The sequence below is a fragment of the Tachyglossus aculeatus genome, chromosome 10 (genome assembly GCF_015852505.1).
Source record: "Tachyglossus aculeatus isolate mTacAcu1 chromosome 10, mTacAcu1.pri, whole genome shotgun sequence".
In the NCBI taxonomy this organism is placed as follows: Eukaryota; Metazoa; Chordata; class Mammalia; order Monotremata; family Tachyglossidae; genus Tachyglossus; species Tachyglossus aculeatus.
In genome coordinates this window covers 47,227,661-47,516,018 of record NC_052075.1, presented here as the reverse complement: position 1 = coordinate 47,516,018, position 288,358 = coordinate 47,227,661, and the positions used below count along the sequence as shown (strand labels likewise).

The window sequence follows — 288,358 nt, the reverse complement described above, 5'->3', positions numbered from 1 at the left end:
CTGTATATATGTTTGCACAGATTTATTACTCTATTTTACTTGTACATATTTACTATGTTATTTTGTTAAGGACGTGTATATAGCTGTAATTCCATTTAATCCGATGATTTTTGACACCTGTCTACATGTTTTGTTTTGTCGTCCGTCTCCCCCTTCTAGACTGTGAGCCCGTTGTCGGGTAGGGACCGTCTCTATGTGTTGCCAACTTGGACTTCCCAAGCACTTAGTACAGTGCTCTGCACACAGTAAGCATTCAATAAATACGATGGAATGAATGAATAAATGAAAGTGGGACAGGCCTGCCTTTGGCCTGATTAGCCTATATCTACCCCAGCGCTTACAGAAGTGCTTAATGCACAGTAAGCACTTAACAAATACCATTAAAACAAAGTGCTTAATGCACAGTAAGCACTTAACAAATACCATTAAAACAAAAAATCATCTTCTAGACATAGATACGAAAGACAGGAAGACTTTACCTCGATGCCAATTGCTTGCCTCTGGCTCGGAACCCGTACGGTCTGCAATATCTTGGAAAATAAAGACAGACATATTACGAAATCGTTTTAGTTTGTCAAGAAGAGCTTTGCAGCACGACATTTAGGCATTGCTAAACTCCTGTTGTATCTAGTAGATTTTATAGTAGCATCCACTAACGCTGTCCTAAAGTTCTCCGTTCCCTAAGCCTTCGGTCTTGTCTGACCCAAGAATGTGCACAAACCCAATGTAATTATAATTCAGGGGCACCGTTAAGCCAATTCCATTCATTAAAAAGCTAAAGAGGATTCTGAAATTGTTTCAGTGCTCTCCTTTGGACAAAAATAAGATCGAAACTTCAAAGCAAAATCATTTTTCTAATTAGCACTAAGAGCCAAAGGCATGACCACTCGTGCTTGCGGAAATCAAACAGAATGAAGTCTCCTACCTAATTAGGAATAAGTCTTCCACTTGATGTTAAGAGCAGGTAAAAAGTACAAAAACCTGCATTTTGTTCACCATCAACAAACATTCCTGATGTTTCCTTATTATACTGGGATGGGAAGAGCTGATTATCTTATAGCTGCCCTGGTGCTTAGTAGTAAGCACTTAACAAATACCACAATTATCATGACTACATTTCATCTGCCTCAAATCAGGGATTGCAAAACCTCCCTCGGATGAACTGAAAAATGCGTGTAGCTTGCCGTGTCTGAAAAAACTTCTCTGCAGAATTTCCTGGGTTCGTTTTTTTTTTTCTAGCTCGCTTTCCTGAAGGTGTTTCAGTGCTCTAATTTTGATTTCACGACTATATGGCATCTGGATTCTGGCCTAAACTGGAAGCTCCTTGGAGGCAGGGAATGCGTCCGTTACAGTGAGAAGCACTACAGTTATAGTTGAGAAGCAGCGTGGCTCAATGGAAAGAGCCCGGGCTTTGGAGTCAGAGGTCATGGGTTCAAATCCCAGCTCCGCCAACTGTCAGCTGTGTGACTTTGGGCAAGTCACTTCACTTCTCTGTGCCTCAGTCACCTCATCTGTAAAATGGGGATTAAGACTGTGAGCCCCCCGTGGGACAACCTGATCACCTTGTAACCTCCCCAGCGCTTAGAACCTGTATATATGTATATATGTTTGTACATACTTATTACTCTATTTATTTATCTTACTTGTACATATCTATTCTATTTATTTTATTTTGTTAGTATGTTTGGTTTTGTCCTCTGTCTCCCCCTTCTAGACTGTGAGCCCACTGTTGGGTAGGGACTGTCTCTATGTGTTGCCAACTTGTACTTCCCAAGCGCTTAGTACAGTGCTCTGCACACAGTAAGCGCTCAATAAATACGATTGACTGATTGATTAGAACAGTGCTTTGCACATAGTAAGTGCTTAACAAATGCCATTATTATTATAGTGTGTGTTATACTCTCCCAAGCGCTTAGTACAGCATTCAGTGCACAGTAAGCACTCAATAAATACCACTGTTAGATTGACACACAGGTCATATTTGCAATAAACTGAGAAAATGATAGCAAACAGTTCATCGCCCAAAGATCTTATAGTTTACAAGGAAAAAAATACCACCTTCCCACTTTATAAAAAGAAAAAAAAAATGGTTGAACTGTTCTAAGGTTCTCCAGGAGTGAATTTTCCAGGAAAGTGGAAAAGAACATCCAGATCTTCTACTAGGTAATGCAGTGTGCCCTTTTCTCCCTATTTAGACAAGTGATCTTCTCCAAGTGAAGGACTGTCAAATGGTTCATTTTTACATACCTTGGGGCCTAGCACGTTGCCCGGGGAAACTCAGAGTTGCTGAATGATGTTTCTGCCTAATAACCACACCTAGAATCAAGGTATGCACGGCTCACTACACTCTAGGAGCGTCCAGTAAAGTGAAGTATAGGTAACCGATATCATGACAAATACAGAAACAGTGAGACTGGTTTGATGCTTTACCACGTTGAAAAAGAAAAGCAAATCTGCGAAACCACCAAGAAATGCCCCGCAGGAGCCCTCTTTCAAATGCACTTTTAACAGACAACAATTCAAAATTCTCTACCTGGGTGTATTCCAAGGACTGCCAGAGGGAAGCGGCTATTTCAGGAGATTTTCCAAAGGCGGTAAGCGTCTTCAACAGCTCGGCTTTCAAAACGGGAGGGATGCTACACTGCAGGAGGCCCAGAATTACAACCACCGGCGTCCACTGAGGGTGCTCGCAGAGAGCCAAACGAGCATTTTCACTCTGCGGGATTTAACGAGGACAGAGAAACCACAGCTTTTCACTTCTGAGACTTGGCTTTGCTGCTTTGCGGCTTGTATTTCACATGGAAATGGGTGAAGTTTAAGAAAAACGCGCCCGGTGGGACATGAAAATGCAAACCCAATGGGCACCCTGAGCCCATCCTCTTTCGGAGGAAAACGAAGTACGGTCCCCGCCAGTTGCTGAGGATTCCTCAGTTATATTGGGCTCTGAACTCAGGCTGAAAGAACGGAGGGCAAGCAAAAGGCACAGAGTGATTTGTGATTTCTACAGTCCTTTTTGAGCTACGTTACCTTAATTTCTAGATTTAGGAAACCGAAGCCCAGAAGTGACTTGTTCAGACCAGCCCCCGTTTCAAAACTACGATTAGCCCCGGCATTCATTCATTCATTCATTCAATCGTATTTACTGAGCGCTTACTGTGTGCAGAGCACTAAGCGCTTGGAGAGTACAATTCAGCAACAAATAGAGATGGTCCTTACCCAACAATGGGCTCACAGTCTAGAAGGGGGAGACGGACAACAAAACCAAACCTGTAGACAGGTGTCAAGTCGTCAGAATAAACAGAAGTAAAGCTAGATGCGCATCATTAACAAAATAAATAGAATAGTAAATATGTACAAGTAAAATAGAGTAATGAATCTGGACAAACACATATACAGTTGCTGTGGGGAGGGGAAGGAGGTAGGGCGAGGGGGATGGGAAGGAGGAGAGGAAAAAGGGGGCTCAGTCCGGGAAAAGGGGGCTCAGTCTGGGAAAAGGGGGCTTGGCCAACCCACTTAGCCAACCAAAGGACCACATTCTTTCTGGACAGAGGAACGTAGAATAAATGCCAACAGGTGTCTCGCTAAACTGCTACCTTTATACACTCATTCACCTGGAAATTATTTCAAGTCTGTCTCCCCCACTAGAGCCTGGGAGCAGCAATCGCATTTCAGAGATTTCAGAGATTCAGTCATATTTATTGAGCGCTTACTGTGTGCAGAGCACTGGACTAAGCGCTTGGGAAGTCCAAGTTGGCAACATATAGAGACGGTCCCTACCCAACAGCGGGCTCACAGGCTAGAAGGGGGAGACAGAAAACAAAACAAAACATATTAACAAAATAAAATAGAATAGATATGTACAAATAAAATAGAGTAATAAATCCAAACAAACATATATACATATATACAGGTGCTGTGGGGAGGGGAAGGAGGTAAGGCGGGGGGGGATGGGGAGGGGGAGGAGGGGGGAGAGGAAGGAGGGGGCTCAGTGTGGGAAGGCCTCCTGGAGGAGGTGAGCTCTCAGTAGGGCTTTGAAGGGAGGAAGAGAGCTAGCATCTACCTACTCCACTGTATTATCCTCTCCCGAGCACTTAGCACAGTGCTCTGCACACGGTAAGCACTCAATAATCGCGACTGACACTTTCTGTTTTTACTCGTTACATCTTAATCTAGTTTACGGCCTGATTTCACTGGTTCCTGAGTCTGGGCACATTTGCACGCCGACTTTAATCCCTGCTCTAGACCGTAAGCTCCTTGTGGGCAGGGAATGTGCCTACCGACTCTGCTGCGTGGCACTCTCCCAAGTGCTTAGTACAGTGCTCTGCACACAGTAAGCGCTCAGTAAATACGATTGAATGAATGAATGAATATACGTTGCCAATTTATACTTCCCAAGCGCTTAGTACAGTGCTCTGCACACAGTAAGTGCTCAATAAATACGATTGAATGAATGAATGAATATACGTTGCCAATTTATACTTCCCAAGCGCTTAGTACAGTGCTCTGCACACAGTAAGCGCTCAATAAATACGATTGAATGAATGAAAACACATTGCCAATTTACACTTCCCAAGCGCTTAGTACAGTGCTCTGCACACAGTAAGCGCTCAATAAATACGACTGAGTGAATGAATGAATATATGTTGCCAACTTGTACTTCCCAAGCACTTAGTACAGTGCTCTGCACACAGTAACCGCTCAATAAATACGACTGAATGAATGAATGAATGAACAAATGCCATCTTCATCATCATCATCCTCACACCAGACTGGGGAGGGGAACGGTGGAGCCTGCCAAATACAGAAGATAAAGACCCTCCCGCTCAAAGTCTCCTCCGGAAGGCCTACCCAGGTGATGATGGAGGTGGTGAGCTGCAAAAAGGCAATCAATCCATCCTGCTCCTTCTGAGTGATGCCTCGGAGGGGTAAGTGACGGTACTGGACGCTATCTGCGCTGGGTAGGTCCTTCCGTAAGTGTTCGTGATATAACATCAGAGAGTGGAAGAAGTGCTCCCAGGAGACAGGGCTGCCACTGGCTCCTTGGATGTTTTCCGCTAGAAAATATACAAACAGAACACGCTGCTCAGGGACTCGCGTTTTACCCCCTTCACTCACCCAAAAGTAGAGGGGATGGAGATTTTTGTTCCAAGAACAATGCCCTCCTTGCATTTGGAAAGAAATGCTTTCCTTGGGTTTTGCCTGCATAATAATAATAATAATAACAATAATGATATTTGTTAAGTGCTTACTATGTGTTCTTTTAGACTGTGAGCCCACTGTTGGGTAGGGACTGTCTCTATATGTTGCCAACTTGTACTTCCCAAGCGCTTAGTACAGTGCTCTGCACACAGTAAGCACTCAATAAATACAACTGATTGATTGATTGATTGATTCTAAGCACTGGGATAGATATAAGGTTGTCAGGTTGTCCCCAGGTGGGGCCAACAGTCTTAATCCCCATTTTACACATGAGGTAACTGAGGTACAGAGAAGTTACGTGACCTGCCCAAAGTCACACAGCTGACAAGCGGTGGAGCCAGGATTAGAACTCACGACCTCAGACTCCCAAGCCTGTGCTCTTTCCATTTAGCCACGCTGCTTCTCTGCATCGGTGTTAACCTCACCGTACATCCTAAGTTGACATTCAGTGCGGTGTTTCTGTCAAAATGTTACAAACACCTAGTGAGTTTATGTGCTGGTCTTTTTCACGAGGTTTCCCTCTGACTCCTTATAAAGGCTGTAGCAATGGGAGGAAAAGTAAGGTCAAGTGAGAAAGGAATTCTGAAGGAGTAACGAGGATAAGGTTGGAAACAGAGTGAAAAGACGGTGTCTTTCAAAATGTCGCCACACTAGAGAAAGAAACCCAGAAACCGCATGGCCTAATGGAAAGAGAACGGGCCTGAGAATCGAGGATTGGTTCTAATTCATTCATTCAATCGTATTTATTGAGCGCTTACTGTGTGCAGAGCACTGTACTAAGCGCTTCTAATCCCAGCTCTGCCACGGACCTGCTGTGTAACATTAGACAAATCCCTTAACCTTTCTGTGGCCCGGTCTCCTCATCTGTAAAATGGAGACTGAATACCCATCTTCCTTCCCCCGGACACTGTGAGGTCCGTGTGGGACAAGGACTGTGTCCAGTCAGCTTGGTACCTACCCAAGCTTTCAGTACAGCGCTTGGCACATTGTAAGTTCTTAACAAATACCACAGTGATACCCCAAACCCGAAGGAAGGCAGGGGGAAAACGCATAGTGCGAGGCAGAGAACAGATCAAAATAAACTGCTGAGTGAGATGAAGGAAAAGGGGCGATGAGGAAAGAGTTGGCCTGCTGACGGTAACCGTTCTCTCAGTTAATGTCGCTGGCTCTGATCTGCTGCCCCTGTACGTTTCCCTCCACGCACTCTGTCCTTCGAACGGGCAGAGGGGCTCCTGGGGTTTGGATCTCTACTTGCCGGCAGCCGCCATCCCCGTGGTCTGTGCTATTCCCTGCTTCCCGACCCCTCGGGGATTCCAGGAACCCATAACGTGCAGCAGGGCCCAATAATAATAATAATAATGATGGCATTTATTAAGCGCTTACTATGTGCAAAGCACTGTTCTAAGCGCTGGGGAGGTTACAAGGAGACTGGGTTGTCCCGCGGGGGCTCACAGATTTAACCCCCATTTTACAGTTGAGGTAACTGAGGCACAGAGAAGTGAAGTGACTTGCCCAAAGTCACACAGCTGACAAGTGGCGGAGCCGGGATTTGAACCCATGACCTCTGACTCCAAAGCCCGTGCTCTTTCCACTGAGCCACGCTGCTTCTCATGACATCTGGTACGGGAGACACCTGGCCCAAGACATCTGGTAGGGGAAAGAGCGGGCGGTCATCGCTAACATCTGACAGATTCACAGCGGCCGCCCTAAAAGCTGCTACAAGGCCAACCGGCAAACCGGTTTCCGGCTTTTACTTAATACTTTGGACGTTTAAGTGCCGGGTCAACCGAAAAAAATCAGAAGACACGGGCAGTCATCGCGAACATCTGACAGATTCACAGCGGCCGCCCTAAAAGCTGCTACAAGGCCAGTCGGCAAAACGGTTTCCGGCTTTTACTTAATACTTTGGACGTTCAAGTGCCGGGTCAACGGAAAAAAATCAGAAGGCACCGCCGTCGGACGGCAGAAGTCACACCCCACCAACTCCCTTGACCTCGGCCTCTCTCTCGTCACCCAAGATTTCACAGAAATATCTTTCCGGGCTACCTCTCGGACTAAAACTCTGCCCAGAACACCGACCGGGGATTTCTGGGATTAAACGCAGGCGGGGGCAGGTGGAAGATCAGTTCCGTCTTGAAGCCGTCTCTTACCGTGACTGCTGCCGTTAACCTTGAGCAGGCTGAAACAGTAGTGGGCACACTGCGGCCCGCTCGCCAGCCCCTGCAGCATCTTCAGGTACGGGATGTAAATGGTGGGGGGAAGGAGGTCCCCCATTTGCCTGACGAACTTTGACAGGACAACCTGAAAAGGAGGAGAGGGGACGGGTCACAGCCGATGGAACGCAACTTCGGGGTCACGTGCGCTAGCCAACGGGGTTCCGCGGCTGCGTCTTAGCCGCGAGCAGCAAAATGTTGTGATAGTCAACGTGCCACCCACCCCCGGCACTAAAAATATCCATTGCCTGGTCGACTGGGGGATACCAAGACTGTGCGCTCGTTGTGGGCGGGGAATGTGTCTGTTGCGGTAGTGTACTCTCCCAAGCACTTATTACAGTGCTCTGCACACAGTGAGTGCTCCATAAATACGACTGAACGAATGAAGCCAACTGGCTTGGAAAATCCAACCTCCGCTTCGTACAGGAGGTGCCTTTCTTCCGGATTCTTTCCCTACCCGGAGGCAGCACTGCCCACCGGAGAGGGCACAGGACAGGGATTCGGGATGATGATGATGATGATGATGATGGCATTTGTTAAGCGCTTACTCTGTGCAGTGCACTGTTCTAAGCGCTGGGGAGGTTGCAAGGTGGTCAGGTTGTCCCACGGGGGGCTCACAGTCTTCATCCCCATTTTACAGATGATCGAACTGAGGCCCAGAGAAGTGAAGTGACTCGCCCAAAGTCACACAGCTGACAATTGGCAGTCGGGATTCGAACCCATGACCTCTGACTCCAAAGCCCGTGCTCTTTCCACTCAGCCACGCTGCTTCTCTTTCTCGTTCTTGCCTGGACGCTTTATATTCTCAGACCACTACTCTCCCCATTTTTAACACTCTTTTAAAATCACATCTCCTCTACGAGGCCTTTTTCAACTAAGCCCTCGTTTTTCTTACCCACTCTGCCCTCTGTGTCTCCTTTGCATGTACATCGCCCTTGATATTTATTTATTTATTTTATTTGTACATGTTTATTCTATTTATTTTATTTTGTTAATATGATTTGTTTTGTTCTCTGTCTCGGGAGTTCACGTCCCAGCTCTGCCACTGGCCTGCTGTGTGAACTGGGGCAAGTTACAGCGCTCAGCTTCCTCATTTGGAAAATGGGGGCAAGGGAGAATGTTATTACCCCTTTGTGGAATAGGGACTGTGTCCCATGTGGCAACCTTGCGCTTATCCCAGTGTTCAACACTAAGTTCTTAATGGATGCCATGGCACCATTTTCAGCACCTTAAGGATACCAAACATAGGTGCAAATGTGACCGACTCACCAAAAGCTGCCAGAGGCAATGATACATGTGGGATCTGAACTCAAGATTTCTGAATCCCCGCCCTGTGACATACAAAACCATCCTCACAGGGGGAGGGGAGGGACGCAAAAGTGGAGTAAAAGCCATATACAGATCTGTATTTTTCTTACAGGTTTCCCGCTACCCAAATCAGTTTTTCGAAATAAACGATGGTAAATAGGTCCTGCTACAAAACAGAGAGGATGGAAAGGTAACCTTCTCAACTCCAGCGATTAGAACAGTGCTTGACACAATGGTAAGCTGTTAAACAACTGTGAGCCCGTTGTTGGGTAGGGACCGTCTCTATATGATGCCAACTTGTACTTCCCAAGCGCTTAGTACAGTGCTCTGCACACAGTAAGCGCTCAATAAATATGACTGAATGAATGAACAACAATAATAAGAGGGCAATATAAAGAAAGCTGCCATATTTCCTACGGCTGGTGTAAAAAGAGGAACGTTCATTCACCAAACAAAAACACTGTTGCAATGATCCTTTCGCTGCAGCCTCTCATAGGAGCGACTGGAACAATTCAACCAAACAAGACCACCGACACGATGCTATTTAGCACTAGCCGCACAGTGAATTACAGAAATTACACACAGGATACAAACTGGATTCCGCACTGGCCAATTTGGAACCCGACTCACCTGGCGCTGAGGAGGTCGTTGATGAGCTACCCCGAGATAAGACCCCATGATTGTGGAAGCCTGGAGAGGCTCTGTCGGACACCAGTATTCTAAAGCAAGCTCCAAATTAAAGGGATTCCTTTTGTACAGCTCAGCCACCTGCAAGAGAGAGGTTTGGGACAAACTTTCGAATCATTTCCGAACAAACCATTCAGCAACGCAGGGCCCCTCTTTTCCAACAAATTGTCAGGGGATGCAAAGACAGTTCCGGGTATTTAATGAAGATTATCGGTAATGAGGACATCCACACAAGGGAACCTGTCTCCTACTTCCACAACCAATAATAATAATAATAATAATAATGGCATTTGTTAAGCGCTTACTATGTGCAGAGCACTGTTCTAACCAACCCTATCCCGACATAAAGTCACCAATGGTGTTCATCGATCGCTTACTACGTGCAGGCCACTGTGCGTGGGAGAATACAACCGAGTTGGCAGGCACGTTCCCTGCCCACAATGAACGTACAGTCTACAGGGGGAGACAGACATTAATATAGATAGTTTATAATCTATAATCTAAAGAAAATATAAAAATTACAAACCACCGGCTCCCCCGTTTTCTGAGCCTACGTCTGGGAAAGCAGGCCTCTCATCCCCAACACAGACCCTCCTTTTCCCCATCTTCTTTCCTCCCTCCTCCCTCTTAACAGGCCCTGAAATCTCTTCAATCCTCAAGGTATTTCTGACACTGCACTGAGGAGTAGGCCCTTACACGAGGCTGAAGGCGGAACCAAATAAGTAGCTCTCGCACGCAAGCACATTGGGCAAGTCACTTAACTTCTCTGTGCCTCAGTTACCTCATCTGTAAAATGGGGATTAAGACTGTGAGCCCACCGTGGGACAGCCTGATCACCCTGTAACCTCCCCAGAGCTTCGAACGGTGCTTTGCACATAGTAAGCGCTTAATAAATGCCATCATTATTATTATTATCTACTTAATTCCTTGATTGTGTTATCTCAGGCATCTCGGCAAACAATATGTCCTCAACGAATAGAGATGATCATGATGAAGATGATGACACAGAAGAGTTCACCAGGAGGAAAAGAAAACCCAAACCCCTTGACACGTGAAAACACGAACTAGTCTGGCTCACCAGTAGCATGAGATGCTCAAGATCCCTCCGCAGGGTGACAGGAGGCTCGTTACCCATCTGCAGGCTCATGTGAATCATCCGGGCATCTTCATCTGCTCGGTTTCGCAGCTGTTTCACCTTTAAAAATTCAGCCAAGGTGGAAGGGGTTGCGAAATTACCAACATGGAGCACTTCCAAAGGAGGCATTTTTCTTCTTTCAATCTGTGCCTTCTATTCATTGTGTATTTTCAGGTTAAAATGATCTCTCCCTACCAAGTACCCGCCCCCGCCTACTGAGGTCAGACCGTTTTCCCAGAGGGATCAAGGCAAGTGGAAAACGCAGGGAAAGGTCTGGACTTCTGGCCAGTATTTCATTTGTCTGCACTCATGGTTTGGTCCCAAGATCGGCCCGACAGCTGTTGTCCACCACAGGCTTGACCATATGTGCCAAAGAATAGTCAGAGCTAATTCAAAATGAACCATTAACCACCTGCAGAATGGACTCAAAAGGTACAAATTAATAATAATGATGATGGTATTTGTTAGGCGCTTACTACGTGCCAGGCACTGTACTAATATACACTGTAATTAATATATTAATTGTATACTGTATACTGCATTGTATACAGTATAATTGTATACTGTAATATAATGTACTTATATCCACTGGGGTGGATATAAGCAAATTGGGTTGGGTGCTAATGTTTTCATTCATTCATTCATTCATTCAATCGTATTGAACGCTTACTGTGTGCAGAGCACTGTACTAAGCGCGTGGGAAGTACAAATCGGCAACATACAGAGACGGTCCCTACCCAACAACGGGCTCACAGTCTAGAAGGGGGAGACACACAACAAAACAAAACAAGTAGACAGGTGTCAATACCATCAGAATAAATACAATTATAGCTCTGGTCTTGAGAGGAGAAACCCAGGTTTGAATAAGGCATCGAAACATAGAGTTACGATTTTTAAAAAAACACCTTCTCTCGCACAATTTTTGTTTTAACGAAAGAGATTTTTTTTTTTTGCAGATGACAATTGTGCTGCGAGCAAGCATCCTTCAACTAAGCCCTTTATGTCTCAAATTTCTGATAGCCGGATTTCTGAATACATTCCCTTCAAAATACATTCTTTTGAAAAGCTTTTCCTCACTACCAAAGGGCCAACTGTATTCATGCCACTTCGAGGCACCATCCTACCCACCAAAAGTCCATATTTCATAGTCTTGTCAAAAAGTGCACACAAACCTAAGGCTCCAGACCCCAGGCTACATCAAAGGGGTCGTTTTGTTTCCAAAACAGCAGAGACATTCATGCCGGATTAACGTATCAACTGGATCCATCACTTCCTAACCCATGCACCTAATGAATCTAATTTACCTTCATTGGCATAAGGGCGAGGAAGTTGGTGATGAGGTTATGGATTTTCCGGATGTAGAACTCCTCCTGGTAGAAGTTTTCTGATCCCACTACGGACTCCGTGAGGAAAAGGAAGACGTTGTCGGCAATTGCCAGCTCTGCCATCGCTTCGTCTGCTTCTGTGAATTCTGCAAGAGCTTAAGAAAATTGGGGGGGGCAGAGGGGGATAGAGAGGAGAGAGGAAGGGGAAAGGAAGGGGAAAAAGAATTAACTCAGCTCGCACGTAAAACGTCTGCAATGCTCAAAATTGCTAATGAGAGAGGGCAATTGGATAACATCTTTAACTTGTTCTGGCAAAAATGGAACTATTCAGGCTTACAGAAAAGAGAGAGAGAGACTGTCCTTCGCTTGTGAACCCTGCCCCTCCTTTCCCTCGCCTTTGGTTATCCTTTCTCTCTCCACACAACAAAGCCCATGTGAGGAGCAGCTTAGCCTAGTGGAAAGGGCATAGGCCTGAGAATCAAAGGACCTGGGTTCTAATTCCAGTTCTACCATTTGCCTGCTGGGTGACCATGGGCAAGTCACTTCACTTCTCTGTGCCTCCGTTTCCTCATCCGGAAAATGGGGATTCAGTGCCTGTTCTCTCTCCTACTTACATTGTGATCCCCAGATAGGCATGAACTGTGTCCATCTGATTATCCTGTACCTGAAGACTGTGAGCCCCCCGTGGGACCACCTGATCACCTTGTATCCTCCCCAGTGCTTAGAACAGTGCTTTGCACATAGTAAGCATTTAATAAATGCCATTATTATTATTACCTACCCTAGCACTTTGAACAGTGCTTGACATGTAGTAAGAGCTTAATACAATAAGTTACAGATCAGCCCACATAATCACTAATAATAATAATAATGGTATTTATTAAGCGCTTACTATGTGCAAAGCACTGTTCTAAGCGCTGGGGAGGTTACAAGGTTGTCCCACGGGGGGCTCACAGTCTTAATCCCCATTTTACAGATGAGGTAACTGAGGCCCAGAGAAGTGAAGTGACTTGCCCAAAGTCACACAGCTGACAGGTGGCGGAGCCGGGATTTGAACCCATGAACTCTGACTCCAAAGCCCAGGCTCTTTCCACTGAGCCACGCCGCTTCTCAATCAATACAATCAATCCAGAATTGAAATATCCTCAGGCAGTCTTGGCTGAGTTGTTAACATGGCTTGCATTAAGTTTAGATCCATGAGATTAAATTTTCAATTATCTCCCCACGTACGTAGCCCAAGATATTGTCTGCCTCACTTGAAAAGGCAAATACAAAAGTGCTACATCCGAGGTTGGCGAAAAAGGACACTTTGCTCTCCAGCGGGGAGGACCATTCATTCATTCATTCAATCGTATTTATTGAGCGCTTACTGTGCGCACAGCACTGTACTAAGCGCTTGGGAAGTACATGTGGGCAACATATAGAGACGGTCCCTACCCGCAATCATTATATACAGGACTTCCTTCATTTCAACGGTCATCAGCAAGGGGCAAGGTGTTGCTTTCTGAGGAGATCGCGTGGCCGCTTTACCAGATGCAGGGAAGCAGCCTGGCCTAGTGAATACAGCACGCGCCCGGGAGTCAGAAAGACTCGGATTCCAACTCAACCTCTGCCACTTGCCTGCTGTGTGACTTTGGGCAAGTCACTTCACTTCTCTGGACCTAAGTTTCCTCATCTGTAAAATGGGGATGAAGACTGTGAGCCCCACGCAGGACGGGGACTGTGCCCAATCTCATCAGTTTGTACTTATACCAGCACTTTCTACGGTGACTGGCACATAGCAAACGCTTAACAAGTACCATTACAAAAAAAATTGGAGATAAGTTCTTTGAGGAGAAAGACGACGACTCTAGCAAACACAACTGGGCAGCTCACTCGACCACTTCGAAAAGGAGCCTTCATGTCTGCAGCAGACAAAATGAACGTTCTACAATTACTTTCTGGTGGTAATTGTGGTAGTTGTTGAGCGCTCACTATATGCCAGGCTACTAAGCACTGGAGCAGAGACAAGCAAATCAAGCTGGACACAGTCCCTGTCCCTCATGGGGCTCCCAGTCTTAATCCCCATTTTACAGATGAGGTAACGTGGGGCCCAGAGGAGTGAAGTGACTTGTCCAAGGTCACACGGCAGACAGGCGGCAGAGCAGGGATTAGAACCCAGGTAAGATTTGATTTTGGGGTACCCCCAGCAGACACATTCCAAGTTCCGGCCCAGATTTAATTGAGAATCTCTCAACTCTCTTGCTCCTTGTACTTCCCAAGCGCTTGGTACAGTGGTCTACACACAGTAAGCATCATCATCATCATCATCGATCGTATTTATTGAGCGCTTACTGTGTGCAGACCACTGTACTAAGCGCTTGGGAAGTACAAGTTGGCAACATATAGAGACAGTCCCTACCCAACAGTGAGCTCACAGTCTAAAAGGGGGAGACAGAGAACAAAACCAAACATACTAACAAAATAAAATAAATAGAATAGATATGTACAAGTAAAATAAATAGAGTAACAAATATGTACAAACATATATACATATATACAGGTGCAGTGGGGAAGGGAAGGAGGTAAGATGGGGGGGATGGAGAGGGGGACGAGGGGGAGAGGAAGGAAGGGGCTCAGTCTGGGAAGGCCTCCTGGAGTAGGTGAGCTCTCAGTAGGGCCTCGAAGGGAGCGCTCAATAAATACGACTGAACGGCTGCGCCATTCCTGAAAATCTCTGAGACGCGAGGAACCGCGTCCTCCCGCAAATTTACCGGTCACTTCGGAGAGCTGGGAGATCCCTCGCAGTGCCAGGGCCCAGGCAAGTCTAACAGTGGCCTGCAAACCAGGGAGCTTCCAAAGCTGCGAGTCTTGAAGGCGAGCGTGGATTGACCCAATGTACTGTCTCTCTGTTAACAGGGGGAGCTGATGAATTAGATCTGGGAGGGGGAAAAAAAAAAAGTGGATCAAAAACAAATGCTCAAATACAGACTCATTTCTCAGATACAATACAGGGGGGAGTCAAACAGGTTAGTTAGCTTGGCTCTCTTGGGTCAGATACTTTACAAAAAGTGAATGTTAAGTATTTATATTCCATACTATATATACTATATATATATATACTATATACTATGTATATGTTTGTACATATTTATTACTCTATTTATTTATTTTACTTGTACATATCTATTCTATTTATTTTATTTTGTTAGTATGTTTGGTTTTGTTCTCTGTCTCCCCCTTTTAGACTGTGAGCCCACTGCTGGGTAGGGACTGGCTCTATATGTTACCAACTTGTACTTCCCAAGCGCTTAGTACAGTGCTCTGCACACAGTAAGCGCTCAATAAATACGACTGATGATGATGATGATACTGCAGATATTTTTACTGCACAAGTATGAATGACATGGCAATGACTACTGAGCATTTGGTTTCCTTTTAAGGTTTTTATTCACCTTTTCAGAGATTGTGCAAATAAATATTGCATAAACACAACTCTTATCAACTGTTCATTTTTCCCTCCTATTCACGTCAATTTCTTCAATTTTTCCTCCATGGCACTTACGTATACATCTGTTATTTATATTAATATCTCTCTCCCCCTCTAGCCTGTAAGCTTGTGTCAGCGCTTAGAACAGTGCTTTGCACACAGTAAGCGCTTAATAAATGCCATTATTATTATTGTGTGGGCAGGGAATGTGTCTACCAACTCTGTTGTACTGTACTCTCCCAAGCCCTTAGGACAGTGCTCTGCCCGTACGTGCTCAACAAATGCAACTGACTGACAGATTCTGGACATTTAACGTATTAAATGAAATGGCTTTTGAAATTAAAGTCATCTGTCTCCCCCTTTTAGACTGTGAGCCCACTGTTGGGTAGGGACTGTCTCTATATGTTGCAAACTTGTACTTCCCAAGCGCTTAGTACAGTGCTCTGCACACAGTAAGCGCTCAATAAATACGATTGATGATGATGATCTTAAACTTAACAGTCTCTCACTGGGTCCAAGCCAAAGAGAACGGACAGGACAGACCAGACCTAAACAAACAAGTTACGTTTCTGACTAAATGGCTCTGAAACTCAAAATCAATTATATTCCAGCCCAAAATAGCTGTTCATTACCAGTGACACAAATCAGAATTAATTTAGTGGCTTGAATTTGGAAAATGACTTACAATCATGATTATTTTTCCTCCCAGCAATGTTATGAAGTTGGTTGCGGGGATATTCTGAGAGGTTAAGGGATTTATCCGAAGTCCCATGGAGGTAAGTGCTAAACCTGAACCCAGAATCTCAGGAATATGAACTATTTCCAGTTTGGTGAGACTTGTTGAGCCACGCTGGACTGCTAAAATTAAACAAAGGTACTTGTGGCTCAAGAGGGGCAGGGCAATGAATGAAAAAGACTTCAGCGAAATAACTTTACAGTTGCCAGGGAATCCTTCTTTTTTGGAAGTCACCAGGGCTCAAGGTTCTAATTAGGAAAGCCAGCAAGATAAACTGGGAGATGGATTTGCAGATGCAACATAGATCCAGGTAGGGAATTCTCCACCTGCTGCTAAATCGTTCCAGTCTTCATCCCTAAGTATTCTCCAACTGCTAGGGAATAAAATGGAGCGCTCCAAAGCTCTCATTTGGGAAAGAAAAGCCAACAATGGGAAGCTATTTCCACATTATGAATTGTACACATTCAAATCAGCGCTTAGAACAGTGTTAATAATAATAATAATGATGGCATTTATTAAGCGCTTACTATGTGCAAAGCACTGTTCTAAGCGCTGGGGAGGCTACAAGGTGACCAGGCTGTCCCACGGGGGGGGCTCACAGTCTTAATCCCCATTTTCCAGATGAGGGAACTGAGGCACAAAAAATAATAATAATAATAATGATGGCATTTGTTAAGCGCTTACTACGTGCAAAGCACCGTTCTAAGCGCTGGGGGGGATACGATGGGATCAAGTTGTTCCAAGTGGGGCTCACAGAAGTGACTTGCCCAAAGTCACACAGCTGGCGGAGCCGGGATTTGAACCCATGACCTCTGACTCCAAAGCCCGGGCTCCTTCCACTGAGCCACGCTGCTTCTCTACTACCATAATTATTAACCTAGTAAATACACGTCACATTTTATCTGCATGTGCAATGGACTGAAGTTTAAATGAAAACAAAAACCACGCGAACATCTATTTCTTCTAGCATCTTTTACTCCTCCAAAGTGTTAACCACTTCATTTTCAATCCATCTTTCATAAAATGCATTTCTAACGGAGAGGCGGTGTCAGTACCTTCTCGATCCTCGGTACCCTGCTCGATAAAACTGATATCAAAGCAGTAGAGGAGAGCCATGACGAGAGCCAGATTCACGCTGTCCAGTGAGCCGTCCGCTTCAACTGTAACTCTTTCCAAATGGCCAATAAGTAGCAGGGTGTCATCTTTGCTCAAGGGGGACTGGCAGGCCCACGCAAATAGGCTTTCCGCCAGAGACTGCCGGCATTCCTTGATGAGATCCGAAACCTAGGAAACGAACGCGCCATTATCACCGTGAACACGGGACCCCGGGATTTTTCCTTTCGTTATTCCAAAATGTCTCAATTTCACTTTGATCCCAAGAGCTGCTTTTACATTTTCATGAAAGCAACCTGAAGCTATTGACTGAACGCTTACTGTGCGCAGGACGCCGTTCTGAGCGCTTGGAAAAATAAATACAACAGCGTGGGTAGGCCCGTTCCCTGTCCACAGTGAGCTTACGGTCTAGACGGTAAACTTTGGATTATCTGGGCTCGGGAAGCACACATTGGTATGGAAGAATTGTCCCCCAATCTCCTCCCGACTTACCATGAAATAGGGGCTTCCCAACTCCCAGCCTTTATTTTTTTTTTAATTAAACTTGAGAGCTTCTTCTTCCCACCCCCACCTATATTCTGGGGTACGCTAAACGGCTCTGTGTTCATCATCATCAATCGTATTTATTGAGCGCTTACTATGTGCAGAGCACTGTACTAAGTGCTTGGGAAGTACAAATTGGCAACATACAGAGACAGTCCCTACCCAACAGTGGGCTCACAGTCTAAAAGGGGGAGACAGAGAACAAAACCAAACATACTAACTAAATAAAATAAATAGAATAGATATGTACAAGTGTGTATGTGTGTTTGAGGGCTGGGGGGGGTGCGCCCAGGCTACTCGCAGTTTCTGTTTTCTGTACTTTATTGCGGATAACGGTAAATCCCAACTCATAGTCCCCGTGCCTCAGCTTCCCCCAAAACAAAAGGACACGGCAGTAACGGAGGAGAATCGATGTGGCTGGACGAGGCTGGGATATACTTAAGTCGACTGTATATATGTATATATATATATATACATATATATATATATATACCTGTATATATGGTTGTACATATTTATTACTCTATTTATTTATTTATTTATTTTACTTGTACATTTCTATCCTATTTATTTTATTTTGTTGGTATGTTTGGTTCTGTTCTCTGTCTCCCCCTTTTAGACTGTGAGCACACTGTTGGGTAGGGACTGTCTCTATGTGTTGCCAATTTGTACTTCCCAAGCGCTTAGTACAGTGCTCTGCACATAGTAAGCGCTCAATAAATACGATTGATTGATTGATTGATTGACTGTAGGCAAATCCCCGTAGTTTGTAAACTCCTTGGCTGCAGACTGCAAGCAAGGATCGCATGCGTCTCCCAACTCCCGTGTATTGTGATTTTCCTCTGCGCACAGTAAACACTCTCAGTGAAAAAGGGCATGGGCTTTGGAGTCAGAGGTCATAGGTTCAAATCCTGGCTCTGCCACTTATCATCATCATCATCATCATCATCAATCGTATTTATTGAGCACTTACTGTGTGCAGAGCACTGTACTAAGCGCTTGGGAAGTACAAGTTGGCAACATGAAGAGACGGTCCCTACCCAACAGTGGGCTCACAGTCTGAAAGACCGTGAAAAGTCTTATCAGCTTTGGGCAAGTCATTTAACTTCTCTATGCCTCAGTTACCTCATCTGCAAAATGGGGATGAAGGCTGTAAGCCCCACGTGGGACAACCTGATCACCTTGAACAGTGCTTTGCCTATAGTAAGTGCTTAATAAATGCCATTATTATTATTATTCTTCTCTGTGCCACAGTTCCCTCATCTGTAAAATGGGGATTAAGACCGTGAGCCCCTCGTGGGACAATATGATCACCTTGTAACCTCCCCAGCAATTAGAACAGTGCTTTGCACATAGTAAGCGCCTAATAAATGCCATCATTATTATTATTAAATACCACTGACTGATTAAACGTTCAACAGTCTATCGTCCCCTGTAAGCCGCAAGCTCCTTGTTGAGTGTCTACCGACTTCGCTGCATTGTACTTTCCCAAGTGCTTAGCCCAGTGCTCTGCATGCAGTTAGCCCTCAATACTACTGACTAATGGGCCAAGGCTTTTCCTATCATTAAAACGTACAATTTAAATAATAATGGTATTTGCTAAGCGCTTACTATGTGCCAAGCATTGTCCTAAGTGCTGGGGTAGACACGAGGTCATCAGGTTGCCCCACATGGGCTCACAGACTTAATCCCCATTTTACAGATGACGTAACTGAGGCATAGAGAAGTGGACTTGCCCCAAGTCACACAGCCGATAAATGGCACAGCTGGGATTAATAATAATAATAATGATGGTATTTGTTAAGCACTTACTACATGCCAAGCAATCAATCAATCGTAATTATTGAGCGCTTACTGTGTGCAGAGCACTGTACTAAGCGCTTGGGAAGTACAAGTTGGCAACATATAGAGACGGTCCACTGTTCTAAGCGCTGGGGTAGATACAAGGTCATCAGGTTGACCCACGTGGGGCTCACAGTCTTAATCCCCGTTTTACAGATGAGGGAACTGAGGCACAGAGAAGTTAAGTGGCTTGCCCAAGGTCACGCAACAGTCAAGTGGCGGAGCCGGGATTAGAACCCACGTCCTCTTGAGTCCCAAGCCCGGGTTCTTTCCACTAAGCCAAAAGGCCTTTACGTGTCTGCATTTCAGACTAGCTTTAAAAAGAAAAAAAAAAAAGAAAAGAAAAAGCTTCTGAAATAACGTTAGGACTCTTGCCTCTTTGCGATGCTTCTCACTGCCCAAACCTCGGTCCCGCTGTAGTTTCTCGAACTCGTTGTTCACATCAATTTGTGACACGAGAGTCAGGATCTTATGAGTCAATCCCTGCTCCATCAGCTCATCCGTGAAGCGGGTTGTCATGGACACCAGCTCAGGGCTGTAATGACAAAGAAACCAAATGAAGTTTCATAAGGGGAAATAATGCCGCTACCTCCGCTTTCATCACGGGGAAAGGCGCGCTAAAATTGTTAAATTGTTATTAGTTTATTCTGTCCTGGGGAGGTGGAAGCAACCCTACTCCCCAGAGAAACGGACTCCTTTTCTTCTTCAGTAAATCTAAACTAAAACCGGTGAATTTGGTCTGTTTCTCATCGGCCCGTGAATTTCCAATAAGCCAGATGATAAACTAGCACCACAACGACAGAATCATCAACAACGAAAGGGAGTTGATAACACACAAAAAAACACATTAAACACGGAGAACAAGACAATGGAACTCCGTGCCTTCTTCTGAAAAAGGTCCCCCCTTCATTTCAAAAATCACTGCCCACTCAGTCACTGGGCCTCACGTACAAGCTGGAAATTCAACGGCTCCATTACCAGAACACTTCACCTTGAAAACCGCGGCTTTTAAAACCCACTAGAATGATCAATTGATTGTAAATCAATTGTAAATTGATTGTAAATCAATTGATTGTAAATCTAAATGATTTTTTAGACCGTGAGCCCACTGTTGGGTAGGGACTGTCTCTATGTGTTGCCAATTTGTACTTCCCAAGCGCTTAGTACAGTGCTCTGCACACAGTAAGCGCTCAATAAATACGATTGATGATGATGATTGACGATGATGATCAGGACCCTCGTCACCCAGATCTAAACCGAGGCCGCACGGTGAAGCCACGCCTGAGGAAAATGCGTCGGGTTTGCCGCTTTGTCAAAGAACCGCTGCTTGGGTCAATCTTATTACTTCAGAATAGGGATTAATACAGTACAAACTGAAAGCAAAAAGCAACTAGCTATGGCACCCTGGTTCCTCCGAGGATGGTGTTTCTTGAGCCGATTTATCGATGGTATTTATCTTTGCACCTACTATGTGGAGAACACTGTCCTAATCAATCAATCAATCGTATTTATTGAGCACTTACTGTGTGCAGAGCACTGTACTAAGTGCTTGGGAAGTCCAAGTTGGCAACATATAGAGACAGTCCCTATCATCATCATCATCAATTGTATTTATTGAGCGCTTACTGTGTGCAGAGCACTGGACTAAGTGCTTGGGAAGTCCAAGTTGGCAACATATAGAGACAGTCCCTATCATCATCATCATCAATTGTATTTATTGAGCGCTTACTGTGTGCAGAGCACTGTACTAAGCGCTTGGGAAGTCCAAGTTGGCAACATATAGAGACAGTCCCTACCCAACAGTGGGATCACAGTCTAAAAGGGGGAGACAGAGAACAAAACCAAACATACTAACAAAATAAAATAAATAGAATAGATATGTACAAGTAAAATAAATAGAGTAATAAATATGTACAAGCATATGTACATATATACAGGAAGCGCTTTGGGGAGTACGATACAAGGGGAGAAGCAGCGTGGCTCAGTGGAAAGAGCCCGGGCTTGGGAGTCACAGGGTGTGGGTTCTAATCCCGGCTCTGCCACTTGTCAGCTGGGTGACTTTGGGCAAATCACTTCACTTCTCTGTGACTCAGTTCCCTCACCTGTAAAATGAGGATGAAGACTGTGAGCCCCACGTGGGACAACTTTGATTACCTCATATCCCCGCCAATGCTTAGAACAGTGCTTGACACATAGTAAGCGCTTAACAAATACCAATATTATTATTATTATTATTGTTGTCATAAGCAGACTGATTGGAGAGAGATAAGAAACCCTTCTCTTCAAGAGGTCAAACTACCAAAAATCTTGTTCCTCCCCAGTATTTCAGAAGACTGTAAGTTCACTGTGGGCAGGGAATGTGACTACTGCTGTATTGTTCTCTCCCAAGCACACAGTAAGCACTCAATTCAATAATAATTATTCACTCATTCATTCAATCGCATTTATTGAGCGCTTACTGTGTGCAGAGCACTGTACTAAGCGCTTGGGAAGTACAAGTTGGCAACATATAGAGACAGTCAATCAATCAATCGTATTTATTGAGCGTTTACTGTGTGCAGAGCACTGTACTAAGCGCTTGGGAAGTACAAGTTGGCAACATATAGAGACGGGCCCTACCCAACAGATGGCATTTGTTAAGCACTTATGATATGCAAAGCACTGTTCTAAGCGCCGGGAAGGTTACAAGGTGATCACGGGGGGCTCCCAGTCTTCATCCCCATTTTACAGGTGAGGTCACTGAGGCCCAGAGAAGTGAAGCGACTTGCCCAAAGTCACACAGCTGACCAGTGGCTGAATGGATCAAAGCAAGAAAGTGGTTCAGGGACTCTTAAGACTTAGCGGGGGCACGGAGCGATAAACTGACCTGAGTTCCAGTGTCCACGTCTTGCCCCGCCGAGACTGAATCAGGGCTTTCAGGGAATTGGCAAGGCACCGCTTCCCATCCCAGTACAGAAGGACGGCTACCAAGCCCCTGGTTAGCCCAGGGAAGTGAGGCTGCTGGTGTTCCCCTGGGGGAGGAAGCAGACACAGAATGAGCAACAAAACGCCCACTTTCCAAATACCCTCCGCTCCGCCGCAGCGGCCGCTTCCACGGCGCCGGCGCTCGTGGGGAACCACCGAGCTCCTCCACCGGGACGGATGCCGTGTCACGCGGCGGCCAGAGACGTGGTCGGATGCATAAGGATAATAATAATGATGGCATTTATAATAATAATCATCATCATGGCATTCATTAGGCGCTTACTACGTGCAAAGCCCTGTTCTAAGCACTGGGGAGGTTACAAGGTAATCAGGTTGTCCCACGGGAGGCTCACAGTTTCAATCCCCATTTTGCAGATGAGGGAAGTGAGGCACAGAGAAGTGAAGTGACTTGCCCAAAGTCACACAGCGGACTAGTGGCAGAGCTGGGATTTGAACCCATGACCTCTGACTCCAAAGCCCGGGCTCTTTCCACTGAGCCACGCTCAGCGCTTCCTATGTGCAAAGCACTGCTCTACGCGCTGGGGAGGTTACGAGGTGATCAGGTTGTCCCACGGGGGCTCACAGTCTTCATCCCCACTTTTACAGATGAGGGAACTGAGGCACAGAGAAGTTACGTGGCCTGCCCAAAGTCACACAGCTGACAGCTGGCGGAGCCGGGATTTGAACCCATGACCTCTGACTCCGAAACCCATGATCTTTCCACTGAGCCACGCTGCTTCTAGACTCTTAGCCCGTTGTTGGGTAGGGACCGTCTCTATAGGTTGCCAACTTGTACTTCCCAAGCGCTTAGGACAGTGCTCTGCACACAGTAAGAGCTCAATAAATACGACTGAATGTAGGCAGCACCCAATGTGGGGAAGGGTATTGTTGTGTATTATTATACTGGACTCTCCCAACGGCTTAGTACAGTGCTCTATGCACAGTAAGCACTCAATAAAAACTATTATTTCTACCAGGTGTGTGGCTTGGGCCCCCCCAAAAGCCGAACTCCTCTAGACTATGAGCTCATTGTGGGCAGGAATGTGTCTGTTTCTTGTCATACTGTACTGTCCCAAGAGCTTAGTACAGTGCTTTGTGCACAGTAAGCGCTCAGTAAATACGACCAACTGACTGAATAAATGAACGTTCTGCCAGATCCACACATGAACCTGGGTCAAAATGAGAAACCGGGACGGCAGGGGATAGGGAGGAGAGCGAAGGGTCGTCTTTAATTAATTAATCAATTAATGATAGTTTTTGTTAAGCGCTTACTATGTGCCAAGCACTGGGATAGATACAGGGTTATCAGATTGTCCCACTTGGGGCTCACGGTCTTAATCCCCATTTTACAGATGAGGTAATCGAGGCCCCGAGAAGCTAAGTGACTTGCCCAAAGTCACACGGCTGACAAGTGGCGGAGTCAGGATTAGAACCCACAACCTCTTACTCCCAAGCCCGCACTCTTTCCAGGGACCTGTTGGCTCGAGGGCACAGGGCTGCAACTTCTGGGGCACCAAGCCCGGCATTTTCTTTTCCAATTATACTTGCTTTTTTTGTTGTCTTTACGATGATAATCATTAAGGGCAGATTGTGCGTCAGGAACTGTTCCAAGCTATTCATTCGTTCATTCAATCGTATTTATTGAGCGCTTACTGTGTGCAGAGCACTGTACTAAGCGCTTGGGAAGTACAAGTCAGCAACATATAGACGGTCCCTACCCAACGACGGGCTCACAGTCTAGAAGGGGGAGACGGACAACAAACCCGTCTCCCATTCTAGACTGTCAGCTAGTCGTGGGAGGGGAACGTGTCCTCCAACTCCTCTGCTGTACTGTAGTCTCCCAAACGCTTACAACAGTGCTCTGCACATAGTAAGCACTCAGTACGACCGACTGATTCAGACTTTGCCTCCAAAATATTTTAGACTGCTTCTAAAATCTCAACCCTGCCCCTTAAACCCACCCTTCTTGGCCTGCTGCCCTCCAGGGTCTCCCAATCTACCTGAGGATCAAAGACCGGCTGCTGAAGGAGGTCTGTGTCCGCCCTGACTAACTTATATCTACCGCAGCGTTTAGTACAGTGCCTGGCACATAGTAAGTGCCTGGCTGGACGCAGTTCACGTCGCCCATGGGAATCACGGTCTCGATCCCCATTTTACAGATGATGTATCTGGGGCTCAGAAGGGTGAAGTGACTTCCCCGAAGTCACACAGCAGACACGTGGAGGAGTCGAGGATTAGAACCCAGGTCCTTCTGACTCATTCATTCATTCATATATTTATTACTCTGTTTATTTATTTATTTATTTTACTTGTACATATCTATTCTATTTATTTTATTTTGTTAGTATGTTTGGTTTTGTTCTCTGTTTTCTGTTCTTTTTTCTCTGTTTGCTCTCTTTGTTCTCTGTCTCCCGCTTTTAGACTGTGAGCCCACTGTTGGGTAGGGACTGTCTCTATATGTTGCCAATTTGTACATAGCACATGTACATGTGCTAATCATTTATTACTCTATTTATTTATTTATTTTACTTGTACATATCTATTCTATTTATTTTATTTTGTTAGTATGTTTGGTTTTGTTCTCTGTCTCCCCCTTTTAGACTGTGAGCCCACTGTCGGGTAGGGACTGTCTCTATATGTTGCCAATTTGTACTTCCCAAGCGCTTAGTACAGTGCTCTGCACACAGTAAGCGCTCAATAAATACGATTGATGATGATGATTCACGCAATCGTATTTATTCAGCGCTTACTGCATGCAGAGCACTGTACTGAGCGCTTGGGAAGTACAAGTTGGCAACATATTGAGCCAACAATGGGCTCACAGTCTAGAAGGAGGAGACAGACAACCAAACACATTAACAAAATAAAATAGAATAGTAAACATGTACAAGACTCCCAGGCTGTGCGTGATCCCCTGAGCCACGCTGCCTCTCGAGAACGCTTCGAAAAACTGACACGCTGAAATTGCGACCGAGTCCTTTCACTGGGTCAGATTCCGGCGACGTGCGTCGATGGGTCAAAGAAGTCGGACTGCCTTGGGCTCAGTGCCAACTTACCGGCCAAGAGCAGTTCGACCGCCGCCAGCTCCCCGATATCGAAGAGGTCGCTGAGGATAAAAGCCTCCCTGATGAGCTGCTCTGGAAGAAGGCGCGTTCCTTGCTGTCCCTGGATGGCGACTCCCTCCGTGCTGGCTTTCTGAATCTTCTCATGCTGCTGAACGTTTTTGGGCTGCAAAAGGAAATTGAAAATAAAACCGGAGCGAACGCTTCTAAGATGGCACGACAAATGCAGCCACCTATATACTTCTGACGCTGCTCTTAAAGTCTCAATGGTTATGAATGGTAAAAAACGGCAACTCTATAACTTGGCTTTCAGAACGTTCTTACGCTACTACACGGTTTTAGCTGCAAAAGGAAATTGCAAATAAAAACAGAGGGAACACACAAAATGACACGACAAGCGTGGTCACCTATGTACTTTTGACACTGCTCTTAAAACCTCAAGGTTAATGGGGAACAGCAGAGAAGTTCTAAAAACTGATGAAGCATTTCTCCGACGTTTCTAGCTCCGGTCTAGAAGGAGCTTATGAAGAAATGAAGAACTGACTGCTGATTAAGTAATCAGGCCTCCATCAACAAAATTAGTCAAATTTAGAGAAGCAGCAGGGCTCAGTGGAAAAGAGCCCGGGCTTTGGAGTCAGAGGTCACGGGTTCAAACCCCGGCTCCGCCAATTGTCAGCTGGGTGACTTTGGGAAAGTCACTTCACTTCTCTGGGCCTCAGTTCCCTCATCTGTAAAATGGGGATTAAGACTCTAAACCCCCCGAGGGACAACCTGATCACCTTGTAACCCCTCCAGTGCTTTGCACATAGTAAATGCTAAATAAATGCCATTATTATTATTATTAAATTGGCATCCCTCTGAAGACTTCTTTTGTAAACGATGAAAACCTGGAGCGTCACGGGAGACTCAACAACATAGGCCTCGGCATCAACTTTAAGGGAGTGATGGGGCGATCGTTCTCTTGGGGCTGGCTTTTGGGGGGCACTGCCAGCCAGCCGCAGCATGCCCCCTCTGCCTCACCCTCTTTTAGACTGTGAGCCCACTGTTGGGCAGGGACTGTCTCTATATGCTGCCAATTTGTACTTCCCAAGCGCTTAGTACAGTGCTCTGCACACAGTAAGCGCTCAATAAATACGATTGATGATGATGACCGCTCGGAGCCACAGGGGCGGGGGTGGAGATCGATTCGAGAGAGTCACCGCCTTGGCACACCTTGTGCCCTCTAGACTGTAAGCTCACTGTGGGCAGGGAATGTGTCATATTGTGTCCTTTTAGACTGCGAGCCCACTGTTGGGTAGGGACCGTCTCTATATGTTGCCAACTTGGACTTCCCAAGTGCTTAGTACAGTGCTCTGCACACAGTAAGCGCTCAATAAATACGATTGATGATATTGTTGTATTGTCCTCTCCCAAGTGCTCAGTACAGTGCTGTGCGTACGGTAAGTGCTCAATAAACACAATTGACCGACTGACGGAGAGGACGGGGACGTTTCTCAGGACCTCGCCGGGTTCCAGGGGCAGGCTTCCCCGGGGAAGGACTCATCGGACCCTTCTCCCCCCTGCCCAGGGGCAGGGGGTTAGACTGTGAGCCCACTGTTGGGTCGGGACCGTCTCTCTATGTTGCCAACTTGTACTTCCCAAGCGCTTAGTACAGTGCTCCGCACACAGTAAGCGCTCAATAAATACGACTGACTGAAAGGGGCAGCAAGTTCAACAGGGACAAGAGCGACATGGCATTCATTCATTCATTCAATCGCATTTATTGAGCGCTTACTGTGTGCAGAGCACTGTACTAAGCGCTTGGGAAGTGTAAGTTTGCCGGCACCGTGGAACGCCCACGTCCAAAGATCAGCACAGGCGTGCCTCCGTCCCGACGGGTCCCTCCTCTTTCCCGGAACATCTTCTGCATCCTGGGCGGATTCCAAAGCAGCAGGGAGGAACGGAAAGTAACCGGGAGTAGCTTTCCCTCCTCCTTCCTCTCTCCCCTTATTATTCACGGCACTTATTACGGGCTTACTATGTGCTAAACCCTGGCGTAGGTAGAGGATAATCAGAATGGACCCATGCCCTCGCATTTGAATCAATCAATCGATCGTATTTATTGAGCCCTTATTGTGTGCAGAGCACTGTACTACGCGCTTGGGAAGTACAAGTCGGCAACACATAGAGAGGCAGGGACAACTGATATCTTACCCCCATTTTACAGATGTGGCTCGAGTCCCAACAGACCTAAGGGAAAACCGGGATTCGGTTCCAGGTCTCCTGATTTCTGGCTCCACAATCTTCCCACCAGGCCACACGGCCTCCCTTCCCTCCCCTCTTCTTCGCTTTCCTTCAAGCAGCGTGGCTCAGTGGAAAGAGCCCGGGCTTTGGAATCAGAGGTCGTGGGTTCAAATCCTGGCTGCGCCACTTGTCAGCTGTGTGAACTTAAGTCACTTAACTTCTCTGGGCCTCAGTTCCCTCATCTGGAAAATGGGGATGAAGACTGTGAGCCCCACGTGGGACAACCTGATTATCCTGTGTCTACCCCAGCACTTAGAACAGTGCTTGGCACATAGTAAGTGCTTAACAAATACCAACATTATCATTATTATTATTATTATTATTATTATTATTATTATTATTATTATTATTCCCTCCTCTTGCCCAGACTCTACTATTTGTGTGGCTCAGTGGGAAGAGCCCGGGCTTTGGAGTCGGAGGTCATGGGTTCGAATCCCAGCTTCGCCACATGTCTGCTGTGTGACCTTGGGCAAGTCACTTCACTTCTCGGAGCCTCAGTTACCTCATCTGTAAGATGGGGATGTAGACTGTGAGCCCCCCCGTGGGACAACCTGATCATCCTGTATCCCCCCCAGAGCTTCGAACAGCGCTTTGCACATGGTAAGCTCTTAACAAATGCCATCATTTTAGAGAAACAGCGTAGCTCAGTGGAAAGAGCCTGGGCTTTTGGAGTCAGAGGTCATGGGTTCGTATTCCGGCTCTGCCAATTGTCAGCTGGGTGACTTTGGGCAAGTCACTTAACTTCTCTGTGCCTCAGTTACCTCATCTGTCAAACGGGGATTAAGACTGTAAGCCCCCCGTGGGACAACCTGATCACCTTGTAACCTCCCCAGCGCTTAGAACAGTGCTCCGCACCTAGTAAGCGCTTAAGAAATGCCATTATATATATATACTGCCCCATCCATTCTACCCCCACCCTCAAAATCATGCTACGCTCTGCCCGCGCGGAGCCAGCCATCAGTTCTCTCCAAATGAAAACAGAAATTCGACAAAGTAAAGGGCTGGCTTACCGGATTTCTGAACAACGAGATAAAGTCGGGCTTGTGTTTCTTCAAAATCAAATCAACAAGGTGGATGGCTTCAGGCTGCCGCTTCCAAATGGCGTTTCCCACCGACTGCCAGATGTCTTTGTATGGCCCCCACAGGCTAGCAGCTGAAGGAGAAATCAAATCAAGTTTGAAATTTCCACTTATCGGAACAGGGCTCCTTCTCGGTATTCGGTACTACTAAACAGCTGGATGTACTGGGGACGGAGGGTCTCATTGCCGATTAAAAGCAAATTATTTAGGCCAATGAGTGTTGATATGGAAATATACCAGTCGCTTTATTTTTCCTCTGACACCACCACTCTACAATTTCCCACACCCTACAGATACAAGCCCCATCTAGCGCAGCCATTGGATAGTCAATAAATACCATCACAACCACCGATCCCGAATCCCAAGGTTTGCTTGCGGCTGGAACAAGCCGAAAACTCCAGGCTACGTCAGCTCTCCTAAAATGGGAAGCAGCACGGCGCAGTGGAGAGAGCAGGGGCCTGGGAATCGGGTCAGGGGTTCTAATCCCGGCTCGTCCGCTGCGTGGCCTTGGGCAAGTCACTTTACTTACTTCTATTTTAGTTACTCTCTCTGTAAAATGGGGTTTGAGACTGGGAGCCCCACGTGGGACAACTCGATCTGCTCAGATCCACTCCAGCCTGGCACGCGGTAAGCGCTTAACAAATACCACAATTATTATTATTACTACTAATAAGATCAGCAGAGGAAAAGCAGGCCATGTGAAGGGAGAGGCATCCTCAACAACCTTCGATCCGTTCACCCTTCTCTCCCCTCGCCATGGGGCTGACGGCCACTGTCCACGTGGCCCAACCTCGGCAAAGTGGAAAAGCTCACAAAATGGGTGATGAGGTGTTGCAGAGGGTGAAGAAAGCACAGCAGATTTCATCTACGTACAAGATTTGGCCAGAAGGTACACAAAAAATGCTTTGTCAATAGCTAAGAATCACTTTTTGTCTTCTAAACCATATATTTAACATCTTGAGATGATAATCACCTGGTAACCAAGTAAACTGGAGAGGATTAGCATTTGGATGGATTTCAGAGGGTACGACCCTAACATAAGACTTTACTATCAGTGTGAGTTTAGCTGTGACTCCATTTTTTAAACACATTTCTTCACACAACCCCAATTTATCCCTCTTACACATTTTATAGACTACGGGACCCAACCAGACCTAACTTCACAAGCCTCTATAACCCCAACTTTAACTTTAATTTTCACCATATCCTAAGACACCTTCAAAGCCACTCTGTTCCTTGTCCTGGCTCACGCATGCTTCTATTCAATCAATCAATCAATCAATCGTATTTATCATCATCATCAATCGTATTTATTGAGCGCTTACTATGTGCAGAGCACGGTACTAAGCGCTTGGGAAGTCCAAGTTGGCAACATATAGAGATAGTCCCTACCCAACAGTGGGCTCACAGTCTAAAAGGGGGAGACTATTGTCTATTGTGGTGGGCTCGGGTCAGGGTGGCATTCATTCATTCATTCACTATTTATTGAGCGCTTACTATGTGCAGAGCACTGTACTAAGCGCTTGGGAAGTCCAAGTTGGCAACATATAGAGACAGTCCCTACCCAACAGTGGGCTCACAGTCTAAAAGGGGGAGACTATTGTCTACTGTGGTGGGCTCGGGTCAGGGTGGCATTCATTCATTCATTCACTATTTATTGAGCGCTTACTATGTACAAAGCACTGTACTAAGCGCTTGGGAGGGGACAATATAACAACACATTCCTGTGAGCTCTGGACTGTGAGCTCGTTGTGGGCAGGGAATGGGATGTTATACTGACCTCTCCCAAGCGCTTAGTACAGCGCTCTGCACACAGTAAGCGCTCGATACGAATAACATTCCTGCCCACGGCGAGCTCACAGTCTATAGGGGGAGACAGATATTAGTGTAAATAAATAGATAGATAATAAATAAATTACAGATATATACAGATGGGCTATGGGGACGGGAGTTTTTTTTAGACGTGGTTTTTAGACCGTGAGCCCACTGTTGGGTAGGGACTGTCTCTGTATGTTGCCAATTTGTACTTCCCAAGTGCTTAGTACAGTGCTCTGCACATAGTAAGCGCTCAATAAATACAATTGATTGATTGGTTGACGGGAGGAGAAATGAAAGAGGGGGAGAAGAGGAGTTTGTTTTGTTTTGTTGTCTCTCTCCCTCCTAGACTGCGAGCCCGTCGTTGGGTAGGGACTGTCTCTTGCCCAATTGTACTTTCCAAGCGCTCAGTACAGTGCTCTCCACACAGTAAGCGCTCCCTAAGGAGAAGCAGCGTGGCTCAGTGGAAAGAACCCAGGCTTGGGAGCCAGAGGTCATGGGTTCGAATCCGCACTCCGCCGCTTGTCAGCTGGGTGACTTTGGGCAAGTGTGCAGAGCACTGTACTAAGCGCTTGGGAAGTACAAGTTGGCAACACACAGAGACAGTCCCTACCCAACAGTGGGCTCACAGTCTAGAAGGGGGAGCCGGAGAACAAAACCAAACATACTAACAAAATAAAATAAATAGAATAGATATGTACAAGTAAAATAAACAAATGAATAAATAGAGCAATAAATATGTACAAACATATATACATATATACAGGTATTACCAGCGCTTAGAACAGGGCTTGGCACATAGTAAGCACCTACCAAATACTATCATTATTACTATAAGTATTACCAGTTCTTATTACAGTGCTTGGCACATAGTAAGCGCCTAACAAATACCATCATTATTATAATTATTACCAGCCTTTAGAACAGTGCTTGGCACATGGTAAGCGCCTAACAAATATCATTATTAGTATTACCAGCGCTTAGAACAGGGCTTGGCACATAGTAAGCGCCTACCAAATACCATCACTATTACTATAATTATTACCAGCCCTTAGAACAGTGCTTGGCACATGGTAAGCACTCAACAAATATCATTATTAGTATTACCAGTGCTTAGAACAGGGCTTGGCACATAGTAAGCGCCTACCAAATACCATTATTACTATAATTATTAGCAGCTCCTAGAACAGTGCTTGGCACATAGTAAGCGCCTACCAAGTACCATCATTATTATCATTATTACCAGCCCTTAGAACAGTGCTTGGCACATGGTAAGCGCTTAACAAATATCATTATTAGTATTACCAGCGCTTAGAATAGGGCTTGGCACATAGTAAGCGCCGAACATTATTACTATAATTATTACCAGCCCTTAGTATTACCAGCGCTTAGAACAGGGCTTGGCACATAGTAAGCGCTGAACATTATTACTATAATTATTACCAGCCCTTAGTATTACCAGCGCTTAGAACAGGGCTTGGCACATAGTAAGCGCCGAACATTATTACTATAATTATTACCAGCCCTTAGTATTACCAGCGCTCAGAACAGTACTTGGCACATAGTAAGCGCCTACCAAATACCATCATTATTACTATAATTATTACCAGCCCTTAGAACAGTGCTTGGCACATGGCAAGCGCCTAACAAATATCATTACTATCATTATCATCAATCGTATTTATTGAGCGCTTACTATGTGCAGAGCACTGTACTAAGCGCTTGGGAAGTACAAACTGGCAACATATAGAGACAGTCCCTACCCAACAGTGGGCTCACCGTCTAAAAGTATAAAATACATTATTAGTATTACCAGCGCTTAGAACAGGGCTTGGCACATAGTAAGCGCCTACCACATACCATCATTATTACTATAATTATTACCAGCCCTTAGAACAGTGCTTGGCACATGGCAAGCGCCTAACAAATATCATTATTAGTATTACCAGCGCTTAGAACAGGGCTTGGCACATAGTAAGCGCCTACCAAATACCATCATTATTACTATAAGTATTACCAGCCCTTAGAACAGTGCTTGGCACATAGTAAGCGCCTAACAAATACCATCATTATTATAATTACTACCAGCCCTTAGAACAGGGCTTGGCACATAGTAAGCGCCTACCAAATACCATCATTATTACTATAATTATTACCAGCCCTTAGAACAGTGCTTGGCACATGGTAAGCGCTTAACAAATATCATTATTAGTATTACCAGCGCTTAGAACAGGGCTTGGCACATAGTAAGCGCCTACCAAATACCATCATTATTACTATAAGTATTACCAGCTCTTAGAACAGTGCTTGGCACATAGTAAGCGCCTAACAAATACCATCATTATTAGTATTACCAGCCCTTAGAACAGGGCTTGGCACATAGTAAGCGCCTAACAAATACCAAAATTATTACTATAATTATTACCAGCCCTTAGAACAGTGCTTGGCACATGGCAAGTGCCTAACAAATATCATTATTAGTATTACCAGCGCTTAGAACAGGGCTTGGCACATAGTAAGCGCCTACCAAATACCATCATTATTACTATAATTATTACCAGCCCTTACAACAGTGCTTGGCACATGGCAAGCGCTTAACAAATATCATTATTAGTATTACCAGCGCTTAGAACAGGGCTTGGCACATAGTAAGCGCCTGACAAATACCATTATTATTACTATAAGTATTACCAGCCCTTAGAACAGTGCTTGGCACATGGCAAGCGCCTAACAAATATCATTATTAGTATTACCAGCGCTTAGAACAGGGCTTGGCATATAGTAAGCGCCTACCAAATACCATCATTATTACTATAATTATTACCAGCCCTTAGAACAGTGCTTGGCACATGGTAAGCGCTTAACAAATATCATTATTAGTATTACCAGCGCTTAGAACAGGGCTTGGCACATAGTAAGCACCTGACAAACACCATTATTATTACTATAATTATTACCAGCCCTTACAACAGTGCTTGGCACATGGCAAGCGCCTAACAAATATCATTATTAGTATTACCAGCGCTTAGAACAGGGCTTGGCACATAGTAAGCACCTGACAAACACCATTATTATTACTATAATTATTACCAGCCCTTACAACAGTGCTTGGCACATGGCAAGCGCCTAACAAATATCATTATTAGTATTACCAGCGCTTAGAACAGGGCTTGGCACATAGTAAGCGCTTAACCAAGGCCATCACTATTACTATAAGTATTACCAGCCCTTAGAACAGTGCTTGGCACATGGCAAGCGCCTAGCAAATATCATTATTAGTATTACCAGCGCTTAGAACAGGGCTTGGCACATAGTAAGCGCTTAACCAAGGCCATCACTATTATGATTAAATTGAACGAATGAAGGAAAGGGCAGGCTTCTTGGAGGCCAAACTCACCCGAATTTACCGCCAACGGCGTGGCCATGTTGGAGGCCCCAGTAACGGCCCCCACACCGGAAGTGCGGCCTAGTCCCCCTGCCAGGCGCCTCCCCACAGGGGCCAACGCCGCCGGACCCCCCTCCTCGCCCCCAAATTCGCCCACAGAAGCCCCCCAAATTCGCCCTGCTTCTTTTCCCACACTTCCTCCTCCTTTTGGCGAAGTCGGGGCGATTATAATCGGGCGCCAAAGCGGCGAAAAAGCGGGCCAGGGCCTCCGACCGGAAGAGACGCCGCCCGCTGCCTGCTGGGAAATGTAGTCCGTGCCGCCCGTGGGGGCCTCGGCCCTGAGCCCGGCCCACTGGAAATAATCAATTAGTCAATCAATCAATCAGTCGTATTTATTGAGCGCTTACTGTGTGCAGAGCACTGGACTGAGCGCTTGGGAAGTCCAAGTTGGCAACATCTAGAGACGGTCCTAACCCCACAGGGGGCTCACAGTCTAAAAGGGGGAGACAGAGAACAAAACCAAACATTTTAACAAAATAAAATAAGTAGAATAGATATGCACAAGTAAAATAAATAAATTAATGGAGTAATAAATATGTGCAAACATATATACATATATGTTAAGCGCTTACTATTCATTCAGTCGTATTTATTGAGCACTTACAGGGTGCAGGGCACTCTACTAAGCACCTGGAAAGTACGGCATTTGTTAAGTGCTTACTATTCATTCAGTCATATTTATTGAGCATTTACAGTGTGCAGAGCACTCTACTAAGCGCTTGGAAAGTACGGCATTTGTTAAGCCCCTACTATTCATTCAGTCATATTTTTTGAGCATTTACAGTGTGCAGAGCACTCTACTAAGCACTTGGAAAGAACGGCATTTGTTAAGCGCTTACTATTCATTCAGTCGTATTTATTGAGCATTTACAGTGTGCAGAGCACTCTACTAAGCGCTTGGAAAGTACGGCATTTTTTAAGCCCCTACTATTCATTCAGTTGTATTTATTAAGCATTTACAGTGTGCAAGGCACTCTACTAAGCACCTGGAAAGTACGGTATTTGTTAAGCGCTTACTAGTCATTCAGTCATATTTATTGAGCACTTACAGTGTGCAGGGCACTCTTCTAAGTGCCTGGAAAGTACGGCATTTGTTAAGCATTTACTATTCATTCAGTCGTATTTATTGAGCACTTACAGGGTGCAGGGCACTCAACTAAGCTCATGGAAAGTACAGCATTTGTTAAGCGCTTACTATTCATTCTTCAGTTATATTTATTGAGCACTTATAGTGTGCAGGGCACTCTACTAAGCGCTTGGAAAGAACAGCATTTGTTAAGCCCCTACTATTCATTCAGTTATATTTATTGAGCACTTACACTGTGCAGGGCACTCTACTAAGCACCTGGAAAGTACGGCATTTGTTAAGCACCTACTATTCATTCAGTCGTATTTATTGAGCACTTACAGGGTGCAGGGCACTCTACTAAGCGCTTGGAAAGTACGGCATTTGTTAAGCACCTACTATTCATTCAGTCGTATTTATTGAGCACTTACAGTGTGCAGGGCACTCTACTAAGCGCCTGGAAAGTACGGCATTTGTTAAGCACCTACTATTCATTCAGTCGTATTTATTGAGCACTTACAGGGTGCAGGGCACTCTACTAAGTGCTTGGAAAGTATGGCATTTGTTAAGCACTTACTATTCATACAGTGTGCAGGGCACTCTACTAAGCACTTGGAGAGTACGGCATTTGTAAAGCACTTACTATTCATTCAGTCGTATTTATTGAGCACTTACAGTGTGCAGGGCACTCTACTAATCGCCTGGAAAGTACGGCATTTGTTAAGCGCTTACTATTCATTCAGTCGTATTTATTGAACACTTACAGTGTGCAGGGCACTCTACCAAGCACCTGGAAAGTATGGCATTTGTTAAGCGCTTACTATTCATTCAGTCGTATTTATTGAGCACTCACAGTGTGCAGGGCACTCTACTAAGCACTTGGAAAGTATGGCATTTGTTAAGCGCCTACTATTCATTCAGTCAGTCGTATTTATTGAGCACTTACAGTGTGCAGAGCACTCTACTAAGTGCTTGGAAAGCACAATTCAGCAGTAGAGACAATCCCAGCCCACACAGGGTTTACAGTCTAGAAGGGGGAAAACAGACATAATAATGATGGCATCGTAGAGAAGCAGCGTGGCTCAGTGGAAAGAGCGAGGGCTTTGGAGTCAGAGGTCATGGGTTCAAATCCCGACTCTGCCCATTGTCAGCTGTGTGACTTTGGGCAAGTCACTTAGCTTCTCTGGGCCTCAGTTACCTCATCTGTAAAATGGAGATTAAGACTGGGAGACCCCCTATGGGACAACCTCATTGAATGAATAGTAAGCGCTTAACAAATGCCATCATTATCTTATTATTATTATTATTATTATTATTATTTCCAGTGGGCCTGTAAAATGGGGATTAAGACCATCAGCTCCGTGTGGGACATGGGCTGTGTCCAACCTAATGATAAACTTTTCTCTATCCCAGTTCTTAGAACAGTGGTTGACGCACTGTACCATTATTTTGATATATTTGCCCACGGTCACAGAGCAGACATGGGATTAGAACCCAGATCATCATCAATCGCATTTATTGAGCACTTACTGTGTGCAGAGCACTGTACTAAGATCCTTCTGAGTCCCAAGCCTCGAAGCCACTGCTTCTCCATTCTGTTCTTCTTCGATCAGGGTGGAACGGGAGCCGAAAATGAGTCAGCCACATGGTGCTATTCTTTCAAAAGCCAAGAAAAGCACGGAGCTGCCTTCATAGGAACACAACATGCAAGAGCAAAGGAAGCAATACAACGCGGCCATTATACTCCCCGTTGGTCACACCCATCTTGGAGAACTGAGTCCAGTTTTCCCCCTGCTTATTCTCCAACCGAAGAGCTCTGGGACACAATCCGGGCTCCAGGACTCTCTATCTCTGCCCAACAGTAAGCGCTTAACGAATACCACCATTATTATTATTATTATTATTAAATGCCCCCTGAACCACCCATCTGTCGGCGAGAGCCAAGGATTTCCATTGCCTTGCACGTACATGGGGTTCAAAGAGGATAGAACGGAGCTTTTCCTTCCCTAAAGCCGAGCCGGGGCCAAAAAATTCCCGAACAAGGTACGAGTGTGTTCTGATTGGAAAAGAAAAAAATCAGGGTTATTGCTTTACGAAAGGATGCGGAGAAAAGGTTCAGAGAAGAGTGTCAAAACATATTCAACGGTGATAAAGTCTGTGAGGAAATGTTAGACTCTAGACCGTAAGCCCGTTGTGGGCAGGGAATGTGAAAAAAGAATAAACACCCCTCCTCCCTAAATGATTTAGGCCCTCATCTGGAAAATGGGGATGAGGACTGTGAGCCCCACGCGGGACAACCTGATCACCCTGTAACCTCCCCAGCGCTTAGAACAGTGCTTTGCACATCGTAAGCGCTTAACAAATACCGCCATTATTATTATTATTATTAAATGCCCCCTGAACCACCCATCTGTCGGCGAGAGCCAAGGATTTCCAGTTCCTTGCACATACGTGGGGTTCAGAGAGGATAGAACGGAGCTTTTCCTTCCCTAAAGCCGAGTCGGGGACAAAAAATTCCCGAACAAGGTACGAGGGCGTTCTGATTGGAAAAGGAAAAAAAAATCGGGGTTATTGCTTTACGAAAGGATGCGGAGAAAAGGTTCAGAGAAGGGAGACAAAACATATTCAACGGTGATAAAGTCTGTGAGGAAGTGTTAGACTCTAGACCCTAAGCCCATTGTGGGCAGGGAATGTGAAAAAATAATAAACAACTCTCCTCCCTAAATGATTTAGGACCTCGGTCAATCAATCTATGGTATTTATTGAGTGCTTTAGAGAAGCAGCGTGGCTCAGCAGAAAAAGCACGAGTTTTGGAGTCCCACTGTAGGGTGGGGACCGTCTCTATATGTTGCCAACTTGGACTTCCCAAGCGCTTAGTACAGTGCTCTGCACACAGTAAGCGCTCAATAAATATGATTGACTGATTGATTGGTATTTTAGACTGTAAGCCCACTGTTGGGTAGGGACTGTCTCTATATGTTGCCAACTTGGACTTCCCAAGCGCTTAGTACAGTGCTCTGCACACAGTAAGCGCTCAATAAATACGATTGATTGATTGATTGGTATTTGCTACCCACATCATTATTATTGTTAAGATTAAGGACTCCGCACGAATACTCATAACATCGCTTCCTCAAGGGTTTCCCAACCTTACCTATACCTGTGTTCATTCATTCAATCGTATTTGTTGAGCGCTTACTGTCTGCAGAGCACTGTACTAAGCGCTTAATCTTGTCCACTTAGTAATAATAATGATATATATGTTTGTACATATTTATTGCTCTATTTTATTTGTACATATTTATTCTACTTATTTTATTTTGTTAATATGTTTTGTTTTGTTGTCTGTCTCCCCCTTCTAGACTGTGAGCTCGCTGTTGGGTAGGGACCATCTCTATATGTTGCCAACTTGGACTTCCCAAGCGCTTAGTACAGTGCTCTGCACACAGTAAGCGCTCAATAAATACGATTGATTGACTGATTGATTGATTGGTATTTAAGACTGTGAGCCCGCTGTTGGGTAGGGACTGTCTCTATATGTTGCTACCTTATACTTCCCAAGCGCTTAGTACAGTGCTCTGCACACAGTAAGCACTCAATAAATGCGATTGATTGATTGATTGGTATTTGCTACCCACATCATTATTATTGTTAAGATTAAGGACTCCGCATGAATACTCATAACATCGCTTTCTCAAGGGTTTCCCAACCTTACCTATACCTGTATTCATTCATTCAATCGTATTTATTGAGCACTTACTGTGTGCAGAGCACTGTACTAAGCGCTTAAATCTTGTCCACTTAATAATAATAATGATATACATGTTTGTACATGTTTATTACTCTATTTTATTTGTACATATTTATTCTATTTATTTTATTTTGTTAATATGTTTTGCTTTGTTGTCTCTCTCCCCGTTCTAGACTGTGAGCTCGCTGTTGGGTAGGGACCATCTCTATATGTTGCCAACTTGGACTTCCCAAGCGCTTAGTACAGTGCTCTGCACACAGTAAGTGCTCAATAAATACGATTGATTGATTGATTGATTGATTGGTATTTGCTACCCACATCATTATTATTGTTAAGATTATGGACTCCGCATGAATACTCATAGCATCGCTTCCTCAAGGGCTTCCCAACCTTACCTATACCTGTATTCATTCATTCAATCGTATTTATTGAGCACTTACTGTGTGCAGAGCACTGTACTAAGCACTTAATCTTGTCCACTTAATAATAATAATGATATATATGTTTGTACGTATTTATTGCTCTATTTTATTTGTACATATTTATTGTACTTATTTTATTTTGTTAATATGTTTTGTTTTGTTGTCCGTCTCCCCCTTCTAGACTGTGAGCTCGCTGTTGGGTAGGGACCGTCTCTATATGTTGCCAACTTGGACTTCCCAAGCGCTTAGTACAGTGCTCTGCACACAGGAAGCGCTCAATAAATACAATTGAATGAATGAATGAATGAATGAATGGTCATGGGTTCAAATCCCGGCTCCACCACTTGTCAGCTGTGTGACTTTGGGCAAGTCTAGTCTTCTAGACTGTGAGCCCGCTGTTGGGTAGGGACCGTCTCTATATGTTGCCAACTTGGACTTCCCAAGCGCTTAGTCCAGTGCTCTGCACACAGTAAGCGCTCAATAAATATGATTGATTGATGGATTGATCTCCTCCAAGAGGCCTGCCCCAATTAAACCTTCTTTTCCCCAGTTTCCTCTCCCTTCTGCGTCTTCTATGCACATCTCTGCGTCACCATCGCCCCACCTTTAGTACCTATGTACGTATCTCTAAATCATTAATTTGTATTAATGTCTTTCCCCCCCGTAGACTGTAAGTTTATTGTGGGCAGGGATCGTTTCTACCAACTCTGTCGGGTTGTTCTCTCCCCAGCTCTTAGTGCAGTGCTCTGCACCAAGTGATTGCTCAATGGATACCTTTGATCGATACCCTGACTTGAAGATTTCCAACGAGAGAGGATTAAAGCACCCCGAAAGCACTCGGGCCGGAGCAGGAAGCGTTTTCAATTTCTCATCTCAAAGGGAAACTGGAAGAGACCATCATAGAGAAAGGAGAGAGAAAATGTGTCCGTGACGTTTGGAAGCACGAAAATAAACCCGGAGAAGACGCTATTAATACCGGCGCTAGATCGCCTCTCGGGAGACGATCGTACCTATCCATCCCCGACTTCGCCCCTACCATGGAAGAGCCTTTCTGAAAGGCTCTGCTATGTCCTGGTAAATGACTGCTTCGATTCGGCTCGAATTCTCATCTCGTGTTACCATAGCGATCAGAGGGACCATCAAGAGACTCATTCATATCGGCAGCTGAGAGGAAGGCCGTGGTGTCACCCAAATGACACATATTCATCCTGTCATACTCAAGAGAGTAGAACACTGCTAGGGAAAGAGGAACGAGAAAGATTCGACGGAGGGAGGAAAAGGAAAAGGTGGAGGAAGAGGGACACGCAAATTCGTGAAGCGTTCCGTATTTTCTATTTATTTATTTGTTTTACTTGTACATATCTATTCTATTTATTTTATTTCGTTAATACGTTTGGTTTGGTTCTCTGTCTCCCCCTTCTAGACTGTGAGCCCACTGTTGGGTAGGGACCGTCTTTGTATGTTGCCAACTTCATCCATCCAGTTGTATTTATTGAGCGCTTACTGTGTGCAAAGCACTGTCCTAAGCGCTTGGGAAGTCCAAGTCGGCAACATACAGAGACGGTCCCTACCCGACAAGGGGCTCACAGTCTAGAAGGGGGAGACGGACGACAAAACAAAACACGGAGACATGAGTGCTCTGTACACAGTAAGCGCTCAATAAATACGATTGATTGATTGATTGATTGATTGAGGGGAAGGCTGTGGAGCCTATGAGGAAAGGTGACCATTTCCTCAGAGAAAACTAAACCCAAAACTTAGGACGGGAAGCCAAGATGGGATAAGAAGAGAGGAAGAGACCCAGAGATTGAGGAAAAGGCTTCCATTCATTCATTCATTCATTCATTCATTCATTCAGTCGTATTTGTTGAGTGCTTCCTATGTGCAGAGCATTGTACTAAGCGCTTGGGAAGTACAAGTCGGCAACATGTAGAGACGGGCCCTACCCAACAACAGGTTCACGGTCTAGAAGGGGGAGACAGACAACAAAACAAAACATGTGGACAGGTGTCAAGTCAGCAGAATAAATAGAAGTAAAGCTAGATCAATCAATCAATCAATCAATCAATCAATCATATTTATTAAGCGCTTACTCTGTGCAGAGCACTGTACTAAGCGCTTGAGAAGCACAAGTTGGCAACACATAGAGACAGTCCCTACCCAACAGTGGGCTCACAGTCTAGACAGTGCTTAATGAATAAGTGCTTAAGACTGTGAGCTCCCCGTGGGACAACCTGATCACCTTGTAATCTCCCCAGTGCTTAGAACAGTGCTTTGCACATAGTAAGCGCTTAATAAATGCCATCATTATTATTATTATTACTTAACTTCTCTGGCCCTCAGCTACCTCATCTGTAAAATGGGGATTAGGATGGTGAGCCCCACGTGGGACAACCTGATCACCTTGTAATCTCCCCAGCGCTTAGAGCAGTGCTTGGCACATAGTAAGCGCTTAATAAATGCCATCATTATTATTATTATTACTTAACTTCTCTGGGCTTCAGTGACCTCATCTGTAAAATGGGGATTAGGACTGTGAGCCCCACGTGGGACAACCTGATTACCTTGTATCTATCCCAGTGCTTAGAACAGTGCTTAGCACATAGTAAGCGCTTAACAAATACCTTTATTGTCATCATTATGATTGTTGTTGTTGTTATTGTAAAGTAACAACGATGAACTGTCTACCCCCTATCCCATTTACCCTTTGAATCTGTGGTTACTATTTTCCCTTAGCACAAGGTTCTTCCAGGACATAATCCTGGCTTTTGAGGAGAAATTCCCCATGCCTGGAATACCTATGATCTCCCGTTAGAGAAGCAGCATGGCTCAGTGGAAAGAGCCCGGGCTTTGGAGTCAGAGTTCATGGGTTCGAATCCCAGCTCCGCCAACGTGTCGGCTGTGTGACCTTGGGCAAGTCACTTAACTTCTCGGAGCCTCAGTTCCTTCATCTGTAAAATGGGGATGATGACTGTGAGCCCCACGCGGTACAACCTGATCACCTTGTATCCCCCCAGTGCTTAGAACAGTGATTTGCACATAGTAAGTGCTTAACAAATACCATTATTATTATTATTATTATTAGCAATGGGATTGTTCGGCTCTAGAGGGAGATGGACATATTTAATAGTAATGGTGGCATTTTTTAAGAGCTTGCTGTGTGCCAAGCAACGCACTTAGGGCTGGGTAGATGCAAGATAACTAGGTCAGATGCGGTTCCTCACTCATATGATGATGATGATGATGATGGCATTTATTAAGCGCTTACTACGTGCAAAGCACCGTTCTAAGCGCTGGCACCGTATGTGGTTCACAGGCTAACAGAAGGGAGAATAGACACCGAATCTCCATTTTACCGGTGAGGGAAAGGAGGCCCAGGGACGTGAAGTGACTTCCCCCAAGCCACGCTGGGATAATAATAAAAATAATAATAGTAATAATGGTATTTGTTAAGCACTTGATATGTGCCAAGAGCTGTTCTAAGCGCTGGGGTAGATACAAGGTAATCAGGTTGTCCCACGTGGGGCTCACAGTCTTAATCCCCATTTTACAGATGAAGTCACTGAGGCCTAGGAAAGTGAAGTGACTTGCCCAAAGTCACCCAGCTGACAAAGTGGTGGAGCCGGGATTGGAACCCAGGCCCTCCGACTCTCAATTCTATGCTCTTTCCTCTAGTCTAGTCTAGAAGCAGCGTGGCTCAGTGGAAGGAGTATGGGCTTGGGAGTCTGAGGTCATGGGTTTGAATCCCGGCCCCGCCACTTGTCTACTGTGTGACTTTGGGCAAGTCACTTCACTTTTCTGTGTCTCCGTTACTTATCTGGAAATCAATCAATCAACCATATTTATTGAGCGCTTACTGTGTGCAGAGCACTGTACTAAGCGCTTGGGAAGTACAAGTTGGCAACATATAGAGACAGTCCCTACCCAACAGTGGGCTCACGGTCTAGAAGGGGGAGTATCAATCAAGGGGGAGTATGGAAAGTATCAATCTTTCATTATCATTGCACCAGAAAGGTGATGGTTACCGTTTAAACCAGTTGTTGGGTAGGGACCGTCTCTATATGTTGCCAACTTGTACTTCTCAAGCGCTTAGTACAGTGCTCTGCACACAGTAAGCGCTCAATAAATACGATTGATGATGATGATGATTGCACCAGAAAGGTGATGGTTACCATTTAAACCCGTTGTTGGGTAGGGACCGTCTCTATATGTTGCCAATTTGTACTTCTCAAGCACTTAGTACAGTGCTCTGCACACAGTAAGCGCTCAATAAAGACGATTGAATGAATGAATGAATGAATGAAAGTGCGGAGTAAGACTGTGAGCCCCACGCGGGACAACCTAATCACCTTGTATCTCCCCCCCAGCGCTTAGAACAGTGCTTTGCACATAGTAAGCGCTTAACAGATGCCATCATTATTATTATTATTGTTAGTCTATGCTGCTTCACATATTTAGCCCTCAATTACGAAGATGGGAAAGAAGGGCAAAGGTCGATTGATTCTAACCACTTAGAAAAGACAGTAATTGACTCAAAATCCTCTGGTCTGAAGTATTTTATTAGTAATGAATCCTATTAATGAAACTAGACCACAATACCAGTTCCTGGGGCAATGTCTACTCAGCTCCACTGCACAACCCCGTTCACTTGAAAATACTCTTTTCAAAAAGCATAGGGATCTTTCACCTGGCTTATTAAAAATATAACCACAAATGAATTTTGCTGCAGAGAATTGCACAGTTGCATTTTCTGAATTTTGAGTATTTAAATTCCCAATCATATCATGGGATTAATATAAACTTCTTAAAATATTGAAACAAGGAAAATTTTTTTTGCATTTGATCAGAGCACCTTATTGCATAGTACGTTATTTCCTAAGGGCCGTTTTTTTCATTAGCTTTGCGTAGCGTTGAGGGCTATGCCACTCACATCAGACCTCCCACGGACATTTTTGACGTTGATGGTAGAATAATCAAATTCTATTTTTTGTGGTATTTATCAAGCGCTTGCTATGTGCCAGGCACTGTACTAAGCACTGAGGTCGATGCAAGATAATCAGGTTGGACAAAGTCCCTGTCCCACACGGGGCTCAAAGTCTTAATCCCCATTTTACAGATGGGGTAACTGAGGCACAGAGAAGTTAAGTGACTTGTCCAAGGTCACACTGCAGACAAGCGGCGGAGCAGGTATTAGAACCCATGACCTCTGACTTCCAAGGCCGTGCTTTTTCCTCTAGAACACGCTGCTTCTCATGGCGGGCACATCTGAGGCCCAAATAAAATGGGAGGATCAAGAGAGGCAAATGTCCAACCCAAAACGCTTGGGAGAATATTCTGTGCCACTGGAAAATGGTAGATTTCTACGACACGACGAGTAAAAAATGTGCTTCTATCCTTGTACAATCCTCCAACTCATTGCTATTAGCCTCAGAAAACAAAGAAAATTAGCTTCCTTGTTCTCCGCAATCCCTTGAGGAGACTTTGTTGAGCGGTCGGTAACCAAGCTGGGTCGGGGAAAAGAATGAATTGTGCCCGGGCCGGGAAGCCGTAACCAGGAACAGATGGAAACCCTCCAGTCATCACCATCATCATCAATCGTATTTATTGAGCGCTTACTATGTGCAGAGCACTGTACTAAGCGCTTGGGAAGTACAAATTGGCAACATGTAGAGACAGTCCCTACCCAACAGTGGGCTCACAGTCTAAAAGGGGGAGACAGAGAACAAAACCAAACATACTAACAAAATAAAATAAATAGGATAGATATGTACAAGTAAAATAAATAAATAAATAAATAGAGTAATAAATATGTACAAACATATATACATATATACAGTCCCCAAGTCTTTGAGGTTCTGTGAACTCAGAGGCCTGAGCTTTGTCGCTAAGCTACTTGCAGACATTTGACCTGAGCGATTGACCCACTGTTGGGTAGGGACCGTCTCTATATGTTGCCAACTTGTACTTCCCAAGCGCTTAGTACAGTGCTCTGCACACAGTAAGCGCTCAATAAATACGATTGATGATGATGATGATGACAGGGATCAGAAGGCCTTGCCTTTCCTTTAGCCCGGTCACATCGGATCACAAATGACAGGTATCCCCCATCACAGTGAAATCCAGCTTGGCACTAATTGGCACCATCTGAAAACAGTTCCAGCCAAGGGCTGTTCTTTCAAACTCTGGTATGCCCCCTTTTTCGCTAATTCATTAATTCAATCATATTTATTGAGTGCTTACTATGTGCAGAGCACTGTACTAAGCACTTGGGAAGTACAAGTTGGCAACATCTAGACTTTTAGACTGTGAGCCCACTCTTTTAGACTGTGAGCCCACTGTTGGGTAGGGACTGTATCTATATGTTGCAAACTTGTACTTTCCAAGCGCTTAGTACAGTGCTCTGCACACAGTAAGTGCTCAATAAATATGATTGATGATGATGATGATGATGATCTAGAGACGGTCCCTACCCAACAGCGTGCTCACAGTCTAGAAGGGGGAGACAGAGAACAAAACAAAACATATTAATAAAATAAAATAAATAGAATAAATATGTACAAATAAAGTAAATTCATTCATTAATTCAATCGTATTTATTGAGCGCTTACTATATGCAGAGCACTGTACTAAGCACTAGGGAAGTACAAGTTGGCAACATCTAGAGCCGGTCCCTACCCAACAGTGGGCTCACAGTCTAGAAGGGGGAGACAGAGACCAAAACAAAACATATTAACTAAATAAAATAAATAGAATAAACATGTACAAATAAAGTAAATTCATTCATTCATTCAATCGTATTTATTGAGCACTTACTATGTGCAGAGCACTGTACTAAGCGCTTGGGAAGTCCAAGTTGGCAACATCTAGAGATGGTCCCTACCCAACAGCGGGCTCACAGTCTAGAAGGGGGAGACAGACGACAAAACAAAACATATTAACAAAATAAAATAAATAGAATAAACATGTACAAATAAAGTAAATTCATTCATTAATTCAATCGTATTTATTGAGCACTTACTATGTGCAGAGCACTGTACTAAGCGCTTGGGAAGTCCAAGTTGGCAACATCTAGAGCCGGTCCCTACCCAACAGTGGGCTCACAGTCTAGAAGGGGGAGACCGAGAACAAAACAAAACATATTAACAGAATAAAATAAATAGAATAAACACGTTCATTAGTCGAGCGCAGGTGCCCATTGTGGCAAGGCAGGGCCGGATTTTGAACTGCCTCGCAAATATGCAAAAACCCCCTCAAATCCTCTCCTTCTTTCCCCACATATTTTACCATCCTGTAATATCTTAGCAGCCCTATGCATACAAAGCTATATCATAGCAAAAACAATCACTACGATAGGTCTAATAATTGTGGTATTGTGGAATTTGTTAAGCGCTTACCGCGAGGCTCAGTGGAAAGAGCCCGGGCTTTGGAGTCAGAGGTCATGGGTTCAAATCCCGGCTCCGCCAACTGTCAGCTGGGTGACTTTGGGCAAGTCACTTCACTTCTCTGGGCCTCAGTTCCCTCATCTGTAAAATGGGGATTAAAACTGTGAGCCCCCCGTGGGACAACCTGATCACCTTGTAGACTCCCCAGAGCTTAGAACAGTGCTTTGCACATAGTAAATGCTTAACAAATACATAACCAGCTAGCTCTCTTCCTCCCTTCAAGGCCCTGCTGAGAGCTCACCTCCTCCAGGAGGCCTTCCCAGACTGAGCCCCTTCCTTCCTCTCCCCCTCGTCCCCCTCTCCATCCCCCCATCTTACTCCTTCCCTTCCTCACAGCATCTGTATATATGTATATATGTTTGTACATATTTATTACTCTATTTATTTATTTATTTATTTTACTTGTACCTATCTATTCTATTTATTTTATTTTGTTAGTATGTTTGGTTTTGTTCTCTGTCTCCCCCTTTTAGACTGTGAGCCCACTGTTGGGTAGGGACTGTCTCTATATGTTGCCAATTTGTACTTCCCAAGTGCTTAGTACAGTGCTCTGCACATAGTAAGCGCTCAATAAATACGATTGATGATGATAACCAACAAATACTGTGATGGGGGATACCTGTCATTTGTGATCTGATGTGATCAGGCTAAAGGAAAGGCAAGGCCTTCCTATTATCAATCAATCAATCAATCAATCAATTGTATTTATTGAGCGCTTACTGCAGAGAAGCAGCGTGGCTCAGTGGAAAGAGCTTGGGCTTTAGAGTCAGAGGTCATGGGTTCGTATCCCGGCTCCACCAACCGTCAGCTGTGTGACTTTGGGCAAGTCACTTCACTTCTCTGTGCCCCAGTTCCCTCATCTGTACAATGGGGATGAAGACTGGGAGCCCCCTGTGGGACAACTGGATTGCCTTGTAACCTCCCCAGCGCTTAGAACAGTGCTTTGCACATAGTAAGCGCTTAATAAATGCCATTATTATTATTATTATTACTGTGTGCAAAAGAAGGCTTAATTGGGGAAGACTTCTTGGAGGAGGTGACCTCAATACTGCTCTGAAGGTGGGGAGAGTGGTGGTCTGGTGTTTATGGAGGGAAAGGGAGTTCCAGGCGAGTGGGAGGCTGTGAGAAAGGGGTCGGATTCCGAAAAAAACCCACTTAATCAAATAAAGAAATCGATAGATCCTTCGATTATTGCACCTAGGCCACTACTCAAGGTGACAGCATTGATCTGAGGGAGTGCATTAATGAGGACGCTAATAACCGGGCTGTGAAAATTCAGCTTGGCCAAACCTAGAAAAATGGAAAGAGAAAGGGAGGAGTGACTATTATGCAGTTTTCAGTTTTACAAACATCAGTGTGATTTCCCTGATCCGGGTGGTTTGCATGTCAATTTAATGATTAAAACAAAAATGGAAACTTTCTGTGCAGGCAAGGAATTTAATTTCCCTTTTCCTCAGTTGCCTCACTGGTAAAATGAGAATTCAGTACACGCTCTTTCTCCTTCTTAGACTGCAAGCCTCACGCTGGATAGGGATTGGGTCTGACTGGATTATCATAATAATAAATAATAATAACGATGGCATTTGTAAGCGCTTGGTATGTGCGAGGCACTGTTCTATGCGCTGGGGGGATACGATTCATTCATTCATTCATTCAATCAATCGTATTTATTGAGCGCTTTTACTGTGTGCAGAGCACTTACTAAGCGCTTTGGAAGTACAAGTTGGCAACATACAGAGACGGTTCCTACCCAACAATGGGCTCACAGTCTAGAAGGGGGAGACAGAGAAGAAAACCAAACATATTAACAAAATAAAATAAATAGAATAGATATGTACAAGTAAAATAAATAAATAGATAGAGTAATAAATATTCATTCATTCGTTCATTCATTCAATCATATTTATTGAGCGCTTACTGTGTGCAGAGCACTGTACTAAGCGCTTGGCAAGTACACGTTGGCAACATATAGAGACGGTCCCTACCCAACAGCAGGCTCACAGTCTAGAAGGGGGAGACAGACAACAAAACATTCGGACAGGTGTCAAGTCATTCCCTGCCCCACGTGGGGCTCACAATCTTAATCCCCATTTTACAGATGAGGCAACTGAGGCCCATATTACTACAGGAAAGACAAGGCATTATTATTGTTATGTGGCAGGCACTGTACTAATTGTTGGGGTAGAGACAAGATAATCGGGTCCCACGCGATTGATTGAGTTGAAGATTTCAGGCAACTCTGCCTTGCTGAAGGCCTTAGGAACTCCTGATAGTTTCCAGGGATTTGAAATATAATAATAATAATGGCATTTATTAAGCGCTTACTATGTGCAAAGCACTGTTCTAAGTGCTGGCACTGTTCTAAGCGCTGGCACTGTTCTAATATGACCGAGTCCCTGGCCTTCCAAGACTTGCAAGGGAAATACAGAAGTGAAGGAAGGAAAAATCCATGGAGCAGTGGAAGAAGCTAAGAATAGAGGGTGTATATTTTTATGTCATTTATTCAGCGTTTGTCTGCAGCATGTCCCTGGGCAAGTCACTTTACTTCTCTGTGCCTCAGTTACCTCATCTGTAAAATGGAGATTAAGATAGTGAGCCCCATGTGGGACAGGGACTCTGTCCAACCTGATTTGCTTATATCCACCCCAGCATCTATTACAGTGCCTGGCACATAGTAAATGCTTAACAAACACCGCAATTATTACTGTCACTATTATTCAGACTTTTTAGACTGTGAGCGCACTGTTGGGTAGGGACTGTCTCTATATGTTGCCAGCTTGTACTTCCCAAGCGCTTAGTATAGTGCTCTGCACACAGTAAGCGCTCAATAAATATGATTGATTGATTCAGAAAACAAGGGCCTTACAGGGGAGTGATTGAGGAGATTGTTCTCCTCCAAGTTCTTTGGACAGTACTTGGCCCAATCAATCCATGGTATTTATTGAGCGCTTACTGTGTGCAGTGCACTGTGCTGAGTGCTTGGGGGAGTACAAAACAATAATAATAATAACAGCATTTATTAAGCGCTTACTATGTGCAAAGCACCGGTCTAAGCATTGGGGAGGTTACAAGGTGATCAGGTTGTCCCACGGGGGGGCTCAATCTTCATCCCCACTTTACAGATGAGGTAACTGAGGCGCAGAGAAGTTAAGTGACTTGTCCAAAGTCACACAGCTGACAATTGGCGGAGCCAGGATTTGAACCCATGACCTCTGACTCCAAAGCCCGGGCTCTTTTCACTGAACCACGTTGTGGATATGATCTCTGCCCACTAGCAGGGGCGAATGAATGAAGGAAAGATGCGAGGAAGATGAATGATGATGATGATGATGATGATGGCATTTATTAAGTGCTTACTATGTGCAAAGCACTGTTCTAAGCATTGGCGAGGTTGCAAGGTGATCAGGTTGTCCCACGTGGGGGCTCAACCTTCAACCCCATTTTACAGATGAGGTAACTGAGGCGCAGAGAACTTAAGTGACTTGTCCAAAGTCATACAGCTGACAATTGGCAGAGCCAGGATTTGAACCCATGACCTCTGACTCCAAAGCCCGGGCTCTTTTCACTGAACCACGCTGTGGATATGATCTCTGCCCACTAGCAGGGGAGAATGAATGAAGGAAAGATACGAGGAAGATGAATGATGATGATGATGATGATGATGATGATGATGATGGCATTTATTAAGTGCTTACTATGTGCAAAGTACTGTTCTAAGCACTGGGGAGGTTACAAGGTGATCAGGTTGTCCCACGGGGGGCTCAATCTTCATCCCCATTTTACAGATGAGGTAACTGAGGCGCAGAGAAGTTAAGTGACTTGTCCAAAGTCACACAGCTGACAATTGGCGGAGCCGGGATTTGAACCCATGACCTCTGACGCCAAAGCCCGGGCTCTTTCCACTGAGCCATGCTGTGGATATGATCTCTGCCCACTAGCAGGGGAGAATGAATGAAGGAAAGATATGAGGAAGATGAATGATGATGATGGCATTTATTAAGTGCTTACTATGTGCAAAGCACTGTTCTAAGCACTGGGGAGGTTACCAGGTGATCAGGTTGTCCCACGGGGGGGCTCAATCTTCATCCCCATTTTACAGATGAGGTAACTGAGGCGCAGAGAAGTTAAGTGACTCGTCCAAAGTCACACAGCTGACAATTGGCGGAGCCGGGATTTGAACCCATGACCTCTGACTCCAAAGCCCGGGCTCTTTCCACTGAGCCGCACTGTGGATATGATCTCTGCCCACTAGCAGTGGAGAATGAATGAAGGAAAGATACGAGGAAGATGAATGAGGCTATCCTATGCAACACTGAAGTATGGACTGAAAATACAAAGAATCATGTGAATTTTGAGGATGAAGAAACCCTGGAGGGATAAGATAATTTATTACAGTGAACTAAAGTGAGAAAACAGCCCAAGAGGATAATTGAAACAGTTTAAAGTATTGGAATTACAAGCTCTTGGGAGAGTCGATAAGCACACGGTAAGTGCTCAATAAATCGAACTGATTGATTGATTTAGGAAGCTCACGTCGCTGTATTCTTTTCCGAATCCAGTTTGGCCACCCAAGGTCTGGATAAATAAGCTCTCGATAAATGTAATTGATGGATTGAGAGGATTCATGCTGACGGATTCTTTTCTGAGCCCAGTTTGGCTGCCCGAGTTCTGGGTAAATGCTCAGTAAATGCCATTGATTGATAGAGAAGCAGCGTGGCTCAGTGGAAAGAGCCTGGGCTTTGGAGTCAAGAGGTCGTGGGTTCAAATCCCGGCTCCGCCACTTGTCAGCTGGGTGACTTTGGGCAAGTCACTTCACTTCTCTGGGCCTCAGTTCCCTCATCTGTAAAATGGGGATGAAGACTGTGAGCCCCACGTGGGACAACCTGATTACCTTGTATCTACCCCAGTGCTTAGAACAGTGCTTTGCACATAGTAAGCGCTTAACAAATACCATCATCATCAATCGTATTTATTGAGCGCTTACTGTGTGCAGAGCACTGTACTAAGCGCTTGGGAAGTACAAGTTGGCAACATATAGAGACAGTCCCTACCCAATAGTGGGCTCACAGTCTAACATTATTATTATTATTATTATTATTATTAAGTGGCATGGCGGAGGGGAATTAGTTCCACGTGTCTTCACTGTACCCCTCCTGGAGACGGCAACATGCCAGTCACCTCCCGGTGCCAGTTTAAGGGGGTAATATGGGGACTCTAGACTGTGAGCCCACTGTTGGGTAGGGACTGTCTCTATATGTTGCCAACTTGTACTTCCCAAGCGCTTAGTACAGTGCTCTGCACACAGTAAGCGCTCAATAAATACGATTGATTGACTGTCTCTATATGTTGCCAACTTGTACTTCCCAAGCGCTGACTCTGCACACAGTAAGTGCTCAATAAATATGATTGATTGATTGATTGATTGACTGTCTCTATATGTTGCCAGCTTGTACTTCCCAAGCACTTAGTACAGTGCTCTGCACACAGTAAGCGCTCAAGAAATACGATTGATTGATTGATTGACTGTATATGTTGACAACTTGTACTTCCCAAGTGCTTAGTCCAGTGCTCTGTACACAGTAAGCGCTCAATAAATACGATTGATTGATTGATCGATCGACTGTCTCTACATGTTGTCAACTGTACTTCCCAAGCACTTAGTACAGTGCTCTGCACACAGTAAGCGCTCAATAAATACGATTGATTGACTGTCTCTATATGTTGCCAACTTGTACTTCCCAAGCGCCGACTCTGCACACAGTAAGTGCTCAATAAATACGATCGATTGACTGATTGATTGACTGTCTCTATATGTTGCCAACTTGTACTTCCCAAGCACTTAGTACAGTGCTCTGCAGACAGTAAGTGCTCAACAAATACGATTGATTGATTGATTGACTGTCTCTATATGTTGCCAACTTGTACTTCCCAAGCGCTTAGTCCAGTGCTCTGCACACAGTAAGCGCTCAAGAAATACGATTGATTGATTGATTGACTGTCTCTATATGTTGCCGACTTGTACTTCCCAAGCGCTTAGTACAGTGCTCTGCACACAGTAAGCTCTCAATAGATACGATTGATTGACTGTCTCTATATGTTGCCAACTTGTACTTCCCAAGCGCCGACTCTACACACAGTAACTGCTCAATAAATACAATTGATTGATTGATTGATTGACTCTCTATATGTCGCCAACTTGTACTTCCCAAGCACTTAGTACAGTGCTCTGCACACAGTAAGCACTCAATAAATACGATTGATTGATTGATTGACTGTCTCTATATGTTGCCAACTTGTACTTCCCAAGCGCTTAGTCCAGTGCTCTGCACACAGTAAGCGCTCAATAAATACGATTGATTGATTGATTGACTGTCTCTATATGTTGCCAACTTGTACTTCCCAAGCACTTAGTACAGTGCTGTGCACACAGTAAGCGCTCAATAAATACGATTGAATGAATGAATGAATGAATGAATGAATGAGAAGAACTGCAGACGGGGCAATGAAGGCGCTGAGCTGGCAAGGTCCAGGAAGAGGAGATGGGCGGACGATCACTACCACCATTCTGGCCGGCAACAAATGATGCTGGCCTCACGAGGGAGGACATAGTACTCTGCACATAGTAAGCGCTCAGTAAATACGATTGATGATGACAGAGCCAATTCCCAAATGCCACGAGCCCCAGATGCAGCTTCTAAGCAACTCTCGCTGACTGCTCAAGCGCTTAGTCCAGTGCTCTGCACACAGTAAGCGCTCAATAAATGCGACTGATTGATTGATTGATTTCTCAGAGCTCCCGCCTCCCCTAAGGAGTGGAGTCCGCTGCGTGCATTACCCTCAAAAGGACCTAAGTCCAGAGCAGTCCTGGGAGGGAGATTGGACAGGACGGCTTGCTTGGGAAGGCGATCCTCTGAGGGATTCGGAGTCCCACGCGACTCCGGTGTTTTGGCCGGCATCAACATCGCCGCCCAAAATGGAAGGTCGCCATCCCTCCGTAAGCTGGCCCCATGTCACCATCCCTTGGCCCCGCGAAAGCGTTCAATCTGTCCGTCACCAGCTGCTATCATCGTGGCATTCCTGACGTTCTTGCCGGGATCGACTTCCTCTTGCCAAGTCGGAGCAGCTTCCTATTTGGTTCCAATCCACAGACGTTTGCCGGCCTCCTCCGATGAGCTGGACAGAAGCAGCCGGAAGCCCAGTGGACCTGTTTTATTTTGTCGTCCGTCTCCCCCTTCTAGACGGTGAGCCCGTTGTCAGGCAGGGGTCGTCTCTAGATGTTGCCGACTTGGACTTCCCAAGCGGTTAGTACAGTGTTCTGCACACAGTAAGCGCTCACTAAATACAATTGAATGAATGAATGAATGAATGAAAGAGCCCGTACCTAGGAGTCATAGGACCTGAGTTCTAATCCTGACTCTGCCACCTGTCTACCTGTCTGCTGGGTGAATTTGGGCTAGCCGTTTACCTTCTCTGGACCTCAAGTAACTCTGCTGTTCAATAAATACGATTGAATGAATGAATGCTGCAAATTGGGGATTAAGACTGTGAACCCTATGTGGGACAGAGACTGCGTTCAACCCAATTAGCTTGTTTCTAATAATAATAATAATAATGACATTTATTAAGCGCTTACCATGTGCAAAGCGCTGTTCTAATTGCCGGGGAGGCTACAAGGTGATCAGGTTGTCCCACGGGGGGCTCACAGTCTTCATCCCCATTTGACAGATGAGGTCACTGAGGCCCAGAGAAGTGAAGTGATTTGTCCAAAGTCACACAGCTGACAATTGGCGGAGCCGGAATTTGAACCCATGGCCTCTGACTCCAAAGCCCGGGCTCTTTCCACTTAGCTACGCTGCTTCTCTAACCTAGCGTACTCATTGTGGGCCGGGAATGTGTCTGTTTATTAATAATAATAATAATAATAATAATAATGGCATTTATTAAGCGCTTACTATGTGCAAAGCACTGTTCTAAGTGCTGGGGGGATACAAGGTGATCAGGTTGCCCCACGGGGGGGCTCACAGTCAATCCCCATTTTACAGATGAGGTAACTGAGGCACAGAGAAGTTAAGTGACTAGCCCAAGGTCACACAGCCGGCAATTGGCGGAGCCAGGATTTGAACCCATGACCACTGACTCCAAAGCCCGGGCTCTTTCCATTGAGCCATGCTGCTTCAATGTTTATTGTTACATTGTACTCTCCCAAGCACTTACTTCAGTGCTCTGCACACAGTAAGTGCTCAATAAATATTACTGATTGGCTTCCTGACTGTGTACAGTGCCTGGCTCATATTAAGTGGATAACAAAGACTATTATTATTATTGTTATTATTATTATTATTATTATTATTGTTATTATTATTATTATTTGGAGACATTTGGCGTGGGCCCAGCCTGGCACATTTCAATTGAGGCTCCTCTGAGTTTTATTTAGTCTCTGCAAAATCTCCTGGAGGGATATTCTCAAATTCTGAGGCCCTTTCAAAGACAAATGAGCTGGACTCTCAGATCATTCACGGGATTTCCTCAGAGGGTTTTGGAAGACCAAAAAAAGAAAAAAATCAAGAAGAACCTTCATCTTTGGACGTGTGGCATGCTTTGCACACGTCAGGGAATTTCTGAGGGGCGTATTTAGGATCGGTTCCGCTGGAATATTTTCTTTTGCCTGTAGTGTTCCCAATCGATTTTGTTCCTTTGGACAGAAGCCATTTGCGGGAAAACAGGATCTCTGTTTCTTTAAGACCACTGACAACCCCTGGAAAATGGAAAATGGAAAAAAAAAAAGTATTTGGAGGTGTTGGTGTGTGAATATATTGGGGACTAATGGTTGTTCTTAGCACTCATCACATTGCCACAGGATCATCAGATCGTGTCTATTAAGCATCAGAATAGGGCCGGCACTATGTGGGATGCTGTGCAATGCAAATTAAAATAGATATAGGCCCCACTCCCTAGGTTCTTGCGATTTAAAACGGACCGCAGCTATGTATAAAAAATGATCCATAAATTCACACCAAACTGCACTCACCGCGGGACAACACTAAGGCATGATGATAAATGAATATTTACTTTATGGACTGCACCCTTAATACACTAATCCATCTAAGGCACTGAAAGATGAGAAAGTTTTATACATACCGGGGAATAAGCTTCTAAGGGAGGTGGAAGGAGCTCTTCCCTGGAGACTGGAGAGCCGGCTGGGAAGCGGGGATTGAAGAAAAAACTCTATGACCTTGGGAAGTCTTTGGTCTCTAGACCCAAAACTGGACTGTGGGCTTCCTGTGGGCAGGGACGACGTCTGTATTTTCTGGAGATGTAGATTTGGGTACCGTCTGCGTAGAGGTGGGGGTGGACGCCGTGGGAGCGAATGAGTTCTCCAAGGGAGTGGAGATGGAGAATAGAAGGGGATCCAAGTGAGGCTTGAGTGGCCCTCACAGTTAGGGGGTGGGAGGCAGAGAAGGAGCCCGCGAAAGAGGCTGAGGATGAGCGGCCAGAGAGATAAGAGGGGAACCAGGAGACCACAGTGTCAGAGAAGCCGAGGTTGGATAATGTTTCCAGGAGAAAGGGGTGGTCGACTGGGAAAGGCAGCTGAACGGTTGAGGAAGAGGTGGAGATGGAGTAGAGGCCATTGGATTTGGCAGGAAAGAGATCACTGGTGAACTCTGAGAGGGTGGGTAGTTTCTGTGACACAAAGGAGATGGAAACCAGAGAAGCAGCGTGGCTCAGTGGAAAGAGCCAGGGCTTTGGAGTCAGAGGTCATGGGTTCAAATCCCGGCTCCACCACTTGTCAGCTGTGTGACTTTGGGCAAGTCCCTGAGCCCCTTCCTTCCTCTCCACCCCCCCATCTTACCTCCTTCCCTTCCCCACAGCACCTGCATATATGTTTGTACATATTTGTTACTCTATTTATTTTACCTGTACATATCTATTCTATTCATTTTATTTTGTTAGTATGTTTGGTTTTGTTCTCTGTCTCCCCCTTTTAGACTGTGAGCCCACTGTTGGGTAGGGACTGTCTCTATATGTTGCCAACTTGTACTTCCCAAGCGCTTAGTACAGTGCTCTGCACACAGTAAGCGCTCAATAAATACGATTGATGATGATGATGATGATGAGGTCACTTCACTTCTCTGTGCCTCAGTGACCTCATCTGTAAAGAGGGGATTAAGAATGTGAGCTCCCCCCCCCCCACCCCGTGGGACAACCTGATCACCTTGTAACCTCTCCAGCGCTTACAACAGTGCTTTGCACAGAGTAAGCACTTAATAAATTCTGTCATTATTATTAGATTGGAGAATGTCCAGGAGAGAATTGGAAGAGAGGAATTCCCAAGCGCTTAGTACAGTGCTCTGCACACAGTAAGCGCTTAATAAATACGGTTGATTGATGGATTGAGACTGGATGTAGACAGCTCGCTCAAGGAATTTGGAGAGGAATGGTAGGAGGGAGACCGGGTGACAACTGGAGGGAGTGAGGGGTCAAGGAAGGGTTTTTTTAGGATGGGGAGACCTTGAAAGCAGTGGGGAAGAAGCAAATGGAGAGCAAACTTTTGAAGATGGCTGTTAAGGAGGAAAGAAGGAAGCGGGCAAGTTTTTTGACTAGGTGCAAACACAGTAAGTGCTTAACAAGTACCTTAATTAATTACTTGAATAAACATAAATAGGGGAAGGAGATTAAATAATAAAAGAACAATAAAACCAAACGTCTTGCTGACCATCTAATGAAACGGTTCAGTCAAATGGGCTTAGTTAGAGGTGTTGAATATCAGTTACCCGACCCTAACTCAGAGATGATCTCCCCCTAGATTTGGCCGAGTGCAGGAATAAAAGCGTTGAGAACACACCCTTTGGGCTCCGCGTAGGTGAAAAGGCTTTATATCGTTTGAAAGAGATACCAGGAGAACCAGAATTCCTGCGTTCGTCATTGGCAGAACGCAGGCGAGAGGGGTTCTCCAGGATAGGATTTGACGGTCGGAATAATTCGGGACGTGTGACCAAGGTCGCTTGAAGCATTGGGTAGAAGGAGCATCTTTCTCGATGCCATGGTTCTTGGTGCAGCCGGAGTGATGGATACGTACGTGGGCATCTATTGGAGCGGGAAAAAAGGTGGACATTTTGGCCTAAAGAGCCACTGGGCTTCCTTTTCGCCTCAGCGTCAATGTGCAACTGGACCCGACATTAAAGAAAGCTCAAGCTTTTAGTCGGACCCGTAAATCCTGGTTCAGTGTGACAGCACTGTATTGTTTTGCAGTTGAGGTCCCACCGGACTTCTGGAAGAGCGTTGGGAATTCTTCAGTTCTAGAGCGTAAAAATGGGATAGATTTCACTGATTTAGACTGTGAGCCCACTGTTGGGTAGGGACTGTCTATATATGTTGCCAACTTGTACTTCCCAAGCCCTTAGTCCAGTGCTCTGCACACAGTAAGCGCTCAATAAATACGATTGATTGATTGATTTAGGCACGGCTCCGCTTCAAGGCAGACAGAAGACCTCGATCAGTCAATCATATTTATTGAGCGCTTACTGTGTGCAGAGCACTGGACTAAGCGCTTGGGAAGTACAAGTTGGCAACATATAGAGACAAATAGATGATTGCTAGACCCTGACTTCGTGGTGGGACAGGGAATGTGTCTGTTGGTTGTTGTACTGCACTATCCCAAGCGCTTAGTATATTGCTTTGCACTCAGTAAGTGCTTAATAAAGATGATTGTATGAATGAATGAATGAATCTCTAGACTGCGAGCCCGCTGTTGGGTAGGGACCGTCTCTATATGTTGCCAACTTGTACTTCCCAAGCGCTTAGTACAATGCTCTGCACACAGTAAGCGCTCAATAAATGCGATTGAATGAATGAATCTGGTGACCTAAGATTACCATTTTAAAAAAGGCTCAAAATGATGCTGAAGGTATTATCAGGAGATAATAATAATAATGGTATTTGTTCATTCATTCATTCATTCAATCATATTTTCTGAGCGCTTACTGTGTGCAGAGCACTGTACTAAGCGCTTGGGAAGTACAAATTGGCAACATATAGAGGTGGTCCCTACCCAACAGCGGGCTCATTTATTCATTCATTCATTCAATCGTATTTATTGAGCGCTTACTGTGTGCGGAGCACTGTACTAAGCGCTTGGGAAGTCCAAGTTGGCAACATCTAGAGATGGTCCCTACCCAACAGTGGGCTCACAGTCTAGAAGGGGGAGATGGACAACAAAACAAAACATATTAACAAAATAAAATAAATAGAATAGTAAATATGTACAAGTAAAATAGAGTAATGCATCTGTACAAACATATATACAGGTGCTGTGGGGAGGGGAAGAAGGTAAGCGCTTACTATGTGTCAAGCATTGTTTTAAGCACTGGGGTAATAATAATAATAATGGTATTTGTTAAGCACTTACTATGTGCAAAGCACTGTTCTAAGCACTGGGGGGATACAAGGTGATCAGGTTGTGCCACGTGGGGCTCACAATCTTAATCCCCATTTTACAGATGAGGTAACTGAGGCACAGAGACATTAAGTGACTTGCCCAAAGTCACACAGCTGACAATTGTCGGAACAGGGATTTGAACCCATGACCTCAGACTCCAAAGCCCGGGCTCTTTCCGCTGAGCCACGAGGTACAAGCTAATCAGTTTAGACACAGGCCCTGTCCCACGTAGTGTTCACAGTCTTAATCTCCATTTTCCGTGAAAAGCAGTGTGGCTCTGGGGAAAGTGCCCAGGCTTAAGAGTCAGAGGTCATGGGTTCAAATCCCAGCTCCGACAATTGTCAGCTGTATGACTTTGGGCAAGTCACTTATCTGGGCCTCAGTTACCTCATCTGTAAAATGGGGATTAAAGCTGTGAGCCCCACAAGGGACAACTTGATCACCTTGTAACCTCCCCAGCGCTTAGAACGGTGCTTTGCACATAATAAGGGCTTAATAAATGTCATCATTATTTTACAGATGAGAGAAATGAGGCCCTGAAAAGTGAAATGACTGGCCCAAGGTCACATAGCAGACAAGTGGTGGAGTCAGCTCCTTCTGACTCCAAGGCTCAGGCTCTACCCACTAGGCGATGTTGCTTCCCCTAAACTGAGCAGCTTTGCAGAGAGAGAAAAAAAAGTACAAACTGTGATTTGTATTTTTCAAGGCCGACTAGTGCAAAAGTCAGAATGAAATGAAACTGGCCTTGGACTAAATGTAAGCTAATATATTTATAAATAAATAATTATGAACCCAGGTAATGAATGGGGAAGGGAAAGCTTCAAAGTCCAAGACCAAAAGACATAACGGCATTGGATAAAAGGAAGAATGTCTTCCCTGGTTTTACTACTGACTCCCTGGGCAGCCTTCAACTCATTATTTAATCTTCCTCCTGCTGCATAAAGAGGATACTTCCCTGGTTAAAAACAAAAAACTAAAACCCAAGAAAATCAGTCAAAACCGAAACACCAGATTCACCTCCCTGATAGGCTATCTGAAGGTACTTGCTCATCATCACCATCATCATCAATCGTATTTATTGAGCGCTTACTATGTGCAGAGCACTGTACTAAGCGCTTGGGAAGTACAAATTGGCAACATATAGAGACAGTCCCTACCCAACAGTGGGCTCACAGTCTAAAAGGGGGAGACAGAGAACAAAACCAAACATACTAACAAAATAAAATAAATAGAATAGATACGGACAAGTAAAATAAATAAATAAATAAATAAATAAATAGAGTAATAAATATGTACAAACATATATCCATATATACAGGTGCTGTGGGGAAGGGAAGGAGGTAAGATGGGGGGGGATGGAGAGGGGGACGAGGGAGAGAGGAAGGAAGGGGCTCAGTCTGGGAAGGCCTCCTGGAGGAGGTGAGCTCTCAGCAGGGCCTTGAAGGGAGGAAGAGAGCTAGCTTGCCTCATCTTCTCAGATAGATTCAAAAAAAGGCCCTAGGTCTAGGATTGTCTCTGATTAAATCTTAGGGACAACCACGCTCTTTTTTTGGCAAGGTTGGCATATAGCCCAGTATTATTATTAAGCATTCACATTAAAGATGAAAACTGATTACACATGCCACCTAAATTACTCTCCGTTAAAGTAATTAATCTCAGTTAATCTCACTTTTTAATCCCATTTTTTACTAATGGTTCAATAAAAATAAACGTGTAGATTTGATGTATTATATCACCCTTGGTTTTTTTTTTTTTAAATTAACTCATGTTTACAGACTTTTTTGGACCAAGTTCCTTTTTGCATTCTGGCAATTAATTTAGAATAGAATGATGGCATTTGTGAAGCGCTTACTATGTGCAAAGCACCGTTCTAAGCGCTGGGGGGGATACAAGGGGATCAGGTGGTCCCATGTGGGGGGGGCACAATCTTAATCCCCATTTTACAGATGAGGAAACTGAGGCACAGAAAAGTGAAGTGACTTGCCCAAAGTCACACATCTGACAAGTGGCGGAGCCGGGATTAGAATATCCAAATTGGGAGTATGCGAAGGAACGAAAACTGTAATACATTTACTGACTCGTTTTTTTCTTTTCCAAAACCCATCCCTCCTCCTGTTACTACGGTCTCTCCTTTTGAATTCTACTTTTCCCTGCCTGATCAATAAACTGGGAGTACGACGAGGAACCAAAATCAGGATGTCTTTACGGACTCTTGTTACTGTTTTCCTCTCCAAATCCCATCCCTCCTCCTGCTTGTCCGTCTCTCCTTTTGAATTCTACTTTTCCCTGCCTGATCAATAAACTGGGAGTACGACAAGGAACAAAAATTAGGATGTCTTTACGGACCATTTGTTACTGTTTTCCTCTCCAAATCCCATCCCTCCTCCTGCTTGTCCGTCTCTCCTTTTAAATTCTACTTTTCCCTGCCCGGTCAATTTTAATTCCTTCCTCCCATCTCATCTGGTCAATTATATATATATATCCTGTATATATGTATATATGTTTGTACATATTTATTACTCTTTTTATTTATTTATTTTACTTGTCCATATCTATTCTATTTATTTTATTTTGTTAGTATGTTTGGTTTTGTTCTCTGTCTCCCCCTTTTAGACTGTGAGCCCACTGTTGGGTAGGGACTGTCTCTATATGTTGCCAACTTGGACTTCCCAAGCACTTAGTACAGTGCTCTGCACACAGCAAGCGCTCAATAAATACGATTGATGATGATGATGATGATAATTGCATTATTGCTGGGGCAAACTGGCAAGTCGTGGCTGACGAGGAAGAGCTTACATTTTCTCAGGAGGAGGAGCTCCTTGGAGTTTTAATGCTCTTAATTTTGCGTTCCTTCCAAGATTTAGCCATCATGATTAGTCACATGTGAGCTAGGTGCTGTATAGCAGAAGATAATACTAGATGTTTGGAGTTTTAATGTTCTTAATTTTACGTTCCTTCCAAGATTTAGCCATCACGATTAGTAACACGTGAGCTAGGTGCTGTATAGCAGAAGATAATACTAGACGTTCAAGGCTACCGTCCCTTGCTTTCTAAAGACTTCGGATCACACACCTGTCTTGGGTCTCTAGGCCAGGGAATCTGGCCCCCATCTCTGCTGCATTATTACGCTGTACTCTCCCTTGGGCTTCGTCCAGCACTCTGCTCACCATACGCACTCATTTTTACGATTGATTGATTGATTGATTGATTGATTAGAGAGGGTAAGAGAATAAACCTCAATAACCAGGATAAATCTACAGTTTGCCCCTGCACTTGGATTCGCACCTCTTACCCTTCCTCAGCCCCACGGCACTCTCGTCCATATCTGCGATTTATTTATATTCATGTCAGTCTCCCGCTTTAGACTGTAAGCTCGTTGCAGGCAGGGAACATATCCACCGACTCTGTTCTGTCGTACTCTCCCAATCGCTTAGTACAGTTTATAGAGCTCACCTCCTCCAGGAGGCCTTCCCAGACTGAGCCCCTTCCTTCCTCTCCCCCTCGTCCCCCTCTCCATCCCCCCCATCTTACCTCCTTCCCTTCCCCACAGCACCTGTATATATGGATATATGTTTGTACATATTTATTACTCTATTTATTTATTTATTCTACTTATACATATCTATTCTATTTATTTTATTTTGTTAGTATGTTTGGTTTTGTTCTCTGTCTCCCCCTTTTAGACTGTGAGCCCACTGTTGGGTAGGGACTGTCTCTATATGTTGCCATTTTGTACTTCCCAAGCGCTTAGTACAGTGCTCTGCACATAGTAAGCGCCCAATAAATACGACTGATGATGATGATGATGATGCACGGTACAGCACACAGTAAGTGCTCAATAAATGTGGCTGATTGATCGAGGGGGGAACGAGAGGAAGAGCTTCAGTCTTATGGGGCTTTGAAGCTACATTTAGAGACTGTTTGATTTTTTAAATAATAACAATAATAATGATGATGATGGTATTTGTTAAGTGCTTCCTATGTGCAAAATACTGTTCTAAGCAAGGGGAAGCAGTGTGGTTCAATCAATCAATCAATCAATAGTATTTATTGAGCGCTTACTGTGTGCAGAGCACTCTACTAAGCGCTTGGAAAGCACAATTCAGCAGTAGAGACAATCCCAGCCCACACAGGGTTTACAGTCTAGAAGGGGGAAGACAGACATAATAATGATGGCACCATAGAGAAGCAGCGTGGCTCAGTGGAAAGAGCCCGGGCTTTGGAGTCAGAGGTCATGGGTTCAAATCCCGGCTCTGCCAACTGTCAGCTGTGTGACTTTGGGTAATTCACTTCACTTCTCCGTGCCTCAGTGACCTCATCTGTAAAATGGGGATGAAGACTGTGAGCCCCACCTGGGACAACCTGATCACCTTGTATCACCTTCCAGCGCTTAGAACAGTGCTTTGCACATAGTAAGTGCTTAATAAATGCCATTATTATTATTATTATTGTTATTACAGTGCACTGTACAGCACACAGTAAGTGCTCAGTAAATATGGTTGATTGATCGAGGGGGGAACGAGAAGAAGAGCCTCAGTCTTATGGTGTTTTGAAGCTACATTTAGAGACTTTTTTATTTTTGAAATAATAATAATAATGATGATGATGATGATGGTATTTGTTAAGTGCTTCCTATGTGCAAAACACTGTTCTAAGCGCTGGGGGGATACCAGGGATCAAGTTGTCCCACCTGGGGCTCACCGTCTTAATCCCCATTTTACAGATGAGGTAACTGAGGCCCAGAGAAGTAAAGTGGCTTGCCCAAGGTCACACAGCTGACAAGTGGCGGAGTAGGGATTTGAACCCGTGACCTCTGACCCCCTAGCCCGTGCTCTTTCCACAGAGCCACGCTGCTTCTCTAAATCAGTGGGGAAAGAGCTGAAAGGAGGAGATCCCCGCCGCCTTACCTCCTTCCCCTCCCCACCGCACCTGTATATATGTATATATGTTTGTACAGATTTATTACTCCATTCATTTTACTTGTACATATTTATTCTATTTATTTTATTTGGTTTATATGTTTTGTTTTGTTGTCTGTCTCCCCCTTCTAGACTGTGAGCCCGCTGTTGGGTAGGGACCGTCTCTATATGTTGCCAACTCGTCCTTCCCAAGCGCTTAGTCCAATGCTCTGCATCATCATCATCATCATCATCATCAATCGTATTTATTGCTTACTATGTGCAGAGCACTGTACTAAGCGCTTGGGAAATACAAATTGGCAATACATAGAGACAGTCCCTGCCCAACAGTGGGCTCACAGTCTAAAAGGGGAAGACAGAGAACAACACCAAGCATACCAACAAAACAAAATGAATAGAATAGATATGTACAAGTAAAATAAATAAATAAATAAATAGAGTAAGCACACAGTAAGCGCTCAATAAATACCATTGAGTGAATGAATGAATGAATATCACCCTCCCTTGTGTTGCCAGAGTTCATAAAGATCTGGGAGAGGAACGCAAAGACTGTGTGGAACAAGACGGAGGTTTGGGAATGAAACTGATGTTCTTCATGCGATGTCATCACCCTACTCAGCGGGTGATTCATTCATTCAATCGTATTTATTGAGCGCTTCCTGTGTGCAGAGCACTGTACTAAGCACTTGGGAAGTCCAAGTTGGCAATGTATAGAGACGGTCCCTACCTAACAGCGGGCTGACAGTCTAGAAGGGGGAGACGGACAACAAAACAAAACATATTAACAAAATAAAATAAATAGAATAGTAAATATGGAACAAGTAAAATAAATAGAGTAACGGAACAAGACGGAGGCTTGGGAATGAAACTGACATTCTTCATGCGATGTCATCCTCACATCATCATCAATCGTATTTATTGAGTGCTTACTATGTGCAGAGCACTGTACTAAGCACTTGGGAAGTACAAATTGGCAACATATAGAGACAGTCCCTACCCAACATTGGGCTCACAGTCTAAAAGGGGGAGACAGTGAACAAAACCAAACATACTAACAAAATAAAATAGAATAGATATGTACAAGTAAAATAAATAGAGTAATAAATATGTACAAATATATATACATATATACAGGTGCTGTGGGGAAGGGAAGGAGGTAAGATGGGGGAGATGGAGAGGGGGATGAGGGGGAGAGGAAGGAAGGGGCTCAGTCTGGGAAGGCCTCCTGGAGGAGGTGAGCTCTCAGCAGGGCCTTGAAGGGAGGAAGAGAGCTAGCTTGGCCCTACTCAGCGGGTGATGCTAAGTGACATCATGTGGGTCACCTTGTGTGGTATTTGTGAAGACCATCAATGGCCCCCCTAACAATAATAATGATGGCGATATTTGTCGAGCACTTATTAAACGCTAAGGATTGTACTACAATATATGCAGGCAATATGGAGTCTCTGTCCTATATGGGGCTCAAAGTCTATAAGGGAGGGAGATGGTCCCTACCCAACAACGAACTCACAGTCTAGAAGACTACCTTTGAGAGCAGCATTGTATCAACCTCAGCGCTTAGAACAGTGCTCGGCGCATAGTAAGGGTTTAACAAATACCACCATTACAGAAGCAGCGTGATTTACTGGAAAGAGCCTGGGTTTAGGAACTCCGGCACTTGTCTGCTGTGTGACCTTGGTCAAGCGGCTTAACTTCTCTGGGCCTGAGTTTCCTCATCTGTAAAATGGGGAGTGAGACTGTGAGCCTCGTTTCATTCATTCATTCAGTCGTATGTATTGAGCGCTTACTGGGTGCAGAGCAATCAATCAATCAATCGTATTTATTGAGTGCTTACCGTGTGCAGAGCAATCAATCAATCAATCAATCGTATTTATTGAGTGCTTACCGTGTGCAGAGCACTGTACTAAGCGCTTGGGAAGTACAAGTTGGCAACATATAGAGACAGTCCCTACCCAACAGTGGGCTACTGTACTAAGCGCTTGGAAAGTACAAAACGGCAATAAAAAGAGACAATCCCTGCCCTCAGCGGGCTCCCAGTCTAGAAAGGGGGATGCCTCCCGCGGAACAGGCCAAGTACTTTGTATCTAGCTCAGCGTTTAGAACAGTGCTTGGCTCATAGTAAGCGCTTAGAGAAGCAGCGTGGCTCAGCGGAAAGAGCCCGGGTTTAGGAGTCAGAGGATGTGACTCTAATCCCAACTCCGGCACTTGTCTGCTGTGTGACCTTGGTCAAGCGGCTTAACTTCTCTGGGCCTCAGTGTTCTCATCTGTAAAATGGGGAGTAAGACTGTGAGCCTCGTTTCATTCATTCATTCAATCAATCATATGTATTGAGCGCTTACTGTACGCAGAGCACTGAACTAAGTGCTTGGAAAGTACAAAACGGCAATAAAAAGAGACAATCCCTGCCCCCAGCGGGCTCCCAGTGTAGAAAGGGGGATGCCTCCCACGGAACAGGCCGAGTACCTTGTATCTAGCTCAGCGTTTAGAACAGTGCTTGGCTCATAGTAAGCGCTTAGAGAAGCAGCGTGGCTCAGTGGAAAGAGCCCGGGTTTAGGAGTCAGAGGACGTGACTCTAATCCCAACTCCGGCACTTGTCTGCCGTGCGACCTTGGTCAAGCGGCTTAACTTCTCTGGGCCTGAGTTTTCTCATCTGTAAAATGGGAATTAAGACTGTGAGCCTCGTTTCATTCATTCATTCAATCATATGTATTGAGCACTTACTGTACGCAGAGCACTGAACTAAGCGCTTGGAAAGTACAAAACGGCAATAAAAAGAGACAATCCCTGTCCCCAGCGGGTTCCCAGTCTAGAAAGGGGGATGCCTCCCGCGGGACAGGCCGAGTACCTTGTATCTAGCTCAGCGTTTAGAACAGTGCTTGGCTCATAGTAAGCGCTTAGAGAAGCAGCGTGGCTCAGTGGAAAGAGCCCGGGTTTAGGAGTCAGAGGACGTGACTCTAATCCCAACTCCGGCACTTGTCTGCCGTGCGACCTTGGTCAAGCGGCTTAACTTCTCTGGGCCTCAGTGTTCTCATCTGTAAAATGGGGAGTAAGACTGTGAGCCTCGTTTCATTCATTCATTCAATCAATCATATGTATTGAGCGCTTACTGTACGCAGAGCACTGAACTAAGTGCTTGGAAAGTACAAAACGGCAATAAAAAGAGACAATCCCTGCCCCCAGCGGGTTCCCAGTCTAGAAAGGGGGATGCCTCCCACGGAACAGGCCGAGTACCTTGTATCTAGCTCAGCGTTTAGAACAGTGCTTGGCTCATAGTAAGCGCTTAGAGAAGCAGCGTGGCTCAGCGGAAAGAGCCCGGGTTTAGGAGTCAGAGGATGTGACTCTAATCCCAACTCCGGCACTTGTCTGCTGTGTGACCTTGGTCAAGCGGCTTAACTTCTCTGGGCCTCAGTGTTCTCATCTGTAAAATGGGGAGTAAGACTGTGAGCCTCGTTTCATTCATTCATTCAATCAATCATATGTATTGAGCGCTTACTGTACGCAGAGCACTGAACTAAGTGCTTGGAAAGTACAAAACGGCAATAAAAAGAGACAATCCCTGCCCCCAGCGGGCTCCCAGTCTAGAAAGGGGGATGCCTCCCGCGGGACAGGCCGAGTACCTTGTATCTAGCTCAGCGTTTAGAACAGTGCTTGGCTCATAGTAAGCGCTTAGAGAAGCAGCGTGACTCAGTGGAAAGAGCCCGGGCTTGGGAGCCAGAGGTCATGGGTTCTAATGATGACGACGATGATGGCATTTATTAAGCACTTACTAAGTGCAAAGCAGCATTCTAAGTGCTGGGGAGGTTACAAGGTGATCAGGTTGTCCCTCGGGGGGCTCACTGTCTTAATCCCCATTTTACAGAGGAACAGAGAAGTGAAGTGACTTGCCCAAAGCCACACAGCTGACAAGTGGTGGAGCTGGGGTTTGAACCCATGACCTCTGACTCCAAAGCCCGGGCTCCTTCCACTGAGCCACGCTGCTTTTTTAATCCCAGCTCCACCACAGGTCTGCTGTGTGACCAAGTCACTTAACTTCTCTGGGCCTCAGTGGCCTCATCTGTAAAATGGGGATGAAGACTGTGAGCCCCACGTGGGACAACCTGATCACCTCATATCCCCCCAGCGCTTAGAACAGTGCTTGGCACATAGTAAGCGCTTAACAAATGCCGTCATTATTATTATTCAATCTCGGCATTATTTTTAATAAATAGAATAGACTGACGGCCACCATCATTCATTCATTCAATCGTATTTATTGAGCGCTTACTGTGTGCAGAGCGCTGTACTAAGCACCTGGGAAGTACAAGTACAGTCACGAAGACTGTGAGCCCCACTTGGGACAACCTGATCACCTTGTATCCCCCCCAGCGCTTAGAACGGTGGTTGGCACATTATAGTAAGTGCTTAACAGATGCCGTTATTATTATTATTATTGATAAATATTGCCATTATTTTTAATAAATAGAATAGTCCAACTGAAGGCCGCCGTCACGAAGACTGTGAGCCCCACTTGGGACACCCTGATCACCTCATACCTCCCCCAGCGCTTAGAACGGTGCTGGGCACATAGTAAGCGCTTAACAAATGCCATTATTATTATTATTGTTATTATTAATAATAATAAATATTGCCATTGTTTTAAATAAATAGGATAGACTGATGGCTGCCATCATGAAAACTGTGAGCTCCACTTGGGACAACCTGGTCACCTCATATCCCCCCCAGTGCTTAGAACGGTGCTGAGCACATAGTAAGCACTTAACGAATGCCATCATTATTATTATTATTATTGCTATTATTAATAACAATAAATATTGCCATTGTTTTTAATAAATAGGATAGACTGATGGCTGCCATCATGAAGACTGTGAGCTCCACTTGGGACAACCTGGTCACCTCATATCCCCCCCAGTGCTTAGAACGGTGCTGGGCACATAGTAAGCGCTTAACAAATGCCGTCATTATTATTATTATTATTATTATTATTGTTGTTGTTATTATTATTATTATTATTATTATTATTAATAATAATAATAAATCTCGCCATTGTTTTTAATAAATAGGATAGACTGACGGCTGCCATCACGAAGACTGTGAGCTCCACTTGGGACAACCTGATCACCTCATATACCCCCAGTGCTTAGGATGGTGCTGGGCACATAGTAAGCGCTTAACGAATGCCGTCATTATGATTATTATTATTAATAAATCTCGCCATTATTTTTAATAAATAGGATAGACCGACTGAAGGCCGCCGTCACGAAGACTGTGAGCTCCACTTGGGACAACCTGATCACCTCACATCTCCCCCAGCGCTTAGAACGGTGTTGGGCACATAGTAAGCGCTTAACAAATGCCGTCATTATGATTATCATCATTAATAAATCTCACCATTATTTCTAATAAATAGGATAGACCGACTGAAGGCCGCCGTCACGAAGACTGTGAGCTCCACTTGGGACAACCTGATCACCTCATATCTCCCCCAGTGCTTAGAACGGTGCTGGGCACATAGTAAGCGCTTAACAAATGCCGTCATTATGATTATCATTATTAATAAATCTCACCATTGCTTTTAATAAATAGGATAGACTGACGGCTGCCATCACGAAGACTGTGAGCCCCACTTGGGACAACCTGATCACCTCATAGCTCCCCCAGCGCTTAGAACAGTGCTGGGCACATAGTAAGCACTTAACAGATGCTGTCCTTATTATTATTATTAATAAATCTCGCCATTATTTTTAATAAATAGGATAGACCGACTGAAGGCCGCCGTCACGAAGACTGTGAGCTCCACTTGGGACAACCTGATCACCTCACATCTCCCCCAGCGCTTAGAACGGTACTGGGCACATAGTAAGCGCTTAACAAATGCCGTCATCATTATTATTATTATTATTATTAGTAAATCTCGCCATTATTTTTATTAAACAGGATAGACTGACGGCTGCCATCACGAAGACTGTGAGCTCCACATGGGACAACCTGATCACCTCATATACCCCCAGTGCTTAGAACGGTGCTGGGCACATAGTAAGTGCTTAACAAATGCCGTCATCATCATTATTATTATTATTATTAGTAAATCTCGCCATTATTTTTATTAAACAGGATAGACTGACGGCTGCCATCACGAAGACTGTGAGCCCCACTTGGGACACCCTGATCACCTCGTATTCCCCTCCCCCCACCCCCCCCAGCGCTTAGAAAAGTGCTGGGAACATAGTAAGCGCTTAACAGACGCCGTCATGATCATTATTAATAATAAATCTCGTCATTATTTTTAATAAATCGGCCGGACCGACCGAAGGCCGCCGTCCCCTCAGGGAGGCGGGGGCGCGAGGGAGCGGGACTTCATTTCCCGGCAAGCCCCGCGCGGCGAGCGGCACTACGAGTCCCGGCGTGCAGCGCGCGCGCGTGTGTGCGCGGCACTACAACTCCCGGCGTGCCGCGCGCCCGGCCTCGGCGCCCCCTCCCTCCCTCGCCCTCCCTCCTCTGCCCAGGCCCGGGCGGTGTGCGCCTGCGCGGTAGCGAGTGAGCGAGCGAGCGAGCGTCCGTGTGGCTGTGTGGGCCCGCTGTAAGATGGTGGCCCGTCTGGCTGAGGCAGCCCCGGACAGCCGAGCGGCCCCCGCTCAGCCCTGAGAGGTCGGAGCCGCACGCACGGACGGACGGACGGACGGACGGACGGACGGACGGACGCCCCCCGCCCCGCCCCGCCCCGGGACCGCCGCCCCTTCCCCGGACGGATTCGGACCCCGCCGCCCCGGACCCCGGATCCCGGACCCCGGACCCCGGACTCCTCCTCCTCCGCCGCCGCCGCCGCCGCCCGCGGGGTTGGGAGCGGGGAAAAGGCCCGGCGCCCAAGGCGGGTGAGTGACCGGGGGCCGGGGGCCGCGCCGCCCGCCCGCCCGGCCTCCCGCCCGCCCGGCCTCCCGCCTACGAGAGCGCCGAGGCTCGGCTGGGCCGGTGCAGGCCGCGCCCTCCCCTCTCCCCTCTCCCCTCTCTCCTCTCTCCCCTCTCTCTCCCGTCGTCCGCCCGGCCGTCCTCTGCCCTGTCCGCCCTCTTTCCCTCCCTCCCTCCCTCCCTCCCACCCTCCGCCCACGGCAGCCCTTCCCTTCCCTTCCCTTCCCTTCCCTTCCCTTCCCTTTCTCCCAACTGGCGCCGCTGGCGCTGGCCGGAGGCCCCCCAATTCCTACTCCTCCAACCCCCATTCTCAGCCCCCTCCTTCCTTCCGCTCCCATCCTCCCTCCACTCCCCTTCCCATTCCCCTTCCCCCTCCATTCCCTTTCCTCCCTTCATTCCCTTTCCTCCCTCCATTCGCTTTCCTCCCTTCATTCCCATTACCTTCCCTCCATTCCCCTTCCTCCCCTCCATTCTCCTTCCTCCTCTCCTCCATTCCCCTTCTTCTCTTCTATCCCTATTACCTCCCCTCCACCCCTGTTACCTCCCCTCCATCCCTATTACCTCTCCTCCACCCCCATCCCCTCCCCTCCACCCCCATCCCCTCCCCTCCATCCCCATCCCCTCCCCTCCATCCCCATCCCCTCCATCCCCACTACCTCCCCTGCATCCCCATCCACTCCATCCCCACTACCTCCCCTCCATCCCCTCCATCCCCACTACCTCCCCTCCATCCCCATCTCCTCTCCTCCATCCCCACTACCTCCCCTTCATCCCTACTGCCTCCCTTCCATCCCCACTACCTCCCCTCCATCTCCTCCATCCCCACTACCCCCACTACCTCCCCTCCATCCCCTCCATCCCCACTACCTCTCCTCCATCCCCACTACCTCCCCTCCATCCCCACTATCTCCCCTCCATCCCTACTACCTCTCTTCCCTCCATCCCCACTACCTTTCCTCCATCCTCACTACCTCCCTTCCATCCCCATTACTGCCCCTCCATTCTCCTCCCTTCCCTCCATCCCCATTTCTCTCAGTCTCAGTAGATCCCAATTCCCATTACTCCTCTCCATTCCCAATTCCCACCACTCTCCATTCCCCTTTCCCCTTCAGCCCCCCCCCCCCCCAAGTCCCCAAGTTCTTGGCCCTTCAGCCCGTTCTCCCATCTTTTGGACAGTGCCACCCTTACCCACGCAGTTCCCTTTGGCCTGGCACCCCTGCCCTTCCCGTCTGTTTTCCCTACCTTACTGTAGATGCTGCCCATTTGTTTTCTTACCCTATCTGAATTCTTTTTGTCTCCAGTGCCAAGAAATGTCCCGGAATGTGAGGAAAGGGGTCAGGCAGGGCTAGTCGGGGACACGAGTGATCGTGTGGTCAACGTTTGCGCATTCGGTCCAGCGTAGATGACGGAGACCCCTTCCTTCAGGCTGATCGGTGCTTTTGGACTCTGTCAGAGGACCATTTTCTTCTAGTAGCTTGGTGCATCGCTCTCTCCAAGTCTGGTTTGATTTGACCCTTGAATAGTCATTTTAGGACTGGGAGGAAAATTCCCCTTCCAGCCGAGCTCACAATGGGTTAGGATTTGTGCAGTTTGAAAATTAGCATCAGGCCTCTCCTCTTTAGCTGCTGTAACGCAGGCGCCGGTTATCTGAATTAAGCACTTTCAGTAATCTGTCAGGCTTCTTGTGCGGCCATAATATTAGACACGTTTCGGCGTAGGAACGGTGAGCAGCAGGACGACGGAGCTCGTCGCGTGTTGGGTGGTTTCACCGGGTTCTGCCAGGGTAGCCGAATGAAAGACAAAACTAGGTATCCGAAGTGGGGTGGCTCATGTATTGGCTTTTGGAAAAACCTAAGGTATGAGCGCCGGAGAGGTTTAAAGGCTTTGAATTTTCAAATTCTCTGCCCCGATCTCAGAAGGCCCTGGGAGGTAGAGAATTGATTTTATTTAGCATACATATGTGGCCTGATAAGATTGAATACAAAGGAGGCGTCTTATTTTTAGGAAGGGAGTCAGCAAACAGTGAGTCTTTGATTCGCAACAAGTAGTTCACCAACAAGCAGGTTTTTTTCATCCATCTCTAGTCCATTTCTTTTACACTCCTGTATGTGGGGAGTGGTCCGAGTTTAATTTTAAAACCCAGAGGCCCGAGCGACCCGGTATTTGGCGTTAATGCCCGTCTGGACCCGATCCCCAGTATTCTCTAGCCGGAGAAAGAGTTGGCAAACTCTTCCAGTCTCTCTTTCCTCCTTTCCTCCTTGGTCTTCCACTCCAGCCCCCTGTTTGGAAACTGAGACTCTTCAGATCCCGCCCCTGACAAGAACAACTCAAGCCCCGGAAAATCCAACGTGAGTTGCCCTGGAACTAGAGCCAGTTGAATTTCTTGGTAGGATCATTTCAGTTTAATCTTGTTCGCAGCCTGAGAGTCCAGTATGTCTCCCACCTCGGATTTCCTCACGACCCCGTCGGTGGCCGAGCTTCCCGGTTCACGGACAGAGCGAGCGCTCGCGCGCGTGTCGAAACGCTTGGCAGTCCAGTTCGGCCGAACCGCCAGCCAAGTTCGTTCTCGGGGAGAACTGTTTTTGTACGGCAGAGGGGCACGGTGACTTGAAAGCCCCCTTTCTTGGTCAATGACGAGATTGTGCCTTCGGTTTCCCATTAGATATATCCTTTAAGAATTCGTGGAGGTTGGTTCCTTCGCCCCCTTTCTCGTGTCAGCCAATAAAGCGGTTGGCAGATTCAGCCTTCAGAATTCTAATTTAGAGCTGTTGCGATTCTTGCTTCGGTACGGCAAAGAACTCCGGGATCTGCACTTGTGTAGGGAAGGGGGATATTGGGTTTACGTTTTCACTGAGCCCAAGTTTTCAGGTTTCAGTATTCCAGCGCTAGTACGGTTTCATTTGTCCGTGCTCCGCGCGCAATGAGCCCTTATTCAATAGCCCAGTACGACTACAGGCAGCCCAACTTTTGGCTTGCATTGGCATTCTTTGAGGACTCGGGGTGGGGGCCTGCAGTTTACGTAGCCCTTTCCTAGAAATGAGTAATTGGATTATTTCGAAAGGAAGCTGTGGTAAACACCAATAGTTTTAACTTGCGGGACCGCGAAACTTCGTCTCGGGGCCTGCGGATGACAGAACCCGTCAGTTCGGTAGGACGACGGGAATGGTCTACAGATGCCGTTAGGCCTTTCCGTTTTAGAGGAAGCTGCGTGGTTTAGTGGATGGAGCAGCACGAGCCTGGGAATCAGATACCAGCTCCGCCACGTGTCTGCCGGGTCACCTAGGGCAGGTCGCCTCGCTTCTCTGGGCCTCAGTTACCTCATCTGTAAAATGGAGATTAAGAGCGTGAGCCCCGTGTGGAACAGGGACCGTGTCCAATCCGATTAACTTACATCAACTCCAGCGCTTAGAACAATCCTTGGCTCATAGCGCTGAGCAAGTATCATAATTATTGTTATTAATTACTGTTATAGAAGGATGCGGACTGACGCAGTGAAAGGAGGTCTCTGGTCGTAGCGAGGTGCAGATTTCTGGGTCAGGGGAGTGCTGTGACTTTTGAGCATTTGCCGTTCACCCTCCCTCAACCCCAAGGCACTTATGTGCATCGCTGAACTGTATATTAATGTCTGTTTCCCCCTCTAGACTGTAAGCTCCCGGTGAGCAGGGAACGTGTCTGCCAACTCTGTCGTACTCTCCCAAACGCTTAGAACAGTGCTCTGCACCCAGTAAGCATTCAGATACCCTTGATTGACGATCTTGGATCTACCCCAATGCTTAATACAGTGCTTGGCACATAGTAAGTACTTAATAATTGCAGCAATTATTATTTTTATTATTATGCTCTCCTTGGGAAAGGGTAACAGGAGATAATGGCAATAATTTCGCATGTCTCCAGTCAACCAAAGCTGGTTTCAGCCCAGGTAATTTTGGTCGGGAGACTTCTTTTTCGTAGTTTAAAGTGACGTGTCAGCCTTTAAAGGAGAGATGGCCAAGAATCCATTTTTACATCGATGCAGTTACCGCACTGGCTTGAAGCTACTTAAAACCATTATCGTCATTTTTAAAGACCATTCAGATGAAGTAGGGAGCCGACACAAGCCAAGAACTTGACTTGAGACTCTGTCCACGACTCAGCTTAATGGCAGTAGGTACACTGACCTTTTCTCGATTGTTTTTATGAGTGACGTTGCAGCTTTCAACGTAGTGATTTCTAAAGAGCGGCAGGGAATTGGGTTACAGGGATATCTTCGCCGGTTCTGGAAGCAGCATACCTAGAATGCGCTAGATAATTGTCTCCAAATATTTCGTCACTCAGATGGTGTTGGCAAGTGCTTACCAAACACGAAAGTTGTGTACTGGAGAAAGCTGTGCAAGCTGACGGATTTTGGAATCATAAAGTTTGTGACCTTAGATATACTAGGAAAACTAGGCTCATCGCTGGCAGTAACATTCTCTTTGGGGGTTCGACGCTTGCGATTTTTCTCCATTTATGTGAGGAAGTACTTGGTGGGGTCTTCCAGTTCTCTTTTAATCTCTGCAACTTTGTTACTGCCTAAAAACGTTCAAAAATGCTAACCAGAAACCCTTCCAGTTTTAGTCTGAAAAATCTGGAAAGTGAACTTCCTAAAAGAACTTGAACTTTATTCAGAAGCGTGGTCTTGTATCTTAAAGCGGCTTCTTAGGTAGCCGTTTTCGGTAAGAAAGTTGAAATGAGAAGTAGCAACTTTTGTTTTTCGCATGAAGTAATGTATTTAGGCAACCTTATCACGTATTACTCTTTTGCAGTGTGATGTTATGTCATCCAGATGGTAATTCGAAAAGGAAAATAAAATTGAAACAGTGATTTGACCCTTTAAGAAAAGCAGTCACTTCTCGCCGCGACTGGTCTTTGGTCACGAGAGAAGCTGTCTGCTGCCAAGGAGGAGAGAGAGAGGTGTGGCTTCCTCATTTGGAAGCCCAGCTTTCCGGAGAAAGGTAATACTAATAATAATTGTGGTATTAGGTGTTTAATATGTGCCAAGCTCTGGGTTAGATACAGGGCAATCAGGCCCCACATGGGTCTCTCAATGCAAAGTAGGTGGGAGAACAGACATTCAGTCCCCGTTTTACAAATGAGGGTCCTGAGGCAGCGAGAAGTGAAGTGACCGGCCCAAGGTCACACAGCAGAAAAGTGGCGGAGGCGGAATTAGAACCCAGATCCCCCTACTCCCAGGCCCCTGCTCTTCCCGCTAGGCCACTCTGCGTAGTCCACCAAATGAGCATGACCGGCCTTCGAGTCGTGTCTTCTCGTTGTAGCCGACTTGCTATGTGTCGAGCACCGTTCTAAGCGCTGGGATAGACACAAGTTAATCAGGTTGGACGCAGTCCCTGTCCCACATGGAGCTTCCGGACTTCATCCCCAGTTGACAGATGAGGTCACTGAGGCACAGAGAAGTGAAGCGACTTGCCCCAGGTCGCACAGCAGGGGAGCGGAGGAGCCGGGATTAGAACCCAGGTCCGCCTGACTCCCGGCCCTGCGGTCGAGTCCGTGCTGCTCCCCTGCCCGGGCGTCACCTCTTGAACCAGGGTTTTTGGTGGTAACTCAGTTGGCGATAACATCGTATGCGTGTATATTTATAACTGATATTTAGGGACGTATTATTGGCGGGTTCTATAACTGTAGACACCACTGCTTTCCACGACATACTGTTTTCTCAAGCCAAAATTTGCAGGGGTAACCCAGATCTAAAGTTCATCACCTTAGAATCATTAGTTAACCCTCTCCTCGTGGTAGGGGAAAAAAATATATCAGGTAGATAAGCGGGGAGGCGGAGAAGAGAAGAGCATTGGTCTTTCTCGGGGAAGGGAGGGCTGTTTTGGGAAAACCGCGACGGAATATTTTCTCAGCCCCATTTGGCACTAGAGAATAATAATAATGACAGTGGTATTTGTTAAGCGCTCACTCTGTGCTAGGCACTGTACTAAACGCCAGAGTAGATACAAGGTAATCGCTGACGATTTTGACACCTGTCTACATGTTTTGTTTCGATCTGTCTCCCCCCTTCTAGGCTGTGAGCCTGTTGTTGGGTAGGGACCGTCTCTATATGTTGCCAGCTTGTACTTCCCAAGCGCTTAGTACAGTGCTCTGCACACAGTAAGCGCTCAATAAATACGATTGAATGAATGATTGGACACAGTCCCTGTCCCACGTAGGGCTCACGGTCTCAACCCCCATTTTACGGGTCAGGTAACTGAGGTGCAGAGAAGTAAAGCGAACCTGCAGGTCCACTATTTCCATTAGAAGTGTTTGTCACGGTTGAGTATTTATCGATTGCCCAGAAGATCTTTAGCATTGCAGTAGGTTAGGACTGCCCAGTCTATGTACCTGTTCTGGAATAATCATGTTCTCTGACCTCAAGGAGCCTCCGGTCGGAGGGAGGGGGCACAACAAACAGGAGAGAGAAGAGAAATGTAAAAGCAATGAAAATAAGAATTTGTGTAGTTCACGAATGTGTTAGCTTTGTAGGGAAAGTGGAGTAGGGAGTTGGAGAAGAGTTCCCGCAAGGAGGCTGGACTTGAACTAAGAGAGGAATGGCATAGAGTGCGGCAAACAGGTAGCACTATGACGGCCTGGGAGTAGTCTACTACACTTACTGTGTGCCGAGCGCTGTACTAAGCCCTGGGAAAGAATATGCACTGGGGTCCCTTTCTCCGAGGGCTGCTCACACTCCAAATGGTACAGGGAAGTTTTTCTGCAATTAAAGGAATAGCCTAGGTATAGGTTTGGAAGGAGCGAAAATCAAATCAGTCGTATTAATTGAGCGCTTACTGTGGGCAGAGCACTGTACTAAGCACCGGGGACAGTACAACATAACAGACTCGGTAGACACATTCCTCACCGAGGAATGTGGAAGAACGCTTAGTTGGAATGGAGAACCCAGAGTGGGATAGAAAATAAGACGGAAGCTACGGCTAATCGGCGGAGAGCTTTGCAGACTTCTTTTTTTTTTTTTTAAATGGTCTTTGTTAAGCACTTACTATGTGCCAGGCACTGTACTAAATGCTGCGGTAGATATAAGTTAGTCAGGGCAGACACAGACCTCCTTCAGCAGCCGGTCTTTGATCCTCAGGTAGATTGGGAGACCCTGGAGGGCGGCAGGCCAAGAAGGGTGGGTTTAAGGGGCAGGGTTGAGGTTTTAGAAGCAGTCTAAAATATTTTGGAGGCAAAGCCTGAATCAATCGGTCGTACTGAGTGCTTACTATGTGCAGAGCACTGTTGTAAGCGTTTGGGAGACTACAGTACAGCAGAGGAGTTGGAGGACATGTTCCCCTCCCACGACTAGCTGACAGTCTAGAATGGGAGACAGATTTGTTGTCCATCTCCCCCTTCTAGACTGTGAGCCCGTTGTTGGGTAGGGACCGTCTCTGTATGTTGCCGACTTGTACTTCCCAAGCGCTTAGTACAGTGCTGTGTACACAGTAAGCGCTCAATAAATACGATTGAATGAATGACTGAAATGAATTACAGATATTTGTCTGCTTTGTGACCTTGCGTAAGTCACTTTACTTCTCTGTGCCTCAGTGACCTTATCTGTAAAAGGGGGATCTAGACTGTGAACCCCATGTGGGACAGGGACCTTGTCCAACCTGATTCACTCGTATCCATCCCAGTGCTTAGTACAGTACCCGACACATAGAAAACACTTAACAAATGCCGCAATTATTATTATTAGTGCTGTGGGGATGAGGGAGGGGTGAATGAAGGGCGCAAATCTAATGCAAAGGTGACGCAGAAGGGAGTGGGAGAAGAGGAAATGAGGTCTTAGTTGCAGGAAGATCTCAAGAGTAGGAGAGCAACAAGAACCCCCTGGGGGGTGAGGAGACGGAAGTCTGGACAGGGAAGACAGACAGTTGGGGTGAAGATGTTAAGGTCCCGTGGACTTGGGATTGTCGAACTGCAGCTTTCCTGTATTCCCTCTGACCAGTTCTCCCTCTTCTTCCTTTCCTTACTCCCCAGCAACTGACAAATTGTAGCTCAGAGTGATTTCCCCGGGGGTTTCGTCCCCGGGCCCTGTCGACGATTCCAAAGTAAATGAATGTAGATTCATTATATTTTTCTGCTGGTGTGGATCACTTCCATTTTGAAGTTTTTCCTCTCTCAATCAATTCATCATGCTAATTGTTAGATAATGCGATGCCCCAGAGGGCCCAAACCCCCTATATTCCTTTATTAGAGCAAACCTTTCTTCCTGAAAACATTTTTCTCTCAACCACATCTTTATTAAAAACACAAATACCATTTTTACTGGCGGGTGTACGACCGGCGAATTTGGACCTTGTTTCCATCCTGGAGAAAGCGGAGAACCTTCCGAGAGTTCAGGGGCTGAGTGAGCAGGGAGAAGTTTTTTGGACCATAAGTTCGTCATTGGTATCGCATTGACTTCGGGAGGAGGGTTTGCAAGATGGCAGGTCCTTGAGAAGGAACATGGCCCGGCTCCTCAGTCGACGGTTCCGGCGAAATTCTCGTGGCGATAACTTGAGGATTTCATCCATCGTGTGTCGGCGGAAGCTTGGAAACAAAAGGGAAAGCAGCTTTATAATAACTCACGGAGCAGATTCCATTTGCAAGGAGGAAATTTATGGCTCACTTGTTTCCTAAATGTGTATTAGCTCAGAAGGAATTAACACTGGGAGACCTGTTATATTTGAACTGCTTATAGCCAGCCACATATTGTGTGGTAGTATTTAAAATTTATCTGACCGGAGGAGAGAGAATGAGAACAAGGGTTTCTGGAGAGGAGGGCTAATTCTTGCCACCTCTCTGTTTAAGGGCAGAATTTATTGGCTCACTAAGGGCAAAGAGAGGTATTGAGTAGAGGTCGGGAGAAGGAAGCAGTCAGGGACACAGTGAATATTTTGTTTTCCAAAGGTGTGTTTTTATACCTTGGTGAGCACAGGCCACACTGACTTCGCTGCTTCTTTTTTTTGGGAAGCTCTTCTTTGCTGTAATTCTCTTCTGTCGGATTTTGGTTTGTTTCTTTCTTAAGCCCTACATTCTACCAGATTTCTGCGTTTAAGTTTTAATCGGCTGGCCTATCCGCTTTATTACATGAAGGAATTTCAGTCATAAGGGCAAGGATGATCTTGTAGGAGAAAATAATCATGACCCGTAGGTCCTGGCTGTGCGATGTATGGGTGGCTCTCTTCCGGGTCTTTTATTAAGGAAAAATCATAATGTGATAAAGACCACATTGTTGTCTTGGAGGCGATTTTTTTTTTTCCTCCAACCTGTTTAGCAGGCTGGTTTTTTTTTTATGGTGGGGGAGGGCAGAAGACCTAAAAAAAAAAAAACCCAAGAAAAAGCAGTTGTTATGGTGATATTAGCACTAAATAACAAAATCACTGTAAGTGGGGACCTCAGATACAGCCAGTCAAGCAGCACTGAAGTGGTTTGCCACAACACAGCTCAACTGGGCCAGATGAGGGGAAAATGGCTGTTGGCAAGGTATCCAAGCACTTGCGGTACAATTACTACTACTAATAATGGTGGTATTTAAAGCGCTTACTTTGTACAAGGCGCTGGGGTGGATGCAAGCAAATCAGGTAGTCCCAGGTAGGGCTCAGGGTCTTATTCTCTGTTTTACAGATGAGGGACCTGAGGAACAGAGAAGTAAAGCGACTTGCCCAAGGTCACACAGCAGACAAGTGGCAGAGCTAGGATTAGACTGGGCCCATGTTCTATCCAATAGGCCACGCTTCTTCTCCTACAGTTAATTCATGTGGGGCAACTTCAGGCAAGGTATGGGGAAGGAGCTCTGTAAATATACCCTGAGTAGTCAGACGTATTTATTGAGTGCCTACTGTGTGTAGAGCACTCTACTAAGCGCTTGGGAGAGTACAGTACAGAACAGTACAGCAATAAACAGAAACATTCCCTGCCCAAAATGAGCTTGCAGTCTAGAGTGGCTGTGGGGGAAACAGCCTTGGAACATGTTTTACATGTATATAAGCTCCCTGTGGGTGGGGAATTGTTGATTGTCATATCAAACGTTCACAAGTGCTTAGTACAGTGCTCTCTGCCCACAGAAAGCGCTCAATAAATATGACTGAATGAATGATTGATTGAATAATTAGAAAATCAACCCGGCGCACAGCAGTCAGCAATGAAGTGACTCTTCGAAGCAAAGACTTTGCCTTCAAAGGTGAGGAGGAAAAGTGGCGAAAAGCACCAGGAGATGCAAATAAATGCCCGCAGCTGCAGGTCAAAGCCATGCCCTCATGTGTGGTGTGGAGTGGACTTAGTCATGCACCGGTCTTTTCGTCAGACCCATGGAGTCACCCCTGTTGGCGCTGTCCGTTGAATACTGAGGATGAGGAGCATGTTCTTTTTATGTTGCACCTGTCATACCTCTTGCTTAGACTTTTCCTCACCACCCTTTTACACCCGTCGTAATAAAGGAGAGCGTGGAGCTCAGTACCAACACTCAGTGGGTGCTCAGTAGACATTCCTTGGGTGACACACAGATAAAGGCTAGTGGTCTTTAGGGAAGTGTTTTCCCTCCTACTCTTAGCAGAATGCCACCTCCGTAAAGCTAAGACCGGAGGTCCGTGTTGATAGTATTTGTCGAGTCCCTGCAGCTCGTGGAACACTCTACTAGGTGTTCAGGGACCCAAAACACACGATCTCTGCCCTCGAGCTGGACTTCTAATAAGCGAGACGATAGACGTAAATTGATGAATATACCACAGCTCAAACGGAGGAAATACAATACAGTACAGATACACACGAATAAGCAAATGGATAAGTACTTGGATGCTAAAGTGGTTTGTGGAGTGGCAGGTTTAATTGTTAGCTATAAATCTGTTGTTTTTTTTAATGTGTGGCTCCATAATCAGCTAGACATACATGCCACCTAAAATGGTCACCAAGGATTTTTATTGCTTATCGGAAAGAGTTCCTTTTCCCTGGAGGGTGTAATTGTTTTAAAAGCGCCTCCAACACATCTAGCCTTTGGGTGAACCTGAGATACCTTTGAAGAGTAATCCCAGAGTCATGAGTGTTTCAGCTATTCCAAATCCCTCCACCCCCTTTTCTGAGCAGGAGAATCGGAAAATATCGCGGTTCCTTGGTGCCATTGATAGGTTCAGGGAAAAATGGTCGAACCATGCTGTCATTTGGTAGTTTCTTTCATCTTTTGAAGCAGAGTGAGGCTGTTGAATAGTACTAGAAGCTTGAAGTCACCTCCTTTCCCTTCAGTAGCTTCACGAGGTCAGACTGACCACAACCTTTTTTTTCCTTGGGGGTATTGGCACGTGGGCATCACATCTTTCCTAGAATCCTGAGACTCTGCCACCTCCTCCTCAGATGAGACATGCCACCTTGCACTTAAACACCATCAACTTCTAGTTGTGTGACAGTGGAGGACGGGGATTTTAAAAACCAAAAAAAACAAAAAGAGGCCTAGTTTTTAAACTAATCACAGAGAATCCCCAAGTGCTTTTTTTTTTTTTTAAATTTCAAGCCCTTCAACCTTCCAAATCTGATTGAAACTAGACTGTAAGGTCATTGTAGGCTGGGAAGGTATGTACCAACTCTGTGAAGGTCGTATAATAATAATAATAATAATAATAATAATGATGATGGTATTTGTTAAGCGCTTACATGTGCAAAGCACTGTTCTAAGTGCTGGAGGGCTGCAAGGTGATCAGATTGTTCCACGTGGGGCTCACAGTCTTAATCCCCATTTTACAGATGAGGGAACTGAGGCCCAGAGAAGTGAAGTGACTTGCCCAAAGTCACACAGCTGACAATTGGCAGAGCTGAGATTTGAACCCATGACCTCTGACTCCAAAGCCCAGGCTCTTTCCACTGAGCCATGCTGCTTCTCTGTATCGACTTCTCTGTATCAGTGTAAACCCCTGAATTCAGGTAAACTCACACGCGTCAGTAATAATCATAATAGTGATGATACTTCAGTCATCTATTGAGCACTTACTCTTTGCAAGCACCGTACTAAATGCTTGGAAGAGAACAGTGTAACAATAAACAGACGCATTCCCTGCCCACGACGAGCTTGTTAAGGGCTTAGTATGTGCCAAGCACTGTTCTCAACGCTGGGGTATATGGAAATTAATCAGGTTGGACGTGGTCCCTGTACCACACGGAGCTGTGAGTCTAAGTAGGAGGGAGCATGGTGGGACACACGAACCGTTAACTTTACGGGATGCGCCCACCTGTACAGTAGCCACGGAACCACCATTCACTTCAGAACGACCTCAAGTCAGATCAGCGCTTAGAACAATGCTTTGCACATAGTAAGCGCTTAATAAATGCCTTTATTATTATTATTATAATGCGCAGGACCTGAGACAGCTAGTGAAACGCATCTCGAAAGCTCCGGAGGAAGCCTCACAGGGGATTTGCCCAGTATATCATAACACGTTGTTTTTCGGGAAAGACTGTGTTCCATGAACCACTCTGGCTTACTCATTGAGCCAAACCTCTTTGGGTGAATCTGAAGAGTTAGTACTGTAAGAACAGGTGACCTTCGTGTCTGGGGCTGACCTTAAGTAGCAAGGAAGGGACCGTCTTCCAGCACTTAGTGCCTGGAACATAGTAAGTACTTAACAAATACCATAATTAGTATTATTTTTGACCACACGCCCGTAGAAATGAAGGCTCACCAACTCCTTAAGGGGAGAGGATCGTCTCCCCCTCGTCCCCCTCTCCATCCCCCCCATCTTACCTCCTTCCCTTCCCCACAGCACCTGTATATATGTTTGTACATATTTATTACTCTATTTATTTTACTTGTACATATCTATCCTATTTATTTTATTTTGTTAGTATGTTTGGTTTTGTTCTCTGTCTCCCCCTTTTAGACTGTGAGCCCACTGTTGGGTAGGGACTGTCTCTATATGTTGCCAATTTGTACTTCCCAAGCGCTTAGTACAGTGCTCTGCACATAGTAAGCGCTCAATAAATACGATTGATTGATTGATTGATTGAATGAAGTTTAAGTTCGGAAAGGCACCGGGTATAATGTGTCTGTCAGTTGTATTTATTGAGTGCTTACTGTGTGCAGAGCTCTGTACTAAGCGCTTGGGAGAGGCCAGTAGAGCGATGTAGCACACATTCCCTGCCCACCATAAGCTTACAATCTGGAAGGGTAGGCGGACGTTATTCTAAATAAATAAATTACAGTTATGTACATAAGTGCTGTAGGGCTGAGACGGGGAGGAATAAAAGGAGCAAGTCAGGATGACGCAGAGGGGAGTTAAAAGAGGGCTTAGTCGGGGAAGGCCTCTTGGAGGAGATGGGCCTTCAGTAAGGCTTTGAAGGCTTCTCATTTTCAGGCTTCAGGTCTCAGGCTTCTTATTTTCTACTTTGGCCTTTGTCATAGGCCACACTCTCCCCAGATGGCTCGGAAGCAGTCTCAATCCAGAGAATTGCTAGTCGAGGCAAACTGGAGTCTTGATGGGACATAGAACACCGGGGAAGCCTCCTGACAAGGGCAGGCCCGCCTGGCTTCCTGACTCTACTCTTCCCCCTCTGCCCCGGGCCCGTTGCCCGAAGAGGTACCTGGCTGGTTAGCTTTCTGGGAGATGCCTAGGGGTGTGACGCAGTCAGTGACTCAGTAGCATTTCAATCGATCGATCGGTGTACCTGGGAGAGAACGGCAGCCCTAGTAACGATCATCCCGCCCCTCACTGAGTTCGTCATTCAGGGATTCACGGAGCTGAAGGTGTTATAAATGATGTCAGCCCAATCATTTTGGAGGATTCTCTCCTGCCTGGGCGCGCCTTGTCTAAGTGGCAGGGACACTAATCAAGCGTATTTATGGAATGCATACTGTGTGCAGAGCTAGGGAGAGTGCAGTACAACAGAATTAGCAGGCACGTTCTCTGCCCATAATGAGTTTATGGTCTAGAGGAGCTAGAAGAAAGGTGGTGCCTGAGACTTCCCATGGTGTCTCTTCACCTACTTCATCTACTGAGAAGCAGTGTGGCTCAGTGAAAAGAGGCCAGGCTTTGGAGTCAGAGGTCACGGGTTCAAATCCCAGCTCTGCCAATTGTCAGCTGTGTGACTTTAGGCAAGTCACTTCACTTCTCTGGGCCTCAGTTACCTCATCTGGAAAATGAGGATTAAGACTGTGAGCCCCCTGTGGGACAACCTGATCGCCTTGTAACCTCCCCAGCACTTAGAACAGTGCTTTGCACATAGTAAGCACTTAATAAAAATGCCGTCATTATTATCTACTTCACCACCTGGCCAAAGGGACCCAGGTTTCTTGAAGATTCAGGTTTCTCGGGGCCAGAAAACCGAGGATCTTCTGAACCTCAGGTACCAGAAGTCTTTGTTTATGAACAGTATCTTCGTTCCCAGGTAGATTAGTTACGTACTGTCAAAGTGATGCTAATATGAATCGTGCCACTGTGTAACTTCTGCAAAATGTAAGCACCAGTTTTAGTAGGAGTACAAGCCTGGAAGACGAGGGACCTAATCCCAGCTCTGACCCTTGCTTGCTGTGTGACCTTGGGCAAGGCACTTAACTTCTCTGGGCCTCAGTTTCCTCATCTATAAAATGGGGATTCAGTACCTGGTCTCCTCCCCCCTTAGACTGTGAGCCCAATGAGTGATAGGGGCCGACCTTGTCCAACCTGATGAGCTCGTACCTACCCTAGTGCATAGAACAGTGCTTGGCATATAGTAAGTGCTTAAATGCCACTATTCTGTCTTCGAGAGCCCTCATCTCAACTGTTTTCACTTTCTAAATAAGCACCAGCAACTCAGCAAGTTTGTCAGTGTTTTCTGTTTATCCCGGGCTACTTCTGCTATATTAATTTGTTCTTAGCCTTTGCCTTGAAGGAAGATTTGGACAAGACTTGATAAAATGCTCCTTGGGCACACTTCCAAGGGAACTCTTAGTCATGTGGAGTCAAAGAAAGCACCGCTCAAGCACCTAGTGTGTTTTTTTGGTGGAGAGGAGCAACCCGATGCCTTTGACGGTGTCCTTTGCAGCCTGAGAAGAGCACTTGGCTGCAGAATGGAGAGGTGCCAATTCAGGAAGAAGCGGGATGCCACCCGTCATTTTCCAATAACCACTCTTACCCTCTTTGGAAGCCTAATAAGTGGGCTTTAGGTCGACTTGCTTTTTGGACGGTTTGATATCCCTTTTCTTTTTGGAATTTAAGCACTTACTACACACTGTTGTATGAGTTAATTAGGTTGGACGCAGTCCCTGTCCCGGTCCCGGTCCCGCATGGGGCTCACAGCTCACAGTAGGAGGGAGAACAGGTATCGATTCCCTTCCTTGGTTTACAGCGGAGAAAACGGAGGCCCAGAGAAGTGAAGCGACTTGCCCAAGGTCACACAGCAACAAATTGGCAGAGCCGGGGTTAGAACCCATGTCCTTCAGCGCCCAGGCTCTGTCCACTAGGCCAAGCTGCTTTTCTCGTTGGATTTCAAGTTCCAGGAGGGCAGGGACCGTGCTGGGGTTTCTTGGTTAATCCTTTCAGGGCCGGGGAGGGGGCCTCTCACGGTGATCACGCTTGTAGACGTAGGGCATTTTTCAAAGAAACTTTTCCCGCGAGGACTCTGCAGCGTAAGGGAGCAGTAGAGGGGATACTAAAGGAAGCACCAGGCCCGCTGCCGAGTGAAGAGAGTGGTAAGGGGAGTGGGAATACTTCAGGGAGAGGGAATACTTCAGGGAGAGAGGAAAGGATTGTTCCCTCTCAGCTCCCAGAAAAAAAGGAAAAAAAAAAAAGAAAAACGGCCCAAATAAAGGCATTGATTGGGCAAAGGGGAGCCCTCCAGAGACCACAAATGTAATAATAATAATAATTTTGGTATTTATTAAGCGCTTACTCTGTGCCAAGAAGCAAGTGCTGGGATGCAACCCTTCCACTTCTCTAGACCCTAAGCTCATTGTGGGCAGGGGATGTGTCAGTTTATTGTTGTATTGTACTCTCCCCAGGGCTTAGTACGGTGCTCTGCACACAGTAAGCGCTCTATAAATGCGAGTGACTGACTGACTAGGGCAGATTGTCTCTCTTGATGAGTCAGTTTTGGGGGTGGGGGAGGAGAGACCCTTCCCACTTGTGTGATCTGCAGGGGAGGGGGAGGGCCTTGTCCCAGGGTTCCTCTTGAGCTGGTGGGCCCAGTAGGGGATGGAAGGGGATGGAGTTATTTGCTCCCCACCTCACAATAATAATGGCATTTATTAAGCGCTTACTATGTGCAAAGCCCTGTTCTAAGTGCTGGGGAGGTTACAAGTTGCTCAGGTTATCCCACCGGGGGGGTTCACAGTCTTCATCCCCATTTTCCAGATGAGGTAACTGAGGCCCCGAGAAGTTAAGTAACTTGCCCAAAGTCACACAGCTGACAATTGGCGGAGCTGGGATTTGAACCCATGACCTCTGACTCCAAAGCCCGGGCTCTTTCCCCTGAGCCATGCTGCTTCTCAATAACTGGAACTTGCTCTTCACACTTGCTTGTCAGGCCGGGTATCTAGGGGAGGGAAGAAGCGTAGTTGGCTGTGATTTGGGAGAGAAGCTGAAGCGGTGTGGAGATAAATTTTACTTTTATTATTGAGGCAGGAGGGTGTAAACTCGGGTCACTCCATGGTCATCATCAGCGGCATTCATCAAGCGCTTGTCGTGCGCAGGGCCACATATTACAGTGCCACAGAGTGTAAGCTCGTTATGGGCAGGGAATATGTTACATTGCCATGTTGTCCCCTCCCAAGCGCTTAGTACGGTTCCCTGCACATAGTAAGGGCGCGATAAATGCTTTCGATTGAGTTGGTAGACGTGTTCCCTGCGCACAGTGAGCTTACAGTCTGGAGAAGGGAGAATGTGTGACCATAACCCTGTAAAGGTTCCTGTCCCCTTTGGCCCTTTTGTCCAGAGGGTTTGCAGTCAGTCAATCAGTCAGTGACATTTATTGAGCACCTGCTCTCGCCAGAGCACCGTACTAAGCGCGTGGATTCCTGGAGAAGGCACGTAGAGACCTTTCTGGATGGGGTGGGTCCCGGGGGGAATCATTGCTTCTCAAACAGCAGAGTAAAGTGAGGCTGTTGAAAGGAGAAAGAGTTTCAGCTAGGGGTGGAGCTTCGGTACCTTGCAAGAAATAATAATAATTATGGTATTTGTTAAGCTCTTACTATGTGCCAGACACTGTATTAAGCGTTTGGGTGGGCATAAGCAAATTAGGTCAGACACGATCCCAGTGGGGCTTAGAGTCTTAATCCCCATTTTATAGATGAGGTAACTGCGGCACGGAGAGGGAAGTGACTTGCCCAAGGTCACACAGCAGACCAGTGTGTGCTGTATTAGAAACCATGACCTGTCTCCCAGGCCAGTGCTCTATCCATTCATTCATTCAATCATATTTATTGAGCACTTACTCTGTGCAGAGCACTGTACTAAGCGCTTGGGAAGTCCAAGTTGGCAACATATAGAGACGGTCCCTACCCAACAGCAGGCTCACAGTCTAGAAGGGGGACCATCATCATCACCCAGGGGCAGGAATGAGGAGTTTCTCGCAAAGGAAGAACAGTATCCCTCTGCCAGGTGTGGATTATAACCCTCCACTGCAGTGATAGACGATAACAATAAAGAGAACTCCAATTATAATCACAATAATCAGGGCAAATGACACCCCTGACGTGTTCAGAATGACTGCGTCACCTTGGAAGCAGCAGCAGGGCCAATTCCGTGCTGGTGGTGCCCATGGCTGGCGCTGAAAGGTGGGCTGTGAGCCAGACTGCCCGCCACATCGCCCCTGCAATTCGATGACGGGAGAGGAGGACGGGGTCCCGTCGCGTACGACTCTGAACGCAACCTTCCAACGCTCCCGCTGGCCAGGTGACCCGTGGTGGGGTGGCAGGAGACGGTCCAACCCTGCATTGACGATGGCATCCGCCTCCAGCTGGGTGATGGCACCTCGAAGGAGAGAGATTTTCTCGTTCAGGTGCTTGTCCTCCTTGTGCTTGGGCTCTTCCGCCTTGGCCTGCACCCCTTTTGCAGTCTCTTTCCAGGTGGGGATTTTCTTCAGTCCGATCAAATCCCGGCAGAAATAGTGCTCCTCCCGCTGTTTGTCACTCAGGCCTTTCAGGAAAGATTTGGCCCCCTTCCAGTCGGTGGAGGTGGTCAGGTCCACTTTGGCCGCCATGGCCACAGGCCGCCCCCGGGGAGGGGGCCCCAAAGGGGGCACCGCGGGGGTCAGCGGCGGGGTCAGCGGTGGGGTCAGCCTCGGGAGCAGCCGGGCCCAGGGAGCGGACCCTCGGCTCAGCAGGGACGTCGGGGGCGGGGGTCTCTCTGTCTGTCTGGGTCTCTGTCTATCTGTGTGTCTCTCCGGGCCAGGGGGCTGTGACGGATCCAGACCACAATGACCCCCGAAAACCGCCCCTAAAGCACACACACAGAACGACCCCCCCACCCCCACCCCCGGGAATGGTGGAATTGGGAGTTAGGGGCCCCGCACTAGCTGGAATGACCCCAGCCCCTCCCCTTGGCCCGCCCCTTTCTCCTCCTCCACCTGTCCCTCCTCCTCCTTCCCCTGTCCCTCCTCCTATCCCTCCTCCTCCTCCTGTCCCTCCTCCTTCTGTCCTCCTCCTCCTTCCCCTGTCCCTCCTCCTCCTCTTCCTGCTCCTCTCCTCCTCCTATCCCTCCTCCTCTTTCCCCTGTCCCTCCTCCTGCTCTTCCTGCTCCTCTCTTCCTCCTATCCCTCCTCCTCCTTCTCCTGTCCCTCCTCCTATCCCTCCTCCTGTCCCTCCTCCTCCTCTTCCTGCTCCTCTCCTCCTCCTATCCCTCCTCCTCTTTCCCCTGTCCCTCCTCCTATCCCTCCTCCTGTCCCTCCTCCTTCTGTCCCTCCTCCAGTCCCTCCTCCTCCTCCTCTTCCTGCTCCTCTCCTCCTCCTATCCCTCCTCCTCCTTCCCTGTCCCTCCTCCTATCTCTCCTCCTCCTTCTCCTCCTCCTGTCCCTCCTCCTCCTTACTATGTGCAGAGTACTGGACTAAGTGCTTGGGAAGTACAAGTTGGCAACATATAGGGACGGTCCCTACCCAGCGGCAGGCTCACAGTGTAGAAGAGGGTCACACAACATTCATTCATTCAGTCGTATTTATTGAGCGCTTACTGTATGCAGAGCACTGTACTAAGCGCTTGGGAAGTACAAGTTGGCAACATATAGAGACGGTCCCTACCCAGCAGCGGGCTCATGGTCTAGAAGGGGTATCCACTACACCTTGCCGAAAGTCTTGCTGTTCCTTCCTCTCTGTCCCCAGCAGTTCTAGGGGCTCGAGCACTGTTAAACTAGAGGAACACAGAGGAGACCGTCTCCATCAAATCATCCATGCCTTTTGGATCTTAGAAGTCTACCTATCTATGTAATTGGCCTTCATATATCTGTGTGTGTGTGTGTCTCTGTAAAAATCCAATACAGGACTCTGGACCCCGGCCAGCTTGTGGACACACTAAGGCCGTCGCTTCTGCTTTTTGGCGTTAATAATAATGAATGATGATGGCATTTGTTAAGCACTTACTATGTGCAAAGCACTGTTCCAAGCACTGGGGAGGATGTGAGCCCGCTGTTGGGTAGGGACCGTCTCTGTATGTTACCAACTTGTACTTCCCAAGTGCTTACTTTGTACAGTGCTCTGCACACAGTAAGTGCTCAATAAATATGATTGAATGAATGAATACAAGGTAATCAGGTTGTCCCACGTGGCGTTCAGTGTTTGCAGCGATTTAAGCCGTCGAAGTCTTTGCCTCCCTGTCTCTCGCTCCATTCGAAAGCCTTGCGCCTTTCTTGATTGCAGTTCACTCATTCATTCGACCGTATTGATTGAGCACGTACTAGGTGCAAAGCACTGTACTGAGCACCTGGGAGAGTACACCGTAACAACATCAGCATTCCCTGCTCACAACGAGCTTACAGCCTAGAGGGGGAGGCACGTTAATGTAAATATATCAATAAATCAATGACAGATATGTATATTAGTGCTGAGGGGCTGCGGGGAGCGGGGAGGAATCAGGAGAGCGGGTCAGGGCAACGCAGAAGGGACGGGAAAGGAGGAAAGGAGAGCGTAATCGAGGAAGACCTTGCAGGAGTGTGTCGTCGACTCCCAGTTTACTTGTGGGTTGCGGTGTTTTGGCTGAGACTGTGTTTTACCATCTCCTTATCTCCTGTGATACCCCCTCCTTTGGATAAGTACTTGTATCAAATCCCCTTAATGGCCTTTGGCTAATCGGATCACGCCGTCAAGATGCAGGTGGCATTTGTGAATTCTTTCAATCCCGTTAGGTTTGTTTTGCTCGGTTAGCGGGTCTCCATAAATACCGCTGTTGGAGGAAAGATGAGAAGAGGAGGAGAGAAACAGGCCCAGTTGGTCACTCGTATTTATGGAGCGCTTACTGCGTGCAGAGCACTGTACTAAGCGCTTGGGAGAGAAGCAGAGTGGCTCAGTGGAAAGAGCCCGGGCTGTGGAGTCCGAGGTCAGGGGTTCAAATTCCGGCTCTGCCACTTGCCAGCTGTGTGACTTTGGGCAAGTCACTTCACTTCTCTGGACCTCAGTTCCCTCATCTGTAAAATGGGGATGAAGACTGTGAGCCCCCCGTGGGACAACCTGAGCATCTTGTAACCTCCCCAAGCGCTTAGAACAGTGCTTTGCACACAGTAAGCATTTGATAAATGCTATCATTATTATTACAGGGTGACCACATTTTACATTGTTAGAAGAGGTCTTTTGAGAGGGGGACATATGCTGGGAAATGGAGGTTGTTTTACAGGTGCGCAGTTATCTCCGGGACTTAGAGACGCATGGCCTAATAATAATAATGATGACATTTGTTAAGCGCTTACTATGTGCAAAGCACTGTTCCAAGCGCTGGGGAAGGGAAACAAGGTAATGAGATTGTCCCATGTGGGGCTCACAGTCTTCATCCCCATTTTCCAGATGAGGTAACTGAGGCTCAGAGAAGTTAAGTGACTTGCCCAAGGTCACACAGCAGACTTGTGGCGGAGCACAAGTCCGCCTAGTGGATATCCGCCTAGTGGATAGAGCACGGGCCTGGGATTCAGAAGGTCATGGGTTCTAATCCTGGCTCTGCCACTTGTCTGCTGCCTGACCTTGGGCAAGTCACTTCACTTCTCTCGGCCTCAGTTTCCTCATCTGTAAAAGGAACAGGGACTTTCTGGGACAGGGACTTAGTCCAGCCTGGTGATCTTGTATCTACCCTGGCACTTAGTACAACGCCTGGCACATAGTAAGTACCTAACAAATACCATAAGTATTTTTATTCCAGGACTGTCACTGTTGGTTGTCTGGACGGCCAGCTCCCGCTTCGGTGCGGTTCGGCCCCTTCCTGGACGGAACGGTCCAGGGCCGGGCCTGGGCAGAGTTGGGGTTGGAGAAGGATGGGGGTTTTCCAAGTCTGGAAGCGGGTGGAGACAGGCACATTTTCCTGACAGGTTTGCACATCTGGCTGCTCTGGAGAAACATAACAGCCAGGTAATGTTAGCAACTGGGAAAGTTCTCGTCAAAGAAGCAGTCAATCCCTGGTATTTATGGAGCGCCTACTCTCTGCAGAGCACTATACTAAGCGGTTGGGAAAGGACAATACAGCAGAGTTGGTAGAAATGTTCCCTACCCACTGTGAGCTTGAAGGCAGCAGATTATTTCAAAGAAACATCGAGAGGGGACGTGAGGAAAAAAGAACAAAGCGGGAGCTCACTTTTTTTTAGTAGTATCTGTTAAACTCCTAGTATGTGCTAGGCACTGTAGTAAGCACTGGGTAGACACAGGGTGATCACATTGGACACAGTCCCTGTCCCACATGGGGCTCACAGTCTTTGTCCCCATTTTACAGGTGGGATAACTGAGGCACATAGAAGTGAAGCGATTTGCCCGAAGTCACACAGCAGAGGCAGGATTAGAACCCGGGTCCTTCTGATTCCCAGGCCCGTGCTCTATCCACTAGACCACACTGCTTCTCCTGAGCATATCACCCTTTTTCTCCTTTGAGCAGCCAGATGGGGTTTGGAAGCGGGGGCTTAGGAGGGAAGAGGAAGAAAGGCGAAAGACACAAGTTTCTAACCGTATCTAATCCCGAAGCTCCGGAAGTCCAGATTTCGATACTGTAACTTTTCCATTGACCCAGGATACTCAGTTCCGCCTTCGAGAGGGTTTCACTGTGCTTTTTTTTTTTTTTTTCTTGGCCAGAATGTGGCTAGGAAATTCAGGGACCTTCTTCTAACAAAGCCAGCCTGTTTGGTCTCGGCGTGCTTATGGGCAAGCCTGCATAATGCCTGCCCACAGCATCCGAGCCGGGGAGTACTTCAGTGCCAGCGCTCACAAGAACGCCACTTTCACCTTGTAGAATTGGGTAGTCTTTGTCGAAGGAAAATTCACATTTTCACTGAATGTAGTGCACTGCACATTAAGAGCCTTTAATTTGGACCCCGAGGGGGACTTTGTTTTCATGGAGAGCCTTCGATAGCTCAGCTGGTAGAGCGGAGGACTGTAGTAGACGTACTTAGACATCCTTAGATCGCTGGTTCGATTCCAGCTCGAAGGACTTTTTGTTAGAGAAGCAGGTTGTTTCAGTGGAAAGATCACGGGCTTTGGAGTCAGAGGTCATGGGTTCGAATTCCTGGCTCCGCCACATGTCTGCTCTGTGACCTTGGGCAAGTCACTTCTCTGAGCGTCAGTCACCTCATCTGTAAAATGGGGATTAAGACTGGGAGCCCCACGTGGGACAACCTGATCACCTTGTATCCCCCCCAGCAGTGCTTTGCACAAAGTAAGCACTTAACAAATGCCATTATTATTATTATTATTATTATTATTATTATTATTATTATTATTTGGATCAGTACTTGATCTCTGCTTTCCTTGAGCAGTCAGAAAAGAGGCCAAAAGGCAAAACCAGAGTGGAATCTAACTTGAGGGGAACGAGACTCCAGTTAAACTCCAAGGGTCAGGAGCCGAAGTGGGGAGATACTTTAAGGTCTCTGGTGTCGCTGTGTGTTTGTTGTGTCTAATTGTTATTAATTGTGTTTAATCTGCCTTTATTGTTATATTGTACTCTCCCAAGAGCTTAGTGCAATGCTTTGCATACAGTAAGCGCTCAATAAATGTGAATGAATGAATGAAAGGGAGGCATCTGGCAACTAACTCTTATTTATTGAAGCAAACATTTGGTATTGCACTACATTTTTTCAAATCTTTCCCCCGTAGTCAAGTTAAAGATGTTCATTCCCTGGCCATAGAAGCCTAAACTCGGTCCCACATATAAGTACCCGTCGGTACACCTAAGGAACTTTAACAGTGCTGCATTAAAAAAAAAATAATAGTAATTCTTCCAAAACTCGTTGTTCACAAATTCAGACCGGAGTCCCTTTAGAATGTGCTGGTGATGATTCAGATTGTGGTCGATTAGGTGTTTTGGTAAACTAAGAAAGAAAGTAGTGACTATCATCATCATCATCAGTCGTATTTATTGAGCGCTTACTATCATAGTGACTATCAATTGTTGGGCTGACTCTAAGAAGACAGTAGCATATATTTATTGAACCCTTCCAAATCAGTACTTCTCGCCACAAGTAGCATTTAGTTTATAGCATAAGTTTTCTATCACCTCTACTGCGTCCAACCCAACTTGATATGCTAGCAGGTTAAAGAATAAACATGATTGAAAGGGAGGAACGAAAAGATCCTGAATTACTTTGTACTGACAATTTATTTCCTTCTGTAGTTCTTCATAGTGCAGGAGTGCAGTTGTATTTTCAGGGACTGTAAGCTCATGGTGGGCAGGGAATGTGTTTTATTGCTAGATTCTCTTAGCCCAAATGCCTAGTACAGTGCTGTGCGCATAGTCAGTGCTCAATAAATACTGTTGAATGAATGAAAGGGAAGCATTTAGCATCTAAATCTTATTTGTTTGAAGTAAATATTTGGTATTGCAGTACATTTTTTCAAATCTTTTCTCATAGTTACATTAAATATGATAAAGTACCCATATTCTGTGGTTGAATTTGGGGGAACCCTCTTTTCAGTGTAATTCGTTTGATAAAAATCAAAGATGCTGACAAGGCAAATGAGTGGTGGATTTTCTGTTTGAGCAATTGGTGGGTTTTCTTTGAACCCACAAAAAGTCACCTTATTTGGCTCACCTGTTGCTCTACATTTTACAAATAGTAAACACAAGAAAGCCAGTTTTTCCAAAATATTGTAAAGTTCTTTTTTGGGGTGGTTTTAATTGATTTCTCCCCAACTCTGGGCAAGAAGAGAGGTGCTCTGTTAAGGAGCTGGGTTCCAAGCTAGATAGGATTTTATCCATAATGTAGAAATGTCTTACAGTGTACGTTTAAGCTAAGAATAGCCGTAGAGCAGACTTTGGGGGGAACGAATAGTGTATTCTGGGTATTTAGTGCTCAAATAGATAACCTTTTGCAGTCTGCTTTTCCTGACATTTTAAAGTGAATTTTAGGGGTAGTTGTGGGAATTCTTCATTCGCGTTTTAACCCTAGAACACATTTTTGATATTTTGGTGGTTTTGATCAGCAATTGACTGGTCTGTGTTTGAAAAACCATTGCTTCTGACTTGGAGAGCTCTGAATCTTGTTCTGCAAGATATAAGTATCTATTAACTCAGTTGTACTCTCCGGAGCATTTAGTACCATGCCTTGCATATTTGATTTGATTTTACACTTGATTATTCTTGCTATTTTCTCATTTAAGTCCTCTAGACTGAAAGCTCGTGGTCGGCAGGGGATGTGACTACCAACTCTGATATATCGTGCTCTCCCAAGCACTTACAGTGCTCTGCACACAATAAGTGCTCAATAAATAAGACTGAATGAATGAATGCTCTGCACACATGAGATGCTCAATAAGTACAGTACCTTCCACTGTATTTGGAAAGGGATTTGATGAAATGTACTTGCTTTGTGAACTTATGGTGGAGGGTGGGATGGAGAAAAAGAGGGGGGCAAAAATATGCAGGAAGCAAAAAAACAAGCGGGGGGATGGGGAGGAGAGAAGAAAGGAAGGGCAGGTGTTTTGGAGCGACAACTAGCAATGTGATTGATGTTTCTGTTCAGTATAGTTTGCTGCGGAAGAAGTGCTATTAGTATTTGAGTTGAGCACTTTTTAGGTGCAGTAATGTTGTCCTAAGCACCAGACATATTCCCTGTCCATACGGGGCTTTTTCACAGTAGCATTTAAGTACTTACTAGGTGCCAAGCGTTGCACTAAGTGCTGGGGTAGATACAAGACGAGGTTGGACACAATCCCCATCCCACTTGGGGCTCACAGTCTTAATCCCCATTTTACAGATGAGTTAACGGAGGCACAGAGAAGCAAAGTGACTTGGCCAAGGGCGCACAGCAGCAGACAAGCGGGCGAGCTGGGATTAGAACCCAGGTCCTTCTGACTCCCAAGTCTGTGCTCTGTCCACTAGGTCAGGCTGTTTCTCTTTGACTTAGAGTGGAAGAGCGTATGTGGTTGTTCAGTAGTGCAACCTATGCTTAGATGTATCTGTTGCTAGTCTTTTGGTGAGCACCCCCTGAAATGATAGGGCCTGGGGGGAGGAAGAGCCCCCAAAGTGTGGTCATAGCTGGTCTGAAGGTCCTAAAATGTTTGACCTCCACTTGGGGAGGGGCCTTTAATCCTCAGGGGCAGGCTGCAGAACTTCTCCCTACTCAGAGAAAGTGGTCATTGCCTAGATTGAGCCCTGATGAGCCCGTTTCGGTCAGTCAGTGTATTTATTGAGCGCTTACTGTGTGCAGAACACTATACTAAGCGCTTGGGAGGGTACAATATAACAATATATAACAGCCCCCTTTCCTGCCCACAAGAGTGAAACTCTAAAAGCAGACTGTTGATGCAGTTTCAGCCCACTGACTTTGTCCAGGCAGAAGTCTGAGCAGGCCAGAAGCTAAACCGACGGGGACTGTTGTCTGCCCTTCCGGCACCAGGGCTTCATTCATGCATTCAGTCGTATTTATTGAGCGCTTACTCTGTGCAGAGCACTGTACTAAGCACTTGGGAGGTATAAGTTGGCAACATATAAAGACGGTCCCTACCCAACAGCGGGCTCCTGTTTGCGCTCGCCCCAGGGGAGCTGCAGAAAATCTGGCTATCATTTGCATTGATACTTTTGTCCCAGTTTTGACCGTCATTTTGGCCGGGCCTAGAGTTTTAACTTCTCTGTGGCCTTTGTCGAGCAGGCCTAAGAAAGCATTTGTTACTCACCAATAGTCACGTCAACGATGCCATTGATTATTTGGCAGGGTGGGAGTAAGTTAAAGGAAAAAAACATGGTTTTTTTTTTGTAATTATTGCATCAGCAACAGACTGGAATGCCCCTTTTTACTGTCGCTTTTTCCCTCACCCCCCAGTCCCTAGGCTCAGCTGTTGTTTCCGGACATGACTCTTCGTTGGTTAGGAAGCCAAGTGGGTGGCCGCAGGGGAGGATTGGAGAGAACAACTTTTTCAGATTCTCAGCAATCCATCGACCCAAAAGCGATTGTTATTATTATTATTATAACCCATCCTTTTATTCCTGACCCGGTGAAAACTAGAACAAAGCAGGATTATATCGTTGGCAATTCCCTCCCCGCCACCCACCCCAGCGACTTTTAAAAAAATCCATATTTGTGATCTGTACTTAGACCTCGGCCAATCATTTCATTGGATGCTAGGGGCTAATTAAAACTCAATCACCTAAGAGTTCTCATCCCCATCTAATGCCACTCATTTTACTGGTTTAAAAATCCCGTAAATCCTACCATGGTTTAGGTTTTTGGTTTTTTGCCTGGCTTTCATTTTGGGGGTGAGTGGGCAGAATGTTCTCTTTCCTCGTTTGCCTCCTTCCTAATAATTATGGTACTTGTAAAACGCTTACTATGTGCCTGTCTGTTCTAAGCACCGGGATAGATACAAGTTAATCAGATTGGGCATAGTCCCTGTCCCACTTTGGGTTTACACTCTTAATCCCCATTGTTGTTGTTTTTTTTTTTAACAAATGAGGTATCTTAGACCTAGAGAAGTGAAGTGACTTCCTCAAGGTCACACAGAATATAAGTGACAGAGCCAGGATTATACCTATGACCTTCTGCTCCCAGGCCCGTGCTCTATCCACTATGCTATGATGCTTCTCTAGACTATAAGCTTGTTGTGGGCAGGGAAAGTGTCTGTTGTTCTCTCCCAAGCACTTAGTACAGTGCCCTGCACACAGTAAGTGCTCAATCAATATGATTGACTTGTATCTCCCCCAGTGCTTGGAACAGTGCTTGGCACATAGCAAGCGCTTAACAAAGACCATCAGCATTATTATTATCATCATTATTATCACCTGTATATATGTTTGTACATATTTGTTACTCTATTTATTTATTTATTTATTTTACTTGTACATATCTATTCTATTTATTTTATTTTGTTAGTATGTTTGGTTTTGTTCTCTGTCTCCCCCCTTTTAGACCGTGAGCCCACTGTTGGGTAGGGACTGTCTCTATATGTTGCCAATTTGTACTTCCCAAGCGCTTAGTACAGTGCTCTGCACATAGTAAGCACTCAATAAATACGATTGATGATGATGATGATTGAATGAGTGGAGGGATGGAGAGCTGCAGACCGAAAACGGCCCCTTCCAGTGGAGCAGGGAGCAAGAATTCGGGGGCGCAGGCGTGAGTGGTGGAGAGGGAATGAGCGTAGGGGTGGGCTCTGGGACAGGGCAGTCGCCACCGTCACCCCGAAGATTTCCAGAGAGGGAAAAAGAGCCGCAAGTGGCTGGTGAGACCCCGGAATAGGCTCCCGTGTCGTCCACTCTGAGCCCCTCACTTACAAACACTCCTCCTACCTCCACCTTCCCGTTGGCTGCTCCTTACGGGAGGCCCGCTAATAACCTCATTTCACTGTTGCTTTTCATTATCGGAGTGAGTTATTGCCCCCATGCCCCCTTTTCACATTAGGAAGCCTTACGCTGAACTAGCCTGCAGCCAAAACTTGTTTTTGATTAACACTTCTTCGTGAGTATTTGGAGAAGGAGTGTGGCTTCTAGGCTCCCTACCTGACGCTGATGGCGCTTGCTTTGGTGTCTCATGTGAGACTTCAGAAGAGGCCTCAGGTGGGAGAGGGTTTATTTTTTTTTAATAGAGTTCCATAACAGTAATTTTCATTCATAGTACTACCTTTCATTTAATAGTCTGAAACCTCTCTGACGATCAGTCCCAGGGCCCTTGATGGGAAGTTACGGTATTAGAGTATCCTTATTGAACAGAAAAGTCTGATTTCTCATCCGGTGCTTAGAGAATACTACCTCCTTTCTATGTTACATTGATTTTGCCCAGAATCTGCAGCCCTGCGCTTATGGGTCCCCCCGTTTTTTTTTTTTCATTCGATTCGAGAGACATGACTGGAAAAAATACCACATACAGATGTTCTCCATTAACCTCCGTCGCCCCACTTCCAGCTATTATTAGTCGGCCATGTTATGGGAAGAGGTTGGGAATTTCAACTACTTATAATATTTTAATTTTTTTTATGGATTTATTGTCTTATTCTGAGTGCAGCTGCCGAGTTGATTTCGACGCATTTACATATCTAATGCTCCAATTACTTTGATTAACATAGGCCACTTCACTGTTTAAAAAAAAACCCCAGCAAGTATAGGACTTCGAATATTCTGGAATCATCAAGTTCTGCAAATCATTCCTCACCAAACCAGCATTTAAAAAATTGCTTATTTGTCTTATGGGCGCTCCGTACTCAAAAATGTGAAGCCGCCGGGAATAGCAATGAGAAGCTTTTGTAAGTTCCTTTAAATGTAGACTTTGATTTTAGTCCCAGATTGTTTTTGTTGAAGGTGCTTAACTCCGGTGAGAGATCTCTCCCTTATGCGGCGCGTCTCCGTTCTTCGACACACAGCGCCATTTAGAGTAAGGGAGTAAAGTTCATTCCCATCCAACGTTGGCATCCCTGATGGGTCTTTTTAGTCGGTGCCAGCAACGTTGAACTGCCAGGTAGAAAAAGAGAAACCCTCTTTGAAGCCTGAGTCTCCGCACGGACCACTCTAAGCCCTTGAACCTACTACTGCTAGTGAGCGTTAAGGCATTCCTCACATCGCCCTTTCCCTCCAGGGCGGCCGGCTTCAGGCTGCGGAAAAGCAGCGTGGCCTAGTGGGTAGAGTCACTGTGTGACTTTGGACAAGTCACTTGACTTCTCTGGGCCTCAGTTCCCTCAGCTGTAAAATGGGGATGAAGACCGTGAGCCCCCCGGGGGACAACCTGATCACCTCGTAACCTCCCCAGTGCTTAGAACAGTGCTTAGTAAGCGCTTAACAAATGCCATCATTATTATTGTTATTATAGAGCACAGGCCTGGGAGTCCGAGGGACATGGGTTCTAATTCTGACTCTGCCCCTTGTCTGCTGTGATGGTCAAGTCACTTCAATTCTCTGGGCCTCAGTTTCCTCTTCTGTAAAATGGGGAGTAAACAATCAGGTTGGACTGCTAATTCTGTTGTATTGTAATAATAATAATGATGATGGCATTTATTAAGCACTTACTATGTGCAAAGCACTGTTCTAAGCGCTGGGGAGGTTACAGGGTGATCAGGTTGTCCCACGGGGGGTTCACAGTCTTAATCCCCATTTGTTAAGCGCTTACTGTGTGCCAAGCGCTGGGGTGGATGCAAGCAAATCGAGTTGGACACAGTCCCCGTCCCAGGTGGGGCTCACAGTCTCAGTCCCCGTTTTACAGGAGCCAACTGGGGCACGGGGAAGGGAAGTGACTTGTCCAGGGTCACGCAGCAGACAAGTGGCGGAGCCAGGATTAGAATCCAGGTACTTCTGAATTCCAGGCCTGTGCTCTGTTATGCCATGCTGCTTCTCCCAAGCGCTTAGTACAGTTTTCTACACAGAGTAAGCACTCAATACTGTTATTTGAGGACTGTGTGCAGAGCACTGTACTAAGTGCTTGGGAGAGTACAGTACAGCGGAGTTGGCAGACCCGTCCCCTCCCCTCAAGGAGTTGACAGTCTAGAGGTAAGCAACCAGGTGGTTCTTGAAGCAGGATCAAAGTGTTGCAAGTAGCAGATGGCAGAAGAGCCTAAACTGGGAGTTAAATGTGCTAAAGGAGAAGCAGCGTGGCTCATTGGAAAGAGTCCGGGCTTTGGAGTCAGAGGTCATGGGTTCAAATTCCGGCTCTGCCAATTGTCAGCTGTGTGACTTGGGCAAGTCACTTAACTTCTCTGTGCCTCAGTTACCTCATCTGTAAAATGGGGATTAAGACTGTGAGCCCCACATGGGACAACCTGATCACCTTGTAACCTCCCCAGCGCTTACAACAGTGCTTTGCACATAGTAAGCACTTAATAAATGCCATTATTATTAAAGGCATCTGGACACAGCTAAGCATCCAGTCAGACAAGGTATGCAAACCTTTTGGTGAGGGCAGTTCTATTTTCTTATGCTTATATATACACACGGGCTAACTTTTTTAATTGTTTAAATTCACATCCTTCACTCTTGGTACGTATTTACCTTGAGATTTGATCACGCGATAATAATAATGGCATTTCTTAAGCGCTTCATGTGCTAACAGTTGTAATTGTGTTTTATCACTTTTAAATGGCGATACTTATGCTGTGAGCCTCCTGCTGATCTCAGGAGTGCCTTAAGGTGCCTTAGATTGTTCCCTATAGGGACACAATGCTTTGTTTAGCACTCTTTCACTGAATGCTCTGGATCCTATTTATTTATTTATTTTACCTGTTTATTTATTTATTTTACCTATTTATTTATTTATTTTGTCTATTTATTTTACCTATTTATTTTATTTGTACATACTTATTCTATTTTATTTTGTTAATATGTTTTGTTTTGTTCTCTGTCTCCCCCTTCTAGACTGTGAGCCCACTGTTGGGTAGGGACTGTCTCTATATGTTGCCAACTTGTACTTCCCAAGCGCTTAGTACAGTGCTCTGCACACACTAAGCGCTCAGTAAATGCGATTGAATGAATGAATGAATGAATCCCCGTCCTGCCATTTTCACCATCGTCTTTTCCTTGGGTGTTCCGACTCGATGAAGGAAGGGCATCGTTGGCACTGTCTTTCCTCTGTCACTCACATCCCCACTAGGCCCCCGGCTTGCCGTGAGCGAGTAGGCAGATCGGGGAAGTCGTTCCCAGGGTGGGCAAAAGGTTTCTCGGTCGAAGCGACGGCGAGAGTAAGGCCACCACCGTCGGACGGTCACTCGGAAATTGCTAGTGACTTGGCCGCTCTGCCCGCAGTTGTTTCCCAATTCTTGGAACGCCGAGGGTCCTTCGGTCCGGGTGTTCTCGCTCAACGCGAACTCCAGGGCTCTGCACCGACTAAATCCCCTCAATAATCCCGCTTCAGTCAGACACGCTCATCTATTCATTGGGGATTGAAAGTTTGAGCCCTACGTGGGACAGGGACGGAGTCCAACCCGATTTGCTTGCATCTACCCCAGCGCTTAGTACAGTGCCTGGCACATAGTAAGCACTTAAGTGCCACAATTATTATTTTTATTATCTTTTATGGCATAGCCCCAGTGGGTGGAACTGGCCTTAGAGCCCAAGTGTCCCGGTTGCCAGAGCTGTGCTCTTTTTATTGAGTTAACAGAAGTTGCACCCACAGACCTTAATAATAAAAATAGTAAAAATAATAATAATTGTGGTATTTGTTAAACACTATATGCCGAACAGTGTACCAGGCACTGGGAGATATAAGATAATCAGGTCCCACGTGGGGCTAACGGTCTAAGTAGGACCGTTCTAGGGGTTGACTCCCCATTTTGCAGATGAGAGGACTGAGGCACAGTGAAGTGACTTGCCCAAGGTCATGCAGCGACAGAGCGGGGATTAGAACTCAGGTCCTCAGACTCCCAGGCTGTGCTCTTGCCATTCGGTCACACTGAAGAGCAAAGAACGAAAGGTTTCTAAAAGCCCCATGACCTTCATCAGTCCCACAATTTCATGCCTGCACATTTGTGGTACAAAGTACGGTAAAGCCATAACACTCCTCTTCATTCTCCCAGTGTTAGGTTTTTTAGGACACCGGCATTCTCAAAAATACCGTCACTGTGCTTGGACTCTGTGAGAAGGACCGTCCTGCAGTCAGCAAATTTGTAGTAAAAATAATAATAATAATAGTAATGGCATTTGTTAAGCACTTACTCTGTGCAAAGCAGTGTCCTAAGAGCTGAGGTGGTTACAAGGTGATCAGATCGTCCCACCTGGGACTCACAGACTTAATCCCCATTTTATTCATTCATTCAGTCGTATTTATTGAGCGCTTACTGTGTGCAGAGCACTGTACTGAGCGCTTGGGAAGTCCAAGTTGACAACATATAGAGACGGTCCCTACCCAACAGCAGGCTCACAGTCTAGAAATTTTACAGATGAGGTAACTGAGGCCCAGAGAAGTGAAGTGACTTGCCCAAAGTCACACAGCTGGCAGGTGGCGGAGCCGGGATTTGAACCCATGACCTCTGACTCCAAAGCCCAGGCTCTTTCCACTAAGCCACGCTGCTTCTCTATTACTTGTAGGTAGTTCAGACTGCGGACAAATCTCTACTTGAGTTGGAGAAAGTATGGGCCACAAACCACGAGTTTCATGCCGCTCAGCTAGCCTAGTGGTTAGAGCATGGGCCCGGGAGTGAGAAGGTCATGGGTTCTAATCCCACAAACGTCACTTGTCTGCTCTGTGACCTTGGGCAGGTCACTTAGTTCTCTTTGCCTCAGTTTACTCATCTAGAAAATGAGGACGAAGACCGCGAGCCCTGTATGGGACAGGGACCGTGTCCAACCCGATTATCTCGTATCTACCCCGGTACTTAGAAGTGCGCCTGGCACATAGTAAGCGCTCAACGGATACCGTAGTTATTAGTATTACTAGTTTTGCATTTCTCCACGCTGCCGCAATTTAGGAGCACTTTCGGCAGCGATGAGGGACGATTGGGAACAGAATGTGAATAGGGCCAGCGTTCTCTCTTCCCAGAAAGCCATCAAACTCCTGGGCAGAGATGAGAAATGTAGCAAGACCTGTTAGCTCTTCCAAAACGACTCTGGTAAATATTGCTTCCCGGGGCGGTTTTGGGCCGTTGGTTGCCACTGTTCTCGATTTGCCCTTTCTAACTTGCAGTGCCTTAAAGTAGTCTGAGTAGAGGGCAGAGGTCTCTATCAATCAGCCGGTCATACTTACTGAACCCTTACTGCATGCAGAGCACTGTACTAAGCGCATGGAAGAGGAGGATATAACAGAGCTGCCCACAAAGAGCTCACAGTCCAGAGGTGGGGACAGTCATTAATATGAACACTTTTTGAACCCTTACTGCATGCAGAGCGCTGTACTAAGTGCATGGGAGAGGAGGATATAATAGAGCTGCCCACAAAGAGCTCACAGTCCAGAAGTGGGGACAGTCATTAATATGAACTCTTTTTGAACCCTTACTGCATGCAGAGCACTGTACTAAGCGCATGGGAGAGGAGGATATAACAGAGCTGCCCACAAAGAGCTCACCATCCAGAGGTGGGGACAGTCATTAATATGAATACTTATTGAACCCTTACTGCGTGCAGAGCACTGTACTAAGCGCATGGGAGAGGAGGATATAACAGAGCTGCCCACAAAGAGCTCACAGTCCAGAAGTGGGGACAGTCATTAATATGAATACTTATTGAACCCTTACTGCTTGGAGTGCGCTGTACTAAGCGCATGGGAGAGGAGGATATAACAGAGCTGCCCACAAAGAGCTCACAGTCCAGAAGTGGGGACAGTCATTAATAAGACTACTTACTGAATCCTTACTGCGTGCAGAGCCCTGTACTAAGCGCATGGGAGAGGAGGATATAACAGAGCTGCCCACAAAGAGCTCACAGTCCAGAGGTGGGGACAGTCATTAATATGAATACTTATTGAACCCTTACTGCGTGCAGAGCACTGTACTAAGCGCATGGGGGAGGGGAGGATATAACAGAGCTGCCCACAAAGAGCCCACAGTCCAGAGGTGGGGACAGTCATTAATATGAATACTTATTGAACCCTTACTGTGTGCAGAGCACTGTACTAAGCACATGGGAGAGGAGGATATAACAGAGCTGCCCACAAAGAGCTCACAGTCCAGAGGTGGGCGCAGTCATTAATATGAATACTTATTGAACCCTTACTGCGTGCAGAGCACTGTACTAAGCGCATGGGAGAGGATATAACAGAGCTGCCCACAAAGAGCTCACAGTCCAGAGGTGGGGACAGTCATTAATATGAATACTTATTGAACCCTTACTGCGTGCAGAGCACTGTACTAAGCACATGGCGGGGGAGGATATAACAGAGCTGCCCACAAAGAGCTCACAGTCCAGAGGTGGGGGCAGTCATTAATATGAATGCTTATTGAACCCTTACTGTGTGCACAGCACTGTACTAAGCGCATGGGAGAGGAGGATATAACAGAGCTGCCCACAAAGAGCTCACAGTCCAGAGGTGGGGGCAGTCATTAATATGAATAAGAAATTGCAGGCATATATGTAATTTTTTTGAGACTGAGGGAGGGGTGAATGAAGGGAGCAGATCAGGGCAACACAGTAATAATAATAATGGCATTTGTTAAGTGCTTACTATGTGCAAAGCACTGTTCTAAGCACTGGGGAGGTTACAGGGTGATCAGGTTGTCCCATGGGGGGCTCACAGTCTTAATCCCCATTATACAGATGAGGGAACTGAGGCCCAGAGAAGTTAAGTGACTTGCCCAGTAGGGAGTGGGGAAAGAAGAAATGAGGGCTTAGTCAGGGAAGGCATCTTGGAGGTGACGTACCCTCAATAAGGCTTCTATTTCTACCCATCGGGCAGTCGCCTCACAGTGAAATGTCACCCTAGTTTTGTTCCTAGTTGTTAACCTTTTGAGGCTCTTCAGAGATTTGAGAAGTGGGCTAGGGAGACTCGTTGGAATTCAGGAGGAAAGGTTTGCACAGTAGCTTTGCATTCAAGCATGGGGCAGTGTGTAAAAAGAAGGGGAAAAAAAACTTTTGCCCAACAAAAATGCAAACTTCATCTCACTATCTGGAGAAGGGACATTAAGAGTGAAACTTCCCTTTTAGTCTCATGCTCTCGAATGACATTGTGGTTCGGGTAATCAATAATGGCCCTCCAAGGTCTTTTAGGCTCTGAATCGTACCTATGGCTCGGTTTCGTCGAGCGCGTGGCTTTTTGGATGTGTGTTGGGCAGGGAATGTGTGGTGGGTGTGTGATGGCCATTAATAGGATTTACAAGCACAGTCTTAAAGGTACTTATTAAACGCTCATTGGACGCCATGCACTGTACTGAGTGCTTGGGAAAGAACGGTAGAAGCAATGTTTCTTGTCCACAAGAAGCGTGTATTCTAATAGCAATACCAAAAGCTCCAACTATTAGTGAACCACATGGAAATTCAGCATCTTGATATTTCCCGAGGAGATTAAAAAGAAGTCATTTATACTGCTCTTTCTACTGCTGGACCGTCCTAAGAATGTGTGTTTTGGTATTTACTGAAGTGATGGGAGAACAGTTTTCCAGTTGCAGAGCTTTCGTGTAAACAAATTGTCCATTTCGTGAGGAATGCTATGAAAGCTCCGTTTTCTAATTTCAGTTGCTGGCTAATTCATTTTGGAATCGATCTGATTTGAAGTCCCCAAATATTTATGGTCAGTAACCAGAGGGAGCAACTTGTGATTTGGAAATGTGCTTCTCGTGTGCAGAATGAAAAAGGTGGAGCCAAAAGCAGTGAAAACTTACGGTACTCGTGGAATTTTCAGGTCATAAGATGATCTAGGCCCGTGAACCTCTAACGTGGTACAAGTCTGGCTCTTTGAAGGGATGCCCGAGTTATTTATTGATAATAATAATAATAATAATAATAATGGCATTTATTAAGCTCTTTCTATGTGCAAAGCACTGTTCTGAGCGCTGGGGAGGTTACAAGGTGCTCAGGTTGTACCAGAGAAGTTCAGTGATTTGCCCAGAGTCACACAGCTGACAATTGGCAGAGCTAGGATTTGAACCCATGACCTCTGAATCCAAAGCCCATGCTCTTTCCACTGAGCCACATTGCTTCTTTTTAGCCAGTCAGTTTGGGAAACGGGGGACCGTTGGAGCCTTGGCGTCATCCAAAACCAGTACCCCAATCCTGTGGGTCACCCTCAGGGAATCTTTGAGGCCTTTTCAATCAATCGTATTTATTGAGCGCTTACTATGTGCAGAGCACTGTACTTTTGGCACGCTGATGCACCCCCACAAGAATACAGGCACCATGGGGTCATTTAAATTAGATTTCTGAACCAGTTTGGGCAGCCCTGAGGTCTTTTACATGATTGGACTGTTGACCGTGGGTGTCCCCTGTGCCTCAGTTTCTTCAACTGTAAAATGGAGATTCAATACCCGTTCTCCCTCCTTCTCAGTCTTATGGGAGTCAGCGACTGTTTCCGACTTAACTCGTATATACCTCAGCATGTAGAAAAGTGCCTGACGCATAGTAAGTTCTTAATGAATACCATCGTTATTAAAAGACTCCATTTATCACTTCTGGGTGATGTTTGGATGTAGTGAGTGTGTTTTGCTGTAGCAAACGTTTTTTTTTCTGAATTTCACGACCTCTTGCTTTTCAGGGTTTAACCTGAAATATAAACTGGGCTTTCAGCAGGGAATTTGGAAATGTACTTTATAGCCAGTTTTGTTTAACTTTTTTTTAGCTATTTGATCTCTCATTCGTTGTTGCGTTTTCTGCTGTTTATCTCCAAAATGCTATTAAGGCATTCTTCTGAGATGAGAAAGCATCAACGATGTCATGAGAGAGTCCTGCCAAGGAAGTGGCATTTTTTTTTAAATGGTGTTCGTTCAGTGCATCCTATGTGCCAAGCGCTATGCTAAGCGCTGGGGTAGGTTCGCGGTAATGAGGTTGGACACAATACCGGTCCCACGGGTGTCTGACCGTCTTAATCCCCATTTTACAGATGAGGTAACCGAGGCACTGAGAAGTGAATCAGTTTGTCCGAGGTCACACGGCAGACAAGTGGCGGGGCCAGGATTAGAACCCAGGTCCTTTGGACTTTCAGGCCCGGGCTCTTTCCACTAGGCCATCCCGCTTCATGGCAAAATAGTCGCCGTTCCCCTTGGGGGAATCGAAGCCCGGAGTCCGTTTTGGAGCCAGCGAAGTGATACGTTTTTGAGGCAGTGGGTGCGTTACTTGGGCAAAAAAGTCGTTTTCAACAAAGTTTAAATTGTTGTTCTTTAGCCAAGTAGCCGGAACCACCAAGTTAATTTTTACAGTTAGTTTACACCCTTTGAATGCTATGAGCGGGTAAGGCTTCAAGAACATTTTTTAATAACCTAAAACTGATATGTACTAATAGCAGATATTAAAAGATGCGCCCTTTAAAGAGCGATTCTTGACATTTGCATTCAGAGCTTTTCTCTACCGCCAAAGTGGTCTGGAAATGTAACCAAGGATGTTGTTAATGATCCATCATCATCATCATCATCATCATCAATCGTATTTATTGAGCGCTTACTATGTGCAGAGCACTGTACTAAGCGCTTGGGAAGTACAAATTGGCAACATATAGAGACAGTCCCTACCCAACAGTGGGCTCACAGTCTAAAAGGGGGAGACAGAGAACAAAACCAAACATACTAACAAAATAAAATAAACAGAATAAGTAGATCCAAAGGAACTAGGTAAGAGAGGAGCATCTCCAAGTACCTGTTCCAGGGTTAGACGCGCCCAACAAGTTACCTTTGGAAGCCAGAACTTTGGCTAGGGGGGCAGCTTGATTCAGACCTTTGGTTTTTTATTTTTTTTTTTATTAATGGAATTTGTTAATGATGGTATTTTTTTTCATGGTATTGGTTATGCGTTTACTATGTGATCTCAGGCCACAAGGACCATGCTCTTTCCACTAGGCCAGCGTGGCTCAGTGGAAAGAGCACGGGCTTTGGAGTCAGAGGTCATGGGTTCAGATCCCGGCTTCACCAATTGTCAGCTGTGTGACTTTGGGCAAGTCGCTTCACTTTTCTGTGCCTCAGTTACCTCATCTGTAAAATGGGGATTAAGACTGTGAGTCCCCCTTGGGACAACCTGATCACCTTGTAACCTCCCCAGCTCTTACAACAGTGCTTTGCACATAGTAAGCGCTTAATAAATGCCATTATTATTATTATTATTAGGCCATGCTGCTGGTTTTTTTTCTTTATGGTATTTGTTAAGCACTTACCACATAAGCACTGTTCTAAGGGCTGGGGTAGATCCAAGCTAATCAGGATGGACACAATCCCTGTCTCACATGGGGATCACGGTCTTAACCCCCTTCTTACAGTTGAGGTAACTGAGGCACGGAGAAGTGAAGGGACTTCCCCGGGGGTCACACAACAATCAGTGGTATTTATTGAACGCTTAGAGAAGCAGCGTGGCTCAGTGGAAAGAACCCGGGCTGGGGAGCCAGAGGTCGTGGGTTCTAATCCTGCTCTGCCACTTATCAGCTGTGTGACCTTGAGCAAGTCACTTCACTTCTCTGGGCCTCAGTTCCCTCATCTGTAAAATGGGGATGAAGACTGTGAGCCCCACGTGGGACAACCTGATTACCTTGTATCTACCCCAGCGCTTAGAACAGTGCTTGGCACATAGTAAGTGCTTAACAAATACCAACATTATTATTATTATTATTACTGTACATGGGTCACTGTACTAAGCACCAGGAGAGTGCAATGCAAAATAGTTAGCAGGCACATTACCTGCCCATAACAAGCAGAGCGGGGATTAGAACCCAAGTCCTTCTGATAAATACAATTGAATGCCAATTTGTACTTCCCAAGCGCTTAGTACAGTGCTCTGCACATAGTAAGCGCTCAATAAATGCGATTGATGATAATGATGAATGACTCCCCAGCCCAATCAGTATCCACTGGACCATGCTGCTTCTCATGCTTATACGGAAATCACAGTTTTCCCATTTTCTTCACACTTTACCGTGTATTCCCTGAGGTGCCCGGTTCCGTCTTTATTGGAAAGGGAAAATCCTCGACTTAGAGACAGACTGCATTCTTCCGCTTTCCAAAAAGTGGGGGTGCTGCTTCAGCAGAGCATATGCCGAGCCATCGCACCGGGCCGAACCTGCCAACTGCCGACAATCTGCAGCTTTATGAACCTGCAAACACCGCAGATTTATCCTACACTGTTCAATATGCCCCTCTTTGCCAATTGGTGAGCGGCTCTCTCTGACACAGCCCGGCTGGTGGTGACTCTGTTCCGATTTTTATCCGCTAATCCTCGCCAGGCAATTTGGCTAAATGCAGAACGCTGTGGAGGAAGAATGAGAGCAACCAGCAAAGCCTGCCTCTGGCCGCTCCCCCGTCCCGGGAAATATTTTTCCTTAACGTCCCAATCCCCCCAGATGTCCCTTTCCTGGCTGGTAGTGGAATTCTCGTCCAAGCCAGACATTGGCAGTGAAGCCGCAGGGTTTAGACATACATCAGGTCAGAGATACTGGGACGTAGAGTCACAGAGTAAGAGTAAGCTCGTTGTGGGCAAGGAATGTGCCCATTTATCATTGTATTATTATTATTATAGTATTATTGTTGTATTGTACTCTCCCAAGTGCTTAGTACAGTGCTCTGCACACAGTAAACTCTGGATAAATACGATTGAATGAAAAACACATTCCCCTCCATGATCCAGCGGTTCTTGGTTTTATTTATTTTTTTTGAAATGACAAGTGCCCTGTTTATATTTTCAAGTTCCTACTCTCTAAGCTTCTTTTTATAAGGCATATCCCTTCCAGAGGTCAAAAGGAACTGATTTGTCCTTTGAAGACATGCCATTCCTGTCTTCTCTGATGAAGTTCTCTAATGAAATGTCCTGATATTTTCAATCCTCCAGTGCCCTGCAAGTGACTTTAGGGAGAAACTGGGGTTCCTCCAGACTGGTTGGCTTTTGCTCAATCATGAAAGTGAGGATAGCGATATAGTCAATTATCCACCTGGCCGAGGGTTTTTGGTGAAGATCAGATCGTGAATACGTAAAATACATGATTTTTCTTCGTGAGGTGGGCGTTTTATTCAGCAGAGTAGCCCGGCTTGGTGGGCTAACCATGGGCTTGGGCATCTTCTTGCCCCAGCTCCGGCATTTACTTGCTGTGTGACTTGGGGACAGGCCCTCAGTTTCTTCATCCGTAAAATGGAGATTAAATACTGCTCTCCCTCCTCTGAGACGGTGGGCCGCACGTGGGACACAGACTTTGCCTGACCTGATTATCTTGTATTCGTTCATTCAATCGTATTTATTGAGTACTTACTGTGTGCAGAGCACTGTATCTACTGCAGCTCTTAGCTTGGCACATAGTAAGTGCTTACAAATAATTAGTTATTGTGGCACATTTGTTCGGTGATTACTATGTCTCAGGCACTATTCTAAGCAATGAGGTTGATGCAAAATGTTATCACTATTATTTTGCAGTCAGATCTTTCTAGCCGGACCGAGGAGGACAGTGGCTGTGTATGTTTTCTATCATCACAAATACAGAATTGTTTTTATTGTAGGGTCTGCACTTAGAAGTGTTCCTCTTAGACTGCGAACCCTGTGAGGGGCAGGTGCTTGGCAATCCATCATTGGTCTTTATTGAATGCTCACTGTGTGCAGAGCGCTGTGCGAAGGGCTTGGGGGAGTATAATACAACAGAGTTGGTAGACGGGGATCCCTGCCCACAATGAGTCTACAGATTAGAGTATTGTTATCAGGTGTCCAAAATAATCTTGTATTTACCCCTGGAGATTTAGAACAGTGTTTGACAAAGTAAGCACTTAGCAAATGCCCCCCAAAACAAAGGCGTCTCTTTTGAAACATGTCATTCTTCTGCAGTTTTCCGTACACATTTTAGAGAGGGCGCTTCCTACTTGGGGAATCCTGAGGAGCTTTACAGAGATGGGTCCGTAATTACATGAGCAGCAACATATTTCAAGAAAAAAGAAACAGCTGGGATGGGTGGTTGTGGCTGAGCACATAAAAAGGCCTCGTTTGCTTGTTTGAGAAGAGGAGCCCTCTGGACGATTTTCTTTTTCTTTGGGAAAATTTTCTTTGATCTGCCATTATCACCTGGCCGGCTGTTGCCTGCCGGTGTAACATCTTGACAGTTGGAGTTGAAACCAGTAGGAGTTTGTGGAGGAGGAACACTCTATATTGAAATTGAAACTAATTTGCAAGCAGTGCCTTCTCCTCAGCTGTGGTAACTGGACTGTAATCTCCTGGTGGGCAGGGAATATGTCTGTTGTTATATTGTACTCTCCCATGTGCTTAGTACAGTGCCCTGCATACAGTAAGGACTCGGTAAGGACTAGAGAAGCAGCGTGGCTCAATGGAAAGAGCCTGGGCTTTGGAGTCAGAGATCATGGGTTCAAATCCTGGCTCCACCAACTGTCAGCTGTGTGACTTTGGGTAAGTCACTTAACTTCTCGGGGCCTCAGTTCCTTCATCTGCAAAATGGGGATTAAGACTGTGAGCCCCCGGCAGGACAACCTGATCACCTTGTATCCCCCCAGCGCGTAGAACAGTGCTTTGCACATAGTAAGCGCTTAACAAATACCATTATTATTAAATACGATTGATTGATTGGAAAGAAGCATCATTTCCCTATGACCCTGAGAACTGCTTCGTCTTGCCAAGTACAGGGTGGAGTTAGAAGTACACAATTCAGTGCATCATCGTAATAATAATAATAATGGCATTTATTAAGCGCTTACTATGTGCAAAGCACTGTTCTAAGCTCTGGGAAGGTTACAACGTGATTAGGTTGTCCCAAGGGGGCTCACAGCCTTAATCCCCGTTTTACAGATGAGGTAACTGAGGCCCAGAGGAGTGAAGTGACTTGCCCAAAGTCACACAGCTGACAAGTGGCGGAGCGGGGATTTGAACCCATGACCTCTGACTCCAAAGCCTCTGCTCTTTCCATTGAGCCATGAAGAGTACAGGCTGGGAGTCAGAGGATTTGGGTTTTTGTCCCAGCTCTGCCAAATGCTTGCTGTGTGACCTTGGGCAAGTCACTTGTCCATGCCTCAGTTCTCGTACGTAGAATGTGAGCCCCAGGCGGGACAGGGACTGTGTGTCCAACCTAATCAACTTGTATCTGCTGCAGTGCTTCGAAAGGTGTTTGACCCATAGCAAGTGCGAGCCCATTGCTGGGTAGGGATTGTCTCTATCTGTTGCCAAATTGTACTTTCCAAGCGCTTAGTTCAGTGCTCTGCACAAAACAAGTGCTCAATAAACACCATCGAATGAATGAATAAACTACCATAAAAAGAAAAAAAATCATCTTCAGGTGTCACTTTGAGCTCACACGATTGCCAGCCGCAGCTTGGGTGTGCCGGCGGCCTTGGGCGATCCCATCCCACCAGCCCGCCCAAACTGAGGGAAATGGCCTCAAAGCCCCCAATGAGGTGGAGTTGGTCGGGTGGAAAAATCTTGAAATTCCCTTTAGTCAAGGGAGAAGTGAGTGATGACAGAATCCCCAGGCTGTATTGAGGAGGGCCGACACTGTACTGATCGTCTTCACCCTCGGACCCCGCAAGTGTACAGTTGGAGCTTAATGTGAGACTTGCCCCTGGTAGGAAGCAGTATTTTCCAGCGGGAAAGGTATTTTTCGAAACACGTTCGTCTCTTTTTATTTTTTTGTAATGGTATTTAAGAGTTTACTAAGTGCCGGATGCTGTACTAAGTGCTGGGGGAGATGCCTGGTTGGGCACAGCCCATGTTCCACATGGTTGCTCACGGCCTTAATCCCCACTTTACAGATGAGGGAACTGAGGTGCAGAGAAGTGAAGTGATTTGCCCAAAGTCACACAGCAGACAAGTGGCGGAGCCGGGATGAGAGCCTGGGCTCTATCCACTAGGCCACACTGCTTCCTCATGCTGCTTTGTAGGGGATGCCTCCCATGATAAGAGAAGCAGCGTGGCTCGGTGGAAAAGAGCGCGGGCTTTGGAGTCACAAGTCATGGGTTCAAATCCCGGCTCCGCCAATTGTCAGCTGTGTGACTTTGGGGAAGTCACTTCACTTCTCTGGGCCTCATCTGTAAAATGGGGATTAAGACTGTGAGCCCCCCGTGGGACAACCTGATCACCTTGTAACCCCCCAGCGCTTAGAACAGTGCTTTGCACATAGTAAGTGCTTAATAAATGCCATCATTCTTCTTCTTCTTCTTATTATTATTATTATAATACCGCCACTCGTGAATCCCCATTTTCAAGGCATATGTTACGGTGGCAATATGTGGGTGTGCCTGGATTGAGGAGACTTGGGTTTGCTCGAAGACAGAGGAGGAGCCAGGGTAGAGTGTGAGGTTGAAAATAGTGGTTGTGGAGAGGAGGAAACCACGTCTTTTGAGGCTTTCTTCTACCTCCATAACATTGCCAGTTCAGATCTAGGCCTGGAGCTGCTCCAGCTGATTCATTGTAGCATGGGGCTTTCTGTTACGGAGGGAGGTGAGAAAACCATTTTGTTGGTCGGTACCAAGGCGCTTGGCAGGGCCGGCGTTAGAGGCAAAGTGGCAAGCAGTGGGGGTGCGATGGGTGGCCTCCGTGGCCACCTCCTAGAAGCAGCTTGCCCGAGTGGAAACAGGAACGGCTGAGGAGTCAGATCGTGTGAGTTTTAAGACCAGCTCCATCATTTACTTGCTGGGTGACCCTGGGTACGTCGCTTCACTTCATCTGCAAAATGAGGATTCTCCCTCATACCCCACGTGGGGCCTGATCATCTCGTATCTACCCCAGCGCTTAGTACAATGCTTGGCACATAGTTACCAAATGCAATCATGTTTAATTATTATTCTTGGGGCCAGCTCTGTGCCAGGTCCTTTTGAGGCCAAGTGGATGTCAGTAGGTCAGGCACCTCTAATGCGTAGGTTTCCGGTAATCAACCAGCATCCCTGTTGTATTAATAGATGTATCAGTAGATGCATTAATAATTGCTTGTTTTGGACTTGAGATTTTTTAAAAAAAAAATCAATGCGGTATCTCATTTGGTGATCTTTTGAATTATACGGACACTTTATTAAGAGTAATAATAGTAATTGTGGTATTTGTGCCAAGCACTCTACTAAGCACTGGGATAAGGACAAGGCAGTCAGATTGCAAATCCCTTTTACATCTTTGTTTTGAAAAGTTAAACACTTTGAAAATGATATCTCTGTCTTTTCTTGGATGTTTCGGATTTCTGCTCTTTTGAAGTGGGTCTAAAACGTAAGGCAGGCGAGGGACGTGACCTTTATGTGTTATGGAGCTGAGCCATAAGTCTTCTACTTGCCATATACACTTTTCTTTTTTTCCAGCCTCACTTTCCCCAGCCTTCAATCCTCCCCACCTCATGTCTCAGAAGAAGTTCATTGTTCCTCTTGCTTACTCTGCAGCCATCCTCTCCTGTCCCTGAAGGTTGTGTGGTTACACGCAGACCTGTCTAACTTCAACCACTCAACTTCTCTGTCACCTTCAATTCCTAGAAAACAGGAGAATAATACTGACCTACTTCAACCATCCTCTCCTATCCCTGAAGGTTGTGTGGTTACACACAGACCTGTCTAACCTCAACCACTCAACTTCTCTGTCACCTTCAATTCCTAGAAAACAGGAGAATAATACTGACCTACTTCACTGGAACATAGAGGAGTGACTAATGATTTTCCAAGTGGTATGGAAAAGAGAACACTGAATGAACAACTGATGAAAAAGTCTCAGAAGGCAGGGTTTAATAGTCGAGGCTTTTTGAAAAGTTCATTTGAAGTAGTTCAAACGGACACAACTTATCTTCGAACTAAAAATGATAAAAGTAGTTCTCCCCTCCCCCCCGGAATTAATCCCTCTAGGGCAAGGGAAAATATCAGGGAAGTAGCATTAATCCCTCTAGGGCAAGGGAAAATATCATGGAAGCAGCACGATGACTCAGTGCTCACGGAAGAGGAGAGCGTAGCCAGCAAGGATGAGGATTTTGTTGTCGTTCATGTGACGAAGACACATTTTCATTCCACTTTCTCAGTGTTTTGGTGTCCTCCAATAGAAAAACTGAGATGTCACACTAAAACAAGAACACAGTTACAGGAAAGGAGAGGAAAATGGAAGATCCACCATTTACTGCTAAATAGAGTAAATACCAGGTGGGCTCAAAGCAGAGACACTGTCTACTCTGGCCACTAAATTGATGTAGGGTAAAAATCTAGCGCTCAGCTCTTAACAAATTCCATCATTATTATTATTATTATTACATTTCTGTAGAACTGGGTGGCAGTATTCATAAGGCATCCGTAAGACCTACTTCGAGTTGCAAAAACGCTCGGTGTTCGGATCGTTAGGAACACTAGATTTTTAGATCCAATCTGAGATTTTTATTGCCAGTATAAATCATAAGTAATTCAAAATGAGCTTTATTTATCTTCCCTTTGCTCACCCTATATATAATATGGTATTTGAAAAGCAGCCCCATTTATAAAGTCCCCATTTAACGCAGTTACTGGTGTCGAGAATCTTTTTGAAATCACTTTGTAGCACATGCACTTTTGGAGGAAAAGGCTAGAAGAAAGTGCATTTTTTTACCCCCAGTTTTTCCTTTGGTATTTCTGGCATTGCCTTTGAAAGTTTGTTGAACGCTCCCTAGTTCCGTGCCTGGCTCTGAAAGATTTTAAGAAAATCGGGTCCTGTTTTTGTAGTGCCCCAAATTCCTGAGGTCATAGCACCCCCCCCCCCCCAAATTGAGTGACCCTTCCTCAGCGCATACTGTGTGCAGAGCGCTGTTCTCTGTAAACAGACACACACAGTCCCTGACCACAATTAGCTTGCAGTCTCTTTTTACCTATCCTGTAAACACTTTTCTATCTACATGTCAGTCGTATGGGGTTCTCCCCCCGGCCCCCGACCGATATCAGTATATCTTTGATTATTGCATGCTGAATTAAATGGCAGTTTTCAATTTCCACGGGATGGGAGAAACATGAATAGTCCTAAGCACGTGTGGAAACTAGTAAATGATGGGGGTAGAGACATGGGGCAAGATAAATGACTTTGGGGAGGACATTCCCTGGGAGATGTTCACCACAAGAAAGGCTTTAATGCCTTTATCTGTTTCAATTTATTATCAATTCTTAGGACATAGCTAAATATGGAGATTTTTATTGCCAATATAAATCATAAGTAATTCAAAATGAGCTTTATTTATCTTCCCTTTGCTCACCCTGTATATAATATGGTATTTGAAAAGCAGCCCCATTTATAAAGTCGCCATTTAACGCAGTTATTCGTGTCGAGAATCTTTTTGAAATCACTTTGTAGCGCATGCACTTTTGGAGGAAAAGGCTAGAAGAAAGTGCGTTTTTACCCCCAGTTTTTCCTTTGGTATTTCTGGCATCGCCTTTGAAAGTTTGTTGAACGCTTCCCAGTTCCGTGCCTGGCTCTGAAAGATTTTGAGAAAATCGGGTCCTGTCCCCAAATTCCTGAAGTCATAGCCTCCCCCTCCCCCCAAACAGAGTGACCCTTCCTCATTTTCTAGCGAGATTTTTGTCCTGTGAATTCAGTGCACGATTCTGAACAATTTGAGTCTCAGAATGTAGGATGGAAAGTGTCATCGAGATTACTAGGGATAATGTTTTGGAGGATGGGGCTAGCTGGAAACTGAGTGGTGGACCACAGCAGGCCTTGGGTAATAGGGTCAGGGTCTCCGGGGTGTTTGTAATTCTCAACTATTCTTTGTTAAAATGACTGGAAAAATTCAAGCTGTTCAACTTCACCCGCTCAAGTTGGAAATGGCAATGTTTTTCGGTAGCTCTAGCTGAGGCCTACTAAGTAGTGTATGTGGAAACATTCTTCAGCTTTAAACTCATTTACTCCCCCCAGCATTCTCCCCTGCAGTCTGTAACTCAGCCCAGGAATCAGTTAATACTAAAAAGTAATTCTTATAAATTAATCTTCACCCCTGAAATCAACTCCAAATTTTCTCTCTTCTACATGTAAAGAGCCTCTGTGTAGGATTCCAATTAAATGATAACATTCTTTGGTTAACACCTGTAGGAAGGTTCCGAAAAAGCCATCTCGGAGACGGGCAACCTTAGTTTGTGCAGCCTCGGATTTCAGTTCAAGTTAAATATATACCCCGTGGGGTTCCCGGCCTCGTAAGAGAGGCCGCATCTCAAATCATACATCTCCTGGCTCCCAACCCAACCCACAAAGACCTTGGAAATCCACAACTTCTCAGACCGATACAGACGAGGCTTTTTTCGGGCTGGAGGCCAAGGGTGAGCGGAACAGTGCCGGAGATGGGGGTCTACGGGGAGATGGGGGTCTACGGTACGTGTCCTTCAGTATATAACTTTACAGTAGGCGATGGGGCAAACACAAATAAAACAGGTGCCATTAGCTCGTTTTACCGTGACGAGGAGACCGAAAGCTTCTCTAGACCATAAGCTTCTTGTGGGCAGGGAGCATGTCTACCAACTCTGTTGTACTGTACTTACCCAAGTGCTTCGTAGAGTGCTCTGCGTGCACTTAGAACTCCCTAAATACCACTGGCTGGTGAGTAAGGAAGCAACTGGTGTTGGGAGAGGAGAGAAAGGGGAAGGGTGGTGGGTCACGGGTGACTGGAGGACTGGGAGGTGGGTTAGAGTTTTGAAAGATGGGAGGGATTTGGTTTGGCAGAGAACGGGGTGAAGGGCCTTCCAGATCTGTGCGGGGGGCCGGGGGGAGTATACACGGAGATTAGCCTGCTTGGAACTGAAAGCACAGGATGGGGAGCAGAGGGAGATGAAAGCACACCAGAAAGAAGCGAAGAAAAGTGGGCAGAGGACCATACGATCTGTCCTTAACCTCTTACGAGGCCGGGAACCCCACCGGTTATAAACTTAACTTGAACTTAAATCCAGCTGAGGCTTCCTGCAGACAGTATCCCGGAAGCAGCTTGGCTTTGTGGAAAGAGCACGGGCTTGAGAATCAGAGGACGTGGGTTCTAATCCAGGCTCCACCACTTGTCTGCTGTGTGACCTGGGGCAAGTCACTTCTCTGTGCTTCAGTTACAAAAAAATGGGGATTAAAAGTGTGAGCCCCTCGTTGCACAACCTGATTACCCTGTATCTACCCCAGCACTTAGAACGGTGCTTGGCACATAGTAAGCACTTAACAAATACCGTAATTATTATTATTATCATCTTCCCCGACCAAGCCCTCTTTTCCCCTCTTCCCCCTCCTTTCTGCATCACCTCTGCGCTTGGATCCGTTCCCTTTAAACACTTGATATTCATCCCTCCCTCAGCCCCACAGTGCTTTATGCACATATGTATACTTTATTTTAATGTCCGTCTCCCCCCTGTAGACTGTAAGCTTATTGTGGGCAGGGAATGTGTCTACCCACTCTGTTATATTGTACTCTCTTAAGTGCTTAGCGCAGGGCTCTGCACACAGAAAGCACTTAATAAATACCATTGATTGATCGATTGCCCATCGAAGGGGAGGAGTTAGCCCAGGACCATCTCAATGGAAAGAGCACAGGCTTGGGAGTCAGAGGTCTTGGGTTCAAATCCCAGCTCCACCAGTTGTCAGCTGTATGACTTCGGGCAAGTCACTTAACTTCTCTGTGCCGCAGTTACCTCACCTGTAAAATGGGGATGAAGACTGTGAGCCCCGCTTAGGTCAATCCTCTCCAACGCTTAGAACAGTGCTTTGCACATAGTAAGCGATTAACAAATGCCATTATGATTCTTCTTCTTCTTCTTCTTCTTCTTTTTCTTCTTCTTCTTCTTCTTCTTATCTCCTCATTGTGAAGTCTCTGTGATGCTCTCATCCAAAAAATGAGCTCTGTCCAAAGAGGGCATCTAATAAATGGTAAATAGATGTTTTTGGCAGTTTCTTGCCCACTCTGGGATTCAGGGCAGGGTAAGCATCGTCAGTGCAGCAAAGACAAATAAATGTTTGGCAAAGTTAGATTTACTTAACGTTAAGTTGCCTCTGTGACGATGTACGTAATTATGCGACCTTATTCTGGCCCTCCGCAAGTTAATTTTTGGCCACTCTTCATTTTTCTTTGAGAAAATAGTTGGCAGAGGTCTAAATGGACTACAGTGGTGAAGAGGACCTTGTTACCCAAATGTCATCTATTGACCGTCCTCAGGTGCGCGGTTCTGTATAAGGCAGTTCATAGAATTCAGAGGCAGACTGGTCCAATCGACCGTAAGCATTTTGCATTGTAGCGCGGCAGAATGGGGATTTTAGGTTGAAATTCTGTCAAGCAGCCAGGGGCGAGGATCGCTCACCCATGTGTCAAGGCAAGTGTTTAAATCATCTCTACTAATTGGGAGTAATCACTCATATTTATGGAGCGCTTACTGTGTGCAGAGCACTGTACTAGGGGTTGGGAGAGTACAGTGCAGTAGAATCGGTGGACACATTCCCTGCCCATATTTCCCATTTCTCTGTCATGTGGTATGGTCATAATCACAAGGGCCAGGGGAGGTCAACTGAGGATGCTGAGGGGGTGGAGATGTGTTTAAGTAAATGTAAGTAAGTGGAGTTCATTGTGCTTTCTCCTGAAGCACTCCAGCACTGAAGTGCTGGAGAAGCAGCGTGGCTCAGTGGAAAGAGCCCGGGCTTTGGAGTCAGAGGTCAGGGGTTCAAATCCCAGCTCCGCCACTCGTCAGCTGTGTGACTTTGGGCAAGTCACTTCACTTCTCTGGACCTCAGTTACCTCATCTGGAAAATGGGGATTAAGACTGTGAGCCCCCTGTGGGACAACCTGATCACCTTGTAGCCTCTCCAGCACTTAAAACAGTGCTTTGCACGTAGTAAGCGCTTAATAAATGCCATTAATGTTATTGTTGTTATTTTGAGGAATAGAGCTGTATCGAAACACTCGTTTTCTCCCCTCTCCCATACTCCCAATTCCTGTCGCTCAATCCCTCAGGGGTGCGAGGTTGTTCACACCCGGGAGAGCGGTCCCTGGAATCCGGGGAAGCTGACCTATCCGTAGAAACTCTCCAAGCAGTCAGTCAGTCGTATTTACTGAGGGCTTAACTGTGTGCAGACATTCCTGTGACGGAACATGTGGGTTGGCAAGAGGTAGCAAACCGCATCATCTTCCTCTCCTGTGCCGTGGTTATGAGCTGAGATAAGGATAAAATTGATTGATCCGCGTCGGGTAGGGAAACGTGATTTGGAGCGGTGACTTTGCCCCTCAGGTATCGTCTGCAGGGAAAAGGGTGTCTCCTGATATAGAGGCCTTGCATCAGTGGTGATGTTCTAAATCGCGATTCCCCCAGGTCTTCTGAGGCATGGGCAGTGAAGTAAATCTTGAATAATAATAATAATAATAATAATAATAATAGTAATAATAATAATCGTGGCATTTGTTACTATCTGCCAAGCACTCTGCTAAGTGCTGGGGTAGATAGACGATCACCACACAGGACTCGCAGTCTAAGTAGGAGGGAGAGCAGGTATTGAATCCCTATTTTGCAGATTAGGGAATCGAGGCACAGAGAAGTTAAGTGATCTGTCCAAAATCACACAGCAGATGTGGTGTTAGAACCCACAGCAGCTCCCAGCCAGCTCCCAGCCCTATAATAATAATAATGATAATGGCATTTATTAAGCGCTTACTATGTGCAAAGCACTGTTCTAAGTACTGGGGTAGATACAAGGTAATCAAGTTGTCCTATGTGGGGCTCACAGACTTAATCCCCATTTTCCAGATGAGGGAACTGAGGCCCAGAGAAGTGACGTGACTTGCCCAAAGTCACGCAGCTGACAAGTGGCGGAGCTGGGATTCGAACCCATGACCTCTGACTCCAAAGCCCGGGCTCTTTCCACTGAGCCACGCTGCACTATGATCTTTCCACTAGGCCACACTGCTTCTTTCCTGCTGCTTCACACTGCTACAGTCAGATCTCCTAAATTGTTTCTTTTTTTTTTTTTTTAAATGGTATTTGTTAAGGATTTTCCAGGCACTGTACTAAGTGCTGGGGTAGTTACAAGACAAGATACAGTCCTTGTTCCACATGGGACTCTTTTTTATTTCTTTTAAATGGCATTTAAGTGCTTACTATGTGCCAGGTGCTGTTCAAAGTGCTGGGGTAGATAGAAGCTAATCAGGAAGGACACAGTTCCTGTCCCACATGGGGCTCTCAGTTTTAATAGCTATTTTACAGGTGAGGTGATTGAAGCACAGAGAAGCAAAGTGACTTGCCTCCGATCACCCAGCAGACAAGTGGCGGAGGCAGCATTAGAACCCAGGTCCTTTGACTCCCAGGCTCGTGCTTTAGAGAAGCAGCGTGGCTCAGTGGAAAGAGCCTGGGCTTTGGAGTCAGAGATCATGAGTTCAAATCCCTGCTCCGCCAGTTGTCAGCTGTGTGACTTTGGGCAAGTCACTTAACTTCTCTGTGCCTCAGTTACCTCATCAGTAAAATGGGGATGAAGACTGTGAGCCCCATGTGGGACAACCTGATCACCTTGTAACCTCCCCAGCACTTAGAACAGTCTTTTGCACATAGTAAGCACTTAATAAATATCTCCTTTCTCTTTCTTTCTTTCTTTCTTTCTTTCTTTCTTTCTTTCTTTCTTTCTTTCTTTCTTTCTTTCTTTCTTTCTTTCTTTCTTCCTTCCTTCCTTCCTTCCTTCCTTCCTTCCTTCCTTCCTTCCTTCCTTCCTTCCTTCCTTCCGTCCTTCCTTCCTTTCTTCTTTCTTTCTTTCTTTCTTTTTCTTTCTTTTTCTTTCTTTTTCTTTCTTTCTTTCTTTCTTTCTTTCTTTCTTTCTTTCTTTCTTTCTTTCTTTCTTTCTTTCTTTCTCTCTTTCTTTCTCTCTCTCTTCCTTCCTTCCTTCCTTCCTTCCTTCCTTCCTTCCCTCCCTCCCTCCCTCCCTGTTTATTGTTATATTGTACTCTCCCAAGTGCTTAGTACAGTGCTCTGCACACAGTAAGCACTCAATAAATACAGTTGACTGACACAAGATTCATTCGATCTCATCTATCAATGAGACAGACATCAAACCAAGTAAACAGGCATCAATATAAATAAATAGAATTATAGGTATGTACATAAGTGCTGTGGGGCGTGTTGGGGTGGGGGGAGAAGAGCAAAGGAAGTGAGTCAAGTTGACGCGGAAGGGAGGGGGAACTGAGGAAAAGGAGGGTTTTTCTTCTCGAGGGGGTCTGCCGGAACGCAACCACTGAGCTCGAGGAGAACCGAATCCGACTGCCTCTTGAATCCATGAATGGGCCAGAAAAAAAAGCGTCCTCAGAGCCTCAGTAAAACAACTCCCTAATGCAGTGAGGTGGACCAAGGACTTTCTAGAGGTTTTTTTCCAGGGAAGTGGAAATCCACAAACTACCTCTCCCCCCGCAGCTCCCCGGCCAACCAACCGCCCCTCACCTGATACTTAACAGAAACCCATATCAAAACCGTACAAGCCTCAGTGAGTCAGCAGATGGGCCCTCCCGGACCTGCTTCTAGATCCACCGTGGCGAGGGTGGGGAAAGAGGGAGGACCCCAGCTCCAGAGCAAGGGGGAATTCCCACACACCACTATTCCAGAATTCCCTTACGGAACCGCACTTTGAACCCTGTGGACTTTCATGTGCCATTCAAGACAGAACTAAGATGCAGAACGCACCCCTTACATTTGAAAGTAATGACGGTTATGTCTTCCCCATAGCACACCATTAAGAAGATGCAGCGTATTTATGGAATCTTTTAGCCACTCTGCTTTGACTGTGCCGACTCAGTGAAGCATGTAAAAGATGCTTACAGTGGGGAGCAAGAAATTGGCTAATGCGATCCTAAAAATAGACTTCCAGAGAGAAATTGGAGGGAAGTGTGTTTCATCGGCAGGGTTTCGGGATTCTCAAACCCAGGCTCTTTCTGGGGTGTATTGGATTTAGTTGTGAAAGCCTATTTTCTTAGCTGCTATAACCGGTCGGTTAATTATCAGATGAAATGGGACTGGAGGGTCTCCATTGACTTATTCTAAAGGCAGGGGTGCTCATACTGCTTTTCCCCAGAATTCTGTTAAAATGACTTGATGGAAAGTACTTATTCCTCTGTAGAAAGGAGTGGCTCTTAGATGAGAACTCTAATGTATCCATTTAGTGAAATAGCATTGTGAATTTTAATGGTAAGATGAAAGGGAAGGACTATATTGGGTCCGTATGATCCAATCAGTGATACTTAGTCAACGCTTACAGCATGCAGGGCCTTGTACCAAGCGCTTGGGAGAGTACAACACAACAGAGTTAGTAGATGTGGTCTAGACTGTGAGCCCATTGTTGGGTAGGGACCGTCTCTATATGTTACCAACTTGTACTTCCCCAGCACTTAGTACGGTGCTTTGCACACAGTAAGCGCTCAATAAATACGATTGAATGAATGAATGTGTTCCCGGTCCAAAAGGAGCTCAACTCTAAAACAAGTTGTTGTTATCGGTAATAATAACAGTGATAATAATTGTGGTATTTGTTAAGCACTTACTATCTTCCAAGCACTGTTCTAAGTGCTGCGGTAGACGGAAAATAATCAGGTCCCAAAATGGGGCTCACATTCAAGCAGTAAGAAAACCACCCCCACTGATATTTGGGAGACGTACATTTTTGAGGCTCACATCTGTCCCTCATCCATGTCCTTATTCCAAGAAATACCATTTATTTTATGAGTTACTACAGAGAAGCAGCGTGGCTCAGTGTAAAGAGCCCGGACTTTGGAGTCAGAGATCACGAGTTCAAATCCCGGCTCCTCCAATTGTCAGCTGCGTGACTTTGGGCAAGTCACTTCACATCTCTGTTCCTCCCTTACCTCATCTGTATAATGGGGATTAAGACTGTGAGCCCCACGTGGGACAACGTGATCCCCTTGTATCCCCCCAGTGCTTAGAACAGTGCTTTGCACATAGTAAGCGCTTAACAAATACCATTATTGCTATTATTATTTTTATTATAAGTAACCTAGCATTCTCTGCGGGTGTAACCAATTGTGATGAAGATTAAGGTGATTCCTTTTGGCTGCTGCTTCCTTTGAAGCCAAACAGTTCCTTTACAGTGGCCAAGCTAAAACAGCTTGGATGATTGCATCTTTCTACCACAGAAATGAATCCACCCCCAATGGATGCGTAGTAGTTGGGACCCTTTCTGGATGAAAAGAACAGCAATATATAGGCAAGTCGCTCCCTGAGCTGCTGGAAGACCTTGTCTTACTAGTAGGATGAGAGCTCTGGTACCGAACGATATTGTTCGAGAAGATGGTGGTTTCCAGTAGTAGCCTGTACCATACCAGTTTGGATCAACACTTTTCGATTTCAAGCACAAGTAAATCAAACCGACATGGGGCAAAGCAGGTGATTCCGTATTTCTTTCTAGAGTGCTCGGTATAAAGCAGGTGCAGTTATTCTTGGTTTTATTTGTTCACTGCAGGAGCACTTCAGTCGTACACATTGAGTCCCCAGAGATGCAGATGGCAAAACATTTTTATTCCACAAATCCCCATACGTTTTTTACTGGAGGGGTGTTAGGTGACACCTCAATAGCCATTCTTTTTTCTCCAGACTCTTTTAGAAGCTTCTGTTCTACCCAAACCTTTAGCTGTAGAATCGGTCGCCTTTGCTGTTGTAGTGTCGTAACAGGGATGAAACTTTTTTTTTAAATGGTCTTTAAGCGCTTTCTATATGCTAGACATTACTAAGCATGCAGAAGCAGAGAAGCAGTGTGGCTCAGTGGCAGGAGCACGGGCTTTGGAGTCAGAGGTCATGGGTCAAATCCCAGCTCTGCCAGTTGTCAGCTGTGTGATTTTGGGCAAGTCACTTAACTTCTCTGTGCCTGTAAAATGGGTATTAAGACTGTGAGCCCCCTGTGGGACAATCTGATCACCTTAGCTTAGAACAGCGCTTTGCACATCGTAAGCGCTCAAAAAATGCCATCATTATTACTATTATTACTAAATGCTGGGGGAGAGCCAAGCTGATCAGGTTGGACACAGTCCACATACTTTATAGGGCTCATTCTTATTCTCCATTTTGTCGATGAAGTAATCAAAGCCCAGAGAAGTGAAGTGACTAGCTCAGGGTCACCCAGCGGACGGGTGGCTGAGTCGGAATTAGAACTCAGATCCTCTGACTCGCAGTCCTGTTCTCTATCCACTAGGACGTGCTGCCGTAGGCTTTCTGAAAAAGCTGTGTACGTCTAGACTGTTAGCTAGTTTAAAAGGTATCCATTAACCGCTTAGTGTGTGCCAGGCACTGTACTAAATGCTGGGGGAGAGCCAAACAAATCGGTTGGGCATAGTCCGTGTCCCATATGGGGCTCCCAGTCTCAGTCCCCATTGTGCAGGTGAGGCAACCGAAGCCCGGAGAAGTGAAATGACATGACCAAGGTCCCACAGCAGACAAGCGGCGAAGCCGGGTCCTTCTGACTCTCAGTCTGTGCTGTTATCCACCAGGCCACGCTGCTTCCCTGCCCCGGAGATCTTTAAAATCCAGCCTCTTCCTATTAGGGGACTAGATGGTCTCTGGAGGATCTTTGCAAGTTTGTGTCTTGTGTCTATGAGCGAGGTCAGTAGGAAACCTCTAGATGGTCTCTGGACGATCTTAGCAAGTTTGTGTCTTGTGTCTATGAGCGGGGTCAGTAGGAAACCTCTCTGATCTGCAGCGGCGAAATCTCTTCTCAACAGCTGCTTTTTTTGGGTCCTTCGCTTGGTAGCACGCCTCTTGGTCCACTGACTTTTATTGTAGAATTCTTCTCAAATGTTACTTTGTGGACTCATCTAAATTCCTGCACAAGTACGGCCTGTCTCGTGTTTCATAGCAACCTACCCATTTTTTTTTCCCCCCTCGTCCTTGAGGCGGTGACAGTAGATTCCTTGTAGGGGCTGCCATGCGAGCAAGGGGCAGGGCGGCAATACCTGGAGGTGATGACCTGTTTTCTGCAAAGAAGTTGGAATGGTGTTTACTTTCAATAAAATTTCTTTCCTATCAAAGCAAAAATTCAGTGTTCAGCTTGAATCAAGCAAGGTTTTCTCAAGCGTAATGCCGTCACTGACTGTTTTCAGATGGTGTGTTTTTCCTGGTTTTTCGGTTCATTTTCTTTTTGGGAGCTCCCTGTTTTGACTGAGGGAGTACGAGAGGGCAGAAGGGAGCAATTACTGTGGATTGGCCTTTTGGAACTAGAGTCAGCCTCCAGATGATGAATATTTTTTCCATCAAGATGCTGACCTGGCATTAAAATTTATCCCACAGAATAATAATAGTAATAATGGTACTTGTTAGCGTTCCACGGAAATAGGTATGGGTCTCCAGAGTTGCCAGAAATGTCAGCACTGATTTGCTTGGCGCCCACCCCAGAAGTGGATAGGGTGGGATCATATCCCCCTACCCCCAAACACTCACACCCCCATCCCAATGGATTGAAAAAGCTTTATTCTCTAATTCCAAGGAATACTTTTTTCATTTGCATAAGTTTTCCCCTGTGAGCATTACAGTACAATGAGTCCTATGTGGGACAGGGACTGTGTCCAACCTAATTATCTTGTGTCTCTCCCAGCATTTTGCACAGGGCCTGGCATGTCAAAAGCGCTTGGCAAATACCATAAAAAAGTGTTCATTAATTGCATTTATCGAGCACCAGCAGTATGTAGAGTATTGCACTGAGCTTTTGGGAGAGCATAATAGTAGTAGGTGGGATCCCTCCCCTCAAGGAATTTAGGGTCTAGTGGGGGAAACGAACTCTATTACTCAATTAATAGTATTTATTGAGCACTTCAGTGTGCGGGGCACTGTACTAAGTGCTTAGGAAAGTACCATACAGGATGTGATCCCTGTCCACAAGAAGTTCACAGCCTCAAGGGGAAGATTGACATTAAAATAAATTACAGAGCGTATATTAGGATATTTACGTGAGTGCTTTGGGGCTGGGGTGAACATCAATGTGGGTACTCGGTGGAAAGAGCACGGGCTTTGGAGTCAGAGGTCACGGGTTCAAATCCTGGCTCCGCCAGTTGTCAGCTGTGTGACTTTAGGCAAGTCACTTAACTTCTCTGTGCCTCAGTTTCCTCATCTGTAAAATGGGGGTTAAAACTGTGAGCCCCCCGTGGGACAATCTGATCAAATTGTAACATCCCCAGCGCTTAGAACAGTGCTTTGCACATAGTAAGTGCTTAATAAATGCCATCATTATTATTATTATTACTCAACCAGTCCCATAAATCAATCAATCACATTTATTGAGCGCTTACTGTGTGCAGAGCACTGTACTAAGCGCTTGGGAAGTACAAGTTGGCAAGATATAGAGACAGTCCCTACCCAACAGTGGGCTCACAGTCTAGAAGCCAGTGGTCAGGAGTTTCTGCTTGATATCATGCTGGGGGGGGGCGGGGGTGGGAAGGGACCCCCCTCGGAAGCTTTTGTGAAGGGGGGAGACGTGCTGCTTGATGTTTAGAAAAACGAGGCTGGGCAGAGGTGGAAGCCGGAAAGACAGCGAGGGGGATGGCGGAGTGGTCGAGTCAGGATATTTCGCAAGCCCGGACCAGCCGGGTGACAATTTGTTAGCACAGGAAGTTGTGCGGGGAGAAAATGCCAATTGGTTGAAGAAAGGCTTGGATGGATACATGGATGAGTCATCGCGGACAGATTATTAGAGGGAAAATTCCTCACCAGGGTGATGGAGTCGAGGAGCACAGCCGTCACTGTTTCTCCAAGCGTCTTGTAATGTCATTGTCAGAGACACAGTATTGAGTAAATAATAATAATAATGATGGCATTTATTAAGCGCTTACTATATGCAAAGCACTGTTCTAAGCGCTGGGAGGTTGTCCCACCGGAGGCTCACATTCTTATAACGCGCCTGACTACGGATCAGAAGATTCCAGGTTCGACTCCTGGCTGGCTCGACTCGGGAGACATTGATTTCTTATAGGGAAGCAGCGTGGCTTAGTGGGAAAGAGCACGGGCTTTGGAGTCAGAGGTCATGGGTTCAAATCCCGGCTCCGCCACTTGTCAGCTGTGTGACTTTGGGCAAGTCACTTAACTTCTCTGTGCCTCAGTTTCCTCATGTGTAAAATGGGGATGAAGACTGTGAGCCCCTCGTGGGACAACCTCATCAACTTGTATCCCCCCAGCGCTTAGAACAGTGCTTTGCACATAGTAAGCGCTTAATAAATGCCATTATTATTATTTTTATTATTATCAATCCGTATTTTACAGATGAGGTAACTGAGGCACAGAGAAGTTAAGTGAGCTGACAATTTGCGAAGCCAGGATTTGAACCCATGACCTCTGACTCCAGAGCCCGGGCTCTTTCCACTGAACCATGCTGCAGGTCATTGGTCTGACCCATCCACTGCATTGCTGTGGAAGACTGTAAGCTCCTCTTTGAGACTGTAAGCTCCTTGTGGGCAGGGAACATATCTTCCAGCTCCATTGGGTTGTACTTTCCCAAGCGCTCAATACAGTGCTCTGCACACAGTAAGCGCTCGATAAGAACCACTGATTGTTCATGAACGTTTTCTTGCGACCGATAATAGTGAATCATCACGTCCGCGCAGTTTAGGATGTACTCTGTCTAAATTAAAACCAAGGAAGAGGCCTTAAGGTGCTAGAATAAAGTTGGCTTTTCTCCTTATGTTTTCACTGGGATTTGGGGGTAAATTCCATGTGTATTTGCAGCAGATATTTCGGGAGCTCACAGAATAGCGGATCTGGAAAAGACCTTAAAAGATTATGTAGCCCAATACCCGATTTCAGGCAAGTAGATGTCTGAATTATCCAGGGTGGATGGTTGTCTGTTCTTAAAGATCTCCAGCCCCTCTCCTTTTGTAGTAATAATAATAATTATGGTATTTATTAAGCGCTTACCATGTGCCAGGCAGTGTACTAAGTGGTGTACTTAGCTCTTGTCTCGCTTTCCTCCCCTGGTTGTGGTTGTGTGTGGTTTCCCCGTGTGGAATCATGTGGCCAAGGAATCGGATGCCGCCTGGCTTGCCTTAAAGCCATTATTTGGTGAAATTGCATAACACCGTGGGAGTAGCGGCCGGTTGGGTTATCCTTTGGGTTTTGCACGTACTTAATCGCGCCGGCGTCCTTTAACTCGTCTTTGGGGTGGAGATGATGCATGGTCGGGGGAGTCAATTCCTTAGATGTTTACCGACGGCGTTGGGCAAATCCAGTATTAAAAATGCTAGTCACGCATCCCAGATTCTGTTGTGGCTCATCCTGACCCGAGGAGCCTGGAATTAAGTAGTAGGTGAATTTTAAGAATGACTTGTAAATCATCGGCACCCAAGTAATTTGAGTGCTTAGTTTTATTACCTTGTAGTTCTGTGGAAAGTTTTAAAGACCTTTTCTTTTTTTTTTAAAAAGAAGAACCTCCCATCACTTTCCCATCACTGTAGATGGCACCACCATCCTTCCTATCTCACAAGCCTGAAATCTTGGTGTTATTCTTGACTCCTCTCTCTCATTCAACCCACATATTCAATCCATCACCAAATCTTGTTGGTCCCACCTTCACAACATCACTAAAACCTGCCCTTTGCTCTCCATCCATACTGCTACTACATTAGTACAATCATTCATCCTAACTTGCTTGGATTACTGAATCAGCCTGCTTGCTGACTTCCCAGCCTCCTGTCTCTTCCTAATCCAGTCCACAGTTCACTCTGCTGCACAGATCATTTCAAGCGCTTAGTACGGTGCTCTGCACATAGTAAGCGCTCAATAAATACGATTGATGATAAAAAAAAAATTGCCTGGCTCTTAAGTGCAAGAAACTGTTAATGAGGTACCGAGGCTATGAACTTTTTGTAATTCCTGACTCTAAAATTTGCACAGCAAAATTAACTCTCTGAGGTGACACACGTGTAATTTTGGGATTACTGGTTAGAAGCTCAGCGTATAATTTATTGTGCCATATGCCAAGCCGGTGACTCAGTGTTTCTGCTTGTTCCGACTTTTGATTTAACTTATTTGGGGCTTTTACAAAATGGAAATGAAGGAGTTGTGTGATTTGTTTTTTTGTTTTGTTTTGTTTTTTCCCCTTAACTTTTCTGGGAGGCAGTGTTTTTGAGGAGGTAAAGCAAATAGAGTAAGGCAGAAGGGGGTAATCTCATAAATTGTTGTGGTGGTTTAGTAGTCCGCCAGTTTGGCTGGCTAATAATCTGTGATTTGGGGAGCATTGGTTGAATAAGAATAGGCCACGTGTATAAGCCAGTTGTGTTACCGGCCTGGTTTGGGATATGACGTGTTGTCTTGTGTCAACAGCCCTGTGGTGAAGGCACTTTTCAGAGCAACCTTTCAGAGCCGAATACTTGAATGGAGCTCTCCGGAGTAAATAAAAACGAAGTCGCCTTTCACTTTCTCTTTTGAAACCATCTGCTCCGCGTCGTCGCTGTAGTGCCGACGGCCAAAGTACATATGCGGCAGTTACCGCACTCATGAGTGGAGCACTGAAAACTCTCAGCACTCATAGGAGCCTTTCCTGAGTTGTAATTATGTTTCAACTTTGCTCGAGAGTTTGTCTCCGTAACTCAGAGGCGGTGACTAATAGGCCGTGTTCTCCGAAATGGATGACGCGGCGGGAGAGACAACACATTCTTCGCATGCTTCCTTTTTTAATTTTTTTTTTGACTTGGGGATGACTAAATATATAACCGTCCATTTTTTAGTTGTCCATTTTTGTTCCCCGTACTAGCTTTCAAAAACTTGTCAGCAGAGTTTGAGGTGCAAGCGAGGCCAATTTAGCGACGGCCCGTCTTGGCGAACTGTCATCTTAACCGTAAGGCTCCAGATGGGGATTTTGTAGGGAGAAAATGAATTCATTAATTTGTCTGATTCATTTGAGACGGGCCAACCTGGCTATCATCAGAGCTGGGGAGAGTTTCGCATTGAGATGTTTCACTAGGCGAGATCTAGAGGGTGCTTTCTCAATGAGAGAAACGTAGGAACTTGGTTTCTGTTCATCGCTCTGCTTCTCAAGGGGACCAACTAAAGAGGAATTTAATTCTGGAGAGGGGGAACCCCCAAAACTGGGCCCGGAGGGGAGGCCGCAGTTTCCCAGGAGAGTTTCCCATGCTCCACGTGGAGGAATCTGTGGTATTTATTGAACGTTTGGGCAGGGAATGTGTCCACTTTATTGTATACTACTCTCCCAAGCGCTTAGTACAGTGCTCTGCTCAGTAAATACGATTGAATGAAGGAAGGAACGCTTACTGGGTGCAGAGCACTGTACTACGCACTTGGGAGAGAACACTACAATGGAGCGGGTAGACACGTTCCCTGCCCCAAAGGAGCTTCCAGTCTAGGATGGAGAAGACCGAGGAATGCTTGCTTAGGCTATCCGGAACGCTGGTGTTTCAAAACTCAGCATCTGCAATCTGACCATGGTTTTAGAGGAATATTCTTCAAGATTGCAAAGTAATTTCCTTTTTCTTTCTGCTGAGGGAATCAGTTTCGACCCCGCTGCGTGTCAGATAAAGGAAACCAGGCAAGTCTGGTGTCCACTCTCTCCACAGCACTGAAGTCACCAATGATTTCTGGCCAAATGGAACACACTCTATCCCAGTTCTTCCTAACTTCTTGGCTGCCTTTAGTACTGTGGACCACTCCCTTCCCCTGGAAACCCTATCTACTCTTGGTTTTTCTGACACAGTTCCCTCCCAGTTCTTATTTTACCTCTTTCTCTGCCTCCCACCTCCTAACTGTGGGTATCCCGCAAGGCTCTGTTCTGGATCCTCACTTCTTCTCACTTTACACCCACTCCCTTTACACTTTCCCACTCGTTCGGCGCCCACGGCTTCAGTTATCTTCTCCGTGCCGTGGGAACGGCTCCCAGATCTCCCTTGCTCCCCTGACTCCTCTCCTTTGCTGCAATCGCGCAATTCCGCCCGGACGTCTCGCCAGTAGCTCGAGCTCATTATGTCAAAACCCTTCCCGTCACAGTTGACAATCGCTCACGTTCCCCACTCCTGAAGCCTTCCACCATGGCATTGTCTTTGACTTCTCCCTCCCTCTCAACCCCAATATTCAGTCTGTTATCCAGTCCCGCTAGTTTTTCCTCCCGAATATGTCCAGGGCCAGCCCCTTCCTCTCCGTCCAAGTGATCACTGTTCCCGTCTGGTGCCGAATCCCAACTCCCCTGCTCCGTCGGTCTCCAGTCTCTCCCCTCCCCAGTCCCTGGTGCCACTTGGGCACCCGAATCATTTTTCTAAACAATCGTTCGACACCCAGCTCCCCATTCATAAACCCCAGTTACTTGGCCATTCTATTTTTCCAAGCAGAAACTCCTGACCTTTGGCTTTAAGACACTTATTCATTCATTCAATCATATTTATTGAGCGCTTACTGTGTGCAGGGCACTGTACTAAACGCTTGGGAAGTACAAGTTGGCAACATATAGAGACGGTCCCTACCAAGCAACGGGCTCACAGTCTAAAAGGGTGAGACAGACAACAAAACAAAGCCTGTAGACAGTTATGGTGTTTGGGTGGTGGGTGCGGGCTTTCAGTAGCAGCGTGGCCTAATGGGTAGAGCACAGGCTTGGGAGTCAGAAGGTCCTGGGTTCTAATCCTGGCTCCGCCACTTGTCTGCTGTGTGTCCTTTGGCAACTCACTCAACATCTTTGGGCCTCAGTTACCTCTCTGTCAAATGGGGATTGAGACCATGAGCCACTTGTGGGACAGGGGCTGTGTCCAATCCGATTTGCTTGTATCCACCCCGGCGCGTAGTACAGTTCCTGGCACATAATAAGCGCTTAACAAATATCACAGTAATAATAATGGTTATTATTATTAATGAGACGTTGACTCCGCAAAGTTTGGCTGCCTTGAAAAAATCGTGAATAATTCAACTCTCCCCCCTCTGATACGACTGATCATGCCAGAGCCAAGTGAGCTTCCTCTAATTTTTACCCTATGGCCAATGCCATAAAGCAGGTCTGTGTCCCAGGTTTAGACTTGTTCAGTTAATTATACGCCGTCGTGCTCGAGGGCACGAATGGGAAGCCCGTGTCGTAATCCAATTCCGATCGTTTGGGAAAGTCCTTCAACTCAGACTAAAATCATCCACCAAAGTCCTTGAATCATAAAGGATGGGTTTCATGGTGGCGACTCTGCTCCAGGAGCCCATACCCAAGAAGACCTGTAAGGAACCCTGAACCATTTTTTGGAATTGGGTTATACATCTTAAATTTCCTCTGCCTCCCCAGATTGACCTGCGTCTGCCCTGTTAGCCTTCCTTTACCGCTCTCCAGGGCTTCAGGGCTATAATAGTAATAATTGTGGTATTTGTTAAGCTCTTACTATGTGCCAAGCACTGTACTAAGCGCTGGGGAGGATTCAAGCAGCGTGGCTCAGAGGAAAGGCCACGGGCTTGGGAATCAGAGGTCATGGGTTCTAATCCCGGCTCCGCCACTTGTCAGCTGTGTGACTTTGGGAAAGTCATTTAACTTCTCTGGGCCTCAGTTCCCTCATCTGGAAAATGGGGATTAAAACTGTGAGCCCCATGTGGGACAACCTGATTACCTTGTATCCCCCCAGCGCCTTAGAACAGTGCTTGGCACATAGTATGCGCTTAACAAATACCATCATTATTATTTATTATTATTATTCAAACAAATTGGATTGGACACAGTCCCTGTTCCGCATGGGGTTAACAGTTAGAGAAGCAGTGTGGCTCAGTGGAAACAGCACGGGCTTTGGAGTCAGAGGTCATGGGTTCAAATCCCGGCTCAGCCAACTATCAGCTGTGTGACTTTGGGCAAGTCACTTCACTTCCCTGGGCCTCAGTTCCGTCATCTGTAAAATGGGGATTAAAACTGTGAGCCCCCTGGGGGACAACCTGATCACCTTGTCACCTCCTCAGCGCTTAGAACAGTGCTTTGCACATAGTAAGCGCTTAATAAATGCCATCATTATCATTATTAATCGCCACATTACAGATAATAATAACCATTGTGGTATTTGTTAAGCATTTACTCTATGCCAGGCACTGGTACCGAGCCCTGGGGTGGGTACAAGCAAATCGGATTGGACACAGTCCCCGTCCCACGTGGGTTTCCCAGTCTCAATCCCCATTCTGCAGATGAGGCAACAGGCTAGAGAAGTGAAGCGACTTGCCCCAGGCCACCCAGCAGACAAGCGGTGAAGCCGGGATTAGAACCCGTGACCTCCTGATTCCCGAGCCCGGGCGCTAGCCCCTACGCCATGCCGCTTCCTGGCCCGCCCCCGGGATCATCATCATCATCATCAATCGTATTTATTGAGCACTTACTGTGTGCAGAGCACTGTACTAAGCGCTTGGGAAGTACAAGTTGGCAACATATAGAGACAGTCCCTACCCAACAGTGGGTGCCCAGGATGCGTGACTCCGGAGAGCCGGAGCAGCCGGCCCGCTCGTGGGGGACTGGGTTGCCCAAGCGTTCCTACCTGCGGCCCCATCCAGCAGCCGTTCTCCCGCATCCCGCTGGTGGGGAAGGAACAGGGCAACTTCCCATTTGGCCTTCTCTGAGCGGTGCTCCCCCTCAACTGACCTCGCTCCTCTCCCTCTCCAACCCAGCCCGCACACTTTGCTCCTCTAACACTCTCCTCACTCGCGCTGGACCCTTGGCTCAAGCCCTCCTTTCTTCCCCTGAGCTCCGTCCCTCTTCCCGATGGACAGACCCGCACTCTCCCCAGCTCTGGAGCCCTGCCAAAATCCTGTGTCCTCCAGGAAGCCCTCCCTCACTAACCTCTCATCGCCCCGCCACCATCGTGTTTTCCTTCCCTTCTCCCTCACCCACGCATGTGGACTGTAAACTTGTTTTGGGCAAGGAGTGTGTCTGTTTATTGTTAGATTGTACTCTCCCAAGGGCTTAATAACAATAATAATAATAATGATGGCATTTATTAAGCGCTTACTATGTGCAAAGCACTGTTCTAAGTGCTGGGGAGGTTACAAAGTGATCAGGTTGTACCACAGGGGGCTCATAGTCTTAATCCCCATTTTCCAGATGAGGTAACTGAGGCACAGAGAAGTGAAGTGACTTGCCCAAAGTCACACAGTTGACAATTGGCGGAGCTGGTATGTGAACCCATGACCTCTTACTCCAAAGCCCGGGCTCTTTCCACTGAGCCACGCTGCTTCTCCAGTGCTCTGCACACAGTAAGCCCTCAATAAATACAACTGACTGAACACTCACTCCCCAAACACACTCGCAAGCCCACAGTATTACATTTGTGTGCTTAGACTCAGTTGCTTCCCTTCCAGATAATTTACGTCTCTCCCCACCCCCATTGGACTGGAAGCTCCTTGAAGGCAGGGTTCACGCCTGTCCATTGTACCGAATGCTCCCAAGCACCTAGCACAGTGCTCGCTATACAAAGTAAGCGCTGATAATAATGATGGCATTTATTAAGCGCTTACTGTGTGCAGAGCACTGTTCTAAGCACTGGAGAGGTTACAAGGTGATCAGGTTGTCCCCTGGGGGCTCACAGACTTCATCCCCATTTTACAGATGAGGGAACTGAGGCACAGAGAAGTTAAGTGGGCTCACAGTCTTCATCCCCATTTTACAGACGAGGGAACTGAGGCACAGAGAAGTTAAGTGACTTACCCGAAGTCACACAGCTGACAATCGGCAGAGCTGGGATTTGAACCCATGACCTCTGACTCCCAAGCCTGTGCTCTTTCCACTGAGCCATGCTGCTTCTCTGCTGCTCATTAAATAATAATAATAATAATAATAATAATAATAATAATAATAATGTTGGTATTTGTTAAGCACTTACTATGTACAAAGCACTGTTCTAAGCTCTTGGGAGGTTACAAGGTGATCAGGTTGTCCCAAGGGGGGGCTCACAGTTTTAATCCCCATTTTCCAGATGAGGGAACTGAGGCACAGGGAAGTGAAGTGACTTGCTCAAAGTCACGCAGCTGACAGTTGGCGGAGCCGGGATTTGAACCCATGGCCTCTGACTCCAGAGCCCGGGCTCTTTCCACTGAGCCACGCTGCTTCTCCAGTACCATGGAGTGATAGAGGAATTAGAAACGGTAAAAGACCGAGGCAACCGAGCGGGAGAGATGAAACACGGCACCCGGCCCACCCACCTGGCTGAGCACCCGGGTCTCCTTTCGGGAGCGTCTGAACCCAAAGGCGCTTAGGGGCCGGCCGGCTGGGCCTACCCACCACCCGCCGCCCAGTTGTGGTTCTTAAATTGGTCTCGCAGAGGGAAATAAATAGTCGTCAAACTAGTTCTACTTGCTGTCTGTTGAGCTTAAATTTGCGTTTGACCCAGAGGTAACTCCAAAGTCCCCTGCTAAAAGGAAAAGAAATAGATTTCCTCCGCAGTCTAAATCCAAAGTTGGATTGGAATTCAGAATATTTTCTAAAGTAGTTGAAGGTAAAACTTTTTTTCTTTGCCAAATCCCTCTCGATCCCCCCCGCCTTACCTCCTTCCCTTCCCCACAGCACCTGTATATATGTATATATGTTTGTACGTATTTATTACTCTATTTTACTTGTACATATTCTATTTATTTTATTTTGTTATTATGTTTTGTTTTCTGTCTCCCCCTTCTAGACTGTGAGCCCACTGTTGGGTAGGGACCGTGTCTATATGTTGCCAACCTGTACTTCCCAAGCGCTTAGTACAGTGCTCTGCACACAGTAAGCGCTCAATATGTGCGGTCTGAGACAAATATTTCACACAAGAAAAGTATTTTATGGGGTGCTTTTTTGTTTTTTGTTTTTTTTGCCTTGTTTATGAAGCTGTAAAAAGAATGGAGGAGAGAGGTTAAATTTCTCATTGCTGGCTCAGTGACTGGGAAGTGTTTGACTTTGAAATGAAAAGCAGCATGGTCTGGAGTCAGAGGCCCTGGGTTCTAATCCTACCTCCACTACTTGTCTTCTTTATGACCTTGGGCAAGTCACTTAGCTTCTCTGTGCTTCGGTTACCTCATCTATAAAATGGGGATTAAGACCGTGAGCCCTATGTGGGACAGGGACTGTGTCCTACCCCACTAATTTGTTTCTACCCCAGCGCTCAGTACAGTGCCTGGCACATAGTAAACATTTAATGAATACCAGATTTTTTTTTTTTTTTTGTAAAAGGGTCATGACCAAGTCTCCTGCCCATTTGGATTAAGGCGCTGACTTAGGTGTACATATTGCATCACTGAAGAATTTTAACTCTGAACATCTTTCCGTAGTCCCGCTAGGCTCTGGCATTAACGCCCAGCTTTTAGATGGAAGGAAGTGCTTTCATCACTTGAGCGTGCATGTTTGTCGACTGACATGTTCTGTTGGGTTGACATGCAGCCAGTTGTGCAATTGCTGTCGGTTAGGAGACAGAATTCCCAGGCTTCGGAGGTCAGAGCCGAGGCGATTCACGTGAAATTTCTGAAGGTACTCGTTCATTCCCTTCAAATGGGTTGTGTGCAGTCTGATTCTGTGGAAGAGTCGAGGACTTGACGTAGTTTCTCTCAGCTCCCAATTCTGCCGTGACGGGAGGCCTGTCTTCTTTCCTAAACAGTCCTAAACAGGGGAGGAAGCCTCGCTCGAACGGGCTCAGCGGCCGAGGTTCAGCCGAGCAAACGCGTTGCCAGTACGTGCGTTTTATTCTTAGCAGCTTCAAAAGCTTCCCAAATGTGGATCGTTTTCTGGCCGCTACAGATAAGAGGAACGTTCCGGGTGGTTTAGATCTGCCATTCCCAATTTTTGTCATCCTGATTTTACAATATTTTCTCCTCTCTCTCTCTTCCCCCCCCACCTCCTTCTTTCCCCAGGTCTTCAAAGTGCGCCATTTTAACTGTCTGGACGGACCGACCTCCTCCCTTAAGTTATTATAAACTTTTTTTGCTGCTGTGCATACACGTGAAGATGTCTCGTAGCCCTGATGCGAAGGAAGACCCTGTGGAATGCCCCCTTTGCATGGAGCCCCTGGAGATCGATGATATCAACTTTTTTCCTTGCACATGCGGCTATCAGATTTGTCGCTTCTGTTGGCATCGTATCCGCACAGACGAAAACGGACTCTGTCCAGCTTGCAGAAAGGTAATTGTCCGGGGGTGACCGCTTGCCTTCTACCCCGGTGCTTCATCATCATCAGCAGCAGCAGTGGCATTCATTGAGCACTTACTGTCCGAAGAGCACTGTACTAAGTGCCTGGGAGAGGACAGTGCATAAGTGGGTTAGGGAACTGTGGCCTTGGGCCTTTTGGAAATGTGGGTTTCCAGTCCATAATAATAATAATAATGATGGCATTTATTAAGCGCTTACTATGTGCAGAGCACTGTTCTAAGCCCTGGGGAGGTTACAAGGTGATCAGGTTGTCCCACGGGGGCGCTCACAGTCTTCATCCCCATTGTACAGGTGAGGTAACTGAGGCACAGAGAAGTTAAGTGACTTGCCCAAGATCACAAAGCTGACAATTGGCGGAGCCGGGATTTGAACCCATGACCTCTGACTCCAAAGCCCGGGCTCTTTCCACTGAGCCAATGTGAGAAGCAGTGTGGCCTAGTGGAAAGAGCACAGGCCCGGGAGTCAGAGGACCCGGGTTCTAATCCTGGCTCTGCTGCGGGACCTTGAGCAAGTCACTTCACTTCTCCTTGCTTCAGTTTTCTCAACTGTAAAATCGAAATTCAATCTTACTCCCCCATACTTAAGACTGTGGGACAGAGACTGTGTCCAACCTGGTAAACTTTTACCTCCCCGAGCACTTAGAACAGTGCTTGACACGTAGTAAGTTCATTCATTCATTCATTCAATCATATTTATTGAGCACTTACTGTGTGCAGAGCACTGTACTAAGCGCTTGGGAAGTCTGGCAACATATAGAGACAGTCCCTACCCAACAGCGGGCTCACAGTCTATAAGGTGGAGACAGGCAACAAACCAAAACATATTAACAAAATAAATAGAATGAATATGTACCAATAAAATAGAGTAATAAATACGTACCAACATGTATACATATAAGTGCTGTGCTTAAGAAATGCCACCACACAAAACGTACATCGGCGGTTCACTCAAGAACAAACACACGGGCTCCCAAAACCACAGTCGAGAAAACCACAGCGGAGTTGTGAAGTGAAGCGTTAACAGGTTTTGGGAAGCCTCTCCCCGTCGATTCTCCCCCCCCCCCCCCGAACTTGGAAAACTCTCTCCTTCGTTTTCGTAGCGGTTAACGGACATCAAGGCGAACGGAAAAGTTGAGCTGTCTTTCCCGAGCCTCTCCCGTACTTTATCGTGAGGGTTAGAAGTTCGGTTTGGGAAAGCTCCTGGAAAGGTGCCATTGATCATGATTGTTACAGGTATTTATCGAATGCCTGTTGTATGCTCTAACACTGTACCGGGCATTTGAGAGCAACAATAGAAATGCGGTAAAAGACACAATCTGCTCATCTCCTATTAGAGGCCTTCCCCGCTTAAGCCGTCTTTTCCTCTTCTCCCTCACCGTTCTCCGTCACCTCAGCACTTGGATTCACTCCCTTTATTCACCCGACCTAATTTATTGCCCGTATATTAACTTCTGACTCCCCCTCTAGACTGTAAGCCCATCGTGGCCAGGGAACGTGTCTACGATCTCCATCCTGCTCTCCCGAGCGTGTACAACAGTGTGTTGCGCTCAGTAATTAAGCACTCGGTAAATACGACTGATTGATGTTAGTAACTAAACAGCGTGGGGACCAGATCAGATTATGTGCTAGGGGGTGATTTCCAAACGTCCCCAAGTTACTCTTTTGCCCAGAAGGCCCGAGAGCGCCTTAGATTCATTCATTCATTCAATCATATTTATTGAGCACTTACCGTGTGCAGAGCACTGTACTAAGCGCTTAGGAAGTACAAGTTGGCAACATATAGAGACGGTCCGTACCCAACAGTGGGCTCACAGTCTAAAATGTCATCCTCACTACCTGCAATGGGGGAGGTCTTGTGTTATCGCCTTTGTTGCTGCGTTTTAACGTTCGTGACGTTCCCTCAGAGCTCTGATTGGGACGGTAGTATGTGAAGATGTATTGTGCTGATTAAAATCCTCCATGAATTTGTAACCAAGGGTTCGTGGGTTTAGAAGCTCATTTTTATCTACTCCAAGCCATTGCAGTAAGTCCTGAGAGGTAGCACTCGAGCCGGGCGGGTGGGTTTTTTTTGTTGTTTGTTTTTTATTTATGAGGAAAGGTCATTTTGCTTCATGCACCTGATAGGCTTAATGAAGGTTATCATCTAATTATTGGAATGCCACCAGATGGAAGCTTTTGTGAATGGTCGAACTGTTTAAACAGTCCCCACAGAAATTTAGGGAGGAAAACTCTTCCAGTCATTGGGGATTATATTAGGTGTTGCTGCTGGCTAAATTGATATTTCATCAAATAGTGTTTTACTTAACCGTAAGAGTCCCACTTGCGTCGTGTCTAGTTTTACTTTGATTTGCAATGCCTATTAGCGCTAAAAGGAATTTTTAACACTTGCACATTAGGATAACAATATATTTATGTATAGGCCTAAGGATTGTAGCACAGGCTCTGAGGAGCTACCATTATAAACAGTTTAGCTGAACGGAGAAAATCGTATTCCCGATTTCTGTTTCAGAGGTTCAGTGAGGTGGTGATTTGTATTACTTTGGCTTGGAGCTTTTATACCCATGCTTTACCATTGTCCTGGTCTAGACTATAAGCTCATGGTGGGCAGGGAATGTGTCTATTGTAAGTGCTTAGTACAGGGCTCTGCGCACAGTTAGCGCTCTGTAAATACGATTGATTGATCAGTCCTAGGCTCATCACCCCTAAAAGGAAACTAATCGTACGCTATGTCTTTATCTTAATGATGACATGGGTCAGGTTTTTTTTTCCTCCAGAGTTTTTGAATTTATACCTGTGGAACCTGTGATTCTTATCTTAGCGTAGTTGTTTCAGGAAGAGCCCAAATGAATTGGTTTGTATCCGTACATGGTCCCCCCCCACCTCCGACCCCCGGAATTTGATTTTCTAGAAAGGCAGATCACAAGATTGATGGCAGGTTCTCCTCCTCCTCCCTTTATATAGCCCCTGTCTCTCTTTATTAATGTGTTGTATTTTCCCAAGCATCTAGTACAGTGCTCTGCACACTGTAAGCGCTTAATAAATCCGATTGAATGAATGAATAGCAATCCCAGCATGCTGCTCTCTGCTGCTCGATCTACCTTTCTTGCAGAGAGGTGGGGAACAGAACGCCTTTTCTTTTCTTTTTTAATGGCATTTATTAAGCGCTTACTATGTGCAAAGCTCTGTCCTAAGCGCTGGGGAGGTTACAAGGTGATCAGGTAGTCCCACGGGGGCTCACAGCCTTAATCCCCATTTTACAGATGAGGGAACTGAGGCCCAGTGAAGTGACTTGCCCAGTCACACAGCTGACAATTGGAGTCGGGATTTGAACCCATGACCTCTGACCCCAAAGACCAGGCTCTTTCCACTGAGCCACGCTATTCTGCCACGTGGCTCGTCCCAGCATGTTTGTTTATGTAGTACTGGGAAAGCAGCTTGGCCTGGTGGAAAGAGCAACGGGCCTGGGACTCAAAGGACCTGGGTTCTCATCCCTCTCAGCCAGTCGTCTGCTGGGTGGCCACGGGCAAGTCCCTTAACTTATCTGTGCCCCAGTTTCCTCATCTGTGAAATGGGGATGAAATCGTCCTCTCCCCTTTCTAAAGTGTGAGCTCCGTTTAGGGCAGGGACAGTGTGTGTCTTTTATCTCCCCCAGCGCTTAGTACAGTGCCTGGCACGGAGTAATACTTAATGAATGCCATAGTAATCATTAATTATACATTGTAATGGTTATTATAATAATAATAATGTCTGTTCGGTTAGCCAATTCAGTAGGAGCTCGTGCTTAGCAAAGACCTTTATTATTATTATCACTATCGCTCTATTAGCAAACTCAGTAGACGTGCACTCCTAGCAGTATCCAAAACATTCCAGGATGCCACTGTCGATTGGGCGGTGCCGGATCCAAGACCTCAGAGCTGACTGCTCCCGAACTATTTACGCAGATCCAGGATTGGTAGAATTAAAGTTCAGGCACCTGTGGGCAAGGAGAGTGGGTTGTGCTAGTGTTGTACTTTCCAGCTGCCTAGTATGGTGGATTGCAGCCCGTTGCTGTTAGTGGGTTTTCCGAGATTTACATCCCGTTGGCGCTCTACCTGGGATACAGATGGAATGCCCATTTTACACTGTGGTTACTTGATAGCAAAGTAAAAGGACATAAGGATGAGAGAGCAGCTTGTAAAGCCTCTGACCCCTCTCTTTGCCTATAGTAGAGAACAAACTCCGAGCACCGTCATCTCCACCATCTGCTGAGTTTTCTGAGGTCGAAGCGAGATGAGCTGGTAATCTCGTTTCAGCTGCTAGCGGGCAACTCGCCAGATACCGGAAAATCACGGACCCAACCTCCGATCTCTGGGAATGCAGCTAAAGTCAAGCGCGTGTAACCTAAGAGCCTCCGAGAAAGAAGGGATGACCAAATAGGGGGCTGGCTTGAGGCGTGGGGAGGTGGGGGGCTTTGGTAAGGGCCTGGAAGAGCTGCCAGGCAGTGGCTGCAAGGTCGTTGTGGGCAGCAAATGTGTGGGTTACGTTGTGTTCTTCCAAGCGCTTAGTACAGTGCCCTGCCCACAGTAAGCGCTCAATAAATATGATTGACCTCTGAAGGGCTCCAGCATCAATAATAATAATAACGATAGCATTTCTTAAGCACTTACTATGTGCAAAGCACTGTTCTAAGCTCTGGGGAGGTTACAGGGTGATAAGGTTGTCCCAAGGGGGGCTCACAGTCTTAATCCCCGTTTTACAGGTAAGGGAACAGAGGCCCGGAGAAGTTAAGTTGTGGGGCTATTCAGGACACCACACTGACTTTACCATCAGGGATGAATTGCATTCCTGAGAGGGCTGCATATGTATGTATTTTCCTCTGCTGCATCTCAAAAAAAACCACTATTAAAACTGAGAGCGGGGCTGGAAAAGGGCCGCAGAGCACAGGGCTGAGAGTCAGAAAGACCTGAGTCCTACTCCCGGCTCCACCGTGTCTGCTGTGCGGCCTTGGGCAAGTCACCTAGCTTCTCTGGGCCTCAGTTCCCTCATCTGTAAAATGGGGATGAAGATGTGAGCTCTGTGTGGGACAGGGACTCCTGATTAGCTTGTACCTTCCCCAGCGCTTAGTACAGTGCTTGGCACGTAGTAACCGCTTAACACATATCTTTATTATTATCATCGTCATCCTCAAAAAACAAAACAAAACCCCCAAACTCCTTTTCCCACATCTTTAGAGGGACTGATTAAAAAAAAAAATGAAAACAAGCAAAACAGAACCTTTCCCCACAAACCGTAGAGGGGTTGGTTAAAGTAAATGAAAACGAACAAAATCCTTCCCTACATCTCTAGAGGGGTCGAGAGGACAGGGGGTTCTTAACTTCAAGCCCTCTGCTTGTTTGAGGAAAGGCTGGCAGTCAGACTGCAAGCACTTTCACCGAATTATGCCATCGAAGTAAAGAGTGTTAAGCCTATGCCATCGTCTTGTCCCCGAGGCGAGGGTGGCTGTTTTGAGGAGGCTCTGTCGCAATGTAGCGTGAAACATCATTACGTGACCCAACGGTGGACATCGTCAAGACATCACCAGGCAACCCATGCCTTAAAATCGGCCTGTATCAATCTGTATCAAAGAGTGCGATGTCAGGAAATCTTAAAGAGCTGGTTAAACTTAATGATCTATAGGCTTATCACCGAGGCGCGCTTCCTTACAAAGATTGATCTAGTGAGAGAACAGGAAAATAGCGAGAGCGAATTGATTTTGAAGGTCGATATCCTTCTATTATTTACTTTGTGGAGTACGGCACGGTAGTATTTTACATGACTTGGCTCCAGCCTGAGATGGCTACATTAAATTAGAAAAAGAACTAGACCACCAAATAAACCGAACAAAATTGGTTAAGTAGTCGTGCTCTACGGCATTTGTTTTTCCTCCCCTCTCATTTGCTTGTTATTTTGTGGCTGTGTACGGTCTACTATGTGACTCTTCTGGGATGGACCCACTAAACTGTAAGCTCCTTGAGGCCAGGGACTCCCCACTTTTTTTTATAATCTCCCAAGTGCTTAGGTCAGTGTTCTGCACACAATAAGCTCTCAATAAATTGATCTCCAAACCTAGAGATCATATGCCCAATTGAATTAATTCAAAGGAGTCGTGTGACTAGGCTTTGGTATACAGTTATGGAAAAGCATTGTGCAGAAAGGGGATATTATTACTATTATTATTATTATTATTAAGTGCTGTCGAGTCATTTCTGATTCACAGCGACTCCGTGGATATACTTTCTCCAGAACGTGCTGTCCTCTGCCAAAATCCGCAAACCTCTCTGACGGTTCTTCCGTTAACCGTTGTTACGGTCTTTATCCATCTAGCTGCCGGTCTGCATCTTCCACATTTTCCTCGGACTTTTTCTAGCATTAGCGTCTTCTCCAGAGAATCAGCCCTCCTGATTATGTGCCTAGAATATGCTAATCTAAGTCGAGTCATTTGGCCATCCAAAGACCACTTGGGTTTAATTGGCTCTTAAACCCATTTGTTTGTTTTTCGGGCAGTCCATGGTCTTCGCAAAAGCCTTCTCCAGCACCGCGCTTCAAAACCTGGAGCAGAACCAGGCTGTTGAAACATAAAACGTCGATTGGTAACAGCAGCAAATTCTCCAAGATATAAGTATTTCAGGAGATCGTAGGGGGTTGGACCGTGATGCCAGAGGCAGCTATTGCTTCCGCTGAGGCAGCGCTGTTTCAAGCTGAGCTCTGCGACTTCCAGGGAGCCGGGTAATTTGTGGAAAACCGATAGTAGGGGCAAGGAAGAGGAAAAACTCCGTCCTACCGCCGCCTCTGCTGAGAGCCTAGCAAGAAGCAGCCTGAACTCTGGAGGGCCAGCAGGGATGGCAGAGGAGCTGTGTTTCTTCCGTGACGGCTGGGGCTCTGTTTCTTTGTCTCTAGTTCAGGGGGGTGGTTCCGCGCGTGTCTGTGTCCGGGGAAGAGTTGTGAGGTGTCTCTGTCTCTGGAAGAGTCCGGGAGGGAGAGAGGTATGATGCGTCTGTCTGTGGAAAAGGCTTGCGAGGGAGAGAGGTAAGAGGTGTCTGAATCTGTGGAAGAGGCTGTGACGAAAAATTATGAGGGAAGGGTACTGCAGGTGAAACCTTGAGACTGCAGGGACCCCGTTTCAGTGAAAAAGCTTCGCACTAGAGCCCCAGAGATCTAGTCAATTAGCATTTGAGCACTTACTGTGTGCAGAGCACTGAAATAAGCGCTGGGGAAATCCTCCATTTAACCTGATTCTACAGCTAAGACAGTAGAATCTATAGAATTCTATAGCATTGGGAAATCCTCCATTTAACTTGATTCTACAGTTAAGACTATAGAATCTATAGAATTGGGAAATCCTGCATTTAACTTGATTCGACAGTTAAGACTATAGAATCTGTAGAATTCTATAGAATTGGGAAATCCTCCATTTAACTTGATTCTACAGATAAGACTGTAGAATCTATAGAATTCTATAGAATTGGAAAATCCTCCATTTAACTTGATTCTACAGTTAAGACTATAGAATCTATAGAATTCTATAGAATTGGGAAATCCTCCATTTAACTTGATTCTACAGTTAAGACTATAGAATCTATAGAATTGGGAAATCCTGCATTTAACTTGATTCGACAGTTAAGACTATAGATTCTATAGAATTGGGAAATCCTCCATTTAACTTGATTCTACAGTTAAGACTATAGAATCTATAGGATTCTATAGAATTGGGAAATCCTCCATTTAACTTGATTCTACAGTTAAGACTATAGAATCTATAGAATTGGGAAATCCTCCATTTAACTTGATTCTACAGTTAAGACTGTAGAATCTATAGAATTCTATAGAATTGGGAAGTCCTCCATTTAACTTGATTCTACAGTTAAGACTATAGAATCTATAGAATTCTATAGAATTGGGAAATCCTGCATTTAACTTGATTCTACAGTTAAGACTGTAGAATCTGTAGAATTGGGAAATCCTCCATTTAACTTGATTCTACAGTTAAGACTATAGAATCTATAGGATTCTATAGAATTGGGAAATCCTCCATTTAACTTGATTCTACAGCTAAGACTATAGAATCTATAGAATTCTATAGAATTGGGAAATCCTCCATTTAACTTGATTCTACAGTTAAGACTATAGAATCTGTAGAATTGGGAAATCCTGCATTTAACTTGATTCGACAGTTAAAGACTATAGAATCTATAGAATTCTATAGAAGTGGGAAATCCTCCATTTAACTTGATTCTACAGTTAAGACTATAGAATCTATAGGATTCTATAGAATTGGGAAATCCTCCATTTAACTTGATTCTACAGTTAAAACTATAGAATCTATAGAATTCTATAGAATTGGGAAATCCTTCATTTAACTTGATTCTACAGTTAAGACTATAGAATCTATAGAATTGGGAAATCCTGCATTTAACTTGATTCTGCAGTTACGACTATAGAATCTATAGAATCCCAGCTCTGCCAGTTTCCAGCTGTGAGACTTTGGGCAAGTCACTTCCCTTCTCCGTGCCTCAGTTCCCTCATCTGTAAAATGGGGATTGACTGTGAGCCCCCCGTGGGACAACCTGATCTCCTTGTATCCTCCCCAGCGCTTAGAACAGTGCTTTGCACATAGTAAGCGCTTAATAATTGCCATCATTATTATTATTATTACAGTTAAGTTCAGGATCAGGGAGCATTTAAGAAAACACAACCTGTCGGAGAGGGGTTAGGGTTGGAAGGGAGGCAACGTGGTTCCTGAAAGAGGAAATCGTGCCTCATTAATCGGATGGCATTCTTTGAGGAGGTCAGTAAGCAGGAGGATAGAGGAGAGCCAGGGGATATAATTTTCTTTTCTTTGTTTTTTCCATCACCTATGACAAAGGTTTCTTTCCAAAAATTATAAACGAACACCTGTGTAATTACGGGCTCGGGAGAATATTCTCTCATGAACCACAGGTTGGACCGGAAAGAGAGGACGGGGAGACAGCCGATTCTCGGGATGAAGAAGTTTTAACGTGGTCCCCTTCGTAGGGCTCAGCTGAATGAAGGAGCGTGCAGTGAAATTTCCAGATTTGTAGGTGGTTCTCAACCCTTCCTCTAAGTGTTGAAATGCTGGCTAGAGGAGGAAAAACTGCAGGAAGATCTCGTAAAGCCAAACGAGCGGGCTGAGAAATGGCAAATGAGGTTCCGGGCGAGGCAAGGGAGTGCACCTATGAAAAGAGAATTTGAATTACAGCTTTAAGATGTTGGGCTCTGAGCTGTCAAGCAAAAATCTGGAGTCGTAAGCAGCTCACAAAAAGAAAAAAAATCAGCAGGCCACTGTGTAGCAGCATTCATTCATTCATTCAGTCGTATTTATTGAGTACTTACTGTGTGCAGAGCACTGTACTAAGCACTTGGGAAGTACAAGTTGGCAACATATAGAGACGGTCCCTACCCAACAGTGAGCTCACAGCAGCAGCTCAAAAAAGACCCAACCAACAGCTGGGCAGCATCAGGAAACCCAGAAAAAGTCAACTAATCGAATCAATCAATCATTGGGATTTATTGAGGGGTTATGGCATGTGGAGCACTGTACTTGGGAGCGTATAGTCCAGCGGAGCTGGTAAAAGTGACCCTTGCCCACAAGGAGCTTACAGTCTAGAGGAAAACAAAACAGAAGGGTCCGGTTGGAAAAAACATCGGAGTAGGTCGTGCGGTTCTGGCTGCCCTGTCGGATGTGACGGAGCTGCGGGAGGTACAGAGAAGAGCCACTGAGACGGGCAGGGGATGGACAAGCTTCTGTTTGACGGGGATTGAAGAAATGGGCACTCCTGTGGGAGAGTGGAGGCCAAGGGCACTATGGCAATCCAGGAAATGACGGAGGATGTGAACGGGGCCAACTGGAATTGTTCTCTGAAACCGTCAGCCAGGGGCCGAAGGGGCACCGTGCCACCGAAGCTGGGGGGTGGGAACTTCCAAACCAACAGAAGGAAGCATTTGTTTTTTTCATTCGATGGCTTAGTGTCTGAGCCACTTTGCCAACAGGAAATTGTGCAAGCAACTATCAGGTTGAAAGCGGCCTAGATTCAGGGACGATCAGTCCCGAATGGGTTGCAAGAGGGAAAGGGAGGGGAGTTGGCCAGTAGAGGCCTAAGTTTTGGGATGGATGCCAAGAAAGGTAACCACCGCTTATGGGACTTTCAAAGCAGGCTTTTGACCCTCTGCAAAGACAGGGTGAACCATCAGAGGAAATATTTCTGATTTGAATGTTTCATTTCTCGCAAAGCAGCATGGCTCAGTGGAAAGAGCCCGGGCTTGGGAGTCAGAGGTCGTGGGTTCTAATCCCGGCTCAGTCCATCTAATCTGCAGATGGACTCAGCAGGGTCCGGGATGTGGGTTTGAATCCCTGTGTGCCACTTGCTTGCTCTGTGACCATGGGCACTTCACAACTTCTCTGGGCCTCCGTAAAAGGGGGATAAAATGCCCGCCGTCCCCAGCCAACCCTAGTTGGCTCGTGTCCACCCCAGCGCTTAGTACAGTGCCTGGCACATAGCGCTTAACAGATACCATTATTATTATTAGATTGCAAATCCTGTACGGGACTGAGAACGGCAGAACTGATTATCCTCTAACTTCCCCAGGGTGTAGCTTAATAAGTATCGTAATTTTCACCCAGAAGGTTATGGGCAAGCCAGAAAGAAAGTCTAGCTTTATCATTCTAAAGCATGGCATAGTTTGTACCCAGAATACTCTGAGCAGTTCTGGTGGCTGCAATTTTGGAAGGTCATATTGAGGAAGAAGGACTCCTAAGATGATCAGAAGGATGGAGCAGCTCCCGCCCCGGAATCGCCCGAAAAATGAGTTACTCTTCAGTCGGGAAAGATAAAGGCTGGGAGAAGAGGCGATGGAAGTTTACGGAGTGATGACGGATAGGAACAGGCCGAGCGTGGAATTACCGGGCACCAGATCCCACTACCGGAGAACTGGGAGGAGATCCACTGAAGCTTAAAGGTGGCAGGCTCCAAACCACCTTCATCGGGCAGGTGGCACCCACCTGGAATTCAATCCCCCAGGATGTCCTTAGAGCCCAGGTCCTCCAAATCCCAGGCCCGTGCTCTTTCCAGTAGGTCACACTAGTTCTCAGTGTGCTTCTCACAGTTATTGGCGGGAGAGTTTAGACTGAGGAATAGTTGCAGGGCTTAGAAGGAGAAAAACCACTCCTCCCACCTCAGTAGTAATTACAGTTTAATCTGCCTTCCAGAAATCCAGTCATCCCCTCTCTTTAGGCTACCGGAATAATCTGGAGTAGGAGACGAGAATTCATTCAGTTGGTAACTTTGAAAAGAAAGGTTTTGCCGAATGTGTCGGATTGCACTTGACGTTATGGAAACTTCCTTAAAGGTGCGTGGGGGCTTCAGGGGAGAGCAGTTTCCAGTTATTGTGCTTGATTTTCATTCCTTTTTCCTCACTTGTGACTTGGGTGACTTCTGGTCTGAGGTACGATCACAGGAAGATCTCAAAGGATTAGGTCGGAAGATTTTGACTGAAATAAAGGAAGGTAGGTGGTGGGTAGAAAAAAGGCTGGAAGAAGGGCTTGAATTCAAAGACAAATACAGGCAATGGAGGACGACCTCTTTCTAGTGATCCGACCATAAATGATGGGCATTTTCAGTTGGCGTGGTTACTCCTGTTACGTCCAAGGGTTAGAAGATGACAAGTGTGTAGACTGTGAGCCCGCTGTTGGGTAGGGACCGTCTCTATATGTTGCGAACTTGTACTTCCCAAGCGCTTAGTACAGTGCTCTGCACACAGTAAGCGCTCAATAAATACGATCGAATGAATTGAATGAAGTGTGTAGCACTAAAACTGGAACCAGGGGAGCGAATCTCCCTTTCCCTCTGCTACAGGTGGGTTGGGACAGGGTGTGAGGACTAGGGAAAATCATCATCAACAGTATTTACTGAGTACTTACTATGTGCAGAGTACTGTACTAGGTGCTTGGGAGTGTGGTCTGCAGTAGAATTAGCAGGTGTGTTGCCTGTTCACAGTGAGCTTACAGTCTAGCAGGAAATGAAGGATACTCCCTGTAATTATTGGTCAGCCATTCTATTTGGTAGGCAAAAGACTTGTTTTGGAGACCATCGTCGATAAAAATGTCCTCTTGGGTGGATGTGAAATCAGAAGTGTCATGCTTAAAAAGCAACGAGGTGTGTTTAGGCAGTGAGGACCTGAAGTGGGGCTGAAACTTGGAGTCGGCACTGGACCAGCAAGCGAAATACTGAATTCAACTTGCATTCTTTGAGGATTTCCATCGCCTTGGATTTGTAAAAACGACAGGTGACTTCGCGCTTACAGATTTGATGACCCAGTACCGTTTTCCGACTTGGTTTAGGCAAGGGATTCCCTGATACTTTCTGCCCCTTAATACCTTCAAAGGCTCTGTCAAAGCAGGACTCCCTGAAGTTAAGGAGAAATAGGTCTCTGCTTCTCCAGTGCCGTTGATTTACGTGGTGTGGGCATCAGAGAGGATTTCTCCAGATGAAGTGAATCTCATGCTTCTGAAGCGGTCTGACTGCTACAGCCTTTTAACCTGAGTCTGCTTTTCTTTCCTCCCCGCCAAGGAAAGGGATACATTTACATTCGCTTGCGTGTGAGTTGAATCTGAGTTAAATTCTGTATTTCCTTTCTACCTAAGCCATATCCAGAAGACCCTGCAGTGTACAAACCACTCTCCCAGGAAGAGCTGCAAAGGATAAAGAATGAGAAGAAACAGAAACAGAACGAGAGGAAACAGAAGATCTCAGAGAATCGGAAACACTTGGCCAGCGTACGGGTCGTGCAGAAGAACCTGGTCTTTGTGGTAGGGCTCTCCCAGCGCCTAGCCGATCCAGAGGTGAGTGGACCCGCCTGCTCCTTTCTCCTCCTCGGTTCCTTCTCTGTTGGTCTGTTTTTTGTCACCCAGTTTCCCTGAGTTTCTGAAACGTGGGAAAGCAGCAGAGCCCGGGTTTGGGAATCAGAAGGACCTGGGTTCTAATTCCGCCTCTGCCACTTGTCTGCCGTGGGACCTTGGGCAAGGCAGTCCGCTACTTTGAGCCTGTTGCCTCGTCTGTAAAATGGAGATTAAGACTGTGAGCCCCATGTGGCGCAGGAACTGTGTCCAACCTGATTGCCTTAGATCTGCCGTAATAATAATAATGATGGCATTTATTAAGCGCTTACTATGTGCAAAGCACTGTTCTAAGCACCCGGGACGTTACAAGGTGATCGGGTGGTCCCACAGGGGGCTCACAGTCTTAATCCCCATTTTACAGATGAGGTAACTGAGGCCCAGAGAAGTGAAGTGGCTTGCCCAAAGTCCCACAGCTGACAAGTGGCAGAGCCAGGATTTGAACCCCTGACCTCTGACTCCAAAGCCCAGGGTCTTTCCACTGAGCCAGGCTGCTTCCCCATAGCCACTAGCCCCCTAGCCACGTAGCGCTTAGTACAGAGCTTGGCACATAGTAAGCGCTTAAAACCATAAAAAAAACCCCCGAGGCTATGGGAGAACTGAATTTATTGATGTTGACTGGATCAAATAGATTACAGTAGATTCAGTAGATTACATTTCTTCTTCACACGGGCCCCCAAAGACCAAAACAGTGCCAGCATCTCTGTGGATGGATGCTTAGTAAGTATTTGTTGTCCAAAGGATGGCTTAGTTCCAACTGAGCTTGGGTATTTGGGTCAAGATCGGGGTGGTCCGAAAGGGGTCTGCCATAATCCAGAAAAGCCTGTAAGGGCCGAAGAGGATCAATCAATCAATCGTATTTATTGAGCGCTTACTGTGTGCAGAGCACTGTACTAAGCGCCTGGGAAGTACAAGTTGGCAACAGGCAACAAGTTGGGTCCATCCTTTGTGGCGGTTGCATCTCGGTGGGGGTAAAATACCGGAAAAGCGGTCTCACTTGCTCTTTCCCTTTTGTCTCTCGTAGGTTTTAAAACGACCCGAATATTTTGGGAAGTTTGGTAAAATACACAAAGTTGTCATTAATAACAGCACATCGTACGCCGGCTCCCAGGTGAGTCCTCACTGGCGGTCTCTGACTGGTTCCCGTGAACGGGGCTTGACGCGGGCCCCTCACGGGGCTACCTCGAACCAGAATTGTGGTTTCAGTACTGTGGGGTCTTCATTCATTCATTCAGTCATATTTATTGAGCGCTTACTGTGTGCAGAGCACTGTACTAAGCGCTTGGGAACTACAAGTTGGCAACATATAGAGACGGTCCCTACCCAACAGCGGGGTCTTAGTTTGGGAGTGCTCTGCACATAGTAAGCGCTCAATACATCTGTTTTATTTTGTTAATATGTTTTGTTTTGTTGTCGGTCTCCCCCTTCTAGACTGTGAACCTGCTGTTGGGTAGGGACCGTCTCTATGTGTTGCCAACTTGGACTTCCCAAGCGCTTGGTGCAGTGCTCTGCACCCAGTAAGCGCTCAATAAATACGATTGAATGAATGAACTAAGCCCCCTCCTTCCTCTCCCCCTCCCCATCCCCCCCCCCGCCTTACCTCCTTCCCCTCCCCACAGCACCTGTATACATGTATATATGTTTGTACGTATTTATTACTCTATTTATTTTACTTGTACATATTCTATTTGTTTTATTTTGTTAATATGTTTTGTTTTGTTGTCTGTCTCCCCCTTCTAGACTGTGAGCCCGCTGTTGGGGAGGGACTGTCTCTATATGTTGCCAACTTGTACTTCCCAAGTGCTTAGTACAGTGCTCTGCACACAGTAAGCACTCAATAAATACGATTGAATGAATGAATGAATGACCGTGAGCCCGCTGTTGGGTAGGGACCATCTCTAGATGTTGCCAACTTGTACTTCCCAAGCGCATTAGACTGTGAGCCCACTGTTGGGTAGGGACTGTCTCTATATGTTGCCAATTTGTACTTCCCAAGCGCTTAGTACAGTGCTCTGCACATAGTAAGCGCTCAATAAATACGATTGATGATAGTACAGTGCCCTGCATTCATTCATTCATTCAATCATTTTTATTGAGCGCTTACTGTGTGCAGAGCATTGTACTAAGCGCTTGGGAAGTCCAAGTTGGCAACATATAGAGATGGTCCCTACCCAACAGCGGGCTCACAGTCTAGAAGGGGGAGACGGACAACGAGACAGAACATATTAACAAAATAAAATAAATAGAATAAATATGTACCAATAAAATAAATAAATAAATAGAGTAATAAATACGGACAAACATATATACAGGTGCTGTGGGGAGGGGAAGGAGGTAAGCGCTCAATAAATACAATTGAATGAATGAATGAATGACTGTGAGCCCGCTGTTGAGTAGGGACCGTCTCTAGATGTTGCCACCTTGTACTTCCCAAGCGCGTAGTCCAGTGCTGTGCACACAGTAAGCGCTCAATAAATACGATTGGATGACTGAATGACTGGATGAATGAATGGAGGGAGGGAGAAAAAGACCGGGACAGAGATGCAGCTCGGTAGCGCCCTCTCTTGGTGCTCCGGGGGAAGTCTGTGAGTGTCCTCGGGTGAGTGGGCTCCCGCGGGGGGGGGGGGGGGGGGGGGTGGGTGCTTACTGGATTTCTGCAAAGCAGGGAAGGCGCACTGGGGGCTCAGGAAGCGATGTCAGTCAATCAGTTGATGGAAGCAGCGTGGCTCAGTGGGAAAGAGCCCGGGCTTTGGAGTCAGAGGTCATGGGTTCAAATCCCAGCTCCGCCACTTGTCAGCTGGGTGACTTTGGGCAAGTCACTTCACCTCTCTGGGCCTCAGTTCCCTCATCTGCAAAATGGGGATTAAGACTGTGAGCCCCCCGTGAGACAGCCTGATCGCCTTGCAACCTCCCCGGCGCTTAGAACTCTATTTACTCTATTACTCTATTTTTTTATTTGTTTTCATTTATTTACTTATTCATTTATTTATTTATTCATTCATTCATTTATGTATGTATGTATTTATTTTTATTTATTTATTTATGTTTATATTTATTTATTTATTTATGTTTATTTTCATTTATTTATTTTCATTTGTATTTATTTATTTATGTTTATTTTTATCTATTTGTTTATTTATTTATTTCTATACTCTATTACTCCATCACCCTATTTTTATTTATTTATTTATTTATGTTTATGTTTGTTTATTCATTTTTCATTTATATTTATTTATTTATGTTTATTTATATTTATTTGTTTGCTTATTTATTTATTTTATTCATTCATTCATTCATTTATTTTACTTGTACATATCTATTCTATTTATTTTATTTTGTTAATATGTTTAGTTTTGTTGTCTCTCTCCCCCCTTCTAGACTGTGAGCCCACTGTTGGGTAGGGACTGTCTCTAGATGTTGCCAACTTGGACTTCCCAAGCGCTCAGTACAGTGCTCCGCACACAGTAAGCGCTCAATAAATATGATTGAATGAATGAATGAAGTGGGAGGGAGTTCCAGAGGGAGGACGTGGGCAAGGGGGTCAGTGGTGAGAAGAGACTTTTGAGGTGGAGTGAGGGAGGAGGGAGGTGAGTGGGTTGGGTTGTAGTCGGAAACCCGCGAGGTGAGATGGGGACAGGCTGATCGAAAGCGTTGAAGCCGATAGTAGCAGATGCGCGGCGGTGGATGGGGAACCACCGGAGGTTCCTGAGGAGTGGGGAGGTGTGAATTGAATGGTTTTTTAGAAAAATGATCTCGGGAACAGGGCGAAGTAAGGACTGGAGTGGAGAGAGACAGGAGGTAGGGAGATCAGCAAGAAGGCTGGTGCAGTGGGATATAATAACTGCTTGGATCAACAGGGCAGTTTCATTCATTCATTCATTCATTCAATCGTATTTATTGAGCGCTTACTGTGTGCAGAGCACTGGACTAAGCGCTTGGGAAGTACAAGTCGGCAACACACGGAGACGGTCCCTACCCAACAGCGGGCTCACGGTCTAGAAGGGGGAGACAGAGAACAAAACAAAACATATTAACAAAATAAAATAAATAGAATGAATATGTACAAAGAAATAAATAAATAGAGTAATAAATGCGTACAAACATATATACATATATACAGGTACTAAGTGCTTGGGAAGTACAAGTTGGCAACATATAGAGATGGTCCCTACCCAACAGTTTGAAGGGGAAAGGGTGGATTTTTTTTGGCAGGGGGAGGCATGGGAAAGGAGGTGTTTGTTAAGCACTTACTATGTGTCAGGCACCATACTAAGCCTTGGAGTAGATACAAGATGTTATATTAATTGTAATTAATTGTGTATGTATGCACGCATTTATAATTCTGTTTTTTTTGTTAATGATCTGTGTATATAATTCTCTGTATTTATATTGATGCTGTTGATGCCTGTTTACTCGTTTTGATGTCCGTCTCTGTGAGCCCATTGTGGGCAGGGATTTGTCTCTATTGCAGAATTCATTTGTTCATTCAATCGTATTTATTGAGCACTTACTGTGTGCAGGTCACGCTTGGGAATTACCAGTTGGCAACATAGAGAGACGGTCCTTACCCAACAGCGGGCTCACGGTCTAGAAGGGGGAGACAGACAACAAAACAAAACATGTGGACAGGTGTCAAAGTCATCAGAACAAATAGAAATAAAGCTAGATGCACATCATTAACAAAATAAATAGAATAGTACATATGTACAAGTAAAATAAATACAGTAATAAATCTGTATAAACATATATACAGGTGCTGTGGGCAGGGGAAGTGGGGGAGGGGGAGAGGAAGGAGGGGCTCAGTCTGGGTTTGTATTTTCTAAGCTCTTAGTACAGTGCTCTGCACATAATAAGCGCTCAATAAGTACGACTGAATGAATGAATGACAGTTGGGTACAATCCATGTCCCACGTGGGGCTCACGTACTCACTCCCCGTTTTGTAGACGAGGTATCTGAGGCACAGAGAAGTAAAGTGACTTGCCCAAGGCCACAGAGGAGACTTGGTGGAGCCGGGATTAGCCCTGTATATATGTATATATGTTTGTACCTATTCATTTCTCTATTTATTTATTTATTTATTTATTTATTTATTTATTTATTTATTTATTCATTCATTCATTCATTCATTCATTCATTCATTCATTCATTTTACTGTTCATATCTATTCTATTTATTTTATTTTCTTGGTATGTTTGGTTTTGCTCTCTGTCTCCCCCTTTTAGACTGTGAGCCCACTGTTGGGTAGGGACTGTCTCTATATGTTGCCAACTTGTACTTCCCAGGTGCTTAGTACAGTGCTTTGCACACAGTAAGCGCTCAATAAATACAATTGATGATGATTGATGATGATTAGAACCCAGGTTCTCTGGCTCCCGGGCTTGTGCCCTTTCCAGGAGGCCACGCTGTTTCTCCGACTTAAACCTCTGTCAAATTTTTGATAGAGCTGACAGGAAAGAAAAGCAATTCATTTTGATTTCCAGTGTCCCCAGATATTGACAACACTCCCGTCAGCTTAATTAAAAGTTTGAGAACCTATACTGTAGGTCCCACGATAGCATTTCAGATCTACACAGAGGAAGTGTAGAAGTCTTCTAGACTGTGAGCCTGTTGTCGCGTCTCTATATCTTGACATCTTGTACTTCCCAAGTGCTTAGTGCAGTGCTCTGCACACCGTAAGCGCTCAATAAATACGACTGAATGAATGAACGAAGTCCGGTTTAAAAGCAGTCGCACTGATAGCGTTGCTTTTTCATGTGTTGTCTCGGTTGAAGGCCTCTTGGATAAGTTGCGGTGCTTATTTCTGTCCATGGTGCAGTGTGTTTCTTTAGAAGATTTTTTTGTTTCAAAGAAGTTTGAATATTGATGCTTGGGATGGGTTTTTTGTTTTTTTTTCCGGTTATAGGGTCCAAGTGCCAGCGCGTACGTAACTTACATCCGGTCAGAAGATGCGCTCAGAGCCATTCAGTGTGTTAACAATGTGGTGGTAGATGGCAGAACACTCAAGGTAATATAACTTCTTCCTGATCTTCTTTAGCGGTGTTTCTTCACTCTCCTTTGTAGACTTTATAATTCAGAGTTTTAATGAGGTCCTGTGCCTACCGATGGCTCTAGTCAGGTCATTTCGGTGACTAAATGAAGGAAACTTTAGCCGGCCTTTGGCTAATTCTTGCCACATACTAATAGGGAGAGTGCTGTCAAGTATGTAAGCAGGTGATTTTAAGCCCAGATAGTTGATCCCGCTAAATGTAAGCGGTCATATTCCTAGCACGTCTTTGGCTTTCGTGGCTCAGTGGAAAGAGCCCGGGCTTTGGAGTCAGAGGTCATTCGTTCAAATCCCGGCCCCGCCAACTGTCAGCTGTGTGACTTTGGGCAAGTCACTTCACTTCTCTGGGCCTTAGTTCCCTCATCTGTAAAATGGGGATGAAGACTGGGAGCCCCCCGTGGGACAACCTGATCACCTTGTAACCTCCCCAGAACAGTGCTTTGCACAGAGTAAGCGCTTAATAAATGCCATGATTATTATTATTTAAAAATAGCGGGAGTTTTTAATTGGATATCTTAAATGATTTGTTTCTGAAGGTATGGGTCAGTGTCCTCTGTATTAGGGAAAAGGTCAGGCTTGCGTTCATTTTTTGGAGTAGAGGTTATGGCCTGAGAATTCACCAGCCACACATTCCTACCAGTTTATTTTATTTTTTTATGGTGTTTCTTATATTTTATTTTTTTATGGTGTTTCTTATGCGCCTCCTATATGCCAGGCACTCTTGTAAGCGCTGGGATAGATATAGGGTAATCAGGGTTGGCCACAGTCCCTGTCCCACATGGGGCACCCACTCTTCATCCTCATTTTATAGGCGAGGTAACCGAGGCCCAGGGAAGTTAAAGTGACTTGTCCAAGGCCACACAGCCGACAAGTGACGGAGCCAGGATCAGAACCCAGGTCTTTCTGATTCCCAGGCCCGGGCTCTATCCACTAGGCCACGTTGCTTCTCGTGAAAGTGTTTATCTTCCGCTGCTACTGGAGCTGGGATTGAGTGCCGGGAGGGAAAGTCCACTGAAACGTCAAGTGGGTGGTAGGTAGTTGGAGAGGACAGCTCATCCCGTCATAGAACTGCAGCCCCGTCCCGAAGGATATAGAAGTAAAGCCTCCTCGTGCCTTTTCGGTTGAGGGGGAAAAGCAGTTACTGCCGGTGATGCGAGTTGTTTTAGATGTAGTTCATGTTTTGGTTTGTCTGTGTGTTCCTCTCTTCCCACAGGCATCTTTAGGTACAACAAAATACTGCAGTTACTTCTTAAAGAATATGCAGTGTCCAAAGCCCGACTGCATGTACTTGCATGAACTGGGGGACGAAGCAGCCAGCTTCACAAAAGAAGAGATGCAGGTAATTCGAGTGGCGTTGGAGAGAGGGGAGGGAGAGGAAGGAGGGATTTCCTGGGTGTCCAGTTGCGTTCGACGTATTCTTCTAAGGAGATTATCTTTTTCAAGCTGGCGAAAGGCACATTATGTCTAATCTCTCGAAATGGTATATTGGAAAATGTGTCCCACCAGAGCAGGAAAGTTCACAGGTTTGCGAAACTGGTTTTTACAGTCCCGTTGAACCGATGTACTGTGGAAAGGCGATTTGAAGAGAGAAGCGGCGTGGCTCAGTGGAAAGAGCATGGGCTTTGGAGTCAGAGGTCATGGGTTCGAATTCCGGCTCCGCCACATGTCTGCTGTGTGACCTTGGGCAAGTCACTTAACTTTTCTGAGCTTGTTACCTCATCGGTAAAATGGGGATGAAGACTGTGAACCCCACATGGGACAACCTGATCACTTTGTATCCCCCCCAGCGCTTAGAACAGTGCTTTGCACATAGTAAGCGCTTAACAAATGCCAACATTATTATTATTATTATTATTATATCGCACATATATTGCACATAGTAAGCGCTTAATAAATGCCGTGATTATTATTAATTAAAAATAGCGGGAGTTTTTAATTGGATATCTTAAATGATTTGTTTCTGAAGGTATGGGTCAGTGTCCTCTGTATTAGGGAAAAGGTAAGGCTTGCATTCATTTTTTGGAGTAGAGGTTATGGCCTGAGAATTCATATCTAGACTGTGAGCCCACTGTTGGGTAGGGACCGTCTCTGTATGTTGCCAACTTGGACTTCCCAAGCGCTTAGTACAGTGCTCTGCACACAGTAAGCGCTCAATAAATACGATTGAATGAATGAATGAATTGTTCCTTTTTCACTTTTCTCCTGCTTTTCAGTTACAACACAAAAGGCTCCTCTAGAGTCAAGTGTTTTGAACAGTGAAAGGATATTAAATGAGGCCGATTATTCTGGGGCATAATACTTCATTTGACTCTTCCGTGAGCCATTATGAAGATTTGCGATTCTGTTGAGTAGTTTTCTCTGTTAGCACCGTTTTTGAAGGTGAAGGGCGTTTATGGCTTTTTCATCCCCCAAGTGAAAATAATGCAAATCCGGGAAGGACCCGCTTGAAAATGAATTTTTAATTTTCGTTAGAAAATTAGATTCTCTAGAGTGGGAGTCATCCCCCACCCCCACCCCCCAAACTCTTCCTTCAGATAATTAACTTGGTTGATCACTTAGTATTCTTGTGAGAATGTGAACTTGGAATTCCTTCTTCCAGATAGGGATTTCAGGAAGTATGTATGCTTTAAAATGGGAAAAGAATGATCATTCCTTCTGAGTTACAGAGTCCCAAAATATTTAAGCTGGGGATTGCAGAATGGGTGATTTCTAGGTAGTACACATTTCGTTAACTCGTACTCTCCCAAGCGCTCTGCACACAGTAAGCGCTCAATAAGTTTGACCAACTGATGGAAGCAATTTCATTCATCCCACTCAATTTTTGCTTCTGTAATAGAGATCTAAAGGGGTATTTCTTTGTACGCTAAAGCAACGTTACTCCCAAAGTGACGCGTGCCAGGATGTTTTTGGCCGATTGATCCTTTGGGGGAGTCACCTAAGGTCCCACGACCGGGGGGATGGATAAAGTCCAGGCGAGGGAGTCTTCTGCATGCGTTCTCTTGGGGAGTCCAAGCAGAGCTCTGATGGGATCCAGACGTGTCCTTTACTTCGAAGATACGGTTGCGGGTGGCGCGAATGCTCTCGGGAGCGAGAAGAGTGGAGGGGACAGAGGGAGAGGGTGGAAGGAGAGAGGGGGCCAGGAGAGAGAGAGGGAGAAACAGAGAGATAATTTCCTGCCCATTATGCCCAGGAAAATCCAGTGTTGCCCCTCACCTGGCCCCGAGGGTGAGCGCGTGGCTCCGACACCGGTGGCTGAGGGGACAGAAATGGTCTCCCCGCCAGCAGGATGGGTGTTCTGGAGGTGTTTTTACCGTGGCGGTGATGTTAGAGAAACAGTGTGGCTCAATGGAAAGAGACAGACTCGGGAGTCAGAGGTCGTGTGTTCAAATCCCGGCTCCACCAATTGTCAGCTGTGTGACTTTGAGCACATTACTGAACTTCTCTGTGCATCAGTTTTCTCACCTGTAAAATGGGGATTAAGAATGTGAGCCCTACGTGGGACAACCTGATCACCTTGTCCTTTCCTCCAGGCTTAGAATAGTGCTGTGCACATAGTAAATGCTTAACAAATGCCATTATTATTATCATTATTATTATTCTGTTTTGGGTTGAGCCACCCACACCGTCTTGTCCAGTCTCCCTCGCTGGGGGGAAGGCACCGCAAGCCGACTGGTGAGAAAAACAGGGGCAGCCCGAGGTCACAGAACAGGATATCTCTGGGGCTCATGGACAACAGCAGACACAACTCTGCCCTCCGCCATCTGGACAACAACTATCTGGCGTGTCACCTGGGGAGTTGCTTAGAGGTGGAGGGGGTCCTTTCCACTTTCTAACAGAAACAAGAACCAAAGCCAAAACATTGTGACACGGACAGATACGCACACGTGCACAAACACACACCCCCAGTTGTCCTTTGCACTAATAACACAAAACTGGGGACCAGCAGAAGGTCGGGACTCTGCGTACACACAGACTACGGGCTGTCGTTCCCAGGGGCAGTTCAGCCTCGTCAGCCAGCCCCGCATACGTCTGGGTAGACAGCGATCTGACTACGAAAACAAATCAATCAGTCAGTGGTATCTATCGAGCACCTGCAGTGCGCAGAGCACTGTACTAAGCGCTTGGGAGAGTACAGTGTAGCAATAAACCGACACATTTCACTGCCCACAACGAGCTGCTTTGACCTACCTCAGCACTAGTGCAGTGCTTAGCACATAGTAATCGCTTAACAGCGTGGCTCAGTGGAAAGAGCACAGGCTGGGGAGCCAGAGGTCTTGGGTTCTAATCCCGGCTCTGCCATATTTCTGCTATGTGACCTTGGGCAAGTCACTTCACTTCTCTGAGCCTCAGTTACCCCACCTGTAAAATGGGGATTAAGACTGTGAGCCCCCCGTGGGACAACCTGATCACCCTGTATCCCCCCAGCGCCCCCGCCTTACCTCCTTCCCCTCCCCACAGCACCTGTATATATGTTTGTGCGTATTTATTACTCTATTTTATTTGTACATATTTATTCTATTTTATTTTGCTAATATGTTTTGTTGTCTGTCTCCCCCATCTAGACTGTGAGCCCACTGTTGGGTAGGGACCGTCTCTATATGTTGCCAACTTGTGCTTCCCAAGCGCTTAGTACAGTGCTCTGTGCACAGTAAGCGCTCAATCAATACAATTGAATGAATGAACAGTGCTTTGCACATAGTAAGCACTTAAAAATGTCATTATTATTATTATTATTGTTATTATCAAGTACCAGGGGAAAAAATGTGGCTCTCGGGGACAGAATTGACAAGCGCTGCCTCCAAAAAGAGTTTCAAGGCTGGGATGTTTCACAGAAGGTTCGAAGGGAATTGCTTGCGGTTTGACTTTATCAACATGCCCAGAGACTCTCTCGGAGCGAGAGTCCTGCATCCTTAGGGAGTTATTCTTGATTTACGCAGCTCTCGCTAGCCTCTTCATGGGGCCTCTTGCAGATGCACTCTCCTGGGGTTCACTTAGTTGCCTAGCCCTGACTCTTAGGTAAGTGGGATTTTGAACAAAGCAGCACCTCCATTTCAATGTGCCCAAGAGCAAGGCTTTCACTATTTGTTTTTTGGGCAGACACGTGCATAGGGATGCTTTTTGTTTTGGCAGAGCAATTTTTTGTTTCCTAGTAATTTTGCCACAGAAAATCACTATCTTAAAAGTACTTACCTGAAACCGGGAAGAAAATTTAGTAGAAGCTGATGCTTTTGGCAATATGTAATGCTCCCGGGGTCAATTGTCTGCTCGCTGTGAGTCTGCAACTGTTAAAACATCCATTTTACTGTTTAATCAGTGCAGAAAATGCATTCCAAAGCTTTACTCGCTCACGAATATTTTAACAGCTTATCTCTCCCCTCAGTCTGCACAACCTGCCCCACAAAGGTAGTGCTGCGGTTATTTTTTTTTTCTTTAAACAAACACTGGTCTATCATGGACTTCTACTGCATGTCACACAAGGATTTTCAATATTCTGTTTACCTTTTTCTCCACTGAAGTTTGAGTGACAGTCTAATGATAGTCTAATCATCGGAAAGCAAGTTTGGCTTTGTATCTGTAGTGCATATTAAAAGTTGTCTGGATATATGCCTTGGTGATTGAAACAAAGTGAGACTTTGAAAGGATTTTTTAAGGGGATGTTGATAGACCCTCAATATAATGCAAAATATAGTAAAACTTCTCTTCAACATGGCAGAATTATGTAGGGCATCTCTCTAGGAGCACACTTTCGAGCCATTCCAAGTGCCGTTGTGCAAATTGCAGGAAGGTTCGGATGGATTGAGTGGAGTTGGTAATTTCAGAAATTAAGAAGACAAGTGAAATGAGCTTTCTAGCTATTCATTTGGGAGGCAGCGTTCTGCAAGTACTTGCTCTCCTGCAAACTGAGTGGTTCCCAAACATAATAATAATAATAATAATAATAATAATTGTGGTATTTAAGTACCTACTATGTGCTGAGGACCATAATGATGGTATTTGTTAAGCACTTGCTATGTACCAGGCACTCTACTAAGCGCTGGGGTGGATACAAGATAATGAGTCAACAGACCTAACCCTCTCCCCTAAATCAGCTTTTTTAATAGTTGTAAAGTGTCTAAACCTGTTGTGGGATGGGTATTTTGGGTGTTTTGTTTTTGTTTTTTTAAACTAACAGAATATATTTTGCCAGACAGTTTTCCGACAGCCATCTTATGAGTGATATCACACTTTCAATTTTTTTTCTTTCACTAGGCGGGCAAACACCAAGAATATGAACAGAAGTTACTTCAAGAGTTATATAAACTAAACCCCAATTTTCTCCAGCTGTCCACGGGTACAGTTGACAAGAATAAGAACAAAGTGACCCCACTGCAGAGGTATGATGCATAAGTTCGGAGATTTGGGATGGTTAACGATTCTCCTGAACCCCTTTCCACTGAAGTTGATTTCCTCTTTCCTTACCCTATATTGCTTAGAATAAATGTTATTCCAGATATTACCAGGTAGTTGTCTGCCCAGTGTTGATTTTGTGTGTCCTAACAAAAGAGTTCTCCTTTTCCACCCCAGGTAATGGACTGCGTTGATTTTTTTTTAAGACTCAAGGGATTTCAAAAATATTTGACCCCATATTCGTTTTTCGTGTCTATAGACTTATCAGAAAATAACTGTGCCTTCGTTAAAACCACAGCCAAGTATCGAAACGGAATTAGTTTCACCTTTGAGTTTAAATCACTCTTAGGAATTGAAAAAGTCAGTGCCTCACTTTATTGTGAGCCTGTAAGGAAAAAAAAAGTGTGTAAACAGCTGTCCTTGAGAACATGAGATTTGGGTAAATGATGTACCATTTCCTATTTTCAGCACTCCTTTATTTCTCATCACTTATCTCCACTTTTGAATTAATCCCAGTTCATATATTGACTCAACAAAACCCTTTTTAACTGGAGCATCCTTTCAGGTACTGCGTAGGGGTGGCCCCCGTTGTTCACCGTTGATAAGAGAACATAGCTAAAATGACATGGTTTATTTGGACATCATCATAATAATGCCTATTAAGCTCCTAATATGTGCCAAGAACTGTTCAAAGCGCTGGAGTAGGTACAAGGTAATCTGGTCGGACAGTCTTTGTCCCACATGGGGCTCTCAGTCGGAATAGGAGGGAGTAGGATTTCATCCCATCCCCTTATTAAGATGTTCACTGAGGTCTAGAAAAGGGACAGTGACTTTCCCAAGGTCATACAGCAGACAGGTAGCGGAGCGGGAATGCAGGTCCTCTGATTTCCATGCCCGTGCACTTTGTGCTTCACCCCGCTGCTTCTTACGTCTAAAAAGCCACACTCTCTCTGCGTATCTTTCATGTTTCCCACCAAATTTAAAAAAAGCTCAGCTAGATTTTTTTTTTACAGGAAGTTTCTTTTCCCCTCTTTTTAAATTTATGGAATTTGTTAAGCACGTGCTATGTACCAGGCACTATACTTAGCACTGGGGTACAAACCAATACAGGCTAATCAGGTCGGACACAGTCCCTGTCCCACATAGGGCTTCTAGTTTTAATTCCCCGTTTTAAACCTGTAACTGAGGCCTAGAGAAGCTAAGTGACTTGCCCAAAGTCACCCAGCAGACTGGTGGTGGAGCCAGGATTCAGAGCCCAGATCCTCTGATTCCCAGCCCTGTGCTCTTCCCCCTCAGCTACACTGGTTTCTCTTATAAGTGAAGGACACAGAACGCGTGTGAGACCTTTAAATAGAGAGATTTTTCAGCCTCCGGTGATGGGGTAGGGCTATTGTTTACTTCTTGTGCCAGTGGATATTGAGAGTTGTGGTTAAAATGCGCCTGGTGAGAAGCCCACAGAAATGCTCAGCATCATCGTCCCCATAACCAGCAGGGTCTAATGCAGGCCGTGCAGGGCTTTGTAGGCTGTTAGGGGGTCCCTTCCCTCGAGAGGCGTACAGTCCATTTGGGAGCCACACAGATGCATGTGGAGGAACCCGTCAATCATATGTATTGAGCGCTTCCTGTGTGCAGAGCCCTACAATGAGGACGACTAAAAAGCGCCAAATCAATCCAGAGCTAGGCTTACGAATGCCTAAAAGAGAGCGAGGTGAGGGCATAACTGGAAAAACGAAAGGCTCCTCAGAAGGCATTTCTTTAATATATCCTTATTTTTTCAAGTTCCATTTTGGGAGTCCTGTTTAAGCCGTCTTTCCAGTCACTTGAAGGGCCAGTGGTATAATTTCCCGCTCTTCTCAGTTTATGTTGAGAATCTCTGGGCATCAGTACTCTTTCAATTCCCCGTTCTGTAATTTATTTTGATGCCCGTCTCTTCCATCCACTGTAAGCTTCTTGAGGGCAGGGATTGCATCTGCCAACTCTGGTGTATTGTCCTCTCCCAAGTGCTTAGTTACAGTGCTCTATCCTCAGTAACTACCAGTGACTGATCAAATGTAAATATGACAGAGTAGAGGAAGTCCCAAATGTGTATTTTGTGCAAGCGTGGGAATAAAAATAAGTCCAAGTAAAGATCTCTCTTACCAAGTAGGCCCCTCCTACCATATACCCTTTTATTCATTCATTCAGTCGTATTGAGCGCTTACTGTGTGCAGAGCACTGTACTAAGCGCTTGGGAAGTACAAGTTGGCAACATATCTTTCTCCATCTTTTATCTTTCTCCATCTTTGTTTCCAAACGAACCGTACGCGATAGATTTTTCTCCCAGATCAGAGGAGTATCATCGATTGCGGTCCCTGAGACAAGGATATGATTGATCAGTGAACAAAATATCCTTTTAGATGCCTCCAGTTTTCATGAGCGTTTTGACTTTGGCTGTTTGGAACGGTATCACGATGCAAGTGGCTAAATTTCAACCAAATGGAATTTGAGCTATGTGCCCTGTTTTCTAGCTGCAGCTGGGAGTGCGGCTTTGGAGGATTTTTTGGATTCAGATCCGCGGCCTTGCAGATTGAATCTGGCCCTCCGGTCTGTGGGGGAGGGCCAGATCTTGCCCGCCGGTCCCTGGAGGAGGGTCACAAACTCCGGCCAAGAGAAACGGTTTGGGATTAAATTAGTTGGCCGTATTGTTGTCCGCCCCGGTTCCAGGTATATTGATCGAAAGTGGGTGTCCCGAGGCTCCCTGCTGCTTTCTGTTACGGCGTCAGTCAAGTGCCTCGCTCCAAACTTGTGTCATGGGTGGAGGAGAAGGAAGTCTCCTGCCGTAAGGACCCAGCAGGCTGTTCTTCCCCGACTGGACTCCTAGCTGACTTGGCTGTCATTTGGGGATTTCGTCCCCGGCCTCACCAGATGCTTGGGCCTAAGACAAGGGCAGTGGCCGCCTTTCACTCTGCTCCGCTAGCCCCCAGCATCGTGACCGAAAGCCCCCTGAAGAAGCCGCAATTAACTCGAAATCCTCCTCTTCAGATTAAAGTCTGCATCAGAAGCAACCGGGCAGCAGTAGGATGCTTTGCTAGCATTTAGGATGCTGGGAATGCTGTTGCTACTGGTACCGTAGGAGCAGTTAAAAATCCAGAAACTCCACTCCTCTGTCCGCAGAGTTCTGCTGTTCTTATTTTATTGTTTTCTCTGTTTTCTTATCTTGTTTTGCTGTTATCGTAGCGCTCTGTCCTGTAGTGTCTGTCAGCAACCCGCTCCCCTCCTTATTCTTAGACCTTAAAGCCTGCTGAAGGACGGGAGCGTTCTGAATCATCCGTGTATTTTGAATTTCCCGGTGCTTCGTTCTGCTCACGGTTGGCACGCAGTCAGTAGTAAGGAATGAAACTCTCACCCCGTTCCTCTCCCCATCTCCCCACCTCCGGGCTCATGGGTGGGGGGCGGTCCCTTCACCTCTCCACATTTCCAGGGTGCCCTTGGTGCCATGATGCCTTCCCCAGTTCTTCCTCAGCCCCCCATGGGCACGGGCAGTGGGAAGGGCGACCACAAAGGAGAGACGTTTGGGGCGGGGAGCGTGAGACCCAAGCTTGTCGGTTGGAGGAAAGGCGGTTGACTGACTAACCAACTGACATCTCCTGAGCTCTGCCTCACCCCCGTGACCTTCTTGGAAGCAGTTAGCCTTCAGGCTGGTCATCCATTCGTTCATTCACTCAGTCGTATTTCCTGAGCACTTCCTGTGTGCAGAGCATGGTACTAAGCGCTTTGGAAAGTACAATACAACGATATCTATCCAGCACTTGGCACGTAGTAAGCGCCGGACAAGCACCATAGTAATAATATCACTAGGTTAGAACGTGACCCACAAGCCGGTGTCGGAAGAGACGGTTTGGGGTGTGTCGGGGGATCGATAACAGCCTCAGCCTTCCGCTCTAGTCCAGGCACTGCCTTCTGTTTCTGCGACTCTCCAATGTTCATTACACTAAAATAGCAGAGTGGTGGGAACATAGAGCATTCCACTACTGGCAGGCAGCATAATATAGGAACTGGGTGTACGAAAGTTAGTTGTGGTAGCGTCTTGAATTCTCTACCCCCTGACTCGTGAGTTCCCATCGGATCAGCGGTCACTACAACACGGTTTTCCTATAACGCGAGGTTCTTCTCATCCCTGTTATTGTAGTAGAACTATCTTTGTAATTTCCCCTTTATAATTCCCTCCCTGCCACTCGATTCACTGTCTCTCTGATCGTTTTTTTGTTCCCCTTCTCTTTCTGCCTCCTAATCTTTTCCTCTTCCTTGTTGGATGATTAATCAAATGAATGCCAAAAATCAGCAACTCAAGCGTTTTATCTCGGTTGAGGGCGTGCATCTTTTCAGGGAGCCTGGTGGGTTAGGCATCTCCTCGTCTTTGCCCACGTGTTGGTAAACTCCTCCAGTAGACTCAATCCTAGCACGACCTTGCCTTTGAAATTGTGATGTCATATTGAGTAAGTCGATATTTTGGGGATACTGTATTAAGAGTTGCACAGGATGGAAGACCAGGACAGTTTCTTATGGACACCAGAATCTACTGAGGAGAGAACAAACATCAAAAAAGATCTTGTTCAGTGGTTCTTTCTCACCATCCCCCCCACCAAAAAAAAAATTAATATGACCTCAAGAGTTTCTTTCCTTTTCAGTTAGGCTCTTCTTTTCCCATGTGGTTCAAATTTAGATTTCCCTTTTCCCATCATTTTGGCCTACACCCTGTTTTCACCCCAACAGTTTATCTGTCCGACACTGGACCTCTGTGTTCTGGAGATGCTCTCAGAATGATATCGGTAAATAGGCGGGCCGGTGATGGTTCTACTGATGGGTGGTTTTCCCATTATCCGTTAGCAAGGCTGCCCAAGGTATTGGATAAACTACCGTGGTCTCTTGTCCCCCTCCCCAGCTAGGGTAAAAGAGGGCAAAGTATTAATTTTGTATGATCTTTCCATAGCCTGTAACTTGTCGGTTATAACTTGGTGATAGAAATGTCATTCCCTCGGTTCATCACTGAAGAGAGCCACGAAAGACATTTTTTAAAGGGAAAACAGAAAATTCGAAGTTGTAGAAGCTAGCATCAGTCTGCAGTTTGGGGTAGGTGAAGGGCAGACATATCTGGATGACCGAGTGCTACTGTTTGAATGCAAGCTTGCAACGTCCCTATTCAGGTATTGGAGGAAAGATGTTTAATGCCATTTTGGAGCATGCAGTGACCGTTGGTTTTCTCCAGGAGCAGTATTAGGAAAAGGCATTTAGGTAAAAAAAAAAATATTTTAAGCTTTCAAGGCGTTGTCACTTCTGTTGTTCCTGGTCTCGGTTTGGATATATACCCTAGCAGGTTGAGGAGGGTAAGCAATTCCTTAAAGTACCAATCAGTGGATGTTTATCGTGTGCTTACTATGTGCAGAGCAATGTTCTAAGCTCTTGGGAGAATACAGTGCAGGAGAATTAGCTGGCTACATTCCCTGCCCAGTGAGTTTACGTGCTGGGGTGGGGAGGGAGACATACTTTAATATGAATAAATAATTTATAGACATGTAAATAATTTTAAAATGTACCAGTATTTTATCCATAATCAGCACCTGCCTCCTAAAATGCCAGCTGAGAGTGTTGAGGGGAAGCAACTAAGCAAATAAGATGTAGTTTGGAAGGTTTTTGAATTGGGCTCCTGGTATCGTATTGCAGCCACGGCTGTGAATAAGAGTAGACGAGTAAGCACAAAGGAAACACAATTCCACGATTAGGGGATGATGATCATGCCACAAAAATGAATTTCTTCTGCCTCTTTTATAACCCGTTCCCCAAGTACACAATCTGCATCAGGTGTTTATTTTTAAAAGTTCACGGTAAAGCGACGAATGTTTTCGGGGCTGCTTTAAAAATATAGGGTCATTTTTTTTTCTGGTTTCATCGACGAGTAGAGTATCCCATTTCATTTTTCCAATTTCTTAGGCCGGTGAAGAGGAAATCCTTCAGAATTCTTGTATTACTCGAGTGGTTCAGAGAAAGGCAGAAATAATGTATACTCCTCCCCCTCCCACACCAATATAGGGTTAGAGAAGACGGACTCCCATCTGGCACTGAGGAAGAAGGTCTCAAAGTGCCTCTGGGCCACCGTGTTAAGTGGAAAAGCCGTTTCTGCTCTAATAGGGTCGTTGTGTTCCCGAAGCACCTCATCCTTCGGGAAAATTGCAGTCTGGTCGCCTCAGTGAGAATTAATGGGTTGTGGAGGGTTTTGATGATAGACCGCAGCGGACAGTTTCCAATACATAGTTCTAGAATATTATGTCCACCATTAGCAGACTGCTCTCAACCCTTTCGATGCTTCGATATTTTACGTCTGTCAATACTGTAAAGCTCCAAACCTTGGGCACAGCGGTTGGGAAGCAGAGCAGCATCTCGCCTTGACTCGCACACAGCTCTTTCTTCCTCCACCCTGTCAACTTTGCCCATATTGTGGCCCAGTAGAGAGAACCTGGGCCTTGGAGTCGGAGGACCTGGGTTCCAATTCCAGCTCTGTCACTTTCCTGCTGTGTGACCGTGGGCAAGTCCCTTCACTTGGCTGGGCCTCAGTTTCCTCAACTGTAAAGAGGGGGATTCAGTGCCTGATATCAATCAATCAATCAATCGTATTTATTGAGCGCTTACTATGTGCAGAGCACTGTACTAAGCGCTTGGGAAGTACAAATTGGCATCACATAGAGACAGTCCCTACCCAACAGTGGGCTCACAGTCTAAAAGGGGGAGAATAAAATATCCCTCTTATTTAGACTGCAAGCCCCATGTGTGAGCAGGGACGGTCTCCAGCCTGATTAACTTGTCTACCCTGGGGCTTAATACAGTGCTTGGCGGGTAATAAGTGCTTAGCAAATCCCATAATTATTGTAATTATCATATGCAGGGCAGACCGGGATGGGAATAACATTCTCTGATACTTTCATCGTGTCATATCCAAATTGTAATGAAAACAAGTGCTATTGTATACCTGACTATATAAACAGCCGCAAAGGGCAGGCGAAAATATGATTTTCTAGGTGCAGGAGATGAGGAAATAAGGAGAATGGTGGGGGGCAGGAGGTGGTGTGTGTGTGTGTTGGTGGGGTAAGTTGTGGTGAGCAGAAAGAAATAACAAAAATGAGTGGAATGCCAAGCTGTTGTGTGACATTGGGCAAGCCTCAGACCACTTGTCTGCTGAATGACCTTGGGTAAGTCACTTCACTTTTCTGTGCCTGTCCCCTCATTTGTAAGATTAAGACCGTGAGCCCCATTCATTCATTCAGTCATATTTATTGAGCACTTACTGTGTGCAGAGCACTGTACTGAGCGCTTGGGAAGTACAAGTTGGCAACATATAGAGACGGTCCCTACCCAACATGTGGGACAGGGACTGTGTCTTACTTGATTGTCTTGAATCTACCCCAGTGCTTTAATACAGTGCCTGGCATATAGTAAGCACTTAACAAATACCATTTTGTAAAAAAGGCAAACAGTTGGTCAAAGTGAAGATGCTGGGCTCATATCTAACAAGAGTTCCCTTGGCATTCCTCTGGGAGATTGGATGTTTAAAAAATAAATACTAAGGGAGGGGGGCAGTTTTAGTCCTAGGTCTTTGGCTGAGGTAGGCTTGTTTCGTAGGTTGGACTTGTCCCAAGGAAGTCCGGTAAGCTGGAAAATCATTTCAGAGAGGATATCTGGGTCATATTATGGAAAGAACAATTATGTGCTTTTCTTTATCTGGATGGGTTTAATTTGATTTCTGTCTGGGAAGCTGGAACAAATCTGGGCACTGAATTTTGTCGTTTAATAGAGAATAAAACGTTCCCACCATTTGGAACCGCCGACACTGAATTGGTGAGAGGAAGCAAAATGATGGTTCTATTAGTGGATGACTCTTGTGACATAAGGATCTGCAGCCCCTCTAAACATCCCGCCCCCTTTTTTAACCTCAAAAGTGTATTTTCCCTAGCTCGGAACTTGGACTCCTCTGATCTTTAGCCAGACTCAACTTGAGTAAAAAAATCTTTCTGGCCATCACTAGAGTTAAAGGGAATGGGCCAAACCAGCCAGTGACTAAACAGTATAGTTTACTCTGCCTGCCTAACAGTTGGCTCTTGTAAGGAGCGTCTCCTTAAAAGTGCTGATTAGAGAGAGGAAATGAGGTTCGTGACAGTTGGAAGATCCTAGTAAGAATCTTATGGAATCCGGCTTTGTTGAACGTTTAGTTATTTGCATCCTCCAAATTCGTTTCTTTCCAGATAGTTTTGTGGGTTTTTTTAGGGGGGTGTGGGGGTGAGGGGTGGGGGTGTTTAAGAAGAACGCCAATCCCTTGATCATTTGCGATCTGAAAGTTTCCTCAGTGGATGAGCACTGGTATAGACTGAGGTGCCTGCTAATTTAAACTGAAGTCAGTCCATTTTCTTCCCCAGAAAAAGCCAACTTTTCCTCTCACTATGAGTGCTGTAGGAACTGTCAACTACTGAGTTAAACAGTGGTATCTCTTGAGCGTTTATCGTGTACCGAGCACTGCTCAAGGCCCTTGGGAGAGAATGATACAGCAGGGTTGGTAGGAGCAGAGGTGACTAATTCACATTCCCACTGCATGACTTTATGTAAGAGTCTTAAGATAAAATGGTCTTCATATTCGTCCTTCATTCAAATCTCTTTAGGCACCTGAACTAAGGATTCAGTAACTTGTTAGGCCAATCTCTCTAGACCATCAGTTCGTCGTAGGCAGGGAACAGGTCTGCTAACCTTCTTGTTCTCGGCTTTCCCAAGCGTTTAGTACAGTGCTGTGCCCATAGTAGGTGCTCAGTGTTTACTCTTGATTGATGGATTAATGGCAGGCTTGATTCAGAAGGTGTTGCTTTTTCTATGTGCCCATCTCCACCTCCAGGGCTGGCTGTGTTTCGGTAAAGAATTAAGTGGCATCTTCGACACCCCTTTGGGAACAGAAAGGCAATCGTTCAATTGTTCGTTCACTGAGCCCCCTAACTTTGAAATGCCTTAGCAATTGGGAGCTTTAGAATAAACCTCCAAAGAAACGGCACTGCAGCACATTGCTTGAAAGTGACGACTTTTCCTTGACGTGGGAGCATTTCATTTAGAAGAACGGTGGCTGCGTATTCTTTCTGTAAACTGTGGTGTGAATCCTTAGAATTGGTTAGATTGGCATTTGTATTTAAGCTGGGTTGTGCTCAGGATGCCAAAAAAAAAAAAAAGCAAGTAATCACTCAGACCATTTTTATCTTTGCAGAGATAAACAAAGCAAGGTAATTAAAGTCCTCAAATAAGGGGGGAAACAAAAGAACAATTTTCCCTTTAATTGGTTTGGTAATTTTCTTTGATTTCATGTTTTCTGGTCAGCAGCAGCCCTCTGCCCAGAAAAGTAAATGCAGGCAAATTCAGTTGAAGTAATCGGTTTTTTTGAGGGGCAGACCCCCTCATAGCAGCAAATGTACCTCTAGGAAGGCAGAGAAGACAGAAGAGAATTGTTGATGGTCATAGCTACGGGCTGTTCAGAGAAAATTCTCCAGATGTAGTTGTTTTTGACTGAGATTTTGGAATTCAGGTCAGAGCAGTGAGAAGGGTTTTGAATTAGAGAAGCAGCGTGGCCTAGGGGAAAAAGCACAGGCCTGGGAAACACAGGACCTGGGTTCTAATCCTGCCTCCACCCCCTACCTACTGTGCAACTTGGGGCAAGTCACTTCACTTCTCTGTGCCCCAGTTTCCTCAACTATTGCAGTTCTCCCTGCTACGTAGGCTGTGGGCCCCATGTGGGAAAGGGACTTTGATCTGATTAACTTCTGTCTATCCCAGTGCTTAGAACAGTGCTGGAAACATAGTGAGTGCATGACAAGTGCCGTGATTATTATTAGTAATTGTTATTCCTATAATCCTCAAATGGCATGCACGTTAAGCCCAAACTATCCACCCTGCCGTCCCTGGTGAGATGAGAATGAAATGAGACAAATCCACTTGTCTCTTAACTGGACACTTGTGCCCTTTTTGAGGTAGTAGAAGCCACCTTCTTGGGTGCACGGTCTGGTCACCTCTCGCGTTCTGGGTTCAGTGTTGTTCCGCAAAAATCCCCAAATTTGACTCTCTTTTTTGACTCGAACACGTCTTCCAGCAGCCGAAGTCTGCCGATCCAACCCGGGGCCCGAGGAACAGTCATGCCCCCGGCTTTAGGCCCAGTGACCACAGTCGGGGGCTCCAGGGTCCCGGAGAAGTAGATGGACTGCCGGCCGACTGGGGAGAAATTCTTCCCGGGCATTCTCGTACCTCCTCTCCAGGGGCAGAGAAATCTGATGGCCTTGAGCTCTTGTCTGGTAAAACCCCCATATCAGAGCTGCTCGCAGTCCTTTTAAGTGAAAAGTGCGTACCGTTAAGGAATTTCAAAGATTTTGATTATTTGCAAAATAATTCCTTCGTCAGGTTAGCCAAACTACCCTGCTGGATTTAACTGTGATTTTTCTGAATACTTTTATATTGGATGCTTTAGTGGGGACAGATGAAAGCTTGCAGATCCATGGTGGCTACAGTTCTTATATATATATATATATATTTAATGGTATTTTAAGTACTTACTGTGTGCCAGATAAGTTAGAAAATGCTGGGGTAAATAGAAGCTAATCAGGTTGGACACAGTCCCACTTGGATAGTCCTGATCCCCATTTTACAGATGAAGTCACTGAGGCCCAGAGAAGTGAAGTGACTTGCCCAAGGCCACTTGACACAAGTGGCAGAGCTGGGATTATTATCATTATTATATTATTATTATATTATGTAATATAATTTTTATTATATTATTATTATTAATAATAATAATTTAGTTGCAATGCCATCCCATATTTAATGGTCTTTAAGTAACCCTAACTTTCTGTTTGTGTAAAAGCAGCGCATAATCTAATGGAAGGAGCTCAGGCCTGGGGGTCAGAGGACCTGAGTTGTGATCCTGGCTCTACCAGTTGCTTGCTGTGCGACCCTGGGCGAGTCACTTTGCTGTGCCTCAGTTTCCTCAACTGTAAAATGGGGGTTTCTACCACTTCCCAATTCCCCACCCCGAACATTTGGTCTTCCTAATGTATCTGAACAGTGATATCATTCCAGGGGACAATAAAGCATGAGAAATATGGAGTCTTCATAGTTTGAGCTCCACTCCGAGTCAGTGATTTCATGTTGCCACTGTCTCCATGGATGTCCATCACCCACCTTTTCACCTGCATTACATTTCCTTCAGAATGAACAAATTCTCACTTTTCTGCCCAACACCTCAACAGCAAACCCCTGGGGCAGTGTTTCTTAGAATCCAGATTCATTCATTGTCGTATTTATTGAGCGCTTACTGTGTGCAGAACACTGTACTAAGTGGTTGGGAAATTACAATACAGTAATAGAGACAATCCCTGCCCACAGTGAGCTCGTAGTCTGGGCCAGAGGGTTGAGGGGACAGACATCAATACATGTAAACAGACATCAGTATATAAATGAATAAAATTACAGACATGTACCTAAGTACCGTGAGGTGGGGAAAGCTGTTTATCCTCCCAAGCTTTCTGTTGTGCTGCTGTCTTCATTCCGGTGGCCAGTTACTAAACGGTCGAGTCATTTTGTGTTCAGAAGTACCTAGAGAGCAGAATGTTTGTTTTATTTTGTTTTGTTTCAAACAGTTTCCGGTCTCCGCCTGAAAGCTGAGCCTAACATTGGCTTGGCAGAGCGGTTCGTGATTTTGCCCAGATAAGCGAAATCGTTCTAAGACGTTAAATTCTAAGCCACTAATTGCAGGGAGCATCTGATTTAGTACTGAAGGATTTTTTTCCTTTATGAGTACTTGTTCATTTACTGGTCTTCAGAGTTTTTTTTTCCCCCTGAGGAATTTGGATCGTCTAATAAAAATGCATCCTGCCCGATGAACATGAATTTACTTCCAACTTTTCGTTTGTCTCTAGCCCCATCGACAAACCGTCAGATTCTCTAAGTATAGGAAACGGCGACAACTCACAGCAGGTAAGAGTTGTGATGTGTTTTACTTGGTATGAGTCTTTGCATCCCTCCCTCATTATTTTCCAACATTTGCTAAAGAGCTCAAGAACCCGCCCAGCAGAGTTTTCTTCAACCATGTGATTTTATAGAAAATATACACCGCTTTATAAGACTCTTAACAATCTCGGGCTTTGCTTGCCTCTGAACCAACTCGGTATCCTTTAGTCCCCCCAGATATACTTGGGTCGGAATGAATTTGCAAGTAGGTATTTTTGCCCCGAAGGAGGTGGGTCACTGGGTCACATTCAGACCTTTAATCTTAGGGTGAGCCCTTTCAACGCCAAATAATGCCTTCTAAGCCAACAGTGACTTAAAAGCTGAATACCTTGTTTTCTTTCCCTTTAGATTTCAAACAGCGACACACCTTCGCCACCTCCAGGTTTATCCAAACCCAATCCAGTCATCCCCATCAGTTCCTCCAATCACAGCGCCCGGTCTCCTTTCGAAGGGGCAGTAACAGAGTCACAGTCGCTCTTTTCCGACAACTTCCGACATCCCAACCCTATCCCGAGTGGGCTCCCCCCGTTCCCCAGCTCCCCACAGACTTCCAGCGATTGGCCAACTGCACCAGAACCACAGAGCCTCTTCACATCAGGTACGGCCCTCCCCCTTGCAACCCTGTACCCCTCGCCATGCAAACGGGGGCTAAAACTGGACGATGATGATCCAGGAATGTCCCTTCAAATGACCGGCAAGTCTCCTTCAGGTCCTAGAAACCTCAGGAAGGAGTTGATTCTGGTGCTGGCGGTTTGTGTGGCACCGCTTGCCCTCTCTCTTCCTTGTCAGTTGTCTTCTGCCTGAGTCACAGAGTGCCCCGAGCAAGAGAGTGGGCCAAAAGTATTCTCGTGGGGTCTTATTCATTTCCCTTTTTCAGTATATGCCGGACCCTTTTCCGGGTGAAGTTGGCCCAGCGTAGAGACAGTGCTGGGCCGAAATCAGAGTCACTGGGGGATTTGTTTAACGCTTACTGTGTGCCAAGCGCCGAGGGCGATCCAAGACAGATCAGACCCACTCCCTGTCCCAAGTGAAGCAGCGTGGCTCAGTGGAAAGAGCCCGGGCTTTGGAGTCAGAGGTCATGGGTTCAAATCCCGCCTCCGCCACTTGTCAGCTGTGTGACTTTGGGCAAGTCACTTCACTTCTCTGGGCCTCAGTTCCCTCATCTGTAAAATGGGGATTAAGACTGTGAGCCCCTCGTGGGACAACCTGATCACCTTGTAACCTCCCCAGCGCTTAGAACAGTGCTTTGCACATAGTAAGCGCTTAATAAATGCCATTAAATAATAATAAATAAGTGAGGCTCACAGTTTGAGAGAGGACAAGTATCAACCTCCCATTTTATCGGTGAGGAAACTGAGGCATAGAAAAGTTAAGTGACTTGCCCAAGGTCACAAAACAGGAAGCGGCAGAGCCTGGTTTTGTACCGACTCTGCTATATTGTTCTCTCCCAAGCACTTAGTACAGCGCTTTGTACCCAGTAAAGCCTCCAATAAATAGAGTTGATAATCCAGGGGTTCTGACTCCCACCCTGTGCGTTTTCTACTGGGCTTTGCTAGTAGTTGCCTCGGTAGCGGCTGTTATCTTTGCGGCCCACACTAGCTAGCTCTTCAGGATTCCTGCTTGGCTGGTCCACCTCCCAGAATCAATCAATCAATCAATCGTATTTATTGAGCGCTTAGTATGTGCAGAGCACTGTACTAAGCACTTGGGAAGTACAAATTGGCAGCACATATGCCAGAATGCTCTTTAGGTGGCTTTATAGTCAGAGCCTCACCTCCGGTCTCACGGCTCCAGCCGGTTTCCTGTCCAGTTAGAGCTGGGACTCGGGCCCCCAGGTCTTCTGGTTCCAAGAGCAGTGCTCTTTCCTTTGGGTCCTCAGTAGCAAACGGGGTATCCTTTACCCACCTTCTCAGTCACAGACAAGCAGCATGGCTTAGTGGGTACAGCACAGGCCTGGGAATCAGAAGGTCATGAGTTCTAAGCCCAGCTCCACCACTTGTCTGCTCTGTGACCTTGGGCAAGTCACTTCTCTGTGCCTCAGTTACCTCCTCTGTAAAACGGGGATTGAAACTGTGAGCCCCATATGGGACTCCAACCCAATTTGCTTGTACCTACCTCAACGCTTAGCAGTGCCTGGCACATAGTATGCGCTTAACAAATGCTGTTATTATTATTATTATTCTCCTTCTCCACCACTTCGCACCCTTTTACAATTGGGAGAGAAATATAATCTGAGTTGCTTCTTGCCGGGCTCCCTCCCTTCAGGAGCGAAAACTCCCGGGAGCCCAGCCAGAAGTGAACCAGGAGCCGCTGGAAATAGCAAGAAGAGGAATTGCTGCTGTTCGCTCTGTCCGCTCCCCAGAGCAATTCCCCGGCAGGAACACAGCAAGAAGCGGCCTCCCGATCTCGTCGATGCTCATTTCTGGAAGCCCGCTGCCTCACTTTCTCGTCTCCGGGTTGCGGCGGGGGCAGAGGGAGGGAGAGAGATTGAAACAGGTGCTTGCAGCTGGAACTGACGGAGACTGGTTGTGAAGCCAGCGAGGATGGGCAGATGCGGAGAGTGGGGTGCATGTAACATTTTGAGGTTGCCGGGGTGCCGTTTCTAAAAGCATTTAAAAACTCCCGAGTCACACCATTGGGGAATTGATGATTTTGCCAAGGAATCAGTCTCTCCTAACAGATTTCCCTGAAGTTCCCATGTAGGAAGTCTTCCTCACTGACTTATTCATTCAATCACTTGTACTTACTGAGCGCTAACTGCGTGCAATGCACTGTACTAAGCACGTGGGAGGGTACAGTATAAAAGATATAGTAGACACGTTCCCTGCTCAGGAGAAGCTTGCAGTCTAAATGTTTAGACTGCAAACACTTAGACCTAATGTTTAGAGTACTTTTCTTACGGCACTTACATATTAATTGAGATGCATCTTCAGTTCTCATGCACATATGCTTGTTCAGTTGTATAGTCAGTGATTTATTTTGATTACTCTGTCTAAATACTTTTACGACCATCTTCCCTTGTTAGTAATGTAAGGGCCCGGTGGCTAGGGAAATGCATCACTTGCCCAATTTGCACTTCCCAAGCGCTTAGTACAACATATCACACCCAGCGGATGCTCAGTAAATGCTAATGTTATCATTTCTTCAACTACAGCTGTGAGCGCAAGGCCCTTGAATGTCCCCAAAACTGTTTTCACAGCCGCACTGTTGCTGTTCTGAAATTCAAGCGGCACAGTATTTTAGGGGACAAATCATAGAAACGGTTGTGCCCTGATCATGCTCACTGGAACTTCATTATAATAATAATAATGATGATGATGGCATTTATTAAGCACTTACTATGTGCGAAGCACTGTTCTAAGCACTGGGGAGGTTACAAGGTGATCAGGTTGCCCCATGGGGGGCTCACAGTCTTAATCCCCACTTTACTGATGAGGGAACTGAGGCACAGAGAAGTGAAGTGACTTGCCCAAAGCCACACAGCTGACAAGTGGCGGAGGCGGGATTTGAACCCATGACCTCTGACTCCAAAGCCCGGGCTCTTTCCACTGAGCCACGCTGCTTCTCTACAAGTCCCGCTAACTGCGGGAAACTGAGTGTGACAAGAATGGTGTTGATTTGGAGGGTGCTGGTGATTTAGGAAGGAGGGTATACATTCTTCACAGTTCATGTTCTGCGGGTTGGGATTGTGATAACTTCGTTGTGGGTTATGATGACAAGGAGAGGGGATGTCATACGAAGCTTTTGTGTAAACCTGGGAAAGTACTTGGAAAACTCGGAGGAAATAACTGTTTGGAAGTTTGGAGATAAAAGTTTTCCAACCGATCTACCTGAGGGCTTCTTTTCCATTCTGCGGAAGAGAACGTTATCACTGTCAGTGGTATTTACCGTGTGCAGAGCACCGTCCTAAGCGGCCGGGCAGGACAGTCCAATCAATCAATCAATCGTATTTATTGAGCGCTTACTGTGTGAGGAGCACTGTACTAAGCGCTTGGGAAGTCCAAGTTGGCAACATATAGAGACAGTCCCTACCCAACAGTGGGCTCACAGTCTAAAAGGGGGAGACAGAGAACAAAACCAAACATACTAACAAAATAAAATAAATAGAATAGATATGTACAAGTAAAATAAATAAATAGAGCAATAAATATGTACAAACATATATACAGTCCAGCAGAGGCGGTAGACGCGGCCCCCGCCACTAACCCCACTCTCTATTCCCCCCGCGACAGAAACCATCCCAGTATCCTCCTCGACAGACTGGCAAGCGGCATTCGGCTTTGGTTCCTCCAAACAGCAAGAGGACGACTTGGGCTTCGACCCCTTCGACATCACCCGCAAAGCCTTAGCAGACCTGATAGAGAAGGAACTGTCGGTTCAAGAGCAGCCCGCCCTGTCGCCCACCTCTCTCCATAACGCCCCCTCACACACTACGACCGCGAAAGGGTCGGGGTCCGGCTTCCTGCACCCGGCCGCCGCCCCCACGAATGCCAACGCCCTGGGCGGCGGCGGCACCTTCCCCGTCCTGCCCCAGAGGTTCCCTCCGTTTCCCCAGCACCGGGCGGTGTACAACTCGTTCAGTTTTCCGGCTCAGGGGGCCCGCTACCCTTGGATGGCCTTTCCACGCAATAGCCTCATGCACTTGAACCACACAGCAAACCCCACCTCAAACAGTAATTTCTTGGACTTGAATCTCCCGCCACAGCACAGCACGGGTCTGGGAGGGATCCCTATAGCAGGTAAGTCGGGCCTTCCCGCCGACGGGCTTTTCGAGAGCGGGAAAGAAAGGAGGGGAAGGAGGGGCCGGAGAGCCCCGGGGCGTCCTTGGGGTGGTCCTTGTTTTTAGGCTGTTCCCTCACGGGCTTCCAAAAAAAAAAAGTTTCATCTGATGGTTTGCCTTGTATCACTGAGCTTTATAAGGAAGGTGGAGTATTACATACCTGATTGGGAAAATTCTCTCCCAAGATGGGGTAGTCCGTTTTTTTCGTTTGGTTTTTTGTTTGGTTTTTTTTTTTTGGTCTTGTTTTCCTTTTTCCTTCTTTTTTTTTTTCTTTACTTTTCCTTTTCCCGCAGCTGAAATCCCAGCTTCCATTTTTGTCACAGGAACCGCGGGGGGGACCAAAAGTGGCAACTGACCCTGAAATCAGGGGGTTCTCGGGTTCAGGGTCAAGATACAGGTGCCAGTCGTACTCGGAACCAGGAAGGAAGGGGGAATTCTTGTGCGAAAAACCGTATCGACGGTGACTCGGTAGAGTGTGAGGGATAAAAACCACATTCCAGCTGCCTTGGATGGATGGTCCGAAGCAATCTGTGGTGCATAGTATAAAGCATTTCATGGGCGGGGCCGCTGAATGATGCTCTGATTGCCCAGAACTGTCAGGTGGCTGCACAGATATCACCCCAAATGGAGATGCTTTAGGCGCGCTTTGGGAAAGTGGTCACCCAGCCCACTGGAGTGCCGATCGGGCGGGCCAGTGAGATGTTGCATTTGCAATCCAGTGGACGGACTGATTCACCGCGGGCTCCCCCGTGGATCCTTTGCCACTCTTCAGGTCTGCGTCTTGGCCTTCCTTCCCAGCTCAGTCCTTGAAAGAATGATTGGCCATTCCCTCAAGGCGGCCCCACGTCAGATCATCGCTTGGACGTCCTTGCCGCCAACCCTGAAGGGCCAGGGACCTCAGAGACTGAGGAACTGGGAGATCATTTAGAGCTCTCCAGGGTGCCTCCCCTGGATATCAGGCAGTGAGGTGGCTTCCTGCCCGTCCTCCAAAGTGGCCCGTGGCAGGGAAATGACATTACGGAGGAGCGGGTTTGGTCCACCCTTGAAAATGAGAAAATCCACACATCTGTTGCCATCCCGTGACAGCTACTTGAAGGGAAAGCGTTAGATTACCGTAGTCCTCTCTCCCTCCCTCCCCCGCCCTCGTTCTCCGTGGTTGTTTTTAACTTATTACTGAATTGCCACCGCAGTCTGGTGTCTTCTCCCAGTTTAGCAAGTCGTCTTTTCCCAGCCTGTTTCAGCAGGTCAAGTCCTCCAGCCGGGGCTGCTGTAGTTTCTCAGGTTCGGTGGTCAGCCTTCCTGCGGGCCGTTCTGGCAGTGGGCAGACTCACGAATGACCAAAAGGAAGGGAGAAAGAAAGACCCGTGTCGGAATGCCAGCCTGTAAAACGATTCTCCGGTTGAATTTGTGCATTTTCTTGGAGGGTCTGGTCAAGAGAGACCTAGCAGGTGAATTTTAAATCACCTACGTGGACTGGAAAAACAAGTCAACGGGAGATCGAAAGTCAGATTTCGGGAGGCACCTTGGAAATATGATTAGCAGTGTTCCTCATAGCGGAGGCAGGAGGGAATAAGTTGAATTCACCACCCGGCTAGCAAACACAGTCATTTTTGACTGCTGATACATAATCATGAGACCCTTTACAAAGAGTCACTCTTCAAGCCCTTGCCCGCAAGAATTAACTCACCAACTGCAATTTCTTAGAGCTTAATCCGAGCCCCCCCCTTTTTTTAATCTTTGTCCTCGTGATTAAATTATCTTTGAAAATGTTTGGCAGATTAGCTCACTGGATTGCTTGAATATTCCTGTGTTTCTCGTTTGTCACATGAAAGATACTTTGTGCGAGGCCCTGATCGACTCTTTAAAATGCTCTGTTTTAACCAGCAGGCTGGGTTAAGACGCCACTAAACCAGAAGACTAATCAAATTGAAACGATTATTTGGTTTAGTGTGAATCAGAGCCTGGAAATTTATCATCTAATTGGGGTGCGAACCCTTTGACTTGTAAAATAGCATGCTTGTGGGGGACCCTAAACCCTGAGTGCCTTTGGAAACTATATGACCTGACTGCATTTTCTACCTCAGGGCCCTGTCACCCCCCTGAGTGGGGTAATGACTATGGCAAACACATAATTTCTCAGACTTTCTAAAGGAAGCAATAGTTAATGGAGAGGAAAGTGATCTTTATTTTAAAAAAAGAAAGATCTAAAGAATGGTTTACATTTATTATTAGGCTCCATTTTAATTAAACCTTCCATGCAGCAGTTAACTAGTTTTTATCCATGGCACTAATGAGGGTTGTGGAATACGAGGAGGCATTTCAGGATATCAGACCACCACCTGGAACCATTAATAATAATAATGATAATAACTATGGTATTTGTTAAGCGCTTACTACATGCCGAGCACTGTTCTGAGTGCTGGGATAGATACAGGGTAATCAGGTTGTCCCACATGGGGCTCACAGTCTTAATCCCCATTTTACAGATGAGGTAACTGAGGCCCAGAAAAGTGAAGAGACTTGCCCAAGGTCACACAGCAGACAAGTGGCGGAGCCGGGATTAGAACCCACGAGACTGTGAGCCCACTGTTGGGTAGGGACCATCTCCATATGTTGCCAACTTGTACTTCCCAAGCTCTTAGTACAGTGCTCTGCTCACAGTAAGCACTCAATAAATATGATTGATTGATTGATTGACTTCTGACTCCCAAGCATTGATATTTAAGTGTTCCTGATGGCTGGGTCCTTTACTTAATAAGAATAATAGTAACAACAATGATAATAGTAACAATTGTGCTATTCTTTAAGTGCTTACTATGTGCCAGGCACTGTATTAAGTGCTGGGGTAGACAGAAGCCAGTTGAGTTGGACACAGTCTCTGTCCCACATGGGGATCAATTTTACAGTTGAGATAAATGAGGCAGAGAAATGAAGCGACTTCCCTAAGGTCACCCGGCAGACAAGGGGCAGAGTCAGGATTAGAACCCAAGTCCTTGTAACTCCAGGCCTGTGCTCTATCCATTAGGCCACGCTGCTTCTCCAAGTACATATATGTATATATTTGTACGTATTTATTACTCCATTTTATTTGTACATATTTCTTCTATTTATTTTATTTTGTTAATTTGTTTTGTTCTCTGTCTCCCCCTTCTAGACTGTGAGCCCACTGCTGGGTAGGAACCGTCTCTATATGTTGCCAGCTTGTACTTCCCAAGTGCTTAGTACAACGCTCTGCACACAGTAAGCGCTCAATAAATATGATTGAAGTACCCTCAGGCTAAGACTGGGGTTGGGTTAATGTATATGTAACAGTTCCCAGCCCTTAACGTGTGTGCCAAGGTGCGGAGACAGATGTCATTCGGGTAAAAGCATTTGGATCCTATTTCGAGGGGCATCCTAAATATGTGCGGTAGATATTGTGGGGAAGGGCGATCATCATCATCATCATCATCATCAATCGTATTTATTGAGCGCTTACTATGTGCAGAGCACTGTACTAAGCGCTTGGGAAGTACAAATTGGCAACATATAGAGACAGTCCCTACCCAACAGTGGGCGATAAGAGCTCCCAGTTGGGTGGGTCGGTGGGGCGGGAGACTTGCCCTTCCCTCTGGCGTTAGCCGGCAGCGGGCGGCCCAAAGGAACCGGAGATTTGCCTGTTGGGTCACACTCCCCTTTACTGGAACCTAGCTGTGTTCTATCTCTACTTGGAGATCCAAGCCGGAAGGCTCGGCGGTAATATTTGGTTTTCAGGAAAACCCGATCCTAAAAATACTGGGGGCTCATTCATTCATTCATTCATTCAATCGTATTTATTGAGCGCTTACTGTGTGCAGAGCACTGGACTAAGCACTTGGGAAGTACAAGCGCTGAGAAGCAGCGTAGCTCAGTGGAAAGAGCACGGGCTTGGGAGTCAGAGGTCATGGGTTCGAATCCTGGCTCTGCCACTTGTCAGCTGTGTGTGACCTTGGGCAAGCCACTTAACTTCTCTGTGCCTCAGTTGCCTCATCTGGAAAATGGGGATTAAGACTGTGAGCCCCACGTGGGACAACCTGATCACCTTGTATCCCCCCCCAGCGCTTAAAACAGTGCTTTGCACGTACTAAGTGCTTAACAAATGCCATCATTATTTATTTGTACAAATATTTATTTGTACAAATAAATAAAGTGACAGATATGTACAACCTGATCACCTTGTATCCCCCAGTGCTTAGAACAGTGCTTCGCACATAGTAAGCACTTAACAAATGCCATTATTATTATTATTATTATTACAAGTCTCTATATGTTGCCAACTTGTACTTCCCAAGCGCTTAGTCCAGTGTTGTGCACACAGTAAGCACTCAACAAATACAACTGAATGAATACAAGTTGGCAACATATAGAGACGGTCCCTACCCAACAATGGGCTCACAGTCTAGAAGGGGAGACGGACAACAAAACAAAACATGTGGACAGGTGTCAAATCATCAGAATAAATAGAAGTAAGGCTAGATGCACATGATTAACAAAATAAATAGAATAGGAAATATGTACAAGTAAAATAGAGTAGTCTATACAAGCATATATACAGGGGCTGTGGGGAGGGGAAAGAGGTAGGGTGGGGGGGATGGGAAGGAGGAGAGGAAAAATGGGGCTCAGTCTGGGAAGGCCTCCTGGAGGAGGTGAGTTCTCCCGAGGAGTGGATAATCAAGGAACATGCCGAGCGTTGGTTGAAGTAGAAGAACTTGGGAAACGTTAGATTTCTGTGGTTAGCCACAATAAGTGTATTCAGTCAAGTCGTGGCCATAATGGCTTCTTTGTCCCTCGCCAGAGGTTCATTGCAGCAGGAGGCAAGGACATTACGGGCTGCGGCTGCCCGTTCGGCGGGTGAAGGGGATTTTTGTCTTCATGTCACTGTAGTGTAGATGTCCGCGTCTGAGAACGGCCGCTGTGTCAGAGTGTGGGGCAGCCTGAGGTTGAGGGAGCCATGGTGGCAGATTCTCTATCGCAGCCCCTTCTGGGCCTTACTGCCCCGGCTCAGTCAGTTGCTTTTTGTTTTGTTTTACTGGTAATGCTTAAGCTCGTACTACGTGCCAGGCACTGTTGTAAGCGCTGGGACAGATACAAGGTAATCAGGTTGGACCCAGTCCATCTCCCACTTGGGACTCCCAGTCTAAAACCCCCCTTTTGCAGGGGAGATAACTGCGGTCCAGAGAAGTGAAAGCCACATGCCCAAGGTCACCCGGCAGGCAACTGTGCGAGGCCTCGATCGACTCTTTAAAATGCTCCGTTTCAACCAGCAGGCTGGGTTAAGATGCCACTAAACCAGAAGACTAATCAAATTGAAACAATTATTTGGTTTAGTGTGAATCAGAGCCTGACAATGTATCGCCTAATTGGGTTGTGAGCCCTTTGACTTGTAAAAGAGCGTGCTTGCGGGAGACCCGAAACTCTAAGAACGAGAACCCAGGTCCTTCTGAGTCAGTCAATCAATCAATCAATCATATTTATTGAGCGCTTACTGTGTGCAGAACAATGTACTAAGCGCTTACGCTGCTTCTCCAAGCACTTATCATGTACCAAGCACCGGGGGGGAGGACAGTGTAGCAGAATTGGTGGATACGTTCCCTGTTGATGATGATGATGATGGCATTTATTAAGCGCTTACTATATGCAAAGCACCGTTCCAAGCGCTGGGGAGGTTACAAGGTGATCAGGTTGTCCCACAGGGGGCTCACAGTCTTAATCCCCATTTTACAGATGAGGTAACTGAGGCCCAGAGAGGTGAAGTGACTTGCCCAAAGTCACACAGCTGACAACTGGTGGAGCCGGGATTTGAACCCCTGACCTCTGACTCCAAAGCCCGTGCTCTGTCCCTTGAGCCACGCTGCTTCAACAAAACAAAACGGGTGGACAGGTGTCAAGTCGTCAGAATAAATAGAAGTAAGGCTAGATGCGCATGATTAACAAAATAAATAGAATAGGAAATATGTACAAGTAAAATAGAGTAATCTATACAAACATATAAACAGGTGCTGTGGGGAGGGGAAGGAGGTAGAGCGGGGGGGATGGGGAGGAAGAGAGGAAAAAGGGGGCTCAGGCTGGGAAGGCCTCCTGGAGGAGGTGAGCTCTCCCGAGGAGTAGATAATCAAGGAACATGCCCTGCCCACAGCGAGCTTACGATCTGGGGGACCGGCGGGATAGCCATCGTCCCTGCTTTGACCGGCCCTCCGTTGCCCCTCCTAACCACACAAGTGAGTGTAAATCAATCAATCGTATTTATTGAGCGCTTACTGTGTGCAGAGCACTGTACGAAGCGCTTGGGAAGTCCAAGTTGGCAACATATAGAGACGGTCCCTACCCAACAGTGGGCTCACAGTCTAAAAGGGGGAGACAGAGAACAAAACCAAACATATGAACAAAATAAAATAAATAGAATAGATATGTACAAGTAAAATAAATAAATAGAGTAATAAATATGTACAAACAGAGTGGCCCACGAGGCCCAAGGTGGCAACACAGATCCCAGAATGGCTCATCTCAGGTGCTGCCACGGCTCTTTAAGTGGGCCGGGACGTCTCAGCCTTGCCAGGGGCAAGGCACAGGAGCTGCCAGGTTGTAACTTGCCACCTCCCTCCGGCGCCAAGAGTAGCAGTCTTCTGCCTCGGCAACTTTCAGAAGTGTGATTTTTCGCTTAGGGAGTCATCATTTTTTGTTGCTGCTGTTAGAGTAAATAGAAGTGGTGAATCTGCCAACGCTAGTGTGGTAAAATACATTTCTGTCTTAAAATCAGATATTGGAAATGTTGGTGAACTTAAAATATACCTACGAGAGGGCCTCAAACAATTTTTGTGTAATCAACTGCATGTTTGGGCAAGTCACTTAACTTCTCTGGGCCTCAGTTACCCCATCTGTAAAATGGGGATTAAAACTGTGAGCCCCCCATGGGACAACCTGATTGCCTTGTAGCCTCCCCAGCGTTTAGAACAGTGGTTGGCACATAGTAAGTGCATAACAAATACTATTATTATTATTATTATTAGTTGGCCTGTCAGGATGATTATTTTTACAGATTATACGAAATGAGGTCAGTGGTGCTCAGTCATAGGCATTTATTCCCCCGCCCGCCTCCCGCAAATAGTGACTGATTTGACGGTGACTTTTATCTCATTGTGAGGGACAGCCTGAATGTGTGTAGAACCTGGTTAGCGCTGAGCCGCCTTTTCCAGGAAATAGGAGCCTAAAATCGCTAGTAAGCCAGAGTGGTTTGTTTCTTGGTTTATTAAACTGGAAACTTCAATCATCTGGGGCTTGGGAAGATCAAACCAAAGATTGGTACAAGGCCATTAAGTTGTATTTCTAATTTGGAATCTCAGCAGCTTTCTAGTCATCCCACGTCCTGGAAGCTAAAGGGAACCTTCTAGTTTATAGTTGTCCTGAATGTGAATCATTTTGTGACAGTCGCCTTAGTAGTCATGTACTTAGCTCCAGCTTGTGGGGTACAAGCAGGAATTCTCAATCTCTCCTGGACTGAATTAGATGCCTCTCACTTTTCCTGTTTAATATGCCTCCCTTCTGTCCGTTTCCCTGGCTGTCTCCCCTCTGCCCTCTCTGTTAGTTTCAGACTGCCTCTTTGCTTTTTTTCAGCTGCTGTTTGCAATTTGTGTTTCCCCTTCCAACCCATGATACCCCTTTTCATTGATCACCCCCTCCCCCCGGCCCCCTCACCCACCTCGGTTGGGTGGGCTACCGGACTCTGTGTTCTTGTTCACGAAAAACTCCTGCAAGAGTCAACACCTCTACGTCAGAAGCAACCTGGCCTAGGAGAAAGAGCCCAAGCCTGTGGGTCAGAGGACCTGGGTTCTTATCCTGGCTCTGCCGTTTACCTTGCATGACCATGGGCAAGTCACTTCACAGCTCTGGGCCTCAGTTTCCTCATCTGTAAAATGAGGTTTCAGTAGTTGCCCTCCTTCCCCCTTAGACTGTGAGCCCTGTGTGGGACAGGGGCTGTGTCCACCCTGATTATCTTGTATCTACGGTGGTTGGCCCGTATTAAGCACTTAACAGATGCCACATTTACTATTCTTACTAGAAGCAGAGCTCTGCATAGGCTTGGGAAAGCCCCCAGGGCCAGAATAGGTTGCCACAAAGCCAACCCAGGCTAAGCTCCAGCTGGGCACGCGTGGACTCCCCTCTCTTTCCCTCCCGTCCTCTTGGAGCCAATCTCTCCCTTTAGTCCAGAGGCGGCCCCTCCCCTGACGCAGAGGGCCTCGTGTCCCGAAAGCTTCCAGCGATGCCTGCCGTTCCCAGGAAGTGGTCTCGGTGGTGAGCATTGGCCTCAGAAGAATAGTCTTGCAGCTAATCACGTTTCCTCCCCTAACCTCCAATTGCAAATTTGTAGTAGACTCTGCACCCAATGATTTTTTTCACCCACTTGAAGATCGTAAGCTTTTGCTCATTTGCGTGGTGATATAATCATAAGAGTGAGGTATCTGTAGCTCAGAACCCGGGACATGGACAGTGGCATTTCTTTGTGCAGAAACGCTCTGGGCATGTTACTCCCCTCCTCAAAAATCTCCAGTGGCTACCATCAACCTACGCATCAGGCAGAAACTCCTCACCCTCAGCTTCAAGGCTGTCCATCACCTCACCCCCTCCTACCTCACCTCCCTTCTCTCCTTCTCCAGCCCAGCCCGCACCCTCCGCTCCTCTGCCGCTAATCTCCTCACTGTTCCTCGTTCTCTCCCGTCCCGCCGTCGACCCCCGGCCCACGTCCTCCCCCTGGCCTGGAATGCCCCCAATCCCTCTGCCCATCTGCCAAGCTAGCTCTCTTCCTGCCTTCAAAGCCCTACTGAGAGCTCACTTCCTCCAGGAGGCCTTCCCAGACTGAGCCCCCTCCTTCCTCCCCCCCCTCCTCCCCCTCCCCATCCCCGCCATCTTACCTCCTTCCCCTCCCCACAGCACCTGTATATATGTGTATATTTTTGTGTACTCTATTTTATTTGTACATATTTACTCTATTTATTTTATTTTGTTAATATATTTTGTTTTGTTGTCTGTCTCCTCCTTCTAGACTGTGAGCCCTCTGTTGGGTAGGGACCGTCTCTATATGTTGCCAACTTGTACTTCCCAAGCACTTAGTACAGTGCTCTGCACTCAGTAAGCGCTCAAAAAATACGATTGAATGAATGAATGAATGAGTGGCATTTCAGTGTGGATAGAGCCTGGGTCTGGGGAGTCAGAAGGACCTGGGTTCTAATCCCAGCTCTGCCCCTCGTCTGTTGCGTGACGTTAAGCGAGCCACTTCCCTTCTCTGGGCCTCAGTCACCTCATCTGCAAAATGAGGATTAAGATCGTGAGCCTCGTGAGGGACATGGACTGCATCCAACCTGATTAGCTTGTATCTACCCCAGTGCCCAGAACAGTGCTTGGCACATAGTAAACACTTAACAAATATCGTTAAATCAAAAGAAAAAAAAATGACTTGGAAAAGCCCAGGTAGAAGTAGCCAAAAGAAAGATGAGGCAGGTGTTTGTCTGGGGCAAGTAGATCGGTAGCTAATTGGGGGGCAAAATCATCGTGTAGTTGAGTGAGGGGAAAAGTAGAAAAACATCCTTTGTTCTACATAGAAATGGCTGGTGGGTGTGTGTGTGTGTTGTGTTGAGATGAGATAATTTCCACACCATCACTTGTCTGCTGTGTGACACTGGGCAGGTCACTTCACTTCCCAGTGATGAGGGTGTTATACCTCATCTGTAAAAAATGGAGATTGAGTGTGGGACAGGGACTGCGTCCAACCTAACTTATATCTACCCCAGCGCTTACAACAGTGCTTGGCACATAGTAAGCGCTTAACAAGTACCATAATTATTATTATTATGAAGGAAGGCTAGGAGAGGAGGTGGGCTGTTGAAGCAAATGGAGCAGAGTGGGGCTGCAGCAGACGCCGCCATCACTTGCCAGTGGCCATATTCTCGCCTCCAGTCAGCCCCACCCCGTCAACGCCATCCTCAGATTGGAGAAACGCTGCTGCTAAAACAAACGGGAACGGCTTCCGTTTCTTTTCCTACTCGCCCGGCTGAGTAATGCGGCAGAGCCCAGGTTTCCAGCATCTTGCACGGAGCCTTGGCTCCATCCCTGTAGGAGAAAAGGGGAAGTCAGGCTGGGAGGAGCCTGAATCAGACATTTTCCTTGGATGTACAAGTGAATACCGTGTCAGATACCCCTCTTTCTCCTTTATTTTATGATATTCATTCATTCAATCGTATTTGTTGAGTGCTTACTGAGTGCAGAGCACTGTACTAAGCGCTTGGGAAGTACAAGTCACCAACATATAGAGACGGTCCCTACCCGACAACGGGCTCACGGTCTAGAAGGGGGAGACAGACAACAAAACAAAACATGTAGACAGGTGTCAAAACCGTCAGAACAAAGAATTACAGCTAGATGCACATCGTTAACAAAATAAATAGAATAGTAAATATGTACAAGTAAAATAAATAGAGTAATAAATCTGTACAAATCTGTTAAGCGCTTGCTGTGTACCATGTGCTATGGAAGCAACATTACGGAGTGGCTAGAACACAGGCCAGAGAATGAGAAGGTCATAATAATAATATTGATGATATTTATTAAGTGCTTACTATGTGCAAAGCACTGTTCTAAGCACTGGGGAGGATACAAAGTAATCAGTTTGTCCCAGTGGGGCTTGCAGTCTTAATCCCCACTTTCCAGATGAGGTCACTGAGGCCCAGACAAGTGAAGTGACTTGCCCAAAGTCCCACAGCTGACAAGCGGCGGAGCTGAGATTTGAACCCATGGCCTCTGACTCCCAAGCCCATGCTCTTTCCACTGAGCCATGCTGCTTCTCATGAGTTCTAATCCAGGTTCTGCTACTGATCTGCTGTGTGACCTTGGGCGTGCCACTTCACTTCTCTGGGCCTCAGTTCCTCCTTAAAATGGAGATTGAGATTGGGTGCCCCATGTGGGACAGGGACTGTGTCCAACCCGATTTGCTTGTACCTATCTCAGTGCTTAATGATAGCATTGATTAAGCACTTACTACATGCAAAGCACTGTTCTAAGTGCTGGGGAGGTTACAAGGTGATCAGGTTGTCCCACGCGGGGCTCACAGTCTTCATCCCCATTTTACAGGTGAGGGAACTGAGGCCCAGAGAAGTGAAGTGACTTGCCCAGTCACACAGCTGGCAATTGGCAGAGCCGGGATTTGAACCCATGACCTCTGACTCCAAAGCCCAGGCTCTTTCCACTGAGCCACGCTGCTTCTCACTGCTTAGTGCAGCGCCTGGCACACACCTGGGCAAGCACTTAACAAATGCCACAATTACTATTATTCCCAGGCACTATACTAGGCTCTGGGTTAGAGAGAAACTAATCGGGTGGGACACAGTCTCTGTCCCACATAGGGCTCACTGGCTTAATCCCTGCTTTACAGATGAGGGAGCTGAGTCGCAGAGGAAGTGACTTACCCAAGGTCACACAGCCGACAAGTGGAGGAGCCAGGATTAGAATCCAGGTCCTCTGGCTCCCAGGACCGTGGTCTTCCCATGAGGCCTCACCGCTTCTCTTCCGTCATAGCGGATTGCCTAGTGGGAGTTTCGGGATCTGAATGTCAGGTCTGCTGAGGAGAACTGGGAAGAGGCTACTCTGTCACAAATCAAGGAATAGTCTTGGAGTTGAGGCTCATTCTGCTTGAGTGTGGCATCCAAATTTCCATGTATTCTGGGCACTAGAGGTTCATCGTTCATGGGGTCAGCAGTAAACTTGAAGGGGCTGAAAAAGTGGATTGGTTTCTTCAGAAAGCGTCGCAAGGAGTGTAACGCGTTACAGTAGAGGTGAGGATTTAATCGTACCCGTTTCACTGTGATCAGTGGGTTATGGTATTGAGGGAGTTTGCAGATTTTTCTGATTAGTCCCCGAACTCCACTCCTGTTTTCAGATCGACACTTGATTTGCTCCCTAGGCCCCTGCTGTAGGCAAAGCAGTGTACTCCAAGAGCTGGGGAAAACAGATGGGAATTAGGTACAGTCTCCATCCCTCAGAGAGCCTGGGTCGGCAGCAGACACGTAAGGAGAGGTGACCCGATGAAAAGACAGAAGACGTAGGCCTGGTAAATGTGGCGAGCGGACCAGAGCGTTGCGACTAGCGGAGCCCAATTCCAGGTTCTTCACCGCTCATGTGGGGAGGGGGTTCCGAGTCATACGGCCCTCACGGGAGCCGTGTCAGATCCAAGTTACCGCAAAGGTTTTGCTCCACACAGAGGCTCTGTTAAAGAAACTGGGTGTACTTTTGAAGTGCTCGCATCCAACCCACGCAACATTCATGTCCAGATTATTTAGAAGTGGGTTTGTGAGGTTTGGATAAACAAAAACAAAAAAAAAAATCCCTCACCCTGGAATTAACCAAAGAGAAGCAGGCGACTTGTTTCTGTAGTGGAATTCTGCATTGAGTGATCTCCTGAGGCAGGTGCAGGCATGTCTTTGGAATGGATCATGCTAGAGTCATGGATCGAACATGTTGGGAGGAAAGTGGAACGTGGTTCCGTAAGGTGGTGGTCCCCCTGCCCGGGCTGCAGCTGCCCCTGTTTTCAGCTCTGTGGGTGCTTCTGCCCAGCAAAGACATCTCCCTTGTATTATTATTATTATTACTATTTTTATTTTAATGGTAGTCATTAATCGCTTACTGTATTGTGCCAGGTAGTGCTGGAGTAGATCCAAGTTTATCATGTTGGACATAGTCCATGTCCCACATGGGGCTCGTGGTCTTAATTCCCATTTTACCGATGAAGAACTGAGGCACAGAGAAGTGAAGCGACTTGTCCAAGGTCACACAGAGAATGGATCCGCCAACTTTTTTTTTTAATAGTATTTGTTACGCACTTACGACATGCCAGGCACTTTTACAAGGTAATCAGGTTGGACACTGTTCCTGTCCCAGATGGGGCTCGCAGTCTTAATCCTCATTTTACAGATGAGGTAATGGAGGCCCAGAGCAGTGAAGTGATTTGCCCAGGGTCACACAGCAGCAGACAAGTGGCAGAGCCGGGTTTAGAACCCAGCTCCTTCAGACTCCCACGTCCGGACTCTATCCATTATTAGAAGCCCAGGGATAATAATAATAATAATAATAATAATAGCATTTGTTAAGCGCTTACTATGTGCAAATCACTGTTCTAAGCACCGGGTAGGGGGGAGATACAAGGTCAGGTTGTCCCATGTGGGGCTCACAGTCTTAATCCCCATTTTACAGATGAGGGAACTGAGGCTCAGAGAAGTTAAGTGACTTGCCCAAGGTCACACAGCAGACATGTGGCGGAGCTGGGATTTGAACCCATGACTTCTGACTCCTAAACCCGTGCTCTTTCCATTGAGCCAAGCTGCTTCTCTGCTTCCAGGGTAGTACAACCCCGGCTGGCATTCCTAAGCAGTTGGGTTAGCGGGCATGCTTGTGACCTCCCCAACTCCTCCAGCCCAGAACACCGGGTTTGGAGTTGCCCAGCGGCTTCTCCCATTTCAGTGCATCAGCGTTGGTCGTTGACGACGGCCCACTGGAGCCTACCATCCTGGGCTGTTCTCCCCTCATAAGGGGTCCCTCTCCCCTCATGAAGGGTCACTCTCTCATGGTAGAGTTTGGAGTCCTTCATAGCTCTTTTCATCTGGGAGCCCTTTGCTACCACTGCCCTAGCCGTAGCAGATCTGGCCGGAGGTCAGAACTGCCCATTTCTTGAAGTGGAAAGTGTATTTTTGTCCTCCTGGGGCCTGGGAGTTGGCTTTGCCCCAGGTTTTTTCTCGGCTTCCAACCGCTCCCACCTTGAAGACATGGGCTTAGTCATTGTGACAAGCGGTAGCCAAAAATTCAGGCCCCCAAGGCTTTTACATGACCATAATTTTGGCCACGTAGCCTAGTAGAGAGGGCTCAGGCTTGGGAGTCAGAGGACTTGAGTTCTAATCTTAATCCTGGCTCTGCATAATGCTTTTTCTGTGTGACCTTGGGCAAGTCACTTTTATTTCTCTGGGCCTCCGTTCTTCCTCCTATTTAGACTGTGAGCCCCGTGCGGGACAGAGACTCTGTCCAATCCAATTCACTTGTATCTACCATGGTGCTTAGAACAGCATTTGACACATTGAAAGTGCTTAACAAATACCGTTTTTTTTTTAAAAAAAGGAAAGAGTCACTCTGAAAGTGGAAAGCTCTGGCAGTCTCCATAAGCTACTGGAGGCATTCCCTTGCTTTCTATAGGACAGGTAATCATCATCCAAAGACTCAGGGGGTCAGACCACCAAGGAACTGAGTAACTGTTGAAACTATAGCCTAGTTAGGGAACTCGGAACTTTTCTCCCCTTGAAAAGAAACATGTCTTCTAAGCACATCTTCCTAAGCAAGCAGTGCAGTGCCCTCCCCATAGTAGCTGCACCATAAAATGCTACTGATGGATTGGTTGCTTTTCTAGGCCCGTATCCTGGAAAAGAACTTCCCCCTTATTATCTGGCTCATCCAGGAGAGCCACCTGAGGAGGGAAAGTGGCACCCCCTGTCCCGTTCTCCCCCCGACCCCCAATTTCTGTCATCATGGTGTAACTGTAACCCCGGGTGGACCGTTTCTGGATTCACCTGGCTAACTCTCACCCTTGAACATGTGTGTGAGTAGCTGGTATTCCCCTTCCAGATTCGGAAGCCTGTTACTGTAAGACAGTGAACCTCTATGGTAAAAGGCACAATCTCTGTGCCCAAGAAATGTTTACCAAAATAGTTCGTTCATTCACTCAGCCGTATTTATTAAGCGCTTACTGTGTGCAGGACACTGCTAAGTGCTTGGGAAAATATAGTACAGTAAAACGTGACAGTCCCCCCTGCCCACAATGAGCTCACAGACTAGGGGAGACAGACATCAATACGAAGCTCAGTGGAAAGAGCCCGGGCTTTGGAGTCCGAGGTCAGGGTTTCAAATCCCAGCTCTGCCAATTGTCAGCTGTGTGACTTTGGGCAAGTCACTTAACTTCTCTGGGCTTCAGTTACCTCATCTGTAAAATGGGGATTAGGACTGTGAGCCCTTGGTGGGACAACCTGATCACCTTGTAACCTCCCTAACGCTTAGAACAGTGCTTTGTACATAGTATGCGCTTAATAAATGTCACCATTATTATTATAAAATGACAGATGTATACCCAAGTACTATGAGGCGGAGGGGTGGGAGGGGGAAGAGCAGAGGGAACAAGTCAGGGCGATGCAGAAGGGAGTGGGGGGGAGGAAAAGTGGGGCTTAGTCTGGGAAGGCCTCTAGGAGGAGATGGGCCTTCAGTAAGGCTTTGAACGGGGGAAGAGTCATTATCTGGCAGATTTGAGGAGGGAGGGCGTTCCAGGTCAGAGGCGGGATGGGGGCCGGGGTCGTCGGCGAGACAGGTGAGATGGAGGCCCATTGAGAAGGTTAACGCCCGAGGACTGAATTGAGTGGGCTTGGTTGTAGAAGGAGAGAAGCGAGGTGAGGTAGGAGGGGGCAAGGTGATGGCGTGTTTTAAAGCCAATGGTGAAGAGTTTGTGTTTGATATGGAGGTGGATAGGCAGCCACTGGAGATTTTTGAAGGGGGTCAGGAGGCGGTGGTGACATGTCCTGAACGTTTCTGTACAAAGATAATCCAGGCAGCGGAGTGAGGTATGGACAGGAGTGGGGAGACAAAGGAGGTTATGAGGTCAGCAAGGAGGCTGTTGCAGTAGTCTAGGTGGGATAGGATGAATAATTGTATTCGTGTGGTAGGTGACTGGATTAATGTGGTAATTCAGTGTGGTAGTTCTGGTAATCAACTTTCTAACCAGGACTGAGAGAGCCATTGGGATCACCAGATGTTCCTTATTCAGGCCCCTCTCTGTCCAACGCTACCTCCACCAGCCCTGGTTTAGATGGTCCGCACACTGGCTATCTTAAGAGCAGGCCTTTACCAATCAATCAACCAATCAGTCGTATTTATTGAGCGCTTACTGTGTGCAGAGCACTGTACTAAGCACTTGGGAAGTACAAGTTGGCAACATAGAGACAGTCCCTACCAAACAGTGGGCTCACAGTCTAGAAGGGGGAGACAGACAACAAACCTCTGCTCTGTGCAGAGCCCTGCAAATCCCTGCCTTTGAGGAGCTCACAGGCCAGGTGGGGAGACGGACACTTTAAAGAAAAAAATGGCAGATAGGAGGAAGTAATAGAGCACACGGATCTGTTCAGTGAGAAATGTGAGAGCCTAAGCCATTAGGTGACCTAGAGGTGCTGGGTTTCAGAAGCACCTTTATCCTCGGTACCATAGAATAGCGTGGGAGACGTGAACAGCCGATGAACCCGTCAACCACCCTTGATGCCTTTAAGAATCTGTCTCACCCAGTGAACTGGTTGGGTTCCGTGACTTTAAAGCTAGAAAGTATCTAAAGGTGTTTTGGGGACGAGGACTTAGCGCCTTGTGGACATGGTGCCATTGAACGTACACAGCAGTGGGCTGTATGGCATGTGTTTTTCGTCCTTAATGTGGCACTATTCTTTTGATGAACTTGACCTTCCTGTTTGGAGGAAGCAAGACTTTTTTGGCTGTGCCTGGACTTAAAGTGTTTTGTCCAGTGCGGTGGTGAACCGGGCAGGGTATCTGTCCATAATAGACTTAGGGAATCCTCTGAGTAATCCATCCCTTTGAACAGGCCAGAAGTCACTGGCATACAGAGAAGAGGGTGCGTGAAAATCTGGCGGATCCAAATTTTTGCCCGAGCAGCACCGACCCCACTATTTTTCCCTTTTCCTAGCCCCGCTGCCCAGCAAGGCTGACTAGAGAGTAGTGAAAAACCCTAAATTGTTGCATATTTGGCTCCTTCCATTAAGCGCCTCAAGGTCAGGGCTTGCCTTATAATTCACCTAGTAGAGTGTGTTCCTTAAAGTGGGCCCTACGTAATGCCACTGCTAAACCCGTTAGACTAGTTAGACTCCTTAAATCCGTCCCCCCAACGGCTAGGTAGAGAAGCAGCGTGGCTTAGTGGAAAGAGCCCGGGCTTTGGAGTCAGAGGTCGTGAGTTCAAATCCCGGCTCTGCCAGTTGTCAACCGTGTGACTTTGGGCAAGTCACTTCACTTCTCTGTGCCGTAGTTAACTCATCTGTAAAATGGGAATTGACTTTGAGCCCCCCCATGGGACAACCTGATCACCCTGTAACCTCCCCAGCGCTTAGAACAGTGCTTTGCACATAGTAAGCACGTAGTAAATGCCATTGTTATTATTAGGTAGGAATCGAGCTGCCCCTTGTTAATAATGCAGGTATTTTTAACAGTAAAAAACGTTGCATGATTCCCCTGTTAGTATGTAAGCTCCCTATGTTCAGAAAGGTCTCTTAGTCCATTCCTCCCTTTCTTTTGCCTAGAGGAAAATTATTCTTTTTGAATAAAGAACCCATTCCCACCTTCCCCTGCTGAAGTGACATATCCAGCCTTAGATTCAACAAAATCTGCCAACTTCCCTCCCCGCATTGACAAGCATTTCTTAGTCACAGGGCAGTCCCGACATTTTCTCTAGACCGTAAGCTCCTTGTGGGCAAGGGATCACACCTACCAACTCTTTGTATTGTGCTTAGTACGGTGCCCTGCACAAAATAAGCCCTCAGCGAATACCGTTGATCGATTTTCGTCATTCAGCGGACTCAGAGGCAAACGGCCAGCGATGGGCCTTTCAGGTGTCTTGCGCTTTGCCAGAGCAGAAAAGTCTGATTGGCTCAGTCCCTCTCAAACAATAATGTAGTGCAACGGGAATCTTTTCTGTGGCGGTTGTTCAAGCCTTTAAACTGGATTAAAAGTTGCTGAGTACACCAAGGGGAAGAGGTTGCATGAACAAAGAAAGGGTAGCTCCCTTTCTTCCTCCAAAGACTTTAAAATTGAAAAACTGTAGCGACCTCCTCTCCAAGTTCACACTGCTGTAAAACCCAGCCCAAGTTGATTTTGCAATATGAAATGCTTAGTACAGAAAGAATAATTGCCCCTCTACCCACCAAAGAACGAACATCTGTTTCTAACTTCGGCTTTTTATTTTTTTTTTTATCTTTCATTTTATTTTGGTTTTGGTTTTTCTTTTTTTTTAATTTTCTTTTTTTCTTTTTTTTTTTTTTGTTGTTTTTTTTTTGTTGGTAAATCTCCCAGACAACAGCAGTTCTGTAGAGAGTTTAAATATGAAGGAATGGCAGGACGGGCTAAGGGCACTTCTACCCAACATTAACATCAACTTTGGTGGACTGCCCAATGCCTCTTCCCCCTCCAACGCCAACCACAGTGCGCCAACGTCCAACCCTGCCACCACGGACGGCCTGAATTGGGACAGCCCTGGCAGCTGGATGGACCCCGCCATCATCACAGGTAACCAAACGTCTCCCTCTCCTTCAGCTCCACCGACCGTCACCACCCGAGCAGGGTGATGCCTAGCAGCCGCCAGCCCGAGCCGTCGTGAGCCCGTCTTCCTCCGTTTCCCCAAGCCACCGGGGCTGGGCGGCCGTAGGGGACCCGCCTTCCCTCAGGTGTCTTTAATGAACGCTCCCCTATAGCGGCCCGGAGCCTTGCTAGGTGGTCCAAGTGCCCGGCATCCCGCCGTCGGTCTTCGGTTAGCCTGTGTCTGCCCCCAAGGTCCCGAGACGCCGAACGGACCTCTTCCTCGGTTTTCAAAGGGACATACTCCACTTTTGTTATAAAGCTCTCTCTTATAAGGCGGTAGCATCCGTGCGTCCCCAGTAGAGAGGGCGAAGCACGGTCAGGGGACGTCCACGGGTCGTTTCGGGGTGGACAGGCCGGAGGGCGGAGAGTCTGTAGCGGAGTGGGGACCCCGGTCACCCCGGTGGGGGGAAGATGGGCACGTCGGCAAGGGTCGACGTGGGGACCGAAGCGAGCTCTCGGTCTCTGGGCGGGGAGCGGAGACCGAGGGCGCTGCTCGGGAGGAAAAAGCTTATGGTTGGGAGGAGCTACTCGGGAGGAAAAAAGCTTATGGTCGCTTTCTTTGCAATCACCAAGGGACGGGGTGTTTTCACCTGGTTGCTAGACCCAGCAACCGATCGGTGACGTTTCCTCTCAGGTTGACGCGCGCTCGCTCTCGCTCCTCGAACTTCACCAGTTTCCACTTTCTTCCCTCCTCAGGAATCCCGGCGTCCACAGGAAACAGTTTAGACTCTCTTCAAGACGACAATCCTCCACACTGGCTCAAGTCCCTCCAGGCCCTCACAGAGATGGACGGCCCCAGTGCCGCCCCGTCCCAGACCCCCCAGCACAGTAACCCCTTCAGCACACAGATCCCGCTGCACAGAGCCAGCTGGAATCCCTACTCGCCCCCTTCCAATCCCACCAGCTTCCACTCCCCTCCCCCCGGTTTTCAGACGGCCTTCAGACCCCCCAGCAAACCCCCCACAGATTTACTACAGAGTTCAGCACTGGACCGCCATTAGGGGAAGGAGCCGGCACCGTTAGAAATGCAGGAATCAGCCCACCCTGTCTCCACCCTTCCAGCCCATCCATCCATCCATCCATCCATCCATCCATCCATCCATCCATCCATCATCCTCCGCCCCCGCCTCATATCTTTCTTTCTGAAGAATCCAGTTCCCGATCCGACTTCTTTTCTCCTCCCCGTCCCCCGCCCCCGCCCCACCCCACCCCCAAATGCAATGCGATCACAGGGTCACGACCATACCTTTTTGTCGTCAAAGTTTCCGCTGAGCTAGTGTCCGGACGACACTTGAATTTTTTTCCCGAAAAGCCTTTTAAAAAGAAAAAAAAAAAAGAGAGAAATAAGGGCAGTTTTGATACTTAGAGAATTACCGTTTGTCTTTTGCACATAATAATGAGATTTTCTGCCTAGCAGAAAATCACAGTTAATCTACGGGGAAGGTCAGGTAAATGCAGAATCAACTGCAGACACTTAAAAAACTGGTTTGTTTAAAAAGGATTGGCCGAACCGCAGAGAGAGGAGCGGTGGCATCCAGTTGGCATTCGAGCAGATCACTGTGCAGAGAAAATGCTTTTCTTTTCTTTTTTTCCTCCCTTTTTTTTTTCCTTTTTTCTATTTCTTTTTTTTTTTTTTCCTGGGGGGCAAGTTGCAGGGATACTTGATGATGTCAGTAAGCCAAAGGGTTGTCATGAAAGTTGGTTTAAGGAGGAATATTGTTCTATAGCAGTAACTGACCTGTTGCTAGAGAGTTTATAAAGTTGAGGGGGAAGGGAGGGGTATTTTTTTTAAACCCAAAATTTTGGCTTTAGGTTTAAAGTAAACATAAATGTTTTAAAAGTATTCACAGATTTAATACCTAGCATATACATCATATTATAAGCAGCTGAAATACGAGTGATATTTACTTCAGTCTTTCTATCTGTCGGTCTCTCTCTTTTTTTTTTTTTTTTTTTTTACCGCCCCCCAACCCCCCCCAAAGTTAAATTTTGACCAGGGCACTCTGGGATAGCACTGCATTGGGGCCATAAGTTCACCATCAGGAGCGCAACCTTTGACCTCTGCCTGCAGCTTTTACTTAACCCTGTAGTTTCTGGACGTTTGTGCAGTATTGAAAAGACAGGATAAAAGAAAAAAAAACAGTTAAACATGGTTATAACCTGACGCTAAAACTAAAAACAAGGAAATGTACCTCTTCAGAATTAAAACTAAAATCTTAAATAAAACAGAAAACTTGATGATGACCCTTGATTTTTTTTTTTTTTTTTCTGTTTCTGTCGATCCCTAACACCCACGTGGGTGAGAAACTCCTGGGATCGAGCAGCTGGGAGATGCCAAGGTATATTGCGTCTGGTCGGGAGGGCGAAAAACACAGGCCGGCGAGGCGGAGGGATTAGAGATCACCATTTGGGCCGGGGCTCAGACCAAATTAGCAGTCATTATCGATCCCAGAAGTCGGCAGGGGGGTCTAGCCAGCGGGAATATTGTCTTCGCTGGTTTTCAGGAGGTCCCCGAGCCACGAAGGGGTTTCCTCAACCAGCTGAGGAAGCGAGCAGTTGGGTGACGGGCAGGCAGACGGACTTGCCAGTAACCGGCGGAGGACCCCGGGAAGAAACCAGTCGAACCTGAGAACGTGATTAATCTTTTAGACTGTGAGCCCACTGTTGGGTAGGGACTGTCTCTATATGTTGCCAATTTGTACTCCCCAAGCGCTTAGTACCATGCTCTGCACATAGTAAGCGCTCAATAAATACGATTGATGATGATGATGATCTAGACGGACGCACTGCCCGTGTCCGGCGCTAAGCGCTTAAGTGCGGTGCTCTATTCACAGGAAGCGCTCAGTACCATCGATGGATGGAGTGTCGAATTGGTACTTCTTATTCTGGATGGCTGAAGACGGGCACAAAGCTGGGTGGTTTCAAGTCAACCCTCCTCTTTACAAGAAGCACCCCTGCGGTGTCTTCCCGGGGTCAGGTAGGGACGCGGGCGAGTGTCAGCTCAGCTTGTGTGGTAGCCTCCAGCGTGGGATGGGCTACCTCACTCTTGCTTTCTTTTCCAATTACCAAGGGGCGGTGTTTGTGTGTCTTAAAATCCCCGGCCTTAAAGAAAACTAGCCCGGTTCATGTGGCGACAGATGAATGGCCTGCATCAACCTTCCCACCGTTTGATGAGTGGATTGTGAAGACTATCTATCCGGCCTTAATTGTAGCTACCGAGAACCACGTGAACAAATGTGGCTAAAAGCGACAGTCCCTTTGATTTTTCTCTTTTGGAACCTTTTTCTCCTCACTCCTGAAGGAATGTGGAGGGGCGAGCTGAAAGCAGGATTTGAAGTCGGTGACTTTTTCGGTATCATCTGCTATTGTGTACAGCCAGTCCGTTCCAGGATTTGGTAAGTGAATGAGGAGATCCACCCCGCCTCTCGGTTTTAGGAGCCGACGACCGATTGCGGAACCCCGCAGAACGTGCCTTTCTCCTTCTAATTTAGGGTCTTCAGTGGCCGGACAGTTTGACCTTGAGGCCCTGCAGGAGAAGGGTCAGGAACCCTTTGGGATGGAAGTTCAACCCTGGCTACCCATAAGTGAGGTGACTGATCAGGTAGTTTGAAAACATATGGGGTCGACCCCGGAGGGATGCCACAGCGATAGTTTGTTCTTTGAAGGAGCCAATCTAATGAACTGCTCACCAACATAATTAGCACCCTCCTTTCCCCAGAAAACAAACTCCAGTGTCAGCAGAGTGCTTAGGTTTTGGCTCTCTGGGACACAAAGGGGAGAATGGGCAGGAAAAAAAATTAATAAATTTCCCTCTTTAGGCACTCGGGAGGTGAGTTTTCTTCACAGAAAAGATTGTATTTTTACCATAATCTCTAAAGAGACTGGTACAGAGGAATGCATAGGTGATTTTTTTTAAAGCAGCCTTTTAAGAGGAGGAGATGACAGCGCGTATAATTGAGGCAATTTTTGCCTGCAGATAGAATCTAATGCAGCTCTGAAAATAAGCCCAGGCCCAGGAGGCCAGCACTGAAAAGAAATGAGAATTATTCAATAAGCCTGTGTCGGGGTGGACGCAACGTGCCCCCGTTGTTGTTGTTGGTTGGGTTTTCAGAGGTTGAGCATGGTGGGGTGACTCTGAGTGTATTTGTTCCTGGCAGATACTTGTCTGTTTCCCCGAGCGGGAGTTTTAGACTGAGACGAACCATTAGTGTGGCACCTCCTCCAGTGGACTAGAATCCCTAGACCGAACACCTAATTGTTCCTCGTGGCCTGCTAACGAGAGATGTAGCTTGAAGTCGGGGGAAGGGGGTCGGGGGATGCGGGTGCGGGTGGGAGGGAGATGAGCAGATGTGGATTAATGCGGAAGCTGCAAAATAAACTTTACAGCTCAAGTGGGACTTTTGTGGCCCCAGTGATTTATTTATTTTTGAGGGTGGGAAATATTTGCTAAGCTGGTCTGTCTACTGTTTGGAAACTTTTAAAGAAACACAGAGTACAGTAGCGTATTCACTTCCTGAAATCAAAACTGATTGTATGGTTGAAAAAGAAAAACAAAACAAGCCAGTGGTGCGGTGTAATTTGGTCTGTGGTTCCAGATTACTTGGGAAGAAGGAAAAGAAACCGGAGATGGTGTAGGGGAATCTTTGGAGGTCCTATCATGAGGTGGGAGGAGGTGGGTCTGTTACCTTCAGCTTTACACTCTGTCAAAAAGTTAGGATTTCAGGCTTTTAGAAACTGAGCCCCCCATCCATTTTATTTGGGTGGGCACAATGAGAGGAGATAGGAAACCACAGTCAATGTCTTTATTGATAAAGCCACTTTGAAGCCTCCGTACAAGATTGCTCGTGAGGTGCTTTTCTAGACTGTGAGCCCGTTGTTGGGTAGGGACCGTCTCTATATGTTGCCAACTTGGACTTCCCAAGCGCTTAGTACAGTGCTCTGCATAGAGTAAGCGCTAAATAAATACTATTGAGTGAATGAATGAATGAATGCAGAAATTATCGTGTGCGGGATGAGGGTTATGTGATCTGTATTTCTTGCTTCTCTTCAATAATTACTGTTGACCCAACTTCCAACCCCTTACTGTCCGTCAGCCGGAAATGTTTGAAGCCTAAGCTGATGTTAAAAAGCCTTTTCTGTTAAAATCTGTATCGCTTCCGCCCCACTCATTCCCTTCCATCAGTGTTCACTTTTCACCTCCCCACCACCCCTCTGGGCAGTTTTGCTCTAGTCTCATTTTACAGATGAAACACCAGAAGCCCAGAGAGGTTGAATGACTTGCCCAAGAACTCCCAGCAGGCGAGAGGCAGAGTCAAGATTAGAGCTCAGATCTCCTGCTTCCCCGCCAAGTCCTCTTCAGGCTAAATCAGAGCTGGGCCTTCGACGCTGTAGGAAAGTGAGGTAGAGTTAACTCAATCCAGGAACGGGAGAGCGGTGCTTCTTTCAGGCTCTGATCAGAATTCCCAGCCAGGGGCTTCTTTCCAGAAGCAGCAGGAAGAGCTCCGGACTCCCAACATTATTTCAATTCCAAATTCATTCATTCATTCGATCGTATTTATTGAGCGCTTACTGCGTGCAGAGCACTGTACTAAGTGCTTGGGAAGTACAAGTTGGCAACATGACACTATTCAGGGTTTTTTTTAAATGATATTTAAGTGCTTACTATGTGTCAAACACCATTCCAAGTGCTGGGGCCAATACAAGTTAATCAGGTTGGACAGAGTCCCTGATCTGCGAGGGGCTCACCGTCCAAGTGGGAGGGAGACCAGGGGAACTGAGGCACGGAGAAAGGAAATGACTTGCTCGAGGTCACACAGCAAGGATTTGGCAGAGCCGGGATTAGAGCCCAGGTCCTGGGCCGCCCGGGCCCATGCTCTTCCCACTGGACCACACTAATGCTCACCTGGATGGCGAGGGCTCGGGCTGAGTGGAAAGGGAAAGAGGAAAGATTTGAGGTTGGCAGGTGAATCAATCAATCGTATTTATTGAGCGCTTACTGTGTGCTGAGCACTGTACTAAGCGATTGGGAAGTACAAGTTGGGAACATATAGAGACAGTCCCTACCCAACAGTGGGCTCACAGTCTAAAAGGGGAGTCGCCTTGTCCAGCGGGACGGCCTTCCCTGGGCCCATCTCAAGCCTTCCAGCTGCGCTTTATGCCAACTCCGCCACTGGTCCCCACCGTTTATCCACCTCAAGGCCTCTGCCAAATCCCCCTTGCCCTTAATCCTTAATGAGGATTAAGACTGTGAGCCCCCCGTGGGACCACCTGATCACCTTGTAACCTCCCCAGCGCTTAGAATAGTGCTTTGCACATAGTAAGCGCTTAACAAATACCAAAATTATTAGAGAAGCAGCGTGGCTCCGTGGAAAGAGGTTTTGGAGTCAGTGGTCATGGGTTCAAATCCTGGCTCTGCCAATTGCCAGCTGTGCGACTTTGGGCAAGTCACTTCACTTCTCTGGGCCTCAGTTAATGGGGATTCATTCATTCATTCAATCGTATTTATTGAGCGCATACTGTGTGCAGAGCACTGCACTAAGTGCTTGGGAAGTACAAGTTGGACTGACTGTGAGCCCCCCGCCATGGGACAACCTGATCACCTTGTAGCCTACCCAGCGCTTAGAAGAGTGCTTTGCACATAATAATAATAATAATGGCATTTATTAAGCATTTACTATGTGCAAAGCACTGTTCTAAGCGCTGGGGAGGCTACAAGGTGATCAGGTTGTCCCACTGGGGGCTCACATTTAATCCCCATTTGACAGATGAGGGAACTGAGGTCCAGAGAAGTGAAGTGACTTGCCCAAAGTCACCCAGCTGACAAGTAGAGAAGCAGCGTGGCTCAGTGGAAAAGAGCCCGGGCTTTGGAGTCAGAGGTCATGGGTTCAAATCCCGGCTCCGCCCATTGTCAGCTGTGTGACTTTGGGCAAGTCACTTCTCTGGGCCTCAGTAATCTCATCTGTCAAATGGGGATGAAGAGTGTGAGCCCCACGGGGGACAACCTGATCACCTTGTATCCTCCCCAGCGCTTAGAACAGTGCTTTGCACATAGTAAGCACATAACAAATACCAAAATTATTATTATTATTATTAAGGGGCGGAGCTGGATTTGAACCCGTGACCTCTGACTCCAAAGCCCGGGCTCTTTCCACTGAGCCACGTTGCTTCTCAAGTAAATAGTAAGTGCTTAACAAAGGCCATCATCATCATTATTATTATTGTTATTATTAACAAGTGCCATCATTATTATTAAAAGCCTTCCCCAACACCACATTTCAAGAGAATCGATGCTCTTTCTTCCCTGTTTTTTTTCCACTGTCCGGCTTTCGGGATCCGTGCATGGTCGCTGGAAAGCCGTCTGTTGGGATTTCTGTGGCGATTGTTCCATCGGCACATCTCGTGTCTTTTTCCAGGCTTTTCCTAGCAAGTCTTGCCAACGTTAGCCTTGGGTTTATTTCTCGACGACTTGAGCCGGTGGGAAAGGTGCAGGAGGCCATGTGGGGGCGCCGTGCGGACAGCAGGGGGCAGCAGAGAGCCCGGCCGATGATGTGGGGGCGCCGTGCGGACAGCAGGGGGCAGCAGAGAGCCCGGCCTATGATGTAGGGGAGCCGTGCAGACAGCAGGGGGCAGCAGAGAGCCCGGCCTATGATGTGGGGGCGCCGTGCGGACAGCAGGGGGCAGCAGAGAGCCCGGCCTATGATGTGGGGGAGCCGTGCGGACAGCAGGGGGCAGCAGAAAGCCCGGCCCTGAGCCCGCCCCGTCCGGGGGAATTAATCTGCCCTTCCTCCACGAGGGGGCGCTAATGTCTTCATTCATTCATTCATTCATTCATTCATCCCTTTAATCGGATTTATTCATTCATTCATTCAATCGTATTGATTGAGCGCTTACTGTGTGCAGAGCACTGTACTAAGCGCTTGGGAAGTCCAAGTTGGCAACATATAGAGACGGTCCCTACCCAACAGTGGGCTCGCAGTCTAGAAGGGGAGGGCAGACAACGAAACATATCAACAAAATAAAATAAATAGAATAAATATGTACAAGTAAAATAAATAAATGCATAGAGTAATAAATCCGTACAAACATACGTACATATATACAGGTTCTGTGGGGAGGGGAAGGAGGTAAGGCAGTGGGGAGGGAGAGGGGGGTTGTGGGGGAACATATAGTAATGAAACCCTTCTATTCAGTCGTATTTATTGAGCGCTTATTGTGTGCAGAGCACTGGACTAAGCACTTGGGAAGTAAAAGTTGGCAACATCTAGAGACAGTCCCTACCCAACAGCGGGCTCACAGTCGAGAAGGGGGAGACAGACAACAAAAGAAAACATATTAACAAAATCAATGAAACCATTCTATTCAATTGTATTTATTGAGCGCTTACTGTGTGCAGAGCACCGGACTAAGCACTTAGGAAGTACAAATTGGCAACATCTAGAGACGGTCCCTACCCAACAGCGGGCTCACGGTCTAGAAGGGGGAGACGGACGACGAAACCAAACATATTCACAAAATAAATGAAACCCTTCTATTCAGTCGTATTGATTGAGCGCTTACTGTGTGCAGAGCACTGTACTAAGCGCTTGGGAAGTACAAGTTGGCAACATATAGAGACGGTCCCTACCCAACAGCGGGCTCACAGGCTAGAAGGTTCAAATCCCGACTCTGCCAACTGTCAGCTGTGTGATTTTGGGCAAATCACTTCACTTCTCCAGGCCTCAGTTCCCTCGTCTATCAAATGGGGATGAAGACTGTGAGCCCCCCGTGGGACAACCTCATCACCTTGTCACCTCCCCAGCGCTTAGAACAGTGCTTTGCACATAGTAAGCGTTTAATAAATGCCATCATTATTATTATATTATTATTATTATGAAGTCACTTCACTTCTCTGTGCCTCAGCTCATCTGTAAAATGGGGATTGAGACCATGAGCACTACGTGGGACAGAGACTGAGTCCAACTCAATTTGCTTGTATCCACCCCAGCACTTAGTAGAGTACCTGGCACGCAGTAAGCACTTAACAAATACCAAAATTATTATCCACCCCCACCTTCAAAAGCACTCATTCCCAACTCTTTATACACAGTTACTTTCCTCACCTGCAATTTATTTTAGAGACTGTCCCTCCTGCCAGAATGTCAGTTCCTTGAGGGCAGGGACCGTGCCTGTTCATTCCGTTGTAATAATAATGATGGCATTTGTTAAGCGCTTACTTTGTGCAGAGCATTGTTCTAAGCGCTGGGGAGGATGCAAGGTGATCAGGTGGTCCCACGGGGGACTCACAGTCTTAATCACGGATCAGTGGAAAGAGCATGGGCTTTGGACTCTGCACAGAGTAAGCGCTCAATAAATACAATTGATTGATTGATTTGGAGTCAGAGGTCATGGGTTCGAATCCCAGCTCCGCCACATGTCTGCTGTGTGACCTTGGGCAAGTCACTTAACTTCTCGGAGCCTCCATCATCGCATCTATAAAATGGGGATTAAGACTGTGAGCCCCATGTGGGACAACCTGATCAACTTGTAGCCCCCCCAGCGCTTTGCACATAGTAAGCACTTAACAAAGGCCATTATTATTATTATTATTATTATTATTATTAATCCCCATTTTCCAGATGAGGGAACTGAGGCTAAGCACTTAACAAAGGCCATTATTATTATTATTATTATTATTATTATTAATCCCCATTTTCCAGATGAGGGAACTGAGGCTAAGCACTTAACAAAGGCCATTATTATTACTATTATTATTATTATTATTAATCTCCATTTTCCAGACGAGGGAACTGAGGCCCAGAGAAGTGAAGTGACTTGCCCAAAGTCACACAGCTGACAAGTGGGACAGCCGGGATTTGAACCCACGACCTCCGGCTCCCAAGCCCGGGCTCTTTCCACTGAGCCACGCCGTTGTGCTCTCCCGACGGCCGAGTACAGTGCTCTGCGCGCTTCAAGTGCTCAATAAGCACTGTTGATTGATTCGCACGGAGGACGGCTCTAGCCATCCAGGGGTGGAAGTGAAACAATATACGGGATTGAGCAAGGCAGGGAGGGATGGAACCGCTTGGATGGGAAGGAGGGGGGCGGGAACGTCGGGGTGGCATTGGCAGAATGCCAAGGGGAGGAACTGGCCCTTGGGGCCACCCAGCCTCGGGCCAGAGCACCAGCTTCTCCTCAATCCTCCTCAGGGCCGGGCCTCCGCTGGGCTGGAGTCTCCATTCCTTCTGGGGAGCCACTCACCCTCCTTTTCCTCCTTCTCCTCTTCACCGAAGGCAGGCGAGCCCCCACCCGGTTGCCATGTCGCCCACGGTCGGTGGGGTCCGCGGACGGGACAACCCTACCTTTGAGGTGAGTCTCCTCCCTCGGGAAAGGGTCCTCGGGATGGCCCAAAAGAGGGGCTGAGGGATTCCCCCTCCCTCGACTGTCCCGGGACCAGTTGCATTTGGGAGGACTCATTGTCACGGTCCCGCTGGGGGACCGTTGGCAAGCAGGACCAGTAGCCACCTTAATGCCTTTGCTGGTCCTCCGTAGGGCTGATCTCCCCCTTTTAGACTGTGAGCCCACTGTTGGGTAGGGACTGTCTCTATATGTTGCCAACTTGGACTTCCCAAGCGCTTAGCACAGTGCTCTGCACACAGTAAGCACTCAAATACGATTGATTGATTGATTAGGGGCAGCTGGGTGAGTTGGCCATCTCTCGCTCTCTCCTTGAGTTGACCCTTGTTGGATCGCTCGACCAGTTGGCGTTTATTGAGCAGTTACTGGGTTCAGAGCGCCTGGGACCCAACCCGAGGGCTTCCGCGACCCAGTCGGGTGTTTGAACTGGGAATGCCACCTTAAAAACCCTCCCCTAAAGGAGAAATAACAAGAATAATGGCATTTGTTAAGCGCTTTCAATGTACTTGTACATATTTACTACTCTATTTTTGTGTGAATGATGTGCATTTAGCTTTAATTCTGTTTGTTCTGAAGACTTGACACCTGTCCACATGGTTTGTTTTGTTGTCCGTCTCCCCCTTCTAGACTGTGAGCCCACTGTTGGGTAGGGACTGTCTCTCTATGTTGCCAACTTGGACTTCCCAAGCGCTTAGCACAGTGCTCTGCACGCAGTAAGCGCTCGATAAATACGATTGATTGATTAGGGGCAGCTGGGTGAGTTGGCCATCTCTCGCTCTCTCCTTGAGTTGACCCTTGTTGGATCGCTCGACCAGTTGGCGTTTATTGAGCAGTTACTGGGTTCAGAGCGCCTGGGACCCAACCCGAGGGCTTCCGCGACCCAGTCGGGTGTTTGAACTGGGAATGCCACCTTAAAAACCCTCCCCTAAAGGAGAAATAATAAGAATACTGGCATTTGTTAAGCGCTTTCTCTGTACTTGTACATATTTACTACTCTATTTTTATGTGAATGATGTGCATTTAGCTTTAATTCTGTTTGTTCTGAAGACTTGACACCTGTCCACATGGTTTGTTTTGTTGTCCGTCTCCCCCTTCTAGACTGTGAGCCCACTGTTGGGTAGGGACCGTCTCTCTATGTTGCCAACTTGGACTTCCCAAGCGCTTAGCACAGTGCTCTGCACGCAGTAAGCGCTCGATAAATACGATTGATTGATTAGGGGCAGCTGGGTGAGTTGGCCATCTCTCGCTCTCTCCTTGAGTTGACCCTTGTTGGATCGCTCGACCAGCTGGCATTTATTGAGCAGTTACTGGGTTCAGAGTGCTTGGGACCCAACCGGAGGGCTTCCGCGACCCAGTCGGGTGTTTGAATTGGGAATTCCACCTTAAAAACCCTCCCCTAAAGGAGAAATAATAAGAATACTGGCATTTGTTAAGCGCTTTCTCTGTACTTGTACATATTTACTACTCTATTTTTATGTGAATGATGTGCATTTAGCTTTAATTCTGTTTGTTCTGAAGACTTGACACCTGTCCACATGGTTTGTTTTGTTGTCCGTCTCCCCCTTCTAGACTGTGAGCCCACTGTTGGGTAGGGACCGTCTCTATATGTTGCCAACTTGGACTTCCCAAGCGCTTAGTCCAGTGCTCTGCACGCAGTAAGCGCTCGATAAATACGATTGATTGATTAGGAGCAGCTGGGTGAGTTGGCCATCTCTCGCTCTCTCCTTGAGTTGACCCTTGTTGGATCGCTCGACCAGTTGGCGTTTATTGAGCAGTTACTGGGTTCAGAGCGCCTGGGACCCAACCAGAGGGCTTCCGCGACCCAGTCGGGTGTTTGAACTGGGAATGCCACCTTAAAAACCCTCCCCTAAAGGAGAAATAACAAGAATAATGGCATTTGTTAAGCGCTTTCAATGTACTTGTACATATTTACTACTCTATTTTTGTGTGAATGATGTGCATTTAGCTTTAATTCTGTTTGTTCTGAAGACTTGACACCTGTCCACATGTTTTGTTTTGTTGTCCGTCTCCCCCTTCTAGACTGTGAGCCCGTTGGTGGGTAGGGACCGTCTCTGTATATTGCCGACTTGTACTTTCCAAGCGCTTAGTCCAGTGCTCTGCACACAGTAAGCGCCCAATAAATACGATTGAATGATTGAATGCCAAGCACCGTTCTAAGCGCTGGGCACTGTTCTAAGCACTGGGCACAGAAACAGGAGGAGCAGGTTAACCCACGGATGGCTTCTGTGGTGGAGGAGCCACAGATGCCCTCAAAAATACCAGATGTGGAGAGGCCCGAGATGTCACGGGTGGCAGCCCCGGGCACACCACACAACGGAATGTGATGTCACAAGTGCCGTTTTACAGTTGTGCACCAGTTTCCCTGGAATTTGGGGTCTTTCTCTAGCGGAAGGAGGAGGGGGACGCCCCTGATGCCACCCACTTGGTCCGGAGCAAGCAGAGGCGCCCCTTCCGAGCCGCGGAACTCAGTGGGAGGACCCAGCTTGTAAGGAAGATGGAGGCTGGAAATAATAATAATAATAATGATAATGGCATTTATTAAGCGCTTACTATGTGCAAAGCACTGTTCTAAGTGCTGGGATAGATACAAGGTGATCAGGTTGTCCCACGTGGGGCTCACAGTCTTAATCGCCATTTTACAGATGAGGTAACTGAGGCCCAGAGAAGTGAAGTGACTTGCCCAAAGTCACACAGCTGACAAATGGTGGAGTCGGGATTTGAACCCATGACCTCTGACTCCCAAGCCCTTGCTCTTTCCATTGAGCCATGCTGCTTCTTGTGAAGCACTTAACATACCTACATAGTAAGCGCTTAACAAATCCTATAATTATTATTATTCTCTGTGCCTCAGTTCCCTCATCTGTATAAATGGGGATTTAGACTGTGAGCCTAGCATGGAGTAAGCACTTAATAAATGCCACACTTATTATTATTATTATTATTGTTATTATTATTATTATTATTATTATTGTGATCTTTAGCCACAGCCCACGAGTGGTCTGAACTGGCTGTTTATGGAGCCCCCAGCTCCAAGGGTTGGCACTCGGCACTGTGGGTTCAGGAGCTGCAGTGCTGTGCTTCATAATAATAATAATGATGGTATTTGTTAAGTGCTTAATAGGTGCAAAGCACTGTTCTAAGCACTGGGGACGTTATAAGGTGATCAGGTTGTCTCACAGGGGGCTCACGGTTTTAATTCCCATTTTACAGATGAGGTAACTGAGGCCCAGAGAAGTTAAGTGACTCGCCCAAAGTCATACACCTGACAAGTGTGGAGAAGCAGCGTGGCTCAGTGGAAAGAGCCGGGCTTTGGAGTCAGAGGTCATGGGTTCAAATCCCGGCTCCCCCACTTGTCAGCTGTGTGACTTTGGGCGAGCCACTTAACTTCTCTGCACCTCAGTTACCTCATCTGTGAAACGGGGGTTAAGACCGTGAGCCCCCCGTGGGCCAACCTGATCACCTTGTAACCTCCCCAGCGCTTAGAACAGCGCTCTGCACATAGTAAGCGCTTAATAAATGCTATCATTATTATTAAGTGGAGGAGCCGGGATTAGAATCCACGACCTCTGGCTCCCAAGCCCGGGCTCTTTCCACTGAGCCACGCTGCTTCTCTGGCATTTCATCATCATCATCATCATCAATCGTATTTATTGAGTGCTTACTATGCGCAGAGCACTGTACTAAGCGCTTGGGAAGTACAAATTGGCAACACATAGATACAGTCCCTACCCAACAGTGGGCTCACAGTCTAAAAGGGGGAGACAGAGAACAAAACCAAACATACCAACAAAATAAAATAAATAGGATAGATATGGACAAGTAAAATAAATAGAGTAATAAATATGTACAACCATATATACATGTATACAGGTGCTGTGGGGAAGGGAAGGAGGTAGGAGAATTTCATGTTGCTACTTCATAGTCTCTGAGCCAATCCAACCATACAGGACCCCCAAAATGTGGGGGTCAGTCGGGGAAGGGGGAGGACGTTTGGGGAGCAGGGAGCCACCAGCAAACCCATCTTCCTGGTGGCAGCTGCCTGCGGTGGGATGGGATGGGATGGGGTGCGGGGAGTTGGGACTGAATTATCAGGTTGTTTTGATTGTGTAACCCTGCATTCCAGCCCTTGCCCTTTGTTAATGGGCTCCACCCTCACCCTCACCTGCCCTGCAGTGACAATCTCCCGGGGAAAGCTTTCCTTTTCGCTTTGCTCACCTGGGGCTGGGGCTGGGATGTTCAAAACCAGTCCCTTTCAGCAGCCAAACTTCACCAACCCCAAGCAGCTCCTTCTTCCCCTCCACCCCCGTCCCCAAAGATGCTTCTGCAGGTGACACTGTTGGCAACCACAGCCAATTACTAGCCCCAGGCAACCAGGAGAGTGTCTACCTTCAAGGCCCTAGAAACACCAGGAAGACTGTGGCTCTCCTGCCGCCACGTCAATCAATCAATCAATCAATCAATCAATCGTCCAATTACTAGCCCCAGGCAACCAGGAGAGTGTCTACCTTCAAGGCCCGAGAAACACCAGGAAGACTGTGGCTCTCCCGCCGCCACGTCAATCAATCAATCAATCAATCAATCGTATTTATTGAGCGCTTACTATGTGCAGAGCACTGTACTAAGCGCTTGGGAAGTACAAATTGGCAACACATAGAGACAGTCCCTACCCAACAGTGGGCTCACAGTCCCACGTCGGATTCTGATAAATGTCAGAGAGTCCAGCCGAGGGAGATGGAGGGAGGAGATCCGAGGCTTAGAAGGTAAAATTGATCTCTGAGATCAGTCAATCAATCAATCGTATTTATTGAGCGCTTACTGTGTGCAGAGCACTGGACTAAGCGCTTGGGAAGTCCAAGTTGGCAACATATGGAGACAGTCCCCACCCAACAGTGGGCTCACAGTCTAGAAGGGGGAGACAGACAACAAAACATATTAACAAAATAAAATAAATAGACTAGATATGTACAAGTAAAATAAATAAATAGAGCTATCAATCAATCGTATTTATTGAGCGCTTACTGTGTACAGAGTTCTGGACTAAGCCCTACTCAGAGCTCTCCAAGGCCCTACTGAGAGCTCACCTCCTCCAGGAGGCCTTCCCACACTGAACCCCTTCCTTCCTCCCCCGCCTTACCTCCTTCCCTTCCCCACAGCACCTGTATATCAATCAATCAATCATGACCTAGAACAAAAAGCACCGACACATCAGATAATAATAATAATAATAATAATAATAATAGCATTTTTACTCTGTGCAAAGCACTGTTCTAAGCGCTGAGGAGGATACAAGGTGATCACGCTGTCCCACGTAGGGCTCACAGTCTTAATCCCCGTTTTACAGGTGAGGTAACCGAGGCTCAGAGAAGTGAAGTGACTTGCCCAACAGCAGACATGTTGGGGAGCCGGGATTAGAACCCATGACCCCTGACTCCCAAGCCTGGGTTCTTTCCACTGGGCCACGCTGCTTCTCTATGCCTCTATTTCAATCAGTGGTATTTATTGAGCACTTCCTGTGCGCAGACCACTATCCTAAGCACCTGGGAGAGTACAACAGAGCTGGGAGAGATGATCCCTTAACAAATACCAACATTATTATTATTATTATCCCTACCCTCAAGGATACCCTCAAATAGTATTCTTTGAGCGTTCACTGTGGGCAGAGCGTCGTGCTAAGCACTCAGGAGAGCACGGCCGAGTTAGAAGATACGAACCCTGCCCTCGAGGAGCTTCCAATCCTGTTGAACTTTCAGGTATCGAGGAGTTCATGGAGGGTGTTTGCTTTCAGGTTGTTCGTTGGCTCCATAGAAGGTCCACAGTGCTCTGTCTGGGGACCTGGGCCATCCCAGGCTGACTGTTCTGATCTGGCCAAAGGCCCTTCGGTCGGTTGGGTTGTAAAATCAGAGACTTGGCCGAGAACTCCAGGAAATGCCCTCTTTCCGCCGTCCAAGACAGTAGTGAGCTTCAGCTTCTTCTGGTCCACCCTTGCCGTCTTGTGAGCTTATTTCCTCGAGCGGTGGCCGGGTTTGGAGCTGGCTCAGTCAGCCGTTTTTGGCCCCCAGCTCCTGCCCGGAGCTTGGTGAGGGAGGGCTCCTGTAGATCGGAGGGGACATCCCACCCACCACCCATCTTTTGGGGAGACAGCTGTTCTTCCGCAGTCCCTCCTGGAGAAAGCCTGATGGTAGGAGAAGCAATTCCCCAGATTCCTCATTTGTCTGGGAAGCAGCCATGGCCTAGTGGAAAGAGCCCAGGCCTGGGTGTCAGAGGACCTGAGTTCTAATCCCATTCTGCCATTTGCCTGCTGTGTCACCTTGGATAAGTCACTTATTTATTTATTTTACTTGTACATATCTATTCTATTTATTTTATTTTGTTAGCGTGTTTGGTTTTGTTCTCTGTCTCCCCCTTTTAGACTGTGAGCCCACTGTGGGGTAGGGACTGTCTCTATATGTTGCCAACTTGTACTTCCCAAGTGCTTAGTACAGTGCTCTGCACACAGTAAGCGCTCAATAAATACGATTGATTGATTAACTTCTCTGTGCCTCAGTTTCCTCCACTGTAAAGTGAACATTCAATACCTGCTCTCCCTCCTTGAACTGTGAGCTCCATGTGGGACAGGGAAAATGTCTGACCCGATTCACCTGTAACTATCCCGGTACCTAGAACAGTGCTTGGCACATAGTATGCGCTGAGCAAATGCCATACTCATTATTAGTCTTAAAGTGCTATCTTTAGAGTACAGTATAACACTATAACAATATTGGTGCACAGATTCCCTGCCCACAACCAGCTTACAGTCTAGAGAGTGAAGCAGACATTAACATAAATAAATAAATTATGAATATGTACATAATAATAGTAATAATGGCATTTGTTAAGTGCTTACTATGTGCAAAGCACTGTTCTAAGCGCTGGGGAGGTTACAAGGTGATCAGGTTGTCCCACGGGGGGCTCACAGTCTTAGTCCCCATTTTACAGATGAGGGAACTGAGGCCTAGAGAAGTGAAGTGACTTGCCCAAAGTCACACAGCTGACAATTTGCACAGCTGGGATTTGAACCAGTGACCTCTGACTCCAAAGCCCGGGCTCTTTCCACTGAGCCATGCTGCTTGGGAGTTGAGGGATGGGTGAATAAAAGGAGCAAATCAGGGTGACACAGAAGGGAGTGGGAGAAGAGGAAAGGAGGGCTTAGGGAAGGCGTCTTGGAGGAGACTCGCCTTCTGTAAAGCTTCAGAGGTGGGGGGACCGATTGTCTGTCAGCTAGAAGGGTGGTCGAGACCGGAGGCAGGAAGTGGGTGGGAGATCAGTGAGAGGATGCACGTAGTAAGCGCTTAATCAATGCCTCATTATTAAGATAGATGAGATCCAGGTACAGTGAGAAGATCTGCATTCGAGGAGCAAATCAATCAATCAATCATATTTATTAAGCACTTAATCAATGCCTCATTATTAAGATAGATGAGATCCAGGTACAGTGACAAGGTCTGCATTCGAGGAGCAAATCAATCAATCAATCAATCATATTTATTAAGCACTTACTGTCTAAGCGCTTGAGAAGTCCAAGTTGGCAACATATAGAGACGGTCCCTACCCAACAGTGGGCTCACTGTCTAGAAGGGGGAGACAGAGAACAAAGCATATTAACAAAATAAAATAAATAGAATAGATATGTACAAGTAAAATAAATAAATAGAGTAATAAATACGTACAAACATATATACATATATTCAGGTGCTGTGGGGAAGGGAAGGAGGTAAGGCGGGGGGATGGAGAGAGGGAGGAAGGGGAGAGAAAGGAGGGGGCTCAGTCTGTGAAGACCTCCTGGAGGAGGTGAGCTCTCAGTAGGGCCTTGAAGAGCAAAGTGTGCGGGCTTGGTTTTTAGGAGAGTAGCACGGTGAGATAGGAGGGGGCAAGGCGATTGAGTGATTTAAAGCCGATGGTACGGAGTTTCGGTTTGATGTGGAGGTGGATGGCCAACCCCTGGGGGTTCTTGAGGAGAGGGAAAACCCGAGCGGTTTTCTAGAAAAGTGATCTGGGCAGCAGAGTGGGGAGAGACACGAGGCTGGGAGGTCAGCAAGGAGCATGATATGGTAATCAAGGCGGGACAGGATAAGTGCTTAGATTAACGTGGCTGCAGTTTGGATAGAGAGAATAGGATGGATTTTAGTCCTGTTGTGAAGGTTGAACCGACAGGATCCAGTGATTGAATATGCAGGTTGAGTAATAATAATAATGGCATTTGTTAAGCGCTTACTATATGCAAAGCACTGTTCTAAGTGCTGGGGGGGATACAAGGTGATCAGGTTGTCCCACATGGGGCTCACAGTCTTAATCCCCATTTTACAGATGAGGGAACAGGCTCAGAGAAGTTAAGTGATTTGCCCAAGGTCACACAGCAGACTTGTGGTGGAGTGGGATTAGAAACCATGACCTCTGGCTCCCAAGCCCGTGTTCTTTCCACTGAGCCACGCAGAATGAGAGAGGTGAATCAAAGGTAACTCCAAGGTTACGGGCTTGTGAGACCCGAAGGATGATCTACGTTCAAGGGAAAATCAGGGGGAGGAGAATGTGTGGGTGAAAAGATCAGAAGGTCTATTTTGGACGTTAAGTTTGAGGTGTCAGCGGGACATCCAAGTAGAGATGTCCTGAAAGCAGGAGGACAAGCAAGACTGCAGAGAGGGAGGGAGATAAGGATTGGAGATGTAGATTTGGGAATCATCTGCATAGTTGAAGCCTTGGAAGTGAAGGAGTTGTCCAGGGGAGTGGATGTAGGTGGAGACTAGGAGGGAACCCAGAACTGAACGATGAGGGGGAGGCAGAGGAAGAACCTGCGAAAAAGACTGAGAAGGAGTGACCAGAGAGATAGGAGGAAAACCAGGAGAGGACAGTGTCGGCGAAGCCAAGGTTGGATGATGTTTCCAGGAGAAAGGGGCAGTAGAAAGTGTCGAGACAGCTGAGAGGTTTTTCCACCTAAAAATTCCTTCAAAAAATTTGCCTGCCCCCCTATAGACAGAGCCGGGCTTTCCTTCCAGGGAGTAATGGTCAAATTTGCTCCACCAGACGGTCATATTTATTGAGCGCTTATGGTGTGCAGAACACTGTACTAAGCACTTGAGAGAGTACAATAGAGCAATAAATGGACACATTCCCTGCCCACAACGAGCTCTTCCTATTCTCTCCGACTCCACGGATGGTCACCGGGTCGGCCCAGGGGACAAGGTTGGATAATGCTTCCAGGAGAAAGGGGCAGTAGAAAGTGTCGAGACAGCTGAGAGGTTTTTCCACCTAAAAATTCCTTCAAAAAATTTGCCTGCCCCCTTATAGACAGAGCCGGGCTTTCCTTCCAGGGAGCAATGGTCAAATTTGCTCCACCAGACAGTCATATTTATTGAGCGCTTATGGTGTGCAGAACACTGTACTAAGCACTTGAGAGAGTACAATAGAGCAATAAATGGACACATTCCCTGCCCACAACGAGCTCTTCCTATTCTCTCCGACTCCACGGATGGTCACCGGGTCGGCCCAGGGGACAAGGTTGGATAATGCTTCCAGGAGAAAGGGGCAGTAGAAAGTGTCGAGACAGCTGAGAGGTTTTTCCACCTAAAAATTCCTTCCAAAAATTTGCCTGCCCCCATAAGACAGAGCCGGGCTTTCCTTCCAGGGAGTAACGGTCAAATTTGCTCCACCGGACAGTCATATTTATTGAGCACTTATGGTGTGCAGAACACTGTACTAAGCACTTGAGAGAGTACAATAGAATAATAAATGGACACATTCCCTGCCCACAACGAGCTCTTCCTATTCTCTCCGACTCCACGGATGGTCACCGGGTCGGCACAGGGGAAAGAGCCCAGTCTTCCTCTTCGGCCTCATCGTCACGCGAGGAAGTGCTGACCCAGGACAATCTCATGGGGAAGGCACTTCCCTGTTTAACCTTTTAAATTTACCCATTTGAGGGAAGCCCTGGGAGGTGCACACCCACTTGTTGCCCAACTGTGGGTTTTGAGAAGAGGCCCGCTTGCTCATCCTCGGGAAGTGGCGTCCGCAATCCAGCTGAACTGGAAGAGGCCCGGGGTTCTGCCGCTGCCTCTGACATTCGTGGCGATTCCATCCTGGGCAGGATCCTGACGAGTGCTCGGAAGCGCACGGCTCCACCAATGGTACGGGAAGCGGCCCGGGCGGCATTTCCGCGTGATTTCCATCCTCTTTAAGGTAGAAGAGCTTCTTCCGTTTGCCCATGGAATCTGTTTCTGTGATGGAATGCAGATCTCCTCCAAAGAGCCAAACCTTCATTTTGAAAGGTTGACTGGTTGCAGAGAATCCCAATTTATTGATGTGAGGTTGTTGAAAAGCTTCCAGGTCAAGAATATTCTTTGTCTCCGAGCTCGTCGGGAAACATTCCCTTTAACTCAATGCCCTGACAAGCCGGAAAACCGAGTTTGAAATAGCGAGTGAACCTGCATACTCATTTCTCCTCCTCAGTTCCTTATCTGTTGGTCTGTTTTGAGCCATACAGATAAATCACCCCATTTCCCTGAGTTTCCAAGACATGGGGAAGCAGCATGGCCTAGTGGATAGAGGACAGGTCCGGAAGTCATAAAGATCTGGGTTCCAATCACAGTTCCGCCGCTTGTCTACTGTGTGACCTTGGGTAAGTCATTTCACTTCTCCGGACCTCAGATCCCTCATCTGTAAAATGGGGATGAAGACGGTGAGCCACCACAGCGCTTGATACATAGTAAGCACTTAACAAGTATTATCTTCAGTAGGAGTAGTAATAGTATTTATTAAGCACTCGCTCTCCCTGCGTGCGGAGCACTGTTTGAAGTACTGGGAAAGACTATATGGGGGGAATTAGATATAGACCCTGTCCTTTGGGGAGCTCACAGAGTGGCCTAGCTGAAAGAGGAAGAGCTTGGAAGTCAGAGGGTCTGGGTTCCAGTTCCAGCTCCGCCACCTGCCTGCTGTGTGACTTGAGCAAGTCATTTAGCGTCTCTGTGTCAGGGCCACCGGGGAAGGTACGTAGAAAGGCACACCGTTCTAAGGGGCACCTGAGATGGGTGAGCTTGTTATGGGCAAGGAACAGTGCTTAGCACACAGTAAGCACTCAAGAAATACCATTGGTGGTAATGTTTCCTCAGCTGTAAGATGGGGATTCAATACCTGCTCTCCTTCCCACTTAGACTGTGAGCCCTATGTGGTGCAGGCACTGTGTCCGACCTGATTGCCTTGTATCTACCCCAGCCCTTAGGCCACACATAGTAAGTGCTTAAGAAATATTATTATTATTACTACTAAGAATAATGAGCATTATCATTATTGTGAAGGCCCAAATCTGAGTGTCGCTAGTTGAGAATTAAAAGTGGGAGATGTTGGAGTGTCCAGGAGCAGCCGGAGGGCATCCTATCACCCCTGCAGATTTGCTTCACTAAAATGATCGGTTCTCTGTGTGAACAACTCAGCAGGGCTTGACTGAGAGGTCTAGACCAGAACTGAGGCTTAATCAATCAATCAATCGTATTTATTGAGCGATTACTGTGTGCAGAGCACTGTACTAAGCGCTTGGGAAGTACAATCAATCAATCAATCAATCAATCGTATTTATTGAGCGCTTACTATGTGCAGAGCACTGTACTAAGCGCTTGGGAAGTACAAATTGGCAACACATAGAGACAGTCCCTACCCAACAGTGGGCTCACAGTCTAAAAGGGGGAGACAGAGAACAGAACCAAACATACCAACAAAATAAAATAAATAGGATAGAAATGTACAAGTAAAATAAATAAATAAATAAATAGAGTAATAAATATGTACAACCATATATACATATATACAGGTGCTGTGGGGAAGGGAAGGAGGTAAGATGGGGGGATGGAGAGGGGGAAGAGGGGGAGAGGAGGAAGTACAAGTTGGCAACATATAGAAACGGTCCCTACCCAACAGTGGGCTCAGGCTTAAGGTGGGTCCTGACTCTTGTTACCCACTCAGAATGACCTTCCCCACGTCTTTTGACCTCTTGGGGACTCAGTTTCCATTCCATTTCCCAGGCCCTTTGTGTGGGCAACCGAGCTAGTCAACTCTCACTACGACGGATCCCACAAGACTAATTTTGCTTTGAACAGCATCTTAAAGTGTGGTCGTCTGCGTGAGTCAAAGCCAGTTTCCGAACAGCTCTGACGTTCATTTGAATGAGGAGAGAGTACAGTATGTACTCTTAAGCCAGGAGCTCTGAAAGTCCAAAGAAGCAGACTTTTTAAAAAATTTATTTTAGCCAAAGAACGGTTTGTGCTTTGGATTCGCTTCCTCGTGCGGCACCCAAAGGTTAAAGTTGCAAGCCCGTTGCTAGGAGAAGCAGCGTGGCTCAGTGGCAAGAGCCCGGGCTTTGGAGTCAGAGGTCATCGGTTCAAATCCCGGCTCCGCCACTTGTCAGCTGGGTGACTTTGGGCAAGTCACTTCACTTTTCTGGGCCTCAGTTTCCTCATCTGTAAAATGGGGATTAAGACTGTGAGCCCCCCCTTGGGAAAACCTGATTACCTTGTAACCTCCCCAGCGCTTAGAACAGTGCTTTGCACATAGTAAGCGCTTAATAAATGCCATTATTATTATTATTATTAGGAGAGGAGCAGCATTTGGGAGAGGATGCGGGGCCTAGCCTTCCTGGGCAGTTTTCTCGTGCGGTGTGGGGCAAGTCAATTCCCCTCTCTGGGCCTCCATTTTCTAGATTTCGTCTGCCCTCTGATTTATTGCTGGGAATGTGGAGAGATTTTAGGTGAGGAAGAGATTATTCAGAGCTGGATGGGAAGGCTGATTATGGGAAGAAGCACTGCCTTATGCAACCCCTTACTGGATGTACATCGGAACAGTGATTTCATCATCAACAACAAAAGTCCCTACCTCAGCACAGCTGTCCTCCTAAGGACCAACAGAATAAAGGATAGTGGGCCCGGCTTCCCAGAGCTTAATATCGTGCATCTACTTTATGCTCAATAAATAATAATAATGGTATTTGTTAAGTGTTTACTCTGTGCCAAGCACTGTACTAAGTGCTGCGGTGGATACAGTCAAATCAGTCCCTGTCCCACATGGGGCTCAGAGTCTCAATCCTCGTTTTGCAGACGAGGTAACTGAGGCACAGAGAATTGAAGTGTCTTGCCCAGGGTCACACAGGAAGCCCCCGGGGCTGGAAGTCAGGACGAAAGGAGAGCAGTGATGCTTTGTCCCGGGCCTGAGGGGATGGCGGTTCCCACCTCCAACCACGACCATCGCCGGAATGACGCAGGTGCTGGCGTTCTGGGGTCCGAATCCGGGCCTGGTCACCCACCCCTGCTTCCAGTCTTGAGCGTGGGACTTGGCAGCCACGGTCTGGGCTGGCCGAGGACCAAGAAGGTAAAGAGGAGGCCCGGCCGAGTGGACTCTGACCCCCGGTCACTCAGCCGGAGAGCCATGGAGTCCGAGGATGATGGAGCCGGAGCCAGGGTGGACTGGGACCAGCCAGCAGAGACTCTGAAGGAAGAGGGTTTTGAGGGTCCGGAGGGCCCGCTGAGGGCCCTGCTGAGCCCCGCCGACGGGCAGGCTCGGGGGAGGCCGCAGCAGGAGGCCCTCCGGGCCAGGGACTGGGGCTCGACCACCCCGGAGTGGCCCCTGCCAGCCGGGCCCGGAGCAGGCCGGGGGCTGGGTGAGGAGCTGGTGGCCCTCCGGCCCAGATGCGAGACTTTGGCAGGTGGGGACGCCGGGGAAGGGCCACGGCCTCTGGTAAGCGATGAAGAAGTGGGCAGTCGGAGAGTTGGGCCTCACCATTGTCCCAGGGCACACGGGATCTGGGTCAGAGTGACCCAGGGACAGAATGAGTGACCCGGGGGGCGGACGATAGATCTGAGCCCTCTCAGAAGATGTGGGGGTGGGGGATGAAGAACCTTCAGGGGCCATGGTGAAACCTGCTCCGGAGGCAAACGGGAACACCGCTCCAATTCCCGGCATCCAGAGAGATCCGGGGGACCCAGGAGACCGCCCAGGGAGCTCCAGACCTGAGGCCAGCTTTGGCAGGGCCACTCGCTGAGGGGAGAAGGCGCGAGTTAGAGCCAGAGAAGGAAGAAGGATAAACCGCTGAGAAGGGACGGTCTCCCCTCATCTTACCTCCTTCCCTCCCCACAGCACCTGTTTATATGTATATATGTTTGTACATATTTATTACTCTATTTTACTTGTACATATCGATTCTATTTCTTTTATTTTGTTAGTAGGTTTGGTTTTGTTGTCTGTCTCCCCCTTTTAGACTGTGAGCCCACTGTTGGGTAGGGACTGTCTCTATACGTTGCCAATTTGTACTTCCCAAGCGCTTAGTACAGTGCGCTGCACATAGTAAGCACTCAATAAATACGACTGATGATGATGATGATGATGACGGTCCCTTCCTCACCCCAGGGAGGACAAGCTGGCCACCTCCAGGCAGTGGGGGCTCCCTTAAAGCCAAGACACTAAGCTGAGAAGAGACAGAGAGGGGGCAGGGGTGCCTGGTTGGCAGCCAGTTCAGAAGGAACTACCCATTCCTCCCTGCTCCCCGCCATCCTCTCCCTCTCTGAGGCAGAGAGAAGCCCCCTCTGGAGGGAATGACCATTTTTCTGAAGCTGAATAGGGTGTCTTGTCGTTGGGTTTTTGGATTTTTTTTTCAGTTTTTTCAGCTACTCTAATGTCTGTCTCCTCCTTTAGACTGTAAGCTCATTGTGTGCCTACCAACTCTGTTGTATTGTACTCTCCCAAGCACCTAGTAGTAATTATAATAGTGATGATGGCATTATTAAGCGCTTACTATGTGCAAAGCACTGTTCTAAGCGCTGCGGAAGTTACAAGGTGATCAGTTTGTCCCACGGGGGGCTCACAGTCTTCATCCCCGTTTTACAGATGAGGTCACTGAGGCCCAGAGAAGTTAAGTGACTTGCCCAAAGTCACACGGCTAAGTGGCGGAGCCAGGGTTTAAACCCATGATCTCTGACTCCAAAGCCCGGGCTTTTTCCACCGAGCCACACTGCTTCTCAAGTGCAATGTTCTGCACACAGTCAAAGCTCAATAAATACCACTGATTGATGGATTGATCATTAGGTCCGGTATTTTCATTCCACCCGCTTTCAGCTGGCGAGGTATATCAATTCCGTGTTCACAGGGACCTGGGAGGGGAACGCAGTGTCAGAGAAGCAGTGCGGCCTAGTGAATAGAGCCAAGGCCCAGGAGTCAGAAGGACCTGGGTTCTAATCCTGGTTTTTCCACTTATCTGCTGCTGTGTGACTTTGGGCAAGTCACTTCTCTTCTCTGTACCTTAGTTACCTCATCTGTATAATGGGGATTAAGACTGTGAGCCCCATGTCGCACAGGGAAGTGTCTAACTTGATTAGCTTTTCATCATCATCGTCAATCGTATTTATTGAGCGCTTACTGTGTGCAGAGCACTGTACTAAGAGCTTGGGAAGTACAATTTGGCAACATATAGAGACAGTCCCTACCCAACAGTGGGCTCACAGTCTAAATCTACACCAGCGCTTAGAACAGCTTTTGACACATAGTAGGCACTTAACAAATACCATTTATTATTATTATCATTATAATTATTACGGGGCAAAGGAGGGTGGAGAAGGCTAGAAACACTCTGGGAGGGGAACGCAAAAGGTTTGGGGAAAATGAGGGGGCGTTCTAAAAATGCTTTAGGTTGGGGCAAACTGAGAACACTTTGGCAAAATGAAGTTGATGTCATCATCACTTTTCACTGTGTGCCTGACTCCCACTCTAGGCTGTAAGCTCGTTGTGGGCAGGGAACGTGTCTACCAACTCTTGCTATACCGTACTCTCCCAAACATTTAGTATAGCGTTCTGCACCCGGTAAGCGCTCAATAAATGCCACTGATTGATCGACTGATTGATAGAGCACACAGCCAGTGGTAAGAAGCAGCGTGGCTTAGTGGAAAGAGCACAGGTTTGGGAGTCTTCTAATCCCGGCTCCGCCACTTGTCAGCTGTGTGACTTTGGGCATGTGACTTCACTTCTCTGTGCCTGAGTTACCTCACCTGTAAAATGGAGATTAAGTCTGTGAGCCCCACGTGGGACAACCTGATTACCTTGTATCTACCCCAGCACTTAGAACAGTGCTTGGCACGTAGTAAGCGCTTAACAACTACCATAATCATTAGTATTCAGAGGTTGGGTTTGTCCCACAGGTCTGTAGGATGGGCTGGGAGAAGCAGCCTGAAAGAGCACAGGCCTGGGAGTAGGGTGACCTGGGTTCTGATCCTTGGACCTTGGGCAAATCACTTCACTTCTCTCTGCACACAGTAAGCGCTCAATAAATACGATTGATTGATTGATTGATTCTCTGAGCCTCAATTCCCCCATCTGTGAAATGAGGATACAGTGCCTACACTCTTTCCCCATTAGCCTTCTAGACTGTGAGCCCTATGTAGGGCGGGGACTGTGTCCATTTTACACAGATTTTAATACCTGTTTTCCCTCTTATTTGACTGTGAACCCCACGTGGGATCTGATTGTCTGGAATTTACCCCAGTGCTTAGTACAGGGCTTGGCCCACAGTAAGCGCTTAACTAATAATAATAATAATAATGATAGTATTTATAAAGTGCTTACTATGTTCTGAGCACTGTTCTAAGCACTGAGGTAGATACAAGCTAATCAGGTTGGACACAGTCCTTGTATCACATTGGGCTCACAGTCTTCATCCCCATTTTTTAAAGATAAAGCTAAGTGAGGCCCAGAGAAGTTGTGACTTGCCCAAGGTCACACAGCAGATAAGTGTTGGAGCTGGGATTAGAACCCATGACCTTCTGACTCCAAGACCTGTGCTCTACCCGCTAAGCAGTGTGGCTCAGTGGAAAGAGCCCGGGCTTTGGAGTCAAGAGTTCATGGGTTCAAATCCCAGCTTCTCCCATTGTCAGCTGTGTGACTTTGGGCAAGTCACTTCACTTCTCTGCGCCTCAGTTCCCTCATCTGTAAAATGGGGATGAAGACTGTGAGCCTCCCGTGGGACAACCTGATCACCTTGTAACCTCCCCAGCACTTAGAACGGTGCTTTGCATATAGTAAGCGCTTAATAAATGCTGTCATTATTATTATTATTAGTCCATGCTGCTTCTCATATTAATAATACAGTGCTCGGCACTGGGTAAGCGCTCAATAAAAGCCATAATAATCCTATTTCCACAGATGGAATCCAAGCTGGATCCCTCCGATGCAATCCAAGGAACAGAGCGAAACAGCCAATCTTCCGGTCCCAGTAACAACAAGCTGGCCTACTCCGTCCTGGATACCCCGCCCTGGTATCTCTGCATCTTTCTGGGCATTCAGGTGAGGCTGGCCTTTTTTAGACTGTGAGCCCACTGTTGGGTAGGGACCGTCTCTATGTGTTGCTAATTTGTACTTCCCAAGCGCTTAGTACAGTGCTCTGCACACAGTAAGCGCTCAATAAATACGACTGATGATGATGATGATGGCCACTGGAGGCCGGAGCCAGTTTTCAGGGGACGGAAGGGATTTCGGGCTGACGGCAGACGCGTGGAGTCCATCTAAGAGTCTTTTACGCCAGGGCCTTAGTTTGGCCCCTCTCGGCCTGGCACCAGTCGAAAGCTTGGCAAGCACTGGTTGCCGCTGATATTTTATCTGCCGCTTAGACCTATCTTTACCATTAGCAGGATTCTGGTAGAAAACCTCTCTGCCTGCACGTCTGGAGCCAGGGTTCATTCTGAGGGAGGGTTGAAGGGGGAGGAGGGGTCAGAGGAGAGACACTCATCATCATCATCATCATCATCAAGTGTATTTATTGAGCGCTTACTGTGTGCAGAGCACTGTACTAAGCGCTTGGGAAGTACAAGTTGGCAACATCTAGAGACAGTCCCTACCCAACAGTGGGCTCACAGTCTAAAAGGGGGAGACAGAGAACACAACCAAACATACTAACAAAATAAAATAAATAGAATAGATATGTACAAGCAAAATAAATAAATAAATAAAACTCCCTGCCCCTCAACCCTCTCAATCAATCAATCAATCAATCAATCATATTTATTGAGCGCTTACTGTGTGCAGAACACTGTACTAAGCGCTTGGGAAGTACAAGTTGGCAACATCTAGAGACAGTCCCTACCTAACAGTGGGCTCACAGTCTAAAAGGGGGAGACAGAGAACACAACCGAACATACTAACAAAATAAAATAAATAGAATAGATATGTACAAGTAAAATAAATAAAGCTCCCTGCCCCTCAACCCTCTCAATCAATCAATCGATCAATCGTATTTATTGAGCGCTTACTGTGTGCAGAGCACTGTACAATGCACTTGGGAAATACAGGTTGGCAACATATAGAGACAGTCCCTACCCAACAGTGGGCTCACAGTCTAAAAGGGGGAGACAGAGAACAAAACCAAACATACTAACAAAAGAAAATAAATAGAATAGATATGTACAGGTAAAATAAATAAATAAATAGAGTAATAAATATGTACAAACATATGTACATATGTTTGGCTCCCACCAGATGCTCGTGTCCCCCGGGCCGAGGCTCGGTGGGAGGGTGGGTGGGTGTCAGGGGGTGCTTTCTTGTCCCTTCTGGGAAATGGAACCACCTGTCCCGGGCTATCTGGGAAGTTGACGTGAGCTCTGAGCAATCCAGATAACATGTAATAAACACTCCCTTATCGCTTATCGCTTGACATGGACTCCCAGAATCAATTAACTTTCCCCAGTTTCTACTAGTGGTTTGAGCCTTGTGCTGGCGTGAATCCCCAACCTCTGGGGCCCTTCCGTCTGGAGGAAGCTGATCCAGCGTGGCTCAGTGGAAAGAGCCCGGGCTTTGGAGTCGGAGGTCATGGGTTCAAATCCCGGCTCCGCCAATTGTCAGCTGGGTGACTTTGGGCAAGTCACTTCACTTCTCTGGGCCTCAGTTCCCTCATCTGGAAAACGGGGATGAAGACTGTGAGCCCCGCGTGGGACAACCCGATCACCTTGTAACCTCCCCAGCGCTTAGAACAGTGCTTTGCACATAGTAAGCGCTTAATAAATGCCATCATTGTTGTTATTATTATCCTTGCTTGGGACATGGGAGTAAAGGGCACAAATATATAGTTTTCAACACCAAGGACTAAGCAAGCATCCAAGAGAAGGTGAGAGGGAACGCGAGTGCTCCTTTTTTTATTATTGTATTTGTTAAGCCCTTAAATGTTCCAGGCACCGTACTAAGCACTGTACTTAGAGAAGCAGCATGGCTCAGTGGAAAGAGCCCGGGCTTGGGAGTCAGAGGTCATGGGTTCAAATGCCGGCTTCGCCAATTTTCAGCTGTGTGACTTTGGGCATGTCACTTCACTTCTCTGGGCCTCAGTTCCCTCATCTGTAAAATGGGGATTAAGACTGTCAGCTCCCCGTGGGACAACCTGATCACCTTGTAACCTCCCCAGAGCTTAGAACAGTGCTTTGCACATAGTAAGCGCTTAATAGATCCACTGTTATTATTATTATTATTATTATTATTATATTCTCTGGGCCTCAGTTCCCTCATCTATAAAATGGGGATTAAGACTGTGAGCTCCCCATGGGACAACCTGATCACCTTGTAACCTCCCCAGAGCTTAGAACAGTGCTTTGCACATAGTAAGCGCTTAATAAATCCATTATTATTATTATTATTATATTCTCTGGGCCCCAGTTCCCTCACCTGTAAAATGGGGATGAAGACTGTGAGCCCCCCGTGGGACAACCCGATCACCTTATAACCTCCCCAGCGCTTAGAACAGTGCTTTGCACATAGTAAGAGCTTAATAAATCCATTATTATTATTATTACTATTATTATTATTATTATATTCTCTGGGCCTCAGTTCCCTCATCTGTAAAACGAGGATGAAGACTGTGAGCCCCCCGTGGGACCACCTCATCACCTTGTAACCTCCCCAGCACTTAGAACAGTGCTTTGCACATAGTAAGCACTTTCTAGACTGTGAGCCCACTGTTGGGTAGGGACCATCTCTATATGTTGCCAACTTGTACTTCCCAAGCGCTTAGTCCAGTGCTCTGCACACAGTAAGCTCTCAATAAATCCGATTGAATGAATGAATGAATAAAAGCCGTCATTATTATTGTTATTATTATCCTTGCATGGGACATGGGAGTAAAGGGCCCAAAGGTATTGCTTTCAATCAACCAATCGTATTTATTGAGCGCTTACTGTGTGCAGAGCACTGTACTAAGCGCTTGGGAAGTACAAGTTGGCAACATATAGAGACGGTCCCTACCCAACAGTGGGCTCACTAAGTGAGCAGCCAAGAGAAGGTGAGAGGGAACGGGAGTGCTCCTTTTTTTTATTATTGTATTTGTTAAGCACCGGTCAGGGACCGTGTCGAGATTGATCGGGTCGTGTCCGTCCAAGCGCTGGGTTCAGGGATGGACAGGCGGACGGTGCTTAACCCAAAGATCGTGCCGCAGCTCCGGCAGCCGGGCCATGCCAGGGTCTCTCCTGTGTCCGCAGCATTACCTGACGGCGCTGGGCGGACTGGTGGCAGTGCCCCTCATCCTCTCCAAGGACCTGTGCTTGCAGCATGACCCCCTGACACAGAGCCACCTCATCAGCACCATTTTCTTCGTCTCCGGCATCTGCACCCTCCTGCAGGTGTTCCTAGGCGTCAGGTAGGTGGGCCTTGCCTTTTTTTTAAGGTATTAGCGAAGCGCTTACTACGTGTCGAGCACTGGGGCGGAGACGAGTTAATCGGGTCGGACACTGTCCCTGTCCCACGTGGGGCTCGCCGTCTAAGCAGGAGGGAGGAGAGGGAGTGAATCCCCATTTTGCAGTTGAGGAAACCGAGGCCTAGAGAAGTGAAGTGACCGGCCCAAGGTCACACAGCAGGCAAGGGGCAGAGCCAGGAGTAGAACCCAGGTCCTCTCACTCCCCCCGCCTCTACTCCAAGGTCATTGAGAAGCAACGTGTCTCAGTGGAAAGAGCCCGGGCTTTGGAGTCAGAGGTCATGGGTTCAGATCCCGGCTCCGCCAGTTGTCAGCTGGGTGACTTTGGGCAGGTCACTTCACTTCTCTGGGCCTCCGTTACCTCATCTGTAAAATGGGGATGAAGCCTGTGAGCCCCCCGTGGGACAACCTGATCACCTTGTAACCTCCCCAGCGCTTAGAACAGGGCTTTGCACATAGTAAGCGCCAATTATTATTATTCATTCAATCGTATTTATTGAGCGCTTACTGGGTGCAGAGCACTGTACTAAGCGCTTGGGAAGTACAAGTTGGCAACATCTAGAGACAGTCCCTACCCAACAGTGGGCTCGCAGTCTAAAAGGGGGAGACAGAGAACAAAACCAAACATACTAACAAAATAAAATAAATAGAATAGATAAGTACAAGCAAAATAAATACATAAATAAATAGAGTAATAAATATGTACAAACATATATACAGGTGCGGGTGCAGGTACAGGTGTCCATGGCGTCGCTATGGGTGGGAGATGACTCAAAGGCATTTCATTCATTCAATTGTATTTATTGAGCCCTTACTGTGTGCAGAGCACTGTACTAAGCGCTTGGGAAGTAGAAGTTGGTAACATATAGAGACGGTCCCTACCCAACAGCGGGCTCACAGTCTAGAAGGCATTTTATTTTGTTAGTATGTTTGGTTTTGTTCTCTGTCTCCCCCGTTTAGACTGTGAGCCCACTGTTGGGTAGGGACTGTCTCTATATGTTGCCAATTTGTACTTCCCAAGCGCTTAGTACAGTACTCTGCACATAGTAAGCGCTCAATAAATATGATTGATGATGATGATGATGATGATAAGACAAGACCTCTAATTCCCGGGCCCGGACTTTATTCTCTAGGCGACACTGCTTCCCTATGGCTTTGGCTTCACTGTCTCCCTCCGGGTCTCTCCATCTCTTGCCCCCCACCACCCCCCAACTGGGGTTTTGCACAGAGATAGGTGTCCCTGCCTCAGTGGGGCGAGTCGGGACACAATAAGCTCCTGGGTTCTGGGCCTGGAGGCTGAAGGGTACCCCACTGCCGACCTGATGGTTGCCATCCCTGGAGGGGTCTAATCAAGCATCGAGCTCCCCATGGGCAGGGAACGGCTCTTGACCTTCTGTGGTGCTCTCCCAAACGTTCAGTACAGTGCACTGCTCACACTAGGCGCTCAAGAAGTCATAATGATAATTAGGGTACTTGTTAAACGAGAAGCAGCGTGGCTCAGAGGAAAGAGCCCGGGCTTTGGAATCAGAGCTCATGGGTTCAAATCCCAGCTCTGCCAATTGTCAGCTGTGTGACTTTGGGCAAGTCATTTAACTTCTCTGTGCCTCAGTTACCTCATCTGAAAAATAGGGATTAAGACTGTGAGCCCCCCGTGGAACAACCTGATCACCTTGTTAACCTCCCCAGCGCTTAGAACAGTGCTTTGCACATAGTAAGCGCATAATAAATGCCATCATTATTATTATTATTATTAAACACTTACTGTTCAGAGCGCTGGGGTAGATACAGGTTAATCAGGTTGGACACAGTCCCTGTCCCACATGGGCTCAAACTCTTCATCCCCATTTTACAGATGAGGACACTGAGGCCCAGAGAAGTGAAGCGACTTGCCCAAGGTCACACAGCAGATGTGTGGTGGAGCTGGAATTAGAACCCAGGTCCTTCTGACGCCCAGAGCTCTATCCACTAAGTCACCCTGCTTCTCAAGATGACCAGAAACCATTGTCTGTTATATTGTTATATTGTACTCTCCCAAGCAGTTTGTACAATCAATCAATCAATCGTATTTATTGAGCACTTACTGTGTGCAGAGCACTGTACTAAGCGCTTGGGAACAAGTTGGCCACATATAGAGACGGTCCCTACCCAACAACGAGCTCACAGTCTAGAAGGGGGAGACAGACAACAAAACAAAACATGTGGACAGGTGTCAACTCATCAGAATAAATAGAAACAAAGCTAGATGCACATCATTAACCAAATAAATAGAACAGTAAATATGTCCAAGTAAAATAAATAGAGTAATAAATCTGTACAAACATATATACAGGTGCTGTGGAGAGGGGAAGAAGGTAGGGCAGGGGGGATGGGGAGGAGGACTAAGCCTTTTGGAGAGTAAAATAGAGTTGGTAGATCAATCGATCGATCGATCGCATCGATATCGTCAGATGGGGTTGTCCACCGTAATTCATTGCGCACACGTGAGCCAAATCCTGGCCTGGTCTTCTCAGGTTGCCCATCCTCCAGGGAGGGACGTTTGCGTTTGTGGCCCCTTCTCTGGCCATGCTCTCCCTCCCGGCCTGGAAGTGCCCTGACTGGACGCTCAACGCCACCCTGGTGAACGCCAGCTCCCCGGAATTTACGGAAGAATGGCAGAAGCGGATCAGAGAGGTGATTTCCCTCTGCCGGGGGCAGAGGCTGCGGGGCCGAGGGAGTGGTAGACGAGGCAGGGGTGATGCTGGAGGTGGGGGGCGAGGGAGGGGATGAATCCAAGGCCGTTTCTAATCCCACTCACCACTCTCGGGGATCATGGAGAAGCTGCCCAACCAGACGGAATCTCGTGGCTTTCCTCCTGGCCCCAGATAGTGGTGCAGGAGGAGATGGTTTCCGTCCTAACTTGTTTCTACAGAAATCAAGACACAGAGAGCCATGAAAGTCACAGAACCAGAGCCATGGAAGGATCTCTACTTCTCTCTCTCACTTTCTCTGTCTCTTTTCTTCTCTTTCCTTCTCTCTCCTGCTTTTCCTCTCTCTCCCTTTCCCTCTTTCCTTTTTAATCTCTCTCCTTTTTCCTCTCTTCCCTGTGACTTTCTCTTACCCTTCCCCTTTCTTCCTTTTCCTTTCTCTTTCCTTCTTTCTTCCTCTTTCTCTCTCTGATTTTCTTTCCCTTTCTCCCCTTTCCTCTTCCCTTCCCTCTCCATCCTCTCTCCCTCTTCTCCTTTCTCCCTCTCCCCCTTTCTCCCTCTCCATCCTCTCTCTCGCTTCCCCTTTCTCCCTCTCCCCCTTTCTCCCTCTCCATCCTCTCTCCCTCTCCCCCTTTCTCCCTCTCCATCCTCTCTCCCTCTTCCCCTTTCTCCCTCTCCCTCTTCCCCTTTGTCCCTCTCCCTCTTCCCCTTTCTCCCTCTCCCCCTTTCTCCCTCTCCATCCTCTCTCCCTCTCCCCCTTTCTCCCTCTCCCCCTTTCACCCTCTCCTCCTCTCTCCCTTTCTCCTCTCTCCCTTTCCCCTCTCTGCCCCTCTCTTTGCCATTCTCTCTTTCCCTCTTTTTTCCTTTCCCTCTCTCTCCTTGTCCCTCTCTCTCCCCCCTCCCTTTCCCCCTCTTTTCCTCTTTCTCTGTCTTTCTCTTTCCTTCTCTCTCTCTCTCTCTTTCTGTCTCCCTCACTCCCTCTCTTTTTATCTATCTATGTAACTAAACTGTGAGTCCATTGAAGGGCGGGAAGTGTAACTGACCTAATGATCTTGTATCTACTTCGGGGCTTGGCCCATAAGTGCTTAACAAATGTCACAATTATTATTATGCATCTATCTTTCTATGTGACTCTCTATGTACGTATATATCTACGTAGCTATCTTTCTATCTGATTATGTATCTATCTATGCTTCTGTGTGTGTCATCTTCTAGCTTCCCAAAGAGGGCTTTGAAGAGGAGTTCCCTGGTTTGTCTCTCCTTGGCACTTAGGTGGGGTGGGCTCAGAGGGGTGGAAGGCCCTGGAGTTGATACCTCAACTTCCCCTGATCCGATGATCCATTCGCAAGTACTGGGTTCTGATCCCACCTCTGCCACTTGTCTGCTGTGTGACCTTGGGCAAATCACTTCATTTCTCTGTGCCTCTGTTACCTCATCTGTAAATGGGACAGGGACCATGTCCAACCTCGTTATCTTATATCTACCCCAGTGCTTAGTGTAGTGCCTGCCTCATAGTAAGCGCTTAACAAATACTGTTAAAAAAAAAGTCCTTGTCCTAAAGAGATTTTTCCTCTATCTTGTTTTGGATGGTCCTCTGGGATTTGGCTCCAGAATGCAGATGGCACAGGAGAGATGGGCAGGGAGGTGGCTTTCTGGGAGGCTTGGGGCTGACTCACTGAGGGGCTGGTAGATTCAGGAAGACTGTGAGCCCATTGTTGGGTAGGGATCATCTCTATATGTTGCCAACTTGTACTTCCCAAGCGCTTAGTCCAGTGCTCTGCACACAGTAAGCCCTCAATAAATACGATTGAATGAATGAATGAATGAATGAGTGCTTACTGGGTGCAGAGCACTGGAATAAGCGCTTGGGAAATACAAGTTGGCAACATCTAGAGACGGCCCCTACCCAACAACGGGCTCACAGTCTAGAAGGGGGAGACAGACAACCAAACAAAACATGTAGACAGGTGTCAAGTCATCAGAACAAATAGAATGAAGCTAAATGCACATCATTAACAAAATAGAGTAGTAAATATGTACAAGTAAAATAAATAGACGCTCAATCAATCAATCAATTGTATTTATTGAACGCTTACTGTGTGCAGAGCACTGTACTAAGCGCTTGGGAAGTACAAGTTGGCAACATAAAGAGACGGTCCCTACCCAACAGTGGGCTCACAGTCTAGAAGGGGGAGACAGAGAACAAAACCAAACATATTCACAAAATAAATAAATAGAATAAACATGTACAAATAAAATAAATAAATATGCTTGATAATAATCAATAAATCAATAAATATGATTGAATCAATGAATACGATTGAATGAATGAATTTATGAGAAGGAAGAGAAGGTCTTTTAGACTGTGAGCCCAATGTTGGGTAGGGACCGTCTCTATATGTTGCCAACTTGGACTTCCCAAGCGCTTAGTACAGTGCTCTGCACACAGTAAGCACTCAATAAATACGATTGATTGATTGATTGATTGGAGGGGGCTTTCCTGTTCAGAAAGTACCCCCGATATGAGACCCAGAGACCAGGCCCTCCACCAAGAGGATGTGCAGGTCACACTACCCCCCTGCCTCTCCTGCCCTCCCTTCTGCAAGACAAGCCGGGGGAGCCGGTGTCAGTCACCAGGAGAGAGGCCGCTTGCTGCTGTTCTCCTCAGGCACAGGACATCTCCGTCCCACAGCACCCGAGGAAGAGGGCGGGGATGAAAAACAGGTGGCGGGTGGACTTGGCCCTGCCTTCAATCAATCAATCAATCAATCAATCGATCGTATTTATTGAGCGCTTACTGTGTGCAGAGCACTGTACTAAGCGCTTGGGAAGTACAAGTCGGCAACATCTAGAGACAGTCCCTACCCAACAACGGGCTCACAGTCTAGAAGGGGGAGACAGACAACCAAACAAAACATGTAGACAGGTGTCATCAGAACAAATAGAATGAAGCTAAATGCACATCATTAACAAAATAGAGTAGTAAATATGTACAAGTAAAATAAATAGACGCTCAATCAGTCAATCAGTCAATCATTCGTATTTACTGAGCGCTTACTTTGTGCAGAGCACTGTACTAAGTGCTTGGGAAGTCCAAGTTGGCAACATAAAGAGCCAGTCCCTACCCAACAGCGGGCTCACAGTCTAGAAGGGGGAGACAGAGAACAAAACATATTAACAAAATAAATAAATAGAATAAATATGTACAAATAAAATATATATGCTTGATACATGGTAAGTGCTCAACAAACACCATAAAACAATCAAACAATTATTATTCTGCTTCTGCTGGGCTCTGGGGGGAAAGTGGAAGTGGGGTGCAGGGTAGGGAAGACTCCTGAACCCCCAGGAAGGGACGGAGCTGTTGTGTGCACCGAGTTTTCAAGGCCTCGGGCTGAGGGGACTGGTGTCTGAACTGCTGGATGTCAGAACCGGAGGCTCCTAGATTCAACTTTTTTTTGTGGTATTTTTTAAGCGCTTACTATGTGCCAGGCACTGTGCTAAGTGCTGGGGTAGATACAAGCTAATCAGGTTGGACCCAGTCCCTGTCCCACATGGGACTCCCAAGCTATTTATTTTATTTTGTCAATATGTTTTGTTTTGTTCTCTGTCTCCCCCTTCTAGATTGTGAGCCCACTGTTGGGTAGGGACCGTCTCTCTATGTTGCTAACTTGTACTTCCCAAGCGCTTAGTACAGTGCTCTGCACACAGTAAGCGCTCAATAAATACGATTGAATGAATGAATGAATGAATAAATCCCCATTTTACATCCATTCATACATTCATTCATTCAATCGTATTTATTGAGCGCTTACTGTGTGCAGAGCACTGTAAGCGCTCAATAAATACGATTGAATGAATGAATGAATAAATCCCCATTTTACACCCATTCATACATTCATTCATTCAATCGTATTCATTGAGCGCTTACTGTGTGCAGAGCACTGTACTAAGCGCTTGGAAAGTCATTCATTCAATCGTATTCACTGAGCGCTTACTGTGAGCAGAGCACTGTACTAAGCGCTTGGAAAGTCATTCATTCAATCGTATTCATTGAGCGCTTACTGTGTGCAGAGCATTGTACTAAGCATTTGGAAAGTCATTCATTCAATTGTATTCATTGAGCGCTTACTGTGTGCAGAGCACTGTACTAAGCACTTGGAAAGTCATTCATTCAATCGTATTCATTGAGCGCTTACTGTGTGCAGAGCACTGTACTAAGCGCTTGGAAAGTCATTCATTCAATCGTATTCATTGAGCGCTTACTGTGAACAGAGCACTGTACTAAGCACTTGGAAAGTCATTCATTCAATCGTATTCATTGAGCGCTTACTGTGTGCAGAGCACTGTACTAAGCGCTTGGAAAGTCATTCATTCAATCGTATTCATTGAGCGCTTACTGTGTGCAGAGCACTGTACTAAGCGCTTGGAAAGTCATTCATTCAATCGTATTCATCGAGCGCTTACTGTGTGCAGAGCACTGTACTAAGCGCTTGGAAAGTCATTCATTCAATCGTATTCATCGAGCGCTTACTGTGAGCAGAGCACTGTACTAAGCACTTGGGAAGTACAAGTCGGCAACGTATAGAGACGGTCCCTACCCAGAAACGGGCTCACAGTCTAGAAGGGGGAGGAAACTGAGGCACAGAGCTACGCAAGGTCACACAGGAAGCAAGTGGCGGAGCCGGGATTCGAACCCAGGTCCCTCTGGCTGCCAGGCCTGTGCTCCAGCCTGTAGGCCTCGATGCTGCCTTGCTACCGCGTTGATGGTCATCCCCGGCCCCTCCGCCTCCCCCAGCTACAGGGTGCCATCATGGTGGCTTCGTGCGTCCAGATCTTGGTGGGCTTCTCCGGTCTCATCGGCTTCCTGGTCCGGTTCATCGGCCCCCTGACCATCGCCCCGACCATCTCCCTGGTGGCCCTGCCTCTCTTCGACTCGGCAGGGACCGACGCGGGGATCCACTGGGGGATCTCTGCTCTGTGAGTCCAGCCTTGTCGCGGGGGGCGGGAGCCGGGGCGGGGGGAGCTCTTGGTGGTGGCCCGACGGTCCGTTCTGTCACCTGTCAACCCTACTTAGGAGCAGCGAAGCAGCGTGGCTCGGTAGAAAGAGCACGCGCTTGGGAGGCAGAGGTCACGGCTTCGAATCCCAGCTCCGCCAATTGTCAGCTGGGTGACTTTGGGCAAGGCGCTTCACCTTGTAACCTCCCCAGCGCTTAGAACAGCACATAGTAAGCGCTTAATAAATGCCATTATTATTATTACTTCACTTCTCTGGGCCTCGGTTACCTCATCTGTAAAATGGGGATGAAGACTGTGAGCCTCCTGTGGGACAACCTGATCAGCTTGTAACCTCCCCACTGTTTAGAACGGTGCTTTGCACATAGTAAGTGCTTAATAAGTGCCATCATTATTATTATTATTAAAACACTCAGCCAGCTCAACCCATCCTACTTCACTTCACTCATCTCCTACTCCAGCCCACAAACTCTTCTCCTTCAGCACCGTCTTACACATAGTAAGTCTTTTAGACTGTGAGCCCACTGTTGGGTAGGGACTGCCTCTATATGTTGCCAATTTGTACTTCCCAAGCGCTTAGTGCTCTGCACACAGTAAGCGCTCAATAAATACGATTGATGATGATAGTAAGTGCTTAATAAATGCCATCATTATCATTATTATTATTATTATTAAAACACTCAGCCAGCTCAACCCATCCTACTTCACTTCACTCATCTCCTACTCCAGCCCACAAACTCTTCTCCTTCAGCACCGTCTTACACATAGTAAGCGCTTAATAAATGCCATTATTATTATTATTATTAAAACAATCAGCTTGCCCCATCCTACTTAATAATAATAATAATCATAATAATGGTATTTATCAAGTGCTTACTATGTGCAAAGCACTGTTCTAAGAGCTGGGGGGATACAAGATGATCAGGTTGCCCCACGGGGGGCTCACAGTCAATCCCCATTTTACAGATGAGATAACTGAGGCACAGAGAAGTTAAGTGACTTGCCCAAGGTCACACAGCTGGCAATTGGCGGAGCCAGGATTTGAACCCATGACCACTGGCTCCAAAGTCTGTGCTTTTTCCATTGAGCCACGCTGCTTCTCACTCATCTCTTACTCCAGCCCACAAACTCTTCTTCTTCAGGACCATCTTACACATAGTAAGCGCTTAATAAATGCCATCATTTTCATTATTATTATTATTATTATTAAAACACTCAACCAGCTCGCCCCATCCTACTTCACTTCACTCATCTCCTACTCCAGCCCACAAACTCTTCTCCTTCAGCACCGTCTTACACATAGTAAGCGCTTAATAAATGCCATCATTATCATTATTATTATTAAAACACTCAACCAGCTCGCCCCGTTCTACTTCACTCATCTCCTACTCCAGCCCACAAACTCTTCTCCTTCAGCACTGTCTTACACATAGTAAGTGCTTAATAAATGCCATCGTTATTATTATTATTATTAAAACACTCAACCAGCTCGCCCCATCCTACTTCACTTCACTCATCTCCTACTACAGCCCACAAACTCTTCTCCTTCAGCACTGTCTTACACATAGTAAGTGCTTAATAAATGCCATTATTATTATTATTATTATTATCATTATTATTATTATTATTATTATTATTATTATTATTAAAACACTCAACCAGCTCTCCCCAACCTACTTCACTTCACTCATCTCCTACTCCAGCCCACAAACTCTTCTCCTTCAGCACCGTCTTACTGGCTGTGCCCAGATCCTGCCTAGCTCATTGCTGACCCTTTTCCCAAATCATCCCACTAGCCTGGAACTCCCTCCCCGTCCATATAATAATAATGGTATTTGTTCAGCACTTACTATGTGCAAAGCACTAAGTGCTGGGGGTTATACAAGGTGATCAGGTTGTCCCACGTGGGGCTCACAATCTTAATCCCCGTTTTACAGATGAGGGAACTGAGGTATGGAGAAGTTAATAATAATAATGATGGCATTTATTAAGCGCTTACTATGTGCAAAGCACTGTTCTAAGCTCTGGGGAGGTTACAAGGTGATCAGGTTGTCCCACGTGGGGCTCACAATCTTAATCCCCATTTTACAGATGAGGGAACTGAGGTATAGAGAAGTTAATAATAATAATGGCATTTATTAAGCATTTAATATGTGCAAAGCACTGTTCTAAGCTCTGGGGAGGTTACAAGGTGATCAGGTTGTCCCACGGGAGGCTCACCATCTTAATCCCCATTTGACAGATGAGGGAACTGAGGCACGGAGAAGTTAATAATAATGATGGCATTTATTAAGCGCTTACTATGTGCAAAGCACTGTTCTAAGCTCTGGGGAGGTGACAAGGTGATCAGGTTGTCCCACGGGGGGCTCCCAGTCTTAATCCCCATTTTACAGATGAGGGAACTGAGGCACAGAGAAGTGAAGTGACTTGATCAAAGACACACAGCCGATAAGTGGGGGAGCAGGGATTAGAAGCCATGACCTCTGACTCCCAAGCCTGTGCTCTTTCCACTGAGCCACACTGCCATGTACACCAGACCACCACTCTCTCCACCTTCAAAGCATTATGAAGGTCACAACTCTTCCTAGAGGCCTTCCGGGCTTAAGCCCTCTTTTCCCCGTCTCATTCTCCCTTCTGTGTCATCTCTGCACTTGGATCTGTGACCTTTGGACATGTGACATTCACTCCACCCCCAAACTCACAGCACTTAATGTACATATCTTTAAATGATATATTATAAATTATGTATTCATATTAATATCTGTCTCCCCCTCTAGACTGTAAGCTCTTTATGGGCAGGGAGAGACTGTGAGCCCCATGTGGGATACGGACTGTGTCTAACTGTACATATCTTTAAATGATATATTATAAATTATGTATTCATGTTAATATCTGTCTCCCCCTCTAGACTGTAAGCTCTTTAGGGGCAGGGAGAGACTGTGAGCCCCATGTGGGATACAGACTGTGTCTAACTGTATATATCTTTAAATGATATATTATAAAGTATGTATTCATATTAATATCTGTCTCCCCCTCTAGACTGTAAGCTCTTTATGGGCAGGGAGAGACTGTGAGCCCCATGTGGGATATGGACTGGGTCTAACCTGATAATCTTGTCAGTCAGTCCGTCAATTATAATGATAATAATAATAATAATAATAATAATAATAATAATAATAATAATGGCATTTGTTAAGTGCTTACTATGTGCACAGCACTGTTCTAAGCGCTGGGCACTGTTCTAAGTGCCGGATTATATTTATTGAGGGCTATGAGAAGCAGTGTGGCTCAGTGGGAAGAGCCCAGGCTTGGGAGTCAGAGGTCATGGGTTCAAACCCCGGCTCCACCAATTGTCAGCTGTGTGACTTTGGGCAAGTCACTTAACTTCTCTGTGCCTCAGTGACCTCATCTGTAAAATGGGGATTAAGACTGTGAGCCCCACGCGGGACAACCTGATCACCTTGTATCCTCCCCAGTGCTTAGAACAGTGCTTTGCTGTGCGTCAGTTACCTCATCTGTAAAATAGGGATTAAGACTGTGAGCCCTGCGTGGGACACCCTGATCACCTTGTATCCTCCCCAGTGCTTAGAACAGTGCTTTGCACATAGCGCTTCATAATAATAATAATAATGATAGCATTTATTAAGCACTTACTATTTGCAAAGCCCTGTTCTAAGCGCTGGGGAGGTTACAAGGTGATCAAGTTGTCCCAGGGGGGCTCACAGTCTTAATCCCCATTTTGCAGACGAGGGAACTGAGGCACCGAGAAGTGAAGTGACTTGCCCAAAGTCACACAGCTGGCAATTGGCAGAGCAAGGATTTGAACCCATGACCTCCGACTCCAAAGCCCAAGCTCTTTCCATTGAGCCACGCTGCTTCTACAAATCCCATTATTATTATTATTACCGCGTGCAGAGCACTGTCCTAAGAGCTTGGGAGAGCACAATATAAGACTATAAAAGACACATTCCCCGCCTCCCACTGTTTAGTACGGTGCCTGGAACAAAGTGCTTAACAGATACGACGAATGGACAAATAAATGAATAACGAAATGCATTCGATGGCGGGATTGATCGCTTGACTAGCTCTCCTGTGGTTCCTTCCCCTGCTAGGACCATCTTTCTCATCGTGCTGTTTTCCCAATACCTGAAAAACATCCCAGTGCCCACTCCGGCTTACAGCCGATCCAAGAAGTGCCACGTGGCCAGGATCTACCTCTTCCAGATCTTCCCCGTAAGCCGGGGCCCGTGGTGCCCCGAGCCAGCCTCTCCTGGGGACGGTGGCAGCGACCGGGCAGATGACAGCCACCGTTGCCCGGTCCACAGGTTACGCTGCTGCGATTATTGCCACCGCTGCCACCCGCCTCCATCGCCGGGGGAAAGGACGTGGGCCAGTGGGTTGGTTGACTGAAGGGTAGGCTCTGAGAGCGAAACTCTAGGCGAGGATAATAATAATAATAATAATGATGGCATTTGTTAAGCGCTTACTATGTGCAAAGCACTGTTCTAAGCGCTGGGGGGGATACAATGTGATCAAGTTGTCCCCCGTGGGGGCTCACAGTCTTAATCCCCATTTTTACAGATAAGGGAACTGAGGCTCAGAGAAGTTAAGTGACTTGCCCAAGGTCACACGGCAGACTTGTGGTGGAGCTGGGATTGGAGATTGGGATTGGAGATTGGGATTGGAGATTCCCTAGAACCTCGTCCGCTGGATTTCCCGAGGAGCTGACGGAGCTCGGGAATATTAACAGGGCCCCCTCACCATCCCGGGATCCGGTCTGCACAAAGAACCGGGGGATTTCCTCTTTAGCAAGAGGGGGATTCACATCCGTTCACCCGCCTACGTAGACTAGGGACCCCATGTGAGACCCGATTATCAATCAGTCAATGGGATTTATTGACTGCTTACTAATTACTAATTAGGGTTAGACTTGGGTGAAAGTTAGGTTAAGGGCTTGGGAGAGTACAGTAGAACAGAACTGACAACTCTACAACTCTCAGAGTACAGTGCTCTGCACTTAGTAAGTGCTCAATAAATACGATTGATAATGACAACTCAAATCCACCAAACTAGCACACTTCCCATATATGCGCCTGTATATCAATCAATCGTATTTATTGAGCGCTTACTGTGTGCAGAGTGCTGTACTTGGGAAGTCCAAGTTGGCAACATGTAGAGACGGTCCCTACCCAACAGTGGGCTCACAGTCTAGAAGGGGGAGACAGAGAACAAAACCAAACATATTAACAAAATAAAATAAATAGAATATAATATGTACAAGCAAAATAAATAAATAAATAGAGTAATAAATATGTACAAACATATATACATATATACAGGTGCTGTGGGGAAGGGAAGGAGGTAAGGCGGGGGGGATGGGGAGGGGGACAAGGGGGAGAGGAAGAAGCAGCAGAGAAGTGGCATGCATATGTGTTTGTATGTATTTATTACTCTATTGATTTATTTTGCTTGTACATATTTATTCTATTTATTTTATTCTGTCAATATGTTTTGTTCTCTGTTTCCCCCTTCTAGACTTTGAGCCCACTGTTGGGTAGGGACCGTCTCTATATGTTGCCAACTTGGACTTCCCAAGCGCTTAGTACAGTGCTCCGCACACAGTAAGCACTCAATAAATACGATTGAATGAATGAATGAATGAATGAATGAATGAATGAACTGGGGATTTCAGAAAGACTGGGGAGAGACCTGAGAAGCAGTGTGGCCTAGTGGAAAGAACACAGGCCCGGGGTCAGAGGACCTGGGTTCTAATCCCGAATCCGCCTCCTGTCTGCTGGGTGACCTTGGGCAAGTCACTTCATTTCTCTGCCAAATGGGGATCTGATACCTGTTCTCCTTCCTACCTGGACTGTGATGGTAGTCCTCATATGGGGACCTGATGATCATGTGTCCGCATCAAGCGCTTAGTACAGTGCTCTGCAGACAGTAAGCGCTCAATAAATATGATTGAGTGAATGAACGCACCAGCGCTTGGCACACAGTAAGCACTTAACAAATATAGACTGTGAGCCCACTCTTTTAGACTGTGAGCCCACTGTTGGGTAGGGACTGTCTCTATATGTTGCCATCTTCTACTTCCCAAGCGCTTAGTACAGTGCTCTTCACACAGTAAGCGCTCAATAAATATGATTGATTGATTGAAATATCATTATTGCTATTATTATTATTATTATAACGCCCTCCTCAAAATGTAAATCTGACTTCTCTGGAAGATGAAGACAAGCCAGTGGGGAGGGGGTGAGGGGAAACTTAGGACAGTGCTTTGCATCATCATCATCATCATCAATCGTATTTATTGAGCGCTTGCTGTGTGCAGAGCACTGTACTAAGCGCTTGGGAAGTACAAATTGGCAACATATAGAGACAGTCCCTACCCAACAGTGGGCTCACGGTCTAAAAGGGGGAGACAGAGAACAAAACCAAACATACTAACAAAATAAAATAAATACTTTAAATATTTATTTATAATATTTATTTATATACTATTTATAAATATTAAGCGCACATAGTAAGCGCTTAATAAATGCCATTATTATTATTATTATTATTAAAATGAGATCACCCAGGCCGGTTTGGCCATCCAGATCAGTCAGAGTTGGCCAAGTCTACGTGGTACGTGGCCAACCTCCGACCAATAGCCACCGACATTAATACTGACCGCAGAGGTAAGATGAAAAGGTGATGCTCCCGGCTTGAGTTTTCCCTGACTTGGGGGTGCCCATCTGACACAGAGGTGGGCACTGCGTGATGGGGGCAGGGCCGACCCTGGCACAGGGTTAGAGCAGGGACCCGCGCCTTGGAAATAGCTTAATCCCCTCACTTTGCGATTGCCTCATTAACCGAGCAAAGACGAGCCAAGATGAGTGTAAGCTCGCCGTGGGCAGGGAGTGTGTCTACCAACTCTGTTATGTTGTACTCTCCCAAATGCTTAATCCAGTGCTGTGCACACAGTAAGCGCTCATTAGACACAATCGATTGATCGATTGATTGTAACCTCCCCAGCGCTTAGAATGGTGCTTTGCACATAGTAAGCGCTTAATAAATGCTATTATTATTATTATTATTATTATTATGTACTAAGCGCTACATACAGTGCTCTGCACATAGTAAGCACTCAATAAATACGATTGTTGATGGTTATTGGCCTAATGCTCTTTAAATGTCGCTGGTTTGGGCAGGGAAACGGGGGCCCTTTCTGGATCTGAACAACCAGAATCCAGAACACAGCACCTGTATATATGTTTGTACAGATTTATTACTCTATTTTACTTGTACATATTTGCTATTCTGTTTATTTTGTTAATGATGTGCATCTAGCTTTAATTCTATTTGTTCTGACGACTTGACACCTGTCCACGTGTTTGGTTTTGTTGCCTGTCTCCCCCTTCTAGACTGTGAGCCTTCTGTTGGGTAGGGACTGTCTCTATATGTTGCCAACTTGAACTTCCCAAGTGCTTACTACAGTGCTCTGCACACAGTAAGCGCTCAGTAAATACGATTGAATGAATGAATGAATGAATGAATCTAGCTTTAATTCTATTTGTTCTGACGACTTGACACCTGTCCACATATTTGGTTTTTTTGCCTGTCTCCCCCTTCTAGACTGTGAGCCCGCTGTCAGGTAGGGACCGTCTCTATACGTTGCCAACTTGAACTTCCCAAGCGCTTACTACAGTGCTCTGCACACAATAAGCGCTCAATAAATACGATTGAATGAATGAATGAATCTAGCTTTAATTCTATTTGTTTTGACGACTTGACACCTGTCCACGTGTTTGGTTTTGTTGCCTGTCTCCCCCTTCTAGACTGTGAGCCTGCTGTTGGGTAGGGACTGTCTCTATATGTTGCCAACTTGAACTTCCCAAGTGCTTCCTACAGTGCTCTGCACACAGTAAGCGCTCAGTAAATACGATTGAATGAATGAATGAATCTAGTTTTAATTCTATTTGTTCTGACGACTTGACACCTGTCCACGTGTTTTGTTTTGTTGCCTGTCTCCCCCTTCTAGACTGTGAGCCCGCTGTTGGGTAGGGACTGTCTCCATATGTTGCCAACTTCCCAAGCGCTTACTACAGTGCTCTGCACACAGTAAGCGCTCAATAAATACGATTGAATGAATGAATGAATCTAGCTTTAATTCTATTTGTTCTGACGACTTGACACCCGTCCACGTGTTTTGTTTTGTTGCCTGTCTCCCCCTTCTAGACTGTGAGCCCGCTGTCGGGTACGGACTGCCTCTACATGTTGCCAACTTGAACTTCCCAAGCGCTTACTACAGTGCTCTGCACAGAGTAAGCGCTCAATAAATACGACTGAATGAACGAATGAACTGTAATAACGATAATGATGATGCTTACTAAGGGTCAAGCACCGCATTAAACGTCGGCGTAGATACAAGGTAGTCCAGTCCCACGTGGGGCTCAAAGTCTAAGGAGGAGGGAGAACAGGCATCGAATCCCCATTCTGCAGCTACGGGAAGTGAGGCCCGGAGAAGTGAAGTGACTTGGCCAAGGTCACACAGCGGGCGGAGCCGGGATGAGGACGCAGGTCCTTCCGACTCCCAAGCCTGGGCTCTTTCGATGCAGAAGGCAGGCAGCTTCTCTTAGTGGCTGAATCGGGGCGTCTCTCATGTGTCTGTTTCCCCGTCCCCTTCTCCGCTCCTTACCCGACCTCTCCCCGCTCTGCCGTCCCTGCCCAGGTGCTGCTGGGCCTCTCCATCTCCTGGATCGTCTGTCTGGTGCTCACGGTCACCGACACCTTCCCCACGGACCCCTCGGCCTACGGCTACTTGGCTCGCACGGACAGCAAAGGCAGCGTCCTGGCCCAGGCCCCGTGGTTCCGCTTCCCCTACCCAGGTGAGCGATCGCTCCGTCCATTAGCAGCATCGGACACTTCACCGCGTGCAGGGCACTGGGGTAAGCGCTTGGGAGAGTCCAGAAGGGGTGTAGGGTAAGTAGGGGTGATTCGGGAGAGTCCAGAAGAATAAGTAGGGATGATCCCCTCAAAGCGTTTAAAATTCTGCAGGAAATCGAGGTACCATTTGGGAGCTCGCTCTCTCCTCCCCGCCAGACTGTAAGCTCGTCGCGGGCAGGGAATGAGTTTATTTATTGTTATATTGTACTCTCCCAAGCGCTCAGTGCTCTGAACGCAGTAAGCGCCCAGTAATAATAATAAGAATAATGATGATGGCATTTATTAAGCGCTTACTACATGCAAACCCTCTAATGGTTGTCCATTCATCTCCATCAAACATAAACCCCTCGCCATTAGCTCTAAAACAGTCAATGAGTTCTCTCCCCCTATCCTCGTTCCTCTCCCACTATGTTCCCCCTTCTATCAATCAATCAATCAATCAATCGTATTTATTGAGTGCTTACTGTGCACAGAGCACTGTACTAAGCGCTTGGGAAGCACAAGTTGGCAACATATCATCATCATCAATTGTATTTATTGAGCGCTTACTGTGCGCAGAGCACTGGACTAAGCGCTTGGGAAGCACAAGTGGGCAACATATCATCATCATCAATCATATTTATTGAGTGCTTACTGTGTGCAGAGCACTGGACTAAGCGCTTGGGAAGCACAAGTTGGCAACATATAGAGACAGTCCCTACCCAACAGCGGGCTCACAGTCTAAAAGGGGGAGACAGAGAACAAAACCAAACATACTAACAAAATAAAATAAATAGAATAGATATGTACAAGTAAAATAAATAAATAAATAGAGTAATAAATATGTACGAACATATATACATATATACAGGTGTATATACATATAGACTGTGAGCCCACTGTTGGGTAGGGACCCCCTCTATATGTTGCCAACTTGCACTTCCCAAGTGCTTAGTACAGTGCTCTGCACACAGTAAGCGCTCAATAAATATGATTTTTTAAATGGCATTTGTTAAGCGCTTACTATGTGCAAAGCACTGTTCTAAGCGCTGGGGGGATACAAGGTGATCAGGTTGTCCCACGTGGGGCTCACAGTCTTTAACCCCATTTTACAGATGAGGGAACTGAGGCCCCGAGAAGTGAAGTGACTTGCTCAAAGTCACACAGCTGACAATTGGCGAAGCCGGGATTTGAACCCATGACCTCTGACTCCAAAGCCCAGGCTCTTTCCACTGAGCCATGCTGCTTCTCTTGATTGATTGATTATGAAGCACTGTTCTAAGCGCTGGGAAGGTAACAAGGTGGTCAGGTGGTCCCACGGGGGGCTCACTGTCTTAATTCCCATTTTCCAGATGAGGGAACTGAGGCCCAGAGAAGTGAAGTGACTTGCCCAAAGTCACCCAGCTGGCAATGGGCGGAGCTGGGATTTGAACCCATGACCTCTGACCCCAAAGCCCGGGCTCTTTCCACTGAGCCACGCTGCTTCCCCGGTTGAAGGAATGAATGGGACGGGGGGCGCGGGGTGAGCCTTGCCACCTCACCCGTTGAGGGTTGGGGCGGGAATCTCTGCCATGCTTCCTCAGGACAGTGGGGCCCGCCGACCATCAGCCTGGCCGGCGTGTTTGGCATCATCGCCGGGGTCATCTCCTCCATGGTGGAGTCGGTGGGCGACTACTACGCCTGTGCCCGGCTGTCGGGAGCCCCCCCCGCCGCCGAAGCACGCCATCAACCGTGGCATCGGCATCGAGGGCATCGGTTGCCTCCTGGCCGGGGCCTGGGGGAGCGGGAACGGCACCACCTCCTACAGCGAGAACGTGGGCGCTCTGGGCATCACCAAGGTGAGGCCGCCCTGGGCGACGGGGAGGACGACTAGGGCCGGGGGGCTCAGGAGGGGCATCAGAGGGTTAGGGGAGGACTCTTGGGGCAAGGCACGGCGGGGCCTCTTGGATAGATCCCGGTCCGGGGAATCACAAGCACCTGGTTTCTAATCCCGCTTGTCTGCTTGTCCGCAAGTCGCTTCACTTAATAATGATAATTATTATCATTATCCTCCTCCTACCTCACCTCCCTTCTCTCCTTCTCCAGCCCATCCCGCACCCTCCGCTCCTCTGCCGCTAATCTCCTCACCGTACCTCGTTCTCGCCTGTCCCGCCATCGACCCCCGGCCCACGTCCTCCCCCGGGCCTGGAATGCCCTCCCTCTGCCCATCCGCCAAGCTAGCTCTCTTCCTCCCTTCAAGGCCCTGCTGAGAGCTCACCTCCTCCAGGAGGCCTTCCCAGACTGAGCCCCTTCCTTCCTCTCCCCCTCGTCCCCCTCTCCATCCCCCCTTCTTACCTCCTTCCCTTCCCCACAGCACCTGTATATATGTATATATGTTTGTACATATTTATTACTCTATTTATTTATTTTACTTGTACATATCTATTCTATTTATTTTATTTTGTTAGTATGTTTGGTTTTGTTCTCTGTCTTCACTGTACCTCGCTCTCGCCTGTCCCGCCATCGACCCCCGGCCCACGTCATCCCCCGGGCCTGGAATGCCCTCCCTCTGCCCATCCGCCAAGCTAGCTCTCTTCCTCCCTTCAAGGCCCTGCTGAGAGCTCACCTCCTCCAGGAGGCCTTCCCAGACTGAGCCCCTTCTTTCCTCTCCCCCTCGTCCCCCTCTCCATCCTCCTGTCTTACCTCCTTCCCTTCCCCACAGCACCTGTATATATGTATATATGGTTGTACATATTTATTACTCTATTTATCTATTTATTTATTTATTTTACTTGTACATTTCTATCCTACTTATTTTATTTTGTTGGTATGTTTGGTTCTGTTCTCTGTCTCCCCCTTTTAGACTGTGAGCCCACTGTTGGGTAGGGACTGTCTCTATGTGATGCCAATTTGTACTTCCCAAGCGCTTAGTACAGTGCTCTGCACATAGTAAGCGCTCAATAAATACGATTGATTGATTGATTGATTGATTGTCTTCCCCTTTTAGACTGGGAGCCCACTGTTGGGTAGGGACTGTCTCTAGATGTTGCCAATTTGTACTTCCCAAGCGCTTAGTACAGTGCTCTGCACATAGTAAGCGCTCAATAAATATGACTGATGATGATAATTGTGGTATTTGCTAAGCGCTCACTATGTGCCAGGCACTGTACGAAGCGCTGGGCTGGATACACACCAGTCCCCGTCCCACACGGGGCCCACAGTCCTAATCCGCATTTTACAGATGAGGGAACTGAGGCACCGAAAAGTGAAATGACTCGCCCGAGATCACACGGTAGCCGAACGGCGGAGCGGAGATTGGAACCCAGGTCCTTCTGATTCCCAGGCCTGTGCTCTATCTACTAGGTCATGCTGCTTCTCACTTCTCTGGGCCTCGTCTGCAAAATTGGGATTCATTCATTAAATTGTATTTATTGAGCACTTACTGTGTGCAGAGCACTGTACTAAGCGCTTGAATTAGGGCCTTAAGCCCCCTGTGGGACATGGACTGTGTCCAACCTGATTACCTTGTATTTACCCGGGCACGGGCGTTGTTTAGAACAGCGTCTGGCACATAGTAAGCACTTAACAAATGCCATTTTTTAAAAAAAGGGAGAGTCTGTGGGGGGAGTCTGGGGATTGCCAACTTGTACTTCCCAAGCGCTTAGTACAGTGCTCTGCACACAGTAAGCGCTCAATAAATACGATTGATTGATTGATTGATTGAGGATTCAGGAGGTTTGGGGTTCATGGTGGGAACAAGATTGCTGAGAAACTGATCTCCTACGGATAGTAATAATAATAATAATAATAATAATAATAATAATAATGGCATTTACTAAGCGCTTACTATGTGCAAAGCACTGTTCTAAGCGCTGGGGAGCTACAAGGTGACCAGGTTGTCCCACGGGGTCTCACAATCTTAATCCCCATTTTACAGATGAGATAACTGAGGCACAGAGAAGTCAAGCGACTTGCCCAAAGTCACACAGCTGACAAGGGGCGGAGTCACACGGCTGACAATTGGCGGAGCCGGGATTCGAACCCACGAACTCTGACTCCAGAGCCCGTGCTCTTTCCACTGAGCCACGCCGCTTCCCTTATTCATTCATTCATGCAGTCGCATTTATTGAGCGCTTCCTGTGTGCAGAGCACTGTACTAGGCGCTTGGGAAGTACAAGTTGGCAACAGCACCTGTATATATGTATATATCTTTGTACGTATTTATTACTCTATTTGTTGCCAACTTGTACTTCCCAAGCGCTTTGTACAGTGCTCTGCACACAGTAAGCGCTCAATAAATACGACTGACTGAATGAATATTTATTTATTTATTTTACTGGTACATATTCTATTTATTTTATTTTGTTAATACGTTTTGTTTTGTTCTCTGTCTCCCCCTTCTAGACTGTGAGCCCACTGTTGGGTGGGGACCGTCTCTAGATGTTGCCAGCCTGTACTTCCCAAGCGCTTAGTCCAGTGCTCTGCACCCAGTAAGCGCTCAATAAATGCGACTGCATGAATGAATGAACATATAGAGCCGGTCCCTACCCCAACAGTGGGCTTACAGTCTAGAAACCCTGAGGGATAGGGATAACCCTGCGGGAGAGGAAGTCGATCTAGGCTAGCTTCAGTCTTCCCTGGCTTCGGGTATCTAGAAGGCAGCAAGTTTATCCTGTAATTTGCTAAACTTTCATCATCATCATCATCAATCGTATTTATTGAGCGCTTACTGTGTGCAGAGCACTGTACTAAGCGCTTGGGAAGTACAAATTGGCAACGTATAGAGACAGTCCCTACCCAGCAGTGGGCTTTCATGACAAGATCAGCTCAGATGTGACTGTGGGAGCACCTCCCCTCCTTCCCGCCTCAATCAATCAATCAATCAATCAATCGTATTTATTGAGCGCTTACTAGGTGCAGAGCACTGTACTAAGCGCTTGGGAAGTACAAATTGGCAACACATAGAGACAGTCCCTACCCCAACAGTGGGCTCACAGTCTAAAAGGGGGAGACAGAGAACAGAACCAAACATACCAACAAAATAAAATAAATAGGATAGAAATGTACAAGTAAAATAAATAAATAAATAAATAAATAAATAGAGTAATAAATATGTACAACCATATATACATATATACAGGTGCTGTGGGGAAGGGAAGGAGGTAAGATGGGGGGATGGAGAGGGGGACGAGGGGGAGAGAGCCTCCCGCCGCTGTCCCAGAAACCTTCAGACATGGCCCGGGCTCAAGGGGGCCGGCCGACCCTGGGCTGCCCAGCTTAAAGGGATGGGGCAGAGACCCCTCCACCCCCGGCTCGTACTGGGCCCCCTTCATTTATTCATCCATTCCGTCGTATTTATTGAGCGCTTACTGTGTGCAGAGCACTGGACCAAGCGCTTGGGAAGTCCAAGTTGGCAACATCTAGAGACGGTCCCTACCCAACAGCGGGCTCAAGGTCTAGAAGGGGGAGACAGACAACAAAACACATTAACAAAATAAAATAAATAGAATAAACATGTACAAATAAAATAGAGTAATAACGTGGCTCAGTGGAAAGAGCCTGGGCTTTGGAGTCAGAGGCCACGGGTTCAAATTCCGGCTCCGCCACTTAGCTGTGTGACTTTGGGCGAGTCACTTGACTTCTCTGTGCCTCAGTTGCCTCATCTATAAAATGGGGATGAAGACTGTGAGCCCCCTGTGGGACAACCTGATCACCTTGTAACCTCCCCGGCGCTTAGAACAGTGCTTTGCACATAGTAAGCGCTTAATAAATGCTATTAAAAAAATAAATACGTACAAACATATGTACATATATACAGGTGCTGTGGGGAGGGGAAGGAGGTAAGGGGGGGATGCACAGGGGGAGGAGGGGGAGAGGAAGGAGGGGGCTTAGTGTGGGAAGGCCTCCTGGAGGAGGTGAGCTCTCAGTAGGGCCTTGAAGGGAGGAAGAGAGCCAGCTTGGCGGATGTGTGGAGGGAGGGCATTCCAATTGTTGCCAAATTGTACTTCCTAAGTGCTTAGTACAGTGCTCTGCACACAGTAAGCGCTCAATAAATACGATTGAATGAATGAATTCCAGGCCAGGGGGAGGACGTGGGCCGGGGGTCGATGGCGGGACAGGTGAGAACGAGGCCTAACGGTGAGGAGATTAGCGGCAGAGGAGCGGAGGGTGCGGGCTGGGCTGGAGAAGGACAGAAGGGAGGTGAGGTAGGAGGGGTGAGGGGATGGACAGCCTTGAAGCCCAGGGTGAGGAGTTTTTGCCTGATGCATAGGGCCCTCCATCCAGGGAGAGTCCAGATCCCCCTGCCCCAAGTCCCTCCTGCCCTCTGCCAACTCCAAGGCTGCCCCTGTCCCTCTTGGGCGGGCGGGCAGGTGGGCAGACTAACCAGCGTGCACCCCTGTGATTGTCCCCCGGGCAGGTGGGGAGCAGGATGGTGATCCTAGCGGCGGGCTGCGTGCTGCTCCTCATGGGCTTGTTCGGCAAGGTCGGGGCCGTGTTCGCCACCATCCCCGCCCCCGTCATCGGGGGCCTGTTCATGGTCATGTTTGGCATCATCACGGCCGTGGGCATCTCCAACCTGCAGGTGAGGCCCGGCTCCACCCGTCCACCTCCCACCCCCATCCTCCACTTCGGGCCCCACCCGGGCTTTGCCCTTCACCCTTCCTCCCCCCCGCTCACAACCAGGCCTCTAGACTGTAGCTCGCTGCGGGCAGGGAATGTGTCTGCTATACTGTACTCTCCCAGGTGCTTAGTACAGTGCTCTGTACACAGTAAGTGCTCAGTAAAGGATGACGATGATGGCGTTTATTAAGCGCTTACTATGCGCAAAGCACCGTTCTAAGCGCTGGGGAGGTTACAGGGTGATCAGGTTGTCCCACTGGGGGCTCACAGTCTTCATCCCCATTTTACAAGTGAGGGAACTAAGGCATAGAGAAGTTACAAAGTCACACAGCTGACAATTGGCAGAGCGGGGATTTGAACCCATGACCTCTGACTCCAAAGCCCGGGCTCTTTCCACTGAGCCGTTAAATACGATTGACTGATCGACTGACAGGTCCAGCGTCCACTTGAGGCCCCGGCCCTGACCCCCAGACTCACCCTCAGCCTCCACCGCCTCCCTTGGCTCTGTTCCCTGTGCCCACCTCCACCGAGGGAACACACTGTTCTAACCGCTGGGGTAGATACAAGCTCATCAGGTTGTCCCACATGGGGCTCACAGTCTTCATCCCCATTTGACAGCTGAGGGAACTGAGGCCCAGAGAAGTGAAGTGACTTGCCCAAAGCCACCCAGCTAAGTGGCGGAGCCGGGATTTGAACCCACAACCTCGGACTCCAATCAATCAATCAATCAATCGTATTTATTGAGCACTTACCGTGTGCTGAGCACTGTACTAAGCGCTTGGGAAGTACAAGTTGGCAACATCTAGAGACAGTCCCTACCCAACAGTGGGCTCACAGTCTAGAAGGGGGAGACAGAGAACAAAACCAAACATAATAATAATAATAATAATAATAATAATAGCATTTATTAAGCACTTACTATGTGCAAAGCACTGTTCTAAGAGCCGGGGAGGTTACAAGGTGATCAGGTTGTCCCAAGGGGGGCTCACAGTCTTCATCCCCATTTGACAGCTGAGGGAACTGAGGCCCAGAGAAGTGAGTGACTTGCCCGAAGTCACACAGCTGACAATTGGCAGAACCGGGATTCGAACCCCTGACCTCTGACTCCAAAGCCTGGGCTCTTTCCACTGAGCCACGCTGCTTCTCACGCTGCAACGTCTAGAGCCGGTCCCTACCCAACAGCGGGCTCCCAGTCTAGAAGGGGGAGACAGAGAACAAAACCAAACATATTAACAAAATAAAATAAATAGAATAACTATGTACAAATAAATAAATAAATAGAGTAATATTTAGACTCCCAGGCTCTCTCCACTGGCCCACACGGCTTTAATTGGTCAGTTCATGATCCTTTGTGCTAATAAGCAGCGTGGCTCAGTGGAAAGAGCCCGGGCTTGGGAGTCAGAGGTCATGGGTTCAAATCCCGGCTCAGCTACGTGTCTGCCCTGTGAACTCGGGCAAGTTACTTCTCTGAGCCTCAGTGACCTCATCTGTAAAATGGGGGTTAAAACTGTGAGCCCCACGTGGGGCAACCTGATCGCCTTGTATCCCCCCCCAGCGTGGGACAACCTGATTACCTTGTATCCCCCCCCAGCGCTTTTTACAGCGCTTTGTACATAGTAAGTGCTTAACAAATGCCATTATTATTATTATTATTATTATTATTATTATTATTATTATTAATAGTGGACCGGTAGGGTGAGATGAGGTGGGGGCTTATTTGTGGATTTGCGCGCTGGGCTGTCTTGCCCAGGGAACCCTCAGCCTTGCCCATCAGTGTATTGCCTTCCAACTGTATTGGACTCTCCCAAGCAGTCGGTCCAGTGCCCTGCACAGAGGAAGCGGCCAATAAATACCACCGATCGATCGATTGATCACTGAGGCCTGGCCGAGCTCCAAACCCCTGCTCCTACAGGGGCCACATCTCCTCTCCCGTGGCCGCAGTCCAGCCCCGCTCCTTTCCCGGGCCCCTGAGCCGGGAATTCTCTTAACGAAGCGATCTTTTCATTGCGTCTCTGTTGATTCTGTTGCTTTGTACTCTCCCAAGCACTTAGTACAGTGCTCTGCACAGAGTAAGCGTTCAGTAAATAGCACCGATGGATCGATTGATTGCAGAGAGCAACCAGGCCACCGTCTGGGGCCTTTTCAGCTCTGACTGGGTCTCATCAGAGCCCTGAGATGGGCTGAGACTGTAAGCTCACTGGGGGCAGGGAATGCGTCTGTTATATTGTTATAGTGTACTCTTCCAAGTGCTTAGTACAGCGCTCTGCACACAGTAATAAATACCATCGACTGACTGACTGGCTGAAATGAGCAAGGCTGGGAGAGCAGCTCAGACAACTGTATATATGTATATATGTTTGTATGTATTTATTACTCTATTTTACTTGTACATATTTATTCTATTTATTTTATTTTGTTAATATGTTTTGTTTTGTTGTCTGTCTCCCCTTCCTTCCTCTCCCCGTCGTCCCCCTCTCCATCCCCCCCCTTCTTACCTCCTTCCCTTCCCCACAGCACCTGTATATATGTATATCAAGCATATTTATTTATTTTATTTGTACATATTTATTCTGTTTATTTATGTTGTTAATATGTTTGGTTTTGTTCTCTGTCTCCTCCTTTTAGACTGTGAGCCCACTGTTGGGTAGGGACCGTCTCTTTATGTTGCCAACTTGTACTTCCCAAGCACTTAGTGCAGTGCTCCTCACACAGTAAGCGCTCAATAAATACGATCGATGGATTGATCGATCTGCTGGCATTTCTTCTCTCCGTAGTACGCGGACATGAATTCCTCCAGGAACCTCTTCATCTTCGGCTTTTCCATCTACGCGGGCCTGACCATTCCCAACTGGGTGAACAAGAACCCCCAGTCGGTCCACACAGGTGAGTGTTTGAGTGGCTCACGATACCCTACGGGGCTCGTCAGTCTTCCCTCCCCACCCTAGTCGTGCTAGCTCCGATGAGGAATCCAGGACGTCATCAAAGGCGTTCACAGGACACCTACAGAGGGCCAGCACTTTACTAAACGCTTGGGAGAATAATAATAATAATAATAATAATAATAATAATAATAATGGCATTTATTAAGCACTTACTATGTGCAAAGCACTGTTCTAAGCTCTGGGGTAGATACAAGGTAATCAAGCTGTCCCACGTGGAGCTCACAGACTTAATCCCCATTTTCCAGATGAGGGAACTGAGGCCCAGAGAAGTGAAGTGACTTTCAGACTGTGAGCCCACTGTTGGGTAGGGACTGTCCCTATACGTTGCCAACTTGTACTTCCCAAGCGCTTAGTACAGTGCTCTGCACACAGTAAGCGCTCAATCAATACGATTGATGATGATGATGGTGACTGGCCCAAAGTCACGCAGCTGACAAGTGGCGGAGCCGGCATTCGAACCCATGACCTCTGACTCCAAAGTCCGGGCTCTTTCCACTGGGCCACGCTGCTTCTCAACGGTAGCAAGACACAGGTTTCCTGCCCTCAGGGATTCCAGTCTAACGAGGAGGCAGGCAAGTCACTTGACTTCTCTGGGCCTCGGTTACCTCATCTGGAAAATGGGGATTAAGCCTGGGAGCCTCATGTGGGACATGGACTGTGTCCAACCTGACGATATCGTCTCTACCGCAGTGTTTAGTACAGTGCCTGGGACATAACGAGTGCTTAACAAATGCCACAAAAAAAAATTCAGATATAGCTGAAGAACAAGAATAAGAAGGGAGCAGGACCAGGATGAAACAGATGAACAAAAATCTGCATGTGTGTATGAGGGGGCTGAGGATAGGATTGAAGGATCTACCTCGGGGCTCAACATATAGTAAGTGCTTAAAAATACCATTTTTAAAAAAAAGTACACACGAGACCTCCCCACACCAGAGATTTCAGCAGAAACTGAATTTCAATCCATCAGTTGAGCAGACTATAAGCTCCTTAGACGGCAGCCTACCAACTCCCTTGAACTTTCCCACGCACTTAATACGGTGCTTGGCACACAGTGAGCGCTCAGTAAATACCATGGATAGATTGACTGGGCAAGTCACTTAACTTCTCTGAGCCTCAGTTACCTCGTCTGTAAAATGGGGATTAAGACTGTGAGCCCCACGTGGGACAACTTAATCACCTTGTATCCCCCCCAGCGCTTAGAACAGTGCTTTGCACATAGTAAACGCTTAACAAATGTTATTATTATTATTATTATTATCATTATTATTATTATTATTAATTGAATGACCTATCTAGGGCTTACTAGATAGGTCATGGGTCCAAATCCCAGCTCTGCCACTTGTCAGCTGTGTGACTTTGGGCAAGTCACTTCACTTCTCTGACCCTCAGTTGCCTCGTCTGTAAAATGGGGATTAAGACTGTGAGCCCCACGTGGGACAACTTAATCACCTTGTATCCTCCCCAGCGCTTAGAACAGTGCTTTGCACATAGTAAGCGCTTAACAAATGCTATTATTATTATTATTATTATTATTATTATTATTAATTGAATGACCTATCTAGGGCTTACTAGATTGGTCATGGGTCCAAATCCTGGCTCTGCCACTTGTCAGCTGTGTGACTTTGGGCAAGTCACTTCACTTCTCTGGGCCTCAGTTACCTCATCTGTAAAATGGGGATCGACTGTGAGCCCCCCCGTGGGACAACCTGATCACTTTGTAGCCTCTCCAGCGCTTAGAACAGTGCTTTGCACATAGTAAGAACTTAACAAATGCCATTATTATTATTAATTATTATTATTATTATTACTAAGCACTTGGGAGAGCACAATAGAGTAAGTAGACGTGGTCCCTGCTCTCAAGGAGCCCACAGGCTAGCAGAGGAGACAGATACAGATATAGAGAAGCAGTGTGGCTCGGTGGAAAGAGCCCGGGCTTTGGAGTCAGAGGTCATGGGTTCAAATCCCGGCTCCGCCGCTTGTCAGCTGTGTGATTTCGGACAAGTCACTTAACTTCTCTGTGCCTCAATTCCTTCCTCTGTAAAATGGGGATTAAGACCGTGAGCCCCCAATGGGACAACCTGATAACCTTGTAACCTCCCCAGCACTTAGTGCATTGCACATAGTAAGTGCTTAATAAAAGCCATTATTATTATTATTATATAATAATAATATAAGAGAAGCAGCGTGGCTCAGTGGAAAGAGCACGGGCTTTGGAGTCAGAGGTCATGGGTTCGAAACCCGGCTCCACCAATTGTTGGCTGTGTGACTTTGGGCAAGTCACTTAACTTCTCTGTGCCTCAGTTACCTCATCTGTAAAATGGGGATTGAGACTGTGAGCCCCACGTGGGACAACCTGATCACCTTGTAACCTCCCCAGCGCTTAGAACAGTGCTTTGCACATAGTAAGCGCTTAATAAATGCCATTATTATTATTATATTAAAATCAATTACAGATAGGGGAAGCAACCAAATAGAAAGTACCTATGGGCTGCGTGGGGTGGGCTGCCCCTCCTCTCTGTCTCACTGATGTGGTCGTCTCCACTGCAGGGATCGTTCAACTGGATCAGGTGATCCAGGTTCTCTTGACCACCGGCATGTTCGTGGGTGGATTTCTGGGCTTCTTACTGGATAACACCATCCCGGGTAAGCAGATTCATTCATTCATTCATTCTTTCAATTGTATTTATTGAGCACTTACCGTGGGCAGAGCACTGTACTAAGCGCTTGGGAAGTACAAATTGGTAACATATAGAGACGGTCCCTACCCAATAGTGGGCTCACAGTCTAGAAGGGGGAGACAGACAACAGAACAACACATATGAACAAAATAAAATGAATAGTTAATATGTACAAGTAAAATAAATAGAGTAATAAATCTGTACAAACATATACACAGGTGCTGTGGGGAGGGGAAGGAGGTAGGGCGGGGGAGATGGGGAGGGGGAGAGGAAGGAGGGGGCTGAGTGTGGGAAGGCCTCCTGGAGGAGGTGAGCTCTCAGTAGGGCTTTGAAGGGAGGAAGAGAGCTAGCTGGGCGGATGTGCGGAGGGAGGGCATTGCGGGCCAGGGGGAGGATGTGGGCCGGGGGTCGATGGCGGGACGGGCGAGAACGAGGCCCAGTGAGGAGATTAGCGGCAGAGGAGCAGAGGGTGCGGGCTGGGCTGGAGAAGGAGAGAAGGGAGGTGAGGTAGGAGGGGGCGAAGTGATGGACAGCCTTGAAGCCAAGAATGAGGAGTTTTTGCCTGATACATAGGTTGATTGGTAGCCACTGGAGATTTTTGAGGAGGGGAGTAACATGCCCAGAGCATTCCTGCACAAAGATGATCCGGGCAGCGGCGTGAAGTCTAGATTGAAGTGGGGAGAGACAAGAGGATGGGAGATCAGACAGGAGGCTGATGCAGTAATCCAGCCGAGATCCCGGCTCATCCTAAAATGGTGATGGGTCAGGTGGGCAAGGAGGGAGCAGTCGAGAACCTCCTCCAGGAGGCCTTCCCAGACTGAGCCCCTTCCTTCCTCTCCCCCTCATCCCCCTCCCCATCCCCCCCATCTTACCTCCTTCCCTTCCCCACAGCACCTGTATATATGTATATATGTTCGTACATATTTATTACTCTATTTATTTTACTGGTACATATCTATTCTATTTATTTTATTTTGTTAGTATGTTTGGTTTTGTCTCCCCATTTTAGACTGTGAGCCCACTGTTGGGTAGGGACTGTATATGTTGCCAATTTGTACTTCCCAAGCGCTTAGGACAGTGCTCTGCACACAGTAAGCGCTCAATAAATACGATTGATGATGAGGATGTAAATCTCTCCGGAGTTCAGCAAGGCTTTGGTCTGGACCCCCTGACCTCTACCTTGGCAAGCTTGGCCCAGTTTAAGGTTCACACTCCAAGTCCGTTGCCAGCGGCCTGGGATCACCGAGAAGCCGTGTGGCCTGGTGGACAGAGCACAGGCCTGGAAAGCAGAAGGACTTGGGTTCTAATGAGAGAAGCAGTGTGGCTCAGTGGAAAGAGCCCGGGCTTGGGCGTCAGAGGTCATGGGTTCAAATCCCAGCTCCACCAATTGTCAGCTGTGTGACCTTGGGCAAGCCACTTCACTCCTTTTAGATTGTGAGCCCACTGTTGAGTAGGGACTGTCTCTATATGTTGCCAACTTGTACTTCCCAAGCGCTTAGTACAGTGCTCTGCACACAGTAAGCGCTCAATAAATACGATTGATTGATTGATTCTCTGGGCCTCGGTTACCTCATCTGTAAAATGGGGATTAAGACTGTGAGCCCCACGTGGGACAACCTGACCAGCTTGAATCCTCCCGAGCGCTTAGAACGGTGCTTTGCACATAGTAAGCGCTTAACAAATGCCATTATTATTATTATTATTATTATTATTATTATGTGCTCCACCACTTGTCTGCTGCGTGACCTTGGGCAAGTCACTTCACTTCTCTGGGCCTCAGTTACCTTATCTGTAAAATGGGGATTAAGAAGGTGAGCCCTGTGAGCCCACTGTTGGGTAGGGACTGTCTCTATATGTTGCCAATTTGTACTTCCCAAGCGCTTAGTACAGTGCTCTGCACACAGTAAGCGCTTAATAAATACGATTGATGATGATGATGATAGGGGCTGTGTCCAACCTGCTAAACTTGTATCTACCCCAGTGTTTAGTACAGTGCCTGGCACGTAGTAAGCGCTTAACAAATACCATTTTAGAAAATGCCACTTCCTGCCCTCCCTGTACTTCCCAAGCGCTTAGTCCAGTGCTCTGCACACAGTAAGTGCTCAATAAATACGATTGATCGGTTGATTGATTGATTTGAGCCCCTTGTGGGACAGGAATTGAGTCTGACCGGATGGTTTTCTGCCTCTCCCACTGCTTGGCACAATGCTGGGCACACGGTAAGTGCTCAACAAACACCAGAATCATTGCTGTCATTATTGAGTGACCTCTCAATGGCCTTTTCCACAGGCAGCCTGGAGGAGAGGGGCCTCTTAACATGGAACAAGGTGCCTACGGCCCAAGGGGCAGAAGAGATGAGGCGGGCCAAAGAGGTCTACGGCTTGCCCTTTGGACTGGGCACCCGACGATGTGCCGCTGCCTGGCTTCGACACGTCCCCTTCTGGCCCCAGTGGGATGGCGGAGAAGAGCCCGAAGCCGGCTCCCTCGGCCAGGAGGATAACTTCTAGAGGAGCCCGGGCTGGGGCAGGAGAGCAAGTCCGGCTGGCCGGGCATCTGGGAGTGTGAACCATTAGAGGAGCAGCATGGCTCAGTGGAAAGAGCCCGGGCTTGGGAGTCCGAGGTCATGGGTTCGAATCCCGGCTCTGCCACATGTCTGCTGTGTGACCTTGGGCAAGTCACTTAACTTCTCTGAGCCTCAGTTCCCTCATCTGTCCCACGCGGGACAACCTGATCACCTTGTATCCCCTCCCCACAGCGCTTAGAACAGTGCTTTGCACCTAGTAAGTGCTTAACAAATGCCATTATTACATTATTATTGCATCTCCTCTCCAAGTGGACCCGGTGATTTGGGCCCTGGCGATTCCCCCTCCTAGACCCCAAAGCCACTGACTGATATCTCTGGTGGCGCCGATGACGTACAACCACCCCCTACCTAACTCAGATGCCGATTCTGCCCTGCCTCCGGGCCTCAGTTTCCCCATCTGTAAATGAGACTCTCCCTCTTTGTCCCTGAGCTTTATACAGAATGGTGAGATCTTGCAGGGCTGAAGACTTGCTTTGAGGGTCCCGAAGATGGGGCCTGGACATTGGGTGGGGGGGGATGAAGCAGGGGTAATACCTCTCTTTCCTGTGTCGTCCCTGGTCATCGCAGGGGGTGGGTGGCGACGGGGAATGGGGGCAGAGGGAGTCCTGAGGCCTGGTACGTCCTTGCTAGTCTTCCTCAGGACTCCTCTGAAATCATTTCCCAGCTTCACCTTCTCACCCAAGTCCTCCTGACCTTGTCTCTGAGCCCTGGAGGGAATGGGGGTCACATTTTTATACTGACCACCCAAACTTTAGAAACGACTGTCACTTCCCAGGTGATTTGTTGCTGGCTCTCTGAGAAGTAAAACACCTCTGGCCCTTGAGCCTCTCAGGGGAGAAGTTAATGAGAACATTTTGGGGACCACTGTAGTAGCAGCAACAGACGCAGGGGCCATCAAAAGATTTATGTTTGTCTGCCTCCATCTTGGCCCATGGGCGTAGGGTGTGAGGGTTTGGGGGGGTGTTATTTTTTTTTGGTGGGGGAAGGGGGCAGGCGCTACGATTTAAGGGTCCTGAGCCAGTAGGATACCCAAGGATGCGGGGAGGAGGCAGAGGGGGAGCAGGGGGTGACAAGAAACCAGCTTGGCTCAGTGGAAACAGCCCGGGCTTTACAGTCAGAGGTCATGGGTTCAAATCCAGGCTCTGCCAATTGTCAGCTGTGTGACTTTGGGCAAGTCACTTCACTTCTCTGTGCCTCAGTTCCCTCAGTTGCCCTCGATGAGTTGACGGTCTGGAAGGGACGCTGTGCTTCTAGACTGTGAGCCCGCTGCTGGGTAAGGACCGTCTCTATATGTTGCCAACTTGTACTTCCCAAGCGCTTAGTACAGTGCTCCGCACACAGTAAGCGCTCAATAAATGCCACTGAATGAATGAATGAATGAAAATGGGGATTAAGACTGTGAGCCCTCTATTGGACAACCTGGTCACCTTGTAACCTCCCCAGCGCTTAGAACAGTGCTTTGCACATAGTAAGCGCTTAATAAATGCCATCATTATTATTATTAAGAAACAGCTTTCCCTCCACCCCACTAGGGTATCTCAAGTCAGTCCGTGCCCCAAACCTTTGGCGGCCCCTCGAGCAGGTTGCCCTAACACAATCACGGCCCGCAGCCTCACTCTTTCCAACTCTTTATAAGAACTTGAACCCAGAGCCCCAGCGGAATCTGCCCGCGGGGAGTCAGCTCGCCTCGGCGGCCTGGCCTGGGTGGGTGGAAGCCCGGACAGCCCCCTCAGCCAGACGCTGTCTCCTCCGCCGCCTCACGGATCTTCGTCCTCAAAGGTTTCCAGGCACCTGAGCTTCGCGGTCCCGTAGTCGAAGGGACCGGCTGCTTCCTGTGGCACACGAGGAGGGGAAGGATGAAGGACGGGGGGGCCCCGAGAGCTCCCCACCTCCACCCCCAAAAGGGCCAGGCCTCTTCTCCCGACTCTCTGCCCTCAGCTGCGGCCGAGACGGAGGCTGGGCACCTTCCAGCGGCTCGCCTCCACGGGCCCTGGTGCCACCGGGAGGAGAGCGGCTCCTCTCCGTGTCCTCCTACCTGCTGGAGCTGGGAACGGCCAAAGAAGTGGCCTTTTAGGAAACTGATGATCTGCATATAGAGCTGGCGGTTTTCCTCCGGGTTTTCCGAGTTGCGGCCTGCAGACCCTGAACTGAGGATGGAGAGGAAAGAGACCTTCGGTGCCGCTCCGTTTTCTTCCTCCCGGGTTCTCTCTGGCTCTGCTGCTTTGCCTCTGGGTGTCTTCCCTCCCCTTTTCCACCCACAGTGTGCGCACACTCTTACAACAACACACACATAGGCACATGCATGCTCACACACTCTCTCAGTCAGACACCCCCCACCCAACACACACTCCCAGACTGTTAACTCCGCACTTCTGAATCCGGCCATTTAGTCCCCTGGGTGTCCCAGGATTGGGCCAGTTTCCCGGAATTCTGCCGGGGAAAGGCAGGCATCTCCACGAGGACAGCATGACATGACACTTATCCCTGACTTGACTTTGACTTTTGATTCTGGGGTCGGACTTCCGACCCGGGCAGAGGGTATTGAATCACCCAGGATCGCTCCCCAACACGCCTCAAACCCTCTGCCGTGCCTGCCCGCCGGGGCCCAAGACCCACCACCACCCCCGTGCCCTTTTTACCCTGGGTCGCGGGCTCCCGGAGGGTCCCTCTCTTCGGGGAAGCTGCCGGCCTCGCTCTCCACGCCTTCCAAAGGGATCTGAAAGAAGGAACGGGGTTTCAGGGGGCAGAGATGGCACCGTGTCCGCTGTGGGGCTGATGGGCTTGGGATACCAAGAGCCAGGCCTCGGGCTGGGCAGGGAAATGCCAGCTGCCCCCTGCTCCCTGGAAGAGCCTGGCACCCCCAGTTTGGGGGGGTCTGGGGGAGTGAGAGGGTTGACTGCAGGCCTCGGCTGGCGGGTAAAGAAATTCAGGCCCTAAAACATAATAATGATAATTGTATTTAAGTGCCTAATCAATCAATCAATCATCTATTGAGCACTCACTAGGTGCAGAGCACTGTACTAAGCACTAAGGAGACTGCGATCCAGCCTATTGGTAGACACATTCCCTCCTTATAACCAGATCACAGTCTAGAGGCAATTATCCACTAGACTGTAAGCTCGTTCATTCATTCATTCATTCAATCGTATTTATTGAGCCCTTACTGTGTGCAGAGCACTGTACTAAGCGCTTGGGAAGTCCAAGTTGGCAACATATAGAGACGGTCCCTACACAACAGCGGGCTCACAGTCTAGAAGGGACTGTCTACCTACTCTGTTATACTGTTCTCTCCAAAGTGCTTAGCACAGTGCTCTGTACACAGTAAGAGCTCAATAAATATGGTTGATTGATTGACTGTTGTACTGTCGTCTCCCAGTAATAATAATAATAATGATAATGATGGAATTTATTAAGCACTTAATATGTGCAAAGCACTGTTCTAAGCGCTGGGGAGGTTACAAGGTGATCAGGTTGTCCCACGGTGGGCTCACAGTCTTCATCCCCATTTTACAGATGAGGTAACTGAGACACAGAGAAGTTAAGTGACTTGCCCAAAATCACACAGCTGATAGGTGACGGAGCAGGGATTAGAACCCATGACCTCTGACTCCCGAGCCCGGGCTCTTTCCACTGAGCCACGCTGCTTCTCCCAAGCACTTAATCCAGTGCTCTAGACTGTAAACTCATTATGGGCAGGGAACGTGTCCGCTAATTCTGTCGCATTGTACTCTCCCATGTGCTTAGAACAGTGCTCTGCACTTAGAACGGTGCTTTGCACATAGTAAGCGCTTAATAAATGCCATCATTATTATTATTATTATTATTAAAGGCTCGATAAATACAATCGATTGATGCTCCACAGAGAGTAACCATTTAGGCTTAGTGATAGAGCACGGGCCTGGGAGACAGAAGGACCTGGGTTCTAATCCCCGCTCCGCCACATGTCTGCTGTGTGACCTGGGGCGAGTTACTTAACGTATCTGGGCCTCAGTTACCTCCTATGTAAAATAGGGCTTATGAGTTTATTAATTATTAACTTAATTAACTTAATGAGTTGATTATTTTGTTAGTATGTTTTGTTTTGTTCTCTAACTCCCCCTTCTAGACTGTGAGCCCACTGTTGGGTAGCGACTGTCTCTATATGTTGCCAACTTGTACTTCCCAAGCGCTTAGTCCAGTGCCCTGCACACAGTAAGCGCTCAATAAATACGATTGATTGATTGATTGATTGATTGAGTGTGAGCCCCATGTGGGACAGGGACTGTGTCTAACCTGATTAACTTGCATCTACCCCAGCACTTAGAAGAGTGCTTGTCATATAGTAAGTGCTTAACAAGTACTATAATTTATTAATAATTAATAAATAATTTATTTTATTTATAAATAATTGATGATAATAATAAGTACCACTGACTGATGGAGAGATTGGGGAGGATCTGGACCAGGAGCCCAGGGGTCTGCTGGGAAGGGTCTCCCACGATCTGCCCCACGTGGCCCCCAAACAAGGCCCCTGCGCTGCTCTGACTGCCAAATGGGATGCTCGGCTGGATTTTAGACTGTGAGCCCACTGTTGGGTAGGGACTGTCTCTATATGTTGCCAACTTGTACTTCCCAAGCGCTTAGTACAGTGCTCTGCACACAGTAAGCGCTCAATCATCATCATCATCATCAATCGTATTTATTGAGCGCTTCCTATGTGCAGAGCACTGTACTAAGCGCTTGGGAAGTACAAATTGGCAACATATAGAGACAGTCCCTACCCAACAGTGGGCTCACAGTCTAAAAGGGGGAGACAGAGGACAAAACCAAACATACTAACAAAATAAAATAAATAGAATAGATATGTACAAGTAAAATAAATAAATAAATAAATAAATAGAGTAATAAATATGTACAAGTCAAGGTCCTTCCGACTCCCAGCCCCATGCTGTAAAAACTAGGCCATGCTGCTTCTCACGTGTTCTTTCTATTTGGCTGGGCACAACTTATTCCACCATAAAATTCTTGGAGACCTGGGGCTTGGACAAGTCAAGAGCATTAGCTCAGATGTGGAAAAGACTTATTCCACCATAAAATTCTTGGAGACCCGGGGCTTGGACGAGTCAAGAGCATTAGCTCAAATGTGGAAAAGACAAAAGTTAGGATGTTGGGGCAGTCTTCGGTGGCCTTGATGAAGAAACCTATCTGGCAAATGAAACGAAATGAGAAGCAGCGTGGATCGGCGGAAAGAGCAGGGGCTTTGGAGTCAGAGGTCATGGGTTCAAATCCCAGCTCCGCCAATTGTCAGCTGTGTGACTTTGGGCAAGTCACTTCACTTCTCTGGGCCTCAGTTACCTCATCTGTAAAATGGGGATAATAATAATAATAATGTTGGCATCCGTTAAGCGCTCACCATGTGCAAAGCACTGTTCCAAGCGCCTGGGGGGATACAAAGTGATCAGGTTGTCCCACGTGGGGCTCACTAAATACGATTGATTGATTGATTGATTGATGTGTGTTCTGGGCTCACATCCCCTCTTCCCGCTGCGGACCCCTCTCCCAGAGCCGACCCACCTCTCCCGGGGTGGAGTCCAGAGAGCCGCCGGCCGCCCCGCTGTCCACCACGCTGCCCGGCGGGCAGCCCTCGGCGAAGCCCGGCTCTTGGGGGGGCATCCCCGTGCCAATGGCGAGGCTGCTCTGACTCGGGCCCTGGCTCTGGCCCTGGCCGTACTCCTGCAGCACCTCACGGCGCTTCTCCTCGGGTAGCTCCTGCCACAGTCGCGAGATGGCCGAAGAGACCACCGAGAGGTTCACCTCCTCCAGGGAGACCACGCCTTGCTCCACCAGGAGGTCCGCCATATGCTTGCAGAAATAAAGGTACCTGGAACGGAGAGGATGACGGAGTCAGCCCAGGGCGAAAAGCGGGGTCACTTCTCCCACCACCCAGCCTCGCCTCCCTATGGTTCCTCTTCCACAGACTTTTCAGGCCAGCCCCACCAGGTTTCCCAGCCGGATGCAGACAAAACGCCAAGCTAGGACCCCTCGGGGCCCAATCTGTCAGCTTCTTCCTGAACCTAATAGATTGGGCCTTCCCACAGTGACTCTGGAGGCAGACACCTCTCCCCAGGGTGGCCGAACCGACACCCCTCCTCTCCCCACTCCCCTCTCTGCCCATCCCCTCTGGCTGGGGGGTGGTCTCGTCCCCCCACAGCTACCTCGCTCAGGAGGCCGTGCCTACCGCTCGAATTCCACCAACTGAGCGGTGGAAGAGTCGGGGAACTCCCCGCCCTCCGGCTTCGCCTCGTCCTCTCCTGCGATTTCTCTGTCTAAACCCTGGATCGGGTGCCACGGGTCCGGGTCGCGATCTCCCCTCGGGTCCGGAGTGGTCCTGGAGAGGAAGCAGAGGCTGAGGCCAGAGCTGGAAGGGGGCTTCCCTTTCCCCTGGTTTCTGGTGGGGGGCGACGGGAACCCCAGAGCCGTGTCTTCTCTCCCGGATTGCCCTCTGTAACCTCTCACCCTCCGAGGGCTCCTTCTCCTCCACTTCCAAACCCACCATCACCTCCCTTTCCTAGTGAACCCTTCTCTGGATCCTCCCCCCAACCTCCAGCTATCCGCTAGACTGACAGTTCCTTACAGGCAGGGATTGTCTACCAAATCGATTGGGTTGTACTTTCTCGAGCAAAAAGAGTACAGGCCTGGGAATCAGAGGGCCTGGGTTCTACTCTCAGCTCGGCCGAATGTCTGCTGTGTGACTTTGGGCAAGTTACTTCACTTCTCAGGGCCTAGTTACCCCATCTGTAAAATGGGGATTAAATCCAACTCCCTCCTACTTAGACTGTGAACCCCATGTCGGGCATGAACTGTGTCCAACCTGATTAACTTGTATCTATCCCAGCACTTACAACAGTGCTTAACAAGTCCCAGTATACTTCTTATTCTTATTCTTCTTATTATCATTAATAGAGTGCCCGGCTCACCGTAAGCGCTCGTTAAATACAATCGATTGGTTCACCATCCCATCTCCCTACTCCAACTCCCATCGGATGATTTGTATACCTCCGCCGTCTCCAGTTCCTCTCCTCCAACTCCCTCCTCAACCTGCTACAATCCAGTTACTGTCCAGTTCCTCTGAGATCAGCAATGAACCCCTTCTTCCTACACCTCTTGGATGACCCTGCCCCCTTAAAGCCCCGTGGATCACACTTTTATCCTAGAAACACTACCGAACTTTCGTTTCACCCACGTGGTTCATTCTTGGTTCTCCTCCTACCTCTCTGGTCGCTCTTTCTCCAGTCTCTTTGGCTGGCTCTTAGTAGTAGTAGCAGCAGTAGTAGTAGCAGTAGTAATATTTACTGAGCACCCCACTGGTCAAAACGCACTATACCAAGCACGGGGGAAGTACAAAACTGAGAAGTGACACGTTCCCTGCTCTCTAATCGGGGAGACAGACCTAAAAATATTGACAAATAGAGTAATAAGAGTAATTGAATGTGTACTAACAACAGCCATCTACCAGATCTGTTGTTGTATACTCTCTGAAGTGCTTAGTACAGTGCTCTGCACATGGTAAGTGCTCAATAAATTACACAGATGATGATGACAGTGATGACAGCATTTGAGAAAAGCTAGTGTCTGTCAGATTCCCTGTCCCCATTCAATTCCTTGAAGGAGTTTATTGATTCTTTTGTACCCTCCCAAGTGCTTAGTTTATGGCGTAGCCCACAAGGGCTCAGTAAATACTCTTGACTGGTTCCACAGGGGCTTCTGTTGCTGTTGAGATCCCTGCGATATTGTGCTCCGTTTCTCCCTACTAGGCGTCTTGCCGGGCCTCCGGGCACGGGAGGGAGGATCGGGAGAGAGTGAGGATGGCTCAGGGCGAGCCATCGCCATTACTGCTGGGCAGAAACCAGGGTTGGCTCAATCCATGGCGACCAGCAATCTCTGGGCACTGGCCTGCCGGCTTCACTGGTCCTTGGGGTGTCTCCCCCACCCTCTCCGTCAACGCTCTTTTGCTGAGAGAAAGCAAAGGAGGAGAAGGTGGGAGTGTGGGTTTCAGGATGGGCTAGAGAAGAGAACATGGAATGACGATACAGGAAACCTGAGTTCATTCATTCATTCATTCAATCATATTTATTGAGCGCTTACTGTGTGCAGAGCACTGTACTAAGCGCTTGGGAAGTCCAAGTTGGCAACATATAGAGACGGTCCCTACCCAACAACGGGCTCAAAGTCTAGAAGGGGGAGACAGACAATAAAAAAAAAAACATGTGGACAGGTGTCAAGTCATCAGAATAAATAGAGATAAAGCTAGATGCACATCATTAACAAAATAAATAGAGTAGTAAATATGTACAAGTAAAATCAATAGAGTAATAAATCTGTACAAACATATATACAGGTGCTGTGGGGAGGGGAAGGAGGTAGGGTGGGGGGATGGGAAGGAGGAGAGGAAAAAGGGGGCTCGGTCTGGGAAGGCCCCTTGGAGGAGGTGAGCTCTCGGTAGGGCTCTGAAGGGAGGAAGAGAGCTAGCTTGGCGGATGTGCGGAGGGAAGGCATTCCGGGCCAGGGGGAGGACATGGGCTGGGGGTCGATGGCGGGACGGGTGAGACTGAGGTACAGTGAGGAGGTTAGCGGCATAGGAGCGGAGAGTGCGGGCTGGGCTGGAGAAGGAGAGAAGGGAGGTGAGGGAGGAGGGGGCGAGGGGATGGACAGCCTTGAAGCCCAGGGTGAGGAGTTTTTGCTCGATGCGTAGGTTGACTGGCAGCCACTGGAGACTTTTGAGGAGGGGAGTAACATGCCCAGAGTGTTTCTGCACAAAGATGATCTGGGCAGCAGCGTGAAGTATAGACTGAAGTGGGGAGAGACAGGAGGATGGGAGATCAGAGAGGAGGCTGATGTAGCAATCCAGTCGGGATAGGATGAGAGATTGAACCAGCAAGGTGGCGGTTTGGATGGAGAGGAGAGGGCGGATCTTGGCGACGTTGCAGACATAAGACCGGCAGGTTTTGGTGACGGATTGGATGTGAGGGGTGAACGAGAGAGTGGAGTCGAGGAGGACACCAAGTTTGCGGGCTTGTGAGACGGGAAGGATGGTAGTGCCGTCAACAGAGATGGGAAAGTCAGGGAGAGGGCAGGGTTTGGGAGGGAAGATAAGGAGTTCAGTCTTGGACATGTTGAGTTTTCAATGGCGGGCAGACATCCAGATGGAGATGTCCTGAAGGCAGGAGGAGACCCGAGCCTGAAGGGAGGGAGAGAGAGCAAGGGCAGAGATGTAGATTTGGGTGTCATCAGCGTAGGTATGATAGTCGAAGCCGTGGGAGCGAATGAGTTCACCGAGGGAGTGAGTGTAGATAGAGAACAGAAGGGGATCAAGAACTGACCCTTGAGGAACCCCTACAGTAAGGGGATGAGAGGGGGAGGAGGAAACCACAAAGGAGACTGAGAATGAATGGCCGGAGAGATGAGGAGAACCAGGAGAGGATGGAGTCTGTGAAGCCCAGGTTGGATAGCGTGTTGAGGAGAAGCGGGTGGTCCACAGTGTTGAAGGCAGCCGAGAGGTCGAGGAGGATTAGGATGGAGTAGGAGCTGTTAGATTTGGCAAGAAGGAGGTCATTGGTGACCTTTGAGAGGGCAGTTTCAGTAGAGTGGAGGGGACGGAAGCCAGATTGGAGGGGGTTGAGGAGAGAGTTGGCGTTGAGGAATTCGAGGCAGCGCATGTAGACGACTCATTCAAGGAGTTTGGAAAGGAATGGTAGGAGGGAGATAGGGCGATAACTAGAAGGGAAGATGGGGTCAAGAGAGGGTTTTTTTAGGAGGGGGGAGACGTGGGCCTGTTTGAAGGCAGAGGGGAAGGAAACAATGGAGAGTGAGCGGTTGAAGATGGAGGTTAAGGAGGGGAGGAGAGATGGGGCGAGAGATTTCATAAGATGAGAGGGAATGGGGTCAGAAGCACAGGTGGCCGGAGTAGCACTTGAGAGGAGGGAGGAGATCTCATCTGAAGATACTGCTGGGAAGGATGAGAGAGTAGCGCAGAGGGTTGAGAGCGGGGGGTTGGAGAAGGGGGAGGAGTGACTTTGGGGAGCTCAGACCTGATGGAGTTAATTTTACTAATGAAGTAGGAGGCCAGATCGTTGGGGGTGAGGGAAGGAGGAGGGGAAGGAACCGGGGGCCTGAGAAGGGAGTTAAATGTACGGAAGAGCTGGCGGGGGTGATGGGCATGGGTGTCAATAAGGGAGGAGAAATAGTTTTGCCTGGCAGAAGAGAGGGCAGAGTTAAGGCAGGAAAGGACAAACTTAAAGTGAACAAGTTTGGCTTGGTGTTTAGACTTTTGCCAGTAGCATTCAGCAGCTCGAGCATAAGCGCGAAGGAGGCGGACAGTGGCAGTGATCCAGGGCTGTGGGTTAGTGGTAAGAGAGCGGCGAAGGGAAAGGGGAGCGAGCGAGTTGAGCTGAGTAGAGAGGGTAGAGTTGAGAGCAGTAATCTGGTCATCAAGATTGGGTAGAGAGGAAAGGGAGGCGAGGTGGGGTGTGAGGTGCTCAGAAAGATGGATGGGGTTGAGAGAGCGGAGGTCTCTGTGAGGTAATAATATAGATTTACAGGGGAGAGGAGTGTGAGTGAGGAGGCAGGTGAGAAGGTTATGATCAGAGAGAGGGATTTCAGATTTGGTGAGGGTGGAGATAGTGAAGTGGTAGGAGATGATGAGGTCGAGGGTGTGACCAAGTTGGTGAGTGGGTGAGGTGGGGTGGAGCAGGAGGTTGGCAGTCTCAAGGAGAGATAGAAGGCGGGCAGCAGAGGAGTCACCAGGGACATCCACGTGGATGTTGAAGTCTCCGAGGATCAGAGTGGGCGTGGAAAAGGAGAGAAGGACTTCTGAGTTCTTGTCCCCGCTCTGCCACTGGCCTGCCGTGTGACATTAGACAAGTCACTTAACCTTTCTGGACCTCGGTTTCCTCACCTGTAAAATGAGGATAATGCCTCCTGTCTCCCCACCTTACAGAGGTGTTGTGAGGATCAAATGATATCACTGATGTGAAAGCACTTGGGGAAAAATAAAAGGTCTTGACAAATCCGAGGTACTAAATTATCAAGACAAAGGGCAGGGGGGAGAGGGATGAACCTCCTGGAGAGACTGCAGAGACCATATCTCCTCACCAGGATCTTCCATGTGGAGAGCTCTGTCCCGGAGACAGATGCCTCCACCAACTCCCCCATCTCCGCCCAAGCTCGTTCCCTCCTTTCCTCTCCCCGCAGAGTCCGGGAGTGTTTTCACAGAGAGAGCAAGGCCATCAAAATCTATGTCCAACCTGATTAGCTTGTATCCACCCCAGCGCTTAGTACACATAGTAAGCGCTTCACAAATTCCATAAATACCCCAGGAAATGGTGCAGTGGAGGCTGGTCACCCCTAACAGGGGCCAAATTGGTGGACAGAGGTGGAGAGTCGGACTTGAGTCCGGGGAGGTTCAATCCCTGTCCCACACTGGAGGTAGAGAGGCCTAGCTCGGGACTCGGCAGGTTCTCTGGGGGTGCGATCCGGGGATGGGGGAGATTTAGGGGGCCGGAGAGGGTCTTGCCACGTGCAGAGGGCCTTGACTCCCGGGCGGTTCCGGTGGGCTACCTGTGGTGTGGACTGGAGTACATCCTGACAAAATCCTTCTTGACCTCCTCCAGGCTGGACACGTTCCCATCCTCCAGGTGGAGGGAATCTGTGAGCATCAAGAGGGGAGGCGTCAATCCATCGTCCATCGATCAATCGATCGATCACGTCTATTGAGCACCTACCACATGCACAGAGTTGTACTCGGCAGTTGGGAGAGTCGAGTGGAATTCGTAGGCTTAATCCCTGCCCTCGAGAGCTTTGCCCGAGGGAGGGGAAAGGTCTTCTGGCCCCCAGTTGGTTCCTTCCTCTTGGTTCAGATGAGCCGGTTCTGGGGGAATCCCCTGATCCATCTCCCGCCCCCCACCCCGGTTTCTGAGAGATGGTGAGGGGAGCCCTAAGGACGGATGGAAGGGGGTCTTTGGGTCTGAATGGAGAGAATACAGAAGACGAGAAACGTCAACTCTTTCATCTATAGGTCTGATAATAATAATAATAATAATAATAATAATGGTATTTGTTAAGCGCTTACTATGTGCCAAGCACTGTTCTAAGCACTGGGGGAGATACAGGGTAATCAGGTTGTCCCACGTGGGGCTCACAGTCTTAATCCCCATTTTACAGATAACTGAGGCCCAGAGAAGTTAAGTGACTTGTCCAAAGTCACACAGCTGACAGGTGGCAGAGCCGGGATTAGAACCCATGACCTCTGACTCCCAAGCCCAGGCTCTTTCCACTGAGCCACGCTGCTTCACTGCTGTATTGAGCCTTTGCTTTGTGCAGAGTGACTTTGTGCAAGTCACTTCACTTCTCTGTCTCCTCTGTTGGGTAGGGACTGTCTCTATATGTTGCCAATTTGTACTTCCCAAGCGCTTAGTACAGTGCTCTGCACACAGTACGCGCTCAATAAATACGATTGATTGATTGATTACCTCACCTGCAAATGGGGAAGAAGACTGTGGAGCCCCGTGTGTAACTCCACATACTGTAACAAACCTGATTGACTTTTCTCTACCCCAGTGCTTAGTACGGTGCCCGGCACATCGTAGGCCCTTAACAAATACCATCAAAAAAGCACTGTGCTAAACACTTGGGAGAGTCCACTGCGGGAGACCCAATCCCCGCCCTCAGAGAGCGTCCAGTCTAGAGGGCGAGTGGACGGCTCTCACCCCGGGGCCATGGGCGGACGGGCCCGCTCTGCCCGTACCTTTCAGCTTCAGCAAGTTTTCCAAGGTATGTTCCAGCTCCTGGATATGGTGCTTTGCCTTCCGTAGAACTTGCAACTGTGCAGAAACAGAAAGCACACCCGCATCCCTCCCTGCTGACGCCTGGGGACTTGCTTACTGACTTCCAGCTCCCTCCATCCCAGGAGGAGGAGAGGGAGAAGGAAGAGGAGAAAGAGGAGGAGAAGGAGGAAGAGAATGGGGAGAAGGCGGAGGGGAAAGAGGGAAGGGGAAGAGGACGAGTAGGAGAGGGAGGGGTGAAGAAGAAGGGCAAGGAGAGTAGGCGACCTGGAAAATTTACAAGCCTTGGTACCTTCATTCCCATAAAAAAGTAAATTTTGGAGCAGCGGGGCCCTGGCAGCCAAAGGGTGGGGAGGAAGAGGAGAAGGAATAAGAGAAGAGGCGGAAGGGAAGAGGAGGAAGAGGAGGAGGAAGAGGAGGAAGACAGCAATTAGAGGTAGCCTCTGAAGAGCTGCTCTTTCCCTGTATGGGGTAGTCATAAGTGTCATTAAGCGCTTACTATGTGCAAACCACTGTTCTAAGCGTTCTAACTCCCAGGCCTGTGCTCTGTGTCCTATGTCATGCTGCTCTGTCATACTGTACCCTCCCAAGCGCTTACTACAGTGCTCTGCACATGGTCAATAAAGATGACTGACTGACTGATGAGTGGGGCCTGTGGCGAGGAAGACCGGAACCCGGGTTTGAGGACATGGGCGTCCCCCCGCCGCCAGCCCCAGCCCGGCCCTTTCTTCCTTCCCCTGGCAGATCTCCCGGGGGAGATCAACAAGTGGTTGCCAACTTGTCCTTCCCAAGCGTTTAGTCCAGTGCTCTGCACACAGTAAGCACTCAATAAATCGTGGCTCAGCGGAAAGAGCTTGGGCTTGGGAGTCAGCGGTCGTGAGTTCTAATCCCTGCTCTGCCACACGTCTGCTGTGTGACCTCGGGCAAGTCACTTCACTTCTCTGAGCCTCAGTGACCTCATCTGTAAAATGGGGATGAAGACTGTGAGCCCCACGTGGGACAACCTCTCCCTCTACAGCCCAGCCCGCACCCTCCGCTCCTCTGCCGCTAATCTCCTCACCGTACCTCGTTCTCACCTGTCCCGCCATCGACCCCAGGCCCATGTCATCCCCTGGGCCTGGAATGCCCTCCCTCCGCCCATTCGCCAAGCTCGCTCTCTTCCTCCCTTCAAGGCCCTACTGAGAGCTCACCTCCTCCAGGAGGCCTTCCCACACTGAGCCCCTTCCTTCCTCTGCCCCTCGTCCCCCTCTCCATCCCCCCATCTTACCTCCTTCCCTTCCCTACAGCACCTGTATATGTGTATATATGCTTGTACATATTTATTACTCCATTTATTTATTTATTTATTTTACTTGTACAGATCTATTCTATTTATTTTATTTTGTTAGTATGTTTGGTTTTGTTCTCCGTCTCCCCCTTTTAGACTGTGAGCCCACTGTGGGGTAGGGACTGTCTAGATGTTGCCAATTTGTACTTCCCAAGCGCTTAGTACAGTGCTCTGCACACAGTAAGCGCTCAATAAATACGATTGATGATGATGATAATAAATCGTGGCTCAGCGGAAAGAGCTTGGGCTTGGGAGTCAGCGGTCGTGAGTTCTAATCCCGGCTCTGCCACACGTCTCCTGTGTGACCTCGGGCAAGTCACTTCACTTCTCTGAGCCTCAGTGACCTCATCTGTAAAATGGGGATGAAGACTGTGAGCCCCACGTGGGACAACCTGATGACCTTGTATCCCCCCCAGCGCTTAGAACAGTGCACATAGTAAGCGCTTAACGAACGCCATCATTATTATTATTATTATTATTAATCAATACGATCGAATGAATGACTCTCCCCATCCCTACCTTGGTGGCGGTGTTGTTGGGCTGAACGTACAGCATCCTCCTAAGGCTATTGATGAGACCGGTCAGCGTCGCCCGGTGCCGGGCCTGAGACAGGCGTCTCCTCACCAGCCGGGGCTCGACCTCGGGCCCGGGGGGTAGGGCGCTGGAGCCCACCTGGACCCCCGGGCTGCCGCGCTCCCCCCCCGGGGGGCTCCATTCTGACCTGTGGGGTGGGCAGAGAGAGGGAGGGTAGGATGGTTCCCCTTTGGTCAGTACATCCACACCTTCTAAAAACAAGGAGAGACAGAGACGAAGGCGGAGAGAGGGAGGGAGTAAGGGGAGCCAGGGGACCTGGGTTCTAATCCCGACAGGGGCGCTTGTCTGCCGGGTGAGCTTGGACAAATCACTTGACTTCTGTGCTTCCCAAGCGCTCTGCACACAGTAAGCGCTCAATAGATACGATTGAATGAATGAATGCGCGCCTCGGTTACCTCACCTGTAAAATGGGGATTAAGACCGGGAGTCCCACGTGGGACAGGAGCTATATCTGATCTGACTGCATGGTGTCCACAACGGTGCTTGGAACACACTAGAGTGCTTAATAATAAAAATAACAATAATAATAATGGCATTTGTTAAGTGCTTACTATGTGCAGAGCACTGTTCTGAGCGCTGGGGGGGTACAAGGTGATCAGGTTGTCCCACGTGGGGCTCACAGTCTTCATCCCCATTTTACAGATGAGGTAACTGAGGCTCAGAGAAGTGAAGTGACTTGACCAAGGTCGCACAGCAGACATGTGGCAGAGCTGGGATTCGAACCCATAACCCCCGACTCCAAAGCCAGGGGTCTGCTTAGTGAATGACCATTATTAATTGTTATATAGAATAATATTACAAGTTAATGAATGATAAATGAATGAATTAATAATTCATTAAGACCAACGATAATAATGTAATAATAATAGCACTTTGGGGGCTGGGGTAGAGTGTCTGAAGAAACAACAAAATGGGAAAGTTGATGATCAGCCAGAAATGCTAGTCAACATCAGTCAGTCGATCAATGGTATTTATTGAGCATTTACTCTGTGCGGAACACTGTACTAAAGGAGAAGCAGCGCGGCTCAGTGGAAAGAGCCCGGGCTTTGGAGTCAGAGGTCATGGGTTCAAATCCCGGCTCCGCCACTTGTCAGCTGTGTGACTTTGGGTAAGTCACTTTTAACTTCTCTGCACCTCAGTTACTTCATGTGTAAAATGGGGATGAAGACTGTGAGCCCCCCGTGGGACAAGCTGATCACCTCGTAACCTCCGCAGTGCTTAGAACAGTGCTTTGCACATAGTAAGCGCTTAATAAATGCTATTATTATTATTATTATTATTAAACACTTGGGTGAGACTGTGAGCACCCAAGTGTGTCTCTTAACTCTGGCAGGGAGTGCGTCTGTTAAGTCTGTTGTAGTGTACTCTTCCAAGCGCTTAGCACAGTTCTCTGCACATACCTTCTAGACTGTGAGCCCACTGTTGGGTAGGGACTGTCTCTATATGTTGCCAACTTGGACTTCCCAAGCGCTTAGTACAGTGCTCTGCACACAGTAAGCGCTCAATAAATACGATTGATTGATTGATTGATTGATACCATGCGCTCAATACCACCGATTAATTGATTGATTGATAGGTAGACACGACCCCTTGGAAAGCACTGTGGGGAGCAGGACAGGCAGGGGTACAATTGGGCCGGGCAGTTCAGAAAGCATTTGAAAAAGACCAAATTTAGCCTTACCAACTTAATAATAACGATGACTATATTAATGATGGCATTTGTTAAGCGCTTACTATGTGCCAAGCACTGTTCTAAGCGCTGGGGGGGGATACAAGGTGATCAGGCTGCCCCACGTGGGGCTCACAGCCTTAATCCCCATTTTACAGATGAGGTCACTGAGGTCTAGAGAAGTGAAGTGACTTGCGCAAAGTCACGCAGTGGACGAGTGGCGGAGCTGGGATTAGAACCCATGACCTCTGACTCCAAATCCCGGGATCTTTAATAGTAATAATGATGGTATTTGTTAAGCGCTTACTATGTGCAAAGCACTGTTCTAAGCACCGGGGAGGTTACAAGGTGATCAGGTTGTCCCACGAAGGACTCACAGTTTTAATCCCCAATTTGCAGATGAGGTAACTGAGCCACAGAGAAGTTAAGTGACTTGCCCAAAGTCACACAGCTGACAATTGGCAGAGCCGGGATTTGAACCCATGACCTCTGACTCCAAATCCCGGGATCTTTCCACCGAGCCACGCTGCTTCTCTAACTTGGTTATATCGACCTCTCCCGAGCGCTCAGTACAGTGCTCTGCACGTGGTAAACACTCAGTAAATACAACTTGACTGATTGATTAAGGATTTGACCGTGAGAGTGACTGAATTGTGTCTTCCAAACTACTCCAGGGGGAATGGAGCCTTCGACTCGCCCCCTTTTAGACTGTGAGCCCACTGTTGGGTAGGGACTGTCTCTATATGTTGCCAACTTGTACTTCCAAAGCGCTTAGTACAGTGCTCTGCACATAGTAAGCGCTCAATAAATACGATTGATTGATTGGTTGATTGACTGGTCCTGCCTCCCTTCGGGAAATTGTGCAGGTGGAAAATGACGACGGGTTCAAGAGGAGCTTGGGTCAATTCAGGGACAAGCCATCCCCGATGGGTTAGGTTTAGGGGGGGAGATAAATCAAAAGAGGGGAAAGAGCGATATTGTAATAATAAATGGGATTTGTTAAGTGCTTACTGTGGGCCAGGCACTGTACTGAGCGCTGCGATGGATACAAGCAAATCGAGTTGGACACACTCCCTGTTCCACCTGGGGCTCACCGTCTCAATGCTCTCCCGAGCGCTTGGTACAGTGCTCTGCACACAGCAGTCGCTCAATAAGTACGATTGAATGAACGAATGAGTGAATGAATGAGTATAAAAAGAGATGTAAGTAAATGCTAGGGGACCGGGGGGTGGGGGGTGAGGGAAAGAATCATTCTCCTTGAGGTTTCTGATCGATCGATCAATCGATAGTCTTTATTGAGTGCTTACTGTGGGCACAGCACTGTACTAAGCGCTTGGGAAAGTACAAAATACAACACTATAGCAGAGTTGGTATGGTGGTGATGATGATGAATGATGATGGTATTTGTGAAGCGCTTACTATGTGCCAAGCACTGTTCTAAGCTTTGCACACACTAAGTGCTTGATAAATACAATTGAATGAATGAAGGAATGAATGAATGAATGAATCATCATCATCAATCGTATTTATTGAGCGCTTACTATGTGCAGAGCACTGTACTAAGCGCTTGGGAAGTACAAATTGGCAACATATAGAGACAGTCCCTACCCAACAGTGGGCTCACAGTCTAAAAGGGGGAGACAGAGAACAAAACCAAACATACTAACAAGAATGAATGAATGAATTAATTAATTAATTAATGCATGGCCCTTTGTTCTCCCCCCCCACCCCCCAAGTCCCAAACCACTTATGTCCATATCTGTCATTTTATCTGTTTGTATTGATGTCTGTCTCCTCACTTCTAGACTGTGAGTGCATTGTGGGCAGGGAATGTCACTGTTCACTGTTGTGTTGTGCTTTCCCAAGTGCTTAGTACAGTGCTTTGCAAGTGGTAAGTGCTTAATAAATGTGTCTGATTGAATGAATGAGCACTTAATAAATGTGACTGAATGAATGAATAAATGGATGAGTGAATGATGGATGGGTGGATGACTGAATGGATGGATGGATGAGTGACTGTAGAAGCAGCGTGGCTCAGTGGAAAGAGCACGGACTTTGGAGTCAGAGGGCATGAGTTCAAATCCAGCCTCCGCCAATTGCCAGCTGTGTGACTTTGGGCAAGTCACTTCACTTCTCTGTGCCTCAGTTACCTCATCTGTAGAATGGGGATTAAGTGTGTAAACCCCCCGTGGGACAACCCGATCACCTTGTAACCTCCCCAGCGCTTAGAACAGTGCTCTGCACATAGTAAGCGCTTAATAAATGCTATCATTATTATTATAGATGGGTGGGTGGATGAGTGAATGAGTGAATGGATGGATGAGTGAATAGATGGATGGATGGGTGGGTGGGTGGGTGGACGGATGGATGGATGGATGGATGGATGAGTGGGTGGATGGATGAGTGAGTGAATGAATGGATGGATGGATGGATGGATGAGTGGGTGGATGGATGAGTGAATGAATGAATGGATGGATGGATAGGTGAATGAATGAATGAATTAATGAATGACTGGATGGATGGATGGATGGATGGGTGAATGAATGAATGAATGGATGGATGGCAGTGTGGCTCAGTGGAAAGAGCACAGGCTTTGGAGTCAGAGGTCAGGGGTTCGAATCCTGGCTCCACCACAAGTCTGCTGTGTGACCTTGGGCAAGTCACTTAACTTCTCTGAGCCTCAGTTACCTCATCTGTAAAAATGGGGATTAAGACTGTGAGCCCCACGTGGGACAGCTTGATCACATTGTATCCCCCCCAGCGCTTAGAACAGTGCTTTGCACATAGTAAGCGCTTAACAAATGCCATTATTATTATTATTATTATTATTATTATGGGTGAATGAATGAATGGATGGATGGATGGATGGATGAATGAGTGAATGAATGAATGGATGGATGGATGGATGGATGGATGGATGAGTGAATGAATGAATGGATGGATGGATGAGTGAATGAATGAATGGATGGATGGATAGGTGAATGAATGAATGGATGGATGGATGGATGAGTGAATGAATGAATGGATGGATGGATGGATGGGTGAATGAATGAATGGATGGATGGATAGGTGAATGAATGAATGGATGGATGGATGGATGAGTGAATGAATGAATGGATGGATGGATGGATGGATGGATGAGTGAATGAATGAATGGATGGATGGATAGGTGAATGAATGAATGGATGGATGGATGAGTGACTGAATGAATGGATGGATGGATGGATGAGTGAATGAATGAATGGATGGATGGATAGGTGAATGAATGAATGAATGAATGAATGAACGAATGAATGACTGGATGGATGGATGGGTGAATGAATGAGTGAATGGCTGTATGGGTGGATGGATGGCTGGCTGGCTGGCTAGGGGGGCGCCCTGACGTGAGGGAAAAATGCCCCCCCCCCCCCCCCGGGCCCCTCCCTCCCGACCCCTCAGGCGACCCCCGCCTCACCCCCCCCCCCGGTCAGCCCCCCCTCATCAGCCCCTCGGGAGCCGGAGCCGGAGCCGGAGCCGGAGCCGGAGCCGCCGCCTTCTTACCTCGGCGGCTCCGAGGCCCCCGAATGACGGCGGGGGGGGGGGGGGGGGGGCCACCGCTCCCCCCCCTCCCCCCGCTCCCTCCCCCGCCCGGCCTGTTCTGCCCGGATACACCCCGGCCCCAAACAGAGCCCGCCCGGCCGCACATGGAAGGCGCCCAATCCCGGCCCGGGACGCCCCGCGCCGCCGCCAATCGGAGCGCGCCGCCCCTGGAGGGCGCCCAATCCGGGCCCGGGACGCCCCGCGCCGCCGCCAATCGGAGCGCGCCTCCCCCCCCCCATCCGCCGCCCACCAATAGGAGCCCGCGACGGCGCGCGCCGGCCGGCGAGGGCCAGGGCAACCGGCTGAGGCTGGAGAGGGCATGGGGGGGGGGCAAGCGCTCTCACAGCCAGCAGCGTCAGCAGCAGAATGATGGCATTTGTTAATAATAATAATAATAATAATAATAATAATAATAATAATAATAATAATGTTGGTGGTATTTGTTAAGCGCTTACTATGTGCAAAGCGCTGTTCTAAGCGCTGGGGGGGAGCCCCCTCCTTCCTCTCCCCCTCCTCCCCCTCTCCATCCCCCCCCGCCTTACCTCCTTCCCCTCCCCACAGCACCTGTATATATAGACATATGTTTGTATGCATTTATTACTCTATTTTATTTGTACATATTTATTCTATTTATTTTATTTTGTTATTATGTTTGGTTTTGTTCCCTGTCTCCCCCTTCTAGACTGTGATGCCCACTGTTGGGTAGGGACCGTCTCTCTATGTTGCCAACTTGGACTTCCCAAGCGCTTAGTACAGTGCTCTGCGCACAGTAAGCGCTCAATAAATACGATTGAATGATACAAGGTGATCAGGCTGTCCCACTTGGGGCTCACAGTCTTAATCCCCATTTTACAGATGAGGTCACTGAGGCCCAGAGAAGTCCCCCTCCCCACCCTACCCCCCGCCTTACCTCCTTCCCCTCCCCACAGCACCTGTATATATGTATATATAATGATGATGGCATTTGTTAAGCGCTTACTATGCGCAAAACACTGTTCTAAGCGCTGGGGGGATACAATGGGATCAAGTTGTCCCCTGTGGGGCTCACAGTCTAAATCCTCATTTGACAGATGAGGTCACTGAGGCTCAGAGAAGTGAAGTCACTTGCCCAAGGTCACACAGCAGACATGTAGCGGAGCTGGGATTCGAACCCATGACCCCTGACTCCAAAGCCCTGGCTCTTTCCACTGAGCCACGCTGCTTCATGTATGTTTGTACGCATTTATTACTCTATTTTACTTGTACAGATTTATTCTATTTTATTTTGTTAATGTGTTTTGTTTTGTTGTCTGACTCTCCTTCTAGACTGTGAGCCCGGTTTTGGGTATGGGCCGTCTCTATATGTTGCCAACTTGTACTTCCCAAGCGCTTAGTACAGTGCTCTGCATACTGTAAGCACTCAAGAAATATGATTGAATGAATGAAAATGTGCAAAGCACTGTTCTAAGCGCTGGGGGGGATGCAAGGTGATCAGGTTGTCCCACTTGGGGCTCACAGTCTTAATCCCCATTTTACAGATGAGGTCACTGAGGCCCAGAGAAGTCCCCCTGACTTACCTCCTTCCCATCCCCACAGCACCTGTATATATGTAGGTATGTTTGTATGTATTTATTACTCTATTTCTTTTACTTGTACATATTTATTCTATTTATTTTATTTGGTTAATATGTTTGGTTTTGTTGTCTGTCTCCCCCTTCTAGACTGTGAGCCCGCTGTTGGGTAGGGCCCGTCTCTAGATGTTGCCAACTTGTCCTTCCCAAGCGCTTAGTCCAGTGCTCTGCCCACAGCAAGCGCTCAATAAATCCGATGGAATGAATGAAAGGAATGAATTAAATGGCTTGCCCAACGTCACACAGCTGACAAGCGGTGGAGTCGGGATTCGAACCCGTGACCTCTGACTCCCAAGCCCGGGCTCTTTCCACTGAGCCATGCAGCTTCTCTTACTATGTGCCAAGCACTGCTCTAAGCGCTGGGGGGAGAGATACAAGGGGATCAGGTTGTCCCACGAGGGGCTCACAGTCTTCATCCTAATAATAAAAATAATGACATTTGTTAAGCGCTTACTATGTGCCAAGCACCGTTCTAAGCACTGGGTGGGGGGGGGGGTACATACAACAGTAAGCGCTCAATCATCAGCATCATCATAATGATGGCATTTGTTAACAATAATAATAATAATGTTGGTGGTATTTGTTAAGCGCTTACTATGTGCAAAGCACTGTCCTAAGCGCTGGGGGGGTGCTCCCTCCTTCCTCTCCCCTCCCCTCCTCCTCTCCCCCTCTAGCCTGTAAGCTTGTTGTGGGCAGGAATTGTGTCTACCAACTCGGTTGTACCGGACTCGCATTCATTCAGTTATATTAACTGAGAGCTTACTGTGTGCAGTGCACTGTACTAAGCGCTTGGGAGAGCACCATAAAACAATAAACATATATAGCATCTGTTTTTAATTCTATTTATTCTGACAATTTTAACACCTGTCCCCATGTTTTGTTTTGTTGTCTGTCTCCCCCTTCTAGACTGCGAGCCCGTTCATTCATTCCTTCATTCAGTCGTATTTATTGAGCGCTTAATGTGTGCAGAGCACTGTACTAAGCGCTTGGTAAGTACAAATTGGTAACATACAGAGACAGTCCCTACCCAATGGTGGGCTCAGGGTCTAGAAGGGGGAGACAGACAACAAAACACCACATATTAACAAAACAAAATCAATAGATTGTTGGGTAGGGACCGTCTCTAGATGTTGCCGACTTGGACTTCCCAAGCGCTTAGTACAGTGCCCTGCACACAGTAAGGGCTCAATAAATACGATTGAATGAACGAATGAATGAACAGACACATTCCCTGCCCACGACGATCTTACAGTCTAGAGACTTCCAAATGCAGTGCTCTACACAGAGTAAGCGCTCAATAAATACCATTCCTTGGTGGAATAATCACAGGGGGGCTAAAGGCAGTGCTGTACACAGAGTAGGCGCTCAATAAGTACCATTCGTTGGTGGATTAATCACAGGGGGGCTGGGGCCAGGGGTATGTCTGGATGAGAAAGGGGAAGCAGAAGGAGGAATGCTCAGCAAAAATAAAGGAGGAACTGGAAGGGTGCGAAGCACAAAGGGAGAGAAGCAAATTGTGGCCTGGAAAAATGCTTCCAGGAAAGTACTGATGTTGGGAATTGGGAAGGGGAAATCCGCCAGAGTTATTATTATTAATATTAATTATCAAATAATTAAATAAATAATATTCAATTATTATTAAATGCTATAATATTATAATAACATAATAATGACATTTATTAAGTGTTTACTATGTGCAAAGCACTGTTCGAAGCACTGGGGAGGTTACAAGGTGATCAGGTTGTCCCCCGGGGGGGCTCACAATCTTCATCCCCATTTTACAGATGAGGGAACGGAGGCATGGAGAATCAATCAGTCGTATTTATTGAGCACTTACTGTGTGCAGAGCACTGGACTAAGCGCTTGGGAAGTCCAAGTTGGCAACATAAAGAGACGGTCCCTACCCAACAGTGGGCTCACATTCTAGAAGGGGGAGACAGAGAACAGAACCAAACATATTAACAGAATAAAATAAATAGAATAGATAGGTACAAGTAAAATAAATAAATAGAGCAATAAATATGTACAAACATATATAGATATATACAGGTGCTGTGGGGAAGGGAAGGAGGTAAGATGGGGGTAGGGACTGTCTCTATATGTTGCCAATTTGTACTTCCCAAGCGCTTAGTACAGTGCTCTGCACATAGTAGTGCTCAATAAATACGATTGATGATGATGATGGGAGGATGGAGAGGGGGGCGAGGGGGAGAGGAAGGAGGGGGCTCAGTCTGGGAAGGCCTCCTAAGTGAAGTGACTTGCCCAAAGTCACCTAGCTGGCAATTGGCGGAGCCAGGATTTGAACCCACGACCTCTGACTCCAAAGCCTGGGCTCTTTCCACTGAGCCCCGCTGCTTCCCTTGGTCGGGGGAGGATTGGGCAGGATCAATCAATCAATCAATCAATCAATCGTATTTATTGAGTGCTTACTATGTGCAGAGCACTGTACTAAGCGCTTGGGAAGTACAAATTGGCAGCACATAGAGACAGTCCCTACCCAACAGTGGGCTCACAGTCTAAAAGGGGGAGACAGAGAACAGAACCAAACATACCAACAAAATAAAATAAATAGGATAGAAATGTACAAGTAAAATAAATAAATAAATAAATAAATGGAGTAATAAATATGTACAAGCATATATACATATATACAGGTGCTGTGGGGAAGGGAAGGAGGTAAGATGGGGGGATGGAGAGGGGGACGAGGGGGAGAGGAAGGAAGGGGCTCAGTCTGGGAAGGCCTCCTGGAGGAGGAGGCAGGATCACAACTGATTGATTGATTGATTGGGGGAAGGGTTTTTCGGCGGTATTAAGTTTTTACTATGAGCCAGGCACTGTCCTAAGAGCTGGGATAGACACACGGTAACCAGTTTGGACGACGTCCTTGAGGTCTTAGGCCCCATTTTATAGATGAGGTAACTGAGGCCCATAAAAGTTGTCCGTGTTAACCACGATCCTCCGCAACTACGGTTTCTAACGGCACAAAGCGAGGAACCCGCTTCCTCTCTTGCCTACTGAAAGTGCATTCCTTTGTGCGTTGGAAAAAAAGGAACCAGAACTGAAACTCGGGCCCAACTTGATGCCAGCTTGGACTTCCCAAGCGCTTAGTACGGTGCTCTGCACACAGTAAGCGCTCAATAAATACGATTGAATGAATGAACCCAAGTGACCTCCTCCGCTCCACGCGGTCCTGCTGTCCCCCGCTGAGGAAAGTCAGGAAAACCCAACCACGGGGAGGCTAACCAAATCCATCTCTCTCCCAAGTGCTTAGTACAGTGCTCTGTACTCAGTAAGCACTCAATAAATACGATCGAGTGAACGAATCTCCCTTCAGACAGTTCATCAGACTTCCCAACACTTCTTCCCCTTGATCGCCTTTCACTCTGTGGCTCTTCCCCATTCATTCGTTTGATCAATCCATCGTCTTTATTGAGCGCTTACTGTGTGCGGAGCACTGTACTAAGCGCTTGGGAAGTACAAGCTGGCAACATGTAGAGATGGTCCCTACCCAACAGTGGGCTCACAGTCTAGAAGGGGGAGACAGATTTATTAAGTGCTTACTACTACTACTACTGAGTGCTTACTACTACTACTACTAATAATAATAATAATTGAGTACTCACTACTACTACTACTAATAATAATGGCATTTATTAAGCGCTTACTATGTGCAAAGCACCGTTCTAAGCACTGGGGAGGTCACAAGGTGATCAGGTTGTCCCACGGGGGGCTCACAGTCTTCATCCCCATTTTACAGATAACTGAGGCCCAGAGAAGTGAAGTGCCTTGCCCAAAAAGTCACCCAGCTGACAATTGGCGGAGGCGGGATTTGAACCCACGACCTCTGACTCCAAAGCCCGGGCTCTTTCCACTGAGCCTCGTTGCTTCCTCCTGGTAGGCCCCGCCCTCTCGGTGACGTCAGGCGCTCGCCCCACCTCGCTGCAGGCCCCGCCCTCCTCGGTGGCGTAAGGCGCCCGCCCCGCCTTCGATGACGTAATCCCGCCCCGCCTCCCTGCAGGTCCCGCCCCTCGGTGACGTAAGGCGCCAGCCCCGCCCCCCAGCCGTCCCCGATGACGTAAGACGTTCGCCCCGCCCCCTGCAGGCCCCGCCCCCTCGGTGTCGTAGGACGCTCGCCCCGCCCCCGACCGTCCCCCGGTGACGTAAGGCGCCCGTCCCGCCCCCGATGACGCAACCCCCACACCGCCTCCCGGTAGGCCCCGCCCTCTCGATGACGTAAGACGTTCGCCCCGCCTCCCGGCAGTGCCCCTGTGACGCAATGCGCTCGCCCCGCCCCCGGCAGTGCCCCGGTGACGTAGAACGCTCGCCCCGCCCCCGATGACGCAACCCCACACCT

The 288,358-nt window shown here is 47.1% G+C and overlaps 4 protein-coding genes and 1 non-coding gene across 8 annotated transcripts in view; 3 read left to right on the top strand and 2 right to left on the bottom strand.

The window, feature by feature from the left end:
• NUP205 (nucleoporin 205) overlaps positions 1-34,248 on the bottom strand; it is an 89,760-nt gene extending 55,512 nt beyond the window's left edge. The window contains exons 1-14 of one of the 2 annotated variants that reach the window (XM_038752439.1): positions 34,171-34,248; positions 28,890-29,032; positions 25,591-25,762; positions 22,437-22,581; positions 19,946-20,105; positions 17,128-17,356; positions 14,621-14,785; positions 11,847-12,022; positions 10,486-10,602; positions 9,351-9,488; positions 7,350-7,500; positions 4,849-5,054; positions 2,534-2,716; positions 480-530 (exon numbers count right to left, since the gene is read on the bottom strand). In XM_038752439.1, coding sequence (XP_038608367.1) covers positions 480-530; positions 2,534-2,716; positions 4,849-5,054; positions 7,350-7,500; positions 9,351-9,488; positions 10,486-10,602; positions 11,847-12,022; positions 14,621-14,785; positions 17,128-17,356; positions 19,946-20,105; positions 22,437-22,581; positions 25,591-25,762; positions 28,890-29,032; positions 34,171-34,198 — 2,064 coding nt within the window. In that variant the 5' untranslated portion in view covers positions 34,199-34,248. The remainder of the gene's footprint in view (positions 1-479; positions 531-2,533; positions 2,717-4,848; positions 5,055-7,349; positions 7,501-9,350; positions 9,489-10,485; positions 10,603-11,846; positions 12,023-14,620; positions 14,786-17,127; positions 17,357-19,945; positions 20,106-22,436; positions 22,582-25,590; positions 25,763-28,889; positions 29,033-34,170) is intronic. The other variant, XM_038752440.1, reaches the window with a different exon arrangement.
• A 36,809-nt stretch (positions 34,249-71,057) lies between these two features.
• On the top strand, positions 71,058-200,853 carry CNOT4 (CCR4-NOT transcription complex subunit 4). 3 transcript variants are annotated; one of them, XM_038753046.1, is made up of 12 exons: positions 71,058-71,123; positions 138,931-139,198; positions 151,901-152,098; positions 153,177-153,263; positions 158,056-158,157; positions 159,410-159,535; positions 164,446-164,570; positions 176,547-176,604; positions 176,986-177,235; positions 180,870-181,376; positions 199,568-199,780; positions 200,549-200,853. In XM_038753046.1, the coding sequence occupies exons 2-12, from the start codon at positions 139,025-139,027 to the stop codon at positions 200,851-200,853; spliced, it is 2,145 nt and encodes a 714-aa protein (XP_038608974.1). In that variant the 5' UTR covers positions 71,058-71,123; positions 138,931-139,024. The 3 variants fall into 3 exon arrangements, with proteins under 3 accessions (XP_038608974.1, XP_038608975.1, XP_038608976.1); XM_038753047.1 differs by lacking the exon at positions 71,058-71,123 and adding an exon at positions 138,515-138,550; XM_038753048.1 differs by lacking the exons at positions 71,058-71,123; positions 199,568-199,780 and having other exon boundaries at positions 139,025-139,198.
• Positions 93,628-93,715, top strand: TRNAY-GUA. Its single transcript is given in 2 exon segments — positions 93,628-93,664; positions 93,680-93,715. It is a non-coding gene; the product is annotated as a tRNA-Tyr (tRNA).
• A 9,229-nt stretch (positions 200,854-210,082) lies between the features above and the next one.
• LOC119933461 (solute carrier family 23 member 1-like) lies at positions 210,083-262,411 on the top strand. Its single transcript, XM_038752991.1, is given in 13 exon segments — positions 210,083-210,196; positions 227,465-227,605; positions 230,776-230,933; positions 233,498-233,657; positions 238,470-238,651; positions 242,800-242,920; positions 247,407-247,563; positions 249,184-249,302; positions 249,304-249,438; positions 253,998-254,162; positions 256,975-257,083; positions 259,693-259,788; positions 262,113-262,411. Coding segments are annotated over 13 exon segments (1,812 nt in total). The 5' UTR covers positions 210,083-210,145; the 3' UTR covers positions 262,331-262,411.
• Positions 262,412-264,028: 1,617 nt separating this feature from the next.
• STRA8 (stimulated by retinoic acid 8) lies at positions 264,029-277,612 on the bottom strand. Its single transcript, XM_038751987.1, has 9 exons — positions 277,608-277,612; positions 277,072-277,273; positions 275,189-275,264; positions 274,003-274,090; positions 268,625-268,774; positions 267,961-268,267; positions 265,047-265,123; positions 264,443-264,554; positions 264,029-264,239 (listed from the first exon to the last, which is right to left on the bottom strand). Exons 1-9 carry the CDS (start codon positions 277,610-277,612, stop codon positions 264,165-264,167), a joined length of 1,092 nt encoding a protein of 363 aa, XP_038607915.1. The 3' UTR covers positions 264,029-264,164.
• Positions 277,613-288,358: the final 10,746 nt, after the last annotated feature.

Coding starts and splice junctions, on each gene's coding strand:
- STRA8 (XM_038751987.1), bottom strand. Junction 274,091..275,188: donor AAACTTGCTGAAGCTGAAAG/GTACGGGCAGAG, acceptor TGATGCTCACAG/ATTCCCTCCACCTGGAGGAT. Junction 265,124..267,960: donor TGGACTCCACCCCGGGAGAG/GTGGGTCGGCTC, acceptor TCCTTCTTTCAG/ATCCCTTTGGAAGGCGTGGA.
- CNOT4 (XM_038753046.1), top strand. CDS start 139,025: ATGTCTCGTAGCCCTGATGCGAAGGAAGACCCTGTGGAATGCCCCCTT. Junction 176,605..176,985: donor ACGGCGACAACTCACAGCAG/GTAAGAGTTGTG, acceptor CTTTCCCTTTAG/ATTTCAAACAGCGACACACC. Junction 177,236..180,869: donor ACAGAGCCTCTTCACATCAG/GTACGGCCCTCC, acceptor CCCCCGCGACAG/AAACCATCCCAGTATCCTCC.